Source organism: Acomys minous, assembly GCF_964271855.1.
Source record: "Acomys minous genome assembly, chromosome: 6".
Lineage (NCBI taxonomy): Eukaryota > Metazoa > Chordata > Mammalia > Rodentia > Muridae > Acomys > Acomys minous.
The window spans coordinates 23,280,753-23,569,110 of NC_140487.1; the positions used below are offsets into that span (position 1 = coordinate 23,280,753).

General features: G+C 41.5%; 7 protein-coding genes, 1 long non-coding RNA gene and 2 pseudogenes across 31 annotated transcripts in view; 6 read left to right on the forward strand and 4 right to left on the reverse strand.

Moving 5' to 3' along the window:
• Positions 1-3,515, forward strand: part of KRIT1 (KRIT1 ankyrin repeat containing) — a 31,504-nt gene extending 27,989 nt beyond the window's left edge. For both annotated transcript variants that reach the window (XM_084786066.1, XM_084786067.1), the window contains exon 17: positions 3,036-3,515. In XM_084786066.1, coding sequence (XP_084642192.1) covers positions 3,036-3,104 — 69 coding nt within the window. In that variant the 3' untranslated portion in view covers positions 3,105-3,515. The remainder of the gene's footprint in view (positions 1-3,035) is intronic.
• A 5,433-nt stretch (positions 3,516-8,948) lies between these two features.
• On the reverse strand, positions 8,949-24,286 carry LOC311599505. Of its 2 annotated transcripts, XR_014779919.1 has the most exons (6): positions 24,208-24,286; positions 22,057-22,211; positions 14,641-14,715; positions 13,094-13,235; positions 11,478-11,588; positions 8,949-9,269 (listed from the first exon to the last, which is right to left on the reverse strand). It is a non-coding gene; the product is annotated as an uncharacterized lncRNA (long non-coding RNA). The 2 variants fall into 2 exon arrangements; XR_014779918.1 differs by lacking the exon at positions 13,094-13,235.
• Positions 11,912-35,383, forward strand: LRRD1 (leucine rich repeats and death domain containing 1). Of its 5 annotated transcripts, none has more exons than XM_084785417.1 (7): positions 11,912-12,217; positions 12,324-12,455; positions 17,392-19,343; positions 23,471-23,669; positions 27,042-27,203; positions 28,953-29,070; positions 29,672-35,383. In XM_084785417.1, the coding sequence occupies exons 3-7, from the start codon at positions 17,457-17,459 to the stop codon at positions 29,853-29,855; spliced, it is 2,550 nt and encodes an 849-aa protein (XP_084641543.1). In that variant the 5' UTR covers positions 11,912-12,217; positions 12,324-12,455; positions 17,392-17,456; the 3' UTR covers positions 29,856-35,383. The 5 variants fall into 5 exon arrangements, with proteins under 5 accessions (XP_084641543.1, XP_084641544.1, XP_084641547.1 ...); XM_084785418.1 differs by having other exon boundaries at positions 12,345-12,455; XM_084785421.1 differs by lacking the exon at positions 17,392-19,343.
• On the reverse strand, positions 25,439-26,027 carry LOC311599504 (jupiter microtubule associated homolog 2-like; annotated as a pseudogene). The gene has a single exon. The product of its transcript is annotated as a jupiter microtubule associated homolog 2-like (transcript).
• A 5,982-nt stretch (positions 35,384-41,365) lies between the features above and the next one.
• On the forward strand, positions 41,366-58,235 carry CYP51A1 (cytochrome P450 family 51 subfamily A member 1). The gene is made up of 10 exons (XM_084786932.1): positions 41,366-41,683; positions 43,514-43,612; positions 45,163-45,339; positions 46,365-46,491; positions 47,723-47,897; positions 49,159-49,278; positions 49,636-49,831; positions 53,816-53,911; positions 54,551-54,719; positions 56,680-58,235. The coding sequence occupies exons 1-10, from the start codon at positions 41,510-41,512 to the stop codon at positions 56,856-56,858; spliced, it is 1,512 nt and encodes a 503-aa protein (XP_084643058.1). The 5' UTR covers positions 41,366-41,509; the 3' UTR covers positions 56,859-58,235.
• Positions 58,236-59,628: 1,393 nt separating this feature from the next.
• AKAP9 (A-kinase anchoring protein 9) lies at positions 59,629-234,469 on the reverse strand. Of its 11 annotated transcripts, none has more exons than XM_084786927.1 (50): positions 234,366-234,469; positions 175,218-175,451; positions 170,342-170,386; positions 166,941-166,994; positions 166,418-166,585; positions 165,574-165,729; positions 164,071-164,226; positions 160,393-162,510; positions 156,620-156,833; positions 154,669-154,742; positions 153,419-153,554; positions 152,468-152,553; positions 145,169-145,283; positions 144,314-144,494; positions 143,390-143,486; positions 140,460-140,552; positions 134,207-134,557; positions 132,558-132,782; positions 131,394-131,534; positions 130,804-130,907; positions 125,962-126,167; positions 119,679-119,908; positions 107,079-107,241; positions 105,969-106,181; positions 105,114-105,152; positions 103,351-103,583; positions 102,099-102,218; positions 96,649-96,825; positions 95,972-96,076; positions 91,594-91,746; positions 90,910-91,089; positions 88,901-89,932; positions 87,286-87,423; positions 86,301-86,783; positions 85,841-85,904; positions 85,623-85,723; positions 84,267-84,455; positions 79,832-79,976; positions 77,139-77,358; positions 76,327-76,477; positions 71,001-71,669; positions 70,400-70,605; positions 69,739-69,844; positions 67,586-67,768; positions 66,270-66,470; positions 65,348-65,580; positions 63,669-63,754; positions 62,485-62,614; positions 61,852-61,991; positions 59,629-60,165 (listed from the first exon to the last, which is right to left on the reverse strand). In XM_084786927.1, the coding sequence occupies exons 2-50, from the start codon at positions 175,320-175,322 to the stop codon at positions 60,128-60,130; spliced, it is 10,953 nt and encodes a 3,650-aa protein (XP_084643053.1). In that variant the 5' UTR covers positions 175,323-175,451; positions 234,366-234,469; the 3' UTR covers positions 59,629-60,127. The 11 variants fall into 11 exon arrangements, with proteins under 11 accessions (XP_084643053.1, XP_084643048.1, XP_084643055.1 ...); XM_084786922.1 differs by lacking the exons at positions 105,114-105,152; positions 234,366-234,469 and adding exons at positions 83,838-84,026; positions 194,642-195,478; XM_084786929.1 differs by lacking the exon at positions 234,366-234,469 and adding an exon at positions 194,642-195,478 and having other exon boundaries at positions 86,622-86,783.
• Positions 197,519-198,078, forward strand: LOC311599218 (eukaryotic translation initiation factor 1-like). The gene has a single exon (XM_084784943.1). It carries the CDS (start codon positions 197,548-197,550, stop codon positions 197,887-197,889), a length of 342 nt encoding a protein of 113 aa, XP_084641069.1. The 5' UTR covers positions 197,519-197,547; the 3' UTR covers positions 197,890-198,078.
• On the forward strand, positions 218,847-219,903 carry LOC311599219 (glyceraldehyde-3-phosphate dehydrogenase-like). The gene has a single exon (XM_084784944.1). It carries the CDS (start codon positions 218,899-218,901, stop codon positions 219,832-219,834), a length of 936 nt encoding a protein of 311 aa, XP_084641070.1. The 5' UTR covers positions 218,847-218,898; the 3' UTR covers positions 219,835-219,903.
• A 137-nt stretch (positions 234,470-234,606) lies between the features above and the next one.
• Positions 234,607-239,849, forward strand: MTERF1 (mitochondrial transcription termination factor 1). 6 transcript variants are annotated; one of them, XM_084784792.1, is made up of 3 exons: positions 234,697-234,902; positions 237,344-237,702; positions 238,604-239,849. In XM_084784792.1, exon 3 carries the CDS (start codon positions 238,625-238,627, stop codon positions 239,780-239,782), a length of 1,158 nt encoding a protein of 385 aa, XP_084640918.1. In that variant the 5' UTR covers positions 234,697-234,902; positions 237,344-237,702; positions 238,604-238,624; the 3' UTR covers positions 239,783-239,849. The 6 variants fall into 6 exon arrangements, with proteins under 6 accessions (XP_084640915.1, XP_084640916.1, XP_084640918.1 ...); XM_084784791.1 differs by having other exon boundaries at positions 234,896-234,991; XM_084784789.1 differs by lacking the exons at positions 234,697-234,902; positions 237,344-237,702 and adding an exon at positions 234,607-234,670.
• Positions 239,850-258,297: 18,448 nt separating this feature from the next.
• LOC311599102 (ATP-dependent RNA helicase DDX18-like) lies at positions 258,298-260,645 on the reverse strand (annotated as a pseudogene). Its single transcript has 2 exons — positions 260,274-260,645; positions 258,298-259,669 (listed from the first exon to the last, which is right to left on the reverse strand). The product of its transcript is annotated as an ATP-dependent RNA helicase DDX18-like (transcript).
• Positions 260,646-288,358: the final 27,713 nt, after the last annotated feature.

The window sequence follows — 288,358 nt, forward strand, 5'->3', positions numbered from 1 at the left end:
ATAAAATTACATCACTTTCCCTTTTCGCTTTCCCTCCTACAGCCTCTCCCAGATACCCTCCCTCCAGGTCCTCCCACTACTCTGCCAAGTTAATAGCCTCTTTTTCTTTGATTATTATTGTTACATGCATGTGTATATGTATGTACATGTACACAAATATATAAATACAACCTGCCAAGGCCATTTTTGTTGGTGTGTTTATGGTTTCTGGGTTAACCGCCCTACATTGAACAACCAGGAAAGAAGCCTAATCCTGGCAAAGGCTAATTCTTCTCTCAGCAGTCATTGGTTGCTGTAGTTGTTGGTCTAAGAGTGGGGCCCTCTAAAATTTCTCTTCTCCATAGTGGCATGTCTACTGATAATGCTTGCCATTGTTCAGGTCTTACTTCTGCAGCTATTTCTAGGAGAGACTATTTCACTATGGGTTTTAAGAATCTGGTGTTCTGGCTCTTATAGTCTTCCCAGCCTCTGCTGCAGTGTTCCCTGAGCCATAGATTCAGGAGCCGTGGTGTAGATATATCCTTTGGCACTGGGTTCCCCATGACCCATTGCTCTCTGCATTCTGTCCAGTTGTGGCTTTCTGGGATGTCTCCGTGTGCTGTGAAGAGAGGCTTCTTTGATGAGGGTTGGTAGTTTCACATCTGTGGTATAAGGACAAGATGCAGAATGTAGTAAGGTGTCGTGCTGGTCTAGCAAAGTGGTGCTAGAGTCTTCTCTAAAGTCCAGGATTTCACCAGTTGATTTCACTCGTGGGTTTTAAGTCCTGTTAGACAGTTGATGATTACCACTGACATGTAAATGCCACTTACTGTTCCATTATGCATATCTTGCCACGCTGGTAATTGTCATGGCTCATGGGAGTTGCCCCTGCATAGGACTGCTTAATTGCTTCCTTCCCTTGGCAGCTTGCATAGTATTTTCTGAAACTATGAAAGCTGGACCACAGGAAAGATGCTTTCTGGTCAGATCCAACTCAAATTCTCCAACTCCTGTGTCCTGAGTGTGTGGTGTCTTCATCAGTAGGGCATTCCTTCAGCCTCAACCAGAGAGACAGCCAGGGGCTACATCAATAGTCGATGTTGGTTTTGAGAGTCACCCAGACTTCCTGTTAAACCATTTGAAGGAGGTTTCTCATTAGTCTATGGTTGCTATGGGAAGGGGTGTGTGTTTGTGTGTGCGTGCGCGCACACACACACACGCATACAATATAAGCATTGTATATAGTTTTAGGTAAATATAAAATAATACGATTACTTGAGACTTTATCAAACAACCATGGTGTTATTTGTCCCTCCCCTCCCCCCTCTCCTGTGTTGACCCCCTTCCTTCTCTGTCTCTTCTGGTTAGTTTTAGTTTGAAGTTTATTTTCTCGGATATTAGGATAGCAACACCTGCTTGCTTTTTTTTTTTTTTTTTTATCTCATTTGCTTGGAATACTTTTTTCTTTTCTTTTACTCTAACATTGTATTTCTTCCAAACAACATATAGATAGATTTTGTTTCTTAATCCATTCAGCTCATCTGTTTCTTTTGATTGGTGAGTTGAGGCCACTTTAGAGGTATTATTGAAAGGTGTGTGTAGATTGCAGTCATTTTGATCTTTTTTCCTGGTTTGTGTTCATAGTTGTCTTTTATTCCCCCCACCCCCACCCCCAGGGTCTTTGGGCTATGCTTATCCCCTCTTTAGATTGAAGCATTCTGCCTACTATTCTGTTTAGTTTTTTGTTTGTTTGGTTGGTTGGGTTTTTTTTTTTTTTTTTTTTTTTTTTTTTTTTTTGCTGGATATGAATCTTCTAAGCTGTTTGGATCATGGAAAGTTTTTCTCCTTCAACAGACAGTTTTGCTGGTTGGTAGTCTAGTTTTGCTATTGTGGTCTTTACAACTTGGAGTGCATTGCTGTAGGCTCTTATGGCTTTCAGAGTTTCCATTGAGAAATCAGCTGTTATTCTGATGGGTTTTTCTATATATGTGACTTGTTAGGGGGTGCAGTATTTTCTCTTACATCTTTCAATATTTTTAGTTGTTATGTGTACTCAGTGTTTATCTGTGATAGCTTTGGGGTGTTTATTTGCTGGTCCTGCCTATTAGGTGTTCTGTGTACTTTTTGTGTCTCTGTGGGCATACCTTCAGTCTGGGCAGGTGTTCTTCTGTCGCCTTGTTAAAGGTCTGCTCTATGCTGTGGGTGCGCGAGGACCCTCCCTCTGCTGTGCTGTAGTTCTTGCCAGTGCCCACATTTAAGATTCTTCATCTTTGCTTATTTAGTCTGGATCCTTTGTGTTCTAGTCCAGCTGTCTATCATCTGCTTGACGGATTCTACTTGTCAGATTTTCCCTGTGTTTTCTAATTGGCATATTGAGTTTTTCAATTACATCTTCATTTGAGCTTGTGTTTTCATCAGTGTTTCTGTCTCTTTATTCCGGTGTCAGTTTTCAGATCCTGAATTTTTTTTATTTCATTCAGTTGTGTGTATTTTCTTGGACAGCACTCAAGCATTTATTGTTATCCTCTTAGAATTCAATAAAGTATTTATTGGTGTTTTCTTTAAATTCCTTGAACTCTTTTATAAAGTTTATCATTGTTCTTTTGAGTCTTCTGTGCTGAGGCTCATCTAGGGAGTTGTCGTTACGGAGCACTTGGGTTTGATGGGAGATGTGCTGTTCTGACACATGACCCTGCGTTGGTCATGTGATGATCTGGCTCTCCTTAGATGGGCCATGTGGCAAAGGTGAGACCTGAACTAGGCCAAGTGAAGCTCTGGGTGAGCTACTTAACTGGACCAGGTTCACTTTGGAAAGGTTCTCCAAACCCATGGAGCTGGGGCCAGACAAAGGGACTTCTTAAATGAAAAGGTTTTACATCCACAGGTCTAGAACTGAGTTTGTGGGTTTGCAGATGTGTCAGATATGCTCAATTTCTTGACACTCTTTCTTCCTGATAAAGTTACCTTTCAAATAGGTATAAAAATGCCCAGTACTATATGTCTTTTAAACATTTCATGTGTTTGTATTTAGTGTTAACATGTGTTTTATGTTGTAGGCTGGTCTTGTGGTAAAGCTGCTGATGAAGCTAAATGGACAGCTAATGCCCTCTGAACGAAATTCCTGAAAAGGGAACAGCTGGTACTCAGGCCAGCAAGTTGTGTAATGCAGAGTTTTTTCCATGAAAGATTTCTTAAACTATGACTTAACAAGGCGTGTAGTCTCATGTAGTATGTATATGCTGTTACATACACTGTACAGAATCTGTACTCATGTTTGGTGTGTAATATACCACTTAGTTTTGTACGATATGCTTATAAGCTCTTCTAATTTTTGAAACACATAAAAATAGAGATTGGCAATCTGTACTATATTGGATAATATAGTAAGCTTTATAAAAAGTTATTTTTGGTAAATAGTAAAGAATTTAGTGTGGAATGTGATGAAATTAAAATACAGCTTTGATATTTTGCGTGTACTTCAAAATACACTGAAAATCAACATGATTTGAATAAATAAAATGTATTTTGTACTTGGATCAATTACTTAAACCATTTCTTCTGTAATGTATAAACATGTGTCAAGTTGTTTTTTAAAGTCTTCATTAAGGCTGGATCTAGCACAAGTCAGCTTCCCTCCAAGTGGTGTTGCCGAGCTCCTTGCATCAGTCCTGGTGTCTCAGCACTGCTGATGACTCCACACGCTCACTCTCTGCACATCACTCATTCTCTGGGACTACTAGGGATGGACTATGAATAATTTCTTAGTTTTAAGTCTCAAATCTAATTAGTACTTTATACTGATAAGTTAGACCACTGGCTGCCATGCAAGCACACATACACTCAATGTAACAAGTCAGTGGTTGAACTTGTTAAATGTATGCTATATTTATGTCTGGTCTTAATGCCTTATTTATATTGTCTTTGGCTTTATAAGAAGCAATAATACCACATGTCTAATTAGGGGAGTTTTAGTGTCACAAATGAGCAGCAAACTTGATTAATGTGTTCGGTAGCATTGCTTGATTCTGTAGTTGTCCTAACCCTGTAGGCCAGGATGTTGTAGTTTCAGAGGTGGATTAGCCATAAAATTGTACTACAGGTTGCAGATAATTTTTATATGTCATTTTCTTCTCTTCAGTTAACTTTTTAGTCTGAATGATAGTGCGTATAAGCCTGTGGGCTCACCAGTGAGTTCACATCTGAAGATAATGACCCCTGTCCCCTAGAACCCTTCAGTATCCAGTAAGTAGTTCCGCAGAGAAGGGTTGGACCCCTGGCTTCGTCCCCAGTCCATGACTGGCTTTTGAAAGATTTCACCTTGTACAGGCCTTGTGCATGCACTGCTATGCCATCTATGCCCAGATCATACTTTGCTACCATTGTCCCAGCTTTTACGTTCTTTTTGCCTTTATTGTGCTGCTCCCTGAGCTTTAAAGGTGGTGGTATAAAAGTCCAATTTAGGGCTGAGTACTCAGTTGTCTCTTTTTCTCAGCACCTTCGGCAGCCAAGAATCTCTTCATTTGCTACCGTTTATTGTGAAGAGACGCTTCTCTAAGGCTGAGAGGAGTATCTATGTATACTGTTCTAAGTTGCTTCTCTGTTGTGATAAAGCGCTGACCAAAAGCAACCTGGAGAGAAGAAGGTTTATTTCAGCTTGCAGGAACTGAAACATAGACTCTGTAGGAATGTTGCTTACTGACTTGCTCATCTAACTGTATTATATATAGCCCACCTGCCTAGGGATGGTACTACCCACAGTGAGCTGGGGCCCTCTACATCATCAGCCAAGAAAATGCCCCACAGACCTGCCCACAGATCTCTTCGATTAAGGGTGGCAGTTCTTCAACTGAGATTCCTCTTGCTGGGTATGTCAGCTTGGCAACCATGATTAGCTATCACTGATATAAACATAGATGCTTAGAAGGCACTTTGACACCATGTCAACTTAGGTGAACAACAGTAGCAACTTACTCTTCCCAAGAGTCTATGACCTTCCCAGCCATGAATTTTTAACTGGATTTATAGTACTAGGGACAGAGTCCTTCCTGCAGAACAGGCCTTATATTCAGCCAGAGTGGTTTGTTGCACCTTTAACAGTCATTGCCACTAGTGGATTGGTATTGTAATCATATAGTTCACAGCTGGAAATGTCTATTGATGTTTTTCTACCCCTGCAACCTGCTTAGAACCTGTCAGCATTATGAAAGCAAACCAGCAAGAAGGAAACAACCAGCTTAGTTTCTCTCTATCTTGCAACCAACGTTGTATTGTCATCACTATCAGGATCTTACCATTAGGTTCTGGTGGACAGCCAAGAGGCATGACAAGAGCCTGTATTGTTTGGAGAGCCTTCAGGGCCTCCTTCCCAACAACTCAAAGGGAGATAACACACCTGGCACTAGCAGTTATGTTTAATAATCAATAGCTTCTAGGAACAGCAGTATCCAGCCAAGTCATGTATCATACCTTTTTAACATATGTTTTAAATTGGCCTACAGGTACCCCAAATTAGATACAATTCAGTCTAGGATCCACAAATGAGAGATAACATTTGACATTTGTACCACTGTGTCTGGGTTATTTCACTCAATATAATTTTCCAGTTCCATTCATTTACCTTCGATTTTCATAATTTAGCTTTTCTTTACAGATAAATAGAATTCCAGTGTGTGTGTGTGTATGTGTGTGTGTGTGTAGATAGGTAGGTAACATTTTCATGACCCATTCATCTGTTGATGGACTGATGCCATTTCCTGGCTATCGGCAATACAGCAGCAATGAGCATGTATGATCACCCATCCCTGTGGAAGGGTGTAGAGTCCTGTAGGGCAGATGCTCACGAGTGCTACAGCTGGCAGGTTTGGAAATTCGCCTTCCAGCTTTCTGAAGAAGCTCCACACTGATCTTTCCAGAGGCTGCAACAGTCTGTACTCACCATCGATGAGCAGTTGTTCCTTTTCTCTACATCCTCACTTTCCTTTGCTGTCTTTTGATTTCTTTTTGATAGCCATTCTGACTGGAGTGAGGTGGAATCTTAGAGTAGCTTTAATTTTAATTTCCCTAATGACTAGTTGAACTTTTTTCTTAAATACTTGTTATATATAAAGTTTTTATATACAATCAGTGTGCATTGTAACAGTGGATTTTAAAAGTCAATTACGTTCATCTAAAATGTACCTGGGTACATAGCACATTTGATATTATTGACAGCATGAAAAGGAAAAACAAATTAATTTACAATAACTTTTGGTCATTTTGGATTCTGAAAATGTTCATACATCTACTGATGTTGAACTTTTTTAAATGTTTAACAGCCATTAATATTTCTTTTGAGAAGTCTCTCTCTGTTCAGATCTATGACTTATTTTTTTATTGGGTTACTTGCTTTCTTGATGTTTTGTTTCTTGAGTTATTTGTGCTCTTGATTAATCTTGTTGGATATATAGCTAGCAAAGACTTGCTCCCATCTCATAGCCCGTAGGCAACCTCTTCACTTGATCGGACATTGCCTTTGCTGTGCAAAAACGTTTGTACTTTGATGAGTTTCCATTAGTCGGTCATTGGCTGTATTTCCCTAACAAGCAGAGTCCCGCTGAGGAAAGTCCTTATCTAGGCCTGTGTCTTGTCCACACTACTTACTTTCCTTCTAGTAGTTTCAGAGTTTGCATGGAGTTCTTCCATCAATTTGGAGCTGGGTTTTTTGCAGGGTGAGAACTAAGGGTGCAGTTTTGGTCTTCTGCAAATAGACATCCAGTTTTCCTAGCAGTATTTGTTGAAGATGCTGTCTTTTCTCTAACATGTGTTTTTGGCATCTTTGTAAAAAAATTAAGTGGCTGTAATACTGTGATGTGTCTGTGTCTTCTCTTTCATTGATTTACATGCACTTTGATGCCAGTACCATGCTGATTTTTTTGTTTTGTTTTTTGTATGGGTTGGTTTTTCAAGACAAAGTTTCTCTGTATAGCCCTGGCTGTCCTAGAACTTCCTCCATAGACCAGGCTGTCCTAGAACTTCCTCCGTAGACCAGGCTGTCCTAGAACTTCCTCCATAGACCAGGCTGTCCTAGAACTTCCTCTGTAGACCAGGCTGTCCTAGACCAGGCTGTCCTAGAACTTCCTCCGTAGATCAGGCTGTCCTAGAACTTCCTCTGTAGACCAGGCTGTCCTAGAACTTCCTCCGTAGACCAGGCTGTCCTAGAACTTCCTCTGTAGCCCAGGCTGTCCTAGAACTTCCTCCATAGACCAGGCTGTCCTAGAACTTCCTCTGTAGACCAGGCTGTCCTAGAACTTCCTCCGTAGATCAGGCTGTCCTAGAACTTCCTCTGTAGACCAGGCTGTCCTAGAACTTCCTCCGTAGACCAGGCTGTCCTAGAACTTCCTCTGTAGCCCAGGCTGTCCTAGAACTTCCTCCGTAGCCCAGGCTGTCCTAGAACTTCCTCCATAGACCAGGCTGTCCTAGAACTTCCTCCGTAGACCAGGCTGTCCTAGAACTTCCTCCGTAGATCAGGCTGTCCTAGAACTTCCTCCGTAGACCAAGCTGTCCTAGAACTTCCTCCGTAGATCAGACTGTCCTAGAACTTCCTCCGTAGCCCTGGCTGTCCTAGAACTTCCTCCGTAGACCAGGCTGTCCTAGAACTTCCTCCGTAGATCAGGCTGTCCTAGAACTTCCTCTGTAGACCAGGCTGTCCTAGAACTTCTTCCGTAGACCAGGCTGTCCTAGAACTTCCTCTGTAGCCCAGGTTGTCCTAGAACTTCCTCCGTAGCCCAGGCTGTCCTAGAACTTCCTCCATAGACCAGGCTGTCCTAGAACTTCCTCCGTAGCCCAGGCTGTCCTAGAACTTCCTCCATAGACCAGGCTGTCCTAGAACTTCCTCCGTAGATCAGGCTGTCCTAGAACTTCCTCCGTAGCCCTGGCTGTCCTAGAACTTCCTCTGTAGACCAGGCTGTCCTAGAACTTCCTCCGTAGACCAGGCTGTCCTAGAACTTCCTCTGTAGCCCAGGCTGTCCTAGAACTTCCTCCGTAGACCAGGCTGTCCTAGAACTTCCTCCGTAGACCAGGCTGTCCTAGAACTTCCTCCGTAGACCAGGCTGTCCTAGAACTTCCTCCGTAGACCAGGCTGTCCTAGAACTTCCTCCGTAGACCAGGCTGTCCTAGAACTTCCTCCGTAGATCAGGCTGTCCTAGAACTTCCTCCGTAGACCAGGCTGTCCTAGAACTTCCTCTGTAGCCCAGGTTGTCCTAGAACTTCCTCCGTAGCCCAGGCTGTCCTAGAACTTCCTCCATAGACCAGGCTGTCCTAGAACTTCCTCCGTAGCCCAGGCTGTCCTAGAACTTCCTCCGTAGACCAGGCTGTCCTAGAACTTCCTCCGTAGATCAGGCTGTCCTAGAACTTCCTCCGTAGACCAGGCTGTCCTAGAACTTCCTCCGTAGATCAGGCTGTCCTAGAACTTCCTCCGTAGACTAGGCTGTCCTAGAACTTCCTCCGTAGACCAGGCTGTCCTAGAACTTCCTCCGTAGACCAGGCTGTCCTAGAACTTCCTCCGTAGATCAGGCTGTCCTAGAACTTCCTCCGTAGACCAGGCTGTCCTAGAACTTCCTCTGTAGCCCAGGTTGTCCTAGAACTTCCTCCGTAGCCCAGGCTGTCCTAGAACTTCCTCCATAGACCAGGCTGTCCTAGAACTTCCTCCGTAGACCAGGCTGTCTTAGAACTTCCTCCGTAGATCAGGCTGTCCTAGAACTTCCTCCGTAGACCAGGCTGTCCTAGAACTTCCTCCATAGACCAGGCTGTCCTAGAACTTCCTCCGTAGATCAGGCTGTCCTAGAACTTCCTCCGTAGACCAGGCTGTCCTAGAACTTCCTCCGTAGCCCTGGCTGTCCTAGAACTTCCTCTGTAGACCAGGCTGTCCTAGAACTTCCTCCGTAGCCCTGGCTGTCCTAGAACTTCCTCTGTAGACCAGGCTGTCCTAGACCAGGCTGTCCTAGAACTTCCTCCGTAGATCAGGCTGTCCTAGAACTTCCTCTGTAGACCAGGCTGTCCTAGAACTTCCTCCGTAGACCAGGCTGTCCTAGAACTTCCTCCGTAGACCAGGCTGTCCTAGAACTTCCTCCGTAGACCAGGCTGTCCTAGAACTTCCTCCGTAGACCAGGCTGTCCTAGAACTTCCTTCGTAGATCTTGCTGGTCTTGAATTCAGAGATGCTCTTGCTTCTGCTTCCTGGATGCTGGGATTAAAGGTGTGTTCCACTACCACCTGGCACCATGCTGTTGTTACTAATGTGGCTCTGCAATATAACTTGAAACCAGGAAAGGTGGTTTGAATTAGAACAGCTCCCACGGACTCATAAATTGGAATGTTTGGTTCCTAGTTAGTGGAATTGTTTAGGAAGGATTAGGAGGTGTAACCTTGTTGGAGGAGGCACGTCAGCCCCAGTCTCTCTCTGCCTCCTGCTTATGGCTCAGATGTAAGCTCTCAACTAATGCTCCAGTGCCATGCCTGCCTGCCTGTTGCTATGTCCCCTGCCACAGTAGTCATGCACTAGCTCTCTGAAGCTGTCAGCATGCCCCCAGTTGTAAAGCTATTTTAATCCAGCAGCCTGGCTACATTGGCTGGAATACAGACATGTCTTTAATCCCAGGAGACAGAGGCAAGCAGGTCTCTGAGTTGTGTTCAGGCAGTTCGGTTGAGTCAGTGAGTTGAGAGGCAGTGCAGTGGAGCTGAGTTCATGGCAGTTCAGTGACCAAAACCTATGTATGTTCAGCATACTCTGTGGCCTTGCTACTCCCGGAAATTCCCCAACCGTAAGAGCAGCTGGCCCTAATGATAAATTCCACTTAGGACCAATCAAGTTGAAGATCAGCTAGAACTGCTTTGTCTAATTAACAAAAAGAACTTGAGTCAGAGCTGACTACCCTGTTCCACTGCCCGCCCCTGCCCCCGCCCCCAGCTCACCCCTTGTGTGAGGTTTTTGCCTTTATAAAATAACTCTGAGAAGCAAACAATGTCACAGTTTGACTCCTGGATCCATTCTGTATGCCGACTCATGATTAGTCGTGGGCTGTGTATTCAATAAACCATCCATATCTACCTGAGATTGCTGTCTGAGTGGTTTGTGAGCTTCCTCTAGACCCTAACAGAACAATAACTGAGACACCACATATGACTGCCAAGGACTGCTCGGGATATCTCGTGTCTTTTGTACTTCTATATCAATGTTAAGATAAATGTTTCAGTGTCTGTGAAGAATGTCCCGAGAATTTTGATTGGCCTCGCATTGGCTGTGTAGATTACTCTGAGTAGGATAGCCAGTCCCTTTCACAGTATTAATTCTAATCCATTGGCCTTTCCATTTTGCAATGTTTTCTTTGAGCCTATTCTTTAAAAGCTATTGTTAATTCCCTGATTTCTCTCAATGTGCCATTGGTTTATAGAATGACTGGGCTTTTATATGTTAATCTTGTATACTACCACTTTGCTGTGAACGTATATATGAACTTTAGTTTTTTTAATTTATTAGATTTATATATTCACTTTACATCTGTGCATAGCCCCCTCCCTCCTCTCCTCCTGGTGCCCCATGCCTACCCATTTCCCCCATCCCTCTCCCCTTCTCCTCAGAAAAGGTGAGACCCCTCCCCCAATCCATCTCAGCATATCAAGTTGCATCAGGAACAGGAATGAAGAGCTCTAGTTTTCTGATGGCATTCGTAGGGTTTCTTATGTGCAGTATTGTATCACCAACTGACAGGGACACTTTGCTTCCCACCTGGATCTTGTTTATTTCCTTCTCTTTCCATGATGCTCTATCTTGAACTTCAGACACTATTTTAAATAGGAGTAGAGAGTGGACAGCCTCACATTGTCCCTTATTTTAATAAAATTACATCAAGTGTTTCTCCACTGAGCAGTGTGTTGACTGTGGGTCATGTATAGCTTCCATTTGATTAAGGTATACTCAGTCCTTTCCCCCCATGCTTTCTATGGTTTTTTTTTTAATCAAAGGATACATTTCACTGTGAACTATATTTACTCATAACTGCCCAAATGCCCTTGTTAGTGAACGAGTGAACTTAGATATATCCACACCTACAATGGAATACTACTCAAAAAGGAATAAACAATTGGTGAAAAACATGGATGAAGTTCCAATGCACTAACTGAACCAGCCAGACTCAAAAGGTTGTACAGTTTAGCATTCCTTTTAGGGAACATTCTGAGAAAGTAAAACTACAGGGGGAAAAGCATATAGCAGTTACCGGACCTTAAGGATGGGTATGGGTAAATGCGCGAACATAAAGCAGAAGTGTAAAGGATTTGGGGGAAAGGGAAGGCTAGTCTGATGATTGAAATAGCCTATGTGTCAAAATTCAGACTGGATCATAGAGAATCTATAACATAAATTTAAAACACATTTTAAAAAGAAGCAGAATTTTTCATACAAGTTGGAAAACTATTGTTTTGTTGTTTGTTTTGTTTTTTCAGGACAGGGTTTCTAGGTGTTACCTTGGCTGTCTCAGACTCACTTTGTAGACCAGGCTGGCCTCGAACTCAGAGTGATCCTCCTGGCTCTGCCTCCCGAGTGCTGGGATTAAAGGTGTGCGCCCCCACGCCCGGCTTGGAAAACATTTAAGTATAAAAATTTATTAGAAATGTGTAAGTACCCATATTCACTTAGTGTTTAGTCAAAGAAAATTATTTGATAAGTTATGTGCTGTCCCGCCGCTCACCTCAGGCCACCTAAATCAGGCTCTAGTGGCTACACGATCTCCCAAAGAGAGGACAAATCAACCAGCAAACTGCCTCGCAGCAGCCTAAGGCGGTTGCTGGGGAGCTAAATGACAGCGTGACCTACCTAGTACCACCATGGCGCTACCAAAGCCAGCTCACAAACGAGGGAGGCGGACGCAGCTGAGCCTGAGCCGCCTTCACCGCCACAATCACAGGCATTCGCCGTGTACGCGCGCCCCCTGCCGGCTTCGGTGCGCCGCAGAGAGGCCCCGCGGGGCTCATCTAGGACCGCTAAGCCAAGGCCGGCTTCTTTTCCTTCCTCGCCATCCCGCAGCACCTGCCACAGTCCTCTTTCCTTCACGCTCCCAGCCCGCCACTTCTAGTGTTTGCATTCTGTTCCACGCTGCTCTAGCCGCTGCTCCGCGCTCTTCTTCCCCACACCAGTGGAAGCAATTTGTTGTTACTTTCTGTGAAAAAGATCCATGGCTACCTGAATGTCCACATCTTTCAGATAGGTAACAAATTACCCTGTATTTTTAACTTAACTAATACTTGTTAAAACAGTTTGCATTTGTTTTTGCTTACCTAATTGGCAATGTGGTTTTACTTTTATTTTTTAAGGTTTATTTATTATGTATACAGGGCTCTGCCTGCATGTACACCTACAGTCCAGAGGGCATCAGATCACATTATAGATGGCTGTGAACCACCCTGTGGTTGCTGGGAATTGAACTCAGGACCTCCTGAGGAGCAGTGAGTATGCTTAACCGCTGAGCCATCTCTCCAGCCCAGCAATATGTTTTTAAATAGGACTTAATGCTCATGAGAACGGAGATTTTTCTCAGACACTAAGAGTTATTTAGCTATATATTTCATCCTTTACAACATTTGTGGGGGAGAGTACATGTACAAAGAAGGGGGTGACGGGGGCGGAGGGGAGGCTCAGATGTGAAGGTCAAAAGATAAGCTGCAGCAATCTTCTTCCTTCGCCTTCGATCATGTGGATCCCAGGCATCGAACTCGCGTTGTAAGCCTTGGCAGCTGACACCTTTACCAGCTAAGCCATCTCACTGCAATTGATGGCAACTCCTTCAAGGGAATACTTTGCAGCCCTTAAAACATGTCAGGTGTTGTTTTCAAATCTCCTGGCTCACTTTCATTATGAAAATGTTAACAGTCTACACTGCTCAGTAAGATAGTCACTAGCCAAGTGTGGCTACCGAACACCCAAAATATGTTGGTGACTAAGGAGCTGGCTTGTAGTTTCACTTCATTTCCCTCGGAATATCTACATGTTGCGAGTGTTTACCTTTTTGGAAAACACCATATGTTAAGCGTATATATTAAGCTCCCGGGGGGGGGGGGAAGCATGTGAGGTCACCAATTATTACCTCTAAGAAGCTGTAGAGGATCTCTTCCTTGCTCTTCAAGCACTCGGTTTTCCTTTGGGGTGTCCTCTCCCTCTATAACAGAGGTTCTCTACCTGTTTGCTGGACCCCTTTGGGGGTCAAACGGCCCTTTCACAGAGGTCATCTAAGACCATCGGAAAACACAGATATTTACATTACAATTCATAATGGTAGCAAAATGACAGTTATGAAGTAGCCTTGAAATAATTTTATGGTGTGAGGCGAGGTTGCCACAAGAACTGTACTAAAGATCGCTTCATTAGAGGCTTGAGAACCACGGCGCTCTACTATAGAGTCTACAGCGTTTGTAGTTTAGGAAGGCAGATGCTTTCTTGGGCTTAGGCTGAACAATGCAGCCAGGTCTAAAAAGCAGCATTATTCCAGTTCCTGGCCATAGTCATTGGTCCAGGCTTTGACACGTGACCTAATTTAGGCCAATGGAAGAGGAGCTCTGATCTGGCTCACTTACCCTCTCTCTGAGATGATGGGGCTCTTGGTTTTTTTTGTTTGTTTGTTTTTGTTTTTGTTTTTTTGGTTTTGTTTTGTTTTGTTTTGTGTAAGCTCTGTATCTTAAGACCGATCTTGTGTTTCACAAGATGAATGTACCTAATACTATTAACTGAACACTTTAAAAAAAAAGATGTATTTATTTTATGTACGTCAGTGCTCTATCTGCATGTATACCTACATGCCAAAAGAGGTCATCGGATTCCGGTATAGATAGCTGTGAGCTACCATGTGGTTGCTGGAAATTGAATTCAGGACCTCTAGGAAGAACAGACGGTGTTCTTAACTGCTGAGTCATCTCTCCAGCCCAGCTGAACACTTTTATATGGTTCAAACTAAGGCGAGGTGTGATGATAGATGCGGTAAGCCTAGGCACCCTGCAGTGAAAGTTAAGACAGGAAGGCTCATGAGTTCCCATCAACCTTGAAATAAACCAGCAGTAGATCTTCATGTTAGATTTACATCACAAAGAAGAGGAGCTTTTCTTTTCTTTTTCTTTTTTTTTTTTTTTCATGAAAATAGGCAAACACCTGGTAAGAAAACTGCCCTAAGCCTGGCTTCTTGAACTCTAGCCTTCAACCCCATGTGGCCAACTCTAACTGAAATCCAAGCAAGACATTTTGTTGAAACCTGGCACACTGGTTTTAAAATTCATGTGGGGATGTAAAGGATTGAGAATAGCCACCATCACTTTGAAATAGAAGCTACAGGGAGCACACTGTCCTATCACATATCAAGATTTATTGCAGTGTTATAATAATTAAAATGTCAAGCGGTAAAAACTTAGAAAGGCAAAAAGGAAATCGAACTCTAAGCCAGGATGCATTTCCACACTCATATTCCGAGCAGCATCAGAAAACACTGGGGAGTGCACCATCCACCAAGCCATTTGTCTAGGCCTATGGGAAGGTCAGTGAGGCCCTTACCTTCCAGCATCCACAGGGCAACATGAATTCAATAACTAACTGAAAAGCAAACATAACCGTGTTGGGGATTTGTGGCTTCCCTATTCTCTGCCCCACCTCTGTAAATCATCATTCAGTTAAATTTTCCTCAAGTCACCAGGTTTGAGTGGATCCTCTTTATTCTGTGGAAACCTGCGTTGCAAGATATTTGATCTCATTATAAATAGTAAAAACCTGATTCTTGTTTGGTATGGCTCAGCCCTAACACACACCTTTAGTCCAGGGACTTTGTTACTGTAAACAGGTGGTTATAATGTGGCTCAGTCCTAGCACACACCTTTAATCCAAGAGCTTTCTGTATACAGGACTAAATAAAGTTAACTCTAGGTCAAGAGGTGGAATTGAGGGATGTTGGTGTCACATGCCTTTAATCCCAATACTCAGAAGGCAGATGTAGGCTGATATGTGTGAGTTCAAGGCCAGCCTGGTCTACAAATCGAGTCCAGGACAGCCAAGGCTATGCAGAGAAACCCTGTCTCAAAAAACAAAACCAAAACTAAACAAAATAACCCCCCTCAAAAAAAAAAAGTGGAGCAAGAAACCAGCTGACAGGGATTAAACAGAAACAAGGGTCATTGAGGAAAAGGTATTTAAGACAGTGTAGAGAAGAAAAAAAGAGGCATTTAGCTTTTGGCCTCTTCCTTCTGGGAAATGAGCTGAGTAGCAAGGTCAGCTGGTGCTTTCTCTGCCTCTCTGAGCTAGTAGGTTTTCACCCCTGAATCTGGCTTCTGAGTCTTCTTTGGTAAATCAAACATTGGGATTTTCTTTGTTTATAGCAACAATCCTGTTAGCAAAAAAACAAAACAAAACAACAACAACAAAACAATTTTTTAATTTAAAAATATTTAATTTCCCATATCACCACCTGTGAAATATGCCTAGATTATGAGTTATTAAATTTTCTCTCTCAGGAAAACAGCACTATTGGGTGACAGTGGCATCCTATGGAGAAGTTCAAACGTCTGAAGGTGACAGCATGTACCTCAGTGGTAGATTGTTTGCCTAACTTGTGTGAGGTCCTGCAAAAACTTTTCTCAATTAAAAAGTGCAAAATAAAGTCAGGAAATGGTGGCACATATATAAGTTTAAGGCCAGCCTGGTCTACAGAGTGAGTTTCATGACAGGCAACACTACACAGAGAAACCCCTTTCTCTCAAAAAGCCAAAACATTTAAAAAAAAAAAAAAGCAAAATACAGCCAAATGTGTTGGTGTAGTTGGTGTATTGCTATAAATCCAAGCAGACAGGAGGATTATAAATTCAAGGCCAGCCTGGGGCTACATAACAAGACCTTGTTTAAAACATAATAATAACAACAACAACAATAATAATAAAACAAAGTACGTGGAGCTGGGATGTAGCCATGGGATCAATCCCAGCACCACAGAAATCAGACTTGGTAGTTGATGCCTGTGATCCAAGCACTCAGGAGGTGAGGCAGGAGGGTTAGAAGGACAAGTGTTCTCAGCTACATGTTCAAGGGCAGCCTAAGACGCATGAAACTGTAGCTCAAAGGACAAACATGGGAAATGCTATAATGAACCCCACGAATGTGTATGCTAGCCTAATGTCTAATTTAAACTCTACGCCCTACAAAAGCTAGGTTTCATGGCACATGACTTTGATCTTAGTACTCAAGAGGCAGAAGCAGGCAGATCTCTGGAAGTTTAAGGGCAGCCTGGTGTAAACAGTGTGTTCCAGACCAACCACAGCTGCTTTTGTCTCAAAGAAAAGAAAAAGCAGAAAGAAAAGAAAATCTCAGTACTACAGACTGATGACATCATTCCCTCTTGATTTTAATCAATCCCAAAGGGAAATTTCCAGTCTCTCAACAGAGGATATGATTATGGTTCTTTCTCTCCCTCCTTCCCTCTCTCCCTCCCTTTCCCTCCCTCCCTCCTCTCTTCTTCTCCCTGCCTCTTTCTCCCTCTTTCCCTCCTTGCCTCTCTCCTTCCCTACTTCTCTCTCTCTCTGTCCCCCTCTTTTTTTCTCTCTCTCCTTCCCTGCCCCCCCCCTCTCTCACACACACACACACACACACACACACACACACACACACACACACACATTCAAGACAGGCTCTCACTATGTGTGTTGCTTGGTAGGAAATTCTTCTGGGATCTGTGAGTTCCAGGTAAAATGTGTTTCTGGATATTGGGAGCTGACACTTTGGAATGAGGATGGGCTGGGGACAGTGCTCCTGGTATCGGACAGTGGGGGCAGGGAGCAGGGTGTTCCCTGGGAGTGGGGGCAGAGGGTGGGGAAAGGCCACAGCAGGTGTTCTATAGAGCTGGGCATGGGACTTGGAGAAATGGAAGGAGCTAGCCTACCTGTTTGCCTGCTCAGAGTGACCCTGTGGGTTTGCAGTGTGCCTGCTGGAGTTGGGGGTCGGGATAAAACAGTGAGTAGGAGGAGGGGATTTAGGAGAGGAAAACCTATATGGCCCCTGGAGATGGGGAAGAGGCGGAAGGAGGCTGCAACTGGTGGTCTGCAGAACAGAGCTAGGGCTGAGACTGGGGGATGGGATTTGGAGAGGTGTAGGGGGGCAGGGGTGAGAGGTGAAGATCTGTAGTTAGCCTCACATGTGTAATTTTAACATCTTTATTGCACTTGTTGTTTATTTGTTTGTTTATTCAAGGCGGGGTTTCTCTGTGGAGCGCTGGCTGTCTTGGCTCCCTTTGTAGACCAGGATGGCCTCAAACTCATAGAGATCCACCTGCCTCTGTCTCCCAGAATGCTGGGAAAACAGGTGTGTACGGCCATGCCTGTCTTAATAACACTTCTTTTAATATCAACATTTGTCTTGTAGGAAAAAAGAACATGAAAAAGTAGAGTTACCGTCTTGTGTTGGTGTAAGAGCTATCAGTAACTAAGATGTCTGAAGATGAGAATGCCGCAGAGGCTGAAGGAATCGCTAGTTCTGAGTCACTGGAGGAGGCTGGAGTTATTGAAGCGATGGTAGATCCCTTAAAGGAAGCTGCTCCTTCCTGGGAGAAGGAAGATTCCTACCAGTTTAACGAAACAAATGCTTCAAGTGACCCGGAGCAGGGATCGGCTTCCCCCACAGACCAGCTTGACAGAAATGAAGAGAAAGATGAAGAAGATCAGGCTTCTGACACCAACGAAGCAGATGGCACCCCACAGAGCTCCAACAGCTCTTCAGAGACTAAGATGGATGAAGTCTACCAGCGAGCCAGATTCCCAATCGGCAGGAGACTTAGTCCACGAATCTCCAAAGAAAAGCTGGGTAAATTCGGTTTGCAGTCAGATAGCTTCACAGTTAAGCTTGAAGCCAAGGGTTTACAAGAATTCCCCATGGACATTTTAAAAGTCAAATATGTAAAATATCTTTATTTAGATAAGAATCAAATAAAAAGCTTCCAAGGGGCAGACCCAGGAGATCTACTAGGACTTGAGATTCTGTCCTTACAAGAAAATGGATTGCCGTCGATTCCTCTGGAAATTCAATTGTTTCACAATTTAAGGACACTAAATGTCAGTAACAATGAGATATCACAAATACCTAAAGAACTGTTGCAACTTGGGAATATGAGACAACTCTTTCTAGATAGTAATCATGTTGAGAGTTTACCGTCTGGCTTAGAAAGTCTTAGAAATCTGGAAACGTTAAGTTTGGGCAAAAACAAGCTGACACATATACCAGATTCCCTGTCTACTTTGAAAGCTTTGCATACTCTCAATCTGGAATACAACCAACTGACCATATTTTCCAAGTTTCTGTGCTTCCTTCCCAGGTTAATCTCACTCAACCTTAACGGAAATAAGATAGGCAGTTTGCCCAAAGAAGTTAGGGAACTGAAAAACTTAGAAAACCTCTTAATGGACCACAACCAACTTACTTTTTTGGCTGTGGAAATGTTTCAACTGCCCAAAATAAAAGAACTTCACCTTGCTGACAATAAATTAGAAGCTATTTCACCCAAAATTGAGAATTTCAAGGATCTCAGGTTTCTTAACCTTGATAAAAATTTATTGAAGAACATACCAAAGAAAATTTCCCACTGTGTAATGTTGGAGTGTCTTAGTCTCAGTGACAATAACATAGAAGAACTTCCTAGGAAAATCCATAAGCTTAAAAATCTGAGGCAACTCCACGTAAACAGAAATAAAATGATAAAGATGGCTGATGAGATCTCACATCTTAACAATTTAAAGAGCCTGGAGTGCTCCGGCAATCAAATCACACATGTTCCTATTGAAATAAAAAACTGCAGAAAAATAACCAGAGTCGAACTGAATGATAACAATATAATGTACTTCCCAGTGGGGCTGTGCGCTCTGCAGTCACTTGACTACTTGAGTTTCAATGGAAATTATATTTCCGAAATCCCCATGGACATCTCTTTCAGTAAGCAGCTGCTTCATTTAGAACTGAATAGAAACAAACTCCTCATCTTCTCAGAGTACTTGTGTTCCCTCACTAGTCTTAAATACCTGGATCTTGGCAAAAACCAAATAAAGACAATTCCTCCCTGTGTCTCCGCTATGGTGTCGCTCCGTGTGCTCATTCTGTCTGCTAATAAGTTTGAAAAATTCCCAAAGGAACTGTGTGCTTTAAAAGGCTTGCAAGTCCTTGATATTTCAGAAAATCAGTTACAGCAAGTACCTTCAGACATATCCAAACTAAAAGAGATCCAGAAATTAAACTTCTCCAGCAATCAGTTCACGCATTTTCCTGTTGAACTGTGCCATCTTAGAACACTGGAGGACTTGAATATGAGCCAGAGGAACGGGAAAAAGGTAAGCTGCTCTTTTGGGTGTGGAGGAGAGGGAGACTAGGGGAGTCTCAACCTGAGATACAGTGTACGCATGTGCTGGCTAGTCTATGTCCACTTGACACAAGCTAGAGTCTATTTAGAGAGGAGGGAGCCTCAATTGAGAAAATGCCTCTGTAAGAGCTGGCCGTAGGGTACTGTCTCAATGAGTGGTTATTTGGAGAGGGCCCAAGCCCACTGTGGGTGGGGCCATCCCTGAGCTAATGGTCCTGGGTTCTTTAAGAAAGCAGGCTGAGCAAGCCATGATGAGCAAGCCAGGGAGCAGCATCCCTCCATGGCCTCTGCATCAGCTCCTGCCTCCCAGGATCCTGCCCTGCTTGAGTTCCTACCTCAGTGCTTTTGAAGATGAGCTGTTACACAGAACTGTAAGTGAAGTAACCCTTTTTCTTTCCAAGTTGATTTTGGTCATGGTGTTTCATCGCAGCAATACTAATCCTGACTAAGGCTACATGCAAGTGCTTGTAATTTCTTTCTTTTCTTTTTCTTTTTTCTTTTCTTTTTTTTTTTAAAGACAGGGTTTCTCTGTTTAGCCCTGGTTGTCCTAGACTTACTTTGTAGACCAGGCTGAACTCAAACTCACAGAGATCCATCTGCCTCTGCCTCCCTGAGTGCTGGGATTAAAGCCGTGCACCACCTTGCCCAGCTTATATGTGTATTTTAAACAGGTGAAATGCTTTGAAAACATGGCTTAGAGACACATCTCTCTACACAAAAGCTTTACAGGACATTTCATTCAAATGCAATGTGAAACAAGGACAACTTTCTATTTAGTTCATTGGGAGATTTCTCAAATTGTATGTGTGTTGTATATGTATGCATTCTGTGGTTGTGTGCATGGATACACGTGGGTGCACGTGGGTATGTTCGCATGAAGAAGCTTGAGGTGTCTTCCTCAGTGGCCCTCCATTTTTGTTGTTTTATTTGGTGGAGGTTTCAGTATAAAGCCTGGGTGTCCCTGGAACTTGCTGTGTAGACCAGGTTGGGCTTGAACTCACAGAGATTGGCCTGTTTTGCTTCTTCTTTCATTTCTGAGATTAAATATGTGTTAGCATGCCCTCCCGGAGCTCACAAACTGGCTAGACCAGTTCAGTTGCCTAATAAATGGTCTCCACCTCAGTCTCTTTGCACTGGAGTAATATGCATAGCCCTACTTCCAAGTGGCTGCTAGGGATCCGAACTCAGATCCTCAGGCTTGCAGGCACCTTATTGACGGAGTCATCTACTTAATCCTATTGTAAGAAGTTTTAACCTGTCCAACTCACAAATGGCTCTGGGGTCTGATCCCTATGACCAACAATGCATTGCTGAAAATCTAGAAAATTGAGACGATAGAAATTATTCCACAGGCACATCATAATAAAACTATTATATGTTGCTTTAGTGTAATTTTAGACACTTTTTCTATAGATTTATAAGCAGTTATAGATTTATAAGCAGTTATAATAAGACTATACATTCAATTTAAAATTTTATTGTAGGTATGCATTTCTCCTAGGTAGGATGTAATAATCTTCCTAATAACTTTTATAATAAGTATGATTTGTGTAACTAATCACTATTAAGCATTTAGAAATGTTCTTTGTGATAATGCTTTAATAAATTTCTATATAAATGTATTTTTCATATTTCAAGCTGTTTCCAAGTATTTGGATATCACTCCTGAAAGTTGTTTATTTGTTTGTTTGTTTGTTTATGATTGTGGTGCTAGGGAATCAATCCCAAACCTCACACACTGTAGGTGAGTACACTTCTACTAAGTTAGACATCACGCCTTGGAAACATTTTTACTCTTTAGGAAGTAAAAACAATTACTGCTATATCCTTGGATCTCCATAGCCACAGCTTTCAGCTGGCCATTTTAATGCTGGACTGTTAGCCAAAGTAAAATCCTTCCAAATCTGTTCTTTAAAATCTTCCTTTTTGCTCATACAGAATCTCTATGATCTATGACTGGGGTTCCAGCTCAGAACCAAACTTATTTGGTCTTTAGCCTGTAGCGCCTACTATGTAAAGTGTTTTTGGCAAGCCCTGCCGCAGTGGAGGTGTGCCGCCTAAGCAACGGAATGAAGAATGAAACAAATTGCAGTAAAGTGGCTTGTGAACTAAAATACACACTTTGGTTCTGCGACATAATTACCAGCTAATCTGACTACCTTATGGTACGAGCTTTGACTCTCTCCTCTTGTGTCTTGTGATTCCTCTAGACCAAGTCCCTAACTTTCTCCTTTTTATTAACTCTTTCTCTGATCTCATCACACCTACTTGTCACACACACAATCCTTAACACTCTAGTTCCACAGTCACCAACTATCCCTGGAATCCCTGGCCCAATCCCATGCCATCTGCTTCTAAGAATTTCTATCAAGCTACCTCCCATCCATAATCCCATATACTTGCTAATGCTCTTCATCTGGGCCAAATCCTTCATCCACACTGGCCATGCGCTTCTCCTCCACCTAACCCATGATGGCGCAGCCGCCTTCTCCTCTCTTCCAGTCTCTCTTCCTCCCAAGATTCTCTCCCTCCCCTCCAGCCCTGGAACCTTAGCCGTGCCTTTCCCATTTTCCCTGCCCAGGTGTGATGATCTTTTAATGGTCAAATAGGTTAGGCTCTTAGGCAAGGTACTGGTGGGGCAGAGATAGCAAGCAGTCATTAGCAGCAAAATGCATCAGACCAACCTCCAGCAATAGTCACAGAGCTTCCATTGGGCAAAGCGAAGGTCACTCAGCAGGATTCTTCTTTCAACAGCAGCTACATCATCCCAGCAATCTCTTCCTCTGGTTAACATTGAGTGAGTATTTAAGGAATATTTATCCAGGCATGGTGGCCATGTCTTTAATCCCAGCATAAGGGGGACAGGGTGGAGAAACAGGTAGATCTATGAGTTCAAGGCTAACCTGGTCAGTTTCAGAGAAGCTAGGGCTACATAAATAATGTCTCAAAATATGAAATGGAATATTCAAAAAGAATATTTGTTTGAAGGAAATTCACTGTCAGTCCTGCCCACCTATGTATGCCGATCTTATTCCTACTACATAAGTTTGGAATCTTGTTTACTTACATATTTTTTGAAGTTATCACCTCTCCCTACTGGGCACCACTTCACTAGCCATATTTATGCATGATGTTTATCTTGCTTTATATAACATACTTCAATCATACTCAGTGTGTGTGTGTGTGTGTGTGTGTGTATAATGTGTGTGGTCTGTGTGTTTATAATTGTGTTGTGTGTGGTATGTTTGTATGTGTAGTGTGTGTTGTATGTGTGCTATGTGTGTGTGTGGTGTATGTGTTTATAATTGTGTGTGTGTGTGTGATGTGCGTGGTGTATTTGTATGTGTGGTGTGTGTGTTGTATGCGGTGTGCGTGTGTGTTGGGCGTATAGTGTGTGTGAGAGTATGTATGTTGTATTAGTGGGGTGTGTGTGGTCTGTGTGTAGTGGTGTGTGTGTGTGTGTGTGGTGTACACACGTGTAAGGGTGGGTGTCTTTCTCTATCACTTGCTGTGATAAGCATTAGATAAACTGTGACCAAGCAGTTGAACAAACTTGAGAGAAGAAAAAAGACAAAGCAGCACCTGCCTTAAGGATACAAGAAAGGAATGGGAGGGGAAAGACACTAAGCTGCAGGGTGTGGGAGGAAAGTGGGCCCCAAGCAATAGGGTTAATTGAAAAGCACTGGTCAGACTGGAAGGCACATGGGTGCTACACGAAAGCTTCAGGATTTGTAGAATGTGGAGTCACAAAGTATCTGTGACAGAAACAAAGTGTCTCCTTAGACAAAGACTAAAACAAAACTCTTTAGCTGGGCATGGTGGCTCACACTTTTAATCCTAGCACTTGGGAGGCAGAGGCTGGTGGATCTCTGTGAGTTCAAGGCCAGCCTGGTCTACAAATCAAGTCCAGGACAGCCAAGGCTACATGGAAAAACCCTGTCTTGAAAAACCAAAAATAAAATAAAATAATAAAATACAATAAAAAATTAAAAAAAAAAAAAAAGAAAATTCTCTTCTTCCACTTGTTTTCAGGGGGAAATGTAGTGAGACAGATATTTATGGATTTATAAAAGCATGATTGTTTAATTGTCCTTGCAGTTAACAAGACTTCCAGAAGAGCTGTGTAATATGACTCAACTCAAAACGCTCGACATCTCCAACAATGCGTTCAAAGAGATTCCGAAAGCTATCGGGCAGCTGAGAAATCTCGTTAGTCTCCATGCCTACAACAATCAAATCAATTCTCTTCCACCATCTTTCCTGTCTTTAAAAGCTCTACAGCACTTAGACCTCAAAGGTATGTGTTGGGCATAATAAGCAATAAGCAGAATACGTAAGGGAGAACAGTGCTGACAAAATAAAGAATGTCAGACAATCCATCCAGCGAGCATCAGAGGGAGAGGGGCGCACAGTGCTTTTCCTACCTAGAGGAAATGAGCACCAAGCCGAAGAATTGGTTTCTTACCTTGAAAAAGGCTCTAGAGATGGAAACAGGTGCTGTGGTGGGGGAAATGGGAAAAATAAGGAGGGGCTTTACATGAGAAGGGGAAAGAGAGCAGTGCAGAGGGAGAAAGGCGTAAATAGCACTAAGGATGTTGGGAAAGACATAAGAATCATGAATTATGTTTACTTTAAATTGTGCGTAATGTATGCGTATAGCTATATAGTTTAAAGGAAGTTATGCTATTTAGGGTGGCAATATTCCCCACAAGAGGCACGGACTATCTAACAAAACTCCAGTGCCAGCCACGAGAAACTTCGTCTCTAGCTGTTGGCTAGAGGAATCCAAGAGAATTCCAAAACAACCAACACCTCTGCCGTTGCCCTTGACTTACTCCCAGAATTTGAAGGGAAGATCCTGTAGCTCAAGATACCACACACTTTGGAAACAGGACTTGGACGAATCGAGCTGGAACGAACCAGGGAGCCGCCTCCCTGAGATCTGGCTCTTATAGTTTCAGAAAGTGTTATGCAAGTTGTCGAGAGAGAAGAGCAATTGCTAGTCTGGCACAGCTTAAAGTTTGTGAAACACAAGGATTACTAGACCATCAAGATATCCACAAAGTTCAAGAGTGGCTCTTCTGCCTTTGGGGTAAGTGACTGTTGTCTAATTGGACTTAAGGCTCACTCAACAAGAAGGTGTTCAAGCCTGTACTGTAAACCTATCCAACTACCCATGACTGGAAAGATCAGAGAGTGGAAGAGAACGTACTTTTGTCAGCTTCCTAAACCAGCATAACGGCTTACTGTTTTCTAAGTACACATTCCTAGGCGAAGAGCTACAGGCGATCAGTGAAGGCCCAGGCATAAGGCTGATGAGGGAAACAAACAGAACAATCCACAAGCAGAGCTGGCATGTCAGGAACCAAGCCAACTGTAGAGAAAGGCAGGCGGCCACCTCACACATGGCCATGGTTTTAGGTGCAGGTAGGGGACAACTCACAGGATCAGTGAAAGAAAAACTTTCCACTCAGGACGAGACTGAGAATAGCTGTTTGATTTTTCTGTTGACTGCTGCCAGAAAGAGCAGTCATGCTTCGACACAGCAGGGTGACGGGATGAGGGGAAAAGGAAAAGGAGACATCAGGGTTCAGAGGCAAATCTCAGAGGTGGAAGCATTTAGTGATAGGCGTTTCCTGAAAGGAAAGACTGTTTATGTGTGTCTCCTTCATCCCACAGCAAGAGATGAGGTAGTCTGGGTTCTTTTGTACCTAAACCATTCTGAGATGGCCAAGAGGCAGCAGACTGTTGATTCAAGGGCAGGAAAGACCCTAGTGATCCCTCTGCTAATGGATGTCATCTCTTCTGCTCCCCACAACCTTACAGATCTGGTTCACAGACAGCAACTAGAGAGGAGGCACTGGAAAATCCCATTTTATCCCCACTCATGTGTATCTTGACAGTCTAGAAGGTCCAGTCCTCTGTGAAGTGCTTCCAATGACAACAAGGCCTCTGAGCAGCCAACCCCCCAAGCATGACAAACCCTCTCCCACCCCTACTCACTTGGGTTAAAGGAATCGCTAATGCTCAATACCCCATCTCTGAGTGTCTTGCCTGGTTACAGGCAGATCAGGAGCCTCTCAATAGAAGGAGATGCTGGATTTGCCTCCTGGTGGGTTCAGGACTTTGTTGCGGGAACAAGGACGTGGCCCCCATCTGGGCTCATGATTGTCAACCATAGGTGAGGGCTCTGGTATCTTAGCATGCTCTGCTTCTTTTGTGCTTCCTTTCTCACCCTGCTCCCCTCTGGGTGTGGTGTTGGTTGCAGATTTCAGGTCAGATTAGGAGTCCTCACCTTCACGTAGCAAAACATGATCCTTGGGCTTATTTGGGTGTGCCAGGGGCGCAGTGGCAGCGACTAGGGACCCAAATACGTCACTGGTCTTCCCACCAGGTGGGTTCAAACATTGTCAAGTCTGCACAGGCATTGATTTCATCCAATATGCCACTTCCCTTGCCCCCTGGAGGATTTATCCTCTTGGGTATGTGTTTTAGGTTCTTCCGTTGGTCCAAAAATATTAGATGCCATCCTATTAGGCTTGCTTGAAGGAACACCCTCTTCTGGACTTCCAAAAAGATCGCTCGAGTTTCCTCCATGGGGCTTCATAGATCTGGAGCCTGACCTGCCAGGCTGGCCATCTACACCCCGGAACATGTTGGCCACTGCCAGGCCCCGCCCCAGGAGCCGCTGATCTTGGATTCTCAATACAGCCCTTCAGTGACAGGAGCAGGCCTCCACCTGCATTTGTAACTCATACAAGTATGAAGTGCATAAATAACATAATGGGTGCATGCTAGTGGCGGACACTAAAGCATTACATACAGACTCAGCGAATCTCAAATGAGTCCAGTCAGGATGGCATTCTTTAAGAAAACAAGTAACAACGAATTCTAGCCAGCACAACAGGGAAGGCGCTACTGTGGAGATGTAAGTGAGCCTGGCCACCGTGGAAGGTTCTCAGAATATATGGAGGCGTTCCAGAAAATTAAAATTGGATCCCCGTCTGACCTAGGTGCCACACCTGTGTTTACACAAAGACTTAGGTCAGAGAGCAAGTTTATGGAACAACAGAGGACTGATAAAGGAAATACGATATGTACCCCCAAGTACAAATTTCTTAGCCACAAAGAATGAAGTCATGTCATTTGCAGAAAAATGACCACAACGGGGGATCACATTAAGTGAACTAAGTGTCTCCTACAGACATATAGTGTGTTTCCTCTCATTTATACTTAATTTTATATGAATAAAAGAAACCATGCATGTATTGAAAAGTGACACTGTAGAGAACAAAGAGGACAAAGGGGAGGGACGGGGAGGGGTAAGGAAAGGAGGGTGGGGGTCATGGTGGACCATATACACTTGTATAAAACTTTAACTTTTAAAATGTTTATTTTTAAAACAATATCTATTCTGCAAAGCGGTTTGCTGTATTGTAAAAGGATAGCCTCTGACCTCATTTTGCCACTCCTAGGAGACAATGGAACCACATGGTTTTTATGACCTTTTCCCTCCTAGCATGGGCATTAGTAAGAACTTTGGAACTGGCATCATTGTGAGTGTCCTCGGGCATTTTACCAAGACAGTGCACGTCTGCACACATGGCTTCTGCTCCGGCAGCTTAATTTTTACAGAAAGCTGTGTTCATTACTTTCTTTTCCTTCCTAGGAAACAATCTGAGCGTTCTGCCCAATGCTATCTACAACCTCTTGTCACTGAAAGAGATAAATTTTGATGACAACCCTTTGCTGCGACCCCCAGTGGAGATCTGTAAAGGAAAACAGCTACATACCATAGCATGCTATCTCCAAAAAGCAGATGAAAGAGACGGTGGGTGATGAGTCAGGAGTGATCTTCACGAGAGATTGTCTGGTGACTTTTACAGTGAAAGAGCTTGCTTTGGTTGGAGACTTTTAAGCTGGCAGTAACATCAAATTGTTTCTCATCTCTCTTCTTTCTGAAGATCATCTGTTTATGTTGATAACTCAGATTATTCAGTCACGGGGGAGGTGGGGTCTGCAATATCTAAAACTGCTCCCCAGTCATGCTATTCTATATCTATGTAACCAAGAGCATATACCAGCATAAGCTAATGATGAGATTGTATTAAAAACAAGCTATCCTTTATAAGCCACATTGTACACATGTGCATGGCTGCCATGTAGAAGTTTTTTATAAGACTTGAGCCTCACCGATACGAGGAACTTGAGAGAGAGAGAGAGAGTTAAGTCAGGGTGGCTGTCTCCTTTAACTCACTTCAGGAGGACTGCTAATTACGACACCCAAAGGGAGTATTCCTTTAAAAGAAGGGTTTCAGAGTTTCACATGTCTATGTACAATTTCTATTGTGTATAGTACCTTAGAGAAAGGTGGTGACATTGTACCACTGGACCTCCTTGTTAAAGTTCTGTTTCCTCAGTTCTGACAGTACCAGGGCTCTTGTAGCCTGGCCTGCTGTTCACAGGGAAGGTGCAGGAGGCAATGGTGCATCTCCAAGATTGGGGGTGGAGAGAGATCTAGACAGTTGCCACCTTTCTGTATGTTCAAGCAGCCTTTGTCCTGTGCTTTTGATCCTCAGTGAGGCTGGGAGAAGTAGCCATGGGAGATGTATTTATTCTGCAGCTAACGAGGACCAGAGAGCCCCCTCTGAGCACTTTATCAAGCAATTAGATCTTTTTACCATTAGCATAAGATCTAGTCTGAGGAACTAATGGTGTATATACAATCTCTCAGAACAAAAAGGTCAGAACGTATTTGAAAATTCTCATAGTATTCTAGTCTACAAAGTTGACTTGAGATCACACTATGTAGCAGCTTTCTATTTTTAAAAAAAGCACTAATGGGTTTGGAAATATGGCTCAGTGGCTACTGTTACAGAGCTCCTGAATTCAGTTCCCAGCACCCAGGTTCGTAGCTCATAACTGCCTGAAATTCCAACTCCAGGGGACTTGACACCATTGGCCTCTGTGGGTACCTACACTCACATGCATATATCCCCACACTCCCACATACTCATAGTTTGTTTGGTTTTTTTTGTTTTTTGTTTTTGAGATAGAGTCTCTCCATGTATTCCTAGACCTCACTATGTAGACCTGGCTAGCCTCTAACTCAAAGAGATCACCTGCCACTGCCTTCCCGACTGCTGGGATTAAATATATATTCCACCATGCCTGGGCTTACATAATTCAAAAACATTAATACCTAACTAAAAATGAGTTATTTTAATATGACTATGCCCTTATGTGCCACATTTACAATAGATTTTAATTTCTGAAAGTAGTTCATATAAAAAAGCCAGAATTGAAGGAATTCAAATTCATTTCAAATCCACAAAAATATGGAAATCACTTTAAAGTTGCTTGTAATATTCTTTTTAAGTAGCTCTTTTAGTCTGTACAACTCCTCAGATTCTAGAAGTAATGGGGTGGGGAATAAAAACTGAAGGCAGTTCAGCCCTATAATGTCGTCTTCAATCTTATCTGACATATATGTTCCATAGAAGCACAGAAGAAAACTAAATATTAACCCACAATATGTTTTTTTAAAAAGAAATAATGTTTCTTCTGTGTTTGAATGTAGAGAAAATCTTAGAGAAGATATTCAACATAGTTGCCAACAATATCACTGAGATAAATTTTGAATTTTTGCAACAAAAACTGCACATGAAGAGCTCTGAAAATAGCATTCCTGTAAAGAAGTAAGTATGCATGCCATCTGGAACAAATGCGTTTTCATGCCTGCACTTATATGATCTTGATATTACAGAGTTTTGAAATATTTGCATTAACATGGTGGCCTTTCGCTTATGACACATTTGTGACCCTTGTTGGCAACCATACGATGTGATGAAGAGAAAGGAAGGACTGTGAGGATAAACTACTAGGCTTTTAGTCTAGCTGGCTTCCTGACCTTGGACATGCCCTTTTCTTTCTCTCAGCTCCAGTTTCCCCAATGGTAAAATGAATACACTGAACTCACAGAGTTGTCATGAGGATCAAGCGAGATCACGCTATAAAGTACACATTTTCTCGTGTTTGTTTACAGTAAAGAACTCACAGTGATTATTGCCTTAAGAGTTGAATGTAGGTTGAAATGTGAACTTTTTGTAAGAAAACAAAACAAAACAAAACAATGGAGCTAAGGTTTGCTTCCATGTCAGGCTCATGGCAAACACTGTCTTCAGTTAAATTTAGTTTCACATAAATGTGGTAGCTTGACTAGATAAACTTTAAGTGGCTGAAGATAAATGTTCTTGGTTGGTAATTAAAATAAAATAATTGTTTTTTGACTTTTCACAGCACTACTCCATTAAGTGAAAGAGTCTACCAGGCATTTATTAAATGGAAAGCGGACCAGAACTTGTCACTCACAGCGACTGCCATAAGAGACCGACTTGTTAGGGCACTAAACATGATAGGCGCCTACGACATAATGGACAGGATCACAGCTTTGAACCTGTATACAAGCGCCATCAGACTCTAGCCAGTGGACCTGAAATCGCAGCTGAAGACTTACCACGCACTCTCAGAGCTGAAACTCCACCTTTGGGCTGTTTCATTTGGCTGACACAAGGGAATTACTTGTATATCCTGCCTCTAGTTTGTTTCTTAGTAGCTCTTTCTTTCTCTTTGTGTGTATGAACATGTTTGTGCCACAGTTGGCATGCGGAAGTCAAAGGAAAACTTGCAGGTGCCAATTTTTCTCCTCCCAGCATGTGGGCCCAGAGCCTGAAATCAGGTGATTAGGCTTATCCTAAGTCATGTCTCTTTTTAATATGAGATGCTGCTAATTTTTATCTACCATTCTAGTTTTACCATAACAAAAATATTACAGAAATGGCTTTGGATAGCTTTCTGTTGTGTTAGTAATGCTATTGAGTTTGAAAATAATTCTATTAAAAATTTTAATATAGTACTCTTACAAGTCAAGATGTATAGGTAATTGGTTGATGGTAATTTCCACTGGGTTGAGAAAGAAGAGGAGTTTCCCGACTTAGGCTGAAAGTGATATACCATCCCTGTTTTTCCCCTCATTTAGAAATAGAGTGTCTTCATTATTCATGAAGCAGAATTAGGGCCATTATTCCTTCAGCTGCCTGTCATAATGGGACTATGGCATGGGCATCTTTTGTCTTCCAGTCCTGTATCTTTTTCTCTTTCTTTTGCTACAAGAGATTCTCATTCATGAGGAATCTATGATGCCTGTTTTATGTGGAACTGCCCTTGTTGTATGTAACCTATTTTCCTCTTTTTGAAGCCACTAACGTTAAGGTCTGATTGGCCGTGCAAGCCTCCTGACTCAAGCCAGGTCAGTGAGTTTCCCTTGGACTTTTCTGGAGTGCTTCCTGGGAAGATATACTATTTTTATTGGAGGATTATGCATCTGGGAGCATTGAGTCATATGCCCAGTGCTGCATAGAGGAAGGCAGAACCCTAGTTATATTGTTGGGCCTCAAGTCCAACCATAGCTGAAGCTTGCTGTGCTTCCAAACTTTCTACTTTATCTAAGTTAACATGGCTCCCATGGGCTTCTCTAACTTTGCATGAAAACGGCCCAAATTTAGTAGTTAAATGGTATTGCAGACACACTGCAGTTAAAATCCCATATGAGAACTAACTATAGGAACAAATTTATCTTCCAGGTTAGAATTTGTGTATATTTTGTCAGTTGTGAAATGCATTATAATATTGGCTCCACAGCAAAAAATATGGTGCTATTTTAAAATATTTTCCAGAAGGAGTATTACTAGTCTTGCGGTAAATTTACCAGTAAGGCCTAATAATATTTATCTAGGCCTATAATTACTATTTCAGCAGTATTTTCTAACCCACTAGCAACCAATCAAGACACAGACACCTGTTATATTTTAAAATAGCCTTAGTTAACCTGAGGCAGGGCAGATATTAATCCCCTAAACTACTTCCCATAGTGGGGCAGGTATGGGATCCCTGCCCCAATCCCATGCCATCCGGTTCTAATAACTTCTATCAAGCTACTTCCTATCCATAATCCCAAATACTTGCTAATGCCCTTCATCTGGGCCAAATCCTCCATCCACGCCAGCCATCAGCTTCTCCTCCACCTAACCATGGTGGCCTCCTTCTTCCTCTCTTCTCCTGCAGTCTCTCTTTTTCCTCCCAAGATTCTCTCTGTCTCCCCAAGTCCTGGAACCTTGGCCACGCCTATCCCATTTGCCCTGCCCAGATGTGAGTGCCTTTTACTGGCCAAACAGGTTAGGCTCTTAGGCAAGGTACAGGTGGATCAAAGAGAGACAGCAAGCAGTAATTAGCATCAAAATACACCAGACCAACCTCCAACAGACTAGCCTGGGTTTATATTAGCTTGGTGTCAGCTGCTGTTCATATGCCTTGTTAGAAGTGGGGTATTTTCACAGAACCAGGGTGAAAGCTGGGAACCATCACACTCAGCCATATTTTTATTTAAAAACAATAGCAATAATAAAACCTTTTATTTGTTTATTTTTAGTCAATTCTTTCCTTATTTTTTCTATTCTTCTCTGGTTATACTGAGCTGTTTAAAACCACCACCATTATGCTATAGACTTTCACCTTTGTTCTTTGCAGTTTCTTTTCTTCTGCACAGGGCATGTCTTGCTTTTCTTTGAGTAGCTATCTCTTTCTGATTAATTTCTATGGATCTCCTATAAGACTTTTTAGATCATGAGCATGCCTCTTGGAGATCAAATTGATCGACTTTTCAGGTCTGTACCTTGAGACAAAGACCTAACAAGGACCTTGCTGTTCTGCTGTGTCTCATGGGATGGCCTGTAACAGGAATTATCTCCACCACAGGACACATACTGTATATAGCTTTGAGCTATTGTAAGGCTCATCACTCTTTGGGGAAAGTGTTTAAAAAGCAGTCTCTCTCTCTCTCTCTCTCTCTCTCTCTCTCTCTCTCTCTCTCTCTCCATCCATCTCTCCGTCTCTGTCTGTCTGTGTCTCTGTTTCTCTCTCTCATCTCCTCTTGTTGCCTCTAGCACGATGCACTCTCCCTCAGTGCTCTCCTACATCATGGCCTCCAAGAGCTTCCTCTCTTTCCTAATCTCATTTATCTGAAGAACCATTTTGTCTCAGCTGCTTTCACAAGCAGAACTGCCTCTCCTTCCTCTTCAACAAGACCTGATAGAGATCAGACCTTCTCTCTTTGAAAACCAAAGAGAAAACTGAGATGAAATTACAAAACAACTGTAAGAACTTCTCCCTTTAATTTGGCTCTGCACTTAATATAATATATAATACCAGTTATAAAGTTAGAAGAGAAAGAATAAAATAAAATGTAAATAAATAGGTATACACTAGAACAAATTAACATCAAGACCATGTACCTAAAAAGCTGCAGCTCTTACTTAGGAAGTTGAGACAGGATTATGCATTCCAGTCTAGCCTAGGCTACATAGGAAGGCCCTGTCTGTAAATACATTTTGAAAAGCTATGCCAGCTAAAATTAGATCCCTCCTTTGACAGCAGTATGAATGTTGTAGTTCACTATGTGTCCCTAGTGGTGTACATAGAACCTGCTTGTCTTATAACTGAGTTTCCTTTCCCCCCCCCAACACAGGGTTTCTCTATGTAGTAGCCCTGGCTGTCCTGGAACTCACTCTGTAGATCAGGCTGGCCTCAAACTCAGAGATCTGCCTGCCTCTGCCTCCTGAGTGCTGGGATTAAAGGTGTGCAACGCCACCGGTTGGCTGGGTTTCCTGTTTTTGATTCATAGTCTTCACTTTGTTCATATTAGTATCTTAGAAATTGTTGTTTAGCTATTGAAAAGTTCCCATCAACAATTCCTTGTAACATTTCAGTCAGTTTATTATTAACAGTGGACAAGTTTAGTCTTTCAGTGTGTGTATATAATACATTTACATTACACATAATTTAGAATTTTACAAAATTCATCCTCATAAGAATGCAACTTTGTGAATTATAGCATATCCAAGTGCTGTGAAAGCATCATCTCCATCTAAAGGGATCTTAGCTCATTATTTCCCACCTGTGCTTCCCTTGGGTTGGCTACTCCTAGTCCCCATCTGCCTTCTGTTTACTGATTTGTTTTTGTTTTTGTTTTTTTTGGATAGTTACTATAAATGGAATCACTGAATATGGAGTCTTTTGAATGGCTCCCCGCCAGTGGAGTCTGTGTGACAAATGTTACTGCACAACCCAAGGCGACGACCCTTGGCCAGGGGGAACCTCCTGGAATGGGTCTGATGTTCCGGCCAGGAGTAACTGATTGCAACCTTCTTTTTACTCATTGTGTTGGCATATTCTGTCTTTATTTTTTCTCCTAACCTTACTCTCGTATCAGAACTTTTCATACATGACGACAGTCATACATGGGACTGCAGCCAAGGACCATTCATGCCCGGAGTTCACCACCAAGTTCTGCTCCACTTGTTAAAAGAAACATGGCTAAGAATTAATCATCAGTTAATAATTTATGACTTACAAATAAAGTGTTTAAGAAAGCTCCAGATAGTGGTGCTCAGATAAAAAGAAAAAACTGTCTTGGCACATAGATGTCTGACATAATGAGAGAACATTGATCCTTGATAAGGAGGGCACATGCATACTGATACCAAGCTAATGACTTAATGATGACAACACTATTACTTTGTATTCTGTACTTTGTACTATGTATGCCTGATTGCTTCACTGACTCCCTTGAAACTACTCCATGATAAAAAAAAAAAAAGTGACCACAAAGTACTCCTCATTTCAAAAAATGTGTATAAAAATCTAGATTGCTTGCCTGCAAAATATACTCAGACCTAAACTCTCCCCTGGTTTGCTCTGTTTGTCACTTTGCCGGTGCACCGATACTTTGAGAACTCCCGTTCCCAAAGACCTGTTCCCGACTGAGGCGGTCCGTGGCAGGCTTCTTTTACAATGTGTATGGGCATTTTGCCTTTCTGCATGTCTGTGTAGTGCTTGCATGCCCTGTGCGATGGGGGGCAGAAGAAGGTCCCCTGGAGCTGGAGTTGTAGCTGGTTGTGGGCTGCCTTATGGGTGCTGGGAATCAAGCCAGGGACTTCTGACAGAGCAGCTTGATCTCTGAGCCATCTCCCCATTCTCAAATGGCTTCTTTTGTTTAGTATGTGTAAGGTGGTTGTTCTTGTCAGTTTGGCTGCTCACGTAGGAGCTTCAGCACATCTTTGGGTGGATGATTGAATTTTCATATACTAGCTCTTCAGTGCTCTAATCCGATTTGGGAGATTCCCAAAATGATAGCATTATTGGAAGGTGATGAAAGATTGGAAGTGCAAGCAGGTGACTAGGAATGTGTCCTTGGGCCTAACCCTTGCCCTGGCCCTTCGCTGTATGTCTGTATTTTTCTGCTTCTGCAACCATGAGATGAAGGAGTTCCTTTGCTACACACTCCTGCTAACATCATGTCAATGTCATGTTGAAGCACACGGGCCAAGCAGTTATGGTCATTAGAAACCATGAGACAAAACAAACACCAATTAATGTATAATATCTGCAAGGCTAATTCACTTTGGATCTTGTGTTCTCTTCCTTTTGAAGGCTGAGTTGTGTGGACATACCTTGTATTTACCCATGTGTGAGCTAATAGCTTTGAACACTAGCTTTTTTAAAAGATGTGGGTAAGTTTAGTCTTTCTATCTTTCATTGACTATGAACATTAGTACACAAATTTCTGTTTAAATACCTTTACAAAATTCCTTTGAAGTATACCATAAACTTCAATATTTAAGTCATGTAACTCTATGTTTAATTTTTTTTTTTTTGAAGTCTCATTAACCTGCTTCCCACAGTGAACTTATTTGTGTTTAACCAACACTGAGCATTTTCATCTTTGTGCTGGTCCTTCCGATAGTCATTTCTCCTTTTCTATAAATTGTTGCATGCATCCATTTTTTTCTGTTGCTGTAATAAAATACCATAAACATAAGTGGCTTCTGGAAGAAACACTTTGTTTTGGCTTACAGTTGCAGAGAGAAGCCACGCAGTCCAAGAAGCTGAGGTCACTTTTATGCATTATGATCTTATAGCCTTGGCCCCTAGTGACTTACTTTCTTCAGCCATGGGGTAGCCCCTAAACCTCCCCAAAGAGTGTCACCAATTGTGACCCACAATTCATATACATGAGACATTTCTCATTCTAAACACCACATTTCTATACATAATCATGACACCTTATTGCGGCTTCAAATCTGTTTCATGGCTGATGATGTTGCGCCTCCGGCTTCAGCCATCACCCAGGGTGCTTATGACTCAGCTGGCTATACTTTTCACAGCCCTTTACTCCAGATGGTAATGGGAGTAGCACAATGGGTCTGGAGTTCATGTGTGCAGCAAGGCTAACTTTTCCTTCTCAGTGAACATTTAGAGAGGAAAAATGTACTCAACATCTTATGCCTATGAGTGACTGGGCATGCATTTGATTAAAGTTAGATATATCACAAAAAAGGGCATGCACATAGAAAACAGCTTACATAACCCAAGACTGTTAAACAAAGCCAAGCAAAGGCTTTACTCTAGCCAGCACAAATAATGCTCCAATTGGTTGTGCGTTTTCCATCTGTTGGTATGTCAACGTTTCTGGTTATGGAGGTGGAGGTGTAGTCTGAGTTGGCAGCCTATGAGCTCACAATTTAGATCTCTATGTCAGGTGTCATCAGATACGAAGATGTCAAGATTCAGCACTTGAACCCTGGTGGGACCAGATGTTGCCAAGAATGGGAAAGGTGGAGGCCCTCAAGTATTGCAATGGTCTGAACATGTCATTTGACTTTATTACTTTGCATGTTCTGAAACCCTTGGGATAGAAGTGGGCAACTGATAATGAGTTGGTACGTTTTGGCGTTGGCTTAAACAACCACCTTGCCAAAGCACACTTTGAGAAGAAAGACAAGGAAGATATTAATCTCGTGGCCATTTGCTATCAGAGTGGGCTTGATGCTGAAACCATGCAGAACATTCTCACTGAGTGCAAAATTCCTACTCAAAACTGCTTTGTGTAGCAATGCCATAACTAATTATCCCACTAAATGTGGAAAAGAAATGGTAGAAAAGGGGCTGGAGAGATGACTCAGCGGTTAAGAGCACTGACTGCTTTTCCAGAGGTCCTGAGTTCAAGTCCCAGCAACCACATGGTGGTTCACAACCATCTATAATGTGCACTGTATACATAATAAATAAATAAATCTTAAAAAAAAGAGAAATGGTAGAAAAGTCCCAATCCTTGGCAAAAATATAAAAATTTTCCTCTTTAAAATTTAAAAGTTCCTCCTACTCTTTAATCCTTGTCAGATGGTTTATTGCTCCCCCTCTTACCTAGGGTTAACTTTATTAAATCTTGTATATAGACAGCTCTGTGATTAAAGGTGTGTGTGAGGTTGGCTAAACCACACTCTAATCACCTATTTACAATAAACAGAAAGTTCTTGAATTAAAGGTGTGTTAAGGCTCAACCACAAGAAACAGGGATTTATAGTTCAATCTCAGGGATCACAGTGGGATCAAAGACATTATTACAGTTCACAATCTCAGGGATCACAAATGGAATCAAAGAAAGTTTTTTGTTTTTTATTGTTTTTTCAGGATAGGGTCTCTCTATGTAGCCTTAGCGGTCCTAGACTCACTTTGTAGACCAGGCTGGCCTCGCATTCACAGCGATCCGCCTACCTCTGCTTCCCAAGTGCTGCGATTAAAGGTGTGCACCACTATGCCAGACAGAGGGAATCTTAAGAGGAAAGAGGCTGGAGGAGAAGGGAGGAGAAGGTTACTCCATCATGGGTTAGGTGGAGAAGCACATGGCCGGTGGGGATGGAGACTTGGCCCAGATGAAGAATATTAGCAAGTATTTAGGATTATGGATGGGAGGTAGCTTGATAGAATTATTAGAATCAGATGGCATGGGATTGGGCCAGGGATCCCAGACCTACTCCACTATGGGAAGTCGTTTAGGGGATTAATATCTGCTCTGCTACAGGTTAACTAAGGCTATTTTAAAATATAACAGGTGTCTGTGTCTTGATTGATTGCTAGCAGGTTAGAAAATACTGCCATAATAATACTTATAGGCCAGATTATAAACATTATTAGGCCATACTGGTAAATTAACCACAACACATCTTCTTAAATCCTAAACAACTGTTTAATTTTAAGATTATAATATCAGAGACCTTAGAAGGACAAATATTATCTGAATAAACAGGAAATGCAGAACAAGCAGCTTCCAAAACTATAGAAATGATAGATACCGCTGGTTGCCTGGACAGTCACCCAACATATCTCTATAATGTGGAGTGTCATCCTTAGCCTTCTGGCCCAATGTATCTGACAGACATACTTGTGAGGCAGGAACTATTAAGGACTTGCTTATCCTGTCTTGCAGAGTTTGGCCGTCCACTCTGCCTGTATCTAAGCTTGCCAATTTCAGGCAGAATTCTGTCTTTGGCAGAAATGAGGGCAGTTTTGCCCAGTGGCTGGTTTGCCACATTTGAAGCCATCTCCCTGAGGAGGTTGTTTGATGCTCATCATCATCTTCGAAGTCATCATTATCAGCTGCCAGGAGCTGACATGTCTCATTGTCAAAAAATTCTTAAATTAATAAAACATCTTTAAATGTCATATTCTATAGATCTCTGAGGTTTTTTAAAACCATCTATCTGTAGTATATCTGAATTTCTAGTTTCTAGCTAAATACTGACTAACTTAGAAAACTAGTACCTAACAAAACCACAAATTTGATTGACTATTAGTTTACCTTTCTTAATTATCCTGAACAGTTTGTGATACTATAAGTATGGCAAAACTATTCTCTGATAAAGTTTAATAGCACTATATAATAATATAAAAAAGTTTAATATTTTAGGAGGATAAAATTATAGACACAAACAGAACCCCAAATAAATGAAGTGAAAACTGGTATTGTGGTCAGTAAGTGAGTGATTTGTGACAGATTTCTACATACTTTAAACACTATGGTACAGAAGATAGAAACATTTAGTAGGAATGTTCACACTGGTGTACATTGACTCAGATAAACTTAAAAAATAAATGGTTCCACATAGAAAACAAACGTACAAAAAGAAACTTGTGAAGATATTCTTTGAAGAGAGACATGCACAAAACACCAAAATTATTCATCAAAGACAGAAAGACTTCAAAGGTAGCTCATGATCATTAAAGTTGGCTGACTCTTCTTTGGAATATATTTATGTAACTGCTAATAATCTCTCCTTCTAGTACAGTCTTATTTTTCAGATTATCTCTTTGATGGTTTGATCTAGGGTCTTACTTTCTCCTTCAGACTGGTCTAGACTCGCTCTGTAGACTAGCCTGGCCTCTACCTCCTGGTAAGTCTCCTGTTGCTATAGCCTTGGTGTGGAGATGATAGTTGGGAAATACTGTTTTTTTCTATTTTTGATGATTATCATTATTTTTAACAACTTGATATCTTTACATCCTATCCAATGTTAGTGACATAAATTATGTAAAGACTTTTTAAGATGGGCTTGTTTTACACATTTTAAATTTTCTACCCTTGAGTCTATAAAAGTGCGTTACAGTTAACTTTTGTGTGTGAACATTGCATGCGTATTGAAACTTTGTCAGCACATAAAAAGATATCCTCTGTGACCCTGGCTTTGTGGGCCCAGTGGTCATCTGTAATTCAGCAGTTTTTGTTTAGCCTCGTTAACTTGGGTTGTCATGGTATTTCAGGTTGCTGTTACAGAGCGAGCTATAGCTAACTATCAATCATAGTAGTGATGTGCATTTATATAATTCATATTTTGACAGACAAGGCTGGCCTCAAACTCACTGAGATCCACCTGCCTTTGCCTTCTGAGTGTTTGGGATCACACACTATACTTTGCTTTTCACTAATCATTGCTTAGTGCAGCTGTTATGACCATACCTGAAATTTTGTGATTGCAAAAGTGTAATGACTGCCTATTTTACTGTATAAGATGGTAAATGAAGTACTGCCTACTTCTGCACGATCCTCAAGTAAATCTTCCTTAATCAGTCCTCAAATAAATCTCCCCTAACACGTAAGTTTTTAAAAATTGGGCTAGGTATTATGCATATACCTTTAATCCCAGCACTCCAGAGGTGGAAGCAGGTGGATTTCTGTGAGTACGAGGTCAGCCTGATCTACATAACAGAGTTCCAGGCCTGCCAGGGCAGCATCTCACAAAAGATCAATAACATTTTTTTTCACCGTTTTTTTCTTTTTTTGAACAAGCACATTTATTTATGAAAAATAAATATCGAATTTATCATCAATAACAATTTTTTTATAACACTTCCCCTCTGATCTGTATTTAAGGATTTTGATCTTTTAGGATTTCAACATCTGAGATTCACAGTGTTCAAAGTTGTGTCTTTTGGGGTTATGGTGGAAGGGCTAAAGTTCACTTGTAAACCCCACTTTGTCCTAGGATAGATTACTTCCTGGAATGCTGGGGGCTGTTATTTTTGTGAGAAAACAAGTCATGTATTTCACTTCAATAAACAAGGTTGCTTGCCCCAGCTGCGCAGGATATGCTTGATGATACGTTGGCTAGAAGCAGCCATCGGACCTAACTGGGGCGCCGTCTGGCTTTACAGGCACCTTGCCAAGTATCTTGCAGCCATTCTCTGGGAATGCCGGCTACGGAACTGGCTAGTGCCCGTCTTCCTGGCCAGTATTAAATAAAGCTTATTTTAATTGGATAATTGTCGAACTGGCCTTTCTCCTTGTCATTTTCAGGCTTAGCAACAGCCTGAACTCACTGCAGTTAATAAAGATGTAGCACACAAGTCAGGCCTGGAAATAGAGTGACCAAAGTTTCTATTGTAGTAACACAGACCAGAAATGAGGAGGCTCATACCCAGAGCAGTAGCAATAAAAATGGAGTATTACAGGGATATGACGGAGGAGGAAACTGGTGTACAGTGGTGACCTTCCTACACAGGCACTACAGGAAGACTGTTGGCAGCGGCTTGAAGTCATGAGTTTAGATGCCGGCTTCAGTGACCCGCTAAGATAAAATGAGAGCTCTCTAGGTGTTATCTAAAAGGCAGTTGAATGGTCTTATTCATTCCTGGAGGTCCTTGCAGTTTTGTCTTATTCACTTCTCTATCACCTCCAAGCTTAGCCAAAACTTAGATCTTAACCCTGGTTGAATAACTGCTGCAGTTTATATTACTACTTATTAATTTAACATGAGGACCTCACGGTAAGGATCTGGAAGGAGGATTAAACTTGGAAGCATGTCATCAGAGATGCTTTATTTGAAGCTACAAGTGAGCGAGATCACGGTAACTCCTGCTTCAAATCTAGTAAGCAGGCAAGCTATCAAAATGGGGGGTTTGGGGGACATCTCCCTCAGTTTACTCATAACATCTGTTTTTATTTTGGAAGTCTAGTCCGGGTACAACAAACCCAGTACACAACTACGGCTTGTTAACTGCGTGGCGCTACAAGAACAACCCGTCAGAATGAAATTTGGTGGTACGGATAATCCGACCTTCTCACCCTCCCGGCCACCCCTCCAGGCCCACGTGGGGCTGGTCTCAGCGCAAGCCAGGGAGCCCACACCTCCGCGGGATTGGCGCAGAGACAGGCGCCCCACAGAGAGGGCGGTGCCCGGGTCGCCAGCTCTGCTGACGCCACATAGGCCGATATCACCTCAGCGGCGCGTGGTGCAATCACAGAGCGCTTTGCACCCTGCCGCTGTCTGCCACCACGCCTGTCCCGAGATCCCTCCGCCAGGCCCTCCGGTGCCCGCTCCCAGGGCCGTGCTCCTCTGGCACACGGGCCTTCGTGGCTCACAGTTCCCAGGGCGTGGCCGTTTCTGGAGCGATCGCTTTCTTTCCAGTGTCCTAGAGGCACAGGCAAAACCTGCTTCCTCAGGTCCCTCTCAGTGGCGCAAGGATCCAGCATTGCGCCGGGGGCGTGGCTAGAGAGAAGGCCCCGCCCCGTGCGTGACGTACAGGTGGCGCGCTGGAGGGCCGTGGGTGTGGGAGGCGCCTGGGCCCGTAGAGAGGCCGGGGCCGCCTCCCGACTCCCACCTGCCGACTTCTCCAGCTCCATCTTTTCGGAGAAGAGGCTGCGACCTCGGCCTCCAGCTCATCAGGCGGAGCGAAGCGACGGTCGGGATGGTGTTGCTGGGCTTGCTGCAGTCGGGCGGCTGGGTGCTGGGCCAGGCGGTGGAGCAGGTGACAGGAGGCAACCTGCTCTCCACGCTGCTCATCGCCTGCGCCTTCACTCTCAGCCTGGTCTACCTGTTCAGGCTCGCAGTGGGCCACATGGTCCAGCTTCCCGCCGGGGCGGTAAGTGCACCCCAGGGGTCCTCACTCTGTGCTCGGGCCGAGCTGGCGGGCTCCCTGCTCGGGGTTGCTGGCGGTGGTTTGCGCGCTGGGGACTGGGGTTGGTGGCTGCAGGCGCTTAGTGCTGCAGGCGATCCTGATCTTGGTTGTGGTGATGGTATCTTTGGAATCCTAAGTCGAGGCCTGTGCTTGGCTGCCTCAGTTTCTTCGGTGGCAGCGGCTTTGAACTCCTGGCTGGGATCGTGCTTTGCAGTATTTGTAGTCATGTGTTGGCTGTGCACTTCCTGGATGGAGGTGGCTTAAGTCGGCCTGTCTTGGCCGTGGCTGTAAGTGCAGAGCGCTGGACTAGCTTTGCTGTTCTTTGTGATTTTGGGTTCTTTGTGAGGGCCTTGAGGGCCTTGATGGCAAGGAACGGGCAGCTGCGGTCCGGGTGGCCATCTCTTTCTATATTGCTTTGTGTTTGTAGCATCCCGTGCACTAGTGGGCTTGATGACGATTAATATCAGTGTCAGGGAGATTGTGGCCAGTTCTAAAGTGACAAGAGTGTGTGGTAAGGGCTTTCCTGTGATACTGTAAAAATGCCAGTTTCTCTAGCTTAGCGCTACACCAAACCACTAGTTTCAAGCCTCCCAAGTATATTAGCTGAATGCCCTTGTAATCAACACTCGGTAGCTTTGAGAGCCACCCTTTTGAAACTTGACAGTGGAATGTAAAAACTAACTGAACTGTGTCCAGCATTAAGTTCCAACTAACTTGTTTTAAGAGTCATCTTTAAGCAAGGGTTAGGCAGTGCCTATTTCTTAACTCTTATTAGATTTGCGATCTTATAGGGTTATTGATTTTTGAGATGGGGGTCTTATTGTAACCTAGGGTGGCTGTGGGACTTGTTACGTAGGCAAGGCTAGCCGTGGCACACCTTCCAGCCTTCACCCCTTGGGTGTGTGTGCATTGCACACCTACCTTCTATGCATCTTTGAGGAGATAGTATTTGTCACTAGAAAGACAAAGGAACCTTATTGTAAAGTGCTGTGAGGTTTCGGTGTTTTGAAACCACCACATATCAGAGGAACATTATCTGCTTTCATCCTTGCAGGTTTATTGTTGCAGTCTTGCAATATGCAGGTCTCGTTTTGTGACATCTTAAGTCCCCTTAAGACTAGTGGCACTACATATACAGGGGGAGGAGGTCCCCCTCAGTCACAGTCATAGGGGAGGGGAGTAGGGTGAAAGTGGGAGGGAGGGAGGAATGGGAGGATAGAAGGGATGGGATAACAATTGAGATGTAATATGAATGAATTAAAAAAAAAAAGACTTGTGGCACAGAATTCCTGCTTGGAGAGGGTTCGTTCTCTTTAGTGTTGGTAGATCTAGTTATTTGCATTCATAGAAACATGGCATACTTGCGTTTCCATGTGAATATGAGAGACATTTTCCTTTTTGTAGGTTACTGCTTGGCCGTTTCTGTTCCAGAAAGTGTAAGGCAAGACTCTGGGATTGAAGGGAATGGCAATAGGCTGTAGAAACCAGAGAATTACAACCAGCTCTCTTTATTTGCTCCTCTAATGATTAGAGAAGTTGTCTGAAGCCTCCAATAGTACTGGACATTATTGCTGGTTACCAATGTTTAAAATCATACTGCCTTTTCCCCTAAACATTTCTATATTGAGTTTGTTCTATGTTAGACTTTCTCTAAATATGCTGTGTGTGTGTGTGTGTGTGTGTGTGTGTGTGTGTGTGTGTGTGTGAACATTAATCTCAAGCTGGCTATCAAATGAAACTTTTTTTTTAAATAAAATGAAAACTAAATTATTTCTCTCTTTTTTTTTTTTTTAGAAAAGTCCACCGTACATTTTCTCTCCAATTCCATTCCTTGGCCATGCAATAGCGTTTGGGAAAAGTCCAATTGAGTTCTTGGAAAATGCATATGAGAAGGTAAGTAAGTCTTTACATGGCCAGAGGTGGAGAAACTAGTTTAGAGAGGTACTTTTCTTTAAATAGAAAGACATTTAAAAAAAAAAATACACTACCTTCCCTGCTTGTTAGCATTATTGAAAACATAAAATGACAAGACCTTGTTGACTCATTCAGCTTTCCAGCGTGAGTGTCCTGGGATAGTGTCTGAGGGAACCTGTAGTTCTAATAGCTATGTTTTAAAAAATAGTCTTACATGTTATTTTCACTAATTATAGTCAAAGTTGACACTCACTTTTTAAAATCATGTATCTTTGGAAGCGTCTGTCTTTCCATCGTCCTGTCCATCCTATGTGACTCCACTGTCCACACTCAAGCCTTTGCGCTTCCCTTCATACACAGGGCATTTGCATCAGATCAGCTGTTTGCTCCATAGTCCTGCTTTGGATTTCTTGTTAATGATTACCCTTCCCAATATTAATTATTTAAGTGAACCCTGTTCTTTGTTTTAATATAATTTAAAGTACTCTGTAAGAATTCCTCAAGTGTATACAATATATTTCAATCCCATTTACCTCCCACTTCCCTCTTCCATTTCCTCCTCAATCCTTCTCCCATGTCTCTCTTTCAACTTGGTCATTAAAAAAGAAAAAAATCCACTGAGTCTAATGAGGGCTGTCTATATATGCATGGGTGTGGGGCCCTCTGCTAGAGCACGGTCAACCTACCCTTAAAGAAACTGACTCCCCATGCCCCACCAGCCATGGGCTGTCGGTAGTCCCTTATTTATCCAAAGTGTATTTTCAACAGTTTTTAAAAAAAGATTTAGTTTGTGTGTAAGCCTTTGTGTCTCTGAAAGTATGTGTCCCTAATGCAGTTACTGGCCAAGGCCAGAAGAGGGCATTGGATCCCCTAGATATATAGCTACAGCCAATTGTGAGCTGCCTAATTGTATGTGGGAACCAAACTCAGATCCTCTGCAAGCACAGTACATGAGCTAGCTCCCCCATCCCGCATACCCTGTTCTTATACCACACCCTTTCCTGGTGTACTTGTGCAAGGACTTTCATTGTAATGATTCTTTAATGGCATTTGATTTGTGGCTTCTGGGGCTCAAACTCAGGGGACCATCCTTGCTGGCAAGTGATTTTACCCACTGAACCATCCCACAGCCCCGATAAATTAGTTTATAACAAAAGGGAAAAAAGTATTTTCTTATAAATGTTGATTAAAGAATTTTATGTAGGCAATGTAGAACAATAATTAAAAACAGCTTGAGTACTACTTAGATAGCCAATAATTAAGAGGAACCGACTGCGCTAACACAGTGGCATCTAACGATACATTAGAGCTCTGACGTTTTGCATGGCAGAAAATATTTTCAGGATGTTCTAAAAAAGAATAAATCATTATACTTATTCTGCTTTTGTGATGAAGATAGGAGGTGGAATACGGCCAGGTGAAAACAGTTGTTTAAAAGTTTATGAATATTTGGAACTTTCAAAACACGGTGTTATTCTGTGATGTAAGAAATGTTTTGTAACAGCACGTGTGGTCTTTTTCTCCTTTAGTATGGACCTGTCTTTAGCTTTACCATGGTGGGCAAGACTTTTACTTACCTTTTGGGGAGCGAGGCTGCTGCACTGCTCTTCAATAGTAAGAATGAAGACCTGAATGCAGAAGATGTCTACAGTCGCCTGACCACACCCGTGTTTGGGAAGGGAGTTGCATATGATGTGCCAAACGCAGTAGGTGGCCTTTCTATCCTTTATCCAGGACAAATCGAAACTAGCTAGTTACAACAGTTAATATCACATACTTGTAATGCAGAGTTAATTTATTCCCTCACTTAAGAAATCGTGTTTTGTCCCAGCACTGGGTAGGCAGAGGCAGGTGGATCGCTGTTAGTTTGAGGCCAGTCTGGTCTACAGAGCGAGTCCAAGACAGCCAAGGCTACACAGAGAGACCCTGTCTCCAAAAACAAGAACAAGAAAAAAGAAAAGAAAAGAAATCAATAGTAACTTGGCATATTGAGATTTGATTTGAGAGAGTATCAAGAAAATATTACTATGTCGTCAAAAGGACTTCTTAGCCCAAGAGCTTTGACTTGGAAATTGACTTCGGAACTCCTTCTCAAGCCCGCTGTGGTGGCTCAAGGCCGCAGTCCCAGCATTTGGGAGGTTGACGCAGGAGAGTCTTGAACTCAAACCCAACATGGACTATAGTGGGAGAGCTGATCTTAAAACAAACACACAAATACACAAACAACTCTTTTAATGTGTCTCCTTTGGTTATGGGATGTTTTTTATGAGAGGGTTTCCTGCTCCCAGATGAGCACATTGAAGACTCAGGTGCCTGGTGAGAGCCGTAGCAGACATGGCCCACATCAGTTAGGAGTCAGGATTAGTGTTTCTGGGGCTGGCAGGGCTGGGGAGATGAATGTCTCCCCTATGTTGAAAAGCAATGACTTTTAAAAATTTTGCCCAGATTTATCTCTTTATTATCTTAAACGTTTTATTAGACTTAAAATTGTGATGCCTCAAAGGGCTGTTGTTTTAACATAAAATTACTTTATTCAGGCTGTTCTAAACTTCTGGAAGATATTGTTAGTGATGAATGATATTCAGAAATAGGATGAGGACTTATATGAAAGTGGTTATTTTTATTTTCAAATTTAAGAATGTTTTCTTTGTTATGTAGTTAGAATAACCTGATGTATCTCATAATGAAATAAAAATGTAATGTTGTATATCTCCCCTTTTTTTAAATGAAGGTTTTCTTGGAACAGAAGAAAATATTAAAAAGTGGCCTTAACATAGTCCAGTTCAAGCAGTATGTTCCTATAATTGAAAAAGAAACGAAGGAATACTTTCAAAGTTGGGGAGAGAGCGGAGAGAGAAGTAAGCAAAGGCATTCCATTTGTCCTGTCTTTTCTGTTTGTGTGCATGTACAGAACAAAGCACAGTGTGTGCAGAATTGCTATGTCTCTAATGCGAGGGCTATGCTGACGACAGTGCAGTTGAAATAGCAAACCCAGCCTTTATAGTGCGCTTCTAAGTATTGTCTTCAGAGAGACAATTGGCGTATCTATGCCAGGAGCAGTATCTGTTTATAGGCCGTAGGATGTTAGGCCTCACGTCACCACCTTCGGAGCCTGGCTGTCAGCTCCTATACAGGGTGGAGGAACTTGATTGCTAGTTTACCGGAAGCTGATGTGATGTATTTTCTAGTCCTAGAAGCATCTGATGTGCACATCAGAATGTCTATTGATATGCTGAGGGTTCTTCCTGCTTCTGCCTCTGAAGTGCTGGGGGCTCCAGGTGTGATCTCACCTAGAATGAGAAATAACTGTGGCACATGCCCGGCATCGTAGCACTTGGGAAGTGGAGGCAGGAGGATTACAAGTTTGAGGATAGCCTGTGCTACATAGCACGACCCATGTCTAAAACCAAACTGAAAATAAAGCATGAGAGGCATGCCATGAAGAGCCCCAAAGGACCAGTGTTGCCTGAATGCTTTGTGGCAGGTGCTAACTGGAAGTTCTTTGGTGACAGCAGAGGTAAAGAGTGAGGTGATTGTTGCTGCTTTCCGGGCCATGCAGTGGGCTTGCCGATGCCGTCTCCAGTGTTGGGGTTGTCTGAGGGGACTGTAGTTTTCTAGTACCTACAGCCACGACTTCTCCATTTGTTCCTTCTCTTCATCTGACCCCGGAGCATGCTGCCTTTGGTTTTGGGCCTGCCGTAGAGTGGGAATTTCCTCATTGCCCTCATAAGCATTGAGTAACATTTGTGTTACCCACAGCTTTTGTGCTGTGACCTGGAAATGAGGTGGCTGCATTTATTTTGATAGTCGTCTTATCTCTTGAAGAAGAATAATTTGTAAAAGAGGTGCAGATGTGCTCTGAGGCACCGCTTTTGCCTGACCAGAGGGGCAGTGTGGCCCAGTGGTTTGGCTATTGCCTCCCGAGTCCTGCATAGCTACCTAGCTCTCCGGAGTCTTTGGAGGTATGAATAGGATTGGGACTACATATATTCCCAACTTTTCTACACAATTTCTTTTATATGTTCAAGAAAATATTTTAAGAGATTTTTGCAAATAGTAATGAGAATGATCTTTTGTTTTCCTCCATAGATGTGTTTGAAGCCCTTTCCGAGCTCATTATTTTAACAGCTAGCCATTGTTTACATGGGAAGGAAATTAGAAGTCAACTCAACGAGAAGGTGGCCCAGCTGTATGCAGATCTGGACGGGGGTTTTAGCCACGCTGCCTGGCTGCTGCCTGGCTGGCTGCCTCTGCCTAGCTTCAGGTGTGTATGGAGAAGGACCACTGGCAACCAGGCTGACTTTCCATAGTTACTGTGCTGTCTCTGCTTTCTAGTTTGGGCAGGTTAGGAGCTTCCGTTTTTATAAGAGCTCAGGTCAAGTTTTCTTTATATAGTGAGCTCATTTGTAGGAAGATTCACTTTATGGATAAGGTAGTTTGTGGCCTCTTGTAATATTTTGCTTGTGTAATATTGCCTTTGTACGCCAAGAAGTCTCTCAGCTGTACTTAGAGATACAGCCTTTTAAAAGCACCCAGTTGAAAGTCGTTGACATTGTTTTGGGTACCTGTATTGTGACCTTTCTTTTGAATGTTTGTGCTTTTGTTTGTCTCCTTACCAACTATACTATAGTTTCCATAGGGACTGGGGCTGTCTCCTGCACAGCGGTGTGGCCCTTAGGCCTTGGCGTGTGGGACAGGCCCCGAGAGCCGCAGGCTTTCTCTGCCCTTGCTGGGTCATTTCTATTTAGGTGAGAGATAGGGCTTTAATTATTGATCTTTGTCCCTTTGATGTCTACTCCTTCTATTTAGCTGCCAAATAAAAGCTATTACAGCAAAGGGCCAGTCCAAGGGGCTCGCCGAAAGTCATGACATTCATAAGCTTTGCAGGTTAAAAAAAAACATGCTTGTAGTGGGCGTGGCAGATGTGGGCTCTGGGAATTCAACTCCCATTCTCTGTAAGCGCAGTATGAGCTCTGAGTACTGAGCTCATCTTTTCAGCCCCAAGATGGCTTGGTTTTAGGTTTTAGCTGCCGCTCACTCGCTATGCGGATGTATGTGAAGGGCAGCCTCACAGCTCTTAGTATATACTGAGCACCCTGATCAAAGTAAACGTTTCAGGAGATGGGGCTCGTGTTTGGAACCTATAAGGATTTTTCTCTCAGCAGAGTTATGCAGTTATAGAGAGTGAGAAAACTAGACTAAAATGCTGTGAAAGAGGCAGTGTGACTCAGTAGCTTTGAGGACTAATTTGGAAAATGTAGAACCTTATGCTGACTTAGACATGTATTCTGTCGAACTAGTTGGGAGGTGCTTGTGAGGGAGGGCCATGCTTACTTGGATAGGTATTGTTACCAAGGTGAGCCGCGTGACAGGGTCCTGTCCTTGCTGGGGATGGTCTGAGTCCACGTCTTCTCTCTTTCCTGGTTCCGAGTTCTTGCCACTTCAGTCATTAAAGTTAGTGCTTTATGTTTGGGTGTGGGTTCTGAATGTCACTCTATTGAAAGTACTCTGGTTTTGAATTATAGGCGCAGGGACAGAGCCCATCGGGAGATCAAGAATATTTTCTACAAGGCCATCCAGAAACGTAGGCTGTCACAAGAAAAAGCTGATGATATTCTCCAAACTTTACTAGATTCTACATACAAGTGAGAGCCGTCGGATCACATGTTAAGCTGAAGCAAGAAACTATACATTAAGATGCAGATTACTGACACTTTCAGTTAAGGCAGTGGAATAAATTAGTACTTGTAAATTGTTGAGACATAAAGCACTGCGCCCTAGTGTTTCACCCGGATGCCATAGGCTGGCGTGGGGACCGTTTGCAAATAAACTGGAAGGAAGTCTTTTGTAATCAAAGCTGGGCTTTCTCCTGGCTGGTCTCTTTCTTGGGAGGGGAGCTGGGAGCACTAAGTGCTGGTGGGGAAAGAAAAGTAACCATTCCGTCTGGAAACCGAATATTCACTCTGTCTGCCCCATGTTAAGTGTGTGTGGTTTCTCCTCAGGGACGGGCGGCCTCTGACAGATGATGAGGTAGCAGGCATGCTCATCGGACTGCTGCTGGCAGGCCAGCACACCTCCTCCACCACCAGTGCCTGGATGGGCTTCTTTTTGGCCAGGGATAAACCACTCCAAGACAAATGCTACTTAGAACAGAAGGCAGTGTGTGGCGACGATCTGCCACCCTTGACTTATGAGCAGGTTTGTTTCCAGGGGACACCGTGAGGCTTTCTGTTCACCGTAGCTTCAGTTAATATGCTCGTAGGAACTTTCTACAACCTTAGGTTAAAGAAGAGCTGAATGTCAGTGCTTCTCTACAGTTTGCAGTGGCTTTGTCCTGAGGCCTTACAGCTCTTTGCACTTGCTGCTTTGGTGGCGTGCCTTTAACTCCTGGCCTCTGTCCTCGGAGAGTGCCTTCTGTATGTTGCGCTTGTGGTGCAGGGGCCTCTGGATCACATGCATTTCTGAGGCCTTTGTCCTCAGGTGGTAGCGGCAGTGATGGGCACTATAAGTTCATATGTGCATTGCACCCAGCTTGCTGGGTAGAAAAGCATGACGGGGCTCACTCACAGTGTAACAGGGCCTCCTGAAACACACCTGGGCCTTATCCTCTTTTTGTTATACTTTGCTTTGATACTTTATGAAAATGATGTGCTATGTTCAGATATACTTAAATTCCTGTGATAAAACATCTTTTGTGTGTGTGTGTGTTGTATGTGTGTTATTTTTGTTTGCTAATCATAATCATACAAACATATCAGAAACATAATAAAGGCTATATATCCATTGTTTTATTGTGGCATCTTTGGTAATATGCCAACTGCCTCAAGAATTTAGCTAGACCTCCTTTGCCACCAATGACCTCAGTCCCTTGAGAGGGCCATGCTCCTAATGAGCACCCATTATTAATTAGCCTTTTACAAGTGTCCCACTACTTGCCATCACTCTATGAATCTGTGGGAAACACTCTTTTTGGAGACAGTTTTACTCTTTAGCTCTTGGCTGGCTTAGAACTTGCTATGTAGAGCAGGCTGATCTAAACTCAAGAGATCCCTGCACTGGCTTCCTGAGTGCAAGTGGCTGCAGAGCACATTTAATGATATCCAAATCATAAGAGCAGGTTAAGGTCCCTCCAGTATGGACATTCTGCATGGTACTTACCATTTGTTCATTTTCTAGACATTTGCTTTACCTTCACAGTTTGGATCTGATGAAAGTGTCATTTCCAAACATTTGTCCTGATTTTGTGGCATTTGTTTTCAATTTTGTGGAGTACATATTTTGGAGTGGGATTGCTGGCCCATACAGAAGCTTCATGTTTGATGTACTGAACTGCCAAACATTTTAACCTCATCACCAGCACTGACGTGTTCTGATGTCTGTGGGTGCTTGCTGTGCGCTGGCTGTGATGCGTGTCACTGAGCGGGTGTGGCATTTCCCTGATGGCTGAGTATTTTGTGATGTTTTCTTAGGAGAATGTCTGTCCCTTTATGACATGGACTGCCTCCTTTTACTGGCCTGAGCATTTGTGTGTGTTTTCAAAAGGTGGAGACTTCCCTCTGCTTTTTTCCTAGTTTCCTTCTCCTTTTGGGTCTTTGATTTGTTTTGAATTACTTTTGATACCCTGTGAGGTGAGGGACCATTGTGCCTGTTTTGTCTGTAGAAATCCATTTGTGCCAGCACCATTTGTTGAAAAGACTGTTGTTTCCCTCTGAATGGTCTTGTCAGAAATCTATTGGCCGTAACTTTAAGGCTTCATTTCTTGACTGTGATCCCATTCTATCAAGCCGTGTGTTTAGCTTATGTGTTAGCTATATGTCTCCTTTTATAAGTTTTAAATTTTAGAGTGTGGCTCTAATCTTTCAGGATATTTTTAGTTCCTTCAATTTTCATAATGATTTTAGCAATTTCTGCAAAAATGATTGATTGACTGCCATTCTAACAAGTTTAGTCTTTAGACACACTCCCATGCCGTGACTGCATCGTGCATAGCTCCTTCCTTCCTTCCTTTTTCTTTTTTTTTTTTGGCTTTTAATTTCTTCCAACATTTTAATTGTTTTTATTCTTCAGTGATAGCGGTTCCATCTTCTTTGCTAAGTGTGTTCTTTTTGTGTTGTGTTCTTTATTTGGTGTGTGGTATGCACATGCATTTCCACGGTACACAGGTAGTGGTCAGGACAGCACGGAGGCGTTGGGGCTGTCCACTCTGAGTTCCAGGGAGTGAACTGAGGCCATCTATCTTGGCAGTAAATGCCTTTTCTTGCTGAGCCATTTTGCTACATCCTTTTTTTTTTTTAATTGTGTATACAGTGCTCAATGGCCAGAGGAGGGCATTAGATCACATTATAGATGGTTGTGAGCCACCATGTGGTTGCTGGGAATTGAACTCAGGACCTTTGGAAGAGCAGTCAGTGCTCTTAACCTCTGAGCCATCTCTCCAGCCCCATTTTGCTACATCCTAAGTATTCTTTTTATGTTATTCTCATGCCAGTTCAAATCTCCTATTGATCTACTCCAGTGAGAATGTTATTTGTATCCTTTCAGGTCAAGGATTTCTATATTTCTAAAAATAATCTCTTTTCTATTTGGTGAGGTATTGTCATATTGTCTCATACTTTAGGCCTAATTTTCTTTTTGTTCTTCGAAGGTCTTCATAATCGTCTGTATAAATTCATCTAGTAGTTCAAAGTTTAGTGTCTGTCCTTATTGGAGGCTGTGGCTGTGGCCATTCATTCCATTCTGCAGGTGCCAGGATGTCAGCTCCACAAACCCTAGAGCTGCAAGTCTGGTCCCTGAGGTCACTTGGTAGTTGCTGAGATTGTAGGAGAGGTGGCCAGTAAGGAAGGGGACATGTCCTGCATGCTCTCAAGTGTCCCCTGACTGCTGTGTTGATTTCTGTTTACTAAATTTGAATGCTCTGTAAGGAGCTAGTTGCTTTAGTTTAAAAAAAAAAATCTAATTCAGACATAATCCCTATTAAACTTCCTTTTGAGTTGTACTTATTTCTTTTTTAAATAAGGTTTCTAATATTTTTGTTGTACTTCCTACATTGAAAAGCAGTGGCAAGTCTGGAAATGAGATCTCTGGGGTTTGTAAACAGGATTATGTGAAGTCCGTGTTCATCTGTAGTCACTGAACTTTTTGTGTTTGTTTGTTTGTTTGAGAGATCATTTCAGTATTTCATTTTGGCTGTCCTGGAACTCACTGTGTAGACCAGTGGGGCTTTGAACTCATGGAGATGTGCTTGTCTTTGGGATTAAAGATGCTGTGATGTGTGGGCATCTCAGTTAGTGATTTCTTAAACTGTCTTGAACTCTTAGCTTTTGCTGAGGAGCTTTGCATGTTCTGGGCATGTTCTTCACAGTCCTTCAGGTGGTTTGTTTCAACTTGGCTTTTAGCCTTTACTTTTTGTGTGTTGGTCAATCACAGGTGAGAGATTGGATCTGTCATATCTCACGTTGCATGTTGTAGCTCTCCTGTACATGCATGTGGCGTTATGTTAGAACTTTCCAGGCTCTCTTGTAGACATCTCGTTTTCATTTTCCAGGTGCTTTCTTTTTAAGTATCTTGCTTTATCTCTTAAGTGTATCACCACCCCAAGTACTTAAAATGTTGTATTGGCTGGATCTCTCTCTCTCTCTGATACAAGGTCTCAGTGTAGCCCAGGCTGCCTGGGGGGGGGGGGTGCGGGGGGGGGTGCTGCTGTGCCTGACTGCTCTTGGCAGATCTGCTCCAGCTTCTCTGGGGGTAGTTCCATGCTTTTGCTTTCTGAGGCTCCCTTTGATCTGCCGTAGTATAAGTCATACTCCAAAGCTTGCTTTCCTCACGAAGATTCCTTTCTTCTTGAGTGAACTCTTGGTACGTTATTACAAACCTTCTAATTTCTCAGAGTTTTGAAAAAGTTGACACTGATTTTTTAATGATCTTAATTTTTGAAAGAGTGAATTTTATTGTCCTTAACCATACCATTCACCGTCTTCCTGTTATCTTGCCCTCCTCCTTCCCTTGTTGACCTTGATAGTGATAAAACTTGGCAGGCCCAGCCATCATGAACCAGTTACTGCTGCCTCGATACTCTCACACTAACTTGAAAATTAGAATAATTCTCTCCTGCTGTTGAGGTATGGTGAAGATTTGGGGAGGGACCAGAAATAATTCTTGATTTCTTTCTTTCTTTCTTTTCAGTTGAAGGATCTGAATATGCTTGATCGATGCATAAAAGAAACCCTGAGACTGCGGCCTCCGATCATGACCATGATGAGAATGGCCAGGACCCCTCAGGTCAGTCTCTCGCCTACATTCTCCCTTCTGGGCCCAGTTTCAGAGTGAATATTATTATTTTTTAATACATTTTATTAATTTATTCCTATTACATCTAAATTGTTATCCCATCCCTTGTATTGTCCCATTCCTCCCTCCCTCCCGCTTTCCCCTTACTCCCCTCCCCTATGGCTGTGACTGAGGGGGACCTCTTCCCCCAGTATATCACAGCGAATATTATTAACATAGGAGTAAAAACTGCCGACATTGTAAATATATGAACATTATTACATAATTATAGACATTAAGCATGCTTATCTAATGTTGATTATGTTTTTAATTTAACAATTGTAGTTTTTAAAAGTTAGAGGTACATTTCTTGCCTTTAAACACAATATGGTATTTTGTAAAACCTGCATGAATTACATAGGTCAGATTATGAAAAGGTTCGATTTTACTCTGCCTTGAACTGGGTTTGTATACACTTCTAGTTCAGTATTGGCAGACTTGTAAACAACTTTGAGTCAAGATAATCTTAGTTTATCATCTAGACAGCTTTAAACGGATGCACAGTCCACACTGACACTGACTAATGCCTTCTTCTCATTTGGTCCATCACGAAACACTCTCTAACAAACTGTGTTCCTTCTCACTTTGTAGACTGTGGCAGGGTACACCATTCCTCCAGGACATCAGGTGTGTGTTTCTCCTACTGTCAATCAAAGACTGAAGGACTCCTGGGTAGAACGCCTGGACTTTAATCCTGACCGCTACTTACAGGATAACCCAGCATCAGGAGAGAAGTTTGCCTACGTGCCATTTGGAGCTGGTGAGATGATTGACTGCACTTTCGGTTGAAGTGCTTGTTGCTGTAGTATGTCTGTGCCTCAGGAAACCACCCTGACATTCAGATTCCAGAGAGAGAGGCTGGGGAGAGAAGTATGTTTCTCCCCTTCCGAGGAACATGCCTGCACATTTTTGGGGTGGGGTCTTTGAAAGTGGAAAAGATTTCATGAGTCTAAGGCTGAATCTTTGCATTCTGACCCACGTCCTTTTATTAGTTCTAAACATATGAAGGCCTGGAAGTTCAGAGCATATTTAACAAGTGCGCTTATCACATACAAAGGACTATAGATGAACTTGGCAGTTCAGATTCTGTAAGGAGAGAGGAGTCATCACTAAACTCGTGCCCACTTCCCCTGGCTTCCAGGTACCAGGCTGCTCTTGTACTGTATGCAGCAGCTTTTTTGGACAGCTTTGAGTATTAGGTCCATTTACTATCCTGTCAGTAGATGGTCCTAATCACAATCCTGGCTCTTCTTTGTGTTAGTATTTATAGTATCTACAGCTAGCATAACCTGAGTGCCTAAAAACAAGACTGTCACCTTGCAGTTTGGGAGGATGGTTATCTGAAATCAAGGTGTTGATTCTGGAGGTTTTGACGAAGACTTCTTACTCTTTCCTAGTCGTAGAAGTTTCTGGTAATCCTTGGCTTGCAGCTGCATCTCACTCCAGCTGCTGCTCTGTTTTTCCTTGTTATTTATTTATCTATAAATAGTTCTTATGTTACATATTGTAAGTCATCAGTTCTTTTGTTGATTCTGTCAGGGTACTTGCAGTTTGTGGCTATTAATTCTTCAACTTTTTTCTTTAAGACAGACTTCTCTTGAATGTGGACCAATGTAAATGGCTTCTGTAAATGTGGCTCCCACAAATAAATGCTTAATGGGCCATGTAAACATAGTTATAAAGCCATGTTGAATTTTGTTTTTTCTTTTCCCCTTCTTTCTTCCTTTCTTTTTGTTTGTTTGTTTCTTTCTTTCTTTAGTTTTTGTTTTTAGACAGGGTTTCACTCTGTAGCTTTTACCGGCCTGCCTGGCTTCTGATTTAGGGAGATTAGCCTGCTTCTGCTTCCTAGATGCTGTAAAGGCATGCACCACCACACTGGGAGGCCAAACTGCTTCAGTCTTAAGGCAGCAAGCATTCTTGGCCAAACCACACGTCATGAATGTGGTTTCCTGCTCTTTACTAAACCTTAGTGCCTTTAGCATTGATGATCTAGGATTGTCTTGAATTCTTAAGTATGATGTGAGAGAGAGATGAACTTTGTGATTCTTAGATGTATTCTCTCCACACCCACATTTTAGTGTCTACTTAATTCTCAACACTTTCTTGCTCTCAGGACCTTGGCTGAGCAGCAGATGGCCATCAGATTATTTCTGGGCTCTGGGTTCTTTCCCTTTGCTCTAGTTGACCTTGTGCAGCGCAGCACCACACTGTTCCTGGACTTTTAGTCATGTAATCAAAGTTGAAATCTGTTAAGTTCTTCAGCGTAGTCCATGCTTATGGGTGTTCTGGCCTTGTTTCCCTGTCGATTTTAGAATTTGTCAGCTTCCGCAGTTGATTTTGATTTTAGTGTAGATGTTATTTTGGGTTTATATCACTAATGGGCATCTGGGATTTTGATTGACCTGTTCACATGTAACACAGGAGTGCTCTTGGGACCTGTATCTCACACATTCTTATCTTATGATTCGAATTAAACCTCTAAAAATATAGTCACTCCCCCCCCCCCCCAAAATATATATATAGTCACCCACATTTTCCTCTAACACTGGCAATATCTGGGTTTTAAAATGATTTACATTTTTACTTTATGTGCAAGGTGTCATCTTTTTATTATAGTTACACATTTCCTGATTGTCTACAACGAATGCCACTCTAGGCTTAAAGAGGTAAGAAAGAACCTAAAACTTAGTCTGATGAAACTTTTTTCCCCTTTTAAACAGGGCGTCATCGTTGTATTGGAGAAAATTTTGCCTATGTTCAGATTAAGACAATTTGGTCCACTATGCTCCGTTTATATGAATTTGACCTCATCAATGGATATTTTCCCAGTGTGAATTATACAACAATGATCCACACCCCTGAAAACCCAGTAATCCGTTACAAACGAAGATCAAAATGAAAAAAGGACCAAGGAAGCACCGTGGGCTCTTGACTGCACGCTGCAGCTTGGGAGAGAATGAAGCTTTGAAACAGCTTTCATAGTGTACTGTTTTTTGAGTGTGTAATTCTGAAAGCCAGTTTATGATTTTAATGTTTCATTAACTCAGTGGTTTTATCAAACCTAATGGCATTCAAAACAGTTACAATAGTTTTGATAGGACTTTATGAAAGTCAAGTTTATGTTAGACATTGTCTGTTTACGGGAGTCTCAGTTGGCAGATGCTACAGAACACATCGTCCAGGTATTAACTTCAAAAGCACATGTTGCCCTAGGGAGAGTGCTTTGGGACATTCCAGTTGGGAACTAGTTTTGCAAGTTTAAAAGTCAAATTCTGCAAAGGCTACAGGTTACTCATGTACTTGGGTAAGGACTAAGCCCTTTGGGAAGCTTTAGGTGAAAGGGAACACTAGATGGGTGACAATATAACTTGGCAACTTGTGGCCCTGCTACAGGAGGATGGCAGGGATCCTGGACTATTCCTCGATAACTTTATTTCCTAAGAATGCTACTCACTGAAGAGTGCATATGTATGTTACTGGTTCCACTGGTCACATTTTTTTTTTTTTTTTGGTGAAAAATCCAAAGTCAAATCCTTATAGGACTTTGATTTTAATTTTGCTTAAGGTCTTTTGAATCCTCCACAGAAAATACAGTTAGGGAAGTTTCAATTACCAGGCTTTTAAAAGTATAGGATCTTGAGATTAGTGAATTCTAGGTTTAAGGTTGGCGGACGAGAAATGGTCTTGTTGGCTGTATTCTGTGGAGCTTGTGTTCAGGAGCCAACCCAAGATATGGTAACCATGGGCCCAACTCTGTGACACGGGCATAATCTATCAGAGTCAAGGTAACTCAGGTGCTGGGTGTGCTCCTGTACACCTGCAATTCAGAGGCTTGAGGCAGGAGGATTTTAAGTTTGAGGCCAAACTAGCCTATGTAGGCTAAATATTCTCCAAAACACCAGAAAAGAAACACCCTCCCCCAAATAAAACCCTTTTCTCTACAGCATGTGTAATGGCTGGTTTTGTGAGTCAACTTGACACAAGCTGGAGCCATCAGACAGGAAGGAGCCTCAGTTGGGGAACTGCCTCCATGAGACCCAGCTGTAAGGCATTTTCTCAGTTAGTGATCAATTCGGGAGAGCCCAGTCCATTGCTGATGGTGCTATCCCTGGGCTTTGTGGTTCTGGGTTCTATAAGAAAGCAGGATGAGAAAGCCATGATGAGCAAGCCAGTAAGCAGCACTTCTCCATGGCTTCTGCGTCAGCTCCTGCCCTGACTTCCTTTGATGATAAACAGTGATATGAAGTGTAAGCCAAATAAACCTTTTCCTCCCTAACTTGCTTTTTGGTCGTGGTGTTTCATCGCAGCAATAGAAACCCAAGGACAGTGTGCTACAGTTTTGAGGCTTGAAGATTCTTTGTATGGAGGCCTAAATCTCTGCTGTTAAAGGTTTCACATTTAACTTCTCTATGAGAAAAAGTTCACTTGTCCGTATTCATGAATTTGAAGTGTGCTTCAGTAAATACAGTTCAAGGGAAAATTGCATCCTACTTGTATGAATTAGGCTCCCTTTAATATTTCCTTTAGTTACTTAGGTAAGTCACTCTGTTATCAGGGCCCCGTGAGAAATCAGGTATTTTCACAGCAAATTATAAACGTTGCTGACCTTTTTCCAAGTATGCTTCTCTCTCCTTTTACTATGGTGGTTATCAGATGACTCCTGGCTCACAGATGCTGCACTGGCACGTGCTAGATGACAGCTCTTATGGAAGCTTGACGATTGTTTCTGTGTAACTGATTTTCTTCGCCAGCCTGGATAGTTTGTCTTTATTGGTCTGAGAAGGGTTCTAGACTTGAATGAGATTTGTAGGTTCGTGGGACAGAGTTAAATCCCGAGTAAGGCTGGCCTGTTCACTGGCTAGTTTTAGAATCTGACATACTTTCAGTGCTGAGAATTAACATACTGAAGCATTAGAATTAGGTTTTCATCACAGACCAGTTATTGTGAGTAACAGTTATTGAGAAGAACACAGCAGAGGCCCAAGGCCACAGGAGGGCTGACTTCCGGACTTGGCTGGCAAGCAGTCGTCCATATGCTTTTCCCTACACAACTGCCTTGACTTGGCGACTGTTATCAGCTTTAAAGGTTTTTATGCACAACACTCCTCTTAACTAGTTGTTAGAATCCGCCTTTGCTATTTCTTGAAAGCTTGGTTGCAATGCAAGGGAAATATTTAACTAGAACTTCTCAGCAATGCTCAGCTTCAGGATTGTGTTTACATAACTCTTTAGTAGTGAAACAGTATCTTTCAGAGTGAACAGCACGGCTGTTTTGACAGTCAAGAGTGTGCTACAGGGAACCCTCTGGAGAACCGTATCCTCTCGGAGTGTCCCAGTTAGACTTTGGCTGGCTTAGGAGGAGGCTTCCTGAATTCTGCTACACTATTGATACAATTTAGTATTCTTTGAAGCTGATTGCTGTGTCTAGATTTGTGAGGAGGCGTCTTTGGACATGAATACCAAATAATAAAGATAAATGAAAATGCAAACTTGTGTTGAAAACACCATCATGGATAGTTTATACAAAGGCACATTTACAATTCTTTAATGGAGGGAGAGAAACCCAGTTTTTAGATCCTGAGTTCTCCCTATTTGAGACACATAACAAGGTGATAGGTACCATGAGGTGTGGCTTAGTTAAAAGTCAAGAAGTTTCAAATACAGGATGATGAAAATGGTGAAGTCATTTTTATTTCAGTACTTGACAAAATACCCCATAAAGTTCAAACTTCTACCATTATACAAAAATAGGTCTCTACGAGTGATATGTTCTGTCTTCATCACCAGTAGCAAATATATTAGGCAGAAACATGTAACTTCAGTAGCTCATTAAGAAAAGTTCAGGACACTGCAAGCTACACATTCAGCAGCATTGTCATTTGAAAAAGTTTTAATCTTTTCACCCTTACAAATACACAAAGTTTATAATTTAATCATTTAAATTAGCATTCCACAAATATACATGTTATTTTATGATTATTGTGCATGAACACAATGCTTATATACACAAACTCCAGTTTGTCTTCATGTGCTGGCAAGGATTTGGATACAATCATAAGCTGTGTTTGTATTGGTCCCATTGAATATTCACAATACAAAAGCACAAAAGAGCCATTGACTCACAAAAGGGAATCTATTTAATATTTATTAAATTAATGTTTCAAAGGATTATCTCCTCATGCCAGTATGAAACTGTGTAGATGAACCTGTAAAAATAAAAAGCAGGACAATTAGATTGCTGCCTGTATCAGGGCAGCAGCTGACACAGGCGGATGGTCTGTTTAAAACCATCTCAAAATGTTGGGGACCAGTGAGATGTTTTAATGGCTGAGGTGCTGCCAAGCTTGAAAATCTGAGTTTGATCCCTGGAACCCACACAGTGGATGGACAGAGCCAGTATCTGCAAGTTTTCTCAATGCCATGCTCATGCTGTGGCAAAGATGTGCAAACACATACACAAATAAGACCCCAATGTCTTCAGACCTCAACTTAAAATTTTTTTTAAAAATAAAGATTTAGTGCGTGCTTGTGTGATGCCTGTGTGCATGCACGTTTGTGTGTAGTTTGGTATAGGATGCCCTAAAGCACTGGGTGTCCTGGAGCTCGAGTTACAGGTCGTTGTGAGCGACCTGAAACTGGGTGCTGGGAACTGAGTGCAGGTTCTCTAGAACAGTGTGTGGTCTTTACCACAGAGCTGTCTCTTCTGTCCTCATCACGTGGACTTAGTTCTGAGAGGCTGACTGTATGGAGGAGCCACCACTCTGGCCGTATAGAGTAAGGCAATGCCAGCGTGCTCCACGAATTCCCGACAGTCACTTGGGCTGATAAATGATGTCTTGACAACAAGCTAAGCTAACTTTAAGTAGCTGTAGTCCACAGTGTACAGTATTAATAGAGAAAGAACCTTTACAAAATGATGAGGGCGGGAGGACCTGGGTTTGATCTCCAGCACCCACAGGCAGCTCACAACCATCTGCAACTCAAGTCCTAGGAGATCTGACATCCTCTCCTGGCCTCTGCAGGCATCAGGCATGCAAGGTGTAATAAGCAGTTAACACATGGAGGCAAAACATCCATACACACAATAAAAACAAAAACTCCATCAAAGTGGATGGCTAGCACAATAACTTAAACTAAAATGACTCAGTCTCTAGGCTAGTAGTGAGTGAAGGAAGACGGAAGTTTTCTCACAATGATGAATGAAATCTACCTCTACATAAAGTATGATACTTTGCGAATAGTTCTGAGGAGAATAAAAGATTGTTCTTACAAGGTATATCTGTAAAAATGTCTTAAAAATTACGATTTTATCCATGTTTGTGTGTAGGTGATATCCCACAGTGCAGGTCAGAGGGAAGCTTGTAGGAGTTGGTTTTTCTCCTACCTTGTGGGTTGTGAGGATTGGAGAGGTGCTCAGGCTTGGAGGCAGGCACCTTTCCCTGCAGCCACCTCCCCAGCCCTTTAAACTCCACCTTTATGGAACATATGACACATATGGAACATGTGAGGAGAGAAAGATGATGCTTATAGTGTCTTACAAGGGATGGCTTGTTTGGAGTTGGGACAATGGGTGCCTTACTTGCTTAGGGCGAGGTTGCTCTGCCTTCTATCATGTACTACGTAGGACCAAGTTCTATAGTGGGCCTCACACTCAGCATACCTTACAGAGGGTGCTCATTGCGCATTCTGTCTATTCTGTCAGGGGTGCTAGTGGACACAGGAGTGATAGTCACTTCTCTGCTGGTCAGAGTTAAAGCCGGGACAACCTGGGAACTTATGCACTGAGCTCAGTGCATCTGATTTATTAACCTGAAGAAGCATGCCAAGGAGCTGGAGAGAGAGAGGGGTGGGCCTAGCATGGCCACTGCAGAGACGTGGTTACAATGCAGTACCTGACTGTATGGCTCCGAGTCGCCTGTTCAGTGCCTGTAGCCGAGTGATATAGTCTGTCAGAGCTTTGTCAGGGTCATACTGTTGCAGTTGGGAGCAGGCCAGGGAAGGAGGATTTAAATCCGCCGGAGCACCTGGGTACCTAGGGATTAAAGTATGTTCAGGAATCCAATTTGTCAGAAACAATGCAGCTAGATTGCCAGCCTGCCTCTCCTCTGCTCCACACACTGCCGTACCTGTACTTCCAGACTCCTAAACATAGGGTAATAAGGAAGCTACACTTTAATGAACTCAAGCACACCAGTTTAAGAAGCTTGCTCAGGAAACGCTGGGTCTGTGTAAAGCAACTTCTTGTGTGTCTACAGTATTTCTTTTTTAAAATGGATGGTGATCAATACTTCCACTGTGTAACTACAGCATATATTTATAAACACAATTGATATATTGTGTTCCCCATGCCTTTAGAAACCATTTAGAAATAAAACAGTAGATCTGACTCTAAGCTTTAAGATACAGAAACTACACATAACTGATGATGTCTAGCTCACAGTGCAGAGAAGTCAGAAGCCCTGCGGTCCACGGCTCTGACTCTAGCAAGCCCACTATGCTTACCCCAGGGCTTGGCAAGTTCTTACCTATTCTGCAACGGTAAGGGAGACCTGGGGCCGTCCAGATCCGGCCTGGAGCGGTACGCTGTGTGTCTTGGTTCTCCATACAGCTCCAGCCCACCAGCAGAATGATAAAATGGTTCAGTCTTTTCAACACCTAAAGAAATCCAGGATAGAGCACTGTAGTGAAAAAAAAGACTAAGTCTCGGAAGACCTCTGTAACAGCAGTAAGGGTTTAAAAGAATAGCGTAGGGACTGTGTACCATATTAGTCAATTTCAACTCTTGCTAAAGGAGAACAGTACGAACCAAAGAGCCTTTCGGTGGTTTTCTGCTTGCCTTTGACATGGCTATTTCTGGTATCAAAGAAAATAATCTCATTGTAATATGTTTTTTGCAAAATACCTACTTGTACCAAGAACAAAGGGTTTCGGTGTTTCAGAACGGTTTCGGAGTGTGCGCTTTGTGGGGAAAAGATGATGTGGGTTAAAACCTTACACCAATGTGACCAAGTCTTACCTTCACTATTCTACTTTACTGGAAACAAAACAAAACAAATCTGTGAAATCAAGGTTTGCTTACTTTCTGTGCCAACACAAGTCATCACGGTGAACATTTCCTCTCAGTGTAAGGAGGCTATCCTAAAACACTGTCAGGGAGCAGGCACTTTCTTTGCTGCTCAGTTGTCAGGACGCCTGAACACAGTACAGTACTGACACCACACATGTGTCCTGTAATTCTCTGTACTCCAACTTTTGGCCTCCTCCTTACTCCTCACTGTCTCAGCCCTAACATTTTCCTCCTGCTTTCTAGCTGAGGAGAGACGGAACTGTGAGTTAGCACGACTAGACAGCCATGTAAGCTCAGAAACATCCTGACGCTGAAGTTGTCACAACTTCAAACTGCACTTCTTCCACGTGACGCCAGCAGGCCTCCCCAGCCCGCTCCACTGTTTCCCAGCTGGTCATCTGGGACAAATGGCATGTGCTCTTCATGGCTCATGCCAAGCGACTGTAACTGCCGGTCAGTTACATGGGAGAGAGAATCCATGAAGAAAAACAGGACTTGGTGCAGACTAACTCCGTAAGTCAGTCTCTAGTTCTGAAACGAAGTCCTGAGCCTTGCTGAAAGGGTGTTCACTTGTTACCTGACAGCTACCACACATGCACAACTTCAGAGTCATGAGCAGAAGCCACACCATTCTGCCCTTACCTGGACTCAGCCCGAAGCCATCCCTGTTAATATGGATGGAACTAGAGCCTGTGACTTGCTGCCAACGCCGAACCAAATATTTCATTCTAGAAGAGAGCCCAAGACAAAGATCTCAAAGCACATCCATGTAAACATGTGTACCCACAAAATCATACCCGTAATTATGAACACAGAACACGTTTCAGCACAGTCACATGACTGCCTCTGCTAAACTACACATACTCCCCTGGTCTCTGGCCACATGATGAGGCACAGGGCATGGATGAGCTCCCCTCACACCCAAGACGCCAGTGTCTCTAACATGGCCACGTAAGTGGGCAGAAGAAGATGAAGGGCAAAAGTGGATAGAAAAAAGTGAGCAAAGAGAGGGTGAAAGGTGACAGAGGAGAACGAGGTCAGGCAGGGGAGAAGAGAGTGAACTTCAGCAGGCAGTAAGAGGCACCAGGGAAACTTTAGACCATGTGATGAGAAACAAAGACAGCAGTGGATTCAAAAGGAATGGAGGTGTGTCACCAGCTAGCGCAATTCCTTGCTGACTGCCCATTCTTTCCTGGGCTACGGGACTTTTTGGCGTACCAGTTTTAATTTCTTAGTGCCAATTTCAGGAGGATCAACATATGAACCTACAGCAGGGCAAAAAAAGGAGGGATGAGCCAGGTATGGGGGTGCATCCCTTTACTTCCAGCACTCGGGAGGCAGAGGCAGGCGGGTCTCCCAGTCTGAGGCCAGCCTGGTCAACATAGTGAGTTCCAGGACTGCCAGAGTGACATAGTGAGACCCCATCTCAAACCACGTTACTAAGGTTGATAGCTTTTCTCCTTCATGGAGCCTTCTGGAATTTCTCAGCATTACAGGGAGACTTCTGTTATCTCAGCAGACCATTTAGTGTCTTTTTTCTTGAACTGTCTCCCAGTAGAAAGGGAGATGCCACTAGGCAGGTGCCGTCTATTAATGTCCCCACTGGGCTTGCCCTAGCTTATGACATACACAATGATGAAAGGAATGAGAGGTGAGAAAGAGGTGGAGCCGGGAAGAGGCAGGCAGGCCAGCGGCCAGCAATCAGACAAACCCTAGCGCCTCCAGAGAGTTGCCAGGGCTGACAAGAGGCTGAGCCCTGCCAGCCCAGAGCTGCCAGGGCAGGTTGCTCGTGCTCCCTGACCTTGTCACCTCTCCCTGCCTCATATGTGACCCAAGTTTCTCAATGGTAGTTTCTGAGGAGCTTCCAGGTCTTTGGACAATACAGGACAGGTTTTAACTGGAAGTTGTTCCTAGCCTGGACAGCTGGGGAAGAGAGGCGAGCTCTAGAGGGTCCAACCCCTGACACAGGCGGACAGACCAGGGCTTTCTTCAGCTGGATGCTGTGGGTGGTTTAATTTACCAGTGGAGAAAAGAAACGTGTACCACATTTATATAAGTAGCGTTTCAAAAACAGCTTTCCCCTTTTATGATTGAGTGAGGTTTATTTGGATTTTTTTTTTTTTAAAGGACAGAGTGGACTGGAGTCATCAACTACTTAAGCCTGGAAAGACCTTTCTAGGGGTTTACACAGAACAAAGGTTCTTCTGTAAGGGTGGAAACCTAGAGAGAATTAAATGGAAAAAAAGTAGTCTACAGCGCCTACTTCACACGTGTCCTCTTTGAGAGCTTATGGCTGAAATGAATTTTCTTCAAGCCTTTACCTTGAAATTGCAATAGACACTCTGACAGCAGAGCGAAACCTGGTGAATCCCTTGGGGTGGCTGGTGACTGTCTCGGCATCTGTGCAGGTTGGGTGTTCCCCCATGCGGGCAAGCACCCCTAGCGTGGCATCTTCACACTCCTGGAAGCCCCCCAGGAGCAGCAGCAGGTATTTCTTCTGATATATGAGAGCTTTTCGGAAACTTGAGGCTCTCAAATATTTACTGTAAATTCTCTGTGTTTAATGAAAGAAAGAACAAAGACAGTGAGAAGCCATTTGCGTTGTTCTCTGGAGGAAGACTAGCAAATAAAAAACAGGAGCACTAGGCCACACGCCAGGCTGCTGTCTACTGGGAAAGTCAAGCTGATAGGTGATGGAATTAGCCTTTGGAGTACAACTCCTAAAATCAGAGTTATGCTTTAGATTTTAATCACATTTATTGTAAATATTTTTGTTGTCATGTATGTTTTTTTCATGTATGTTTTTAAAATATTGACCTTATTTTTAAAAAAATTAGTCACTCATTCATTAGCTTTTTAACTAAGCTCTATCCACTCCATAGTTGGAAAAATATTCCATACGTTTCCCTTCCTCTATTTTGGACTTAGACTAACTGGTCAAGGCAGCTTTAGCAATGCATTCATTCTCAGCATTAGCGAGGCCACTCCCAGCACACCAACAGTCAGGGATTTTGCTTAGGAGCTGTGGGGAGTAGGGTCACACTGCAGAGAGCAAGAAAAGCAGGGCTGAATGTGGGACAGTTCTGGGCGTGCCTCTCTACAAACCTATGACCAGGCAGAGACACTGTAATCACGGCAGACTGAAAAGAGACGCCCAGGGACGTAGCCTGAGTGGCACCCACATTTCTGTGGTCTGTTCAGTTAGGGTCAGCAGGATGCGTGTACGCACAGGATATTGCCTACCTGCATGGTGGCATGCTCAGAGTCAGGGCTCAGATTCTGAAGGAAAGCGTCATTTCTTAGTTCAGCTTTCAGTTTACACACTTTCGCTTCTGCCCTTTTTAAAGATTTCTGAAGAGCCAACTTTTCTTTGTTCCAGATTTCTTTTTCTGAAGCAATGATGGCTTCAATGTTAGCATGACCAGCGAAGGAAAACCTAGAAGACTGCAGAAACATGGCCTGTCATACCAGTCTCTCTCTCTCTCTCTCTCTCTCTCTCTCTCTCTGTCTGTCTCTCTCTCTCTCCTCTCTCGTGTGTATCTGGGAGGCGTCATTTTTTTGTTTTGTTTTCTTTGGCTTTTGAGACAGGGTTTCTCTGTGTAGCCTTGGCTGTCTTAGACTCACTTTGTAGACCAGGCTGGCCTCAAACTCACAGAGATCCTCCTGCCTCTGCCTCTGCTTCCTGAGTGCTGGGACTGCAGGCATGCCACTGCACCCAGCTCTATCATGCTGTTTTTCAAGACAACTGAATTAAATCACAGTAGGCTGCCCAGCCTCAGCCCTTCAAGCCCACAGCCACAATCACACACCTGTCTAGGTCTCAGTGTACGGTCTCTACTACTGAGACTGGATGGATGTGAGGGAGTGACTCTCAGGGTAGCTCCATGAAAAAGTTATTTATTTGACTATGTTGTTGTTTGCCAGTCTTTAAATGTAAGGGTAAATATAGAGACTACCTCTCTTCTTTGTAGCTTTAAAGACAAATTTAAATTGAGAAAGTAGCTTCTTAGCCTGAAATATATAATTTAACAGCCTTTTTTCCCCCCCTTAAAGATAGGGTCTCACTGGTGATGGAGCACTAGTCCTTGGTAGTCAGGGATTTGGTAATGTGGACCAGGTGAGCTTTGCATGCAGAGATCTGTCCGCCTCAGTGCCTGAGTGTGTCTGGGTTAAAGACACCTGCCAGATTATCATCATCTTTCTTTTGGTCATAAACCTAGTAACTAGTAACTGAAGACAACAATAATCAGTGTCTGCATTTGAACACGTCTTTCAGTGTGTCTGTCTTCAGGCAGCACACACATCTTTAGATCTCAGACTGAGCATGACTTGGTTTTCTCATGTACAAGGCTGGAGGTAAGCAATTCTGTATGTATATAACCCAGGGTGTGGTAGAGAAGCCTCCCCTCAGTAATAGACATTTTAATTATTACTGTCATGATATATAATATTTTCCACATACCCTAATAAGATTCATACATGATTTTTTTTAGACTATTATTAAAAGTCAAATTAGAGCAAAGAACCTAACTTTGAATGACGTAGAAAAAGAGACGTACATAACCTCTCCCAGCACCGGTGTGCCAGTAACACCTGATCTGCTCTTTCAGCTTCATGATCATGTTCCTTAGGTTATTCTTCTCATTGGTCAGTTGGGTGATGTGTCCTGTGAGCTCAGCGTTTTGTCTCATTAGGCTTTCTGTCAAGGATCCACAAGAAGAACTGGGGGGCACTAAGCTGTGCTGGAAAACCAAAGACAGAAGGTTATATAAACATGCATGGACCTGAAAAGTCTTCTGAAAGGAAGCAGGTGCTGACACAGGCCGAGTCCAGGAACTGGAACTCGGTAACAGCAGAAACCTGGGAAGCAGGAACACGGCTGGGGAGGGCACAGGAAGCAGGAACACGGCTGGGGAGGGCACAGGAAGCAGGAACACGGCTGGGAAGGGCACAGGAAGCAGGAACACGGCTGGGGAGGGCACAGGAAGCAGGAACACGGCTGGGGAGGGCACAGGAAGCAGGAACACTGCTGGGGAGGGCACAGGAAGCAGGAACACGGCTGAGGAGGGCACAGGAAGCAGGAACACGGCTGGGGAGGGCACAGGAAGCAGGAACACGGCTGGGGAGGGCACAGGAAGCAGGAACACGGCTGAGGAGGGCACAGGAAGCAGGAACACGGCTGGGGAGGGCACAGGAAGCAGGAACACGGCTGGGGAGGGCACAGGAAGCAGGAACACGGCTGGGGAGGGCACAGGAAGCAGGAACACGGCTGAGGAGGGCACAGGAAGCAGGAACACGGCTGGGGAGGGCACAGGAAGCAGGAACACGGCTGGGGAGGGCACAGGAAGCAGGAACACGGCTGGGGAGGGCACAGGAAGCAGGAACACGGCTGGGGAGGGCACAGGAAGCAGGACAGTCACACACTGGAGGACAGAGAATTATGCAGGCGTGTGCTGCTTTGGAGGAGCTAGCAGTACTTTGTCAGACTGTTTCTGCATTTTGTGACATCAGACCTCAACACTGCAGCAGAGAGCCAAGGAGACTTTAGGGGGCACCACCACAAACAGGATTCACATGTTTACAAACAGTCCTTTGGCAACAGCGTGCAAGGTACAACAGCTTAGGGAAGGACACAGATCCATGGTACCTGACAGTCTGCTTAGGAGGTTCTGCAGTTTACATGGGAGACACTGAGGAGGTGACTAGGGACAGAGTATATGGTATATGAATGGATGTTTCTATGGTGAGTGTCTGCTTGCATGTGCAGGTAAGGGTGAAGGTCTATGGCAACGCCCAGCTTTCCAAACTAGGTAATATCACAACCAGAAAGCGGCATGAGGGAGGAGGTGGGTTTAGCTTTGAATGTGTCTGTGAGGTGCCTGAGGTGTCACTGTGGGAAACATTTCTCCAAAGATGTCAGGTAACTCACTGTAAATATAATCCTGGACCACAAGTCAAAGGATGACACCAGAACAGTACAGTGGACAGTAACGGACAAGGGCAACATTCTTGTCACTTGTTTACCGAATCCACAGGACTGCCAGCAGCACCTGCACACCCAGGTGCTCACCAAGGCCAGTGAGAGTCATCGCTGGGAGCCAGGAAGCTTTACGGTTGTAGTTAGAGAAAAGCATACATGACCACAGACGCAAGAGGAAGGACAGACAGACCTGGCTGAAGGCAGGTTAAGTGAGAATACTGACACAAAAGGTAAGAAAAATAGGGCTTAAGAAAGTAAGCTGGGCTTGGTGGTGCATGGTTTTCATTTCAGCACCTGAGAGGCAGATGCAGGTAGACCTCTGTGAGTTTGGAACCAGCCTTGCCTATATAGCCAGTTCCAGGGCAGTTCAGGGCTACACAGAAAAACCTTGTCTCAAAATTTAAAAAAAAGAAAGAAAGAAAGAAAGAAAGAAAGAAAGTTAAAACTGTCAAATGTGCACAGTCACAAAGAGGGAGTAAAAAGGCTCCACAGAACGTCAGCTGTGAAGAAAGACGCCATCAGGATTCTAAGCTCATGGCTGTAGGACGGGAGGCCAGGGTCCTCTCTCAAGAAGCCTGCTCTCTGTTGGGCAGCAACAACAATGAATGCTAATCCCAGCTTCTAAGACCTCTTGTTGGGGGAAGAGAACATTGCATTTCAAATAAACAAAAACAATAAAAATTCTTCATTTCATCTTTGTTCTCTCTATAAAGAACTTTTAAAAAGTCTTACCTTATCACTTGGCTGGTCAGTTAGTCTCTGTAGTTGCAAAATAATTCCACCAATAGTCTCCTGAATCCAAAGAATAGCATCACCACCTGCTGCTTCAAACTGTAGTCTAAAAAGACAAAAAGTCAAAGACCTCACAGGGACACTTCCTAACACACACTGTTCACAAACACACATTAGCGCCTAGGGCTGCTCTGTTCACTAACACACACTAGTGCCTAGGGCTGCTCTGTTCTCTAACACACACTAGCCGCTACAGCTGCTCTGTTCACTAACACACACTAGTGCCTAGGGCTGCTCTGTTCACTAACACACACTAGCCGCTACAGGTGCTCTGTTTCACTTATCACTTGACTCTTAATGTTCCCCTTTTCTGGTTGAAGGTGTTAGCTATGCTCAGGTGTGTACGTTCTGCTAAAACATGCTACCTAATGTAGACATGCATTATCTTTAAAATATCTCTTCTTTGGTGTTGTATGCTTTTACTCCCAGGAGGCAGAAGCAGGAAGATTTCCCTGCACATGTGAGGACAGCCTGGTCTACAGAGTAAACTCCAGGCCACCCAGGGCCACATAGAAAGACCTTGTCTTGACAAAATGCACCATTTTCTCACTCTTGGCGGATCTGTAAGGTGTCAATTCTACAGATGAGGTGGAGGTCTGACCTGCTGCGGGCTTTCTGGGCCACGTGCTCAAGTTTGGAGGCCACATGGTGCAGTGTCTGTCTGATCATTTTCAAGTCACAGTTCTGGTCAAGGTCTCCTCCGTTCATCTCCATCAGCCTCGCGTGGTCCGTGTCCTTGGTGTCTCCTAACTTCTGCTGAAGAACCCACTTTCTAGTTCGATCATCAGCGAAGTTCCAGATGGGCGGCTAGCAGTTTTGGACAGAAAAAGAAAATACAAATGAGCATCATTTTATTTCCTTTCTTCAGGGAACAAAACTACTACCCATATTCAAAATATAGACTCCATTTTGGGATGATGTGAACATAACTATGTAAACAGCCCACTATGATTTGAAGTTTAAAATATTTTAAACTATTAAGGTCATCTTAAAATATTAAAATTACTCATAAGTTAAAAACACTATCATTAGGTGAGTGTACCCATGCCATAGGGTGCATGCGGAGCTCAGAGGCCAGCTTTGTGGAGCTGGCCCTCTCTTTCCTCCTTCACATGGATTTGGGACTGAATCCGGGTCTGCAGTTCTGACCCATGAGCCATATAATTGCCCTCAGAAATACTGGAAAAGAAACAAACATTTACCTCATTAAGATTCTGATACACTAGTCGTGTACTTCCCAGTTTTTCCTTGCTTTCCAGCTCTTGCTTTTGGAATTCCTGCATAATGCCCTGCAGTCGCTTTCCCTCCAGGTCCAGCTTGTACACCTGCTGCCTTTTCTCCTGCAGCTGCCGCTGCAGCTCTTCCACTTTGGCCTGCAGCTCGTGCATTTTCTTTTGGCCCTGGGTATTGGCCTCCTGTTCTGTCTGCAGCGTCTTCCGGTGGACCTGCCTGTCCTTCTCCATCTGCTGCCGTGTTTGCAGGGAGTCCAGTTTGTATTTCTCAGTCTCATTTAAGAGTTCTACAATGCGGCTGTGTTTCTCCTCCAGCTGTTTCTGGAGCTCTTTCAGCAGGTCCTCAGGAGGTAAGGCTGGAGGGGGCTGCCCATCGTCACCACGGCTCTGCAGCTGGCCGTGCAGCTCCCGCTCCTTGTCCAGGGTGCTCTGCAGTTCCCGGACCCTAACTTGCTCTGACTCTAGCAGAACCTGAAGCTCTAAGTTCCGGCCTCGTTCTTCCGATACCTGGGCATCAAACAGCACTTTCTGTGATTCTGTTTTCTGCTGTGATTCATTTAGTAGTTGCTTCTGTTCTTCCAAAAGTAGATTTAACTGTACATTTCTCCTTTTCTGATCCTCAAGTGAAAACTTCAGATCCTTGGGCGAAAATGTAATTTAAGAGGAACACATTAATATTAAAAATACTTTTAAAGTATATGACCTTGACTCTGGTAACAGCAACATAGCAGCATCTGGTGACTGAAGACAGAATTGTTACCCAGCAGATGATGGTGATTATTTAGACAGTCCAATGGCTTGCTTGCATCAAGGATATAAACACAACCTTCTTTGGCTAAATATAAAGCAGAGTACACTTCTCCAAATGACAATCTTTAAAATACATGTGTTTTTATGCTAGCTTTCAATGGAACATGTTTTAAAAAATTTAAGAACATATATGAAGTCTCAAGAGAATAACTGTAACTCAGTGTCATGATAAACAGAGAAGAATCAAGGGCACAGGGAAGGAAGAAGCCATGTTTAGAGAGAGAGACGGGAGGGCACGAAATGTATGTGGAATTAAACACAAAGGGACTCTGCAGAGAGGCAAGGAGTAGCAGGAGGGTAGCCCGTGAGCAAGAGAAGGCCATGGTGGCGGGCAGCAAATGAGAACAAAGAACGGCGCACACTGGCCCAGCGCCATTTGTCCAAGAGGTTTTCTTCCTTCACTGTATAGTTTGGGATTCTCTGTCAGAAATCAAGTGTCCATAGGTGTGTGGGTTTACTTCTGGGTCTTCAACTCTACTCCATTGGTCAACCTGTCTGTTTTTATGCCAGTACCATGAGGCTCTTTTAAAATTACTATTTATCTGTAGTACAGCTTGAACTTGAAGGTGGAGATACCTCCAGAAGTTCTTTTATTATACAGGATTGTTTTTTCCCCCACAGTAAGTTGAGAATTGCTCTTTCAAAGATGTAAAGATTTGTCTTGGAATTTTGATGGGAATTGCACTGAATCTGTAGATTGCTTTTGGTAAGATGGCCATTTTTACTATGTTAATCCTACTGACCCATGAGCATGGGAGATCTTTCCATCTTCTGATATCTTCTTCAATTTTTTTCTTCAAAGACTTGAAGTTCTTGTCATACAGGTCTTTTAGTTGCTTGGTTAGAGTTACACCAAGATACTTTGTATTTTTTGTGGCTACTGTGAAGGGTGTTGTTTCCCTAATTTCTTTTTCACTTTTTCATTTGTATATAGGAGGGCTACTGATTTTTTTTTTTTTAGTTAATTTTGTATCAAGCCACTTTACTGAAGGTGTTTATCAGTTGTAGGAGTTCTCTGATAGAAATTTTGGGGTCACATATGTATACTATCATATCATCTGCAAATAGCAATATTTTGACTTCTTCCTTTCCAATTTATATCCCCTTGATCGCCTTAGTTATCTGATTGCTCTTGCTAAAACCTCAAGTACTATATTGTACTTGTAGTGGATAGCTTTGTTTTGCCTCTGATTTTAGTAGAATTTCTTTTTTCTTTCTTTCTTTTTTTTTAAATTAATTTACTCATATTACATCTCAATGGTTATCCCATCCCTTGTATCCTCCCATTCCTCCCTCCCTCTCATTTTCCCCTTACTCCCCTCCCCTATAACTGTTCCTGAGGGGGATTACCTCCCCCTGTATATGCTCATAGGGTATCAAGTCTCTTCTTGGTAACCTGCTATCTGAGTGCCCCCAGGTTTCCCCATTCAGGGGATGTGGTCAAATATGAGGCACCAGAGTTCGTGTGAAAGTCAGACCCCACTCTCCACTCAACTGTGGAGAATGTCCTGTCCATTGGCTAGATCTGGGTAGGGGTTTGAAGTTTACGGCCTGTATTGTCCTTGACTGGTGCCTTAGTTTGAGCGGGACCCCTGGGCCCAAATCTGCTATCATAATGTTCTTCTTGTAGGTTTCTAGGATCCTCTGGATCCTTCAACTTTGCCATTTTCCCATGCTTCTCTCATCTAGAGTTCCAATAGGCTGTCTTCCCGTCTGTCCCAGTTTCCTGGTTAGTGAAGACTTTCATGGGACATGCCCCTTGGGCTAGTATGCAGATATAAGTGAGCGCTCCACCTCCTTAGTCATCAGGGAAATGCAAATCAAAACAACTCTGAGATTCCATCTTACACCCATCAGAATGGCTAAGATCAAAAATTCAAGTGACACCACATGCTGGCAAGGATGTGGAGAGAGAGGAACACTCCTTCATTGCTGGTGGGAATGCAAACTAGTACAGCCACTTTGGAAATCTATCTGGTGCTATCTCAGAAAATTGGGAATAGGGCTTCTGCAAGACCCAGCTATTCCACTCCTTGGAATATACCCAGAAGATGTTCCAGTACACAACAAGAAAATTTGCTCAACCATGTCCGTAGCAGCCTTATCCATAATAGCCAGAACATGGAAACAGCCTAAGTGTCCCTCAGTAGAAGAATGGATAAAGAAACTGTGGTACATATACACTATGGAATACTACTCAGCTATTAAAAACAAGGAATTCCCGAAATTTGTGGACAAATGGATTGAACTAGAAATGATCATAATGAGTGAGCTAACCCAGAAGCAGAAAGAGTCAAATGGTATTAGTGGAATTTCTTAAAGTTTCTCTCCCTTTAATTTGATTCTGGCTGTTGGCTTGCTGTGAATTTCCTTTATTGTGTTTAGGTGTGCACTTTGTATCCCTCATCTCTCTAAGACTTTTAGATGTAAATTAGCCCATATCTATCACTCTGCACAAACTCAAGTCCAAGTGGGGAGAGGAAGGATTGAAGGAGCCAGAGGTCAAGGACTCCCCAAGAAAACATACAGAATCAATTAATGTGGACCCATAGGGGTCCAGAGACTGAACTGGCAAACAGAGAGCATGCATGGGACAGACCCAGGGCTTCTGCACATGTCTAACAGTTGTGCAGCTGGGTCTTCATGTGGGACTCCTAAGGCGGGAGCAGGGGCTGTCTCTGACCTCATAGCCTGCCTTTTCCCTTCCCCAGCTGGGCTGCCTTGTTTAGCCACTATAGATGCGCCTAGTCTTACTGCAACTTAATATGCCAAGGCTGGTTGATATTCATGGGAGGTTTCCCCTCCCCTTCTCTGAGGAGAAAGAGAGGATGGGAGGATGAGAGGGGTGGAGATGAGAGGGAGGGAGAAGCTGCAATCTAGATGGAAAGAAATTAATTTAAAAAAAAGTATGACCCATGTTAAAATACCATAACGAAATCTATTTCTTAAAGTAGGGGTTAAAAAGAAGTGTGCAAACAATAGCAAGACTTGGCTGCAACACTATGATGACCAGTCTTCCTTCTGCAATGTGGAACCCTGGTAGGATGTGGCAGAAACTCAACTCTACTGTTTTATTTTTTCCAAAAGAAAGACATTGATAGTAAAAAGAAAAAGAAAGAAAGAAAGAAAGAAAGAAAGAAAGACACTGATACAAAATGGCCAGATGTTCACAATGAGCAAACTTTGCTGGATGCATACAATCATTAAAATCTTTGCTGGGTTTTGCTGGAGAGATGGCTCAGTGGTTAAGAGCAAGCATTGGCTATTCTTCCAGAGGACCTGGGTTAAATTCCCAGAACCACCAGGATAACTCACAATGGCTTTAATTCCAGTTCCCGGGGATCCAATGCCATCATCTAGTCTCCTCCGCTAATGCACACACCTGGCACACAGATACACATGCAGGCTGAACAGTCATATACTAAAACTAAAATAAATCTAGCTGGGTGCAGTGGCACAGGCCTGTAATCCCAGCACTCAGGGAGGCAGAGGGGATCTCTGAATTTGAGCTTGGTCTACAAAGTGAGTCCAGGACAGCCAAGGCTAACAGAGAAACCTTGTCTCGGAAAAAACAAAACAAAACAAAACAACTCCCCCCCCCCCCCCCAAAAAAACCCAAAGACCAACCAACCATGCAAAACAAACCGAAAACAAAAAACTGCTGGGCTTGGTGGCAAATGCCTTAGACTTCAGCTCTGCAGGAGGTTGAGCATGCAGATTCAGGAGCATGAGCAAGCTGGAGAGACCCTGTCTCATGGTCAAAGTATAGAGGAAAGGAGCTGGACGTGTGTGTACTTGGGTGGTGCAGTGCTTGGCTAGCATGTGGGACGCCCTGAGTTCAACTCAGCATACTGCGGAAACAAGACCCAACAAGGTGTAAGAGGTCAAGCCTGGAGAATCCCAGTACTTGTCTGTGTCTCCAGAAGTCTTCGTGCCTATAGGCAGAGAGATGTGTGTGTGTGCATGCGTATATGTCTGTGTCTGCGTGCATGCATGCATGTGTGTGTGTATGTGTGTCTGTGTGCGTGCATGCATGTGTGTGTGTGTGTGGTGTAGTGTGTGGAAAGGCAAGGGAAGACAGCAATAAACTGTATAGAGAACAGGTCAATCCAGATATACTGAAGGTCAGACTTTTAGAAAAGCCCCTAACAGAGGGTATCAGTCACACAGCAGGGAAGGGGAGCGCCTATCCCAATAGAGGACAAGCAGAGACAAAAGGCCAGCCTAGGGAAGGCTCACAAGCTGGCACTGCAAAGCAAAGGCAGCGAGGAGGTCTGTGTGTTCCTGTGTGCTCCGTGGCAAGCAGCTGCTGGGGAAGGGAGGAAAGGAAACATGCACACAGTGTCACAGCATTTACTTTCCCTTCTACTATGGCCTAGACAATTTTGCAACGGTATTCAGGGAACAGCGCACATTTTAAAGACGAGAATGCTGACAGCTAAGTGGAGAATGCCTTAGAACTCTCCAGGATACACAGAGACAATACCTCGAGTTCTTCTTTGTATCCTTCTTCGTGGTGTCCTGCCTTGGCCTTTTCTTTTTCCAAAGCCCACTGTAGCTCTAGTGACTTCTTCTGCTCGTTTGCTAATGTATCAGTAAGGAAATTCACTTCCTCTGTCTTATCTTTAATCTCTAACCTGAATGAGGAGAGACATGAACATAACATTATCCTGATGGATGACATCATCATAAAGAGACGCTTGCAGTCCATACCAAGGCATATTATAAACTAGCTACGCTATGTCAAGTCAAGGCTTCTAGACTGGTTCACTTCAAATGAACTACTGTTTCTAAAAGTACAATTTATTTACTAGTGCAAATAATTACTCTATTTATTTCCAGAAAGATATGATAACTTTTTTTTGGTCTTTTACTGCACATAGAAACGATGTGAATTTGTGTGTGTGTGAAATCAATGTCCAAAATAAAATGCGTGTACTTGCAGTATGCCTCTGGCAAGCACAACACCTGAGTACTCACACCAGTAGCACATCCTTTTCCTGTATGTTCTTGATTCCAATACTTGGCAAATACTAGGCAACTAAAGCGTGAAGTTAAACATCACTTAAACGTTGGCCAGTGGTAAGATAGAGGCCACAATCCTATCTAATAATCGTTGACTAGAATAGAGGTCATAGCAGAGGGTAGGGCTGCATGAGCGCAATTTGAATCCGGAAAAATCAGAGTTTTCCTGCTCATTCTTCTGCTATTAAAACTCCACGTGCCATCTGCATTAACTATTATGACAAACCAGTACAATTCCTCCCCAGACACTCAGACTACAGCAGCTTGGCATACCTGAATGCTTCTAATTCTTTCAGGCGCTTATGCTGGGCCTTGAGTGTTGCTCCCAGCTCCAGTTTTGTCTGTGCTAGTTCACTTTTTAGTTCTGCGACCACCATCTTTTCTGAACTCAGCTTGTCATGCAGCTCGGCCGCTCTGTCCTTCAGGCTGCTGAGTTCCGCCTCAACTTCCAGCTTGGGAGACTGCTTCTGCTGTGTATTGCCGTCTCCGAGTTCTAGGGGGAGCAAGGCTGGCGTTGAAAGATGGTCTGGCCATTCATGTGTGCATGGTAAATATTTTACTCCTAAATCATTTCTAATTAATGAGACCACTACAAAGACATCATCAACTGCTCCTGCCCCCCAAACTGGTAATTTACATGAGTGTATCTTTTTCTTATACTTCGAGGAGTGGAATGTTTCAGAACTCAAAACAAAGGGGAGTGACCAAAAAAAAAAAAAAAAAAAAAAAAAAACCAAACAAAAAAACAACAATGCATTTTAATGAATACAAGACTTAAAAATAAGCAACTTTAAATGCTCCCAAGTTATTGGAGACAGGAGCTTGTCCCCAGGAGTTTGTATATGAGGAATGACAACCATTCACACTGATGGTTTCCAGTGACTTCTGATAGCCACACACAACATTTACAGGAGTTACCCATGGCACAATGACTACAATGATCCAATTATGGTTGTTTCTTTTAGACAAGGACTCACTCTGCAACTCTGCCCAGACTAGAATGACACTCTCAGCACACCTCCTGCTTCAGTCTCCCAAATCCTGGGACCACAGGCATGAGCCACCGTGCCCAGTATGATTCAGCTTTTCAATTACAAAAGAGAATTTATGCGGTTCTGTCTTTGAAACTACATGAAACTTGTTCTGTCTTTAAAACTATAAGAAACCCAATTATTAAAGATGTAGCAAGTGCCCTCACCAGATATGATGAATGCTCCATTAAAACATGACCCCACTGAAAGGCAGGACTGCTACCCACTAAGCACATACAGAAGTAAAATCCAGCTAGTCCATAACCTTGAGAAAAGGGAATAAAGCACTTCTTCTGAATTGTTCATTAAAACACTAATATGTGTGCACAGCATATCCAGCTGACTGGCAACATGTCTGCCATATCAGCTGCTGGCAAAGATGCAAAGCCACAGAACACTCACACCCGTTAGTGAGCGGCATACTGGAATGGCTGCTTTTCCACATAGTTTAGGCTAGACAAGGTAGAGCACATCTGTCACCTCAGCACTTTGGAGTTCTAGAGACAAGAAGACCAGGAGCTCAGGATCATCGTTGGCTACATAAAGCTGAGGCCAGCCTGGCTATAAAACACCCTCTCAAAACTAAGCACAACGTCTGACATTATCTAATAACCTTGAGGATGCACATCCTGTGCCCTTGGTGATGTACTTCCTTGCAAGATGGAAGACTGATGCCCGCGTGTACTAGAAACTCTGAAACGGTGAGTCTGTAGCTGTGCTGACAGCACAAACAGCCAAAGGTTCACACACAGAATCTGCCCACACAACAGAAGCTAACTCAGAGATACTTGTCAGAACTTGGAAGAATGTCATATAAAGGTGGAGAAATAAGACACAAAATATACACAGACGGATAAGGGTCAAAGCCAGGAAGACACATACAGTCTAGGAATTTATAAAGTGGTGGAAAAAGTAAAGTAAAAAACGCTTCGTGTGAGGAGCTTTTGGAATAAGGGCAAGTTCTGCTGGATAGGTAAGCAATGTTCCCACATGCTCAGTTTCTTAATTTGGTACAGTGTGTACCTGAATTTTGTAATTATCTTTATGCATATTACAAATTACAATTTTGTAGGCTACAGATTAAAAATAAACAGGTGCTTTTATTGTGGAGTCTCTCCTATTTTAGGTAGACATCTTAAGAGGGACAAAAAGACTTTTCTCAGAAAACAGTCTTACAATGAAGAAAATAACCTCGACGAGCTGAACCACATCAATGTAATGCCTGTTTATTTAAATTAAATACAGCTGCTTAAAGATGCAGAGGTTCACAGCCAAACACCAGGTGAGCACAGGGAGTCTTGTGGGAAAGTGGGGCGGGTGGGACAAAAGTACTCAGAGGTGACAAGAGCTCCACAAGAAGACCAACAGCTAACCAGGGTCCAGAGTGGCCTGGGGACACTGAAGCGCCAACCAAGGACCATGCATGGACTGGACCTAGGCCCTCTACACAGATGTAGCTGATGGGTGGTTCAGGCTTCATGTGGGTGCCCTAGTAAGGGGAGCAGGGGCTGTCTCCGACATGGACTCTGCTGCCTAATTTCTGATCACTCTCTCCCATACCCCCAACTGCTGGTAGCACTCTTACCAGGCTACAGGGGAAGAGGACTCTTTAAGTACTGACTTGACTTGATGAGCTGAGGTGGACAGGTGGGGGTGGGGCTCCCCTTTTCTGAGGACTAGGGAAGGGGGATTAGAGGTAGAGGGCCGGAGGGCAGAACCAGGAGGGGATGGAGGGGGTTAGATGTAAAGTGAACAAGTAAGTAAATATAGCTGTTTAAAGGCAACTCAACAACCGCTAACCCTAATGGAAACGATACAGACGATCTAGTCCTGTTTTGAGAATGAGAAGAAGGCGTTTGAGCAGAAAGGGTTTTAGAGGCAGCAGAGTGACACTTTCAGTTGGCTCTGAGTCAGCCTAGCCTGGCAAGCACACACCTTGGTTTGCTCTGTCTGTTTCCTCTTCTCTTTTTGGAGTCACTTTCCTGCTGTTAATTTGAGCACGCAATGCTTTAATTTCAGCCAGCAGACTCCTCTTGTCAGCGTTCTGGAGACATTCCATGGCTGCTTGATATTCAGTGCCCTGTCACAAAGCAAAATGACAATCAAGTGAAGAGAGGTGTAAGGACAACGGGACTAATGGCCAGGGAGTCTGAATGACCAAGGTGAAGCACACATGCTAACTTTTCTTGTCCAGAAACACCTGTGAGGGTCTGTGGCGGACAGATGGGCCTTGATATGCCGTGCATTTCCTGGAAAATATGAATTCTTGTTTTTATTATTTGTTTACTTTTTTATTGTACCTGTGTACATACATGTGCTCCCCAGTGGGCATGTGCTAGTCAGAGGGCAATCTGTGGGAGTTGCTTCTATCCTCCCACGATGTGGGTTCCAGAAATGGAACTGGGGTTTTCAGGCTGGGCAGCAAGTGCTGCTCCCTGCTGAGCCATCTCCCTGGCCCAGGAACACTCCACCCAGCCACAACATTCTTATCAGAAGTGGGCTGGGTGTGGTGGCCCACGCCTTTAATCCCAGTACTTGGGAAGCAGAGGTAGGCGGATTGCTGTGAGTTCGAGGCCAGCCTGGTCTACAAAGCGAGTCCAGGATAGCCAAGGCTACACAGAGAAACCCTGTCTCGAAAAACAAACAAACAAACAAAAACCCAAACCAAACAAAAAACCAAAACATTCTTATCAGAGGTAATTAACATTACTATGTTATCTAACATAGACAACTTATTTAAATTTTCACCAAGTGTCCTTCATAGGTCTTTTGGGAAATTTCTGCAGAGTACAGGCTAATTTGTCCTATGTTCAATTAAAACAAAAGAAAACAACAACAACAACAACAACAACAACCACCACCACCACCACCAAACAGAAAAATCATGAAAAACAACCTTCTTATTTTGTACAAATTTAAGCCAAAGCTCTGAATCCCCTCAGCTAGCTTTTTCCAATGATAATGTCCTGAGTAACTGGAAACAACAGCCAAACTGACTGTTATTTAAACCACAGGCTTATTTAAATTTCATTAATTACTATAGGCATGGTGTCTTCTTGATATCCACCACTATGAAATTTCATCCCTTGTACAGAGGTTCATTTCATGTGCCACTGTCAGGGTACAGAACTACCCTTCTGAAGTCACGGCTTCTCCCCAGCCTCAGCTCCTGGCAAGAACTCACTTTCCCTTATCACTATAACGTCCTCATTTAAAGAGAGGGTTTATGTGGCATACAGAATAGCGAGGACATCAACAGCTGGTTCCTGCGCTACTGAGCTGTTTACTACTCTCTCTCTCTCTCTCTCTTTCTTTTAAAATCACTTATATTTTATTTTATGTGGATGTGTGTGGTTGTGTGAGTTTGTGTGTCCACAAGCATATATAATCTGCCAGAGGCAGAGGGAGCACTGGATCCCCAGAACTGCAGTTACAAACAACTGTGAGACGCCATGTTGGGGATGGAATCCAGGTCCTCTGAAAGAATAGCCAGTGCTCTCAACTCCTGAACTATGTCCGCAGCTGGCCCATTTCCCACTGGCAGGCAACTGGCTTGTTTCCAGGCCACTTACAGGTTCTTGACAAGAGGCAGATGTTCCTTTCTGTGTGACTGTGCTGTGAGTGTGAGTTTAAAGCATGTGTAACTGGCACTAGGGCACTCTCCCACAGCATGACACTGTGACACGAGGCAGCGTCTCTGGGTCTCCGCCCGTGCTCTGTCCTGCCACCATCTCTGCTTTTCTGCCACCTGTTCTGATAGATGCACTAGAGTGGATTCTGGTCATGCATTCAATGGTAGCACGACAAAAGTCATATATCCTCTCTGTCAGGAATGAGCTGACAGCAAGCGTGCATTGACTGCCTGAGTTGGAGATGTCTGCGAGGTTTCGCCTTAGCCATACTGAGCAATGAAAGGTGCCCACTGGAGCACTAATTCACACTTGTGAAAATATCAGTAAACAACTTTCTCATACTAACTCTAGCATCTACCTCTGATTATTACTTGATAAAAAAGTCCTTTTTAATAAAGGATAGTTACTTACTTACATTGTTTCTTGTAGAACAATTAGGTTGTACAACATTAGGTTGTATTATCTATTTGTGAATATGAATATGACCTCATGAATTCTCTTTCACCATCATTTACTTTAGTTGTTGTGTGTATGGGGGGAAGAGGGGGCGTGTGCAGTAGCTCACCAGGAAAAGTTCTGTCACGTAACACCAGGTCTTGAATTCAGAGATCTGTCAGCCTCTGCCTCCTGAGTGCTGGACTTAAAGGCATGTGCTATTTCATTCAGCTAGTTTGACATTGAACATTTCTAAATTTGGCCAGTGAGAAAGCCTTCAAGTCAGTGTGTGTGAGATTTTACACATTCTCTTTACTCTATGGACAGTTTTTCCTCGTCAGCAAAGCAGGAGACTCCAGGTAACCTTGGCCCTCCCATGTTCCAGCCCTACAACTCCTGTGTCTCCAAGGACTTACAGGTCCTTTAAAGGGAGAACTGATTCAAAAGCCAAGACTAGGGCACAGCCAGTGCCATGAGATTTTTAATTATTGGATTACTGTTATTGGTAGGAATCTTTTCAAGCTTTTTATTTCTTCCTGAATTACAGCCTCCCCACCCCCCGCCCCGCTGCAACAAACACTGGGAAATTGAACAAGACTTTACATATGCCAGGCAAGAAGTCTACTGTTTAGTTATATCTGAGCCTTAAAACAAACAAACAAACAAACAAACAACAATAACCCTCAGGTTAAGAGACAAAGTTCTACTAAGAACTTGGAATCCTTCTGAGTCAACCTCCCGAGAAGCTAGGGTCACAGTTGTGTGCCACAAAGGCCGATATTCTTGAATAATTTTTTAACCTTCCTTTTGGTTTTTCGAGACAGGGTTTCTCTGTGTAGCCCTGAGCTACCTGGAACTTGCTCTGTTGACTAAGGGGTCCTCAAACTCAGAGATCCACACACTCCTGCCTCCTAAGTGCTAGGACTAAATAAAAGTGTGCATCACCACCATCCTGCCCTCCTCAAGGAATTTGATACTTTTTTAAAAAAAGAAAAATCATTGCAATGACAGATACTTATATTTTACTAATATTTAAAATTTTTCTGGGTGTATGGGATGTGTACATGCATGGGTGTTGGGTGTTGCACTGCTCTAGGCCATGTTCAACAGTAATGAAACAATGATGTATAGATAATAAGCCAACTGTGAATCTAACTGCTGTCCTGTTTTGATGTGAAATGTCCCTTGAAAGCTCATGTGTTGAATATTTTGTCCTCTAATGGAAACCTGAAGGGTGGGGGACCTCACTGGAACAAGCAGGTCCCTTGGACATGTCTCAGTAGGGTATACTTGGTCTCTGGCGCCTTCCTCTGCCTCTGCCTCGTGCTCCTGGCGCCATGACATTATGCCTTAATATGGGCCTAGAGTTCATGGACACAAGGACTATGCACTAAAACCTTCGAATCAGGGTCCCATCCCTTCCTTATGCAAATTGTTCATACCACACATTTTGTCCAGTGATGGCAAGTGTGACCAATACACCATGCAGAACACAAAGGCACACCTACTAGCTAACAAAAATGTGACCAGAGGCTACAGGAAACTAACCTTAATTTCCTCTGGGACCAGCATAGCATGGCAACCTTACATTTCTATTTCCTTTGCGTTTGTTCGGTTCCTCATTTTGTAACTTCCTAGGTTTAGTGATTAACTCATTAATTTTCAGTGTTTCTTACTTTCTAACATAATGCTTTATCTTACTTTCTAAGATAAAGCATCTAAAGTAATAGATTTCTCTTTTTTTTCTCTATCCATTCTTAGTGGGTTCTGTTAAATGCTAACCTTCAGATTTAAATCAAGACTCCAAAACAAATCAATAACCCACTTCTCTTGCTGCTCAAAAAATATTCTTTAAAATAGTTTTGTTTGGATACTTGCTCCTGTATTCTCTGTTCCAAACACTTTAATATTCTAGCTGCATCTCTAGTGCTGAAAGACGTCAGCTCAGTTTGGAAGGTAGCTGGTAAAATGCTACGCTCCTTTATGAATACATGTTGAAGGGTAAACACAAGTTCACCTCGCCAGTCACAGACGCTGTCATAGTATTGAGAACTGTCACAGACCTGTACAGTGTAAAACGTGAAAAGTCAGTTTTCCAATAAGCATGCTTTAAATATATTCCAGAAACACTAGTCTAGTAACTAAAATATATTTTTCAAAAGTTCAAGAAACTGTATTTTATGCTGTAAAAAGATACAAAACAATTCACATGAAGCACACATAAAAAGACAATTTACTCTGTAAGATGTATTTGTCATTAAACAAATGTACAACTATCTAGAAGCAAAACAGTCTTTGAATACCTCAGTTTCTCTTTGCACTTGCATTTTGGAAATTAAATCTTTAAGTGATGAGATGGTACTGAGGTAAGCTCTTCTCTCTTCTAACCAAGATTTGGAACCGAGCTGACTGGAGTAGCCCTCTTCATCGTAGGTGGACCGTGAAAGAGAGAGCACCTGCACGCCCTCATCTTGGACAGCTCTTATTAATCCCTAGAAAATAAAGCATCAAAGGCAAAACTGTGACTTCAAAAACTGAAAAATAAGACATTCAACAAGCAGCTTCACCAACCCAAGTGATTTAGAAAGGCCACTGGAGACAAGGAACTGGATCCCAGCATTTCCTGATGTCTGCTTCCTGTAGAGCAGTGAGGTAACCCTAACAAACGGTCACACTTCAAAGCTCCTTCCTCTATCTGGCTAGCACACTCTAGTTGAGTCTAACATATTTTTAAAGATTTAACTTAGTGACTGATCACTGACTTGACCAAAAGAAATAATGTGGGAAATACCCTGTATCTGGGGACTGCTTTCATAATGCTGGAAAGCAAAAATGTACGGAATAAAATCAGTTTGATTTTAAATATGTACATACACATAGATGTACATGTACACATATACTTTGTGACACTGCTGCTTAAGAGAGGATGACTCTTGGTACTATTTAACTAAGAGTGAGGCGGACTCCCCTCACAAAGGACTCTCCTCTCTACTTACTGTGTGTGGTATGGAAAGGAACAAGGAACTTTGTATTCTACTTTTACATGGAAAAATGTTGATTTTCTGATTTCACGGACCCAGAATAGTAAGCAGATCCACAAACAGATGCACTGATTCAGGATCCACGTTATTTTTTTGTGGCTCATTCGTTCATTGCTTTCAACATCCTTGCTTCCAGCAGACTATAGGCTTCATTACCATACCTTACCCAGACACTGTTTTAGTTGGGGTCATTGAGGGGTTAGACAGGAGAAAATAGGGAACAGTTTAAGAGTAAAACTACACATTCAGTTTAGCTTGTAAAAGTTGATTACATTGGGAGCCTAAGGTATAGTAATATTGATTACATCGTTTTTAAGGGTAAGTTAAATTTTAAAATGCTGAGTACATAGCACATAGTGTTAAGTGATCTCACTTGGTTATACAGTTAGGCAAAAATCTTATTCAAGGCAAGCTACAAGAGGCATTCCAGAAAAATCATTTCTACAATATTCTATTGTAATAGTTATGAAACTGAGAAATGACTTGAACCAGATTCCCAATCCTACTTTTAACTATGCAATTCTTTATTCACAGAAGACCTTTCCGCGTAACTTCAGATTAACTCCCTTGTCAGAGATGACATTGCCTAGGTTAACTGTAGGCTTTTGTCTCTCATACCTTTATTTTCTTTGGAAATAAATCACTTGAATTTTCTCCTTCTTCTTGATCTTCCAATGTTGTATCAAATCCCTGGCTCTGACCATAGTCTGATTCAGAATCTAAAATTAAGGAAATAACCATCTGTAATTACACAAGTGTGAGTATATGCAAAATAACCCTTTTTAAACAAAAACTATTCCATTTGTTTAAATATTCCAGAATTTTATGCCACTTACCACTGGAACATGTTTCTCTAGTTTGGCAAACATTAGAATATGTCAATTCAGGACTAGATAATCCCTAATTAAAGACAAAACCAGAAAACACAAGACTTTAAAACTTATTTAGTAGAAGTCAGACCCAATGAATCAGCCATCTATTTTATGATATAGTTAAGGGAGAAATAAAGGCATCAATTTATTCTGTCATACTGAAATAATACATAGATAACTAGTCTAATTTTCCTCCTCATGGATGTTGCCATTAGTAATTATGAATAACTAATCACAGTAGGCTCCAAAAGCACACAGGCACTGCATTATCTGGCTACACAGTGGTGAGAGATGCCAAATTGTGACTATATCATGAAAAGAGGTATAATTTCTTGGACCCTTTTGAAATTTTCTCTTAAAAGCTTATACTGCTGAAAGGAAAATGACAGGACGTTGAGAAAGCATATTCTATGAAACCAGATACCTCTCTGGATTTCAGACACCGGGTCATCTCCTTTAAGGTCTCACACTCCTCGGTCAGTAACTGGACAGCAGCACAATGCTCTCTTTTCAAAGTTTCTGTTTCTAAAATATGTCTGGATTCCATATCCAAAATCTCGGCAGCATGTAGCTCTTGCATTTGTTCAATTTTTTCAGTAAACTGACTGATGGTCTCCATGACTTCGGGGGAGTGCTCATTCTCTAAGCCGATCTGAATTCGTGCATTTCCAACAAGGATCTGCAGAGTCTGGTTGCTACCAGCCTTGCTGGCTCTCTCTGCCTGGGGCCCAGAGGGGCTACCTACTTCAACAGGAAGTGGCTCTGGAATGGGGACATTTCCGCTTTCCTGCTCTCCAGTCCTTCTTTCATTTCCTAAGAAGTGGGATAATTTCTCCTTGGCTTCTGAGAGCTGATCCTTAACTTGGCTTAAGTCTTTCTGAAGTGCTGTTATATTGCTTTCTTTGATCTAAAACATAATGCACAGAACAGCAGAGAAACCAATTAAGTTTTAGTTTTGTGTGCACTAGGGGCAAGACTCAGGATGGAAAGAGGGAGAGCACAGCTCAGGCTTCAACGCTCATTTGCATCGGAATACGACACTCGCTGGAGGCCTCACGCTAGCATGCTTCTGCACACACTTTGGTCAGGTTACAAACATGTGAAATCATGTCATCAGCTTTTGTTTTCACGTGATCTTTGCTTTTGCTTTACACATGCCTTTTTCCTCCATCCCAGAGTACAGATTAAAAGTGTTATAGATTAAAACAGTACATACTAAAAGCAACCACTATTGACAGAAAAACTAAACAAGCAGATGCTGGTAAAGAAATGTAACAATGGAATTTTTCTTTAAATCTAAAAAAGGCTTTCCCAACCACTACTGTTTAAGGTATAGATCTAAGAAACACATTGAGAGGAAAAGAAGACAGGTAGAAACGAATGAATTAAAGCTACGTTGCTCATCTTACCAAAAGCTCTTCTTCAAGTTTTTCTGCCCTTTCTTTGTAACTGGCGAGTTCTTTGGCAGCCAATGACTCAGCTCCAAGAGCTTCAAGTCCACCCAAAACTCCCCCGTCTCCACTGGCATGAATTAGCTTATCAGTTGTCTGAGTGAAAGTTGAAAAGAGAACACCATTCATAAACCACAGTGATAACTGTGATGGAGTTTTGCTAAGAAAAACTGCTTATAATCAGGGGACAAAATGAACACAGCAAGGACATTTTCCAGAACCATCACTTCATATGAGGGTAATCAGAGCAATCTTCTGAGAACAAAGGTAACTCCTGTCATTAGTAGATACATTAATCATGCTTCTGAAAGAGTGCCAGGCATCTCTTAGATGTCATTGGGAGAGTCTTATTACCATTTTAGTATTTATATCCACAGTAAAGTAGCACCAAGTGCTGGTGGGAAAATCCTGTGTGAGATTACCCTTTGGAATATTAAGTATTATAAACACTGCATTTCTATTACTGTAGATGCAAACTTAACTGAGAAACTAAGTCTTTGATTGCTTTTTCTACAGTGAGAAATAACCATGCTTTCAGACCTAAGATATACAAATCTCCAAAACAAGTTTTTCCCTATGACAATGAAGTTTCACCAGGTATGCAATTTTTAAGAGCTAATGGCTTTCCCCACATTTACTCAATGGAATATTAATGTGAAAAATTTTACTTCTTAAAGACATGATATCAAAGCATATGTATCAGAAAGAAATGAAGGGAGAAGTCCACACAAGTCTTAGAGAACAGAATTGAAATGTAATATTTTTATATTTCTTCTGTTTCTTTTTTTTGTTTGAGACTGGGTTTCTCTGTGTAATAGCCCTGGCTATCCTGGAACTCTCTTTGTAGACTAGGCTGTCCTCAAAGTCACAGAGATCCGCCTGCCTCTGCCTCCTGTGTGCTGGGATTAAAGGCATGCGCCACCACACCTGGCTATTTCCTCTGTTTCAATGGTGACTTTACTAATGGAACAGATAATCATATTTAAAGACCACAGAACATACTTTGCATGTGTTACTCTAGTGATAAAAATTAAGTAGTATTAAATAAAGTTTAACCTGTGTCTTAGTTTTTATACTAGTATAAGGGAACTGCATCTAATATAGTATGTACACAAATTAAAAGCCTAACATCAGAGTAATTAAACTGTGAAGTGCCATTAGGCTCATCATGAGCAGCTGAGCTTCAGGCAACTGAAGAGCGTCACTCAGTCAGATCATCCCCAAAGCCTCAGGCATGGTCACTCAGGCAGTACTGTGTGTGAGAGTTCTGTCTGTACATAACCCCTGTGTCTCATAGGGGAGCTCTCTGAGCCTCTCAGCGCTACATAGCTGAAAGTCTGTCCTTCAGGAACAGCAGATCTGCATGAAATCTCATTACGTGTAAGTTGTTTGATGTAAACCAAACATCAGATTTAATAGGAAATTATCAACCAACTTAATGAACAAGGGAATAAAATTTCTTAGAGCATATTAAGTGAGAAAACACACACACACACACACACACACACACACACAGAGAGAGAGAGAGAGAGAGAGAGAGAGAGAGAGAGAGAGAGAGAGAGAGAGAACTAACCTTTAAATACGCACAGCTTTTTTCCCCTTCCTCTTCCTGCCTTTTCTTGGCATTTTCTAACAGCTTCTGTAGCTCTAGAACCTTCTTTTCTGCCTCCAAGGCACTTTTCTCTGAAATGCCTACTTGTTCTTTTTCTGGTAGTATACTACTGTGCACTTTCGCTCCTTGGGTCTCTAACTCTGCTACTCTCGTGGCTAATGTGGAGCCATCTGAGTCTGTGTTTTCTGTCAGATGATTTACATTCTGTACATCTGTCCTTTCAGGCTGTGATGAGACTGTCTGCGTCTCTTGGTAGGACCGCACAGACTCCTGACTGTCCAGTGCCACAGTGACTCTCTCCTCAAGTATTTTCTGCAGGTGTGTGACCTTCTTTTGTAGCATTTCTAGTTCAGACTGGCCTTGCTCCTGCATGGTTTCTACTTGTCTCTGACCCTGGCTGAGCTGCATGTCCACCGCACTAACAGAACTCTCCAGTACTACTGATTTTGTTTCTGGACTTCTGGAAGCCTTGGTGCTGTCTTCAATACACGTAAAGGAAGCCTGATTTTCTAGAAGCTTAGCAGCATCCTGGGTAGGGACATCTTCTGGCTGCAGTTTGTCACTGCTGAGTTCGTTGACAGCCATGTCAGCACTGTCCTTAGGTACACTTGCAAGTTTTTCCTTGCTTGCACATCCTTTCCTCAGGCTGCACAGCGCTTCTGTTACCTGATCCATTTGAAAATTGATTCCTTTAAGGACATTTTTCATACATGCCATTTCCTCACTGGTGGATTCTACTTGCTGTTGTAAAGCTAGCTTTTCCACAGTCACCTTATCTAGCTGCTGTTTGAAGCTGTCCGCGTCTTTGGGGAGGGTACAGGTGTCCGCTGTCTTTTGCTCGATGCTGGTCAACTCTTGCTGCAATTTTTCAATCACTCCATTGAGCTGGTCTACTTCCTCTTCTCTATTTTTCTTCAAACGTTCTTGATCACTCACCAAACATTCAATCTGGGTTTGTAGATCTTGTATCAGTTCATTTTTTTCTTCAATGACCTAGTATTTAATGAAAAAGGGACACATATACAGTAAATGTGTATTTATATTTTGAAAATTCTATTTTAAGAGAGGCCTTATCGAGACAAGTATTTCCCAGACCAACATCCTTTCTCTGCCATAGAAAGGCTCTGTTCAGTATAGACCAACAAGATACCTTCTCTTATTTAGAACTTTATTCTGAAGTTTTGTTAAAGGCGAAGTGGCTCAGACTTGAGCAGTTGGTACACTCTGCTGTGAAGCATGAGGCACTGCAACAGTACGTACAGCAGATGGCTCTCAAAGGCAAAACCTAGTCATTCACTGAACAGAGGGAATGTTAGTACATTTACTCAGAGAGCACTTTCACCAGCTGAGCCAACTCACTGGCTATATTTGTTTTTACAATTTGATAGGAAAGGACAAGGGAGAAGGCTCAGTGGCACAAGAACCTGAGTTCAAATCCCCAGCACACTTATTAAAAGCCGGGCAGGGCTATATGAGCCTCTACCCAGCACTGAGAACTGGAGCCAGGCAGAGTCCAAGAGCTCACTGGTCAACTGACTACTGAAGCAGTAAGCTGTTCAGTGAGAAAGCCTGTGCCAAGGCAATATGGCCGCAAGCAAGATCAGTGTTTCGATGCCCTTCTCTGGCCGCTGTGTGTGCAGGCATAGGTATATGTATTTGCACACTCAGGTGCAACACCTTGTTCCTCCTGGGCAATTCAACAGGAAACTGAAAATTATCACTACTTTGTGTTTTAACTTTTAGTTAGAGCCTCTGAGAGAGCTTAGTAGGCCCAGGTGCTCACTGCCAAACCTGACAGGCTGAGTTTCCCATGAATAAGGAGCAATGGCGCCCACAAGCTGTCCTCTGAGCTCCAAAAGCACATTGCAGAGTGAGTGCAAACTCCCACACCATCTCCAAAATACATAAGTGTAACAGGAACTGAAAAACTATAACGCACATCACTTTTGACAAATTTAAAGCGGGCATACCTTGTTATCTGTTGTGAGCTTAAGTTGCTGCTGGAGTTTTATAAGCTGCTCATTTAACCGGTCAATTTCAATTTCCTTTTCTTGCATTATCTGTGTAAATTTCCCAAACAGCATAGGCTGATCCTGAGTAGATACAGGATCACATTCCTTCATGGAAAAACCCAGTTTTTCCATTTCATCCTAGAGACAAAAATAATTACAATTATATGATCATTACATGTCATTTTCAGAACATCCCTTTAATTAAGCCTTACAAAAATCATAGTGTACATATAGTGAAATTAAAATAAGATACTATATTTCAATATTCTTAAAATACTTTAATAAATGACCACAAATATTTTCATTTATGATGAATTCAAATGTCTACATTGGGCAGCAATTAGGTCCCATGAAAACTCACTTGGCTACTAATACTGCTGTTATCAGGCATGTATGAAAATACAAGGTATCAGCTGGGCGTGGTGGCGCATGCCTTTAATCCCAGCACTTGGGAGGCAGAGGCAGGCGGATAGCTGTGAGTTCGAGGCCAGCCTGGTCTACAAAGTGAGTCCAGGATGGCCAAGGCTACACAGAGAAGCCCTGTCTCGAAAAACCGAAAACAAAAACAAAAACAAAAACAAAAACAAACAAAAAAGAAAATACAAGGTATCACATATGTGAATGATTTTCTAAGCTAATTACCTTGAAGAGCCTGTTTTCTTGCTGGAGCTCCTGCAGGCGGGTGGCGGACTCCTTCCGCTGTATCTCTAGCTGCATGTGGAGCTCCTGAACCTCTTCGTTCTTATTTTCCAGTTCTTCCCGGAACTGCTCTAATTGCTCTTCTAAGTTTGTGATCTTGAGAACCAAAGTTGTCCAAGACGGAACAACAACAACAACAACAACAAACAATAGAAAACAAAATTCAGGTCATACAAATGCTGCTGTCAAACACAACATTCTATTTATCTTACAAAGAATGTATGTTTGGGCTGGAGAGATGGCTCAGAGGTTAAGAGCGCTCACTGACAGCTCTTCCAGAGCTTCTGAGTTAATTCCCAGCAACCATAGGGTGGCTCACAACCGTCTATAATGAGATCTGGTGCCCTCTTCTGGCCTGCAGCTGTATGTGCAGGCAGAGCACTGTACAAATAATAATAAATAAATCTTAAAAAAATGTATGTTTAAGATATGTAATAGCAATAAAGAAACATGGTTTTCTAAGTTATGTCTATCTGCTTAATCCCTAAACATGCTCAAACTGCATTCTTCTGTTTTCTGCTTTTAAAGATTTATTTATTTATTTATTTATTTGATTTATTTATTATGTATACAGTGTTCTGCCTGCATGCACACCTGCATGGCAGAAGAGGGCACTAGATCTCATTATAGATGGCTGTGAGCCACCATGTGGTTGCTGAGAATTGAACTCAGGACCTCTGGAAGAGCAGTCAGTGCTCTTAACCTCTGAGCCATCTCTCCAGCCCCGGCCCCCCAACACCCCGTTTTTTTTTTTTTAAAGACAAAGTTTCTCTATGTAGACCTGGCTGTCCTGGAACTTACTATGTAGCCTCATATTCAAAGAGAGATCCGCCTGTCTCTGGCTCTTCGAGTGTTGGAAATAAAGGCATATGCCACCACACCTGGCTCCAACTACAGAAAAGATTTATTTTTATTATTTTGACTATGTGTATGCGAGTGGTGTGAGGATAGTGACAACCATTTAACCAACTACTTCATGGATGGAGTCCCCAATGCCTTTTTTCAGTGATGATCAAAACTGCTACACTATAAAAACAACCTAAGCTGCGGGAGCAGCAGTGGGTGGCAGCTGGTGCTTTATAATCTAAGACAGGTAAAAGGTTGTCAGTACATAGCATCGTAGAACTAGAGTCCCAGTGCTGCTGAGGCAAGGCTTTAAAGGCAGCGTACTAACTGCAGTAAAAATACCACAGTACTAGCAATAACAGCCAACACCGAGGTTGGGATGACAGCTCAGATGATTACATATGAGGGCACCCCATGTAAAGAGTTCATAATCATAACACTGCGGAGACCCTGGAGACAGGATGACCCTTGGGGCTTGTTCATAAGTAGCCCAGTCTCACTGTTGAACCAGAAGTCGCAGTGAAAGATTGTTTCAAAATACAAGGACGACGGCTGCTCAGGAATGACACCTAGGGGGAGTCTGGCCTTCACACATGCAGCCCCTTCATGTGCACATACAGTCACACACCGTCACACACAACCTCGCTCAACTTGTCCTATGATCATTCCCATTATAGAGAAGAAGGAAAAGTCGCAAGGAGGAGCAACATGTCCCGAGGTCACACACTGGTAAAGCCATCTTTGGAACTTGAAGGATGACCTCCAGTCTTCCATTCCAAACTATCATTTGTCCTCTTTTTTATAACTAATGTCAAAGACCTCTGTAGGTACTTAAAAATATTTAGTGATTCTACACATATAATTATCAGTTTATTGCTGAGAACAGTGATGATTACGCATTTATCAGCAGTAAACACTAGGATGTATGTCTATTATTATCTTCTACAACGATTCCTATCTCTACAACTACTTTTAAAACAAGGTATTATAACACACACACACACACACACACACACACGCACACACACACACACACACACAGTATTTCAGTTCAAAATTGTTGCCTACATTATACGAAATGCCAACTCTTTTGATATGTCAGACTACAGGCAAAATCTCAGCTCAGTGATCTAAAGCCTTGCTACTGAGTGTGAGCCGGGGAGCAGCAGTTAGCAGCATGGGGAAGCACACTGCATGTGTAGATGCTTGTGGTGCAGAGAAGGTCTGCACTTCAGTAGGGCTCTGGGTGACAATCCAGAGGCACTGGTCTATAGTGCCAATGTCACTACAGTGTTTACGCTTCACAGTAACATGCTAAATCCATTCCTAATGCTTTGTGAGTATCACATCACAAGGCTGTTAAAATCAGTGCAATCTGGGAAAAATTATGGCTCTGTGCTAAGCATTAACTTCTTGCAAAAATGAGATGAAGACCCCAGGGAGAGTGTGTTTAAAATACTCCTCTGTCCTTATAAGCACTCGGCCTAAAAACAAGTTAACTATTATCTAGTATTACTGCCTGTAAGCACATTAGTAATACAATACAAGAAATATTAAAGACATCCATTTCTTTCTTTTCTTTTTTCTCTTTGAGACAGGGTCTCACTATGAATCTTTGGCTGCCCTAGAATTCATGATGTAGACCAAGATGGCCTCCAATTCACAGAGATCTGCCTGTTTCTGCCTCTTGAGTGTTGGGATGATTTATTCTTATCCATTTAATTTCTGTGGTCCCAGGAACCAAACCAGGATCTTGTACACCCCAGACTAATCCTCTCCTGCTGAGCTATTTCACTAGCCTTTCTAGTTAACACACCAATTCTTGCAATAAAGAGAAATGATTATACATAAAAAGGCATGTTCTTAACTTTCACAAAAATATCAAAAACAAAATAACCAAGAACATTCCAGATAAACATCTGTCAGTATTAGGTGTCAGGTCAGTATTAGGTGCCAGGAAGAAAATACATCTTATGTTGGAAAGGATCGTTTCAACACTCATCATTTGTACAGATGCCTTTTCCACTGAGTTCTCTGAATGTCATTTTAGCTGATGTCTAAACTGTTTTCTATCTTTTAAAGGTTGTATTGACACTTCTACATTATTGAGACGTTGAGATATATTTAATGTCTTGAAGAATTAAATGAAGAAAACAATGTAATTTCAATAATTTTAGGGCTGGAGAATGTTTCAGTTGGTAAAACATTTAGTGTGCCAGGATGAGATCCACTGAGTCCATGTAAAGAAGCCAGTCACGGGCTTGGATCCCAGCTCTGGGGAGGTAGAAATGGCAGGGTCTCTGGGGCTTGCTGAGTCAGTCCAGCCAGACTGGTGAGTTCTAGGCCAGAAAGAGGTCCCATCTCAAACACACACAGGCAGAATGGGGGTGGAGATGACATGGCTCAGTGGTCAGTACATACAGCTCCTACACAAGATGCCAGCTTGGTTCCCAGCACCCATGTTAGCTGACTTATAATAACATGCAACTTCAGATCCAGGGAAGTTATACCCTCTCCTGGTTGCTGGTGGCTGGACACTGATGCATCCATAAGCACATACTCACATAGAAACACACGATTAAAAAACAGTAACAACAAATCTTTGAAAAATAAAACAAGGTGGACAGGTCCCAAAAAACAATGCCAGGGGCTGACCTGTTTCTAAGCACAGGTGCATGAGAGAATGTGCCCCTAAATACTTTTTAAAAAGTCATATCTGTAACATTAAGATGTATTTTAGAGAAAAAAAGGTTTAAATATAGGATAAATGAAGTAGGAAGTTGAATTTACTTTTGTAATAATAATGTTCTCTTTTAAAATAAGGCCTTCCTGGCCCTAATCCTTCCACCCACCCCAGCCTTGAGGGCAGCTGATATGAAGTCCCATTCCCAGCTGGATGCGACTCTTTTCAAGTAAGGAGTACAGAAAAACAAAAGGGCTGCCACTGTTACTGTTACCTGTAGTGCTGGGGAATCCTAGGTGCTTGCACAAGCTAAGCAAGTGCTCTGATAATGAGCTACATCCTCAGTCCCAGTTACTTCATTATAACAACACGCTTCAATTATGAAATAACTACACAATCATCTCTCAGGGAAATGTTTAAATATGAACAACAACAACAAAAGCTGACAGTGACACACAGCGGAGTGGCAGCGGCTGAGCACCCACAGCAGGCAGCAGGAGAGAGGGGTGCTAGCTTACCACAGCTCCACACCACCAGCTCTCTGCTCTCCACTCAGTCCACACCAGCTCCGTTTTCATTTCAGTGTCTTCTTGCTTTAAGGTCCTGTCTACATGAGCACTGCCTGACATCGGAATATTTGCTCAGTTTATTATCTTCAAGGTCAGTCTTCATGGGGTGAACTGAGAAACATCTAAACTTTGCTTTCAGACAATAATGTCCTTCTGTTCAAATGCTACTTCTAGGGTAATTGATTTTTAAACCACATTTGTAATTTAAAAGGAAACTCCTTACCTCTTTTTCTTTCCTGTCGATAGCATCTCGTTCAGCCTGCAACTGAACTTCTAGAGACAACTCTGGTTTAGCCTCGATAGTTCCAAAGTGTTTCCGGTCCTCTACCTAAAAACACATAAGAACATTTTCAAAACTTCACACACCAGAGCCCATGACTCATTGTAATATTTTTATTTATTTAGCAGTAATTCATTCTACTTCAGTTTAAAAGGTGAGACTCTACATTTGAGAATACTCAAAAAGGCACACACATTCAGTCTTGAACGCATTTTTTTCATATACCAAACACAAACTACTGGCATTTAAAGCTCATTCCTCAGATAAAACAGAAGTCCTCCCCATCAGCCCGCCTCTAAGCTTTCCCGCTCTGCTCTTCTGCAATTCATTCTGGTTTTCTATAGAATAGGAACAGACGTTGTTACACCTTGTTTTGGAGTCAGGCAAGAGTCTAAAAGCTCATGGCCATGACTGACAGTTAAAATTGTAATGAACTCTTCTGGCTTACCTACTCTTCTTGAATCACAAACAAGGGACGCAAAACACATGTGGAAGTAAAACAAGCGAAAGTAGAAATGAAGACACACTACGTCCCACTGTAACCTTACGAGCACTGGCGTGCGTAACTGGGCAGCTGTCACTACAACAGCACAAGGATGGCGTTCTCTCTGTCCTCACACCTTTGGCACGGCGTCCGCACTAGTGACCAGAGCTTGCTCCAGCTCTCGCACGCGGCACTGCAGCTTCTCAATCTCCTCATTCCTTTCTTGTACGTCTCTCTGGAGTTGCTCCTTCGACAGCAAGAGCTCACTGCACTTGTCTGTTTTCTCTTTCAAATGATTAGTTAACTGTTCAACCTGAAAATATGAAAAATTTGTTATAAAATGTAGGGTGTTCCTAATTATGAATCATATTTTTATTTTAAAGACTGCTTTTTGGGGCTTGAAAATGCATCTCAGTGGTAGAGTGCTGCTTGCCTAGTATATGCCAAGTCCTCAAGTTTGATCCCCAGTGTCCCCCAGCAAAAACAGGTATTTCAAAACATGCTCTCTTATTGTAAAATAAGGACAGCAGTGGCCATCTCTAGCAAAAGTGGTATTTGCATACTAATAAAACTGGGCACAACTGGGCACACTAGTTAAAAGAGAAACATTATGGCTTTCACAGAACTAATTTTTAAAAAGTTACTTTGAGCATCATGGCTTTAACCTGGCAGAAAGAGGGAAAATGCATTTGGAATAATGTGAATTCTCTAAAGGCCCAGCACACTACAACCTAATGACACAATAAAGATGGCAGGCATGCAGCTTGCTTCCTCACTTGCTCTCAGGTGAAGAACAACAGCCTTTAAGTCTTCCACGTGTTGTATTTCAGTAAGAGTTATTTGGTGAATGTTTACCCTATACATTCTATAGGCTAGCAGAGATGAGGAGAGGTTCACAGAGGAAATCTGAACTCCCTTACGTGCCACTAGTTTTGGCTCCTACTCTGCTCAAAATACAAAGCAAGTGTTGCAAGATTTATCTTCTGGGACTGCTATGCAGTTCCTTAAGTGCTGTGCAACAGCAATGGAAGAATATAGGGAGGATTAATAAGATAGATTATGGACATATTCATCAAAAAGAAAGGATTGAGAATATGTAATTATAAGAAATACAAAAATCCAACATTTCAGTGAGACACTTTGAAGAAATTACCAAATGACAAATATTGCTCCCAGAACACTAAAAAAATAGAAAATTGCAAGCTTAATCTAACTATAGACTCTTGGACAACAGTAATACAAGAAGCTAGAGAGATAGCTCAGCAGTTAAGAGTGCTGACTGCTCTTCTAGAAGACACAGGTTCAATCCCCAACACCCTTATAAAGGCTCACAGCTGTCTGTAACTCCAGTTCCAGGAGATCCAATGCATTCACACAAACACACATGCAGGCAACACATAAGATAAAAATGTAATAAATAAATGAGTGAATGAATGAATGTATAAGTAAGTAAGTAAATAAATAAGTAAGCAAATAAAGGCATACATACATAGCCTTGTCAGATGTCTCTGGCTGGAATCTTTTTTTGTTTGTTTGATTTTTGTTTTTTGAGACTTGTTTTGTAGACCAGGCTGACCTTGAACTCACAGTAATCTGTCTACCTTTGCCTCCCTGAGTTCTGGGATTAAAGGTGTGTGCCACCATGGCTGGCTGACATAGCCAATCTTGTCAACCTAAGGCAAGTTATGTCAAAGGAAATGGGCATCTAGGTCAGTAGTCTTTAAGCTGTGAGTTGCAGCCCCTTTGGGGATCGAATGACCTTTTCACAGGGGTCACATATTTAATCAGATTTCTTGCATATCAGATAGTTACATTACAGTTCATAAAGTATCAAAATTACACAGTTATGAAATAGCAATGAAAATAATTTTATGGTTGGGGTCACCACAACATGGGGAACTGCATTAAAGGGTCGCAGCATTAGGAAAGTTGATATAGATTCTAGAGCTAAAAACCTCTTTTGAGTTTTGACTTTTTCAAAAGCTAAAAATACATTTAGAGGCATAAGGGGCAATGACTACAAAACAGTGTGTATGAACGCCTTTCCCAATGCTCTAGAAGACATAACATTTTATGTTCTGTATGTATTTAGATTCTTTTAAGATAAATGAAATCCAATAAACTGCATGAAAAATTTAACTTTTAGAATTAAAATTATTTTCAGAAATACTACTATCATAGTTAAATCTAAGTCTCTAATAAGGCCACACCAATACTCCTGAAAGGTGTAAGCTTTTCCAGAGTTAAACAACTTGGTCACTGTTACACACCCAGTAATCAGTGAACAACAATCCAAATGGGGTTTGCTTTACCTAAAGTACAATCTTGCTATTTCCAAGACAGGCCAACTTTAGGATCTATACAGTGACTGAGGAAGAATTTTAGATATTTTCAGAACATATAAAGGACATGAAGCATTTTATACTTTTGGGAGAGGCGAGACTTCTTTGGCTCTGTCACTCTTGAGGTTAAATGGAAAGAGATGGCAGTTGAATATTTACTGTGAAGCTCAACAGAAACGTTGGAAATGAAGGTACAAATGTGGTCACGGACAGATGAGCACTGGGATGAGAGCAAACACACAGAAGAAAGAGGGGCCTTAATCTATGTTTTGGGGTACTCCGTCCTTAATTCTGGCAAGTAGAGGAGAAAGAATGGAAGGAGAAGACTAGTGGATGCTAGGATAATACAAAGCTCCCAAAAGACTTAATGGAATGCCACTGAGTATTTGAGCAGGTGCAGATAGGAGTGACTTCTAGAGAGCCAAGAGGTGCCAGGGAGCCTTCACAACAACACCTTAAATGGCGCAGAGGGTAAAAACCCTGAGACAGATGTTGGGAGTTGGTCTGGTGCTATGTATTCTGATGCTAATTACTGGCCCCCAAGACGTGGTTGCCACCCAGATGAATACATCCTCAGGTACACTGGTCTTGGTTGTGTGCACCTTGTTCTACCTAGTTTAACGTTCTGGGACTTGGGGTCTCAGAGGGACCAGGAGGCTGGGAGGAGGAGGGAGAGGGACCAGGAGGCTGGGAGGAGGAGGGAGAGCGACCAGGAAGCTAGGAGGAGGAGGGAGAGGGACCAGGAGGCTGGGAGGAGGAGGGAGAGGGACCAGGAGGCTGGGAGGAGGAGGGAGAGGGACCAGGAGGCTGGGAGGAGGAGGGAGAGGGACCAGGAGGCTGGGAGGAGGAGGGAGAGCGACCAGGAAGCTAGGAGGAGGAGGGAGAGGGACCAGGAGGCTGGGAGGAGGAGGGAGAGGGACCAGGAGGCTGGGAGGAGGAGGGAGAGGGACCAGGAGGCTGGGAGGAGGAGGGAGAGCGACCAGGAAGCTAGGAGGAGGAGGGAGAGGGACCAGGAGGCTGGGAGGGGGAGGGAGAGGGACCAGGAGGCTGGGAGGAAGAGAGAGAGGGACCAGGAGGCTGAGAGGAAGAGAGAGAGGGACCAGGAGGCTGGGAGGAAGAGAGAGAGGGACCAGGAGGCTGGGAGGAAGAGAGAGAGGGACCAGGAGGCTGGGAGGAAGAGAGAGAGGGACCAGGAAGCTAGGAGGAGGAGGGAGAGGGACCAGGAGGCTGGTAAGAGGAGGGAGAGGGACCAGGAGGCTGGGAGGAAGAGAGAGAGGGACCAGGAGGCTGGGAGGAGGAGAGAGAGGGACCAGGAGGCTGGGAGGAGGAGGAAGAGGGACCAGGAGGCTGGGAGGAGGAGAGAGAGGGACCAGGAGGCTGGGAGGAGGAGGGAGAGGGACCAGGAGGCTGGGAGGAGGAGGGAGAGGGACCAGGAGGCTGGGAGGAAGAGAGAGAGGGACCAGGAGGCTGGGAGGAAGAGAGAGAGGGACCAGGAGGCTGGGAGGAAGAGAGAGAGGGACCAGGAGGCTGGGAGGAAGAGAGAGAGGGACCAGGAGGCTGGGAGGAAGAGAGAGAGGGACCAGGAAGCTAGGAGGAGGAGGGAGAGGGACCAGGAGGCTGGTAAGAGGAGGGAGAGGGACCAGGAGGCTGGGAGGAGGAGGGAGAGGGACCAGGAGGCTGGGAGGAGGAGGGAGAGGGACCAGGAGGCTGGGAGGAAGAGAGAGAGGGACCAGGAGGCTGGGAGGAAGACAGAGAGGGACCAGGAGGCTGGGAGGAAGACAGAGAGGGACCAGGAGGTTGGGAGGAGGAGAGAGAGGGACCAGAAGATGTAGCAGCAGGAGGAGAAGGAGGAAGCAGCCCAGACAGGAATGATTATGGCAAGTAACATGGGGTGTGTACCTGGAAAATAGCAAAATAGCTTAGTGGGTTGATATCTGCCCAGTTATGGTGCTTTAAAGCTTATTTCAATCTAAAAGGTCTCTCTCTCGATTATCTGGGAACTAACTAGTGCAGAGAAGCCCTCTAGAGCCTAATATTCTCTTCTCCAACAGACAGAGGAGATGGACACCTCCCTGGAACATACTCAGAAGAGAATGGAATGACTTATTGTATTCATTTATGTGTATGTGTGTGTGTGTGTGTGTGTGTGTGTGTGTGTGTGTGTGTGTGTGTGTGTATGTGTGTGTGCGTGTGTGCACATATGGAAGTCAGAGAACTAGTGGGAGGAGTTGGTTCCCTACTTCCGCTTTCCAGGAACAGGTTGTTTGCCCTGGCAGCAAGTGCTTTTATGCACTGTCTTAGGGCTGCCACTGCTGTGATGAAAGACCATGGCCAGAAGCAAGTTCAGGAGGACAGAGTTGATTTGCATTACACTTCCATATCGTAATCTGTCACTGAAGGAAGTCAGAACAAAAACTCAAACAGGCCTGCCTGCAGGAGCTGATGAAGAGGCCGTGGAGGGCTGAGAGCTCTTTTTACTGGCTTGCTCCTCATGGCTTGCTCAGCTGGCTTTCTTATAGAACCCAAGGCCACAAGCCCACGGCTGGCACCACCCACAATGGGCCAATGGGCTGGGCCTTCCCACATCAATCACTAATTAAGAAAATGTTTTATGGCCAGATTATGCAGGCATTTTCTCAATTGAAGTTCCCTCTTTTCAGGTAACTCTAGCCTGTGTCAAGCTAACATAAAATTAGCCGACACAAACTGGGCTGTAATCCCAGCACTTGAAGAGGCAGAGACAGGTAGATCTTTGTGAGTTCGAGGCCAGCCTTGTCTACAAAGCAAATCTAGAACAACCAAGGCTACACAGAGAAACCCTGTCTTGAAAAAAAAAACAAACAAAAAATTAGCCAGCATACGGCACTCAGTCATCTTGCCAGTCTGCAAATAACCACGAATCATTTTTATCAGGAGTGAGAATAGAGAAATGAACAAGGATGTTTATTTAGTTGTGTGCTGTGTACAGAAAGGGGAGTTATTCTAATTTCAAACTGCCCCCACACCCAGTAGTGGGAATCAAACACAGGGTTTCAAAAATGCTAGGTAAGCACTCTAACTATGATACATTCTCAGTCCAATACAATATATTTTCATAGTTAACAGGATATATATATATATATGTTTTTTGATTTTTAAGCTTTACATGCTACATAAAGAATCCACTCGAGTTTTTGAGGATGTCTTATTTTATACTCAAGATACAAATTAATCCAAGGGTGGCTATAACATCAGGGGTCCTTACCTCTCTGGTTTGGTGCTCACTCACAGGCTGAAATCGGGGCACAACCTTAAGTTGCTCCTCCAGCTTCTGTATTTCCTGTTGGAATACATCTCTCTCATGTTCTCTATCTATTGCTTGTTCCTGAAATTTAATGATAATGGTAATAGTGATTACAATGAAAACAATAAGGCTAATAATAGGTTGGGCATGGCGGCACATATCTTTAGTACTTGAGAACCAAAGGTGGGTGGAGTTTTTGAGTCTGGTCTACCTAGCAGGATCTACACCAACCAGAACCTCATAGTGAGACTCTTGTCTAAAAACAACAATAAAAAAACTAAGGCTTATGAAACCAAATTGATTATTTATTTAACACTTATTGTCCCTATTATTTCCCATATCCCCTTAACTAGAGGTGTAAAGATAATGGGCAGATATAGAGGCACTCCAAACCACAGAGGCTTAAAAAGACAACACTTAGAACAGATGACTTAACTCTGAAAATATAAAATGTAAGCAACTGATTCTTGGGCAAGCTTATGAAACCCTAAAGATGAGGTGCTGTGAGAAAAGAAAGAACCAGTGACATTCTGGGCGAGAGCAGAGCATGGCCAGCATGACAGCTGTGCCAGTCCCAGTGCCAAGTGCCACACTGGGAGCTGGCTGTCCTATCTTCTGTGCAGGGAGCAGTTGCAGCTCTTGGAATTCTCATCTGTTTTGGCTATTAGCTAAAGGAAAAACTAGAAAAAGCTTAACTTTGAATTTGGAAACCCTCACTGCTCACAAACTGATGTTCTTTTAATTTGTCTTAAAAAAAATTCATACACTACTTATTTTTTTCTTCTGCTGCTGTTGCAACAAATTCAACTTAGAGACTCCAAATACGAAGCAAGCTTGGATGCCATCCATCCACCTAACTACACATTCATCCACCCACCAACCCACCAACCACACACTCATCCATCCACCCAACCATCCACCTAACCACACATTCATCCACCCACCAACCCACCAACCACACACTCATCCATCCACCCAACCATCCACCTAACCACACATTCATCCACCCACCAACCCACCAACCACACACTCATCCATCCACCCAACCATCCACCTAACCACACATTCATCCACCCACCAACCCACCAACCACACATTCATCCACCCACCCATCCACCTAACCATACATCCACCCACCCAGCCTCCCATTCATATCTGTCCATCCAACCAACCAAGAGATGGGTTTAAAATGTAGCAAGATGAAGACACTTACATCTAAAAATTTTCTCATTTTTTCTAGCTGTTTTTCCAGTGCTTGGCTTTGCTGCCTTAGATCTATGAGTTCCGCATTTTTCTCTTGCTCCAGCTCTATGAACCTAGTAACTTGTTCTTCAACATCTATCTCTAGAGCTTTCACTTGCTTTTGCAGGTCGCCACGTACTTTTTCAGCTTGACACTGTACTTCCAGCTTTTCCTTCATTAGTTTTTCTGTCTCCTGTAGAAATTCTGTTTACAAATGTGACAGTACATTTGGTTACATTGTGATTCATGTTGTTATGATAATGAAGTCACTGACTACTATTTTTAAACTTTATATTTATGAAATAAAGGCTGAGAATTACTTTAAATACATTTAAAAGTAAATATTCTGTAGACCAGGCTGGCCTCGAACTCACAGAGATCCGCTTGCCTGTGCCACCAGAGTGCTGGGATTTGCCTGAATCTCTTAGGAAAGAACGGAGACTGACTTCAGTGAATTATGAAATCTACAAGCTCCTAATAGTTATTATTAAAATAATTTATGGCTTGTTAATACTTTAAAACAAAAATTAAATAATGCTTGGGGGAAAAGTAAATGCTCTCTTCTGGAAATGTCGAAGTATTTTACTCCTATACAAGAAAGCAAACTACTAGTAATAAAATTAGAAAGAATGAACAAAAATGAGAATTCCTATTACAAAAAGATGTTTTTGTGAAAACAACATAGTAACAAAATACATTTTCATGATTAAAAAAAGAACAAAGTTCAACTGAATTAAAACAGACAATGCTGACCACGAGTCTATTCCTAAACCATAAAGCTACCTTTATGTGCAATCACAATGAGCATAGCAGGCAAATGCTGTAAATCTTTAACCAAGAAAAGGGGAAGAGGAAAGAGGACGGCGGCTACAAACAGAATTTCTGGTCACTCTGAGGCTTTGTTGCGTTAGATCCACACTCATGAATTAGCTTTCCATGTTTGCATGATTGTGCACCAAGGGAACACAGCGTGTATGGAGATGGGGTGGTTAGTGTACCAAGAGCAGACCCCTGACATCTGACAAGATGGTCTTCAGTTTTGTTCTGTGAGCAACTGGAGATGAGATGAAGACATGTAAAGAATAGCGTCTGGAGTCCAGAAGGGACTGTGACGATTAGCTGTTGTTAATGCAGCGAAGAAGTACAGACAGAAAAGACAAAACAAAGAGGAAGGACCTTCCAGAATTTTTATAGTAACTGATGTGCCAACATGTAATCGGATCTGGGACCTATAGAAATCATCTTTCTTCTAAAATAATACCATTATTAGAATTATTAGATGTTAATATCAAAATAAGTCAGCCACAAAGTTCCTTAGTAAACTCACTGATTTGCTACCATCATCTCATGAACTTTTTTGTTCTGCAAGGAACACTCTGAAAAACTCAAGAGTCCAAAGAATTTAATGTACTCATAAAACAAAATACTTTGTTTCTTAAAATTAATCAATAATTTTCTTTGAAAAAAAAAAAACCAAGATGGTTTTGGGCTTTGTACAAAAACAGATGAAATAAGATGATGGTGACACGAACCTCAGTTGTTAATAGCCAATCAAAACATGTTTTAATTATAAATTAAGCTGTGTTACTGTTGAAAAGAAAAATTGTTAAGTATGAAAGAAACACAAGAGAAAATGTAAAATTAGAAATGTTAGTTAGTTGAAAATCAAGGGTCACCCAAATTTTTAGTTGTGAGTCTACTACTCAGCAACAGTGCATGCGATTCTGCACACACCTGCTCCAGGTGCTGCATCGACTGCAGCAGCTATTGGCCCTACGAGAGTGAAAACAAAACAGAAAACAAAAACAGTTATGCCTTCTACTTCCTCAAATGGGATAACACATATCTGCACATGAAAAGCTTATGTCACTGGTTACCACCAATGCCCACAGTTCTATGCCTCTTGCGTATTCTGTATGTATGACATGAGATCTTTTAATCTTAAAAATTCTAGCCCTAACCCTGTGCCAAACTAATCTGAGTACTCCCTCAGCGGAAAAAATGTTGCATTTGTAAGTTGGTAAAGCTAGAGAAACTCCAAACTTATAGAGCCCAGCTGTGCATTTAAAATTAAAGAGGGTGTGGTAAACAGGATTCAAAGTCCATGCTCAGGTACTAATGTGAAATGTATTTCCCACTCAACAAGCTTCTACTTCAAGACATAAGCATTAGTCAGTATGAAGCTGTATCTTCTGGGTCTCCCTGGGCTGCAAGCCACACTGCCTACACCTGCTCGCGGCCAGCAGCAGACCAGTGCTCACGGCCTCTCTCCCACTAAAAGAACTCTGCTCTACCCATGTCAAAGACACACAGCCTTATTACTTGCTGTGTTTACTTTTGATACATATGTTTGAGCATGAATAAATAATCTTTGTTTCCTTATTAACAGTTAATAGCCTTAAAAGGCAAAATACAAAATATATACTATAGAAATGGCTAATAACACAATTGCCTTAAAGTATATTTTCTTAGGATTTTTCAAGTTGGTTTATAAAATAAATGGATTGTGGCTCTGAAGAGGATGATCAGTCATATGAGCATCTGAAGAATAAAAACAGAGGAGGAGCTACAGGAAGTCTCGGTACATACGCTGTTCTGCTGGGCCGGCCTCTGCTCTCATGGCCTCCCTCTGCCTGGACAGCAGCTCTCGCTCCTCATGCATCTGCTGTTGCTCTGACTCTAGTTCATGCAGCCTGCTGCTCAGACATAACAGCTCTTGCTCAAGACGATCTATTATATCAGTTTTTTCCTGAATTTGCCTTTCAAAAAGAGTTTTTTCATCTGAGTAACCATCAATGACACCTATAAGACACAATGTAAGGAAATGGGATTACTTCTAATTTAAATTCACCATCATCAGGCTTTGTTTTTTTTTTTTTTTTTTGAGACAGAGTCTTAATATCATACTCTAAGCTAGCCTTGAACATTGTCATCCCCCTGCCTCAGGCTTCTGAGTATTGAGACAGCAGATATGTGGATCTAGGCCAAGCTTATCATTATATTTTGATTCTAACAATAGAAAACATGCTGTTAGTAAAATTTTTAAGTCATTTCATCCTATTAAAAGCCTTATACTGAACTTTACTGTCACAGATACAATGGAGTCTTTTTCTTGTTTACACTGTGTGTAAACATGAGATTTCCCTAAAATGTCTAGCACTTTGCTATCCTAAAGTACCACAACACACATGTACCTCAGTTATCAATCTAACAGACAGAAATAAACAGGCTCCTGGGAGCTTAACTACATCAGATGCTTGTGAATTGAATTACATTTTAAATATAGCAGAGGAGGCTGATATTTTAAGCAGTTCTAGAAGGCCAGCCCCATCCACAGCCCAGGGGAGCAGAGGAGGGCTGTAGAGGCTTACAGCCTGCGAGAAACATTTAGTTATTACCCTGTACCATTCAGAGGACAGCTTTATCATCAGCTTTCACATTAGTACCTGACAATCACTCTCTTTTAGGTGTGAATCTCTAATTTTTAATGTTATCTCTAATTCTACATATTCTTTTTAGAGTGTGTGTGTGTGTGTGTGTGTGTGTGTGTGTGTGTGTACATTCTTAAAATTGTAATTGCCTAGGGAAACTCTGAGGACAAACTACAACTGTCTTTCAATGGCCACTTTAAATTGGACTGTGTTTACAAACTGGCTGTGCACGGATGCCCTGTGTCCGTGGCCACAGGCAGGGGCTTACTCTCAGCTTTACTGAGCTCCACAGCCAGCTGCTCTCGGGCCCTGGACTCCTCATGAAGGCGCTCTTGCAGTTCTTCTTGGCACCGAAGTGATTCTGTTGCCTCTTGTTTTTGTCTAAATGACTCACGCATCAACTCCGTCTGTGTAACCTTCGCATGTTCAAGCTAAACCAGGAGGGCAAGAAGACACAAAGGAAGAGAAGTTTGGAAATTTAGCATCGTTTCTCATAAAAAAACAAAAAACTAAGAAAGGATCTCAATAGAGACATCTTATTAAATTACAGGCAAATTCTTGCAGCGTGTTAGCCGTACATTGGGTAAGTCACAGCAGACACATTGGCTTCTTACTTTAAATCAGTGGACAGACATTCAATCATACAAAGTGGGGGTTAGGGCTAGTGAAGCAAAGCTCTCACTGTATTTGCTACAGACCTGCAGGTAACTATGTGGTCTAGGACAAATATTCAACATTAAACTGTTAATTTCTTCAGTACTGACTGTACAATTTGGTAGACTAATATACAGCATCAAAAGCAAAAATCAGAGATGCAATAAATGAAATTATAACATCTGCTTACTAAACTAAAAGATTTGTACTTCTGAAGAATTTGTAAAAACTCTAAAGCTTCTGAAGATATTCCACTTATTAAAAACCCTTGGATGGCAGAAACACTAAAAACCGAGTGCCCTTCGAATGCTATGAGCATATGCATTCCTGGACACTTTGTAAAGACAGCAGTGCAGACCTGAGCCACAGCTCTCAAGCAGGATGAAAACAGGTCAGTGCTACTGAGTCAGCTGTGGGAAACCAGAGAAAGGCACTGTCCCTGCTTTTGTCAGCTCCTCCTTGTTTGTCCTAGCATGAGTCTGAAGTCTTCAGGAAACAAGTGGCTGTATGCATCAGCAATAGGATTCCAGCAAGCCTTGGGTATCTGTTAGGTTTATATGGACTCTGTGCATCTCAAAATTATAACTACCAGGCTTTAAGTGTAAAATATAAGCAAACATAGTGGTTTCTAGCTTAGACACCAGTAATGTATCAAAACTACCTTGATACTTATATATAATTCTAAATGCATTATCATATATATAATTATACATATATAATTAATATGTTGATATAATATAATTAAAATATGATACTCAATATTACTTCTGTGTTTCACTTGAGTATTTTACCATAAAATATAGAATGAACTGTCACTAAGGCTTAAAGTCATGCAAAATCAGTGATTCTTAACCTTCCTATTGCTGTGACCCTCAGATTTGTGGTGAGCCCAACCATAAAACTAGTTTTTGTTGCTACCTCATGACTATATTTTGCTGTTATGAATTGTAATAAAAATATGTGTTTTCCGATGGTCTCAGGCAACCCCTGTGACAGGGCTGTTCTACTCCCAAAGAGTCTGCAACCCATAGGTTGTGCACTGCTGCTTTAAGTAAATGTCCAAAATACTGAAATGTATTATTCTTTTTTAATAGGATGTTTAAAAATCACTGAAAATATTATTTCAATAAAAATTCATATGAAATGGAAACCATTATCACCAAAAAAGGATACAATTTTATATAAATACTTTTACTTTTATTATTATTATTATTATCATCATCATCATCAGTTTTTTCAAGACAGTGTCTCTCTGTTGTAGCCTTCGCTGTCCTGGACTCGCTTTGTAGACCAGGCTGGCCTTGAACTCACAGAGATCTACCTGCCTCTGCCTTCCAGAGTGCTGGGATTAAAGGCATCATCATGCCTGGCCAAACACTTTTACTTTTAACTGGGAAAGAATTTATTCTTTTTAAATATAAAATACTGTATTTTTTTGGACCATTAGATGCATTTTCTCCTCACCAAAAGTGGGAGGGAAATTAGGGTGTACCTTATGGTCCGACTGCTGTTTTTACTGCTTTTTTTTTTTGCTGTTTGTTTGTTTTACTGCTCTAAAAACTGGGTGTGTCTTATGGTCTTTAACTCCAAAAAATACGGAACACATTCATTTAGATTGTAAAGACACATGACCATAAGGTATGAGCTCACCATTATACAAGTACCCTTTGAGTTAACCTGAACTCGTATTTCCAAAAGTATCCATCCCATCTGCATATGCACATGTACCCCTCCCCCCAGTAAATGATCTAATTGTTACCTAATAAAAGCGTGAACTCTCTGAGTTCAAGCCATAACCAAAATAGGTGCATTTCTTTCCATATTTCAAGTTTATTATAGAAATTCAACAAACAACATACAATCCTGCTTTCAATGAGTAAACTGCCAAGTCTTTGCTTTTATATCTCATTTCACAAGATCTAAGCTAAGATAGCTAGCTAGTGTGACAGTGCATTTAAAGATTTACAATGAACACAAGAAAAAGAAAGCAAAAAGTAGAACCAATCAACCAGAATAAAGCTATCAAACAAATTAGACTTACGATAGCACACTAGGATCCAAACCTCACTGGGATAAAAGATCCTCCTCTAGTTTTTACCTAAATAATTTATACTTAAGTTTCTACCTCCCAGGTGGGTATGATTGACTCCTACTATGTGCAAAATAAATACCTACATCTATATAAAATCAAATCCAGAGCTTTTACATTTAACAAACAGCATGAAATGTGGGTAAAACATTAGTCACTTTAAAAATTGTTGGTGAGGTAGCAAAACTTCTGAAAATGATCTGGCATGTTAAATATTAGCTAGGATTTATAGTTAAAGCCATAAAACTTATAAAAATGCTGAACAGCCTATAGAGAATGTTCAGAATACATTAAAAGAGCCTACCAACTGGAAATGGTGAACACGCAGGCATTTTTACACTAAACATTTGGACTTAGCAGTGTTTACAAATTACTTTTCCTTTTAAAAGCTTAAAAGGTCATTTCTCTATAGAATTTATAGACTTATTAAAACAGAAAGTAAGTCCCCAGGGCAGTGAAAAAAATACAGAACACAAGCTCCTTTTCCCTTGTCTAGAGCTACAGCCAATAGGGCAATTGATTACAAGTATGTTTAACTGGCTTAGCAACCCACTAGGCAGCTCGCGACAGCACACTACCCTTTCTCTCAAACACAGTCATTCTATTTTTAATTTTGGATCAGTATTACACATAGACACAGAATCTTACGAACAGGAAGGACTAGCTTGACTGGCACCGGAGATATGTACTATTTATCTCATTCTGCTATTTGAAGTCAAAAGCAGCTAAGTTGAAATTTTAGGAGAAAATTCAGCCCTTCCACGCACCTCAGGTGTATGAGCAACTAACACTGTAACAACAGCAAAGGGACGGGTCCATTCAAGCTCTATAAAGACAATCATGTTTTCACCTCATTACGGTTTACTACATTTCTAAAGTACTATTGCATACTTACTGAGTAAGGAGGGGTAGGCAGTGAAATTTTAGAAATAAGTTTTAATATGTGTCCATTTCTTTTGTGATTAAAATGAGAAATAGAAGTGTTGATAATTACTGAGTTATTTTCATCCAAATGTTCAGACAGAGAATAAGGATATGGCAAAGGCACTCGAGATTCAACTTCATAAATGTCTTCCTCCTGTTCTTCCAAGCAAGAGCCACTGTGCTGGACAGCGGCCAAATAGGTCCTGAAAGAATCCATTCTAGGTAAAGCTGCCAAGCTTCTTTGTCTGTTCCCTCAGCTTTAAAAAAAAACTAATTACAAGGTTTCTTTTATTAAGACATCCTATTCTAGCACAAGTTTTCTTTCTAGTATTCACAAGTAAAACTAACTCATATAAACTGAATAAAAAGATAAAAAAGTTCAGCTTAAAAAACAAAAAAACAACTCAAAATTCAAACAAGTCCATCAAGTCAAAACCAAATAAAAGCAAAAAGTTATAACGCAACAAACAAAACACAGTCCCGGTTCGAACAAGTGAACCCTTGACAAATGAAAAGAATAAAACTATAAAAACCCAATTAGCCGAGCACTAGAGCTGCTCTTGGTATCTAATGTGCCGGTGGTAATAGGCAAGCCTTCCTAGCAGATCTTGGCAGGCAAGGTCAGCGTGTACATCTCCATGGCAGCACTCTTGAGAAATGCAGCTGAACTCTCCTCGCTGTTCAAAAGGAAAAGCTCTGAACTGAGCTATTCAAATAACCTCCAGGCTGAGTCAAAGTCTCAGTCAGCTTCCCCTGAGGAACAGGACAGAGCTGAGGGTGTGGCTAAGTGTCTGTTCCTTCAGGTACACTGACAGTGGAATGTGAGTACGCCCACACAAAAGCCTGCCTAACAGGATCCAAGTTCCACGTCAGAGCTTTGAAAAGGGTATTTAGACAAGTTTATAATGCTTTGCAGGATTAAGCTGGTGTTTTTCCATCACACTAAAAAGTTGCTTTAAGAATATAAAATAGAAAGTATGCTTGTGTTCACATTACTAATTCAGGAGTATAAAATATTTCTGAAAAACTGAATTAGAACTTGGTTGGTATTTCCTTAGAAATAAGGCATTTAAGAAGCTACTGGCCTATAAATGTTTTGGTTATAATGTCTTCACAGGTCCTAGAGTGCATGTTAAGAACAACTTTCTTTTTAAGGCTATGTTGTATATGGTAATTGGTAAACACATTTCTTTCAGCAGCCTGTGAACCTTGACTAGCATGTTAAAGGCCAAGCTGTGATAAGAGCCAGTCTCCAGGGCCTCCAGAACCTTAAGCAAAAATAAGTGAGACAGTGAGTGACTCTGAATCTTATAAGATAATTAACTTAGAAAATATTCTTCATAATTAGATTCTCAGCAATCAAAGATGCTTTAAATAAAAGATGTTCATTTTGATGTTTTTGTTTTCAATTTTGTAAATTATACAAGATGGAGGAATAACCAACCCAATTATTAGTGGTGTCCAAGACACCTGCTTCTGTGTTTCTCAAAGATGGATCTGTGGGCCAAACGGTCTACTAAGATTTTGATTTGTTGTTGTTACACTTTAAACATAATTTTACCATCAAGGTGTTTCCAACTTGCTTAGCATTGGTAGAACTCTTTAAGTAATTATGCAGGATTTAGTTCTCCCTTAAACAAGTTAAATAAGTAAAAGCAACAAACATGTTTACAATTTGAAAGCAATACTTTATAGAGAAAAAAGGTTAATAGTTTCACAATGTATAATTGTATCTAAGGCTTTTTTTGAGGAAAGTAATAAGCTCTATCCTATAAATTAATTTATATTTAGTATGTATTAATTGTTGATCATCTAGAACCTGATGGTAGTCACGTTAGTCTGGATAATTGAGACAAAAAATTGGAGTTACTTTATTTTACTTTTTTTTATTGTAAGGGCATTCATATGGTTTTTATATGTAAGTTGAATTATACTATCATAATGAATTAAAAATTTTTCTCTAAATTACTTTAAGGTGTGTCTGTGTGTGTGTGTGTGTGTACGTGTGTGCGTGTGCGTGCGTGCGTGCCCATGTGAATTGTTGTTTCTTTTTATTATTACATTACTTTACGTATATGAGTGTTTTGGCTCTATGTATGTGGACTACATGTTTGCTGGTGCCCAGAGGCTGGAAGAGGATATCAGGCTAGCTGGGTTACATATGATTGTGAGCTGCTATGCTACTGCTAGGCATCAAATCCCAGGCATCAAACCCCAGGCCTGTGAAAGAGCAACAGGTGCTCTTAACATGGAGTCATCTCTCCAGCCCCTGATGTGTTTAGTTTACCTTGATCTGTGCTCTTGGTTATATATACATAAAAAATGCTTCTTACAGACTTTTGTTTTATATAAATAGAAGCAAGATGTGCCTTCTAAAAATGGACAAAAGCAATAGAGCTTATTTTGCACTATTTTGATCAAGGGTTTTCTTCCTGAATTTAATACCAAGTGTGGTTTATAAGACTAATCCTTAAAGGAAATTATAGTTTCAAATTCCTGGGAATAATGGCATTTCTAATTATGTACTCTCTAAACTTCAGGCTATCAAGAGAGTATCTTTATTTGGATGTATGATAACTTCCATGATTTCCCATATTTCAAAACCCCCGCACTAAAACGCAGTGTCTATGAAAAGGAACCCATGATTCACTCCTCTCATGTCTCAAGGATTCAGACCTCAGGTACTTCCTTCATTATTACGCTCCTTCTCCAGGGGATTATATTCAATTTCTAAACACACGCCACATCAATTTCCACCTGCGAAGACTTCATCTCTGTCGTGTCTCACCTGGAATGCTCTGAGTCTCCCCATCTTTCCACATTTGGTACCTCTTTCCTCACCACCTTCCTGCCCATCGCCCATCACATGACCGTTTCAGGAACATCTCTAAAACAGACATTTGATACCATTTTCCCGCTACAGTATCTGACTTACGCCCTATGTCTCTTCAATTTAATTCACAAGGGACTCTGACCTGTGGTCATCACCTGTTCATCAGCCTTCACCTTTCACCACACAAGTGTCTCATGCTCCGCCCTAGGTGCTTGGTATAGTACATAACTCTCTACTACTGCTTAAAAAGGACACACCAAGCCAGCCAACTGTCACAATTTTTCTTCTCGATCACACACCTAGTCTTTAATTCTCCACTTCCCTTTAAGCCACTCTCTCTTGAATCAGGCTTTCATTTCTGCTATTCCATTGAAATGGTTCTTGAAGGGTCCCCAATGATGGCAGTATTTCAAAGCCCAGCTTCCAGCCTGCACTCACATTACCCACCAGTGCTGGCTGACGGTGAGTCATCTCATTCCTGTGCAGGGGACGGAAGTCCTACTGACTAAGAACATGGGCTCCATGGTTAAACTGCCTGAGTTCTGAGTCTAACTCCACAACCTGACTGTACGCTGGGCAAGCGACCTCTCCAGCTTGTTTCTGCGCTTCTGTCCTGCAAGGACAGCCATCACACACCAGTGCTTCAGTGTATCTTTAGCAAAGGGGCAAAGTGTTGGCTTGAAAACTGCGAATCTCACATATCCAAAGATGGAAAAGAATCTCCTTTAAGCAATGAATATGTAAAGTGTACATCTATACAATGCAATATTCCTCATTTACAAAAAGAAACACACACAAAAAAAATCTATCATTACACACAACATAGAGGAATCGAATCATAAGCACAGTTTGTTAAAGCACCTGAAAGCCACCTTCAAAGTTCTAACTAGCCAAGGGTCTAGCTGGGATGGCAGAGGGGACATGAGATCACATCCTTCTCTGAGGAGCTAGTCACCTTTTATGGCTGCTAGGAGGGAAAGTCAGTTTTCTCTAGGGGTGTGGTCTCTGGGAGGCTGATCATGCTCCACTGGATGGACCCACACCCATCTGTATATGGGCAGCACTAACTGGGTTGTTTGTTATTTAAAAGGTGCGCACGTGTGTGTGTGTGTGTGTGTGTGTGTGTGTGTGTGTGTGTGTGTGTGTGTATGTGTACACTGTGTGTTAAGTCAGACATTGTAGCAGGAAAATGGTATGAAATGTCTGTTTTAGAGATGTTCCTGAAATGGTAATATGATGGGTGATGGGCAGGAAAGTGGTGAGGAAAGAGGTACCCAATATAGCCAGGCACAGTGGAACACACCGATTTAATCTCAGCACTCAGGGAGGCAAAGGCATAGGCAGGCGGATCACTGTGAGTTAGAGGCTAGCCTGGTCTACAAAGTGTCTGAGAAACTCATCTTGGGGATGGGATGGGGTGGGGTGGCGTAGGAAGTAAATGTGGAACGGGAGACTCAGAAAGTCCCAGGTGAGAAGTGATGGAGATGAAATTTGGCAGGTAGGAACTGATTTGGGGTGTGTTTATGGGTTAACAGACATTGGTATAATCCACGGGAGGAGGTGCATGAGAGGAAGGGAGCACCTCAGGTCTGAATCCCTGACTGGTAAGGTTAATGGAGAAATACATCATCACTAGACAAAAGGTTAGTAAAACTGAAATGGTTTATATTTAGTTAGTAGAATTATCCTAGTGTAACTTTATAGCTTCTCAGTCACAGCGCGAGCATGCACAGTGTACAGGACAAGGGCAACACGTCTGCAGCTTTTCTGTGAGTCTACAGTTATTTTAAAATGAAAAATTAAAAGCTCTTAGTGACTCTACACCCCGAAAAGAGTTAACAACGTTCTCTATCGTCTGGTTTCTGCATCACTCTGATCTCCTTTCCCACACTACCTCTACACTTTGCTCCAGTTATAATGCTCTGCCAGGTGCACCACACGGCCTTCAGTCCTGTTCCTCTGTGAGAATGCTCTTTCCATTTACTGGTCTGATATAGTCTCCTTTGGTCCCCCCTACCCCCCAACACACACACACAAAAGAATCATTTTATTATTTTATGCACACTAGTGTGCCTGGTGCCCAGAAGAGGGCACTGAATCCCCTGGAGCTGGACTTAACAATCGGCTGTGAGCCACCATGTGGGTGCTGGGACTGGAACCTGGGTCCTCTGGAAGAGCAGCCCATGCTCTCCGCTGCTCAGCCACCTCTCCAGCCCTCATGTCTTTACTGTATTTGCTCCTTATATTGCCAAATATAACTCCCTTTATTTCCCTGTCCCCAGCGCTCCGCCCCATCACATTCTCTCCGTTTTACTTCTTAGCAGTTATCTGACATATGATGTCATTTATTACTGACCAGCTCTGTTAAATACGCTCTGGAAAGTGGGAGTTTTATCCAACTTGTTTGTATTGTATATCTAAGACCTGGAGTAGTAACTGTTATGTAGTATGTACTCAAAACAACGTGCTGACATGACTCAGCTGTAGCAGCAAGGTCCCCAGGCCACCCCGCCCCCTGTCAAAGCTGCTCTCTTCTCTAGGTTAAGGCTTCCTCAACAGAACTACTTGTCTGACCTTCTCTTTCAGCACAGGAAGCCATCACACCAGTGTCTGCCAGTTCTATTTTAGATGTTTTAACAGTGCAAGATAACAATAAGGTTAAAGCGAAGTATTCCAATACGGAGAAGAAAAAGTTTTGGCACGTGGAAGGGGAAACATGGCTCCACTTACTTTGCAAAGAGCTTACTTTGTGCTGCTTTAATTGAACGCTAAATACATTCACCATGTTATTACTGATGACATTCTGAAGTTGGTTGTTTAAAGCCATCACTCAGAATTAGTAACGGTGAACAAAATTTAGTGGAAAAGAACACTACACAAAGCCCCTGTTATCCTGCTGACAAGTAAATTCTCCTGAGCCAGGTCTCAGTTCTACAGCTGCTCACACTGCATGCCAGCACTTCATTCAAAACACTCTGTAACAGAGCAGGGTGTGGGGGTGCACGCCTTTAATCCCAGCACTAGGGAGGCAGAGGCCGGCCTGGTCTAAAAAGTGAGTCCAGGACAGCCAAGGCTACACAGAGAAACGCTGTCTCGAAAACCCAACATATATAACAAATATTGGTAGAGGACTTCAGAGTTTAGTCCAACTGCCTCTAGTTACTGGCCCTCAAATGCCAGTGTGCATCACAATCACTAGCTGACCAAATAAAGACCAGGCTGCTGGCTCTCCAGCATGCAGGTCCTGGGCATCCTGAGCATGTGCAGCTCACCGGGGCTGTGCTGCTGCTGCTGCTGCTGCTGCTGCTGGTGGCATCTCTGTAGGAGGTCTCTGTCACAGAGTGGCTGCTGCCTGCGCACAGCTGAGATTTGCGCAATGGCATTTAAAATTAGAACAATGCAGCCAGAGCAAAGCAACACAGTACTGCCCTGGCACTTTAATAAGCTGAAAAAAACCTGGGCTGAGCCACGGCCAGGCTGTGCTGTACCCCAGGACTCCATCGCCTGGGGAATTGAGTGCTTCAGGTCAATCTCACACTCCCGTCAGCAGCTCACATTACTATCATTACGAGCAAACTCTTTTCTAGCTGCCTATGAAGACAGTAGCCTGTGAGACCTACTTATCACTTGAAATTATCTATGGTGGTTGTCAAAGAAAAACACACATTATATTAGCTAGCCAGACAATACTTTATATTAATATACAGTAGCTATAATATGAGCAATAGTCAAAAGACCCAAGTCAAAAGTATTAAAGAATGGTCAAGAAAAACATGCATTGAGCTTTTGGTATAACGGACAGTACACATATGATGTGAAAGTGAAAGGAGGAACTGGAACTGTGTCTGAGCAAAGACAGGAGGAGATGTGGGAAGCAAAGGAAAGGGTCAATCAAAACCAAATTTGTATGAAAAGGCCACTATGAAATTGAAAAACTAAAAAAATTATAAAAAGAAATACATATTACACAATTATTAACGGCAGCAATAAACAAAACCAGAAGCAAGATGACATGGAATTCAGTGTGGAATCACACCGTACAGAATACTGAACCCACTGAGGGCAGAACAGTTAGAATCCACATGCACACAAGCTTTAGAAGTGCTGAAGAGCAACCACCTTACTTTCTGAGTCAGTCAGCTGACCGGGCAACAGAACAGGAAGTGGTGTGGACATGAGCACAGTACAGGGAAAGCCAAGGCAGGTCTTTAGCTCACTTGAAGAGTAAACGCTTTAACAATATCTGTGTAGAAAATGTCTACTTTCTTTCTTTTTTTTTTTTTAGTTGTAATAACCATTTTTATTCTATTAATTTACATAACATAAATTTTTATTATATATGTGTATATATACATACATATATATATATATTCAACAATAAAACTGTGATCTACAAAATTAACTATACCACCTACTTATTGGCATGTTGTGAACATCTGCTTAGAAGCTGGTGTTTTGCAGCATCAGGAGAGAATTCACATTGTGTCACAGCACTTGTAATGTCAGTTCTTGAGTTAGTTTCTTGAACTTTGGCTAATGATCCAACTCTTTGATCTTTAAGTATAACTTAATGTTAAGTGAATAACACAAATAAAGCTGGCTTTTATTGGTACCATTTTCTATTCAGCTGTTTGGATGTTAATAAAGAAATATCATTCTTTGGATTTTGATGTAAGTTGGGACCACCAATGTGATTTATACCAAATGTCTGACAACTGGTAAGACAATAAATATTTAGGTTTTTAAGAACACTAAATGAAGCAATATGGCACCACCAGAGCTGAGCTATCGTACACACACACACACACACACACACACACACACACACACACACACACAGACCACTATCACTACCACCAACAACAAAAGAACATGAATTAATAATCATTGGTCATAAAGAAATTAAATTAATAAATAAATGAAAAGCAGCATATGGTGGTGCATGCTCCTGTAATCCCAGCACTTGGGGAGGCAGAGGCAGGTGGATCTCTGTGAGTTCAAGGCCAGCCTGGTCTATAAAGTGAGACAGCCAAGGCTACACAGAGAAACCCTGTATCAAAAAATAAAAATAAAAAAAATAAAAATAAATGAAATAATGAAAACAAACAAGCAAGCAAAAAATCAATTCGTAAATAAAAAGACACAGGGTAACAGAATGAATGTGAAAACAGGATCCATCCTTTGGCTGCATATAAGAAACATAGTTCAGCATTACAGATGGGCCTCACAGTAAAGGGTTGGAAAAAGATTTTCCAAACAAAAAGACCTAAGAAGCAAGCTGGTGTAGCCATTCTAATATCTAACAAAATAGACTCCCCACAAAAATTAATCAAAAGAGATAAGAAAGCATACTTCATATTTATCAAAGGAAAAATACACCAAGGTGGCATCTTTGAACATTTATGCACGAAATGCATGTGCACCCACATTTGTAAAAGAAACATTACTAAGCATTATTAAATCACACATTGAACCACACTTATTAATAGTAGGAGACTCCAACACCTCACTCTCACCAATGGACAGGTCATCCAGAAAACAAAACAAAACAAAACAAAACAAAACACCTACAACAAAACAGAAATAATGGAGCAGACAGACATTATGACCCAAATGTATCTACAGACCATTTCACCCAAACACAAAAGATTATACCCTCTTCTCAGCACCTCACAGAACCTTCTCCGAACCGGCCACACACTGGTTACAAAGCAAGGCTCAGCATATACAAGAAAACTGAAATAACCAACTGGACCCAATCAAACCACAATGGATTAAAGCTGGATTTCAACAACAACAGAAAGAACAGAAAGCCTACAAATTCACGGAAACTGAACAACTCTCTACTCAATAACTATTGGGTCAAGGTAGAAATAGCGAAATAAATACTTCCTAGAATTCAATGAAAACGAATGTATGGAATATTTCACTTAATAGTAGAGTTTAAAATCTTGATAGTTTTAAGCTAACATGTAACAGTAGGTATCCCTGAATTTTACAACTGGAAGAGCTCATTACAAGAACACATCAACCTTTACCATCTGAAAAGCATACTGTTATCAGGTCTGTATTAGAATACAATCATTATTTATTTGTTTGTTCATATGCTTATTTTTCAGGACTGGAGAGTATATCGTTCACAAGCCCGGGAAGCACTCAACCTCTGAGTTATATTCCTGGGTCTTTTTCACACTTCTTTAAAAAAGGCATGGACCCTTCAGCTGCCCAGGCCTGCCACATAGCCACTGCTGCTCCACCACCCAGCGCAAAGCCTGACCAAACTTCTGTAGGAGGGTAGAGAGAATCATTAAGTCCTCCTGTGGATTAGCAGAAGGTCCGCACGGAACTCAGCAGGACAAGAAGGTTACCTGACTGCTGGTCTCACTTATGGCTTCTAACAGCTTTTCAACTGCTGCTTGTAGCCGAGAGCTAATGGTCAGCATAAGTTCTTCATTGTCAGGATCTATCACAGGCCCAGCAAAGCCACTCTTCACAAGCCGCTGCGACAGCTCCGTTCCTTCCTCGGTGACTTGTGACCACATGCTGTCCTTCACCGCTGTGGCGCTTCCAGGATAGGAGGGTATGGACTCATCCACAACTAGAAGAGCAGCAAGTTAAAGGTGTAAGTGAGTCACACGTTTAAAGTGCAACATAGGGAACTGAAGACACCAAGTCAAACTAAAACGTGAATCATTACAATCTCAAGGTCTTTAATAACAAAACAAACATGCAAATGAGTATTGAACAGCAAATAAACAGAGAAGGACAATGTTGTGCTAGTAAGAGGGCAGAAATTAATACTTGGCTACTCAGAATATTTTCCTTGATGGAAAAATTATTTTTGGTGTAGGAGATCAACTCTGGAGCCTTAGCATGTGCACCATGCACACTCACTCTCTAGTAAAGACCTTTAAGACACCTTGAAATAGAGATTCAAGCAAACGGTTTGAAAAGTGATGAAGACTTGTAAGCAACAAGACCTGGTCCCATCTTCATAGACTTCACAGTGCAATGAGAAGGCAAACACAAAGCAAAGTGACAGAGACTTAGGGGCTGGGGAGGTGACTCTGTGAAGCCAAGTGCTTGTCACATGAGCACACATAAAAGCCAGATGTGGAGAAGCGCATCTGTAATTCTAGTGCTCCAGAGGAAAGCAAGGTGCAGGGACAGGAGGATGTGGGGGCTTGTTAGACAGCCAGGCGAGCCAACATGGTGAAGCTCCAGGCTCAGTGAGGCATTGTCTCAGAACACAGTGGAAAGTAACTGAGGAAGACTCCTGGATTCCATAACAAACTCACGTGACTGAGCACACATACTCCGCCACCATCGCCCACACCCTACTTTCTATGAGTAGATCAGCGTGGGCACACTGAAGAGATCATGTGGATATGTTTATCTGCGACCAGGCCATGCAACTTTTCAGGGAAACAAATGATTTGCATTGATTTGGTTACATACTGAAATGGACTAAGATAATTTTGTTATGTGCTACGTCTGCAGTGGTATGATGGAAAAAGAGTATAAACTAGTTTATTATATTCACAGTACTGATATTCTAATTATTTTTACATAAGGATCAGTACATATACCTAGGTAGAATCTAAGCTCCACTTCCCCTAAAGAGTAGTTCTCTGCGCCCTTCCTAACGCTGCGCCCTTCCTAATGCTGCGCCCCTTTAATACAGGCCCTCATGTTGTGGTGACTTCAACCATAAAATTATTTCACTGCTACTTCATGACTATAATTTTGCTACTGTTATGAATTGTACTGTAAATAGCTGATATTTGAAAAGGTCACCCCAAAGGAGTCATGGCCCGCAGGCTAAGAACCGCTTCTCTGAAACCAAGGCTTGAGCACTTATCACTGACACCTAATAGCACACTCACCCAGGACAGCACGCTAGAGCCACGAAACCAGATGCAGCTTTTCTAAGCCTCCATTAGTCACCTCTATCAACAGATGGTTGGTGACAGAATACCAGCGTGCCTTTTTTTGGTAGGGAGGGTATAAAGGAAGGAAGTTTATTTGAGTAAGAAAAGGGGAGAGAGAAGTTAGGGCCTGAATGAGCCATGAGGGTGGAGAGCCAGAGCCAGAGCCAAGCAGAGGAGGAGAAACCAGGAGAGAGCGAGCATGAGAGTAGCATATATATATATATGACTGGTTGCCTACATTGAACATGTGTATCTTGTGTGCACCTATACAAACTTCTGAGCCACCATGCAGATGCTAAGAACCTGGTTCTCTTCAGGAACAGCAAGTGTTGTAACAGCCAAACCATCTCTCCAGCCCTCAAAAGTTTGCTATTATATATATGTTTATATAATTCTAATCATTGGTGTAGCAGCAAATATAACTTTTACCTTGCATTTTATTCTTCAAATTAATAAAAAAGCATGACTCCTGTACTGGCATTTCCTTCTATTATACCGTGTATTTAGAACCAAATATCTTGATAATGGAACAAACACTTCAGAAGTATTAAGAGTTCAAGATGATCTTGGGATTCAAAATGGTATACAAAGTATGTAAGTAATGCACACTGTAAATCAAAGGAAGCCATCTAGGAATTTGATGGTATTTCTGCAGAAGCCACGGGAGCAAGAGTTCTTACTTGGTGCTTAGGAAACAAAGCCACTTATGTCATATACTATGTTTATCTGAGACATTAAATACACTCTAGTGACACTTTTGTTTTTCATGGGTTTGGAGAATATGATAAATCTGAGGCAAAGAATACAGTCTGATATGGTGGAAACACTAGCAGACAAAAATGCATGGAGAAATGCGGGTGAAGTAGGGGAAAATTTCAAAAGAGGGTAACTAGAAAGTGGGCTGGATCCAAAATGCGAACTGTCTTAGGTTTTGTTGGAACTTGGGGTTTTGATAAAGACTGGAAAAGATTAATCATAATTTAAAACAAGATAATAGCAAATTCATGAACCAGGGAGCAAAATTTAAGAACATATAAAAAAAAGAGTAGATTGCTTAGAAGGCTATTTTAATGCCCAACGAGGAGTGATGAACCAATGATGTGGAAAAGACACAAGGAATGAAGTCCAGTGGGAGAGAGGGCACAAGCTGGACATGACTGAATGAAAAAGGCAAGAAGAAAAGTGTAAGACGACTCTGGGTTTCTCAGGTGATTCCTAATGACAACAACCATTAAGACACAGACCAACAGGTCAGGACACAGTCTGTACTGTGGGAATGAACATGACAAAGCTACCAACAGGATGTGTACAGACACATAGCATGTGTTAAGCTTGGGCCTGCAACTTTTACATCTTTTTTATAGGTCTGAGAGTTGAAACACTTGAAGTGGATACATTTGTTGTAAAGATAACATTAAGAAGGAAAAAAAGAATCTCATACAGATCATAAAGTAACAACAACAACAAAAAGTTCCATTAAAAAAGAAGTCATAAGCAGAGTATTTTAAAAGGATAAGCTTCAATTTTCACCTGGACGAATGGGCCGGCCCTGAGAAGACAGTGTGAGTGTAATGGTTGGCTAGTGCCCTCTGAGGACAGCGCTGCTGCTATGTGAACAGAACTAAGGTCGGTAAAGACGCCTGAACTAGTCTATTCTCTCCTCCAGTGTGCTGAAATGTACTCGGAAGCGCAAAGCTGGCAACAATCAACACCTCAAAACAAAAGGGTGCGAGCTGCGCATGACCAGTGACACAGAGGAGCAACTGATGAGAACAAGACTGAAGACGCTGTGCGTACGGGAGCAAATCTCAGGCACAGAGTACAAAGGACACGTAAAACCAAGTGCACCGTGCATGGAACGGGATGCCAGTGTTTCTGCAGTGGATAAGGAAAAAGGAAAAAAGGAATTTAAGTAGCCCCCAAAAGATAAAGATGCAGCACAGCACACTTAGTAGTTTGGTTCTAGGGGAGACTTTGCCTAAATCCTCTTGTCTGGGTCACAAAGGGAGTTCAGGGCTAGCCTGGTACAGAAAGCAAAGCCATCTCAAAACAAAGAAACAAACAAATAAGCAAGGAAGGAAAGGGAGATCCATGAGTGTAAGTTAAGGTCATGATAATCTAAAGAGAACCAATGCCTTCTCATTAGTAGGCTACTGTTGTCCTCAGCACAGTACTGTGACAAAGACAACACGGGAAACAAACTTCCATTCCTGGCTTGCCAGCACAGAGGGGAACATCTTCCTCTAGGATATGTCAAAGCTAAAGGAAATGCAACACAGCTCTGAGAGTTCATTTTATCAGGGGAAACACCATTCCCTCAGACAGAACTGAGCCCACACTAGCTTAACCGTGACTTCCAACTTCATAAACTAGCTTATTCCCACAAGGAAGTAAACATTCATTACTTATTTTTTTCAAGTGTTAGCAAGTCCATACCTGTTAAAAATCTAAACAAGTTCAGAGCTGGAGACTGAAAACTGGCCACATGTGTTACAAGGAAAAAAAAAAAAAGCAGTATATAAAACCAAAAAGTAAAAATCACCCTGTAATCAGATTAAAACTTAATTTTTGTTATGCCAAATGAGGCATTAAAAAAACTTTAAAGGTATATTTTAGCTTCCATCTAAAACATACGAAGAAACAGCAGGATGAATCCTAGCACACTGAGCATATTACTAATACTGCAAAGCCAGCACATTATTGGGGTTTATGAAAAATTCAACATTTTAAAACCATAAGCTGTTTTAATTCAATATATACTTAAAAATGGAAACTGGGTATGTGAATATTCCTTAATGACACTGATGGCCACATCAAATTATTAACAAGATCTGTACCATTGCTGATCATAAAAATGTAAGATGTTACCGTCAGAGCACACACAGTGATGCTTATGCTAACAAAATAATCCTTGCAATAATATGGAATGCAGGGTGTGGTGGCGCACGCCTGTGATCCCAGCACTAGGGGAGGCAGAGGCAGGCAGATGACTGTGAGTTCAAAGCCAGGCTGGTCTACAAAGCGAGTCTAGGACAGCCAAGGCTACACAGAGAAACCCTGTCTTGAAAAATCAACTAGATCAACTAACCAACCTAACAAAAAATCAGTTGTGTTTTGATCTTGCCTCCTGTGGGAATTCCAGTGCTTCCCGTTAGCAGGAATCTGAATTACTACAGAGCAGGAACAATGGAGACATGCTCAACAACAGTTTCTAGAAGCTGGGATGCTCATCAACGAGGAGTAACTGCTAGGTTTTTTCAGTGGACACAAACACACTTCCCCTCCACTGGAAAATGCAGACGTAATATAGAAGAGAAGAAGAAGCCGTGTGGATCAGATGTCCTTTAAATTCTGCATTCTCAAAGTAGACAAAGATCAGCACAGACTTCCGGTGAGAGTTAAATGGCCCTGTATCCCTTGTAACTTCCATCGCACTGCTTTGGCAGTGAGCTCACTGCTGTTTGCTGAATGTTGCAGTATCTATGGCAACTGTTGACATGAAGACTGTTTACACTCTACAGGTTCCTCAGGGTGTTTCTAACTTGCAGAAATCAGCCTAGCCTCAGCTTTACAGGTAGAACTGTAAAACTCCTTAGACAGTGAGGTAAAACCAGTTCATCTTTTTTGTTATTTTTTCTTTTTTTTATGTTTAATTGATAAAACACATCTACACGTTTTAAATATTACCTTGTTCTACACATTAAATATTCTTTGCTAAGGAGCTTACTCAAGAGAAAAGCTCATCTGAAAAGTAAATTGACCAAGTATGAAACAAGTGAATTTGAAAAGAAATTTTAACAATCGTTATTTCAGTTGTTTTACTAAAGCATTTAAAAATTATCTTTAAAGTCAACTGAGGTGCTCTTAAGTTAATTTTATTTAAAATTTTAAATCAAACTTTTCTGTGAGCTGAGAAACACTGCTGGACAACCTGTAATTAAGCAAAGCATTTATAATTGGGTATTTTTTCTCATTTCTCCACAGGGAGCTCAGCAGGCCGAATGGTCTCCAGAAAGAGCATCTGACTGCAAGAGGTCTCAGGGAGGGATGGAAGCAAACTAGATTTAATTTTCTAATCCAAGATTTCAACCCTATCTCTCTGCACTTGACAAAGCTTTCTTGTCTTTTGATTTTCTGATTCTCCTTCAGCAGGGAATAAGGAACTGAAAAATGAGAGAGACCAGAGATCAGCCGGAAGCCAGAAGATGAGCACAGCCAACACAGCCAGAGAAGCCAGAGGAAGGGAAGTCAGAGCGTATTCCTAATGCAGGCACAGCACACTCCGGCATACGTCACACTTCCCAGAAGGCAGGTAGGGCCTAGCAGAGGACAGTCCAAAGAGACGACAACTTTAGGCTTTATATAGAGACTCATTTTAAGCTCTCCAACTGGTGCTAGATTCCTAAAATCTGTTTTAAGCTTTCCTTACTTTATACGTGAGAGTCCTAAGTAGTGATGCAGAATTATTTGTCAGTAGACAAAAGAGGCAGGGTTGTAACCCCATGTATATATGGTGGCAGCCCTAAGGCACACATTTGCAAATGCTATACAATAATGGTGGTTGAAAAAAGTAGCCTTAAAATCTTTGTGTATGATGGTCCATTAGTAGCAAAAACGTTGAATAGTCTCCCTTATGTAGTTTCATGTATACATTGGGAGTGCACTGAACTGAGCCTATGTTCAAGGTGTGGACTATTTCAACAACATATGGAAGCAATACCTCTTGTGCATTCTTCTTGGGCACTGGGCTTGGCAGATGCCTCTATGTCTGACCTCCAAAGCAGGCTGGAAACCGGCTGACCCTTACTAGATCTATCAAGAATCCCAAGAACATGGCGGCCAATTGTTTCTTCAGCAGCAGCTGTTGTCTTGACAACTTCTAACAGGATCTTCAGAAGACGATTATTGGCTTTTTTGAGAGCATACCTATACAGAAAAAGAATCATTTGTTAAAATGCTTAATTAAAAATTAAACAAGGATGCTTTATAGAGCTGGGCAGTGGTGGCACACAGATCTGTAATTCTAGCACTCTGGGAGGCAAAGGAAATTGGATCTCCATGATTTCAAGGCCAGCCTGGTCTATAAAGCAAGTCTAGGACAACCAAGGTGACACAGAGAAACCCTGTCTTGAAAAAACAAACAAACAAACAAACAAAAGGGGATCGAAATGGGAAAGGAGGAAGTCAAATTATCCCTATTTGCAGATGATATGATAGTGTACATAAGTGACCCCCAAAATTCCACCAGAGAACTCCTACAGCTGATAAACACCTTCAGCAAATTGGCTAGATACAAAATTAACTCAAAAAAGTCAGTAGCCTTCCTGTATACAAATGACAATTGTGCTGAGAAATAAATTAGGGAAACTACACCCTTTACGATAGCAACAAGTAATATAAAATATCTAGAAGTAACTCTACTCAAGCAAGTGAAAGACTTGTTTGAAAAAAAATTCAAATCTCTGAAAAGGAGACTGAAGATGACATCAGAAGATTAAAAAGATTTCCTTTGTTCGTGGATCGGGAAAATTAACACAGTAAAAATGGCCATCTTACCAAAAGCAATTTACAGATTCAATGCAATCCCTATCAAAATATCTACACAATATTTTAAAGACATTGAAAGATCAATTCTCAATTTCATGTGAAAAAACAAAAACAAAAACCCCAGAATAGTTAAAACAATCCTCTACAGTAAAAGATCCTCTGGGCGAATCTCCATCCCTGATCTCAAACTGTACTATAGAGCAACAGTAATTAAAACAGCATGGTACTGGCATAGCAATAGGCTGGTTGATCAATGGAATTGAATCAAAACCCAGAAATGAATCCACACACACATGGACACTTGATTTTTTGACAAATAAGCCAAATGTATTCAATGGAAAAAGCATAGCATCCTCATCAAATGGTGCTGGTCTAACTGAATGTGTTCATGTAAAAAAATGCAAGTAGATCCATATTTATCACCATGCACAAAAGTCAAGTCCAAGTAGATTAAAGACCTCAACATAAAACCAGTTTCTTCTAAACTAAATCGGTTAGAAGAAAAGATGGGGAAGAGCCTGGGACTCATTGGCACAGGAGACAACTTCCTGAACAGAACACCAACAGCCCAGGCTCTAAGGTCAACAATTAATAAATGGGACCTCATGAGGTTGACTGTCAACAGAACAAAGCAACAGCCTACAGACTGGGAAAAGATCTTCACCAACCCTACATCTGACAAAATATATAAAGAGCTCACGAAATTAAACATCACCAAACCAAATAACCCAATTGAGAAATGGGGCTCAGAACTAAACTGAGAATTCACAACAGAGGAATATCGAGTGGCTGAGAAACACTTAAAGAAATGCTCAACCTCCTTAGTCATCAGAGAAGTGTAAATCAAAATGACTGTGAGATTCCATCTTACACCCATCAGAATGGCTAAGATCAAAAATTCGAGCGACAGCACATGCTGGCGAGGATGTGGAGCGAGAGGAACACCTCTTCATTGCTAGTGGGAGTGCAAACTTGTACAACCACTTTGGAAATCAATCTGGCGCTTTCTCAGAAAACTGAGAATAGGGCTACTTCAAGATCCAGCTGTTCCACTCCTTGAAATATACCCAAAAGATGCTCCACCATGCAACAAGGACATATGCTCAACCATGTTTATAGCAGCCTTATTTGTAATAACCAGAATCTGGAAACAACCTAAATGTCCCTCAATAGAAGAATGGATAAAGAAACTGTGGTACATTTACACTATGGAGTACTACTCAGCTATTAAAAACAAGGAAATCCTGAAATTTGCAGGCAAATGGATGGAACTAGAAATGATCATCCTGAGTGAGCTAACCTAGACCCAGAAAGACACACATGGTATATCCTCACTTATAACTGGACACTAGCCTAACAGGGATGTCCTCTGAAAGTCTTCACTTAGCAGGATATTGGGATAGAAGTTGGGTCTTTCTATTGGGACTCCAGGTGAGAGACGTATGGGAGAATGGGGAAATAGAAGGATCCAGAGGGTCCTAGACACCTATAAGAAGACCCTCAAGGCTGGTAGATCTGTATCTGGGGGAGGGGTCTGCTCAAACTACTGTACCAACCAAGGACAGGGCATGCAGTAAACCTAGAACCTCTGTCCAGATCTAGCCAATGGACAGAACATTCTCCACAGTTGTGTGGAGAGTGGGGACTGACTCTGACATGACCCAAAGGAATCAAGTAACTAAGCTTTTATGTTAATGATTAAGTTAAAAGAATGTTAAGAATAAGGTTACGATCCAAGCATATGTAAGATTTGGAGCTGGTGATACTTTTTATTGTTACTCATAAAGACAATCTGTATTTCATCCTTTAAAGTATAATTTTAAGAGCCCACAATAAAAATGTGGTACTGTTTTTACAACTTGATGACAATAGATGAGGTTTCTCAATTTAAATAGATCTAATAGGCAAGTTATGTTTTAAAAGGTCAACAGTGTGACATTTCAGTCTGATCACACCAAAGCAAGTGTCATAGGCCTTTAAAAAATTCTATTTATTTTAGAGACAAAACTAGACCTGGTTTTACATATCACACTTATTTCAGCCAGCTGGGGGAGAAAAGTTTCCAAAGAAACAGAAATTATGTCTGTCTTTTTAAAAAATATAAGAACAGTCCTCTTAATTTTTAAAAAAAAATTAGATGACTGGTTAACTCTTCTCTGAAATGTTTGGCATTCAGACACAGTCATTAGAATTAAAATAAGATTTATATGATTTTATTTATGTGTATATGTACATGCCTGTGTGAGTTTATGTGCAGTAGCCCTCAGAAGCCAGAAGCCAGCACTGGATTCCTTGAAGCAGAGTTACAGGCTGTTGTGAGCTTTTAAATGTGGTTTTTGGGAACTGAACTCAGGTCCTTCACAATGCTATTAAGTACTCTTAACCACTGGGCCATCTCTCCACTCACAAGCATTAAAATTGTTATTACCTAAATTTCCTTCTACTTTCTGTCTTACTCATAAGTATATACACTTATAAAACAAAACAAAACAAACAAGGCTTGTCCTGGAGCAAGTGTTTTCATGAGGTTTCTTTTTCTTGTAACATGAACACTTTTAAACTGTGTCAAAATGTATTTTCACAAATGGTGATGGAAAGATTATCAGCTTCATCTTAGCAGCTTAATTCACCAGAAGCAGCACAATAGCGAACTTTGTACTTTATGTATACAACGGACAGGATTCCATGGTGAAGGGCCTGGCTTAGCAGAGTTTTATCTCTCAACTTCACACTATAGGAAATTACCAACAGCAAGTCAAGGGCTGTCGGCTTCCCAGGCACATGATCCTATTTTAGGACAAGGAAACAAGTGGAGTTGTTTTCCTTTAGTAAATTGTCAAGTGAAAGACAGGCTTCTATTTTTATATCTAGATCAAGTTATCTTCTTACATAATTAAAAATATTAAGAATAAGACCAAATAACAGGAAGTAAAGGGTCTATTTCCTTAACTTTTACTTAAGTTTTGTTCAAGTGTCAAATCCCATGATTAAAATAATATTAAACTATTTTTACTTTAGAAAACTAATGGTTTAAAACAAGTAAGGATTAATACTCATTTTATCTACCTTGCTATAAAAACTTCTAAAGACGAAATCCTACATGATTTGTAATATATATTACACACATACACACACACACACACACACACACACACACGTCAAAACATTTTGCTTATTTTGTATTGCCATGGTAATTTTAGTCTTCATACACTGTCTTTCTTGTTTGAATTCCATACTGATGATCCCATGGGGAAGCCAAAGTCTTAGGGGTCAAATTCCTCCATGCGAACTAAGGAAGGAGGTTAGGAGGACACAGAAGGCTGACAGTCACAGAAATTGTTAGTATACACTAGCGCTAATTTTAAATTAAAGAAAATATAATATCAAATTTAAAATGCTGGGCTTTCTAAAAGGCCTCTAAATTAACATGGGCTAACTATTCTCATGGGGTATAGTGTTAAATACTTTTATATTAATCTCTGTGATATCACAATAAGAAACAGTTTTGTTACCATTGGGTGATCAATTTACTCCTGTATAAAACCTAAATATGAATTAAAAGTTCTTATGTGTTATATAGCAAATGTGAAAAGAATCTAAATGTGAAATATTTACTGTTATCATTTTCTCAAAAGGAATACCTAATACTAAATGAATGTTCTTAAAGTTAATGAAAAAACAAGGCATAAAGACATAAAACTCACAAATAGAAACCATTTTTTAGTATATAAAATAGCATTATAAAAAATAAAGTTAAGAAGTCTAATATTCAAATAATACCCAAATATAATCAAGATAATATCTAATAAAAATTGTAGTGCATGCAAAAGATTTTTTAAAATTAGTTTTAATGATGATAAAAATTGTCAGTCATTATACTATACCTACATGGACAGATTTCATACATAGTACAAGTTTTAAGATAAAGTACAAATGTACAAGATAAAAAAATATGACAATCTTTACTGAATTGAAAACAGCATTTAACTCTGTGCTGATCAAATACACACTATACCTTTCATTGGTCAGGCTTATATCGAGAGGTGCATCTTCAGAGTTTCTCTCCAGTGTCTTCTCTTTCAATGTCTGTGCCTCAACCTCTCGGTTGTCATTTCCATCCTGTGTAAGTTGGTGTAAAGGCAGAGAGGACAAGACAGAGAGAAAACCCGTCATCTTAGAAACAGCAAGTCATACTTCTAGAATGGTACGAGACGAAACAGAAACCTCTGTGCATGATGCAGACACTGCTTGAAATAATGTTTAACTCCGAGTTATAAAGAGATTAGCATTATCAAAAAAAGATAAAACATTCTAGTGCACAGATGAAAACCATGGAATGGGCTCAAAGGAATGCATGCTGTATACTGTGACAGTAAGATTTGTGAGGCTGCTTCATGGTGGAGCAACAGTTGCTGTTACTGCAATACCAGAATCAAATTACCAGCAGAATGCAAGGCATTTCTACTCCACCTACCGTCTACGGGACCAATCACAGACACATTAAGCTCAGTGCCTATAAAACGCTATCTCACACCAACAAGAAAGACAAACAAATCCTACTGCATGATGGTCCACTGGTGCTGGGTGAGCCGAAGTCCACACTACCTGTGTTTGCGTACTGCTGCTGCGCAGCTCACAACACAGCTCCTCTCTTCCAGCTAAAGACAGCTTCTTGAGTGCTTCCAGCTCCTCTAAAAGCACCCTCTCTCTCTCTGAAACCAGGTTCTCAGTATCTACTGAGGATCTCTAGATAAGAAAAAAGGTCATAAGAGAATATTGTTGGCGACAGGAGAAAACAGAGACATTTAGTAGATTTCTTTTAACCCCTTGAGACCAACAGGCCTTTTTTCAAACGCTGATTCAGAGGGGTTAAAAGGCATATATAAAATTCAATGCAAAATTTGAAACGTTAGGAAAAAGTTAATTAAACTTATAAGTTCAGGGATTTGTACGGTTTAATTAATACTTTTATGTCAAATTTGCATTGAAAATTCAGAAGTCTGAATTCACAAAATACAATGAAGAAAAGCAAAATAGATTTTTCAAATGATCCGTATTTTATGCTTCAGCCCCAAATTGTCCATTACTTTATATTTGAAGGAATGCAAGTCAAGAATTAGCTATTTATCCTTTTAGTTTTCAAAATTATATTTAGTATTTTCATACGAGCTTTTCTGCAATGATTTTGCGAGTATATTTTATATAGCAACTGGTAAGAATATAGCTCCCAAATTCCAAAGAAAGTTTAAATTTAGTCAAGATAGGTTAAGAATGTTATATAAATTTTCATTTTTCAAATCAACAAGAAATGTTTCCAGAACCATGTTACCCCAGATTTCCAATTGTGATTAACAAAGGGGATTAAAGATAGATAGACGTGAACCTATGAGTTGGCAGGTGGTGGACTCACAGAGGTAACCCTGAATGTGGGGTGACAGAGCTGCTTACACAGGCACCTCAGCACAAGATGGCATGAGCTGGTGAGGTGTCCCTGGCTTGCGTCCTTTGCTATGTATGTCAGTGTGGTGACTCCTCTTTTTACTCTTCCAGTCTGGAAGGGCAATTAAATGACATGATGGCATGACAACGGAAACTACGAATCTGAGTCAGGTGTGCCTGTAAGTTCTAAACTTGCTGTGCTGATGGAGTCTCTAATATGACATATCCATAATCACTCTCAGATCTGGCAAAATAATTTTCAAGTTTTAAAAAAGGTTACATGAAGATCACTTATTTTAGCTGGGGGGCAAAGGGACTCTGCATGCCGACCTGGGCTAACTGCTTGTTGAGCCTCTCAATCTCCTCTTGGAGCTGCTCCTGGTCCTCTCGCTGCCTCTCCATCTGTCGCATGTGGGCCTGCCTCAGCAGCTCCGTGGCCTGCTGATGCTCTTCGTACTGTCGGACAAGCTCCTGCCGCATATCTTCTAATTGTTCTTCATGTAACGTCAGTTGTCTAGAAGTATCCACACTGGACACCAGCACCTCATCATGGAGCTGTATCAGTGAAAACAGAAGGTTTGGCCACACATGGCATTTTCAATGAATATGAAATCAGCTCTGCTAAACCCACAGGACACCTCAATTTTTACCTTATTATTAAATAAAGACTGAATTTTAAAAAAGATCTTTATTTTAACCATAATTCCAAAACAATATTAAGTTAATTATTACAGTGTGTTATTTTTTTCAGGAGGGAAGCAGCTATCAGTTAGTTTAGCAAAATTATAATTCTAGATGAGAAAGATATTCAATATTTCCTTTACTTTTAATAAAGCCATGATTCCATTATTCTTTTTTGATATTTTGTGAGGGGAAATGAAGATATTTTTTATCTTAAAGCTATACTAATGAAAAGATAATTTTATTAAATTTACATTACACAGCGGTTATATAATATTCCAGAGAACTTCTTAAGAGATAATAATGTATCAGTTTCTCTGACTCAAAATATCCACTCACTAATGGATTCTCTGAGCATCCTAGAAGAGACAATGATAAGTCCTTCTCCTGTCACAGCTTCAGGTAAACTAAGGAGGTTTTCATGAGCACCTCTGGTGATTTTATCTGATTATCCTTCTGAGGAAGATAGAAACTAGGTTGGACATTAATAATAACCTTGAATTCAAATAATTTTAGAAGCAGCAGGATTTATTTCCATTCATTAAAGATAGCAAACTATTGAGGAAATAGTTTTATTTGTGAGTACGTAAAAAGAAAGAGAATTAGGATCTAGACAGTAAAATGCTTTAAATTATTCTTCTAAATAGGTGGCTATTTCCTTATATGTTCTTATATTTAACTGAGCAAATATTTCAGTAATAGATTTTACCAAATTACAGGATAATCTTTAACAGAAACAAAGTTAAGACAGTTGTAACCCACAGAATTTTATAGTTTAAAAATTCAATACAATGCTTTTATTACATTCTTATTTGCTTATTTGATCTCTCTCTCCTCTCTCTCTGCGTGTGTCTGTGTGTGCATGTGTGTGTGTGCGTGCACGTGAGCGCATGTCTCTCTGTGTGTGCATGTGTGTGCGCGTGCGCACGCGCATGTCTCTCTGTGTGTGCATGTCGGAGGACAACTTGGGGAAGTCAGTTCTCTCCTCCTATAACTCCGAGTCTCAGGGACTGAACTCTGGGTGTCAGGCTTGGGGACAGGAGCTTTACCACTGAGAAGCCTCACTAGTATATACAATGTCTAAGGCAAACAGACTTCTTTTAGTTAATTAGCATTATTGTCATTTAACTATATGGCTTAATATTAATAAACTACAACAATGCGAGTCGTACTCAAGCTGACCTGATTCTTTCTTCTTCCTTAAGCAACACTACTGATAATGTATTAATAGTGAAGAAACCATTTTTTGTCTTTACAAATTTTTTGCTTTAAAAAAATATCCTAGGAATCATACTTACAGATTTTCTAGCTATAAATGTTTCCTCTCTGGAAAGTATTTCTTCTGAAATGGTCAGCCCGTGCTCCTCTGGCTTTAGGGCATCCTGGAGATCCTCATGACTGGACACAGGGACGTCTCTGTGTTCTCCCAATTCTTTGCTAAGTGGTTTACATTCTTCTTTAAACTTTTTGTCAGTTGCCTCAAAAGTCTGAAGACCAACTTGATGTTGTGATTCGATATCAATAAAATGGTGCTTTTCTTGCAAACCCAGAGCATGTGGTTGTTGTAAATGGATAGAGTTTTCTTTCCCCTCAGATAATCTAGAGAGTTCCGTCTGTTGAGCAAATGCTACACTCATTGACACGATGACCTAAATGGATAAATGAACAAAAAACTTCATTGCACTCTTAATCAGCGGCTGGGACCGAGAAAAGGAAATTATTAGTTAAGATTATATACACTTAAAATGCCTGGCCTCAAACGCACACCCAGCACTGTTCAGGTGACCAGGAACCTGAGACTAGACAGTCCAGGGACCTGCAGTGAACCCAAATCTACTGTTCTAAAACAAAACAACAACATGCTACAGCAGCAAAATGACTCCGAGATGCTCTGCTACACTCATAGATGAGTGCGTTGCTCAGCCATCATCAGAGAGGCTTCCTCCTGCAGCAGGTGGGGACAAATACAGAGACCCACAGCCTGACTTCACGTAAAGAGTGAGAAACTCTGCAACACTCAACTCTCCATCAAGCCTAGCTAGGGCTCCTAGGGCTCAGGGAATGCCGCAGAAGGGGAGGCAGGAACAGTGTAAGAGCCAGAGGGGATGAAGACTTTCCATGTTTAAAGAAGTTTGATCAAAGGCAAACTGTCTACATGTAGTTAACCAAGGAAAAGGCTTTCAGGACTTGAATGTTAACTGTTTTTCCTGTCTAGGAAACACTGTATCACTCGCTAGTTAGGAATTCCTTACACATTTTGTTTTGAAGACCTAGGAGATACTTTTTGGATATTTATATTGCCATATTCTTACTTGGATGCTCTGAATGACTTGCACACATCCAATTCTGCACCTATGCCCTCTGGTATTGCTTTTTAACCTTCCTGAATCCATTTTCTAAAAAAAAATAAAGACATTTTCAGATCTGAGAGCTACAAAAAAAAAAAAAAAATCCTTTCTAAATCAAACAACTTTCACTTGAACTCGCAGAGATGGAAGCAGGTCCTTCATATACATTATGGCTTCCAGTTTAGTGTTTTTATGGGATTCTTGAGTGTTCAAATGAGTGGGTCTCACTGATTATTTGTGCCTTCTCTTGGGCTCTTTTCCACTTGCTTCATCCAATTTCAGTGTGTTAGTGTTTGTGTGTTAAATCAATGTGTTAGTTATATTTTACTGTACTATATTTTATTTTATTATTATCCTTTAGAAGCCTTTTTGTTTTCTAATGAGAGACAAAAAAGAAGTGGATCTGGAAAGTAGGTGTGGATGAGCTGGGAGGAGTAGTGGGAGGACAAACTATAATCAAGATATATTATGTGAGGAAAAAATCAATTTGTAATAAAAAGAGAAAAGTGAAAAGAAATCCTATAACAAAGTCCTGAATAAACTCTCTACACTGACCTGAATTTCCACATATTTATTGTACTGTCTTCCTAAATTTTAAAAAAAGTAAAAAGTTTTATAACAGCAAAGTGTTCAGTAAAACAAAAAACTAGATAATAAAGTTTTAATATTTCTTTCTTCCAAGACAATTTACTATAAACTTTAGTAAATATTTTCTAAGCATATGAACAAATACAGGTAAGAAATTGCCTACAAAAATGTAATCATATTCTAAATTATAACTTGGTAATAGCTTATCTATAGTACATATATTTCTGAGTCAAGAATATATCATTATAATCTCCAACGAACTCAGTCACACAGATTATATAATTCCTTTAATCAATTCTCTATTGGTAAATACTTAAATTGAGTTTCACTTTTTTTGTTTGTTTGTTGTTTGGAATAATTTTATGTAACCCAGGCCGACCTCAGACTTACTATGTAGGCCAAACTTGCCATGAATCTGTAACCCCTCGGCCTCAGTCTTCCGTGGCTAGAACAACAGAACACCACTGCCCCTGGTGTGGTTCCATTATACTATTTTAAGCAGCACTATCATGGAGTCTTTGTAATTATATCAGCTTTCTTACTTCCCCACAAGAAATTTCCTGAAGCCCACTTCAGGCTCTGCTGACTGGTAAAGGGAATTACATATTTCTGACTTTCCACGTCAATTATGACCTTGGGTCACTGTCTACTTCCCCCTGGCACAAGTACTTAAGCCTTGAGAACCAAATGCTAAAATAGCTTTTATCAAGTTCTATGTACAGATGGTCAACAGAGCATCTGCAGTTAGTACAGTTGTCTGTCATTACCTCAGGATGAGATTATGCCTGGAGTCAGAATGCCTGGCTTTCAGCTTTCAATTCAACTGAACATTGATTTAATCTCCTGTCTTGAACTCAGTTGCGACTAGCGTGCTTCTTTCCTGATGCTGTGTTCTCCAGATACATGTTAGAGTTCTCTTTTAATAGAAATAATGCTGATAATAGCTACACCAAGGACAATAGAAACACTTTTAATCAGTTCTTTAAAAATTTGTATTAATTCATTCAATATTCATTAAAGCTATAAGGTAAATACTGTTGATACCTCAATGTAAAGAATGAGAAAACTAAGAAAGAAACGGAAATGCTAAACAAGAGTCCATGATGTGACCCTAAAACACAGAGCAAATAGACGATGGAGGGTGGGCTTGAGGTCTGTGCTCTTCAGCTCCTCTCCTAGCATTCATGTTGAGCAGATCAGACCTCTTCTGTAGAACTCTAGTACCAACCTGAAGAATAACTGAGGTATCAAACCCCGTGCCCAGAAAAATTCAGTGTAAAAAGATTAGAAACCATATCAAAGGCCATAGCTAATCCATATCAGATCAGAGTTTGAACCAAACTATGTTCAAGTACAGATTGAACTCAAGGCCTTTAAACACTTGCTACTGTTCCAGAAATCTCATGATTCCACATCACCTACCAAATTAGACATCCTAGGTGGCTATGCTACCCCAGAAAGAACGGACTTGGTAATGTTCTAGATAGTCACCTGGAATATATGCCATTAAAGCAAGATGTGAAAACAGAAAATAATTAATTAGTTAATAGCAAAATATATTGCCAGTATTTTCTAACTAATGGTCAAGACCTTCCCAGTGGCTTTTGCTTTAATTTTCTGAATTGAATCTGTCCTCCATCTTTGTCATTCCACATTAAGAAAATAACATGGAAAACCAAATAATTTACCAATGCAAAAAGGAAGCAAAGAGGCCAGATAGTAATGGTGCACACCTTTAATCACAACACGCTAGGAGGCAGAGGCAGGCAGATCTTTGTAAGTTTGAGGCCAGCCTGGTCTACAGAGGGAGTTCCAGGACAGCCAGGGCTATACAGAGAAAACCTGTCATGAAAAACCAAAATAATTATTAATTAAAGATCTAAAAAAATAAGCTAAAAAGAAGCAAATAGATGAGCTGGGACTGTGGCCCATGGTGAGTGCTTACCAAGGGGTCACGAAGCCCTGGACTCACTAACAGCGTCACAGAAAGAACTGAGCACACTGACACATGCACTGTAAAGTCAGTGCTCAAGGAGGCGAGGTCAGGAGGATCCAGAGGTCTCTGACACAGAGAAGTCAAGCTCTGCTGTAACACACAATGCCCTACCAAAGCAACAAACAACAACACAAGAACCACAAAGCAAAAGCTGAGAAGCAACGAGAGTGGGAAGACAGAGCAGCATGCTGAATGTCTCACTGTCGTTCGTCCCAGTAGGATTTGATGGAGAATGACGGAAAAGTCTCCTGAAGAGGGCTGGGAACATTACAGAAGGGAGCAGTCCAAAGATTCAACAAGTGCAATGGACTGAAAGGTTTCTAGAGACATTAGCTTTATATGCCCTCAAATCACTTGACAAGGACCTTCTCAGAAGAACCAAGAAGGGTCACAAAAGATCGGAATGCTACCTTGAAAATTCTGACATAAAAGTAACTGTCAACTTTAATAGTCAATAACCATCTCTCATGGGCAAAAGGAAAATACATTTTAAAGTTTAAGCTTATTCCCAATTAATATCAGAAACATAAATTAAGGCTATCTCAAAAAGCAGAACAATGATCCTAAAATGACAGCTAAAAATTAAAACAGTAAAAACAATGTTGCTCAGGAGGTATCCAGCATGGTGCATCCCCACATTAAACAGGCCCAGCAAATTAAAAAACAAAACAAAACAACAACAACAACAAAGAAAAACAAAGTACAAAATACTTCAGAAGAAATGATACAGGTGTAGTAGACAGCTCTTCCCATTGTTGTGACTAATACACCTGACAGAAACCAAAGACTTTTTTTTAAAGATTTATTTATTTATTATGTATACAGTACTCTGCCTGCATGTTAGCTTGCATGCCAGAAGAGGGCATCAGATCACATTATAGATAGTTGTGAGCCACCATGTGGTTGCTGGGAATTGAACTCAGGACCTTTGGAAGAGCAGACAGGGCTCTTAACCACTGAGCCATCTCAGGACTATTTCTTTTATCTCTAAGTTCCAGAGAGTTAAGGCCACGATTGCTTGGCTCTGGGTGCTTGGGTAGCACCACATCCACAGTCTCCACACTTGCTCCTCTCTAGACACTTCCTCATATACACACATCCTCACCAACCTCCTAGGTGGTTCTAAATCTGATCAATCGGACAAGGAAGGTAAATATAAATGCTGATGTAATAACATAACTATGGCATCTACAAGGTACAACAAGACACAGCAGACAGAGCCTTGCGATGCCCTCTGGCCAGCGTCTGGTAAGCTTATTGCATCCTTTCTTTCCTACTGATTACAATGCAGGACTTTCTGCATCAACTGGTCTGCAGGTTCTTTATATGCCATGGCTTGTAAGACCCTCACAAGGATTACTATTATCCTCTTTTTACATCAAGAAAACTGACCTTAATAAGTTAAATAACTTTTCTAAATTCGCAAATCTGAAGTGTAACTTTTAGCCCTGACACTGAGACAACACTCAATGTGAGAATCTCTGTAAGTACTAAGCACAAGCCTTGTATTTCTCTAAGAATCACACAGTGATTCACACACAAACCGTGACTCACTTTTCACCTTGATTTCCAAGAACTGTTTATTCTGCTTACACAATAAATGAGAAAGTCTTCACAGCCCAGATATCTCCTTGGGTCTTCATCTAACATGAACATCTCATCTTTTTCTTTATATTTTATCAACTGTCTTCCTTTTAAAAATATATATTCTCTTAGATTGCTATTTTTATTTTTTGGTTTTTCAAGACAGGTTTCTCTATGTAGCCTTGACTGTCCTGGACTTGCTTTGTAGACCAGACTGGCCTTGAACTCACAGAGATCCACCTGCCTCTGCTTTCCTGAGTGCTGGTATTAAAGGTGTGTGCGCTTACACCTGGCTCAGTTAGTTATTTTCTAAAAGGAGCAAATAACTCATAACTCAATGGTTCCAACATCAAAACGCAAATGGATATGTGTATTCTGAAAGGAAATATTAAAAGCTAAATGGAACTACGATGGTAGCCTAGGGTATATGGTTAATACCAAAGAGCCTAAAAGATGGGCTCTGAGTAAACAAAATGAAGATTCAACGACAAACAAATGCCGCAGTGATAGGCCTCCTTCTTTTACTCAGGAGCTGAGCTCAGTGGCAACCTTCTCTCAGTATGTCAAGTTGCTGTCTAATACCACAGTAACTACTCTGAGCAGAGGCAATATACAGAGGACTAACCACCTTTCTCTCCTGACTTTAACCATTTTAAAGAAGGCCACTCCTTCTCAAAGAAGGCAAGCCCAGTAATATCCACAGAATACTCCACTTAAAGCCAATTATAGTGCCAGATGTGGTGGCGCATAATATGTTAAGCAAAGGCAGGAGGATGATGTTTGAAGCTGGCCTGGGCTAAATAGCTAGACCTTGTCTGAAAACAAATAGATTAGATAGATAGATAGGAAGGAATAAAGAAAATATCTAAAATGGTTATAGTTGATACTATTATCTGATAACTTAAAGATAGATTATTTAGAAAATTAAAATTATATAGAAAACTCAAAATGTACTACATACCATCAATGAAATGTGCCCATTGAAGGCTCAAAGAGAATGGAGAAGGCCACCTTCCATATCGGCTACACGCTTACCTTAGCTATTTCTTCTTCTAATCGCTCTTGATACTGTTTTTCCATCAACTTAATCATATTTGTTTCTTGCTTCAATTCAAATCCATCAGAAAACTATTTGAAAACGCAAAATGACATTTATTCATAGAAACGATATTATTACCTGTTTTTAATTTCTTAATCTCAAAATGTTTCTAAAGTAATATTTCTTAGCAAACTTCTGGATACTCTTAACAAAAAGTAAGTTTCTGTTACTCCTAATTTAAAAATGTTAGTTCTAATAAGTTATACTTACCACTGTAAAAAGAGAGATATTTATATCTTATAATTAACAATTCTAAGGCAGGTTAAGGGTACTTAAAATGAGATTGTGTACACAGATGCTTCCTTTAAGTTAAATGTCAAACTGTGATTCTATTTCTTGGTTAATTTTTTCCTTTTTCGTATTTACTTAATGATCTAAGTTTCCAAAAATATGAATATATTTTGTCAGTATACCAACATAAGCATTTTCTGAAATATAAACACATTCTTGCATCTAAGTATTTAACAATCACATGAATTTGCTTTTTTAATGGGTAATTTTTGTTTTTAATATGTTCATTTTTGAGTATATATGTGCACATGTCACTGTGTGCATGTTAATGTGAAAAAATTCCACTTGTGAGAGTAAGTTTTTTCCTTCTACCATGTTTTTTTTTTTCCTGGGGGTGGAACTCAGGTCTTCAGCAAGTGCCTTAGTTGAGGATGTTGTTTCATGGTCCTTATCCATCATCTCAGCTCAGGATACGGACCTCCCCAGTGCAGATGGTCAGACAGTGCGCTTGGCCTTCCCTAGCTGCTGCTGCTGCTGCTGCTGCTCCACAGTGAGCCTATCTGCCAGGACTTGGGTGTTAGGACAAGTGGGCTCTGCAGGTTGCCTTCTCCTTTCAGTCCTGCTGCTGCTTCCAGTGTAATCCCAGTGTAATTCCAGTGTAATCTCCAGGCTATCAAAGTTGGGTTCAGCAGCCCTAGCGACTAGCATGCTGGTGATGCCCCTTGCTCTGCCCCATCTCCAGCACATCTCAGAAGGGACAGAGCTGTAGCCACACACATGGCCTGAGAGCAGACGGGTGAAGTCGGCCTACCCATATGCTGAACACCACCCCTTCCCTAAACCCATTAGTCCCTGCCCTGCTTCCTGGTGGCAGGGTCCTGCGAACACTCAGAGGCTGGAATGCCCCTTGCATAGCAAAGGTCTTCAGCTGGTGGTCCAGGTCATGGTGGACCATCAGAGGCCATCTATATGCCTGTAGTACGGCCATAGCCACCCATCATTAGGACACAGAAACTTCACCAGTGGCTCCTTCGCCTCCGTAAAGACAATGTTATTAGTGTGTCCACGATGGAGGACAACACTGTAAGATCCTGAGCCATGTCTGCGTTGTCCAACTTAAGAACTGAGCGCTGCCACGACTCCTTCACATGGGGCAGAAACATGGTCCCTGAAGCTGTGGCCAGGAGCAACTGGAGGAACTTAAGTTGTGTTACATGGTCACAGAGATGAAGCCAGTCATCTGGGTCACAGTGGGCAGGGTTTCCATGCCACTAATCTTTTATGTGAGTGTCTCTGTCACTCAATTCAGGACAGCCAAACTTCCAGATGTTCTTCTAAAGCTGAGTGTCTCCCAGTTCTGAGAGTTTTCAGTGGGCAGGGTCCAAACTGCCACATACTCAAGCCAGAGTTGCTTGGCAGCATTTGCAGTGTCCACAGCACCCCCATCAGTCTACAGCATCTTTCCGTTTTGCCGTCTTCTCCTTCCAGAAACCAGGGCTCCTCAGCAATCAGCAGCATGGACTGACACTCTCCTTTTCTTCTTGAATTTCGGACACCTTACATTTGCTTTGAGTTGTAGACTTCAAACATGGGAGCTTTTTACACCTTTCACTATGACAGAACTTCTAGGCCATCTTCCCAGGAGCAGAGGTGGAGCCTAGAAATGGGTCCTGGGTCCCAAACAGTTTGCTCTGGCTTGTTTTCTTCTGAGGCCTTCTGTGGAACCTACAACTTCTTGGAATTGTCAGTGCTCTCTGGCCTCGGGATGCTGGCTACTGGGTCCTCTTCTTCAGAGATGGCACCCAAGAGGCACTGGCAGCAGGCAGGTCTGTTCCTTCCAGTACCTCCTCGATTTCTTCCTCTTGGCCTAATGTCTGTCTTTCTTGCATGTGAAATAAATACCTCTGCTGAGGCTGTCTCCATCTCTCCCACAGAACAGTAACAATGTGTTTCATCCAAACAAAGAATTCATATGAGTGCAGGAGAATATAGAATATGGCTACTATGGCTCCTTGATGCATAGAGTAACAAAGAGCAGTGATTTTTGTCTTCTCTGAAAACAGATGACCATCAGAGTTCTACTGCTGGAGATCTCAAGAGTGGATCAGGGTTTCCCTGTGGGGCAGGCACTGTTAAAGAGCGTGTATAGATTGTGCGGTCTCTGGCAGATGAGCACCCACCACCTCAACGCCAGCACCCTGGAGCTTGGGGATTCCTGAACACTGAAAGATGGCCTGTCCTGCTTCCCACAATAGCAAGATCAGGGCTGAAACTGAGTTCCTACACATAAGTCAGTCAATATTTATATCTCAAACAGCATATGTCACAATGATAAAAAGAATCTGAGAAGTAAGAGGGGCACATGGGAGATACCTGAAACAAGGGAAATGATATAACAACTGTAAGTAATCAAAATGGAAAAATCAAGACAAAATTTAAATTAATAATATACTCAGATAAGGAAAACAAGAAAGTCCTCACATTTAATTCTTCTGTGCTAAGAAAATAATGCAAGTTTCTTTAAATATTTTAATTCTTTTTGTGTTTATTAGTTACTAAAACACATTCATAAAAATGACAGTAAGAAAAATCAGGATATGTAATGGTTTAAAAATAAAGATAAGAAATGTAATACCTTTGTTGTGCCATCGATATGCTCTTTTTGAGAATTTCCACGGCACATGGTTGTCCCTGCATCCGAGTCTTTATGTATCACTGAATCAACGGAGAAGCTAAATATAAATAAAAGAGGGTGAATGTATTAAGAGGTGGCCAACAGGCCTCATGACAATTTTCCTGAAGTGAGGATCCAATGGAAGTGTCATGCAAAATTCCTTAAGCAGAAACAGACTGGTATTATTTAAGGACTCCCCAAGAGGGAGCTTTGTTAGAGAACACTGGCAGCCAAGTATGTGAGAGCGTCAGGTGGTGATGGGACTTCCTGCGCGGGACACAAGAGCACCGGAGTAATGTGGTCTGCCTTAAGTTTTAAGGAGCAAAGTGCTGGCACTGACTTAACTGTGCATAGAACAGGTTGCAAGGAGGAGTCAGAGTAACCAGTCCACATGCAGGAGCAGGGACTAGGGTGGTGAGGGGTGGTGCAGTCCCCGTGTACTCTGAAGGCAGAGTGGACAGAGACTCATTATAGATGGTAGAAAAAAGAGAGGTTGAGGCAGATGGAGAGAAATAAGTAAGGAGCCTTTGAAAAGATCCAGGTTTGCTTTAGACATTGGTGAATGTCGGCATTCTATAACAAAGGGAAGGAAACCCAGAGGAAGGACCCTATCTTATACTGCTAGGGCACTGGCCATATCGAAGTAGTGAAGGCAAGATACAAAAGGCATAACAAATACACACCCACTATCTGACTTAATACTGCAGAACAACATCTTTATGAAAACTTAAGTAAATTCCAATAAGAAAATGTCCTTGGTTCACATTTAATTCATGTATTTCAAAGGCACAGAATGGTTTGCACAACTTCTCATCTCTCTGCTCAAGTTACATGTTAGCCTAAAAATAACCTGTCTGGATATGATGGATGAGAGCACATGGACACCTTGGCTGAGCCGTGGCCTCACTGGCAGCCTCAATCCTTTCCTGCAGACGCTGGATCTCGGCTCTGTAGTTTGCTTCGGCTTCCTTCAGCTGTTGCTTTAAGGAGCTCACAGAGCTCTCTAACTCCCGCACGTGCTCCTCACTCGCTGGTAGAGAAGACATCTTGCCATCACAACTGAAATCTGTGACACAGGAACAGAAGCAAAGCACATTTTGGTACAAGCTTCTTGGTAACAAAGCAAAATAACCTACTTGTGTGTACTGAAAATACTCGTAATTCTTTAAAAATACGCTTTTAGCAATAATTGGGTTTCAGTTTCATTTATTCTCATTGATGAAAACAAGAAAACAGTGTGAGTCAAGATAATTTTTTCTATCCTCATGGTTATAATCTCACTAAATCTAACAATTTTACATCTGTAAGTTTAAAAAAATTTAAAAACAGACTATAAGAAATGAGAAAGAGGGCTGGAGAGATGGCTCAGTGGTTAAGAGCGCCGCCTGCTCTTCCAAAGGTCTTGAGTTCAATTCCCAGCAACCACATGGTGGCTCACAACCATCTGTAATGTGATCTGATGCCCTCTTCTGGTCTGCAGATGTACATGCAGGAAGAACACTCTAAATAATAATAATAACAACAACAAAAACAACAACAATAATAATAATAGTATTATTATTATTTTAAGAAATGAGAAAGAGATCAGAAATCTAGACTTTTCACTTTAAAGATGAGGAAACTGAGTAAGAAGATGACCATCAAATGTCCAAAGTCATCTAATTACCAAGTTAAAAAAAAAGCAAATCTGTAAACACTTAGTAGGAAAGTACTATAATGTGTTATACGCTTAAATTTTACCAGTGTTCTGTGAATCAGGCTGAAAATGAGCCGACAAAACCTCTGCTTCCTCTTCTCTCACATTTTCTTCAGCAAACTCAAGTGTCAAAACACCGTCTGTTTTTTGTTCGTGAATCTATTGAAAACAGAACAACAACGGCATGCATGTACAGCCTAGGACTTTGACATCTGCGTCAAAATTAAAGAGCTTTGCATCAAGTGTAATCCCCTACCACTGTGCCACTCTGAATGAAGCACTATTTCCTTTTGACAAATGACTCTCTGTCACGCCCATGGGAATGAAATTGTATTAGCAATGTTCTTATGTACTGGAGGAACATGCACTTTCCAAAAGCAACTGTTTCACGGAAACATTTGAACTGAAAGCATCTTGAAACTTTACTGCAAGCATCAAATTTTTATTATCAATACTTGACAACATAATTCTTATTTACCTGTGGATGATGGGTCTAAGCAGACAACTGACAAGTGGTATGCTGCTCGTGACAATATAGACACTCCTCATAAAATTAACAATCTGAATGTCCAACATTGAGACAAGGCAGAGGAGGGTTACAAAATCAGCTTTAAAGTACACACACCCACAGACGGACACACACCCACACACATACCCCTACCTAACGTCACAGAATTTCTTCACTAGCTGAGGAAATGAGGCTACTGGAGAATAATACCTGTGAAATCTAACTATGATGACAGGGACTCAAAGGAAAGTCACGTGGATCTGAGTAGCTGGGAAAGAACAAGACAGGTCTGAGCCTTACTCGGCTACAGCAATGGCTTTCTGGAAAGGCCTATGCTTTAAGGAGTAAAGACAGTGACCCTGTTGACAGGGACTTAAATGGAATGAAAAGGGGAAAATAAAGTATATGTAAATTACAAGGGATTTTATTAATAAGAAAAAAGAGTCCTGACTCAGCAGAGTAGACAGATTCAGGACACTATGAAAACCAGTGAGTAACAGGATAGAAGCTATGGTCCTAGGGGCTATTCCAATTAGTCACTACTCTATTTCAAGTGTCTTCTACCACACTTACACCTCCTGAATATGTTTTGTACTTTCTTTCTTGTGTGTGTGTATGTTTGGGTGTGTTGGTGCAAGTACAGTAAACAATAAGTTTACAGCAAGCAGATCAGTAGACAATTATAATAGAAATGAAAAGTAATGTGATACAAATATATGTAAATCAGAGAGCTTCGGAACTTGAAAGAGAGAAAGTAGCCAAGCATCTAAGCTAGGAGCTCAGAGGAACAGAGGGAGAGATGTTTATGCCTAGACAGGCAGGCAAAGATGACACAAGAAAGCATCACTCAAACCAGTGTAAAAGGAACATGAAGAAGCAGGAAGAACAGAGGAGGATGGGGTTGGGTACCATTAGGACGCAGGAATAGAATGCAGCCAGGCCCAGGAGTCAGAGCCTGGGCTCACTTGGCTGAAAGAAGGATTAATAAAGTTATGCAGCGATGCACTGCGGTCCTGACCTGATACTGAGAGACTGCGGGACGTTTCAGCAATCATAGCTCATCTGCTGTGTTAAAACCACCACTGCCCAATGTGTACACAGAGTTGAGAGGAACAATTTTGAGATGTGTATCTTTAGAAAGGGCTTCTTCTAAGTTTTTCTCTTGGCAGTAGCTAGGAAATCTAAGTGATAATAGCTCTCTATGTAACAGACCTGTCTGAATGGTAGTTGCCACTGCTACACAGAAAAGCACTGTGATCGATATGAACACTTGCTCAAGTTGCCCCTTGATAGGAAACTGTGGACTCCTGAGCTCAGGTGAGCGCTGTTGCTACACAATCTGAGCATGCTATTACACTCATGCTGGAAAAATTAAAGTGTGCCAAGTGACTGTTCGAAGAGAAGACATGAGTACCTGCTTCCCTCGGGACATCGTGCCACGACCCCATGCTGATCTGCCCTGTGTCCTTCCGCTGTGATGGGTCCTAGCCCTACACACACTAGATGTAGAGACCCAGGCCCTCCTAGGAAACCACTGAACCTAGGACTGTTCTTGGGGTTCCCACCAAACCAGAGGAGGTACTATCCTCTTAAACAGATGAAGTTTTGTAAATATAGAGAATAAAAGAAAGAAAATCTTGGCATGATTTCTGCATTTACTCTTCCATACTGCACCACAAAATTCTTTAGATGTCTCATGAAGTATTCTTTTCTAGCCCTCTAAAATATCTTCATCAGCGTGGAAGCTCACAAGGTGCAGACCCAACACAGCACTCACGTGCTGTCTAGCATGTCCTAGCCTAACGGGCGCCATGCCCAGAAGTCCATTCGGAACTAGCCTCCCCTTCGAGACTGAGAGCATAATCACATCTTCTACACAGAATGCTACTCCCACTCTACTTCTTGTCCAAACCTACACATCCCTCAAGGTCCAGCCAAAGACCCACTTCCTTCACGAGTGTTGACCGAGACAGACCTGACCCTACCACTCGAAAGGACTGCCTAGATTCTGAACTCCTTCCAAAGTGTCGAAGGCTTAGTCCCTGGAGAGGTGCTTTGGGAGGAGGCAGACGATTTAGGAGGTACTGCCCATGGGGAGAAAGCCAGAGCTTACGGGCATGTCTTTGAAGGGGACACTGGGACGCTAGCATCTTCCTTTCTCTTTTTGCTTCTCAGCCATTATAAAAGCAAGCCTCACCTATAACGTGCTTCTGCTATGATGTCATGTACTACCATAGGACCAAACGAGCAGGTCAAAGTGACCACGGGTGAAAAGCTTGGAACTTTCTCCTCCTAAGCCGACTGTCGCAAGCATCCTGCCACAGTTACAATCACCGAACCAGACAGAAATTCAGCATCTCAAGAGTAGCATACAATGTAAGCAGGTGATTAAAAGAACGGATCCTTGTTAATTATAAAAGAGGTAGCCCAAGTCCATAATAAAGACTTTAAAAGTCGTAAAAACTTAAGAAATAAAATGTTATCAGTAGTGCAGTGCTTACCTTACATGTGCAAAGCCCTTAGTTTAAAATCCTGCACTACACATGTCAAAATATTTAAAATAAAAAGATGTGATCAGAATTATGCATGTCTTTTAAAAACATTTATTATTTTTATTTGTGTGTATGGGTGTGCCTGTACGAGCTCATGTGCCCCAGGTGCCTGCAGAGGCCAGGTGGCACAGGACAATTGAGAACTGCAGTTACAGGCAACATGAGTGCCCTGAGGGGCGTGCTGGGAGCCATGCTGAGGTAGATCTTCAGCCAAAGGACAAGCATGCCATCATACTTGTGGTTTTAAAACGAAGGCTCTAATTTCAAATACAGAAATGAATGTTCTTTTTGACACCAGTGTTTTGTTGTTGTTTAACTTTTCTCAATCTAAAGAAATAAAACTTTATTTTAGAAGACAGTATATTTTAAAAAGCAAAATCTTTGAGTAAACTGTCACAGAGCTGACAACACGGAGCTGACAACACAGAGCCCCATTACTGTATCAGCACATGAGGGAATGTGGGGTCAAACCTCTAATGCTTGCTTCTCTGGAAAGGGAATGCCATTTCTAGATTTCATTTTTACACATGTCATTTGGCCCTTTTTATTTCTTTTGTATGTTGAGCTCGTGTAGGTATTTATATATGAGCCTCCTGACATAAAGCTGTCTCCTTTCCATCACTTAATCTAAATGACAGTAAATGATGGGGTGGGTGATGAGCCAAACTCCAGGTCACACCAACAAAGATTAAGTTATAAAACCGCAATAAAAGAGAGAACTAGAGTTGAAAGATATCTAGAAATTTCTAGAAGACATAGATGAGTGGAAGCCTACTGATGAAGCAGAAACCAACAAACCAACAAGCCTGCAGCTAACATCAAACTAAATGGAGAGAAACTTAATTTCACTAAAATCAGGCAAAAACAAGGCTGTCCACTATCTCTTCAAGATAGTACCTGCAGTGCTAGTTAGAGCAATAAGACAACTACAGAAGATCAAGGGGATATAAATAGGGAAGGAAGAAGTCAAAGCAGTACTATTTGCAGATAGTATGTGATATGAGAGTATACATCAATGACCCCAAAAATTCTAACAAGGAACTCCTACAGCTGCTAAACACCTTCAGCAAAGTGGCTGGATACAAAATCAACTTGAAAAAAATCAGCAGATGTCCTGTATACTAATGACAAACAGGCTGAGAAAGAAATTAGGGAAGCCACACTCTTCACAATAGCCACAAATAATATAAAGTATCTATGAGTAACTCTAACCAAGCAAGTGAAAGACTTTAATGAAAAAAAAAAAAAACTTCAAGTCTCTAAAGAAGGAAATTGAAGACATCAGAAAATGGAAAGGTCTCCCATGCTCATGTATTGGGAGAATCAACATAGTAAAAATGGTCATCTTACCAAAAGCAATCTACAGATTCAATGCAATCCCTATCAAAATACCTACACTCTATCTTTTACAGACCATCAAAGAAATTCTCAACTTCAAATGGAAAACCAAAAACTCCAGAATAGCTAAAACAAGCCTATACAATGAAAGATCTTCCGGAGGGATCTCCATCTTTGATCTCACATTGTGCTACAGAGCAACAGTCATAAGAACGGCATGGTACTGGCAATGATCAGCAGAATCCCAGGAATAAATCTACATACCTATGGTCATTTGATATTTGACAAAGAGGCCAAGATCATACAGTGGGAAAAAACCCAGCATCTTCAACAAACGGTGCTTGTCTAACTAGATGTCTACATGTAAAAAAATACAAATAGATTCATATTTATCACCCTGTACAAAACTATAGTCCAAGTGTATTAAAGACCTCAACATAAAACTAGACACACTAAATCTGTTAGAAGAAAAAGTGGGAAAGAGCCTAGAACTCATTGGCACAGGAGACAACTTCCTGAACAGAACACCAATAGCTCAGGCTCTAAGATCAACAATTAATAAATGGGATCTCATGAAACTGAAAAGCTTCTGTAAGACAAAGGACACAGTCAACAGAACAACAGCCTACAGATTGGGAAAAGATCTTCACCAACTCTACATCCAAAAAAGGGCTAATATCTAAAATATATAAAGAATTCAAGAAATTAAACACCTTCAAACCAAATAATCCAATTAAAAAATGGGCTACAGAGCTAAACAGATAATTCTCAACAGAGGAATATTGAATGGCTGAGAAACACTTAAATGTTCAATGAGTTCTTTAGGTGTCATTTTCAGCAATAGCACTTGCTGTTAGGCTGCGTAAAATACCTATTATCTTGGAAACAGGCAGGGGTTTGGACTCCTTTGGCCAACAACTCAATTTTGGGTCACTGTTCAGGCAGCAAACTCTCTTTGTCTCCGCCCACCCCCACTTCACTTTGGAAGCTGCTAACCTACACTTCCAGTTCACTCAGGTAATTAATTTTATTCCTTCTCAAGTCTCTGATGAAGTTGGAGACTAAATAGTTTAGTTCTACAGTTAAGCTTAGTTGTTTAGGGGTTAAGATGTTTTTAGGGCTAGATAGATGTTTTAAGTTGATAGAGATGAGATATGATAGATACCAGTTTACATTCAGATTTTAGACTCCACAAGATAGGAAAGATATTTTCTACAAGGTTTCCAAATACAAATAGCCAAAACACTATGAATTTAATATTTATATAATTCCTGATTATTTCATGGTTCTTCCTGTCGTATGTGATTTATTTTATATATGTGTAATAATATAAATGTATATATAAAATGTATTTTTTAAAAAAGAGCACAGTCTGCTCTTCAAGATTATTGGAATTTGGTTCCCAGCACCCACACTGACAGCTTACAACTGGAAGTTCAGTTCTAATGGACCCAATGCCTCTTTTGACCTCCACTGGCAGCAGGCACATACATGGTTCATAGATATACATTCAGGCACACACACAAATTCTTTTTAAATTAAAAAATGTAAAGAAGTGCATCTGGTGTAGACGTAGCAAGCTGAGGTAGGCATAACAGTTATTGTTCTGATTTACAGAGAAGTCAGGGATAAGGCCACTATGAAGAAGAAAAGTGGAACAACATAGATTTCACAATCCAAGGAACACAGTACATTTGGGAAGAAGATGAACAAGCTATTCAAGTCCAGCTGAGGTCAGAGATCGACTTCTGACATCTTAGTGGCCCCAGAAACCTGAATGTAAGGGGACAGGGGCTCTTGGAAGCTACAAAACTCAAGCAGAGATACAAGAATCCAGTCTGCTATCAGTGTTGCTAAGCAGAGTTTCCAGTAATCTAAATAAGATATGAAGGTAATTAGGAAGAAAGTAGTAAACGTGGGGAAATGCACAGCTAATGAAAGGTTTAACTCAGTGGTCGGCTTTCGCACTGATTATGTGTAAAAGTCTTGTACAAGCTATAGACACAAGAGAAAGGTGGACAAGGTTGTGTTTATACTGGAAAGAAGGAGGAAATGGCCCAGGCCAAACATTTTCTTTTGTTTTTTTTAAGACAGGGTTCTCTGTGTAGCCTTGGCTGTCCTGGACTTGCTTTGTAGACCAGGCTGGCCTGGAACTCACAGAGATCTGCCTGACTCTGCCTCCTGAGTGCTGGATTAAAGGCGTGAGCCACCATGCCCGGTGCAAACATTTTCATTAGCAACACAGCTTTCACTGCCAGCTAAACATCTTGAAAATTTACCCGAACATTTTAACACAACTGAACGACAAATAAATTAAGATCTCTTGTGACATTTCTTTTCTAAACTTGAAAATTAGGACACTTATCATTGACAATATGTGCTTTATTTCTGTGAAACAGCTAATAAGCTATATGATGCTGTATATATTATCTTACCTAATTTCTAAGAACACATTATAAATAACTACTTCCGAACAAAACTGACATATATGGATGATACTATGTTATAATATCAGCTATGTGCAAAGCAACTAAACTAATTTTTCTTCCTTAAAATATAAAGATAGACCCAGTGCCTTAAAAATATTACATCTAAGAGTATAAGGATATAGTTTAGTCAGATTACTGTCCTTACAATGTGCCTTTGTCCAAATTCTTCTAAAGAAAAAAGACATCTGTACAAGTAAATATAATTACTTCATACAGTTGAACATTTGACATCCATATACACTTTATCGTGACTTAAAAAACCATCTCAAGGAGTTATATATGATCCAAACTCTGGAAATTTCTTCAGCTTACTGATATAAATGCTCTAACACAAACATGTAAATGGTTTAGCATTTCTAACCACCCTTCCCATGTTTACTTATTTTAGAACTTCTTGAATGACAGAACAGCAGGTAATAAAATAAGTCCAGACATTATGTTTTCTCTCTCACAGACCTTGCTCAACTGTCTTTCCAGTACCAAGAGCTTGCTGCGTTCTTCTGTTACTTTGCTAAGAAGGGTTTGCAGTTTTTCTTGAAAGTCTGGATGAAAAACAAACGACAATAATTTCACTTCACAGTATAGGTTTATCTCTTTAAGAAACATGATTTACCTACTTAGAACTTTAGAAATATATCTGGCAGTAATAAAGCCCATACATGTAGTAATAAAAAGTTTAAGAACCATTACTGTGAAATAACTGGTATCACATTAATTTGAAAGCCTTATCTTAGGATACATTAGTTCTGTAGCCATTTACCAGTAGGGTGCTCATTACCTATACAAACACACTAGGAGCACACGTCTGTGAAAGAACATCAAGAAATTCAAGTTGTAACTTATTACAAACAAAACACTAACACCATGTTTCCATGAAGGTCACTATCTCTTTCTATGTGTAGCCCTGCCCTGGCTGGCCTGGAACAGCTGTGAAGACCCGGAAGGCGGAAGACCCACACAAATCCCCTTGCCTCTGCCTCTTAAGCGTGAGTACTGGGATTAAAAGTATGCATCATCACACCTGGCAAAGGTTATTTGTTAATGTATCTCATTTTTCATTTTTAATTTACTTTTAAAATCATAAAGCATTAATTTAAACTTAGTAAATGCAGTAATTTTTCACAATTAGGATCTACAGTTAGAACAAGTAACAGAAAAAGGTAGAATGAAAAATAGACTAGAATAAAGAAACAGAGAAAGAAACAGGGAAAACTAGAGTTTTTAAAGTTATCTGCATAGGACGATCATTATCCTACAAAGACTACAGTATACACTAAATAGAGATTTCACGGCTAAAGATAAGATACTAAGAAAACTATCTACAGTTAAGTTGTGATGACAGTTAAGTTTATAAGCAATTGACTTACACAAAGTAAATACTGTTTAACAGTATGGTAAGGTTTTTACCTTGAACTTCGTATCTATATTCTTGTAATTCTGGCTTTTGATTTTGAGAAGTGTAAACACCAGAATTCTCTTTCTCTTCTATATTCATTTCACATTTTAAAGGAGTATAATAGTCATCAAGAACACTGCTTAGAGTCTGTTAACAGAATTGAATATTTTAAATTAAAATTTTAACAACTTTTTCTAAATATTAGAAAACATTATTAACCTAAAGGCAAAAGAAGGCCATAACATTATGAATGGAATGTGAATTCCCTCTTCCCCTACACATGAAATCAATCTGCAGAAAAACTATACTTCTCTTTGGTATGAAATTATTCTTTTATCAAGAAAATAAATTACACAAAATGTGGGGTTTTTCTGTTTTCTTTTAATATTGAAATATATAACGGAGTGTAACCAATAACTCCTTAACATGGCCCCACTCTGATGTGATCTCTTTACCTTGAAAAATCTCATTACTATGTCAACTATCCTTGAACACAAGGTGAGAAGTTAAAAAATGACGAGAGAAGTTTGCTGCCTACCACAATGATGTATCAAGGAGATCACACTACTGTCCTTTCTATAACATGAAAGGGTGTTTTCTGTGGTCTGCACACAGAGTTAGAGTATCTAGCACAGGGTTTGGCAGACAGGCCGATAATTCCATCCTCGTTTAAGATACCATTTCATGCCCCATGACTGGATAAGCCACCAATTGAGTTTTACCTTTGTCCCTCACACAGTTGGAAATAATCAATGATTTAAAAGACTTAAAGGCCAAATGTTTATTGCTGCTCCTTCTTGCATGTTTTTAAAGCTAAACCACACTGTCAGTTAGGAATTGGGCATATTAACTTTTCAGCACGGCCACAAATGTAGAATTTTATCACATTAGCCAGTTTAATGAACAAACTGGGGCACAGAAATGTTAAATTGCACTTCTCTGACAAGAACAATGATTATAGGGTCTGCTCTGCTGGAGATACAACTTGTCTGAATTTACTTCTTCTGTGATGCTGGACACTGAATTCAAGACCTTGAACATGATAGGCAGGCAGGGACTCACTGAGCCCCACCCCAGCCCTCAGGTCCCTTTGTTGAAAAGCCAAATGCTCATTTTAAGCTTAGAACTCAGGAATACTTTCTAAGTACAGTTCAAGAGAGAAGAGATCTGGGAAAACACAAGTAGATGATTTTGCTCATTAAATCAGTAGCAATTTAGACTTCTGCACTTCTCCAAAATCAATTTTAAAGTAATGTCTTACCTTTGAAATGTAAGAGCATTCCTCAGACACGGCCTTTTGAAGTCGTTCAATGAGCACCTGCAAAGGCTCATTACCTACAGAAAACACACACATGAGCCACTCGCTGTCATACATGTAGGAATACTGTCATACCTAACCAGCTTCTACTAGAATGAGGCACATTTCAATTTCTTCCAAATGTATCTTCCATGGTGCAATGTAACTGTCTCAGAAAAGTTTTGAGGATTTGCAATTTCTATTCTATAAAAGGGTTTAAAGCAGGACTTACATTCCAACACAGGAAATATCTCTGTATCCCCATCCATTAAATATATCCTTGCAAAACTCAAAACTTTCACAAATCAGTTGTCACAGTTTAGTGGTAGGGTACTTTGACTAGTATGTGTAGGCCCTGGGTTTCAGCCCTAGTACCACAAAATTAAATTCATTAATTAATTATTACAAATAAATAGATAAAACAGTTTTCTGTTCTCCTCTTCAGAAACACTGATCACTACTTACCAAACTGCTTATCAACAGTCGACAGCAAACACTAGACAGGCTATCTGAACAGGTTATCAGTACAAACAACGCACGCAAAATCTTACTGAATTAAAAAAAAAACAAAGCATGTTTGAAATGAAAAACTGGTACTCTTCTTTAAGTGACTCTTGCAGTCTTCCTTTGTTCAACAGAGCAATTCCACTGGAGACTCCTAATGGTAAATACAGGAGCCAAGGGTAGCCAACGGGCAGACAGACAGAGCCAAAAATTACCAAGCCCTCAACAGCAGCTACCCCATAATAGGTTCCACCGTCCACTAATGTCTCCTCCATGGACTTCCCATAGCGCACCCACATTTTCTGCTCACCCTCTGCCTCCAGGACGTCTCGTTCTAGTTCATGGCCTCAGTGCCTCTGGGCTTTCAGGTCCATGCTGATTCTACTTCTTATTTTTAGCCTAAAAGTCTCCCCTGGGCTTTAGACTTCTCCTTTTGGCTGATTGGTCATAATTTCTTTTCCAAGTTAACACACCTACGTAACTCAGTATGTTCTAAACCAACTTATTTGTATATATTCTGCTCCCCTTTGTGACTAAAACCATGCAGGCAAGAAACTTCACGATCATTCTCAACTCCACCTACCTTGACTGGTGTCATACACTGCCAATGATGGCTCTAACTATTAAACTTCACTGTCATTTCCTTTACCGTCTCAAGGACATTTAGGTCAACATTTTACTGGGAGTATGGCTACGGTTGTTTAATTGATCTTCCCATCAATTAGTTAACTTTTCTCAAGAAATCACACTGGTGTCACCTTCTTCTATTTAAAAATCCTGCAGCAGGACTGTCTGTTCGGTAGCAGGAAGATTAAGGATGCTCCTTTAAGGTATATAAATCTAACCAGGCACTTGCCACTCTTCAGCTTATCTTAAACTTACTACGTTTTTATACAACTTGAACTTTCAGCTCCTTCAGACAGTATCTCTCTAGAGGTCTCTATATGATACTTCAGAAACATCCCTAAACTTCCAACCCAACTGCTCCTGTCTCATCTTCACAGAAACCACTGAACTCAGCTTTTTTTCCTTCCAGTGTTTGTATTTATCCTGGAGGTCAACTAGATTACTTGTTAATCTGGGATACTTCAAGTAATAACACAGCCAATTATATTCAATATGCCCTAGACAGACGGGGCCGACGTCCTCTACTGGTGGGTCAGGGTGTGTGGCTCAGCACAGTTCAAAAGTACGCAAGCCCATTTTTCCAGGTGCTTTCTGAATGGATTACACTTCCATGAGAAGATGAAGCAGTGATTTTCACTTTCTTGGGCACCTCAATGATAGACAAACCCAGGAGTCAGATGTAAAACCTCCTTACCCCACGGGGCCTGAGTCAAGGACAGGACAGCAAAAAGGTCCTTTAAAGGAATGCTATTTGCTTCATGGAGATAAGTCAGAAGCCCTTTACCTGTCTCCTGTGCTCGCAGACTTTGGAGCTGGCACTGGTGTGTTTTATGCAGCTCCTTGATCTTTTCCTCCTGAGCAGAAATAAGCTCTTCTTTAAGGCTACAAAGAGCTTCGTCTCTTTCCTTCTCCATGTACTCAACAACCTGCTCTGAGTGAGTTGTATAAACCAGAGAAAGGCATATCCGCTGGGCTTCCATCTGCAGCCTTAGGTCATCCTTAAAGTGAGTGTATATAAACATTAGAAAAATTAAAATAATAACAATTTAGCTAGCTTCTATTTCTTTACATGTACTGAACTTCATAGGACAAAAGATGTGTCACAGCTTTACAGTTCATATGAAGGAACCGCTCTGTTCCACAGTCTTCATCCAGACGGCCTGCTTGTCTTTCTCAAGAGAGGTGGGGCGTTATGTATTTATTACCTCAGTGTAATTAGTCATTTGTGATAGTGTAACTAGCAAGATTTTACTCTTATATACTAGAAAATGAATATAATGAAAATAAACATCAACGTACTCAAAAGTCAAACTAATACATCCTAGTATGTTGTCATTTTCTTTTCTTCTACTCCCTTTACATCTCTTTAGATTTAGAAAGAAAATACTCTAGAGACAACATTTAATTCATGATGCTTGATTATTCCTTGCTCACATGCAGGTGTTACCAAAATTCTGGAATGCGACCATTGTCACTTCCCAGTGTACATGCAAACAGCACACTATATTGTGTATTCCAGGCATTTATTCTGAAAATCCCTTTGCATTTAATATCAATATGCCTCTGACATCAATCCACATAGGAGACAGGTTAGTTGACTTCAATTGTAGTGTAGCATAAATGAACAAAGCACAATCAGTCCATTTTCCTTTGCGGAGATCAACTGGGTTTTGGTAAGCTTTGAGTACTCTCAATTAAAAGGCACTCAATCATTACATACATCCACCTAGGACGAAGTGTTTTGCTAGTGAGCTGTCCAGCAAGTATCAGATTTGTCTGGAATGCTTGCTCACACACGTCCATGGCATCTTTCCTTGACCTCTGATTCAGGAAGTCTAAGAAACACACATTTTGGCCTGTTTCCACGTGCTGGTGCTGCTGCTGCTGCTGCTGTCCAATGACCACTCAGTTAGCCCGGAACTTAACTACTGGTGACAGATAATGTACAGGGCTAGCTTTAAAGATTTTGACAAATGGTTTTCTTATACAGTTAAACTAATTTTAATTGGAATAAAAAGTGTGGATGCTCACATTTTTGTAGCCATATCATGTCATTTATTTTATCAATGTGATGAAGGTAAAGTGCTATGTTAATGAAAATGAATTTGTAAGGTTAAAATACTTTTTACGATCTTTTGTCATTTTGGTTTATCTGAGACACATACCTGCTCATATCTTTGGCTCATTAAATTCTTTGTGCTTTCTCACGTATTTCTTTTTTTTTTTTTTCCGAGACAGGGTCTCTCTGTGTAGCCTTGGCTGTCCTGGACTCACTTTGTAGACCAGGCTGGCCTCGAACTCACAGCGATCCGCCCACCTCTGCCTCCCAAGTGCTGGGATTAAAGGCGTGCGCCACCACGCCCGGCTTCTCACGTATTTCTTTATAGTCCCTTGTTGTAACCTATGTGGCAAATATCTAGTCCTAGTAATTAAACCTGTTTTAGGTATTGTTCATAAAAGGGACATAATCAAATTTCTTAATATTTCCTTTGAGTTCTTTTCATTTAAAGTCTTCCTTTGTCTTTAGATCATAATTGTACTTTCCAGGTTTCCACCTTTCCTCCTGTTGGAAGAGTAAAGCTGACAGTGACTATCCGAGGCCCTGTCTTGCCTTTACTGGGAAAGCTTCTAAATATCCCCTTAGAGCCCATCATTATGGGCTACAGAGGCGGCACAGCAGGCAAGAGACTGGCAGCTCTTCCAGGGGAAGAACCTCCATGGAAGCTCGTAACTGCCTGTGACTCTTTTCCCAGGGGATCTGACACCCTCATATAGACATATGCAGCCAAAACACCAATGTACATAAAATAAAAAGAAATAAGTAAATAAAAAGAAAGAAACCATCATCACCCTTATTCCTGATTTCCTGAAATTTCTTTCTTTGTTTCAAATTTAAAACTGTAGACCAGCTGTAGCCTTTGGAGATTCTTTCCCGACAATATTTTAAATGATCGGGCTGTCTCCAGCTATGTATGTATGGGCATGGAGATTAAATAAATAGAATTTTCATATGCTGACCAATTCTTACATTCTTGGGGATAACCTTGTAATATTTTAGTAAGAAATCATGCAGCCTCCTTCGTAAGTGAGATTAGGCTGTGATTTTTGTTTCTTGAGCCATTTTTGCCAGCTCTTTATCTCAATACAAGCAGACTCACAGCATGAACTCGTCCCTTCCTTGCGCCTCTGACTCCCGTGTGAATCCTATTTTAGTAAGCACGTACACCTGCCACTGCTTGTGAGACCCACCTGAACAAAAGTCAGGGTGCAGCAGTTTTAGTTAGGTAACATATAGAGCAGTAGAAAACTTAGGAGGTTTTTGCTTTGTTTTTTAACAATTGTGGAATTTTAACTGAAAACTTGAAATTTCATACTCAAAAACACCAGTATGAAAAACTCTGTAGCTTGGATGCAGGCAGAGTTGACGGCCAAACTCTGCCAAGACAGGGTCAGCAAGTCTTCAATAGTTCCTGCCTTACAAATATGTCTGTCAGATATATTGGGCCCAAAGGCTGAAGATGATGCTCCAACGTTATAGAGAGTTTTGGGTGAGTGTTCAGGTAGCAAACTGTCTCTGTCATCTTCTCATTTTGGAAGGTGTTAGTCTGCACCCCCTGTATACTCAGGTAATCAATTTTATTCCTTCTCAAGTCTCTGATGGGGTTGAAGACCAGATAGTTTAGTTTTACAATTAAGCTTAGTTGTTTAGGGGTTAAGGTGTTTTTAGGTATAAATAGATGTTTTTAGGATGATAGAGATGAGATATGACAGTGATTTGCATTGAGAATTTTATGCTCACCAATATAAGAAAGATGTGTTCTTCAAAGTTGCGGAGTACAAATAGGCAAAACACTATGAATGTAACATTTCTATAATTCCTGATTGCTTCATAGTTCTTCTGGCTGTATGTAGTTTATTGTATATATGTGTAATAATATAAATGTATATGTAAAAGTAAAAAAAAATAACAAGAGATATTTTTTTCTAAAAAAAAAACCTCTGCAAAATAATCTGATGCTAAAGCAAAGTGATTATAATGTAAAAATTAGATGAAATGTTTCAGCAGTACCACTTCTCTTTATGATCAGCCTCACTTATTTCTGAGCAGCATATACAAGAGATTAACTGGAAGAGGGGCAACAACATTTAGGGAAAAATGACAACTGGTTGGCAAAACATGAAAAGGGTTCACCTTCACTCTCTGGGAAGGATGCAGATTACTGCTTCCTACGTGCATTCAGTGTGAACTTGTGTTCTCACTAGGATCTCCCGTGAGCACAGGACACACCTGCTTTGTGCTCTCACTAGGATCTCCCGTGAGCACAGGACACACCTGCTTTGTGCTCTCACTAGGATCTCCCGTGAGCACAGGACACACCTGCTTTGTGCTCTCACTAGGATCTCCGTGAGCACAGGACACACCTGCTTTGTGCTCTCACTAGGATCTCCCGTGAGCACAGGACACACCTGCTTTGTGCTCTCACTAGGATCTCCCGTGAGCACAGGACACACCTGCTTTGTGCTCTCACTAGGGTCTCCTGTGAGCACAGGACGTACCTGCTGGGCTTTGAGGACACGAAGCTCCTGCTGGAGTTTTTCATTTTCACAGAGTTCAGCTGTCACACTGGATACTTCAGTTCTTTTTGGCAGAAGCAACTGTTCTCTGTCACTTTCTTTAGAGGGAATTTTAGTTTCTATCACCAGTTTTGCTTCCTTAGCCAGATCTTCACTGATTTTAGGAATAGATTTTCCAGAGTCTGCTCCTGTCACAGTCTCAAACCCGGCTTTGCAAGAACTCAGCTGCGAGGGGAAGGAAGCTGCAGTTTCTGTTTCCTTAGGGTTGGTGGGGACTTCTAGCTCTCTGCATCTCAATAAAAGGTGTTCCTTCTCTTGCTTTAAGACGCTAACCTCTGCACTCAGAGAGTCGATCTTCCCATGTGTCTGCTTCAGCTGTTCAGAGACAGCACAGAGTTTCTCTGAGAGCTCTACCTTTTCTCGCTCCGTCACTTCCAGCTTCTCCATTAGCTCTGTCGTATCCTTCTCAACAACCTCACTGACTTCCACGGGCTCAGGCGGGGAAGTCCTGTCACCTGCAGGGCCAGACCTCGGCCCCTGCTGCCTCGCTGCGCTTCCTCTTTGCAAATGGAGCTCTTCCTTCAGCGCTTTAATCTTGCTTTCGTATTCCAGGGCCTGCTTCGTTTGGCTGTCTTCTAAGCTGTCTCTGACCTTGAGAAGGCAAATGTATTCCTTCTGTAACTCCTCATAGTTGACTTCAAAGTTCTTCTCAGCGAACGAAAACGTATTCCTTTGCTTTTCAATTTCTTCCGTTAGGTGGAGACACTGCTGTTTGAGCCCCTCCTTTTCCGCGGTAAGTACCTCTATTTCTCTGTGACAGCTACACTCTGATTTGCAGGTGCTAGAGTCTACGGCAATTAATCTTTCTTGTCTCAGGGTTTCAATCTCTTTTTGAAGTTCACTGATTTGAAGAGTCATTTCTTCTGATTTTGAATTAATAAGGTGTTCCTGTAAATCTCTTAGTGTTGAAATTTCCAAAATTAACTGATCCCGCTGTGTTATCAAGCTGTCTGTTTCACCCTGCATGGTCTCCATCTTCCTACTCAGTTCACTCTGAAGGCCATCTAGCTGCACCTTGTAGTGAGTGCCCAAATTGTCTTTAAGTTTTTCAATACTTATTTGATGTTCAAGTTCTAGATCTTCTTTTAATTTGGAAAGCTCTTCCTCGTGACTGAAGAGGAGCTGTGTTCTCAGCCTCTCCAACTCAGCTTCTTGGGACTCCGCCATTCTGTCTAGTACAGCATTTTTTTCTTTTTCTAGCATTTCAAGTTTTATCTTGTAATTTGTAACCTCTGCTTCATGCTTTGACTCGAGTTCCTTTCTGGATTCCGAGGCCGCCACAATCTGAGCTTTCAGGTCCTCCACTGTGCTAAGGGACTTGCGTGCATCACTTATTTTCTTTTCTTGCTCAGCTATCGTCTGTCTGGCTTTCTGAACCTGGTCTCTAAAGAAGCTTAACTCTTCTAAAAGGTCTTCAAACTGACTCTGTAAAGCTGACTTTTCTCCCACAACTACCCCAAGCTCTTCCTTGAGTTTTTCCTTCTGAGACTGCGTGGCCTTTAGCTGTACCCTCAGTTCACTCATTAACTTTAATTGCTCTTCATTGACTGCATTCTGCATTTCCTCCTGATGCTGGGATCTCAGCTGCTCTAGCTGGGACATGTGCTGTTTGATTAACTCTTGCTTCATCTGCACTATCTGCTTCCCGTACGTCTCGTCCAGCTCCGCTTGGAGCTGCTCTAACCGCCGCTGCGCTTCTCGTTCCACTCTTTGCACTGTGTCATTTTCCAGGTGGCTGTCCTTAAGGTTTCTCTTCTGGAGTTCTTCAACTGTCCCCATTAACTGCTTAATTTCCTCAGAGCACTTTCGCTCATTTTGCTGAGAGCTGGCCAGTTCTAGTTTCAGGCTTTGGATCTCTTGGTCCTTTTCTGCAACCTGTTCTTGTAAGTCTCCTAACAACTTATCAGCAGTTGTTACTTTACTCTTTAGCTCAACAGTTTTTTTCTCTTCTTCGATTATTCTTGTATTCAATGTGTCAATGATTGCCTGTTTCTCCTGAATTTCTTTCTTATTTAAGTTTTCTACTTTTCTATCTTTTTCCTTCAGAGGGGGAGAAAAAAAGAAACTCTGTTGCTTAACTTTATTAACAAAAGACAGACAAAAGTCATCCTTTTACATCATTCTATAAAATATGACTGTTGTGCCCCCTCCTCAACTGTCCCCATGATAAGACTTGTGTATCTAGATCCTGGTGAGCAAATATTCTAACAGCTCTGACCTTCTTAAGAAGATATTGTCTTATATTTGCTGTGATAAAAAAGATTAATTAAGGGAGGTGGGAAGAATCTGGGAAGAAACAATCTGATAATGATATATTGTATGAAAAACATTTAAAATAGTAAGAACTGTAATAATTTTTAAATTAAAGATATCCAGACTGATTTGCTTAGCACATATGAGATACTGTGCTTCAGCACTGCTGAAAAAGAATGAAAAATAAAAAGAGAAAAGAAATATAATTTTAAAAATTTATTAGAAAAATAAATTAAATTAAATAAAAGAAAGAAAATACTGCTAACCTGAGAAGATGGTTCTGATGAACTGATGCTAAATCTTTGCTAACTCATTATATCCTTTTAAATTTAACTGATTAATATCCTAATTATTTAGTATTGATAGCTAATTATAATACTATGTACACTCTGAATACTGTCAGAAAAATAGTTAGAAATAAGTTCAGGTGACTCCCACTAGTTCTGGTGATCTGAAGTGTTCCAATAACAAGAGCTATGAGTAAGAAAAGCTCCAGTGAGTCTGCATTAATCTCACTGCTGTGCATTTAAGTAACAGCTACGTCAACTAGAATATTTATGGCATACTGAGCTGGAACTACAATTTCAGTTCAAACAGAAACTTGAAAACAGAAAAGAAACTTTTCCCCAGGTCCCATTTGGGGTCAGTTATGTAACTGTAGACGGCAGCTAAGCCAGGGCACACACAGCAAGCATGGTCATTACCACGATCATGTCAAAGCAGCAAGTCGAGCAGAAGCCTTGGCAGAGTCTGGGATTTGTTAGTTGTTTCTGCAAGTTCAGACCCAAATACTAAGCATGAAATAAAGTCTACATAAGTTGCCAGAGCTATTATAAGCAGCTGAGTTATATTACAAAGCACCTTGGCAACCAAAATTCAAAGGCATTCTAAATGGATGTATAAAGAAATAAACTTCAAATCCCAGACAGAGGACACAAAACTAACCAGGGTGGATTCCCAAGGAAAACTTTTAAAGTAAACGGAAGGTGTAGGTCAGTGACCATCTGGAACTCAATGAAGCCATGTGAGGACTGCAAAGGTGCAATGCAACTACAGTAACTGCTGCAAAATCCACTCAGGCTGCTGTGGTAAGAGTTGTGAAACTTTCAAAACAGTGATAGGAGTTTAATTAAAATATTAGCAGGACACTACTCACAGGATATGAGTTAAAATTCTTCGTTCATATGACAACACAAATTTGTCAGGATTTATTTTCCCCCCCAGTACACTAAAGCAGCAAATGGCTGCTTTGGGAGGGGGGGTGGAGAGTTGCTCTGGAAAGTGAGAAAGTATATAATTTGTTACAAAAAAAAACCCAATAAACTTTGTTGCACTAGTAATACTCACCTGCTGAGGCTGAACCTGTAACTTCTGGCTTTGTTCCGTTAAGTCTAACAATTCTCTCATTACATCATCTTTCTCTCTCCTAGCGTGCTGTAAGTTAGAGGTAAGATGAGTAATAATCCCATCTCTCTGCTTTATAGCAGCTTCAAATTCCTGCAGCTAAGAGAAACCAGAGGAAACTGTATTAGCACAAAATACGCAACGTTCCATGAGAGCTGCTAGCCTACTCAAATTAGTTTTATTTCAAAATTATTTTTGAAACATGTATCTGCATTAAAGAGAACATATTTGGTTGGTTTCTCCTCTTTTGTTGTAGAAGAAAGAAGTGTCTTTGCACTGTGGAGTGCCCAGTGCACTTCTGGGTAACACCAACAGAAACATTTAACCCAGCTTGTTTCTGAAGAGGACGGAATGAGAGAGTACTGTCGTTTTCTTCAGTGTCCCACTTCACCTTGATTCACCTTTACTTCCTGCGTGGCAGATGTCACTGTATCCAGCAAGCTTAAAGTGACTTGCTGACATTCTTTTTTTTTTTTTTTTTTTTTGGTTTTTGCGAGACAGGGTTTCTCTGTGTAGCCTTGGCTGTCCTGGACTCTCTTTGTAGACCAGGCTGGCCTCGAACTCACAGCGATCCGCCTGCCTCTGCCTCCCGAGTGCTGGGATTAAAGGCGTGCGCCACCACGCCCGGCTGACTTGCTGACATTCTTAATGGGTTTAAGGCACACACTTTTGTTGTTGTTACTGTTGGGTTTTTATTCTGTTTTGCTGTCTATACCTATTTTCTCTCAGGCTGATTATAAGAAAACAAATCTGTCTTAAGGGAGTGATTTCACTCTAGCTACTTTGCACAATTTAATTTTAAAAGTCTGCACACGTCATCTGTCCTTCTGCAGTCCTCGCTTTAAACAGGGCTGTCTATGCTACCTGTACACTAGAACTATTATGAAATGGCCCAAGCTGCCAAGCCAAAGCCCCGTATGTTAAGAAACGCATATTTCCTAGTTGTGTCCATGCAACATAACAAAAGAGCTTATGGGGCATTTTCCATTTGAGGTTCCTTCCTTTCAGATAACCGTAGATTGAGTCACGTAGACACAAAACTAACCAGGGTGGATTCCCAAGGAAAACTTAAAGTAAACGGAAGGTGTAGGTCAGTGACCATCTGGAACTCAATGAAGCCATGTGAGGGCTGCAAAGGTGCAATGCAACTACAGTAACTGCTGCAAAATCCACTCAGGCTGCCGTGGTAAGAGTTTGTGGAACTTTCAAAACAGTGATAGGAGTTTAATTAAAATATTAGCAGGACACTACTCAAAGGATATGAGTTAAAATTCTTCGTTCATATGACAACACAAATTTGTCAGGCTTCCCCCCCCCCCCCCCAGTACACTAAAGCAGCAAATGGCTGCTTTGAAAAAAAAAAAAAAGATTTGCTCTGGAAAACGAAAATATATTTAATTTGTTACTAAAAAAACCAATAAACTTAGTTGCACTAGTAATACTCACGTGTTGAAGCTGAACCTGTAACTTCTGGCTTTGTTCCGTTAACTCTAAGAATTCTCTCATTATTTCATCTTTCTCTCTCCTAGCCTGCTGTAAGTTAGAAGTAAGCTGAGTAATTATTCCATCTCTTTTATGTATAGCAGCTTCAAATTCCTGTAGCTAAGAGAAACCAGAGAAACCCGTATAAGCACAAAATACGCAACGTTCCATGAGAGCTGCCAGTCTACCCGAATTAGTTTTATTTCAAAATTGTCTTTGAAACATGTATCTGCATTAAAGAGAACATATTTGATTGGTTTCTCCTCTTTTGTTGTAGAAGAAAGAAGTGTCTTTGCACTGTGGAGTGCCCAGTGCACTTCTGGGTAACACCAACAGAAACATTTAACCCAGCTTGTTTCTGAAGAGGACGGAATGAGAGAGTACTGTCGTTTTCCTCAGTGTCCCACTTCACCTTAATTTTACCTTTACTTCCTGCGTGGCAGATGTCACTGTAACCAGTGACTTGCTGACATTCTTAATGGATTTAAGGCACAGGTTTTTGTGCTTTACATCTATTTTTCTCTCAGGCTGATTACAATAATAAATAAAATAAAATAAATGTGTTAAGGGAGTGATTTCATTCTAGCTGCTTTACACGACTACATTTTAAAAGTCCGCACACGTCATCTGTCCTTCTGCAGTCCTCGCTTTAGATGGGTTTGTCTATGCTACCTGTACACTAGAACAATTATGAAATGGCCCAAGCTGCCAAGCCAAAGCCTCATATGTGAAGAGCACAAATACACTACCATGCACACTGCCCACTTGTGTCTGGATAATGAAGCCGCGCCACGGAGGGTGCGCCCACCTGCTGCAGGCCTTGGGTCCCAAAGGTGGTCCTCATCTCGTCCAGCTCCTGAGTAAGTTCCATGTCCCTCTGGTTCTCGGTCAAGCTGTTCTTCATAAACTCAAGGTGGTTTTTCGTGGACTGAGCCCCTTCTTCTAAGTTATAGTCATCAGAGGCAAAGTTGTCTTCCTGTACCAATGCAAGGTTTGTAATGATTCAGTACAAGTGAGATTCCTCTGGAAGAGAGATGGAGCTTCAAATCCCACAGCAAAGTCCATTTTAAACATTCCTACCTCCTGCAAGCCCATTAGTATAGAAACCTGCATTGTTACTAGTAAGACAATAAACCATAATGGCAGAGACAGGTTTTCTGCACTTTGTTACAGCTGTCACAAGAAAAGAGGGTTAAATGTTTTTGTTAAATATTAAAAGCAAATAGAAGTGACACACAGGAAAAAGTGCATGCAGAAAAAGCTTTGTTAGTAAGCTGGGTGCTTTTAGACAGTATAAAACATTAGTATCACGAGTTGTTTAAATACTATACCATTAGGAAATTTTTACGACTTTCTGTTTCCATCACACGGCTGCTGCCATTGACCTGCATAAAAACAATTTCTTGATGGTGGGGCATGTGGATTGTGCCACCTGGGGAACTGGCATGGACATGGCCAGGTGGAGCATGCCCAAACCCCAGAAGTCGCCAACTTGAGATTTAAATTCTCATCCTGAGACAACAGGAGTGGGACAGTTCCCTCTCTATTTCCACGCCTGCCCCTGACATGCAGCATGACCTGCCAGTCACGCAGCATGGTGACCCCCCAACTCTGCAATTCTCCAGTTAGTCAAACAGCACAGCACCTGTAATTCTTCCTCATGTAAAGAGAGAATACTAGCGTGTCAGCCCCAACCAATGGAAGGTACGCACCCCCCAGGCCCCTCCCTGCTTCCCAAGGGTTATATAATAGTGTGCATTCACCATGACACACACACAGGAAGTGGAGCTGTTTTACCAGTAAAGGCGCATGTAAGCTGTCTCACTAGACATCACCTAAGAGTTGTGGCTCCATCCTAAGAGAAGGGGATGTTCCCCCCTCCCCCTGCCCCACATCCCCGGGGAGAAGCAGATCTTAGAACCACACTTGATAAGCTGAATTACCTGGTAACAGTATTCCTGTGTTTTTGTGTGTTGGGGGAGGAGCTTGTGGGATAAGCGGATGAGGTGTGTACTGTTCTTTTTTGGGACAAGGTCTCTCATTGAGCGTCTGGCCCAAAACTTTAGCTACACTTAGAAGCCAGCCACCCCCAGGGATCCTCCTGTCTTGGCCCCCACCCCCACCCCCAGTGCAGGGACTGCACACACACATTTTAAAACGTGTTGTGTGGGTGCTGGGGATGCAAGCTTATGCTTGTGTGGCGAGCACTTTACTGAGTCATCCTCCCTTGCCTTATTGGCAAAGCCATATGTAGTCATCAATTTAAATTTAATTCAAACATCTAAGAGACGTCTTACAAATTCAGATGCCATCAGTCCTCCAACACCGGAGAGCTTGCAGTGCGCCTCCTTCCTCTTCCAGTCACGCTCCTTTCCCTCACTCTGCCTCTGCACATGAGGGGGACTGGTAGGCTACGGACTGCCACGGCTTTTGAGTGTATATGTGAGGTCAGAGTTCAATGCTGGGTGTCTTTCTCAATCACTCTCTATCTTAGTGTTTGAGATAGGGAGTGTCACCGAACCTGGACCTCACTGATTCAGCTACACTGACTGGCCCCAAAGTGCCAGGGATCCTTCGGTCTTGGCCTCCCCAATGACTTAATATGGGTGCTGGGGAACGAAACTCAGGAACTCACCCTTGTGTGGCAGGTGCTCTGTGGACTGAGCCATCTGCCCAGCCCCTGAAAAGCCGTTTTCATCGCTTTTTTGGCTTCTCTCTCCTCCACATGGGTCTACTACTCTCTAAGATGAAAGAGCACTGACAGCCCAGCCAACAGGCTACTAGAGCTGACAGGCACAGTGACTGAGCTCTCAAGTGTCCTGTTCACTGCCGTGTGCAATGACTGCAATTGCTTTGTCTGCCACCAGACAAGCATGCTTTTTGAAAGCCAAAACCCAAGTATCCATTCACAGACACATTTGCAATCCATCTAAAGGGTTTCCATAAATGCTTTAGCACCACACTGGGCAACGGTTCCCAAATTGTTCAGGATGTCAACCTTGCTCACAGCAGTGCCTGTCTTCACTAAAGGCAGAGACTGGGAATGAGTCAGTGCTTTACCAGTTCAAACTGGAAAAGCCTGCTAGTATCATCTGATAGCAAATCCGGCCCAAAGCACCAGAAGCCCTGGAGACCAAGCAGTGAAGGAAAGGTCCCCGTAGGGGTAAGACAGTGCCAATGATCAACATGTACACTGGGCAGTTAGTTAAGGGTCTCTATCTCCTCTGGGGCACTCACGCTCTCAGGCACACAGGAGGGTTTGGCGTACTACAGCAGGACGGACCTTGCTTCATTAAAATGCAGCCATCTTCTTTGACCTTTCTGACGAACTTCACTATAAAGTACACTTAGTAAGAGACGAGGACACCTACTCCTGTGTCCCGTGTTGTAAGCTTCCTCTTGCCTGGTTACAGACTCTGATACAATCATTTTCAGTCGAGTGTGTCTCTGGCAGACAACAGATCCTTGTGTCTTGTTTGTTGTTTCAGTCAGGCCCCAGTGTTTTAACTGGGAAGCTGCGACTGCCTACACGTGGCGCTATTACTGACAGCGGGCTACTGCTCCGTGTGACTCTGCTGCTTGTTTTAAGGTTGTTTCTTGTATTGGCTTTGGTTTCCCCTCATTCATATTAGGGGTTTGCTGACTTACAGGCAAGACATAAATGGTTTTTACCTATTTTCCTCGGTTTGATTCACCTGCTGTTCCTATTCATACTCTTTCCTATGCTTTTGTGACTGAGAGCAGCTCTTTCCTCGTCTGAGTGACATTTCACATTACTAGCCTGGTGACACGAATGGCTTTACTTTGTGCTTATCTTTAAAAGTCTCAATTTCTCCCATTCTTACTTTTCTGGTATAGTATTTTTAAATGGAAGATTTTAGAAATTGTGACTTTCAATCCATAATTAACACAGAAAAAATGTTACAAAGTGGGAATTTGATACCCATTTATTTAGTCATTGTTGGTTATTTTCTTGGTCCGTCTACTAGTTAGTATATTCTTAGCTCTAAAATACATTACAGTTGTTAAGTATCAAAGTTTCCACCCACATTATTATTATAAAATTGTGCTATGTTAAGTCAAGCATAAGTGGTTCTCTTTTCTATTAGAAGCCTGCAACACATTGAAACTTACAAAATACACTGATTTGCTGACACATTTAGAGTAAGAAATGGGTTTTTATGTTCTCTAACTATGGACCAAAGAAATGGTGATGTTGTTTAAAAGACTGAGACAAAATGACACACTTATCATCAACAGATAAAAAGGACACTTCATAAAGAGGTCATAGCCTCTTAACAGTTTCTAACTTAGTTACTTCTCCAGCATTAGTGCCAATAAACAAGTCATGTGATCAACACAAATGCACATATCTGTGAGAAGCTTTACTCCAACAATTAGAAAATTTTGTGCTAAATAAGACTGCTTCATAGTGATCTCACATCTAGAAGCTCAGTATCAAAGCCTTTCCCAGAAACCAAGCATAGTCTCTGTGTTTAAAGATAAAACTACTGAACAGTTAAGAAGTCAGCTACCATGGTGGAAAATGACAGCATTAGAATATATCCAGGGCTGGCTAACTATTTATGCTGTAATTTTATTGTTATTTATAGAAATACAACAGAAGCATGTAAAACGTACAAGAAACAAAGCACCAACAATCAATAATTTTGGTGATATAAAATAACTATTTTTACTTATAACATCTAAAATTCTAACATGTTACTCTTACCTCTGAACTGCTCTCATCACCTGTTGTAGATATTTCACTTTCAGCCTAAACAAAGGTGAAAAAAAAAAACAATTTACAATTATGCATGTTCCCCATATTTTACTTCCACTAAGCAACTACTATTGGTAGCATAGTGAAAACTACTACATAAAATTCTACTAAAACCATGTAAGATGCTACCAAAACCTAGGACAAACTACTCAGATCTTTAAATTTTCACTTATGAATCAGTATCTGAACAGCAATTTTTCTAGGAAATTTCAAGAGGACATGTCCTAATACATAGTACCTACCCTTTGTAAGCCAAAGCCACCACGGTATGACTTCTCTAAACTTTATAGCTCCCAAATATAACAAGGTCCTAAATGCTACTATCACAAGTGCCATTTCTTCGAATATATCAGATCTTGAAGCTAAAAGTAATTACTTGAAAAGAAACAACATCCTTTGGTGTTATACTGCTTTTACAGCTTAAAAAGCATTCACTCAAAAAAACCTTTGCTGGAGGCTAGAGAAATGGCTCTGCATTTATGAGCACTTGCTGTTCAGCACCCATTTGGGGCCCATAACAAGCCGTAACTCCAGTTCCGAAGGATCTGACGCTCTCTTCTGGCCTCCATGGGCACTGCATGTATGGGAAACAAGCACAGACCCCCCCACAGCCAAAATATCCATACATATAAAATAATAAAATTAAAACATTTTGTTTATCCCAGAATTTGGGCATGAGGTCAGTGGCATTCAAAGCTTCTCTCAAGTGTGAAGTAGTGAGTAGAATAAAGAAATAAATTCTAATTTTTCAAATTTCAGAAGTGCTCCTTTACTGTCCAACACACCTACACATGCACGCACACACCCCTAATATGAAACTCAGAGTTGATAAGTATTAACTATCACTCTTATTCCTTATCCAGACCTACAGAAATTATATATATATATATATATATATATATATATATATATATATATATATATTTTTTTTTTTTTTTTTTTTTTTTTTGAGACGGGGTTTCTCCATGTAACAGCCCAGGCTATGCTAGACTCTCTATGTAGACCAGGCTGGCCTTAAACTCAGAAACACAGAAATCCACCTGTGTCCGCCTCCTGAGTGCTGAAATTAAAGGTGTGGGACACCATGCCTGGCTCTCCTACAGAAATATTTAACATTCAAGACCAAGTTCTGCAATGGCCTTCCTAAGAAGTAATAACTGCTGGCAGGAACGAAGTAAACTTATCTATATTCTAAAATCTCGTAGCAATGGTCCCTAATCCCGGCTCTGCTATTTTTGTTTGCTGAATGCATGACTGTGTGTGCATGTGGGCAGACACCCAGAGGCCAGAGGACTACTTCAGGTGTCAGCCTCAGGATAGCTGCTGACCTTGAGACAAGGTCTCTCACTGACCTGAACTCCCTAATTAGGGTGACCACTGAGGCCCAGGAATCCTTCAGCCTGTGTCTCCAGAGCTAACACTGGGATTACAAGTGCTAGAGACTCAATGGGAGTGCTAGAGACTCAATGGGAGTGCTAGAGACTCAATGGGAGTGCTAGACACTCAATGGGAGTGCTAGAGACTCAATGGGAGTGCTAGAGACTGAACCCAGCCCAAGATATTCTCTTCTAAATCTAAACTATTTCCATGACACAATCCCTCCATATGACAGTTAAGTTCACCCTGTACACTCAGCCAGGCATGGTGGTGCACACCTGTGATCCCAGCACTCAGGAGGCAGAGGCAGGAGGGTCTCTGTGAATTTGCCAGCCTGGCCTACAGTACAGAACTGTAAGTTCCAGGAAGTCTAGTATTACATGGAGAGATCTTGTCTCAAAACATTAAAAAAAAAAAAATGGAGTCTTTCATGACAAAAGATATTAGCTGAGGGCTGGAGATATACCTCCACGGTAAAGTGTTTGTTGAGCATTCACTTTGAACCCCAGCATTGCAAAAACAAAGATTCAGGAGTGGAAAAGAACCTCCTCTATCTGATAAAGCACATCTACAAAAAGCCCAAAATATACAACACTATACAAGGCAAGCAAAATACTCGGGGACTTTAGTGCAGGTTGACAAATGAGTCTCTTTGCATTTTTTCTGCATGCAGACATCCAGTTAGAGCAGCACCATTTGTTGAAGATGCTCTCTTTTTCCACTGTATGGGTTTGGCACTTTTGTCAAAAAGCAAGTATCCATAGGTGTGTGGGTTTGCTTCTGAGTCTTAGATTTGATTCCACTGATCAACCAGTCTATTTCTATACCAGTACCATGCAGTTTTTATTACTTTTGCTACGTAGTATAGGTTGGGATGGAGATACTTCCAGAAATTCTGTTATTATATAGGATTGTTTTAGCTATTCCAGGTTTTTTTGTTTTCCCATATGAAGTTTACAATTGTTCTTTCAAGGATTGTGTTGGTATTTTGATAGGAATTGCATTGAATATGTAGATTGCTTTTGGTAAGATGGCCAATTTTACTATGTTAATCCTACTGACCCATGAGCTTGGGAGATCTTTCACCTTCTGATATCTTCTTCAAAGAGTAGGAATTCTTGTCATACAGGTCTTTGACTTACTTGGTTAGAGTTACACCAAGATACTTTTTATTATTTGTGGCTTTGTGGCTATTGTGAAGAATGTTGTTTCCCTAATTTCTCTCTCTCTCTCTCTCTCTCTCTCTCTCTCTCTCTCTCTCTCTCTCTCTCTCTCTCTCTCTCTTTCGTGTGTGTGTGTGTGTGTGTGTGTGTGTTTGTTTGTTTTGTTGGTTTTTTTTTTTTTCATTTTTCAAGACAGGGTTTCTCTGTGTAGCCTTGGCTGTCCTAGACTTGCTGTGTAGACCAGACTGGCCTTGAACTCTCTTCAGCCCATTTGTCACTTGTAAACAGCAGGGCTACTGATTTTTTAAAAATTAATCTTGTATCCAGCCACTTTGCTGCAGGTGTTTACCAGCTGTAGGAGTTCTCTGGTAGCATTTCTGGGGTTGCTTATCTACACTATCATATCATCTGTGAACACAGGTACTTTGACTTCTTCCTTTCCGCAGCTCAGTCTCCATGTAGGTCACCTAGTAAGGGGACCAGGGGCTGTCTCCAACATGGATTCTGTTGCCTGCACTTCGATCACTTCCCCCAGGCCACAGAGGAAGAGGATGCAGGCAGCCCTGAAGAACCTTGATTACCTAGGATCAGTTGGTGAGGGAGGAGGACTGCCCCTTTCTGAGGATTAAGAGACGGGGATGGGGGAGGAGGAAAGGGGGGGGCAGGGAGGAACAAGGGAGAGGCTACGGTTGGGATGTAAAGTGAATTCATTTTTTTAAAAAGTGTAAAACACACACAGACACACAAATACCTGGGGGAAACTGAATGTTCCCCTCCAGACAATACAGTGATGTCAATCTCAATATTTCTTTTTTAAAACTGTATTACATTTATTTACTTATTTTAATTTAGTGTGTGTGTGCGTGCACACACACAAACATGGAAGTCATACAACTTTCAGGAGTTGTTTCTCCCCTTTCACCACGTGGGTCCTGGAGATAGAACTTGGGTCATTAGGTTTGGCAGCAAGTGACTATTTTTATTTATTGTTTGTTTTCGAGACAGGATCTCACTATGTCCTGTCCTGCCTGTCCTTACTTGGAACTTACCTGGAACTCACTCTGTAGACCAAGCTGGCCTTGAGCTTACAGAGATGCACCTCCTTCTGCCTTTCTACTTTAGAGATTAAAGGTGAGTACCATTATGTCTGGCCACCAAATGACTTTAACTACTAAACCATCTCAATGGCCCCTAACCATTTCTTTTCAAAAATTAAAAATTTTGTGCAAAGAATTTTATTAAGAAAAAAAAAGAGAAAACATTTACAAATTATCTAAGAATAGAGTTGATTTTCATTATACAGACTCGCCTTCATGAAATCACCTCCTTAATAAAATTGACTTGCCTAGCCCCAAATCAATATTCTTAACATTTACTAGGTCACTGGAAAACATGAGAAGAACAGGGAAAATTTAGAGTGATCCAAAGTAGATAATACTAGGAGACATAGAACAGGGCAAAGTTTTGCCTTCTTGCTTCTCACAATGTAAAGCAATGTCCTTCCAGGGCAGGCAGCGGCATATTTTTGCGCTTTTTAATAGGTGGTTTCACTGCTTAAAAATGACCCCAAGTATATAGCTGCAGTGTTGCCTGGTGTCTCTAGGAGCAGCAATGTTGTGATGAGCTCTACGGAGGGAAGGCGTGCTGGTTTATGCTTTGCTCAGGCACAGGCTCTGGTGTGTGTGTGTTTCTGTTTCAAGCCCTTTTATTCAGTACAATCATATTAACCATACTTCAATTCCAAAGATTCAGCAATATATACTAAATAAGGAGTCTTGAAACAGAAATACATGTAAAAAAAATTGAATTTCTTGTTTCCAGATCACATAGCACACTGCTTTTTATCTTTGCAAATGCTTTTCTTTCTACAGAGAGGTTGCTTCCTTCAGTTTTATTTTTCACCCTTGCTAATTCCAACTTATACTTTAAGACTCAGCTGTATTACCCTTTCCGAACCTACCCGAGTAACACGCACAGGCTGACTCTGGCATCCCCTATACCCTTGTGAGCCAGGTGCTCTGTTGCTGGCACTGGTCTGACAGGAACACACTGTCTTTATATCTGCCTTTCTTATCTTTGCATTGTGAGTGTTCAATAAATGTTTGCCAGCGAAGCAATATAAAGCTCACCCAGAGGTTATTAACTATTTTAGGTGCAGCTATTACCATACTGCTGAAGTTTAGGAGAAGGGACAAAGTCATAATTAAACTGCAAGATGTGCTGAGGACCACTGGCCATCACACGGATGCTCCACTCAGAACTATGTCGAAAGATGGACGCCTTACCTCAGCAGAGAGGTCCTGGCCATGTTGCACGAGTTCTCCGGTGGGAAGAGCCCTTCTGGTGGAATCGGGATTCCCAGCTGAGTCTATGCATGAGGAGCTAGTCATAGATGTCTCATCGCCCTGGTGCTTAACATTTAAGTTGCCTAAATCTTGTTTGCAGCTTGATTTTTTCTTTTTATGCTTCTTGATACTCTGTCCATCACGGAGAGCCTTTTTTTGTCGAAACTGAGCAAGCTATAGGGGAAAAAAGAAAAGAAAGTGGCATTATCATCTAAGATTATTAAAGCTGAGTCACTTTATTAAAAAACTCAAACTACTTAGGGCTGGGAGTGGTGGTGCACGCCTTTAATCCCAGCATTTGGGAGGCAGAGGCAGGCGGATTGCTGTGAGTTCTTGAGGCTAGCCTGCTCTACAAAGTGAGTCCAGGACAGTCAAGGTTACACAGAGAAACCTTGTCACGAAAAACCAAAGGGAAAAAAAACAAAACAGCCGCAAACTACCACTAAAAACGAATGATGCAGAATCTAAAGTGCTACTAATCTTAACAATAAACTAAAATAAACTACTCTAACTCTTATAACCTACTATATATCCCAAGCACTTGATAATCTGACGGTCCTTGGGCACCAGCTTTCTCTCCATCAACTCCCTCTGTCAACTGCCAACCCATCCAGGCTCCTCCCGCCTCCCATGGAAGTTCTGCCTTCCATTTCCTGTCCTCCTGTCCAGCTGATTGGCTAAACAGTGCTTTATTGACAACTGCTACATCCACTCAAGACATTCTTCCACCAGAGCAAGATATAGGGAAAAAAAGAAATGGCGTTATCTTCTAAGATTACTAAAGCCCTGAGTCACTTTATTAAAAAACTCAAATTACCACTAGAAATGAATGACAAAGCTAAAGACACTTGTCCCATCCTTAATAGAGTAATTACTATTACACTGTAAAGAACCTGGATGCTTCTGAATGAGGAACAAGAAATGAAAATATCTGAAAGAGAAAATCAGCTCAGAGTCAGAACACAGCGAGTGGGACACTCTGCCAGTCTCCACTCAAGAGTATTATCTGTGGATTTCAAACTGTCTGAAAGCACAACATACACAGAGTTCAAATCCATCCTTTGTTAGTTTTCTAAAGATGATTAGCCCGCACCAAAGATTTAGCTCTGTGGCTTCTAACCTTATGTGTAAAGCAAAGAATAAAAATGATAGACATTTCAGAGAGTAATGCTTTCCAGTCCTTTATGAGGCATCTAGCGTTGCCTATTTATATAATATACTTGCTATACACACCAGTGTACCTTTCTTACTTAAATTTATTTTTAAAAGAGATGTTTACTCCTGGGCACCTCTTGCTATTAATTAAAAGTCAGCACCACTTATGATTTCTCTCTTAAAAAGTAGCTAACAAAAATTAAAACAAGAGCTGGGCACAGTGGTGCACACCTGTAGTCCTAGCACTCGGGGAGGCAAGCGGATCTCTGTAAGTTCCAGTCTATAAAGTGTCTTGAAACTGCCTCCCAAAACCCCAAAATAACAACAAAAAAATTAAAACAAAGACATAGCTATCATCAAGACATTAGACACTGATGATATGTATAAGAGAAATGTGTAATAAAAAAGCAGGAAACATGGGCAGAAAGAAAACTGAACAAGGTAAAACTTTTTATTATTATTATACAATGTGTTTAACATCAGGCCAGGACACAAATAAAATATCATCCTCTAGTCAGAATTACACAATGTTGAATGAACTATGGTAAACCTTTATTAAAAATAGTAAGGCAAACCACTGTTGCTAATGGCAACACTTATGACACAGTAGTAGGTATAAAACAGTATCATCGTATAATTATTATGAAAAGAAAGCCACCTACACCTCTTCTTATTAGAGACAAAGCAGGCCTCAGGCTTCAACCATGAACAATTATATCTAGTTTGAATTTCAGTAACATTATATTAACAGCCATAGGTACATTTCAAGAAAAAAAAATGTATCTATAACAACTTCAGTGTGTTTCACGACTTGAACTCCAGGCGCCCCCCTATATTTAACTTCTCTTTGAGTATGACTGTAAGTTGTGTGTGCGTGTGCAGGTGTGCTTGCTTGATTACGTGTATATGAGGCCACAGGTTGACTTCAGGCACCATCCTCCATCCGTCTCCACTGTGGCAGTAGCTCAGAGTGTTGGCCAGCAAGTTCCGGGCATCCTCCTGTCTCTGCCTATGTCTTCCCACCCCACCCCACTGTGCTGAATTATAGACTCACCACCATGCCTGGCCTTACATGGATGCAGGGACCTGAACGCTACTTGCGCAAGCAAGGACTTTATATACTGAGGCATCACCCCAGCCTAAATTTCCCTTTTTAGAACATTTATTTTATATGAAAAAGATACTAACCACCACCACTTCTTACATTTGAGCTCTTTAATCACTCTGAGAAAAACCTAAAGTGAGACCTAGAGCCTTAAAAAAAAAAAAAAAAAAAAAAAGGAAAAGGAATCTAATCCAATCTAATAGAATTACTTTACCTATTAACTACACTAATTAAAAAGAAAGCTGGTAATCCCAGCACTCAGGGAGACAGAGGCAAGTGGGTCTCTGTGAGTTTAAGGCCAGCCTGGTTTACAAAGTGAGTACAGGACAGAAAAGGCTACACAGAGAAACCCTGTTTAGAAACAAACAAACAAAAAGATAGCTGATAATTTATTGTATAATATGCTAAAGCTAATGATGTAATATAACTATCAAAATATGTGGCAAACTATGAATAATACAGTAGTTTAAAACTTTTCAACTGTAAAATAATACACACAGTGATGCCCTATTTTCAAGACACGAATCCAGCACTCACATAGAGCAGCTACGAACGCTATGCCATATAAAGATGCACTGCGCTCAGGGTCTTCCCAGACTGTCCAGCAGCTTTGTGGTTAGTCTAACAACTCACGTCTGCATGAAGAGCAGGGAACAGGCGCAAGGGCAGCATCCTCTTTGTATGTCATTAAGCTGCTGGAATGCATTTAAAGTACTCTGTAGGATAGAAGACTTGTTCTTAAAAATAAACTGACCAGACTAAAATACTGTCTGTAAATAGAATCAAAAGTCCAGGCTCATCATTTAAAAAGAAGAGATCCCTCAGGGAGAACACAGTGCCAAAAATTGTTAATTAAGAACGGCATTCTTAAAAGTACACTTCAGAAGCTATTTGCAATACCATGCCTCCATAGAACATTAACAGCAGAATATTTTAGGATTAAGATTTTGTTTCAAACTCTTAATTTTTTATTGCATATTTGTATCTAATGGTTATTCAGATAAGTAAGTGCACAGACAAATGAAAGACTAAACACCAAGTTACAGAACTTTGACTGAAGAGCAGAGGCAACAGCACGCACTACTGAATACAATGGACAAGACACACATGAACAGGTGCATGTAGAATGATTCTCTAGCTGCGTGTGAATGTACGGTTTAAACACATAAGATTACAAAGACAGTGTTTTGTTTTTTTTTAACTTGATTCTATGAGATCATATTTGTTTGCCTGCTTGCTTGCTTATTTATTTTTTGTTAACTAAGCAGAAGGCTCCTGAGGGCAAGGACTATAGTTCAGTTCTTTACACTCAACACTTAGAACAGCACTCAGTAAGTGTATGTTGAATAAAAGAGGAAAAGCATCACTTGGGGAAGACACCGCTAGGGGATAATTTTATCCTCTTGATGCTGAGGTGACACAGAACAGAGCACACCCAGCTCTACAACTCTACAAGTCCATGGCTTCAGAATTCGAATGAAGTATTCCAATTACTCAGGAAGTAAGTGAAAAACACAAAAGTGCCCTTCCCACTGTAATCTTCCTCTTCTCTTAAGGAAAAAAAAATCAAATTCTCAGAATAATAATATATAACAACAGCTTTCTGGCAAGGATTCTGTTTAATTAAAAAAGAAAGAAGAAACAAGATCATCTTACGTATTCAATTTCTTTTGGCTACTTAAGCTATTTTTATTTTAAATCCAAAAATGGTAAATTAACAGATAAGAAAAAACCTACTCAATTAGGTAACCACCTAACACTGAATCGATACACTTTAACTTACTGAGAAAACATTTATTCTAAAACATGCTGGAAATTCAGACACCAGCCATCTGTGTTTGCCATTTGGAAGCCAATTATAAAAATGTTAACATATGTAGTCACAGAAATAGTTGCAAGATTTACTGGAAAGATACTGTGTCCATATACATTTGTCTTTCAAAACTGGTTCAGATCCCAAGCAAATGGCTTACTCTAAGCAGAACAAGAAGAAATGACTAAACAATCATGTACTCCTAAACTCAAGAATTATGTCATAAATAGTCATTTCCAGCAAAAAGTGGATTTTCAGAACATCCTATGAAATAAAAGATATGCTAATTTCTACAATGCCATTTTGTTAAAGTGTTGCTTATTACCTGCTTAGTTTTTTGAGTTCATTGAGAGTTTAACAAGCTTTGCTAGAGACTAGTCAAAATATGTATTCCTAACTCAGGACTCTTTCATGTAGGCCAGACTGTTCTTTAATTGAATTGTGAAAATTGAATGAAATAATGAGCATGATTTCTTTTGTTGCTGGGTTTTTTTTTTTTTTTTACTTATTCACTTTACATCCTGGTCAAAGCCCCATTACTCCTCACCTCCCAGTCCCACTCTCCTTCCCTCTCCCTCCTCCCCACTCCTCCTCCCTTCCCATCCACCCCAGTTCATCAAGTTGCATCAAGACTAAGCTCATCTCTTCTTCCCCTGTGGCCTGGCAAGGGGAAAGAGATAGAAAAAGCAGGCAACAGAGTCCATGCCAGAGACAGCCCCCGCTCCCCTTACTAGACGACCCACATGAGACCTAAGCTGCCCACTGGCTACATATGTGTAGGAGGCCTACGTTTAGTCCATGCATGGTCCTTGGTGCTTCAGACTTCACAGGCCCCTTTGGCCCCTGGTTAGTTGGCTCTGTTGGTCTTCTTGTGAAGCTCCTATCCCCTCCAGGTCCTTTTTTCCTTCCCTCCACTTTTCCACAAGGCTCCCTACACACTGCCCAATGTTTGGCTGTTGAGTCTCAGCATCTATTTCAAAGCACTCTAGGTGGGGCCTCTCAGAGGACAGCTTTGCTAGGCTCCTCTCCGCAAGCATAGCAGAGGATGGTTAGCAGTGTCAAGGGTTAGTTCTCTCCCATGGGGTGGGTCTTGGGTTGGGCCAAGCATTAGTTGGACATTCCCTCAGTCTCTGCTCTATCTTTATCCCTGCACATCCTTGTAGGCAGGGTGACTTTTCGGTCAAAGTTTCTATGGGTTGGTTGTTTTTCCCCTCCCTCTACTAGGAGACTTGTCTATTTGGGGGTATTCTCTTCAGTCTCTATGGAGCAGTATAGAAATATTTCTTATCCTGATGTTCTCAAAGGGAAGAGATGAGGCTGCCCAGTATTACACATATGTAGGATAGAACTTGGCATGGATAGAACTAGTAAATATGTAGTTCATTTTTTGGATAAATATGTTTTGTATATCATGTAGCCACTCATGTGCTAAGGCAGGGAACACAATGATAATGGAAAAAAGCCTACTCTGATGAACTGTAATACACTAGAAAAACCAAATGAAAATAAACACACAAATATATCATTTCAAGCAATAAAACATGGTTTTAGATTTAAAAAGATGTAGGTTTTGAAAGAGCCTTCAACAGAAAGACTTAATTTGAATGAAGATGGAGGGAGAAGTCAGACAACACCAAGAAAACAATGTGGAAGCTGAGGTACACAGATGAGTATTAATTACCTACCTAAAATCAAATCCATGGTATGGTTTGGGTCTCTAGTGTCCCCCAACAGACTCACGCTTGGAGTACTTGGTCTCAGCTGGTACTACTACTGAGGCTATGGAACCTTTATGAGGTGTAGCCTAGCTGGCAAAAGTAGGTCACCAGCCAGGCATGCTAACCTTTATTCCCAGCACCCATGAGGTAGAGGCAAGTAGACCTCAATTTTAAGACCAACTTGGTCTACACAGTGAGTTCCAGGTCAGCCAGGGCTATATAGTAAGACAGCGAATGTGTGTGTGCCTGCATGTGTGTGTGTGTGTGTGTGTGTGTGTGTGTGTGCGCGCGCGCACGCGCGCGCGCATGCGTGTGCAGGAAAGAAAGAGAACATTTTTTAAAAATATATAAGTGATGTAGGTAGCCTCTTCCCTGAAGATTAGCTTTCATGGTACCAGAAAGTACCATGGAAGCTTTCAAAGGAGGGAAAGTACCAATAAAAGCTACCCAGCTGCAGCTCCTGTGGACCAGTTAATCCGCATGTCATAAACATCACTTCAGTACACGGAAATTATCAAAGCCGTTACTGATTACAGAAAGTCTAGTGTTTCAGAAATAATAAGTAAAAGCTAACTTCAGGGCAGGAAGGGATTTTTAAAAATCAAAATCAATGCTTATACCTATTGGAAGCCTACACCAGCAGCTACACACAGGTTCTTCATAAATATGTTTGGGGTGGAGAGATGCCTCGCAGGCAGAGAGGCACTGGTCCTCCCTTCTGACCACCTGATACACATGTAAAGATGCCACTTGGGGAGGTTTTGGAGGCGTGGCCTCGTTGGAGGCAGTAGTCACTGGAGGAAAGCACTCAAAGTTCAGAGACTCACTTTTATTTCAGCTCACTGCCTCCAGCTCATGGCTGTGTTTCAAGACGTGAGCTCTGTACCTTCATGCTCTGGCCGCCATTACGACTACCCACTGCCATGCTGACCTCACTATTTTGGACTTTAATCCTTTGCTACCTTATGCCAAAAACCAACCAGCCAAACCAAACCAAAACAAAACAAAAACCCAACAACCCTTGTTTAAGTTGCATTGGTCATGGCATCTTATCTCAGCAGAACAGCAACTAGAAGAGGTAGTAAACCATAAAGAGAGACAAGAGAAACATCCTAGTGAACAGTCTAAGATCAGTGCACGATGCTGTACTCACTGGCATTTTGGCTGTTGTGCTAGGACAACCTCTAAAGTGCAGTGTGCACCCTGCTCCACAGGATGCTGGCTGAAATACTCCTCTCCTTGCCCAGCAGCACTGGGGCTTTGTTGCTGTTGCTCATGTTTGGTTTTGCATTACACGATCCCTACTTCCTCAGACACAGACCTGTAAAGTAGCAGCTGTATTAAGAATCAAAGCCCACAGTCCCTGAGCGGCTCACAGTCCGGCAAACTGGTTCTGTAAGTGGCGTCCAGCCCTTACTGCTCACTAATGATTTTCAAAATAAACAAGCTTGGGTCCTGCTCTAAGTTTTCATTTTGGTGAGCCATGCGTCCGAGACATCAAAACTTTAAAACACGTTTCCCAGGTGCTTCTAACACCTGGGATGTGGCTGGACTCTATAAATAGACTGACCTTCAGTGTGAAACCTTTTTTGTGTCCCCCTACTCCTACTGTGCTGCCTTTTTCTTTGAGAAGGGCTCTCATATAATCCAGGCTAGCCCTGAAGTCCTGATCCTCCTACTTTTGCTAGGATTGCAGGAATTGTACCACCATGCTGAGTGAGTATTAATATTTAATATTGAGTCATAACTATTAAGGGTGCAGTTATTCCTTAAACCACTAATATATAAATCAAAGACACAGAAACTTGTTAGATTTTTGATAAGCCTCAATGCCCTGGAGCTGGGCAGCTTTTAACCCTCTAAGCTATCTTGTCTGTTTCCCAGCCAAAACCCATATAAATACTTTTGCACATGTTTTCCATTTGGCTGCTTCTCTCCATCATGCCAATCCTCAGAGAAAGCCCCTCCCAGCCACAGGCTTCTAGTTCAAATTAACCCAGGGCAACCCCTCCTTTCTCCCTCTCTCTCTCCTCCCTGTGGTCCTGCCACTGCAGCCTTTGGACCCTGGCTCCGCCTACCTCTCTTCTGCCCAGCCCAGGTGTAGGCAACTTTATTTGCCAATCAGGGATAATTTGGGAGGCAAGGTTTCCATCACATCATTTTGGGTATGTGAGAGTTTGCTCAAAAGGATCTTGGGGAGCAATTAACATTTGAATACATAGTAGCTCCAGACCAACCCCACACCACCCTGCCCAGCTGTTTATTCGCGCCCCCCCTTTTAGGGGGGGGACACACGCTTCTTTGGATAGGAAAGATCTAGGAATTCACCCTCTTGCTTCTGGTCAGGTATAGACATGTATAGTCAAGGCTAATCTGAAAGGGTACTAAGAATAAAGGATACTGAGAAAGGGGGACAAGTGACAGAAAACAGCAACAGTTTCGGATGCTATGAAGCCCACCTGTCCCTCTCTGTCTTGAAATCCATCTCCAGGCAGCTCTTTACCTTTTTTTTTTTTTTTTTTCCCTTAGCTCAGTTTTTGTTTCAGAACTAAGAAACCCTGCCTGAATTTGACTGCTTGACATTTATCTGTTCAAGTCAGGAGGAGGGGGGGGCGTGCGTGTAAATCAAGGCTTTAATGCTTTCTTTACATAACAATCGTAACAAATAACACACTACTGCTCTGGTAACAACATGCCTATCTGAAAATGGCTGCATTATCTGGAAAGAAACCTTTCAGAACTCAGACATGACAAACACTTTCTTGTAACAGTCCCCGCTACTTTTACAACCAAAGCTCACATGGTGCCTCATTATCCGATCCTGTTACTTCTCCGCCCTTATTTCTGCTGTTGAGCTTAATCATCTCCAGCATGACAATGATGACAACAATGCTGAACTTGTTAAACATATTTTACAGCCCGACTGTGGCTTTCTTTAAATTTATTTTACATGTACGGATTCTGCCTGCATACATGTCTATGCACCACATGTGTGACTGCTGCTCACTGATGTCAGAAGGCACTGGATGGCCTACAACAGGAGTTAGGGATGGATGGGTGAGCCACCATGTGGGTGGCTGGGACCCAAACCCAGGCCCCTATAAGAGCAACACAGGTTAGCAACCTCTATGCTATCTCTCCAGCCCCCTGACAGTGTTTTAAGGCTTGAAATTTTAAATTTAAAATTAAAAAACCCCAAGTTCCAAGGCAGGTTCTGTAAAAGCTCCTGTTTTTATGAATAAGAAAAGAGGCAAGTAGAGGTAGTTTTCTACTTACAAAGTAAAAAACAAACAAAAAAACCCCCACAATTTGTTCTTACACTGCCTGGGTTAGTCTAACTTCACTACCTATAATTACAGATCTCATAACAAATTGTTTTTAAAATTTCACTGAGAAGTCTCAAATAGAACTTCTGGTGTATGTGTCCCAAACTGACACATTTTATAGTCTTACCTAACGTCAACAACTCACCCATCCATCTGTCCGTCTGTCTGTCCATCCATCTAGCGTCAGGGGGGGGGAGGGGAGGTACAAGGCATACACATGGAGGACAGAGGACAGCTTACAGGAATTGGTCTCCGTCACTCTGTGGGCCCCAGGGGTCAACTTCAAGTCATCAGGCTTGGTTTTTATCCGAGAAACCCTCTCACACTGCCAAGCTGCCATCAGATGGTCCCCTCTCTGTTTTTTGAGGTTTGCTGAGAAAAGACCCCCACAGGCTCACATACTTGAACACCTGGTCCCAGGGTGGTGGTATTGTTGGGAAGGTTGGGCAACCTTTGAGAGGTGGAGCCTTGCTGGAGGAAGTACATCACTGGGCACGGACTTTGAGAGTTTGTTTCAGTCTTGCCCAATTTCTTCCATAAATTTTTTTTCATGGTGTTTTATGGCAGCAACAAAAAGGTAACTGATAAGATAAAGTCTGTGTGTGGAAAACCCATGTGTTTCACATCCTACACTACAGTACAGAACCTTTCCTGGGGAAACAGCTAATAAACATGGAGGCCAAGTGAGACTGCTAGGAGCAAACACAGCCTAATCTCAGAGCTCTCAGCAAACAATGCTAGTCAAGCCACAAAGACTTACTTGTGCTTAGTGTCAAGAAGTAAGGAACTCGGTCCTCGCTTCATGCTGCTGCATTCTGAGGCATGTGTAAGCCAGACACCTACTCAGTATCATTTATGCATTAAAATCTTTACATTTTGTACATTTTAATGTGGTTCTAGATAGTTCAAATAACTTTTGAGACTTTAAAAAAATGACTTCTTGAAAACAGGACAAAACAAGCCTGGACTTAGACAACCAAACAACAGATGTCTCAGTGAACAACAGCACATAGAAGGAATCAAGGCCATGAGCTAACTGGAAATGAGCACCACACTGTTCATAAACAAAAGGGATAAAAGGATGCTATAGAGTATAAAACAGACTGCAAATTTAAATTAACCTCACAAAACCACTCCTGGGACAATGTGAATTTCTGAATATTCTGAATATTTATCACTTTTGAATCTATTAGCCCATGTATAAACCAAACAAAGCCTTTGTAACTGTGCCTAAGTAGGCATCAAATAGTATGAGGAGACTTTTTTTTTAAGAGAAGGCAATATTACAACAAAAATATTTTTCATTGGTAAAGCATACCTATTGGTCTATCATGTTCATCAATAAAAATAAAGACCTTTTTGTGACTCAAGGACAAATGTGTTCCCACCGTAGATATGGACAGCAATGACTGAGCCAAAAGACAACAGGTGTCCACTTGACCAAACTGTAAGCATTTGTGAAACAGCTGGCGGTGGAAGGAAAAGTCACTGGACGTTTAGCATCATGCTCCAAACTCCTCACCAAAACCCTTATTTGTAGGAAGCAACTGTTAAAGTATGTAAGCCCAGAAAGGTAACTCCACTGGGAATGTGTGTTTCTATCTGTTCATTCCTGGCACATAAATATATATGCTCTGTGTGTGTGTGTGTGTGTGTGTGTGTGTGTGTGTGTGTGTGTGTTGGGGTGGAGGAGGGACACAGAATTATATAATATATAAAATAAGTTGGTAAAAGGACTTTAAATATTTTCCTAAAGATCCACAAGTGGCCAAAAAGGCCCATAAAGATGTTCTCCATCCTCAGCAACTGGGCAACGCTGTACCACACCCCATTCTGCATCTCTCACGCTGTTTCTCCTAACTTATAGAGACACCCATGTTAGTGAGACAAGGAGAAGCTGAGTTCTTGGACACTGTGAACAGGAATGTAGGACAGCACAGCTACTGTGCAAAATGACTGTGGAATCCTCAGAACGTCATCACAGTCAGTGCCCGACCAGCAGCCTCGCTCCTGGGCATGAACAGCAAAGGGATGAACAGGCACTTCCTTACATCCACATGAAAAATATTTTTCACATCCAGTAGCAGAAGAATTCAAAACTTTCTTATCATTATTTTACTAATCCTTCAAAGCACAGGATTGTCAACCATGTGCTGTAACAGGATTGCTGTCATAGACCATTAGGCACAGAGTTCGCAATAATTTAAATAAATGCTAAGTAAAAGTCCATAGCTGCAGTTGTAGGTGTTTAAAACAAACGAGGGAATAAATGTCTCCAAAGTCTTTTCTACAGGCCAGAGTACCACATTATCACTGTAAGTATTTGCTCCCTCTCAGAGACATGTGCACAGACACATAGATCAGACCAGTCACACACATACACAAACACACACACACACACACACACACACACACACACACACACAAGCTCACTCGCTCTCTTTCCTCTCTCCCCCCGTCTAATTTTCAACAGTTTTTCCAAGTTAAAAAGTTAAAGTTTTACCCAGGCAGTGGTGGTACACACTTTTAATCCCAGCACTCGAAAGGCAGAGGCAGGTGGATCTCTGAGTTCAAGGCCAGCCTGGTCTACAGACTGAGTTCTAGTACAGCTAAGACTACACAGAGAAACCATCTTGAACAAACAAACAACGACAACAACAACAAAATTTAAAGTTTTCAAGGGGGATACTAATCAATTAAAAAGGATTCCAAATTTTAATTTTAGAAGACTATTGCTGCAAAATAAGTACATTATGCTTATCAATGTTTTACAGGTTACTTTTTCTCATTGCCATGTCAGAAGAATTTCACTTACACTCCAGGAATGTACAGTTCAAAAATGCTGTATCAGGGTTTTGTTCTTTGGCTAGAGCCATTTTTCTTTATAGACATTTGGGCCTGGAACAATGCAGCTCAGAACACTTGTTCTTGCAGAAACCTGAGTTTGGCTCCCAGCACCCACATGCTGCCTCAAAACACCCTCTCTGAACCCCAAGAGCTCCAGGCACGCACACGGTGCACATAGTACATGCAGGGAAAACATCCATACACATATAATCAAATAAATGAATCTTGAAAAATTTTCGAATGGGACATTGCTCTAAAATATCTTTGTTCCACTCATGTCACTGTTTGTTTGTCTGTTGCCCCCTCCCCTACAGCTGCACTGACAGCCCCTCCCCTACAGCTGCACTGACAGCACCCCTCCCCTACAGCTGCACTGACAGCACCCCTCCCCTTCAGCTGCACTGACAGCAACCCTCCCCTACAGCAGCAGCTGCACTGACGGACCCCTCCCCTACAGCTGCACTGACGGCACCCCTCCCCTACAGCTGCACTGACAGCCCCCCTCCCCTACAGCTGCACTGACGGCCCCGCCCTTGCTGCACTGACAGCCCCCTCCCCTACAGCTGCACTGACGGACCCCTCCCCTACAGCTGCACTGACAGCCCCCTCCCCTACAGCTGCCCTGACGGCCCCGCCCTTGCTGCACTGACAGCAACCCTCCCCTACAGCTGCACTGACAGCCCCCTCCCCTACAGCTGCCCTGCGGCCCCGCCCTTGCTGCACTGACAGCCCCGCCCCTTCAGCTGCATTGACAGCACCCCCTCCCCTTCAGCTGCACTGACAGCCCCGCCCTCGCTGCAGTGATGGCCCCGCCCTCACTGCACTGACAGCTCCGCCGTCACTGAGTGTCAGCCGGGAGAAAAGCAGCAGGACAACAAGACCACTAGGACAGGACTGGGAAAAACTGTTCAAAGAAAAGCTTCTTTTCTTGGGTGCTTCCACCTCTGTGCTCTGCCATTTGGGGTTTACTCCAGAGAGCTTACATTTGAAGAAGCCGTCCGTCCTGCTCTTTCTTCCACATGCTCTTTCTGAATTCCTGGTCTGCATGTTGTTGTGAATGCTGGAGGCATCAAACTGCTGTACTACTGAGAAACCTAGACCAGATGTGCTGTCACACATAGAGAATGCTTGAAAGAAAATACTAAGACGGAAGAGCGTTATTTTTGTTGTTTTTTTCTTCTTAATTTTATTATATTTTTAAACATATATTAGATCTAGATAGATGCTTTAAGTTATTAGAGATGAGATGATACTGATTTTCATCCAGGAGAGCGTTCTTAACTGTGAACAAGTATGCATGAAAATACAACGAACAACTGTACAGAAAGTGAAAAGCCAATAACTTACACAAAACACTTCCTACATGTAACTGGTACTGCTACTCCAACTGCAAATGCTTGGTGAACACATAAAAACAGCAACTACTGGTTACTATGTGAAGGAGCAAGAATTTTAACCAATTCACTAAATAATGTTAATCATATGAAGTACCAGGTAACTGGTATGAAACTTTCATTTTAAAAATTGAGCTATATGAACCAAACTTTTTTTAAAAATCCCTAATATGATTTAAAAACGTAATTGCATTGTAATACTTTTTATATAACAATAAAGTTGCAGGTTAAGTTTATTTGGAAAAATTAAGTCATTTAAAATGGAGCTGAAGTTCGGCTCACCACAGGGCCGTGTGGTGCCATGCCCTCTCATTTTGTAGTAAACAGGGCTGGCTGGGTCTTCTCTCTCCAGGGAACAGGCTGTATACAACATCAAGACTGAGGATCCTATAGCAAACTCAAGGCCAAGCAAGAAGTAAAAACACTCAGCTGGCATACGCCTCTGTTCTACTAGGCTCTGTTCCCTTTAGAATTTTATAAACTAGTCTATTAACCCCAGTTTCTGGGTTCTTTAGTCACTGCAAATCTAAAACCACAAATTAGGAGAAAAGGAAAATGAAAGGAACAAGGCCCGATGACCAAGTCCACGGCAATGAGAATTACAGCAAGGACAAAGACAGGACAGACAAAAGTGAAAAGGAGATGGCTGGGCCTGCTGCTGCACATGTGTAGTGCTGGAGGCAGAGGCTAGGAGAAGCAGGAGTTCAAGGCCAGCCTGGGCTACCTGACACTTGGCTTCAAAAAATAAAAAAGGACATCCACAAATGCCTAATAATACACAATGCCAACTATCTAATACAGGCAATGCTGAGTCAGGGACCACAATATAGTTGGAGCCCTAATGACACTGCTATGTTCTTCTATGTCGGAGAGCACACACTACCATACTATATTTGATAAGGTTTGGTTATTTTTTAAAATGGGATTTGAATTTTTTCCCTAATCATAAAAGAAGTATTTTGGGGCTGGGGAGGTGACTTGGGATGGTAAAAACAATAGTTACACTAGCCTTTAGTGCTTTCCCCAGATATCTTCCTTGTTACTGTGCCCAAACACTGAAAAAAGCAATTTAAAGGAGAAAGGAAGGGTTTATGCTGTCTCACAGTTCAAAGGTATACATGCTTCATGGTGGGGAAGGCAGCTGGCCCAACGGCTCTAACCAGAAAGCAGCCCTGGCCTTCTCTCTCTTTTCTTATCCAGGTAAGATCCAGTATATGGGGTGCTGCTGCTCAGTCAGGGTGGGGCTCTCCTACCCGGTTCACCTCCAGGAAATACTCTCACGTCTCATGGATAAAGAGGTGCGGTCCCATTCGTAACACCCAAGCTGGCTCTTTCTTCTGTCCCGCCCCCAACAGGCTTCCTCTATGTAGCCCTGGCTGTCCTCTCATTGTAGACCAGGCTGGCCTGGAACTCACCGAGATCTGCCTGCTTCTGCCTCTGCCTCTGCCTCCCGAGTGCTGGGATTATAGGTCACTGCACCCAGCTCTGAGGTGTTTCCTAATCCACTGATGTTTAAAACTGAAATTAGTCATCACATCTCCATGTATCAGTTTGGATACATAACCTTTGTGGAAATAACATTTTTTAAAACTTTTATTGATTCTTTCTAAGTTTCATATCATGCGCCCCGATCCCACTCACCTCCCAGGACCTTCACATCTGCCCTTGAGAGCATTCCCAGAAAAGAAAAAACAAAAAACAAAAAACAAAAACAAAAACAAAACAAAAAATAAACAAAACATTTAAAAAAATCTCATCGTGGAAGCTGTAGTGCGTCGCAGGTGTGTCCCACAGTCTATCTTTTTGTCCGCACATTTTTATTTGCAAGTGCTCATGGCAATGAGTCACTGTTCTGGTTGGAGGCCTCCGGCTTCTGTGACACCATCAATACCGGATTCTCATCCTCACCTGGTTTCCTCTAGGATATCCTGTTGATGTCCTGTGTCATGCAGGCCCTACACATTTGGATCTGCAGGGCGGGCCCCTTCACGGGCTCCAACAGCGCATAGATGAGGCAGGTGTTGGGGTGGGATGGCTCACAGCCCTGGCTCTGCGCCTGGGTGGTAGCTGAGGTGGTCAGCCTGCCAGCTCTTTAACGTAGCATTATGGGTGCTACAATTATTGTACAATTATTTTGAGCTGTATATATCTTAATTTATTCTCATGTACTGGATTTAGGTTTGTATAAGACATTTTATAAAATATATTCTAATATATACATGACAAACTTTTAAAAATTGTCACTTGTGTGCTCTGGATAATCTTCTGAAAAATTTCAGTGGAACAACTTATTAGTCAATTACCAAGAAAAAGACTTAAGAATTGTAGTTTATCATGTCCCCTTCATGAGGAGGCCCGGTGGCACTCAGAGGAAGGATAACAGGCTATTAAGAAGAGACTTGATACCCTATGATCACATACAGGGGGAGGAGTTCCCCCTCAGTCACAGTCATAGGGGAGGGGAATAGGGTGACAGCGGGAGGGAGGGAGGAATGGGAGGAAACAGGGGGTGGGATAACAACTGAGATGTAATACGAATAAATTAATAAAAAAGAATTGTGGTTTATGAAAATAAGTTATCAAAGACAATAATTAAGTCCAATAAATAAGAAATATGGAAGACCAGGCTCCTAAATAGATTTTGGAAATGATTTTACGTATTCTTTTCTTACACTGGCAATGAACAACTTCTAAGAGCTCTGAATTGCCAAGTGATAGCCATACTTATGAAAAAGCACCCAGTGACGGCTCATCTCCCATGCTGTTTATTCAACAAGTGTTTATTGAATAATTATTATCTAATAGATAATTATAGGCTACACTGACATAATAATAAAGAGCCTCTTTGTATAATGTTCCAGGAAATGAACAGTATTGAAAACATGTTACTAAAATATGAGCTAAATCCCTGTGGCCCTGCTGCACAGCACCCTCACTGAACTTATTACCCAGTATCTATGTGCCTTTTGACCCATAGAGAGCAGAGACTATTACCACGTCTGTATTTTCTTCTTCCTTGTTTTTTTTTTTTCCCGAGACAGGGTTTCCCTGTGTAGCCTTGGCTGATCTGGACTCACTTTGTAGACAAGGCTGGCCTCGAACTCAGAGATCCACCTGCCTCTGTCTCTAGAGTGCTAGAATTAAAGGCGTGCACCACCACACCCGACTCACATCTGTATTTTCAATGCCTGCCATAAAGTGAGATTCCAATACAGGTTGGTCAAGTAATTAGTTTTCAAAGTTTGTGATGTGGACCAAATCCAGAGCTGCGCACTGCATCAGAGCTGCAACCCCAGCCACTGACAACATCTACAACAGACTTTTTAATTCCTAATTAAAAGCAGCATGCTCATATAGATGAAAAATTCATGTGAAGCTTTGAAGACACAGGCTGTACTTTACTTCCCATGGTCCTTTCAGGCTCTATAAATGTAATGGCTGCATCATATTCCATCATTCAGCTTAGAAAATGATTATCTTCATGTTGTCACAGGAGATCTCAATGTTTGTATGTTGCATAATTAGAGCTGCTTATAACCCTTGTTGGATATATCCCTCCTGGGAAAAGTATGCTCAATTCTAGAACAAAGTCATATTTTAGATAAATTAACTTTAAAAGAGAGACAGAGACTGTTACCCCAAAGACAGAACTGTGTCTTGTGTGGGAGCACAGGTCCGTCCTTGAAAAGCCAGAGGCTGGTGTCCCTTATTACTTTCCACCATGTTTTTTATCCTTTGAGACAGGGTCTGCAAATGAAACTCGAGCTTGCTAGTTTGGCTAGAGAGCTGGACAGGAAGCCCTGGGGACCTGCCCACCACTGTCTCTCAAGCACTGGGTTGAAGATGCATGCCCCCATGGCCAGCTCTGTGTGGGTACAGGAAATACGAACCCCAGTCCTCACGCTTGTACAGCAAACATTTTACACACTGAATCATCTCCCTGGCCCCCAAAGGTGGAATTTTGAAAGACAAAGAAACATGCACAGAAAACAAATTTGAATTCTATTTTAAAGCTAAGTATTCACTGGCAGCAATTTGATCAAAAAGCAGGTCTACTGGAAGCAAACAAAGCTTAGCAGGACTGCCTCACACATATTTAGTGCAGAATATACTTAGGGGAAAGCAATGGAGATTATGAAGTAGTCAATAAGACATCTATCTTATCTAGCATAATGGCTCACACCCAGAATGCTATCTAGCACAGATGCAGGATTGCCACTGAGTCTGCAGCAAGCTTGGACTACACTGGGCTCTAGGCTAAGCTGGACTACAATGTAAGACTCTTGGGAAAAAAAAGAAATAAAGAAAGAAAGAAAAAAAAAAGAAAAAGAAAGAGTCAGGGCAAAGAAAGAAAAAAACACTATCTAATCAGAGGAAAGGAATGCACAGTGCAACTCCTTCAACGCACTGCACTTGCTCAGCTCCTTAGGGTGCACAGTGGTGAGCAGAGCTGGGGCTTCTATTGTGCTGATTCCATTTTCCTCTTTTGTAGAATGCTACACAGACACATTTAAACCTTGACCTTACACAGAGGGTGTTACGGGAAAGTCAACTAACCATAGTCTAGAAATGCAAGTTTAGCTATTACAAATACTCCTTTAACAAACTAATGTTGAGCATGTACCATTGTATCTCTGCAGTGTGGACCTTCATTCATTCCTGACCTGCTTTCCTTTGTTAGTGTGAGAGAAGAAAAAAGGAAGACAGGTGTCTTAGTCAGGGTTCCTATTGCTATGCTGAAACACCATGACCAGACCAATTTGGGAAGGGGGGGGGCTTATTTAGCTTACACTTCCATATCACGGTTCATCATCAAAAACTCAAACAGGGCAGGAGCCAGAAGGGAGGAACTGATGCCCAGAGGCACCGGTGCTGCCCACTGCCTTGCTCCTCATGGAGCTCAGCCTGTTTTCTTATAGAATCCAGGACAACCAGCCCAGAGTGGCAATAGCCACAGTGGGCGGGGCTCTCCCACATCAATCACTAATTAAGCAACTGTCCTACAGGCTTGCCTGAAGGGGAATCTTAGGAAGGAATTTTCTCAATTGACATTCCCTCCTCTCAGATGATTCTAGCTTGTGTCGTGTTCACATAAAACCAGACAGTACAACAGGAACAAAAGTTTAAAATAGAACTTCATTGTCCCCACGGTTGACTGCTAACAATCAGATCTTAAAGACACAACATAATATCTTCATGGTAATTTCATTTTAGGGAGCAAGGAGTTCGATAGGTCAGCTCGAACAGGTAATTTTTATAAAGAAATCATTCTAGTCAATTCATAACAGTATCAAATTACTCGGTATGCCCACTGAGGAATACCTATTATTCTGAATTGTTTACATGTCTTGCCATAAATGCATTGACAAAACTGCACTCATTAAATACACAACAAAAACACTATTTAAAACAGCAATTCTATCGGTCTTGTTTATTTTATGGAACCTTTCAGTGCTCCGAAGTTCCATTCCACACGCTACAAAAGCGCGTGCGGTGACAAAGACCTCCAACACAAATATACAAAGAACCGCTTCTAAAAATGCCCTTACAGCCAAGTTCACAGCTGGCACTTGTGGCACACACAAGCCACTGCTGAGGCAGCTGTCACAGGCCAATCACACACACTCCAGAGTGCCAGCGTGACACCTAAAGAAGGCAGGCTGGCGGTCGGTGGACGGGTGTCCCTCGGAATCCAGAAACTCCTAAACACCCACTCCCGAAAGCACAAAGCCCGGACGACTCCCCAAACTCCCTTTAGAAAGTGAAAGGGTGGCGCCTGCAAAGCAATTCCTTAGCAGTTTCTAGCCGGGCTTAGAGAGGGTTTTGTGTGGCACCCTGGAGAAAGGAACCAGGCAGTGCAGTCATAAGGTCTCCACCGGCAGCAAGAAGGGGCGGCTCCTCCCAGCCCCAGCCCCCCGACGCTCGAGCCCCGCGGCTCAGTCTCCCCCTCCACCCCCCGCCCGGGTCACCGCCTCCCGACGCGGCCCGCGGCCGCCGCGCTCCTACCTTCGCCCGGCCAGCTTCCACCTTTCTTCGCCTCTCCTCGTCCTCCATGGCATCTGCGGGGCAGGCGGGGACGGGGTGGAGAGGAAAGATCTGCTTAGACAAGACGGACAGAGCTCCGCGGCCACTCGCGACCCGCTAGGCGCTCACTGGCAACTCGTGCCCGGCAGCACGGGCCCCGCGGTCACCGCCGCCATCTTTGTCTCCACGTAAACACACGGCGGAGGCCGGGGCGGGGCGGATGGTCGGCGCAGTCGCGCAAGTGGCCCGGCAGGTGCGTGCGCCCGCCTGGCTCGGAGGGCTCCCGGCCCCGCGGCCCAACGAGCACCCCTCGTGGGAGAAGGTGCTGCTAACACACCGCACTGCGTTCCATATTCAAAAGCGGCTGCGGTCTCACAACGAGAAGCCGCAGTGGGAAGGGCGAGGGCAGGACCCCCCAATGGGGAACCTGCAGAGCCCCCTGCTCCTTCCTTATCCCCCCCCCCCCCAGTCCCTCCTAACCCCCACAGGTTCCCTCCCACCCACAGTCTTCGTCCTTCAAAGCACGCTGGAAGAGCAGCCTCTGCAGCTAGATGCTTCTCCCAACTCTTTGTTCCCTGAAGTGACGCTGAGACACTCCTAGAGCCTTCTCCTTGGCAACTGGGTTCCTAAGGAGCCCGGATTCGGAATCTAAGTTGGGAACAAAGCCAGTCTACGCTAACTTTCGAACGTTAATGGCCTTAAAACAGCTATGCTTCTTCTCTGACTTTACCTGGAGTTTTTGGACGAGCTGTTTAATATTTATGACTGTTCCTGGCGTGTGAAAACGCCCAAAACCTTTGTCTGTTCTATTCTTTAACTTGAAATGGCTAGTATGATATTTTATGCCTAATAAACTTGTTACATTGAATTGAGCGTGCTTATAAGCTTAACATTACTATCTTTCCAACCAACCCCACCTGCTCTGGCAATCCTTTCTTTCTCCTCCCTTTTACCTTCCCCCCCCCCCCCCCGCCCCTCTTATCTATTCCTGGAGTGAACCATTTTATTGGCTCAGTATCATTGCTTCTTCTTTGTTTTAACATAGGGTGGACTGAAAAATTAGCAGGTGAAAACCAAAGAGAATTTAATTTAATCCAATCATAGAAGTAGTGTGTTAAGTGATATGCACATGAAAAGGTGGAGACCAAAAACCTTGTCTATCAGATACCAAAGATGTTTCCAGTACCTGTAGTTTAGAAATGCCTATATTTTAAACATAATTGTGCCAACTTAAAGTAATCAAGTCTATATTGCCATGTTATCTTAATGTGAGATTAGATACCTCATAGGAATGAAAGAAATTAAAAGAGAGAGGGGGTGGGGAAAGAAGTGACTTTTCTCAGTCATCCATTACCCTGTGTAGATCTAAGTCTAGAATGAAGTGCCCTACACTGCCTGGACTGAGTGATTATCTGTTGATCTGATTGCCTAGGAGGAGGAAGCCCAGGCTATCTCATGGATTTCCTGTTTATTAATGGACTCTGCTTTCTCAGTGGCTCAGGAGGTCACCTCTTTGTTGTTCCATCTTTGTAACTACAGATGTTCATGATCTTCTGCTAAGTTGCAAGATTATTTTGCATTTTACCTTGAATAATTATGAAGCCTATATACCTGTCTGTTTCAGATATAAAGGGTGCTCAGTAATCTAGCTTTTGATAACATCTATTAGAAGGGCAAGTCTGTGGAATTAGTGCTGTTCTTATGACTCCTGTTCAAACATGTTGCCATGTCACACAATTCATTTATTCATGTAATTCATTCTTCACTCAAGTCCTTCCCTGAGAAGATAGTGTTTCAGCAAAAGCTTGAAAGAGATGAGATGGTGAGCTATGGGTGGGAATGACGTCAGCAGCAGATCCAAACTACAGTGTGAGTGCTGTGCTAAAGGGAGAGCAGAAGACAAAGGTGGCTAAATTAAGAATGGGATGGATGGGAAGGAGCCTGGACATGAAATCGGAGAGGCGACAGAAGAACAGACTCAAATTCTAAAAGCCACTTGAAGAACTGTGTCCTCCTGTAATCCCAGCACTTAGGGAGGCAGAGGCAGGTGGATCTCTGTGAGTTCGTAGCCAGCCTGATGTACAAATTGAGTCCAGGACAGCCAAAGCTACAAAAAGAAATCCTGTCTGGAAAAGAAAAGAAAAGAAAGAAAGAAAGAAAGAGAGAGAGAGAGAGAGAAAAGGGGGGAAAAAACCCTTTGTTTCTTTCTCTGAATGAGACCAGAGGCCACTGGGAAAGTATCAGTGACCAGTGTTCTGACCGGTGCTGTTAAAGCACATGTGGCTACTATGTGAGGGGTCGGTTTGGCTGCTGCTGTAGAGCAGGCAGTTAGAAGCTGCCTCTGCTAAGAAGCTTTCATCACACAAACTAATGAAAAGCAGGATGACCAAATGGCAGCTCCACTTTATTTGGGGGTGGGGGTGTCTATCTAGGAATTAGTCATGCCTAACCTATCATGCCCTTCAAGATTAAAGGCACAAAGATCAGACTAATAAGGCACTCTACCTTTATATAATGCCCTATTCCAGATTTCCCCAAAAGTCAGCCATTGCCTGAAACCTGAAATTGTCCTGGATTCTAGGAACAGCAGAACTTCTAAGACAGATTATGTTCCAGACGAGGACACTTATGCACCAACATGGAGGTTATATCTTACAGCACAAGACATCATCTCTCAGCAGTCTGTTCTTTACAGAGTAACAAGAAGTCCTTTGGGCCATGTTACAGAACCAGAGCAGAGACAACACTCAACAAAACCACACCTTGGCCCCAGTCACTGAGCCGCAGCCGCCGAGGACTCAGCTGCCTCCCCCTGGAGCCCCCTCGCTTTCCCCCTGCCCGCCTTCCGCAGTTAGGCCGTTTCCAGCGAGGAAAAGGAATCGTATCGTATGTCCGCTATCCAGAACCTCCACTCTTTCGACCCCTTTGCTGATGCAAGTAAGGGTGATGACCTGCTTCCTGCTGGCACTGAGGATTATATCCATATAAGAATTCAACAGAGAAACGGCAGGAAGACCCTTACTACTGTCCAAGGGATCGCTGATGATTACGATAAAAAGAAACTAGTGAAGGTGTTTAAGAAGAAATTTGCCTGCAATGGTACTGTAATTGAGCATCCAGAATATGGAGAAGTAATTCAGCTACAGAGTGACCAGCGCAAAAACATATGCCAGTTCCTGATAGAGATTGGACTGGCTAAGGACGACCAGCTGAAGGTTCATGGGTTTTAAGTGCTTGTGGCTCTGAAGCTTAAGTGAGGATTTCCTGGCAATGAGTAGAATTTCTCTTCTGTCCCTTATCACAAGTTTAAAAACCTCACAGCTTGTATAATGTAACCATTTGGGGTCCGCTTATAACTTGGACTAGTGTAACTCCTTCATGCAATAAACTGAAAAGAGCCAAAAAAAAAAAAAACAAAACCCAACAACAACAACAAACCAAAACCAAAACCAAAACAACAACAAAAAAAACCAAAACCACACCTTGACCAGTGCTGATGATGCACACCTGTTTCCCTTTGCCCCCATTAAAACCTAAAGTTCATGTTGGTATCCCGGAAGATGAAGCTGACATCACTGGATCCTGTTGTCTGTTGTTCTCTCTAAAGCACGTTGTTGAAATCTCCTTTTCTCCATTACTCATCTCTTTGTCATAACAGGAAAGGCAGCGAAGCCTAGTCCTTTGGGACCCCTAAAGCCAGGTCTTTGCCATAAAGCTTCAGTTACATTTACAATAATTCAGACCTGAGAGTAAGAGAGTTTGGACCATAGTACAGTAGTAGCAGAGGCACTGATGCAGCATCATATTCTGGGAATAGAACTAACGTCACAGGAGGAGTCGATTGAGCGTGAGGTTTGAGACAACAGGAGCATCAAGATTGAGATGGAGGAAGACAAATCTAAAGGAGATGGAGAATCTGATTCTGGACATGATAACTTAACGCAGATATTGAAGGTGCAGTGCACTTACTAGATAACTGTCAACCCATGGCTGGATCAGCCTGCATTCTTTACAACTCAGAATACCTGGCCAGGTTGGCACCACCCACAGTGCACTAGGCTTCCTACACCAATCATTAGCCAAGAAAATACCTGGCCGACTTGCCTGTAGGCCAAACTTATGAATACATTTTCTCAACTGAGAATCCCTCTTCCCAGATGACTCTAGTCTGTTTCCAGTTGACAAGAATCTAACCAACAGCTCTCCTAAAAACTGAATCTAGTAGGTTTGGGCCAAGCTCTTAATACCCCAGACTTTGGGGGCACACAGTTCACACAAACAGCAGCAGTTAACTGGCCAGTGTGCCCAACTTTATGAACAAAGAGGGAGCCTCCCTTCAGAAGACCCTGGCAGCTATGGTTCCTACTGAACATTTTCACCATCACCTTTCGGGTGACAACAGTTCTGACTGAGCTTCTCATTTCTGGTAGTGACCTTCTTCCAAGGCCCCTCAAAGCCTCCTCCATCACTCACCTGCCACACTGGACCAGCTCCCTGCTGGGCTTTCCCCGTGCCCTTTCATCCCTTCCTTTGTTGTCCTTTTCCACAGCCACCATACAAAACCAGATCCCTGTTATTTCGAATTTTGGCAAATGGAGACAGTTCCAGCTGGCATGTCTATTTACCTCGCCCCATTGCATGCAGTCCCCATTACTTTGTCAGATTAGTTTTTTTTTCTTTTCTTTTTTTTTTGTGATTGAAAAAATATTGATTTATTAAACAACATCAATTCTATCAATGATATGTAAATGATGCAGTAGCATTAATACTGTATTTAGAAAACCAGTTGCAAAAAAACATGAAAATATATGAGTTTCAATTCATCTCATGAGTATTTAGTAAGCTCTCTCCATATGCCAGAGCCTTTTTAACCTATATTTCTGTGAGGCAAATCAATTCAAATTATAATTATAAATAAGGTTTACAATGAGAAGGCTTAGCACAAGGCCAGGAACTCAATGACTGTGATCACGAAAATGAACTGGATCTAGTTACAGAATCTCAGAGTGGCTTGGAAAAGCCGGTGCATTCGTTTTCAGTTGTTCTGCAGAAGACTGTGTCTGTGAGCTCAAAGCTGGAGGACTTTGAAATGATGATTAGTTACAGTTTGGGCACTCCATTTCACGGCCCTATTGCTTGGCAGTTAAAGGTGGTTTTTACAACTTCTGATAAATTTCTGGCATTCCAGTGCTTTTCTAGGTGGAAGTGTCTACGGGAGGATCTGTGTCCAACGAAGAATTATAACAGCAATTAGGGACCCTAAGTGGGAATGTGGGTCTCTTAGCGTGACATGCACATTCTATTACAGATGCATATGAAAGCAGATTTGAAATTGAGGTTCATTTCACTGAATAGCATCTAAAGGGCAGAGGACACCGATGTGGACCTAGACCCTCTGCTCAGATGTAGTAGATAGGCAGCGCAGTCTACTTGTGGCTCCTACAACATGGGGAGTAGGGGCCACTTCTGACATGGACTCTGTTCCCTCTCCCACTTTGATCACTTCCCCCTGGTGGGGCTGCCTTGCTAGGCCACAGAAGAAGAGGATACAGGCAACAGAAATGAGACTTGATAGGCCGAGGTCAGATGTTAGGGGAGGAGTGCTCCCCTTACTGAGGACTAGTGGAAGAAGGGAGAGGGTATGAGGGAGGAAGGATGGGGTCTGGAGGTGATGAGGGAAGGGGCAACAATTGGGATATAAAGTGAACAAATTAAAAATATCTAAGAAAAGATGACAGAAAATAATGATAAGTCTTGAAAAGTCAAACCAATTCATGCAGGTCTTCCTCTCAAGTCCATGGACATTCTGATGTACACTAACAAAAATTCCTTCATTTTTATTCATGGAGGAAAGCATGGGAAAAATAATACCATCAATGTCATATAAGCTTTAAAATGAGACATAGGAAATTATGCACTGTGGCTGCCGGAGTGTGCTGGATTGCTAATAGGCGTCTCTTCTAACGAGAAGTTGAGGAGAAGCAGCAGCATCAGATTAGCTTTCTAAGCTACAAATTTCACTAAATCTTTCCATTATGAAAGGAGCTTGGTGCTACCACGAAGTGAACCTCAAGTTCCTAAAGGTTACTCAAGGTCCTCCATCATTTGTATCAAATTTAGTTATAAAATCCTAGGCCCAGCTCTTCCCAGTCACAATTTCTATACTAGTGAAGACAGGAGCTTCATGGTTCCCTGTGCATACACAAACTTTATACAGTGTGAGAAACACAGCGACCATGTCATAGAGTCAGACTTACACTGCAAAATGACGGATACTCTTGGTAATTGATCTAAAGAAAACAGAGATAGTAAAGATATTAAACATTAAAGCCAATAACAATTATTTTCATGACCATTGGTAAATGTAAATAAAACAACCAAAGGGAAAAACATTGGTTCCTACCTCCTTTTAGAAAACAAGAAACAAAAACTTGAGTGGTTAAGTTACCTCGACCACTTTCCATGGTTGGGTAATGGAAGTCGTAGCTAGTGCTGATCTCACACGTCTTATCTGAGTCTTTTCCTGTTTAGGGGGGCTATGTCTCCAAGCAAACAGACAAACAAACGCATCAGTATTTACAGAGGGGGTGTTGTATGTGTGGTCTGAGTGCTTGTGTGCAGGCATGTTTACATTTGTGGGGGGCAAATGTGTGTTTGCATGCTTCTAGAGGTTAGAGGTCAGCAGTGGGTGTCTTCCTTGATGACTTCCACCTCTGTATTGAGGCAGGAGTCTCTCACTGGGACTGAGCCCTTAACAAGTTAGCTAATCTAGCTAGCCAGCTTGCTGTACAAATCCCACCCATCTCTGCCTTTTGAGTTTGGGATTCCAAGCCTGTTGCTTGTTCAGGGTTAGTGTGCCTGGGATGCAAACTTTGTTCCTTACATTTGTGTGGCAGTCTCTTTACCTACTGAGCCACCTCTCCAGCCCCAACAGTGGGGTCTTAAAGGAATAAATACATATTTACAAAATGTGTTCAATTAAATAAGGTTCAAAATGAAAGTTCTTTGAAATAATGACTTATAAAACTGACCAATAATCAGTTAAAGTGGCCTATAATCTAAATGAAATCAGAGAAATTTAAGGTATTATTATTATAAAGGATGTAATTAAGGGCTAACAATCCAAGAGAGTTCAATTAATTACTGGCTAATAGCATATATGAACACAAAATTCAGATCTGCATGGACTTTCACACCACTAAGTAGTCACAGCAAATAAACTGTGAGCTCCCAAATAATTTTCACAAAGGCCCATGTAGGTCTTTATATTCAAAACAAAATACATTTATTCTAAATAGAAAAAGTTTTGTATTACTCTTGCTAGGAAAATTGCTGGAAGGTGCTATGGCTCCTAGCAGTTTTGCGTGAAACCACTCTTGAGTTACAAGTCTTCAGACTACTGTTAAGACTAGATACACAATGGAGATTCACCTCTCCTGAGTTAGACCAGCACAAAAATCAAACCAATTTTCACTCCAATTTGAAGAAGAATGTACAAACCTGATCCCATCCTCCCCTTCTTGCACCCTACATGTCTTATGTGTTAAGAGAACTCAGGTCATTGCAGTTTTCCATGAGACCTGCTCTGCTGTGTTTCCCTCCCTCTTGGAAGTACCTGGAGTAACGCTATAGCTCAAAGGATACCATCCTGGCACAGCTTACATCACATCACATCCTTGCAGAAATCTTCCATTGCCAAAGGTGATCAGGGTACGTGCTTCCTTTCAGTTTTTAAGGAATCTAGAGAATACATACTGTGTACACTAGGACATTTAAAAATTTATATCCTTAAATATAAATATTTATCCCTACATTTCTTAGATGAAACTAGAAATATAATTTACCATTGTGAAGGTCTATAACACATTCTACTTTTCAAAAGCCAAAATTAAAATAAAATGGAAAACAATCTATTTTTAAAATGAAACAAATGAATTCTATTGTATAAGGATACTGATGAAAAATGAAGAAGAAATGATAGAACTTTTAGAGAGTCATTGATAGAATCCAAAGACATCTGGATAACATGTCTCAGTGGCTAAAACCATTAGTTACAAGGCTGATGGGAAAGTTTTTGATAAAAGGGTCATGGTTGGACTACTGCACCTGAGCCCATCAACCAGAATCACTCCCCCTCAGCCTGGAGTATCAAAGCATCATGTGCCTCGTGGCTGCAAACTGCAGTAGCACTGCATATGTAGTTCTCATGCCATAAAAACTATCTAGGCTGGGCATGGAGGTGTACACTGGAACCCCAGAAACTGTAAGGCTGAAGCAGGAAAACCATATATTCTAGGCCAGCATACATCATAAGACACTGCTGACAAAACACACTGGAATATAGGTAAGCCTATCTATTCAAACTGTAATATATTACAATCATCCAGGAAACCTAGGTAGTAAGGACTAAACTAAACAATACTTGGCTGGAGAAATGGTTCAGAGCTAAAGTTATTTGTCTCACAAGTATGACACCCTGAGTTTAATACCCCCCAAACTCACATAAAGGTGGAAGGAGAGGACCAACTCCACAAGTCCCCCTTTGCCCTCCACATGGTGGCATGTGCACCCTCCATATCATGAACACACACTCATCATGTACACACACACTCATCATATACACACATCATGTACATATATACATGAAAATGATAAATTAAAAAATAAAAAAGAATTCCTTAAGACAAAAATAATCCAAATTTAGAATTTGAGAGATTGTCTATGCCTACATGATTATTATTCATGACTTTTTAGCAAAAAGGTTAAGGGACAGCACTGGAATGAAAAATATGTGTGTGTGTGTGTGTGTGTGTGTGTGTGTGTGTGTGTGTGCACACGCGCACATGTTTGCGCACACACACAGACACATACACACACTTTTGAACTATAGACAATTAATGACTACTGAGAGCAGGAAATTCAGCCTTCTCCAGTGATGCATTCCCTAATTGGTTATTCATGCCATGTGGTCAGCCCTAAAATATACACATACATACATACATACACACACATACATACATACACATACACACACACATACATACAAGTCACGATGAACTCAGCAGGTTGTATCTATGTATTTATATGCATATATATACATGTAACAAAAGTATTAAAGAAAAAGAGACCATGTATTTGAAGGGGGACACAGATGGGATTAGAGAGAAGAGAGAGAAATAGAAAATGATAAAACCACAGTACTTCTACATAAAATTCTCAAGAAATTGAAAATAGAGTTTTAAAATAATGCCAATTCTTTGAATATGCAGTGTGTATAAACTAATATTATAGAATTACTAATAATTGTAATATAATAAAACAGAAGTGGTATTTGTTGGAAGGAATTAATTTTGGCTGTTGGAGACCAACATCAAACATTATCAATTCTAAACTTTATATATAAAATGACATTAAAATAGCGTAGTCCCAGCACTCAGGAGGCAGAGGCAGGCAGATTGCTGTGATTTCAAGGCCAGCCTGGTCTACAAAGTTAGTCCAGGACAGCCAGGGTCACAGAGAGAACCTTGTCTCAAAAAACCAACCAAACAAACAAACAAAAATAAAAAACAAAAAACCATCATAGTCAGTGTTTAAAAACTATTAGTTGGGCATGTTACCAACCAATTGATGTTAACATTATTTGAAAGGATATGCATTACCTAAGTAGTAATGTAAAACTTATATAGAAATCTATATAAATCTATTTTAATGTACTACACAATAATAAAAGTAATGATTTCACAAACTTTGTTCTTGTTTCTAACATGTCTATTTGATTAATGTTGCACTATTATGTAATATGAAAATGGCTCTGCATATTATGAAACACAAAATTCAGTTGATCAACACTTTAAGTTTTAAAAAGTGTCTTAACTAGATCAAGTGAAAGAAAATTAGGGCTTGAAGACAAGGTGATAGGTTATTGCATTCTGGGAGCAATAAAGAAAAAGGTGATAATTGCAACACCCACGACCTCTGGAACATGATTAAGGAATCATGCATACAAATAGTTTAGAAGAGGCAGATAAAACACATACTAAAAACATAGGAAACCTAGTAGTAGCAGAAAATTATAAAGACACACACATCCATGTACAAGAGGCACTTCAAACAGACATGACCAGAAAGAAGTCTCTACATCATATCATACTTAAAATACCAAGAAAGAAATGACTGCTAATTAATATGGTTCTGTTCAGTAACATTGACCTTTAAAAACCAAAGGGCTAACAAACACTTTCCAAGATAAACATACCACTAAACAGTTTGTGACCATTAAGCCAGCCTTACAAAATATACTTAAAGGAATCTTATACAGAGATGATGAAGACGCATATGTAGTCATGAGAAATCAAAGAAAAAATTAAATCTCACTAGAAAAACAAAAAGAAAATGAGAGTTAAGAAAGAACAACATCAAACACTATTAACTCATCAAATTACTAAACCACAAAGATGAACAAGGGGAAAGAAAGACTGAAATACAGAGAATTTAAGCAAGCAAACAAACAAAATACATAAAACGAGAAAAACAAAATAATAAGATGTCTTTCAACAATCACCTTAAATATAAACTCTAAACTGTTGGGGGTACATTGGGTGAATGTGTGTCTATGTATATTCATTTGTTGATTGGCATTGTTGTTTCTTTGGTCCTTCACCAGTCTTATACTTAGTAAACATTTGTCCTTTCTCCTTGCCTATTGGATGCAATAAAGAACTGCAGTAAATATCTGGACAGTAAGTGGAGGGCAGAACTTCCAGGAGAGAGTGGGACCCTCGGAGAAGAAAGCAAAAGCAGGAGATTCACCAGTGGGACACAGAAGTGAATGGAAGGTCTGACACCAACAGGAGCAGGGACGTAGTGCTAGCCACATGGAGGGACGCAGTGCCAGGAGTAGTCGGGTTCAGCAAGAAATCTAGCTGGGAATCTCCCCAGCTAATGGTCTAAGCTTAAAAATACTAAAAAGCCTCTGTGTTATTATTTGTACCAGTGTCAGGTCTAAAAGTCCTGCTATATTAAATTCTTTAAATAAAAGAGCTATTTGAAGGGGATGCGACCATGGCGCAAGCAGGTAAAGGCACGTGTACACAAACCTGCTGATCCCAGCTGCCCTCTGCAACGCTGTGCTCTGATCTTCACATGAACACTGTGGACACATCCCTCTCTGTATCATGCATATACACATAAGAATGAATGAGCAAATAAGTAAAAACTTTCAATAGAGCTATATTGAGGGCCAGGGGTGATGGTTTTTCCTTAGGAAGTTTAAGCAAGAGTATTTTCCTTCAGTTCCAGGTCAAGGTCAGCCTGGGTTATACAGCGAGCTTCATGCAAGTCTGGGCGTACAGAGTAGACCTTGTCTCAAAATAAAGTTTTTTTTTAAAAAGAGTTATAATGACTAGTTGAATTTTTTAAAAATGAGCCCCAACTGTCTGTGGTTGACAAGAAACTCACTCCACTGGCAAAGAAACACATTAAAAGTGAAAGAATATAAAGTGTTGTTTTAATCAAATGGAACCTGAGAGAAAGTAGCACTAACTTTACTCATGTCTGAAAAAGCTGGGTTTCTCTCAAGGTTAATCGGAAGAGATAAAAGAAGGTCACAGTATGGGCTGAGGACGTAGCTCAGTGGTGGAACACTTGCCTGCTTGCCTGGCTTTCAGAAGTTCACAGGACCTGGTTTGAGCCCCAGTACTCACATCTGTGCATGTGAATCTGTGCCTATGTGTGTGCACACACCCACCCACTCCCACACACAGGGTCACCACATATACTGTGTATTAATTAACTGTACAAGTAAGAGCTCTAATTATTATACATACAATGAACATCAGCACATTTACTTTCATAAAGTAAGCACCACTGGAAAAATAGAGAAATATATCCAGATACAATAGTGGATGACTGCAACATCCCACTTGCACTGGTAAATACATCATCAAAACACAAACAACAACAACAAAATAAACGAATAAAACTTAAAAGCTAAACTAAACAATAGCTTAGATGGCTTGGATATCTAAAAGCTATTCCAACCAACAACAGTGAAACACACATTCTTTTCAGAACCCATGGACTTTTCTCCAACATTGTTCATATTTTAGGCCATAAAGAAAAACTCTAATATAAAACCCACAATAATTAGGACATCTTATGTGATTTGTCAATCCTATAAATAAAGTTCATTAGCTTAGTGTCTGACATCTAGAACTCACTTGTGACCTTTTAGGCTCCAAAGGGCTTGGACAGTCCTACCTCTTCACGTCTGCTGTCCACAGCCTGTAGCCCAGGCGCAGGCTGGATTCACTCCACTCCTCCTACTGTCCTTAGTAGCTGTTTCACAGTCCCAGCTTTGCCAGTATTCTGGGTCTCTATTGAAACTAAGGCTGCACCTTCAACAGTGGTGTTTCCTGGTCTCTCTTCAAGTACCCCAACCCTGCCAAATTGTGCTGAGCTTTAGCTTCCTTCAGTGACCCCTTCAGTCCTTCAGCTTTCATGTCTTTAAAACCAGTAAGTCCCATGTGAGTGACTCTTTCACATCGTCTAATTGAGCTTTGGCCTCTTTGGACCACAGCTTCCTTGTGCTGTAGAAACACGTGTCCTGAGGAACCAGTGCTTATTCTCTCAACGAATACCGAAGATTTCACTTCAGTGGTGGTGATCTCTTTGTAATAAAAGATGATTCTTCAGATGGTCAGAAACCACAAGTTCTTAGTAAAAATATCATATGCATGGCCCCCAGTTCTAAATTAGGCCACGGTTCCCTTCACAGACCTCCTGAGCTAGGCTTCCACAGACCACATTTCTCTCAACATTGTCTCTCAAATTCCTAGGGCAGAAGCCTGTCAAGCTTCACATAGTCAATGGCTTCTTCAGTCTAAAGCACTGAAACTCTCTACAGTACGCTAGCAAAACTGTCCCAAGCATAAAAAGCCACATGGCCAAGTCCATCACAGCAACACCTCACTTTCCTGGTCCCAATTTTCCTTCTAGTTTCCTTTCCGTTGGTGTGATAAAATGCTCTAACCAAAAGCAGCTTGGGGGGGGGGGAAGGGTTTATTTCAACTTCCACTTCCACTGCACAGTCCATACCTTGGAGAAGTCAGGGCAGGAACTTCAGTGGGCACTTGAAACAGAAACCAACAAGGAATGCTGCCGGCTGGCTTGCCTCTGGGTTCTTTAGGCTTCACTAGCTTTCATATCCAGCCCAGGATCACCTGCCTAAGGATGGTGCCATGCAGTGGGCTGGGCCTTTCTACATCAATTATAGCAAGACAACCTCCTATACACATGCCACAACCCAACCTGAGCTAGGGAATTCCTCACTTGAGTTTCTTCTCAGATAATGGATAAGAAGATTAGCTCACCAGAGTAAAGCCCAGCTCACTGGCATAGAGCTGGGCATGGAATGAGAGTGCCTAAATGTCTAGATTATGTGTTGATTTATAAAGTACCTTGACAAATAGAAAGGGGGAATAAGATTAACTGAAAGATATTGGATGGTGGGAAAAACTACTGCGTTAAATCAGCCTATATATTTTAAAGATGTTTTAACATCAGAATGGAACTCAGGAAATACGTTACATTGGGGAAGCAGTTTTGCCTTTATTTCCATAGGGTATGAAAGACTATGGGTTGCATAAAAATTGATAAAGATTTGATCCAAATAAGAGAAGCTTTCAAATGAAAGACACAGCTCATGGAAGAGACACAGAAAGACAGCAGTGTAGACAATGTAGAAAGGAGATTCCCCCACATGGAGACAGCTTAACAAACTAGCTGAGGAGGGACAGAGAGTTCCTCAGACTGGCAGACTGGAAAACCTTGATGCTGAAATGGACTGTTGCTAAAGGACAGATGACCAGGACTGCAATTATGAAGGATCATCACATCAATGGTTGAGGGGATCTTCATAAGGACATTTGGACTGTTGTTTGTGGGATTGACAGTTGCTTCTATGGTTAAAGTTAAACTGTGTACAATTATTAATTGAACAGAAATGGGGAAGTTGTAGTAGAATTTAGTTCAGAACATGGCTGATCTGGCAAGGAATCACATCCAAAGACCTTCTAGGTCTGTGTGATCCTGCCGGAATACAAACGTGCCTTTAATCCAGGATACAGAGGCAAGCAGAACTGAGTTACAGACAAGTCTGGTGTACAGAAAGTTTCAGTAAAGAAAAGCTTGGGTACACACATGTGTGTAGTGTGTAGAAGGAAGCAGCCATGTTTGAAATTGATGTCTAATTAAGTGGCAGAAAAAGTGATGAGCCATAGAAAGATTTGATAGACTAGGATATGCTTAACTCTCACGAGAACAGAGAAGAAAGGAAAGCTACTTAAAGGAGCAACAAAGAGAATAAGAGAGAGAGAGAGAGAGAGAGGAGACAATTTTACCAGGAGAGTTTTACAGAGAGGTTGAATGAGAGAACAAGCTAGACACAGGTGGAGAACAAGCTGGAGAAGGAGAAGGAGCCAGAATATTAGACTAGATTGCTGGAATTAGTTTAAGGACAAGTAGAGAAATTTAGAGTCCGAGAGAGAAACCAGATTGACTAAGTCAGCTGGCAGAGGAGTTTGAGCCAGAACTGCTGAGCTAAACCAGCCATGCCAGAGCTCAGTAAGAACAAGAGAGGGTGAGCTTATTAAGCAGCAAGTCTCAGAGTCTGAATACCTATGTTAGATTGTAAAAAGGCTAGAAGCTTTCAGGACTAGGCCTAGGTTAGCAGACAGAGGCAATAATCATCTGAGACAATCATTGAGATAGGCAAATATAAGTTTCTTTTACAGCTATTGTTTACTTAAGATTTAGCTAATGCAAATAAAGACTTTATACTTTTATTTTATAAGTTTAATTTAGTGGCAAGCAAATTGCAACTTTAAAGAATATAATGTTTGCATTCCAATCATGTATTATAATGTCCTATTTCTATTTCCTTTACTTTTAATTATAATTTTAAGATTGACTCCAACAGCTTCATGATTCTATATTTAAATATTTCATTGCTTTAATTCAAATTAAAATGTGTTTCCTTGAAATATACATGTACATATTTCAAATATGCATATATAAATATGATAATCAGTCCCTTGATGAGAGAATATCTTATGCATTGTATGGATGTAGCAACTGTCAATAACTAATCTGATGGCCCACAGCTTAGGCAAGAAATAGGAGGTGGGACATCTAGGAGGCAGAGAGAATTCTGGGATAGAGCCAGGAATGGAAGATTCTCCCAGCAAGATGTGAGGAGGATGGATGTATAGTACCTGAGCAGAGGTAATCAGCTACGTGGCAAAATGTAATAAAATGGGTTATATATTAAGTTATGATCTAGTCAGAGAAGACCCTGGCTCTATGGCCAATGTATTTGTAAATAGTGTTTTGAGTCTCATGAGTCATTATTCTGGGAGGTTGAGGATCGGAGGAAAAGCACTCCACAACATATTTACAACAGTTTCTTATATAAAGAATGAAACCTACATTACTTCATATAGTTTAAAGGTGTGAAATTAGTTTTGGACATTGTAGTTTTGCTGATCAGAAGCCACTTTCTATAGGTTTCTCCCTGCTGCCTACCAGTGCAGAAAATAGAGAGGCAGATACCTTTCCAGCCTTCCATTCAGCAGAGCACCCATGTAATCAGATATGACTCATGAGATGCAACTACATATTTAGGGATATCTGTGGAAAGCTTTAGTATTCTCATTAGACAATTCAATACAACTCAGTAAGTTTTCACTATTGACATACATGACCTAGGAAAATCTCAAAAATATTATGTTGAGGAAATAACTCTGGCAAGTGAGAATCCTGTATGATTTAGCTTTTATAAAACATTGAGAATAGGTCCATCAGAACTACAGTTGCTCCTGGATAAGTGAAGGGGCTGAGTGCAAAAGACCAAGAATAAACTTTCAGGGGCAATGACCTATGTGCTATTCTGTACTGTTCTACATGTTTCAGAGGGAAAAATGTTCTTTTGTTGTTGGTCTGGTATTTGCATTAATATGTATATTCTATTAACATTCATTGAAGGGTGTAATTATGATATATTCACTTTGGGGAGAGTCAGCTTAAACTAAGGGATATTGGAGGAATAGTATGGAAACCTAGTAAAATAGAAGCTTCCTAAAAGACATACATATATGTAGGATATCTAACTGAAATCATCAAATAATGGGGGAGACAGAGTCCCAGCTCATATCTCTTATCATCAAATGAAACTGGGTTACATTTAATTAAGTTGTTGGCCAAAGGGTCTCATGGGAATTCCCAAACAATCCAGCCTATTGACAAGGCTCTTGGTTGCTACCCACAACTGAAAGCAAGGCCCCAGGCTGAAGGCATCACCTCAACTCACTGGAGATGGAGAATTTGAACCAGTGCCTACAGAGAGTCTTCACTCATTCATTTGATAATTTTTGGTGCAGGAAGGTACTTTGAATGTTACCAAAAGAGAACAGAAAACAAGCCAGTCACAAACCCTTGGATCAACAATAGCATCCTGTCTGCTGGATACACTAGTGCAATGGTGGCACAAAGCTTGTGGGAGAAACTGACCAATATTTGATTTGATATAAGACCTAGCCTGTGAGATGGAACCCATGCCCAACACTGCTTGGATGATCAAGAACCTCAGACTAGATAGCTCAGGTACTAGAGTAAAACAAAGTATCATTGTAAACAAAAACAGTGTAGTAATAAAATGGCTCCTAACGACATTCTGCTATACTCATAGACCAGAGCCTCGCCCCGCAACCATCAGAGGAGCTTCATCCAGGAATAGATGGGAACAAATACAGTGACCCACAGCCCAACATTACACGGAGTGAGAAACCCTGCAACACTCAGCCCTAAATGTAACGTCTCCATCAAACCCATCTGCCTGGGGCTCAGGGAAACGCTGTAGAAGAAGAGAAGAAAGAGGGTAAGAACCAGAGAGAATGGAGGACATCAAGAAAACAAGGCCCTCTAAATCAACATGATTAAAGCAGGTATGAACTCACAGGGACTGAGGCATCATGCACAGGGCCTGCACTGCCCTGTAACAGGCCCTTTGTGCATATATTATGACAAGTTTAGTGTTTTTAATGAGATTCCAGAATGTGCAAAAGAATGGATCTCCGTTTCTTGTGCCTTCTCTTAGGCTCTTTTTCTTATGCTTGCTTGTTTTGTCCAACTTTGATGTGATAATTTTTGTTTTAGCATATCATATTGTATTATAATCCCTTAGAAGCCTGCTTGTTTTCTAATGACAGGCAGAAATGAAATGGATATGATTGGGAGAGGAGGTGGGAAGGAACTGGGAAAAATAGAGGGAAGGGAAACCATAATCAATATATAGTGTGTGAATAAAAACCCTATTTTCAATAAAAGGAAAAATATGGTCATTTTACTGCATGTGAATCATTCCATTAAAAATGAAAAAAAAAAAAAAGAAACAGAGACAGCTTGAATGCTTTCCAATCATCTTTTTTTTTCTGGGACATGATTCCTGAAGTTGTCACAGTCCATGCAGAAGGACAGCGAGAGTCAGTTGTAACACTGCATTGCTAAACCACAATAGCAATTGGTTGTCTCCACAATGCTATTTATAAATGCTGAATTTATTTCCTCAGGGGAAGGGATGAGATGAAAGCCTCACCCAAGCTTCACAAACATATGGCTTGGACTGAGCCAAAGTGTTTATATCTAACTATCCTTAGGCTTAGGCCTGGAAGCTTCTAGCCTCAGTACAATCGCATCTTCTGCAAGCCCTGACCTTAAAGGCTTCAGTTTCCAGCTTCCCTCTGCTAAACAGCCTAGAATGTTTTCAGCATCTGAGACTTACTGTTGAATAAACTCACCATTTCTAGCTTGTCTTGAACTCTGGATAGCAGCTGTTCTGGCTCAAACGCCTCTCCAAGCTGACTGATTCAAATTGGTTTCTTTCAGCTTCTGACTGAATTGCTCTGCTTGGAAAAACTGTCTCTGAATTCCACGAACTAAACTCTTTCTCTCCCTGTGCTGCTTTTAAGTTGCCTCTCTTTTCTGTGCTGTTCTTATGGGAGTTGGGCATATCCTATCTCTGACTCATTCTGTCAAATCTTTGTTGTCTGCCCCTTTGTTGCCTGCCCCATGTTTGAAAGCTGTCACTTTCAAGTATGATTGCTTCCTTCTACAAACTAATCTTTCCTTCATTTTGGGGGATTAAAGGTGTATACTAAGGGCATGTCTGTATTCCAGCCAGATCACGCTGTAATCCAGGCTTCTACTGCATTCCAGCCAGATCACACAGATCTGGAAAGTCTTTGGATGTGATCCCTTGCCAGAGCAGTCATGTTGCTTGACTAAAATTCCGGTATCATGTTAGAAGAATAAATTGTGTCTGTTTCATCTATCAAAGAATTTTTTCAGTGAAATACATCTCTTTTAAAAAATTTTTAATTAATAAATTGATTCAGATTACATCACAATTATTATCCTCTCACTTGTATTGTCCCGTTCCTCCCTCTCTCCCTCGTTCATCCTATTCCCCTCCCCTAGGTCTGTGACAGAAGGGGACCTCCTCCCCGACCATATGGTCACAGCCTATCAGATCTTATCCTGGTAGCCTGTTTACCCTTCCTCTGAGTGCCACCAGGCCTCCACACCAAGGGGAAGTGGTCAAATATGAGGCACCAGAGTTCATGTCAGAGTCAGTCCTGCAATTGTGGATAATGTTCTGTGCATTGGCTAGATCTGAATAGGGGTTCAATGTTTATTGTATGTATTGTCCTTGGTTGGTGCAGTATTTTGAGCAGACCTCCTGGGTCCAGATCTGTCCATTATGATGTTCTTCTTGTAGGTTTCTAGGACCCTCTGGATCATTCTATTTCCCCATTCTTCCATACTTCTCTCACTTAGAATCCCAATAGGAAGTCTCCACATCTATCCCAATATCCTGGTAAGTGAAGACTTTCAGGGGACATCCCTTTTGGGCTAGTGTCCAATTATAAGTGAGTATATACCATGTGAGTCTTTCTGGGTCTGGGTTAACTCACTAAGTACGATAATTTTGAACATCAAGCTGCTAAACAACATTTATTCAGGAAATTAGAGACCAAGCAAGGTATATCCCAGGGAACAGGTTGTGATGATGATCAACATTGCTGTTGAGGCTTGCTCCATTTGGGTAACATAACTATAGATATTTTTATTTCAGATCCACCAGCCCTATTGTCTCAGCTCGTTGCTGATGTAAATGAATCTCTATACAAGGTCAGGTTGACAATAAACTATGTTTATGGTCAGCATACCCTAAGGCCTTATTAATCAGCAAAAAGTCCCCAACCACAAGCCCAAGTGCCCCAACTGCCAGGCACACCTCAAGGTTAGCTAGAGCTTCTTGTTAGCAAAATAACTTGAGTCAGAGCTGACCACCCTGTTCCACCATCTGCGCCTGTCCTATGAGCAAATTGCGTTTTTCACCTTTAAATATGCAATACACCTTCCCCTCAAGGACATGGTTCAGATCCAAAACTGGACTCCCCCCTGCGCTCTTAATATAGTTTTCATTTTAAACTTCTGCATCTGAAGTGAGTTTTCTCGGCTTCTACCCCGAACCCAACAATTGCTAAGGATAAAATATTATTCAACAACATGCTTCCTAATCACCAAGATTCAGATGGAGTTTAGGAATATCTCCCAGGTCCTGGGTCAACTCATGATCTTTCTCTAAGCTGGGACTTCTTCCTCAGTTTCTTGCTGAGACATGCAAAACAGAGATAATAGTGGGGGGAAAGTCTCTCTAGGAGGGTTAAGTTAATATTCCTTTCTCTGACCCAACTGGATAAGAGAAATGAAGAATGGAATGGGGTTGGCAAGAATTCATTTTATGCTAGCACAGTACGAGGCATTTTCTATGAGTTTTATTTATCTTATTTCATTTAATCCCCACAAAAGTCTTATAAAATATATATTATTTGCAATGAAATATCACAAATAAATAAATGGAGACTGAGAGTTAAAATATTTTTCCATCATCATGCAGGTAAATGTTAGAGTTGGAGTTAGGACCACAGTGCTTTTAACTGCTGAACCATCTCTCCAGTCCATCAGTCTGAGTTTTAAAAGTTAGAAATCTAGATCTTTACAATGGTGGCAGTGTTTTCTGTTCTAAATTATGAGTAACAATAAATTTAGCACATTAAGAGAATCTAAAACCCAACTGTCTGTAAAGGGCTGAGTTCAGTAGACAACAGTTCTCCTAGACGGTGGCTAGTTCCCGCTTGCCTTGTCAGTTTTCCTGAATAGTTTACTATCTGAATCCAAGCCCCTCTGCTGAGGAAAGAAGGCAAAGCGGGGGGGGGGGGGGGGGGGGGGAGGGGAACTGAGCTCATGAATTTCTAGAGCCCAGTGTGTGTGTTTGCAAGGGGTGAATACTAAAGGGGTCTTTGGCCACAGATCAGGGGCAGAAGTCTGAGGTACAGTTGTTAGCAGAGCTGGCTGCATTGGAAACTAGGAGAGAGAATTTGGTCTGCATTTGTCTTTGGCAGATTGGTTGGCAGTCTTTGGTCTGTTTTGGTTTAGGGATGGATTACTCTACTTTTTGCTCTCTTGTCTCTTGTTACATGGTCAGTTCTCCATTCAGACCTATTTCTGTGTCCAAATTTCCCTTTATTTATAAGGATATGTTTTTATACAGTTATATTAGGTTAGGGCTTACTCTAATGACCTCATAATTTATTTTATTTTATTTTTTAAAATTTAATTTTATTAATTTATTCATATTACATCTCAATGGTTATCCCCTCCCTTGTATCCTCCCTCCCTCCCATTTTCCCCTTACTCCCCTCCCCTATGACTGTGACTGAGGGGGACTTCCTCCCCCTGTATATGCTCATAGGGTATCAAGTCTCTTCTTGGTAGCCTGCTATCCTTCCTCTGTGTGCCACCAGGTCTCCCCATTCAGGGGACGTGGTCAAATATGAGGCACCAGAGTTCGTGTGAAAGTCAGACCCCACTCTCCACTCAACTGTGGAGAATGTCCTGTCCATTGGCTAGATCTGGGTAGGGGTTTGAGGTTTACAGCCTGTATTGTCCTTGGCTGGTGCCATAGTTTGAGCGGAAACCCTGGGCCCAAATCTGCCTATCATAATTTTCTTCCAGCACACAACAAGAAAATTTGCTCAACCATGTTCATAGCAGCCTTATTCATAATAGCCAGAACATGGAAACAGCCTAAGTGTCCCTCAGTAGAAGAATGGATAAAGAAACTGAGGTACATTTACACTATGGAATACTATTCAGCTATTAAAAACAAGGAATTCCCGAAATTTGTGGACAAATGGATTGAACTAGAAATGATCATAATGAGTGAGTTCACCCAGAAGCAGAAAGACTCAAATGGTATATACACTTATATCTGCATACTAGCCCAAGGGGCATATTAGCTTAAGGGGCATGTCCCACGAAAGCCTTTACTTACCAGGAAACTGAGACAGAGGAGAGGACATTCTAGTGGGATTCTAGATGAGAGAATCATGGGAGAAAGGCAAAGTAGAAGGACCCAGAGGGTCCTAGAAGCCTACAAGTAGAACATTATGATAGGCAGATTTGGGCATAGGGGTCCCGCTCAAACTAAGGCACCAGCCAAGGACAATACAGGCGGTGAACCTTAAACCCCTACCCAGATCTAGCCAATGGACGGAACACTCTCCACAGTAGAGTGGAGAGTGGGATATTACTTTCTCACATACTCTGGTGCCTCACCTTCGACCATGTCCCCTGTAGGGGGAGACCTGATGGCACTCAGAGGAAGGACAGCAGGTTACCAAGAGGAGACTTGATACCCTATGAACATATAGAGGGGGAGGTAATCCCCCTCAGGAACAGTCATAGGGGAGGGGAGTAAGGGGAAAATGGGAGGGAGGGAAGAATGGGAGGATACAAGGGAGGGGATAACCATTGAGATGTAACAAGAATAAATTAATAAAAAAAATAATTTAAAAAAAAAAAAAAAGAAAGTCTTCACTAACCGGGAAACTGGGACAGAGGGGAGGACATCCTATTGGGACTCTAGATGAGAGAAGCATGGGAGAATGGCAAAGTTGAAGGATCCAGAGGGTCCTAGAAACCTACACGACCTCATATTTTAAAAACATTTCTTTTAATTGACACAAAATTGTACATATTCATGAATTTTCATGTGATGTTTCAATACATCATGATATGCTTAGATGCATGTAAGTCTTTCCTTTTCCCCTAGTCACCTATCCTTTGTCATGAAAACATTCAAAATTGTTTCTTCTAGAGTTCTTAAATATATCACACACCATTTTTATCTATAGCTAACTCACTATGTAACAGACTACCAGAACGTATTTCTTCTACCTGACTTAGTCCCCACTGACAAGTCTTTCACCAGTAATGGTTTATATTATCTTGGTCACCTGCAAATCCTATCACTCAGCAAACTCACATTCACAGATACTGGGGTCTGGGAATTCAAAATCTTTTGCAGAGATGTAATGTACTCTGAAGTACCGGTCTATGATTAATGTAGGTGCATTTCCTGTAATTTCTCTTATTGCCTCAAATATTGAGAGTATTTTCTCTTAACAATAGAATAGAATTACAAAAAGCATAGTAAATGTTTCTTTAAAATGGATAAAAGAAAATTTAAGTCTCTAAAGTATTTATCCAAAAATTCCTTTATTTCTTAACTAGTAGCAGGGTTAATATATTATTATCTTAGCTTATGCCTCTTCTAGTTGAGTAACTCCCAGGGAGATACAATTTTTCTTTTTTCATTTCATTTTTTTAAAACAAGGTTTCTCTGTGTAGCCTTTGCTTTCCTGGACTCACTTTGTAGACCAGGCTGACCTTGAACTCATGAGAATCCACCTGTCTCTGCCTCCTCAAGTGCTGGGATTACAGGCATGTGCTACCATGCCCCACTAAGACTTAATATTTAACAATGCAGATTTAATATTTATGGTTATCTTACATTATCCTTGTTAAATATTCAGTTAGGCTAAAAGAAGATAAAAGAAACACTGAAAGGGATGGGAGCAAGCAAGGGATATTGCAGACAATTTATGGGGGAAAGAAGGAGACTAGCACAGAAGGACAAGGGAAGGGGGTAAGACAAGGATACAGGAGACTGAATATGGCCATAGAACATGATTACTTAAAATTGTCTTTATGAAACCTGTTACACATACAGTAAATATAGGCCAATAAAACTACTTGTATAAGGTAGCTAATCTAAGATAATATATTTAATATGTTTGAAAAATATATAAAGGGCTGAAGCGACAGCTCAGTGATCCAGAGCCCTGCTCTTCCAGAGGACTGGAGTGCTGTTTCCATTTTTAGGTGGGTCACAATTTCCTGTAACTCCAGCTGCAGAGGATTAGATACCATTTTCTGACCTTTGTGAGTACTTATTAGAACACATCTATACAAAAGTGTGCACACATGTCCATAAAATACAATCAATAAATCTTTAGAGGAGCCAAACCCATCTGTCCACAAAACAATGAACTCTTCTGGGGAAAGGCTACCTAAAACCTTTAAATCAGAGAAGCTTTGAACTTAGAGACACAAAGCATAATTGAAATTCGGGGAGAGATGCTCATCTGGTATTAGAGGACACAGTGCCCTCCCTACTCTTCTTGGCTTCCAGATCACCAGATGAACAGAGCCCAAACAAATACTCTCGGACGGGATATGGCAAGAGTCCCCTCTAGGGGAACTCACCAGGCTGTCTATGCTGGAAGCCTTGCAACTCTTACCTCTGGCAGAGCATCCTCAGAGGAACCCACATATCATTAAGCTCTGGCAGTGGGTGCGTATTCAGATAGATAATCAACAGTCACCAGATACATGAAGGAAACTTTGAACATGGCAAACAGAAGCCAAGACAAAGTAAAGCAAGGCACTCAGAGGCAGGGAGGGAGTGAAGCAAAACCATTTCCAATACACATAAGAGAACTTTTCGGAGACAAACATAGGGAATTGATGGCATACATGAGGGCGAAATATGATCGTTAGTGATCGCAAACAAGATCTTAAAAGTAAAGCAGAACAGTGAAGATGAAACATTCAGTAGAAGAGTTGGAAGATACTTTTTAGGAAAATTTCCAGAAAGTGGGAGAAAAGAAAGCAGAGAGGAAATAGATAAGAAACTTAGACTAGGCTCTCTGCTCCTCCCTGTTCCAGAGACAGCCGCATCTTCTTGTGCAGCGCCAGCCTTGTCCCTTGACACAATGATGAAGGTTGGAGTAAACAGATTTGGCCGTATTGGGCATGTGGTTACCAGGGCTTGCTTCTTATCTGGCAAAGTAGAGATTGTTGCCATCAATGACCCCTTCATTGACCTCCACTACATGGTCTACATGTTCCAGTATGACTCTACCCATGGCAAGTTCTGTGGCACAGTCAAGGCTGAGAATGGGAAGCTTGTCATCAACGGGAAGGCCATCATCATCTTCCAGGAGCGAGATCCCACTAACATCAAATGGGCTGATGCTGGTGCCGAGTATGTTGTGGAGTCTACTGGTGTCTTTACCACCATGGAAAAGGCCGGGGCCCAATTGAAGGGTGTGGCCGAAAGTGTCATCATCTCTGCCCCTTCTGCGGATGCCCCCATGTTTGTGATGAGTGTGAACCACGAGAAGTATGACAACTCACTCAAAATTGTCAGCAATGCTTCCTGCATCACCAACTGCTTAGCCCCCCTGGCCAAGGTCATCCATGACAACTTTGGCATCGTGGAAGGACTCATGACCACAGTCCATGCCATCACTGGCACCCAGAAGACTGTGGATGGCCCCTCTGAAAAGCTGTGGCATGATGGCCGTGGGGCTGCCCAGAATCTCATCCCTGCATCCACTGGTGCTGCTGAGGCTGTGGGCAAGGTCATCCCCAAGCTGAACGGGAAGCTCATTGGCATGGCCTTCTGTGTTCCTACCCCCAATGTGTCCATCGTGGATCTCACATGCCGACTGGAGAAACCTACCAAGTATGATGGCATCAAAAAGGTGGTAAAGCAAAGATCCGAGGGCCCACTAAAGGGCATCCTGGGCTACACTGAGGACCAGGTTGTCTCCTGTGACTTCAACAGCGACTCCCACTCTTCCACCTTTGATGCTGTGGCTGGCATTGCTCTCAATGACAACTTTGTACAGCTCCTTTCCTGGTAAGACAATGATTTGGCTACAGCAACAGGGTGGTGGACCTTATGGCCTACATGGCCTCCAAGGAGTAAGAAGTCCTGGACCACCCACCCCAACAAGGGCACAAGAGCAAGAGAGAGGCCCTTGGCTGCTGAGGAGTCCCTGTTCCAACTCAGCCCCTGACACTGAACATCTCCCCTTACGGTTTCCATCCTAGACCCCAGAATAATGGGGGGACAGGGAGCCCTACTCTCTTGATATCATCAATAGTTCTCTGCACCTTAAAAAAAGAAACTTAGACCAACTAGTAGAACTTTTAGAATGTGATCAGAAAAAAGGAGAGGGGACAAATTATGAAATAAACAACCCAAAAGAAGTTCCCAACAATGATGAGCATGAAAAATTGAAAGAACTTTGAAAGAACTCACAGACTGTCTAGCATCATAAAGAAAAACTTATTTCATCAATATGACTGCTGAGAAATGACAGAACTCTGAAGATAGAATTTTATATCCTTCTTTCCTTGTCCTTCTTCCTTCTTTGATTTTTGCTTAAAAACCATTGCTTTGGTTAAATTCACTCTAAATTTACTTTTTATGCCCACCTCATGCAATGTTTCACCAGATGAGTAAGACCGCAGAAAAACCCTGCTGACCAGCATCACTTTTAATTACTAGACTAGCCAACTTAGCGGGTCCTAAATGCTGTGTTAAGCCGTGCTCACTCCTTCTCAGTGTCCTCTTCACACTCTCTTCTTACCCGGCAGTGTCCAGCCCCACTCGCTTCCGCATTTTATCTTACAATCTTGCTAATTTTTATTGAAGCATATTTTTCTTATCAACTAAAAGGGATTTTATAGAACCTTGTACCACTATCATACTTATGTCATAGTGGAATTATTTCCAGCCTCTTTGGATTCTATGTCAGTCAAATTTAATCAAAATCACTGTCATGAACTTTTCCTTAGTAAGTTATCAGATAATATTTCCACTAAGATGAAGAAGAAAACAAAACAAACAAACAAATAAAAAATAAAACCCAGAAACAAAAGCGAAGCATAAGTTTCAAGTAACAAAAATAAGAGACTCAGCCCAGATGAGAGATAAAAGGGTGATGTAGGATGATGATGAGGGAAAAGTTGAGGCAGAATATCTAAAACATAGTCCAGACAGGAGCAGGAGGACCCTGAGTCTAGGAGGGTTGTTTCCACCATCTATATCTGTGTCTGTATCTATAGCTCTTCCCTGATACATCTGCTCATAATGAGAAAGCCTTTATATTCCTGTTGCAGAGTTCACGAATAGTTGGCAAGAAGCTAAACCACACTAAACATAATCTTACTCATTAATATTTTATAATTCTATTAAAATAGTTATTTGATTAACAATAATAAGCTCGAGTAGAAAAATATGCAGAAGTGATGTGCAGGAGCCAAAGACAATTTTTTCATAAGAAAGAGCTAGAGATGTGGAAGTAGCTGCAGTGTAATAATGAGAACAGCAATACTAGCATACTCGGAGTTATGAAGGTAAGAGCTGAAGAAATAAAAAGGTTGGAAGAGATTTCCATTGGAGCTCCTTTTCCTGTGCTTCATTTGAAGTTTTATGACACCATTTAACTTCTCATTATGCAAATGCAATCTTGGTAAAAAAATCTTTATAAATATTTAACTAAAATCAATAAATTGTATTATATAAATGTCATTCAGAACTATAGAGATAAAAAAGGAACTAAATGAGGATGGTAAGAGATTGGTTTCCACCAAAAAGTATGAGGTTTGTATTAGCCGTGAGGATGATTGCCTTTTATAATAAAAATAAGTGATCAACACTAAATCACAGATAATACCGGCCCATCAGATTTCTATGAAAATTACATAGTACTAAAAAATAATTGTGAATCAGTTGGCTCTCACTGGGACCATCTTCACAGAATGCATGTATTAACAAACAAACACCATTTTGATAAACTGAACATGCTTATGTTTCAACATCATGTCACAAAGTCCATTCCAAAAATTCAGCCCAGTATCTTAACATCAAGGAAAGATGCCTGCTGGCTAAGCAAGGGGCATGCAAATGGTTAAATCCAGATTGATAGCTGTCTACTTAAGCAGAAGTGATCTTCCCAGAAGAAGTGATGCCTTTTGGCTTATGTTCTAATCTTTTTGTAGGGACAGATTTCCTCGAATACACAGTGGTGCGTTTGAGTTCGGACACAGAAATAGCAAAGCAGCAGCAGTGGCAGTCAAGGACACAGTCAGAAGCCTAGTGTGTGCTATGGCGGCTTCCAAGCCATGTATGTGCTACCTCCAAGTTAGCCATGGGAAAAGAATCTTTAAGAATAAACACCTTTAGACAAAGATTTCACTATAAATCTTAACAATTTATTTCTCTGAATATTTTTAGGTTTACAAAATAAGGCAATACCAATAAATGTCGCACATACGGAAAGGCTAATATCCAGTGGTACCCTCAAAACCTGGTAAAGAAAGGAGCATTTCTGGAGCTTTTGCCACTTTCCTAGTGTTCCCTTTCATACTTCACCTATGGGAACAGAATATCACTCTCTCTAAAAAAAATTCAGCCTTCCCTGTCAGGAGTCAAATTAATTTCCTTGGGACTTATTCTCTGGAGATACATGTCTATGGAAAGCCCTTATTTTCACTTAAAAATGATTCATCTAGCCAGGTGTGGTGACGCACACCTTTAATCCCAGCACCCAGGAGGCAGAGGCAGGCAGATCTCTGTGAGTTTGAGGCCAGCCTGGTCTACAAAGTGAGTCCAGGATAGCCAAGGCTACACAGAGAAACCCTGTCTCAGAAAAACTAAAAAAAAAAAAATCATCTAGATCCAGGGGTCATGGCCCATGCCTTTAATCCCCACACTCCGGAGGCAAGGCAGTCAGACTGCTGTGAGTTTCAGGCCACCCTAGTCTACAAAGGAAGTCTAGGACAGCCAAGATAACATAGAAAAACGCTGTCTCAAAAAAAAAAGCCCCAAATGACTAAATAAATAAATAAATAAATAAATAAAAATAAAATGACTCATCCAGAGAGATGCAGTTTCCATTTATGTTCTGCCTCAGTCACACAAACTGTAGCTAGACGCATCTTAACTCCCTAGTCCTGCAATTTCCTCATTTTTATAAAGGATCCAACTTTAATTTTCAGAGTTATTATAAGAATGAAGTGAGCTAGTGGATATAAAACACTACTTATCTATATTTTATAGCAAATTAGTAATTGTGATCTTATACTGACAAGTGGTGAAGAAAGTTAACTGGATGCTGTAAATTTCTTGCTAATGTTTCTTTCAAAAATAATTAAACATATTCTGGAAAAGAAATATTTTACTGATTTTATGAACATTTTAATAACACCATCCAGTTATTTGGATGCCTTGGTGGGTCAGAGCATCAGTTTCAAGGTTCCACAGATGCAAACCAAGTGCGCTGTCCTTAAGCTGTACCCCCCTAACCTCTGGATGACTGATTTTTAATCAATTATGAAAATATTGGTTGCCAAGGTAGCTAAATGTTCTATTCAGTAATGTATCTGAAATTCTCTAAAAGACTAATAGATGAGGAAATCCATAGAAATTCCACACAGGCAATGTCTGTGGAATAGTAACTTGCTCCCGTTCTGTTTAGCTGTGATGACATCATAGGTATACATACAAGTAGTAATCACTTGGGAGACATTTCACTTCAGCCTTTTAGGTTTTGAAAGTCAAATTTTCTGCTCTAATGGAAGAAACGAGCCATCACAATAAAGCAGTTTGGAACGTTTTCAGTTACTCTATTACCATGGTAGCAGTTTTTGGAGATGCATTATTCCTGTGATGCTGAGATTGACTCCTACAAATTGAACAAGGAAACTTGTTTATTAGAGAATGGAAAATGGATTCTCTTCATAATGTCAATTCCCTGAAACAGAAGACATTTATCTGTAAAATTCTAGGACAACTCAAGGATAGCCAACTTTAAGTAGCTATAACTATGAGCTTGGTGTTGAAAGGAGCAATAGGATCAAGAATTGGCCATTAACTTAGAACCACCTACCCACTGCTTTGGTATCACATACAGGGCTGATTCTACCACTAGTGAAGTTGACCATGGTATTACCAGTAAGAAAGGAAAGAACCCTTAAGGTTGGTGGCAAATAAATTTGTTTAATAATAGGAGTGCATTTCTTGCCTATTATTGAAGGGATGTATTACCTCATCTTCATGGGATATGCATCTGATTTTGGAGTCATGATATGTGACTCCTAAATGTGGTAAACTATGCCTTAGAATTCTATGGTAAGACAAAGGACTGGAAAAAGTGTATTTGCCACATTTGACTCTGTCATTTGATCTCAGGGCTATAATAACAGCATGCTAAACAATTGGGTAAAATCAGAAAAATCCATTTGGATAACATCACAGGCTATTGTTAATGTTACTGGCTACCCTGCAGAATTTGATGATAAGACTTTATTGCAGAAAGATGCCAAATTTGACTGAGCTGCAATTCTTTACTTCTCCATATCACTCCCCACACTACACACTTCCAGAACGGCATGAATCAAAGATGCAATTATCTTTATAATTCAGGAATGAAGGCTCTACTATGATTATTCTGCTATCGGATCATAGTTACTAAGCTGACACCTAGGGACTCTCTGTTAGTCCCGTAGATCAATGCATCGCTCACCTCTCATCAGAGAAGCTTCTTGTGGTGGATGGTAATTAGCACAGAGATTCACAACTGGTCAAAGGGGAGAGAAAAAGCCATTGCCAGGTGCTCAGCCTCAACTGGGACATGTACCTCACACCTCTTCTCCTCAGGCTCCGGAGTCACTGTCTAAAAAGGGGCTTGAAAGAATGTAGAAGCCAGAGGCAAGGCAGCTGCCCATGTTGAACTCTCAGAGGTTGTGACAATATGAACAAAACCTGTGCACGTTTAAGCTAGATCAAATCCCAACATGGATGGGAGAGCTGGGCACGAAGTCCCAGCCCTTCTGAGGAGCTATTGGCCATTGATAGCTTCTGGGAGAGAGTCAGTTTTTAAAAGAGCACTCCTGCTAGTAAAGTGACTACATTTCAGAAGAAGGCCACACAGCCAAGAATATAAGGACTGGTTAAAAAAAAAAAAAAAAGAAGAAGACATAAAGTTGGGTGGGTAGGTAAGGGTTGGTGGACCTGGGAGGAGTTGAATATAATCAAAATACATTGTATAAGATTATCACAGAACTAATAAAAACAGACAAGAAGCAATCAAACAAACAAAACAATGAAATACTTCTTATCATACAATTAGAAAATTGTATGCTCATTAACAAACTGAAGTAGTTGCTGCACACTGTCAGCTTGCTCTTATTTCCAAAGGCTCTTTATCCATAATTTATAAACTATAAATACAATATTGTTCTTCTATTACCTTTGGACAAGGAAATAAGTTGATCATAGGCATATGTTGATCCCTTCTCATACATTATTGTTGCAAGTGAAAATGGGTGTAAACTTCTATTTGGGTCTATTTATCACAATGAAAGTGTTCCTACTCTGATTAAGTTTCAGGGTATAGGTGTTGTTTGTTCTGCAGATAACATTCATTATTTAACACCAGTACAAAAATATTTGCTGCTGCCTACTTGTGACGGTGGAAGATGGAAGCATCCTGACGCTCATGCTAAGAGACTGTTTAGGAGGGTACACTAACTTCACACAGCAGGTACGTTAACTGCACACAGTGGGCCACTATGCAGCCACAAGCTGGAACAGTGGTCTTTGTATGTACTGACTCAGAACAAACTTCAAAACTGAAAAATCAAGAACAGATAAGAATATGATCATATTGGCTTTCATAAGATGAGATAAGGGAGGGAGAGAGGGAGAATGGAAAGAACACACACAAACTAGAGAAAGAAAGAAAGAAAGAAAGGAAGGAAGGAAGGAAGGAAGGAAGGAAGGAAGAAAGAAAGGGATATGTGGATGAAAATGGGTGGACAGGGAGTTGTATGCTGGTGAATTCATGAATTATACTGGAAGACCCTCCAAGGCACTGGATAGAGTGCATCAACAGAGGTAACTGGGTGACTGAGAAAAGAAAGAGAGATTTATTTTTTATTTATGTAACTTTTCATTTTTCTACTAAATAATGTGCGTGTGTGCATGGACACACACACACACACACACACACGCACACACACACACACACACACAGCTTTTAAATCAAGCGTATCATAAGGCAGGATAAACATATATTCTAATAACTGCTTTTCATGTCCTCACTTAAAGAGCACTATGTTGTTGTGTTAGCTGACATTCTGACTATTACAAATAACTGCATATAATGTCAAGCAACTCGAGGACTGGATCTCTCAACTTGAATATTTGAAAACTTTCCTGCCTTGGGAATATGCTGTTGTAGATGGATCTCTTCCATCTAACTAGGAGCAGAGAGCTGATGGCTGCAAAGACAAGAGACTCCACTTTGGCCCTGGAATTGTTTGGGACAAATTAATTCGGTATACAAGATAGTCTTGGAGTAATTTTCTAGCATAATATTCTAAAGCATAATTTTCTAGCATAACATTTCTGAAGACAGTAGAATTTTCATGGTTGAAGATATGTTACAAATCATAATTTTGAGCGTTATTTGTGAAACATTTAAGAAATTAATACAAACCTTATTTCTGAAAACTTATTTCAAAGTTTGGAAGCATTTTCAACCACAAACCCATGAAGTGCATATCTACTACATAAAAAATGTTAAAACTTAAATCAAGAGAAAAGAGTTACAAAGTTCTTAACACTTTCACAGAATTCTATCTTGCTTATAGGTGAAGACTTCCAAATCCTATATCTTCTTAAAGAAAATCACAGCAAATAAGTTCCTTAAACAATCTTAAGTACAATAGAAAACACTGCACATTCTGACATTCTCTCTCACAACACAGGTGCAAATGCATGCATGCCCCATCACTGGAGTTCAGTGAGCCCTTCCCTTTGCCCTCCCATCCCTCAGGAGCTCATATCAGTTTATACAACTCTACCATCACGCACAGGAACTGGCACTGAGTTCGCAGAATGACTAGGAATACATACCCCCGGAAGAAGGATCCCTTTCTTTCCGGAACCTTGGATTGGTACAACATATGGTCTGATAAATGTGAAGTTCTAAGTATCTATCTTTAGACATGATGATTCTTTACCTTTCTCTTTACAAAAGGCAGAATTTATTGAGCTGAGGATTGCTTTCCTAATAGCATCCTAGCTTAGAGCGGAAGAGGCTTTGTCAGGTTAGAAAGTTTGGTGAGATGAATAATTTAGGCTGTAGGTGTAATCCATCCGCAGGAGAGACTTAAGGAGGGATGCAGATAATGCAAGCAATTAATTAAATACACTGGGACACCTGACTCACAATGGCTAATTTAGATGGGTCCTAAAAATAGTGGAGATTACAAATCTTGACTGCAATAGTGGGCAATAAAGACCACATTCTCACTTGTATAACAGAGAAATATTGAGTTGTTTTATGTACTTTAAAACACCTGAAACTCTTTTTATGAGGTTAGCAATAGCAGAAGTGCACACTGTCTGGGTAACAGAGAGGGAGAGAAAAAAAGACCAAGCACAGGTTTATAATTAATTCCAAGGAAATAAAACATTTCAGATGCTTATTTTTAATTAGACAACTATTTGAATTAAAAAACCAAATTTATGACAATTCTTGTAGGCATAATAGGAATTGTTTTAAAAATTGTCATAGTAGGGAAGGGAGGTGGGACTGTCTCTGACATGAACTCTGTTGCCTGCAACTTGATCACCTGCGAGTTGATTACTTCTCCTTGGTTAGAGGGGGGAGGGACTGGGGCACACTGAGGCACAGAGGAAAGGAGGATGCAGGCTATCCTGATGAGACCTGATAGGCTGTGGTCAGAGGCCTAGAGGAGGGGAATAGGGCAGAAGAGGGACAGGAAGATACAAGTGAGAGGGGATAACAATCGGGATGTAAGATAAATAAATTATAATAAGTAAATAAATGTACAAAGAAAACCATAAAACCTGTCATAGTACTTGAGTACAAAGGTACTATTTCATAAAACTCACATTGTACTGAAAGATCACATATTTTTCTTTTACTGCTAGATCACAAAAGATAGTAGCAAGCCCCAGCTTAATAGTAGCTGGAAATTTACCAATCAAATGAACAGAAACGTCATCAAAACCTGCCTTCAGCCAGGTTTTAATTCAAGTTCTTTAAGGAAGTGGTCCTATGTCAAAACTAGTCTTGTCTCCATAGTGACTCCCAGGCCAATCAGGGCTATGTGGTGAGATCCTGCCTTAACAATAAAAAGAAAAAAAAATCAGCCTTCTTATTTCTATTTCTCCTTAGATGCTAGAAAGGTGGACTTCTTAGTTAAGGAACTTAAAATAATAATTAAGTTATTATGCTGTGCTCTTGAATATCAGTCTCTCTGTTTCTGTCTCCCTCCCTCCCTCCCTCCCTCTCTCCCTCCCTCCTTCCATCCCTCCCTCCCCGCACTCTTCTCCTTTCTTTACTCTCTAAAGTTGTATTTGTTTCCTCACTTGTTTTAATGAACCTAGGCCATACTGTGTGGCCTCGAACCCACTCTGTTCCGGCAGAGCCTCCTAAGTGTAGGTACATACATGAACACCACCAAACCAGACTGAGTGTAGGTTTCTGAGGAAACGGTTTCACTAGGAATATAGTACACATAAGCACAATTAAACCACAGGATAGGAGAGGTTTGTAGATCCAGCAAGAGAAAGAGAAGATTCTGGCATCACTAGGCACAGGACAAGATGGAGAGAGCAAAATACCATCCTCGGAACAATCACATGTACTGTTGCCACAGGCAGAGGGAGAGAGATGCTGAGAAATGCCTGGCAGCTTGACACCAGGTGTTACTGAAGAGCAGCGAGGCCATGGGTTTCCGCAGGACGACTTGTGTGAAAATGGTTTGAGGAGGGCATAGGGGCAGCAGGAAGGGGGCACTAGAACAAACATCCTTGGTTTTGCTTTCCTAGAAACTGGCTCCCTTTCTACCCCTCATGTTCTTTTGAGGGAAGATTTAACCACAAGGAACAGCAGTGATGATGTGCAATTATTGCAACCAAGAGTCCAGGTCTCTGTAGATTAACTGGGAGTGTTGAACTGTGGTGCTCCTGCCTAAAGATCCTTGAATTCCCCTTGACTAGGAAGAGACTTAGCCTCCCTGTTGAGTTTAGTCATAGACAGTGAGTACAAATTAAGGCTCAAAGGTGCAGTAGTTTTAAATTCTGCCTAGACATTAGAACCATTGCCAGGAATGAAAAACAACCACACCATTATCTGATCCTTAGGTCAAACCAATTAAATAAGACTCCCTGGGGGTGGAGGCCGGGTTCTAGTACATATCAAAAGATCCCTTGGTGATGTCAATATGCAGCTAGGGTTGAGATATGCATGATGTGAGGTGTGCAGAGGTGACAAAGCCAAGCACCCACCTCATGGTGATGCTTGGTGGTGAAGGGAGCACTGCACGTAGTACTGTGGTGGGAGCACTCTCTGTCTGCCTGGCCTGCTAGTGGACCAGTGGGATGCTGAGGACACTGTCTGTAGACACTGTAAAGCAGTGATGAAGGCTGAGGCAGTAAGCCAAACTTCCATGCAGCTTTGTTTGGGGCAGATCTACATCCTCTCGTTTGCGGCTGAGAAGTGGCACGTATTTTCCATTTCCGAAACTCAGCAAGGAAGCAATCACTTAAAACTTACCAGAATCTTTTTTTTCACACTCTGTCAAGATAGGGTAAGCAAGTCCTCAATAGTTCCTGCCTCACAAATATGTCTGTTCAGATATATTTGGGCCAAAAGGCAAAAGAAGATGCTCCAACACAGAGAGTTTTGGGTGACTGTTCAGGCAGCAAACTGTCTCTCATTTTTTTCACTTTGGAAGCATCTCAGGTAATTAAGTTATATTCCTTCTCAAGTCCCTGATGGGATTGAAGATCAGATAGTTTAGTTTTACAATTAAGCTTAGTTGTTTAGGGGTTAAGATGTTTTTAGGTCTAGATAGATGTTTTATGTTGATAGAGATGAGATACAATAGATATTCAGTTACATTCAGAATTTTAGATGCACTAAGATAGGAAAGATGCTTTCTTCAAGTTTGCCAAATACAAAAAGACAAATCACTATGAATGTAACATTTATATAATTCCTGATTGTTTCATGGTTCTTTTTGCTGTGTGTAGTTTATTTTATTTATGTGTAATAAGATAAATGTATATTAAAAAAAGAAATATACTTGGAAAAAAACTTGCCAGAATCCTTTTTTTTATATATATAACTTGAGTCCACAGGCTAGGAGAAAAAAATAAGCCATCTTCTTGATAAATAACCACACTACTTAGGTACTGAGAGACACAAGTTCCCACTGCATAGAATTTCAGAGTTTTAGAACTGAATGTGCCCTTGGATATGAATTGATAGAGCTCAGTGTTTTAAAGTCTCTCTCACTAGTCATGTTAAAGACCGGAGGTATTTCTCATGTTTCATTGCTTCTTTCATAACCACACAGTTGGCACATAAGTATTGACTAGCCGCTAATGGTTAAATAAAAATGTATAAACAGAGTTTTAGAGTCAACACATTACTTAATACCAAGAAAACCTAGAAACTATAGATATACAGGAAAATGGCAGAAAATGTTAATTAGATATATTACAGGTGAATGCTGTGAGACCAAAACAAGACCAAGATACTTTAAAAGACCAAAATAGTGGAAGACCAAAATAGAAAAAATAAATCTTGCAGGTTAAGGGGTCTGTTTAGAGTTAAGACAATCAAGAATAAATTCCTGTCTGTCTTGTGTTAAGTCCTTACAACTTCAAAGTGTCCATTTGTAATTAAGAATAATCAAGACTGTTTCTTAGATCTGCAAAACATGTTTTCAACCTACACTAAGCTTGGGAGCCCGTCCACGTGGCGGTCCTTGTTCCTTCGCCCTCACTGTATCACTCTAACAATGTATACCAGCCAACGATTTGCCCCTGCAGCACTCTCTATCTCCTATACAAGACACTCCAAGAGGCTGGAAAGGTCTGCTCTCTCAAATCCTGACTTAGGGTGAGACAGATGGCTGGCCAGTCCCAGTGCACCCTGAAATACAACTTGCTTTCCTTGGACAATCATGTATTTGGTCTTTTCTTCTCATGATGCTCAGGCTTAATATATTTCTGAATTCTTGAAAAGTACAGATCCATTCTACCCCAGGTAATGTTTGTATGCACTCACTAGGGAAGGCATTGTGTGGAGTGCCCTAGGGATTAGCAGAGTTTGGCTCTGAGCTGAGACTGGTGTCAGATAGCATGGGTTTAGCTTCTGCTTATACTTTAGTTATACAATACAAGACTAATTATTTAAGTTCTTTGTGTCTATCTTCTCTGAAAAACCAGGATAATAAACTGGCTTGTTGGAAAATATGTTTTGCCATAGTGGGGTATTCCCACTGCTTCAACAATGGAGGGGCCTAGATTAAAAATATTTTTTTTTGTTGAGACTCATGTTAGTGTTAGAGATGTTAGTGTGGAGTTAGCACAGAATGTAGTGGAACTGGGACAAAAATAGAAGAGTCTGAAGTTCAGGGGACCATTCAGAAAAAAGAAAATGTGACCCAGTCAATTTAACAGTGTCACTGAAGGCTGCTGGTATGCCCATGCAAACTCTATCACTGTGCACAGGTTCCTTTGCTGCTTTTTGATGTGCATTCTTTACTGGAAGGCTCAGTTTTTCTGGTTTGTGTATGCACCAGGGGCATCATGTGCAGTTAGCAGAGCCAGAGGAAGGGAGGGCAACAGGGAGTTGGATTCCACAAGGATGAGTGTGACACATTGTCTACAAGGAACCCCTGTTTAACAGACATGTATGTACTAAAGTCATTTAAAAACAGATGAATGAATTTAGAATTACAATGACTGAACAAAAATGCTCAGAAATATAGAAATGGGAATGATTATTCCTATTTATACAGAAATGTGAAAGAAGAAGGTTTGGAAAGGTTTCAGAGATTGAGTGCCCTCTTATGGCTCCCTAGGTTACTTGCATGCGCATATGTACAGAGATAGACAGATATACATAGGTACACACACACACACACACACACACACACACACACACACACACACACACACAAGGGAGAATAAAATAGTAAAGCATCAAAGACAGGAAGAAAGACTGGAGAAAATAATAATATACAAATGAGTCTGTAAGCTTTAGATAATAATAACTGGTGTTTTTTTTCTGAAAAAACAAAATAAAATCCCACCAATACCAAACCACGTAAATTTAAATCTATCACACTATAAAAATGAGGACTAAATCTCCAAGGATGGAATCTTTAAACATACTGTAAAGTGTTTCAAACAAGGGAGATGCCATTCATCTGAGTGTTTGCTTTCCAACTCTCTGCTGAGCAAAATTCTCTACCAAGATTAAAAATTACTCCGTGGTAATTGATTAAAGACATAGTTCTGTAGGATCAAAACATCACACATGCATTTAAACTCATGGCTAACTAGGATTTCCAACGAGTATTTGGTTTCTCTTGGCCAATTCTGTCCTGCTTATGTTGTCAGCCTACCTCCATGGGAATCCAGGATCCCTTCCGGTCTGCAGCCAGCAAATTTCCTACGTTTGTATCCAGCTCTTTGCCACAGGCTTTGTTATAATAGGAAATCTGACTTGAGGAGCTTTCTGGCCTCTGGTTGGGCACTTTTCCGAGAAAGCAGGTTTCCTGCAGTAAAGTCTTTAGGACTGTGAGGTCATTAGAAAGCAACTGTTTTCAAAGGGAAGGGAAGCTAGCTTTTTGTTGTTGCTAGTGTGCAGTATGTGAACTTCTTGAAACTCTCTGCGTGACTTTACTGGTTTACTCATCCATAACTTCCTATGGAGTCTTCATGTGCAAACAAAACAGACACAAGCAAAAGTATAGAACTTTTCTGTAGAGACCTAAGTTCCCTGGATGACTGTACTTGCTAGATTTATGTCAACTTGACAAGATAGTCATCAGAGAGAAGGCAGCCTTGATTGAGAAAAATGCCTCCATAAAGTCAGGCTGTAGACAAGTCTGTTATTTTTCTCAATTAGCAATTGATAATTGGGGAGGACCCAGCCCATTGTGGGTGATGTCACTCCTGGGCTGGTGGTCCTGGTTTCTATAAGAAAGCAGGCTGAGCAAGCCACGAAGAGCAAGTTAGTAAGTAGCACTCCTCCATGGCCTCTGCATCAGCTCGTGGCTGCAGATTCATACCCTGACTGAGTTCCTGTCCTGACTTCCTTTGATGATAAACAGTGATACAGAAGTGCAAGCTGAGCACAGCCTTTCCTCCCCAAGTTGCTTTGGCTACGGTGTTATCCTCGCAATAGTAACCCTAACTACGACAATGACCTTGAGTGAAACTACAGGAAAATGGAAAATTTGTGTAATTGAGGAGGAGGTAGAGAAGGCATTTGTTTGTTGAATCCTGGAATCGATGGATGGTGGTATTTTAACTGGGGGTTCTCTTAGAGGAATGGAGGACTTATTCCTTTCTGACTAATTGGGTTGTTGAGACTCAAACTGAGTGGTAAAGTCAGGATCTGTGGACTTACCAAGGAAAAGCTACTCAGGCAGGCATATCAGGCACAATAGTTATTATTATTGTTAATTATTGCTATTATATCATTGTTATTAATCTTGGTTATAAAAGGGGAAAGGCAACTCTGAAAATAGTATAGACTTGGCATTTGAATTTCACATTCAATCTAATACTGGAATGTTTTAAATCTAATTTAGGGAGGCATTTGTCTTAATGTAGACTTCCCTACTCACTTCTTTTCAAGTGAGGTCATTTAAAATCACAAGCCTCATTACAAGTCATCATCTTTTTAGAAAAGAAACTGTAAAGGAGAGATACTTCCATAGTAACACAAATTTGAAACAAAGCTGATTTAATCATCATTGAAAAAAACAACAAAACAAAACCCAAGAAACATGAAAACTCCAGAACAATGTCTTGGAAAAATTCTTCCATATCCCTCCTAGTTCTGGTTTCCTTTTCTTCTTTGCTCCTCACTTTTCACTTCCTCCTTTCCTCAATGACATCGGTTTCATAGAGACTTAAGCCAGCTCTTGGTGTTTGTAAGAGAAAATGCGTGGGGTATGCCAAAGAGAAAATATTATATTCAAGAAGAAGCCAGAGCATTGGAATTAAGGTCCAGAAGGCCAAGGTTGTGTTTTGCTTTCCCCTCCCTATTCATGAATGTAAAACAGACCTGGGATGCACAGGTGCTTGGTAAATAGCCACTGCATAAATAAACACAGGCAAGGAATATTTTTCAAGTCCAACCCCTCAAGCTGAAGAACTGTGTTCAACCGTCTCATTTTCCCTGTAAACTGATTATTAATAATTTAAATTCCCAAAGAGAAATTTTTATTACTACAAACACCAAACCAACCAGAAAAACGCAAAAGATTTTGAAAAAAGTCTATAAAGCGATCTAAAAAGAAGAGCTCAAAACCGAACCTGTTCCTTGGTGCAGACAGGATTCCAGCCCCTGCAAGAATGAAAATGTGTAGGCACCCTCTGGTCCAGAACCAGCCCCACAGGCGAGACCCGGCCTCCATAACGGTCTCTTGCCGCCCCCTGCTGGGCTCGAGCGGTCTGACTTGAGAGGATTTAGGCACTGCCGCCTGGGGGCGCAGGGCCGATGACGTCTCTTCTGCGTCCGTCCGGAGGCCGGAAGTTAGTCTTTACTTCCGCCCTTTCATCCCTTCTGGGCTTCTAGAAGCGGAAGTAAAAGGTGTCTACCGCGAGCTTTGGTTCCGAACGTGAGTGTAATGTACGGTTCGGGGTGAGGTTGGGGAGCTGCTGTAGTGTGTTTAAGCGGGTCGCATGTCTCTGCTGAACACTGCAGAATTGCCCTGTGGGGGAAGGAGAGCCTGTGATGAGGAATTATGGTGGTTTTGAGTTTAGACTACGCTTCATACAGTAAAGGAGCGTTGTGTCAGATTTTGTAACTTTAGGGTCAGTGTCCACCGCTTACGTCGTTGTGCATGCGAGGTATTAAGAAGACAGTGTATATGAAACGTTGAGTTCTGGTGTTAAAATACATTTGTGATTCTGTTGCCTTTTCCCCCAGCATCGTGGAGGTGGACATTTCGTTGCTGTTTTATTTTCGTTATGACTGAGAAATGTTTAGTTTGCAAGAGGTAGTGCATCTCACAAAAATGATGCGGAAGCATGTAGCCTGCGTCTCTTTATTCTCTATGCTGGCGATATTTTGCCTTTTTCCTTTCCGGATTGGAGATGTGTTGGTAGACATTCTTACCTATTCTGGAGAGATCTTAATTTCTCATCTTAAGCCAATAGAAACATTCTTAACTTTTTCTGGAGCGACCCAAAGTTTCTTAGCTTAACGACAAATACGACGAGGAAATGTAGTTCTGTAAAAAAATCTCTACATTTAAATGCTGTGTCAGAAGATTGTGGTACTCTGTTTTCATTAAGAGCCTGTTAGCTGTCCAGCTGTGGGACAGAAGGGGACATTAACCTTCCTCTTACAGACCCCACTTATTAACAGTCACCGAGACTTTCATAATATTCGCCAGATTTAACATTCCTTAAGAAAAAAAAATTTTTTTAAAGAGGAAGATTGAAGTAAATTATCCCATAGTTACCTTAAAAATTGCATTAGGTTTTGTAGTCACCTTGCTAGAGGTTACAAATTCAGCTCAATAATCTATTTTAAAAAGGAGATTGTGTTTATACAAGGCCTTGCGATACAGCTAGGATTTAAGAAAATGAACTTTTCTGAAAGAAAACACAGTTTACAAAGTGAGACTCAGAAAAGATACTTGTGTGTGTGTGTACATGTGCGTGTGCTCATGTGTTTGATATGAAAATAGTAAGTACTGTTGGGAGGAAGGGAACAAGGTGCTAGGAGAATTATGAGGAAAAATAATAGGACATGTTTCTAATGTAGAATTTAGGTTCATGAAAGTTCTATATCTATGTGCATGTGTGTGACAGGAGAGCAAGAGGGACTTTGGGAGGAGGATGTCTATGTGGAGGACAAGTTCTATAAAGAAAGACAAAATCTACTTGTGATAGATCTAGCAGAAACCTTAGTAGGTTTTTTATAAAAACACTTTTGTTAGGAGTCTTGGTATACCTTTTTGCTTAATTTTCGTTTATCAGTATTTGAATTTCTCTTGCATATTCTATGGCATGTTTATCTGTTTACCATAATGCTAATCATCTGAAGAGAAGGGCTGTCTAGGGTAGCAATCTTCAAGCAGAAGGCTTAGTATATGTCTGGCTAGTGACTGATTTTTTTTTAACGTACATATCATTCAGTGATGTGCATGTTATGAAATATATAAAAATTCACATTGTAAGACAAGTATAGTTTAAGAATTATACTGTTTTCTCTCCTATGGGATCATTTTGCATGCTTATTTCTAAAGCTCTTTATAAACATGTCTGATTGAATATGATAGTATATAGTCATGTTATCCAGCAGAGGTCACCCATGAGTGTCTGGAAAGGAAAAGGTTGAATTGCGCAAGCTAGAACCTTCATTATTTTAAAATTTATTTTGCTGTATATTTTTATTAATTAATTGAGAATTGAATACAGTGTATTTTGATCAAAGTCTCCAACTCCTCCTAGACTCACATCATTCCATAACCATTTGAATTTGTGATCTCGCTCTTTCTCTCTTTCAAAGCCATTATGTTCAAATAGTGTTTCCTATATTCCTTTAGTTATATGGCTGTCATCAAAGTGTTTGATCTCCTAGGGGCTACGCCCTTGAAAAAAAGGTGATATGACTAGTCCTAGGTATGGTGGAGGAGAAGGTTAGTTGCAGATATGAGGGAGAAAACAGCCAGAGGCGTCTGGAAGAATCAGAGTGGATGCAACTGGCAGCTTGAGCCTGGCCGTCTGAGGAGAGAGAAGGGGAGAGAAAGACGGGAACCTTGAGCGGCGCCAAGAGGCCAAAAGGCAGAAAGTCCAAAAAAAGAACCAAAAGGGCTGGATTATATATGGAAATGCAGGGGGCTGGCGAGATGGCTCAGCGGTTAAGAGCACTGACTGCTCTTCCAGAGGTCATGAGTTCAATTCCCAGCAACCACATGGTGGCTCACAACCATCTATAATGTGATCTGATGTGCATTGTATACATAATAAATAAATAAATCTTTAAAAAAAAAATATATATATATATATATGGAAATGCAGTCGAGAGGGAAGGACAGCCCAACCCCTGGGCTAGAGAGTTCAGGATAGGGGTAGAATATACCAGCCAGGAGCCCCTGTAACAGGTAGGGACTGAGGGATGATGGGAGAATCCAGCAGCCAGGTCAGCTTTGATATGTTAAATGGATACTTCAGTTACCTACTTGTCACAGGTTTAGGACCTAACACTACATTAGAAAACCAATTCCTCCTTTTCCTTTCTGGTGTTGGAGGTTTGAAGGAGAGATAAACCTGTTTTTTAGGATTCCAAGTGTGGGATCGGAACAATCTCGTGAGAGAACAGGTGAGGTTAATTCACTAGAAGAGCAACCACCTCGTGCAGGAGCTTAATTGTTGCCAGCTGAAAAGATCCCGTGAACAGACTCTGGGAGGAGATATATAAATGAGCCAGAACTGGAGGCAGGAGTGTTTTGGAGACTTGGGATAGATTTGGCTGTTCATCGCTGCACTTCAAGACGCTCCTAGAGAGAAACCGCTCGAGGGAAGGCTTCGGGGCTCCAGCCCCTGCTGAGGTTCTGGGTTCTGGTTACCCCAGGTTCCAGCAGAAGAAATCCTGCGGCTCACGCCTGGAGAATCATTCTTCGGAACTGATATCCTTAAGGTTTTGTTATTTTGCCCATTAATGCTCATTTCCTATTGTTTTGGTTAGTCAGGTTATAAGTGACGTATGCTCAGTCACTAAGTTGTTAATAAAATATATTGGTTGAGAAAATTGAACCTACAGAGGTTGAACTCAGGTCCTCATGCTTGTTAAACCTATGCTCCAACATTGATCTACCACAGACTTACACTCCATCCCCTCAACTATAGCACTTCAAAGACGGAAATTCCTTTAGAATTTTGCATTGCAGTCAAGGAAACCATCTGGTAAACTGAGGTAGAGATTGATGTGAGCAGTGAGATTTTATAAACACACACACACACACACACACACACACACAATCAATGTGATCCTCTTAAAGGGCATTATAAAAAAAAAAAAAGACACCAAAGATGGAAATTAGACAATCTGAAGTATTGTTTTTCAGGACTACATTTCAAGTTTGAGATCAAGGTGGCCAGAAGCAAAGAAATCTAATGTGTGCGGGCAGGGTCATTGCAGACAGCTGGCACATTGAAAGGCAAAATAGTAGTGAAAGAACCGTTTATTAGGAACAAACCAAAGATGCCAGGAACCAAAGAAATCAGAAAGGGGGGCAGGGAGAACTGATTTTGGATAGTCAACACAGGCATTGTGAAATCAGAACAGTGTAAGGGCAGGGCAGTTTGTGGGCAGCAGGGCTGCTGTTCTGCTTCTTGATGTTGAAAGTGATAGAGCCCGTAGGATCCAACAGAAGCAGTGAGGCTCGGGTGAGCGCAGCACCAAGGAAGCTGGAGGGATGCTGGGTGTCTTCTGCTGGCCAGGCCCCTTGTAGTTAAAAGATCAATGTTATTGTTATTGGCTGTTTAACACAGGCATTCGTATAATAATATATGTTAATATTATATGTTATTTCATACAGCATTTGGGCTGTCCAGTGATTATGATATCAAGAAACATCTGGCACATGAGATGGAACTTTCCCTTTGGTTCAAGAGGTTGGATGCTCCAGTATGCAGCAGAAGTTTTCCTCAGATCGATTTCCTTTAGGCCTTTCAATGTGAAATGTGACAGTAGAGCCAGGGAGCCTTTGGAGAACGAGGAGCTGCTGAACAACTTACTCACCATGGGAGTTGATATCGACCTGGCAAGGAGACGGCAGCCTGGAGTCTTTAACAGAGTGGTTACGAATGAGCAGGAGCTGAAGTCATTCCTTCTGTCCAAAGGAGCCAGTGACCAAGTGATTGGCAGCATCATATCAAGGTACCCACGAGCCATAACACGCACCCCTGAGAGTCTTTCCCAACGGTGGGATCTGTGGAGGAAGATTATGGCATCAGACCTTGAAATTGTAAATATTTTGGAACGTTCTCCCGAGTCTTTTTTTCGGTCTAGTAATAACATAAACTTAGAGAATAATATAAAGTTCCTCTGCTCAGTTGGATTGACTCGTAAGTGCCTCTGCCGACTGCTGACCAGTGCTCCCAGAACTTTCGCCAACAGTCTAAATTTGAATAAACAAATGGTTGAATTTTTGCAGGAGACCAGTATGTCCTTAGGTCACAATGATCCCACAGATTTTGTCAGGAAGATAATTTCTAAAAATCCCTCCATCTTAATTCAGAGCACCAAACGGGTGAAAACTAACATTGAATTTTTACAGTCAACGTTCAACTTAGACAAAGGGGATCTTCTGCTCGTGATATGTGGCCCAGGAGCTGGAATCTTAGATCTTTCCAATGACTGTACCAAAAGAAACTACACAAATATCAAAAAGAGGCTGCTTTCTCTTGGATGCACTGAAGAGGAGGTACAGAAGTTTGTCCTAAGCTATCTGAATATGATCTTCCTGTCAGAGAAAAAGTTTAATGATAAAATAGACTGTCTTATAGAAGAGAAAATCAGCATCTCACAAATAATTGAAAATCCGAGAATTTTAGACTCAAGCATAAATACTTTGAAAACCCGGATGAAAGAGTTGGTACATGCTGGCTATGACTTGAGTACATCAAACATTGCTCTCCTGTCTTGGAGTCAGAAAAGATATAAAGCTAAATTGAAAAGAGTGCTGGAGGAGTCGCAAGGAATCTTGGAAGTGTAGTGCTATTTCCAGCTTGGACTTTTCAAAAGGGAGAGTTTTATTTTTTAAATAAATATTTCAGATTACATTTATTGGTGTACGTGTTTTGTGTGTATAGTGTATGTGTGTGTATCTGTCTGCATATGCTTATGTGTGTGTGCGTGCTGAGGCACATATGGAGGTTGAGGACAGATTTTAGGAGTTGAATCTCTTTTGCTGTGTGAGTTCCAGGGACAAACTTAGTCACCAGGCTTGGAGGCAAAGTGTTTGTACTCACGGAACCATCGTTCTGTCCCAAGATGTGTGTATAATGATTCTGTGGGTACTTTGTTTTATAGGTCATAAGTGGTGGCCTCCTGATCGGGTGGGAAGGTGTTCAGGGAAGAGAAGGGGGTCCCAAGGCACAGGAGCCCAGGGCCCACATGGCTCGGGAGGGAGGCCTCAGCTCCCAGGGGAGGGTTACCCCAACCCCTGAGGTGCTCAGGAGCCTAAGCTCTGCTCCTTCACTTCTTCCTTCCTTTGCTGTTTCTTCTGAGTCACAGTGGGCAGTAAATCTCTTAAAAGAGACTTATTGGAGGAATGAGTCCAGGAGAGGAGGGACGAACTCAGGAGTGGCTGTCTCTGCTCCTGAGAGGAGAGAGCAGAGAACTGGGCAGACACAGCCTTTTTAAGGGGGTGGTTCTTTCTAGGGCAGAGATTTCCAGAGTGAGGATTGGTGGGGTTTCAAGTCCTAAGCTTGGGAAAGTTTAGGGATTGGTGGATTTTGTTCAGCCTTTTCACCTAAAATTAGCATAAATCTGAGAAGGGTCCCACTGAGGAGGTGGGGATGGCCCTTGTGACAGAGGATGGAAGAGCCAGTTTGACAGTTAGACAGGTGTGGAGGAGGGGCCTATTGAATCATGCCCTAAGAGGTTTACACAGACTTGAATTCTAAACAAAACAACTTTCCTTCACTAAACTATGAACTTATTTATACTAAGGGGTTAGCAATATTTTGTTGTTGTAAGTGAAAGGTGGGTGTGTAAGATTGGGTAAGAAAGTAAATCACAAAAAAAAAAGAAGAAAACTTGAAAATATTGTCTTCACATTTTGGCTACTCTAACTGTTGTTTTTCTTTTTAACAGTATATCCATAGAGACATGTAATGTGGCATATATTAATTGGGCATAGAATCTTGGGAAAGTACCGTGATAACTGATGAAGGTAGCACTGGATATTCAAAATGTAGATGAGAGAATCATAATACCATATTCAAGCATTATAGTGCACACAAAGCATTTGTGCACATAAATTGAATAGTCTTTACACAACACTTTATTCAGAAAAAAGTGTAAAATATTAATCTAGTTAGTAATGACACAGAAGGAATGGGATTGCATCAGTGAATCTTATCTCTGTAGCAAATTGCACTTAGAAATTAATCAGCTTAAGTCCTTGCCAAAAATCTGGTTTAAATCAGAACCCAAACTTGCATGAATCTTGCATTTTTTTTTTCTGACCTTACTTAGCAAAGCTATGTGAATTTAAAAGAAAGACAAGTGAAAACAAAAGGGTGGTTGTCATCCTTATTGAGAAGACCAGAAGAAATTAGAGGCATGAGTATTATTTGATAGAGTAACAAAATGATTACAATGAACAATAAGATAAAAGTAGAGAGCAGGAGAGAGTCAGCGATTAAGAGCACTTGCTGCTCCTGATTCCTGGGTTTGGTTCCTACACCCTATTAGGCAGCTCACAACTGCCTGTAACTGTAGCTCTAGAAGGTATGTTACCCTCTTCTGGCCACTCTGGGCACCCGTATGCATGTGAAACACGGGCACACTTTAAATGAATCAAAGATACAAATGGCTGGTTTGTGATATTCTATTGGCAACTGTCCCCTCCCGTTCCCGAAATCCTGTCACAGCCCAGTGTTTCACCAGGTTCTTGAGGCAATACGGCATAAACAGAGGAGTTGACCTTGAAGAGCCTCAGTGCAGGTAAATGTTGACCTTTACAACACCTGTCTCTAAGCCGTGAGATAGTCACTCAGACCTAGTGCCTTCTTCTTCCTGGTGCTGTAGATCATAGGCCCAGGGATGAAGTTACTACTCATATTTATGCTCAATGGATGATATCAAACTGCTCTTTAAATATATAACTACGCCCATAGATGAGGAGTGCAGCTCTCAGCGCTCATCAGAGAAGCTTCTTTGTACGATGGATGGTGGTTAGCACAGAGGGTAAACCTCTGCAGTGCTCAGTTGTAATGGGACATCTGTTCCATACCCTGTCCCCTCAAATGGAGACAGCTGTGAAGAAGAGGTTGGGAGATTGTAAAAGCCAGAGGTGGAGGCCGACTAGGGCTAGTCAGTATATTACAGACATGAAAATACCACTGTACTCATGAAAACACAGTAGTCTGGGTTGTCTGCACAAGACCTGCACTAAATCAAGGCAGTCAATATTCTGGGTTGGAGGGTCAAAGTGTACTCAGAAGGCCTCATAGCTGAGGGGTCATTATCAAAATTGATGGCTGCCAGTGGCGGGAGAGTTAATAGTTTTATTTTCCTCCCTTCCTCCCTTCTCTTTTCACCCCCTCTGATGTGACCTCTAGTAAGGTAGACCATGCTCCCATGGGTGGCTCCACACTGCTGTATATATGGTGTATAGATATCACAAATTGGACTCAGTGTGTTATAAAGACATGAAATTAGGAAAGGGATTGGAGAGGTGGAGACTAGATCCAGGAGGAATTATGGGAAGGAGTGGAGATGAATGTGAGCAAACTACATTGAGGCATGTAGGACTTTAAAAAAAAAACCAAAAACATATTGTTAAAAATTTACAATGGAAAGTGATTTACTCTCTGATAATGCACATCCGTTGCACAAATCTTTGAACAGTACAAAGAGATAAAATTACAAGTGATCCTAAGATTGAGGAACTGTGCTTTTATTCTCAGATCACAAAGATTTGTTTATTTAAAGTAGGCATGAATGGATGAATGATGACTTTTGAGAAATCCTTTTGAAACCATCCCTTTCAATCCTTTAATGAATGGCATCAATGGATTTTTTTTATACCATCCTTGTCTTAATGAAAGTTAACCTCTATTGTCTTTAACTTACTAATGTTTTTCTTAAAATGTTAAGTGGTATTCACAAGGGGGGGGTGGTAGCAGATGGTCTGTATTTCATCCCCTCTTAATTATGAAGACGTTGGCAAAAAAAAAAATTCTTTGTATTTTAGGAGGAGATTGCCTCATTGTCAGGAGTTTGGACCAGGGTTTGGCTAACTTCACTGAGAAAATTTGGAAGCTTGTCATTTCCCTCCCGCTGTCCCCCTGCTCTAAGACTGTTTGAAAACTATGTCGGAACTTGTTTAAAATCATTGGAGAGCTGTTGTGAAGGCTTATCAAAGAGTTTTTGGTTAATATCATTATAAAGCCCCGCACCAATTTGATGCATTTTGATGCATGTAACAACCTGGGTAAATCTTCAATAAGCAGAATGAAAAAAGAAGCGAAAGAGCACAGTCTGCATATATCCATTTATATGAAATTCTAGAAAGGGCTTCAGTCTGTCGGAAAGTAGATCATAAGCCAGTGGGATGGGGAAGGTTGGATGGAAAATGATACGAAGGAGGTTCTACCAAGGGACACAAGGATGCTTTTGGAAGTGATGCGTCACGTATCATCTTGATTGTGGTGGTAGTTTTATAAGTTGATATGAATGACAAAATGTATCAAATTATACATTTTAAATAGTGTGGTCTTCGGCTGTACTCAATAAAGTTGAACACCATTCAACATTGGCTTAAAGTGCCATGACTACCGGGTAGTAAATTCTGCCTGTTTAGCTAGGTACAGTGGTACCTATCTGAAATCTCAGCACTTGGGCGCGTGTGAGGGAGGACCAGGGGTTTAAGCCCTGGCCTGAGCTAGTGAGACCTGTTTTAAAAGAGAAGAAAGGAAAAAATAAAAACTTCTGTATGTTTGTATGTGTGTTCCCAGATCCTCTTTAGTATTCTTAAGCAAACGGACCTAACTTTATGTCTGTACCCTTGCCACAAACAAAGGAATGCATCTTTTCAGAGAAGACATTGGAAGTCCTAGGAAGCTATCTGGAAACAAATATTGATAGACTCGTGTTTATTTCCCCAACCTTATTTTTATTTTAAATGGAGCAGTCAAGAGTCCTAAACTGCCTAAGCCTCTGCTTTGGCCTTCCCTTAACAACTCCCCCTCAAGTCACACTGTGGCACAGGTTAGACCGGGGCCCCAGAAACTGCTTTTACTTACAACCCTTTGAGAAATGTTTACATAACTGAGCATATATTTATATAAAATAGACATATAATGAAATTCCTGATAATAAGTCACAAAGAAGTTTAATTTAAAACAATTCTTTGCAGCTGGGTGTGGTGGTATACACCTTTAATCCCAGCACTTGGGAGGGAGAGGCAGGCAGATTGCTGTGAGCGCGCATGCGCGCGCGTGCACACACACACACACACACACACACACACACCACAGCAGGAGAACCATGAAACAATCAGGAATTATATAAATATTACATTCATAATGTCTTGGGTATATTTTAAATTTTTATTAATTTATTCAGATTACAACTAAATCGTTAGCCCATCACTTGTATCTTCCCATTCCTCCCTCCCTCTTGTTTTTACCCTATTCCCCTCCCCTAGGTCTAAGACCAAGGGGGACCTCCTCCTCCACTATATGGTCATAGGCTATCAAGTCTCATCTTGGTAGCCTGCTTATTCTTTCTTTGAGTGCCATCAGGCCTCCCCACCAAGGAGAGGTGGTCAAATATGGAGCACCAGAGTTCATGCTTTGTCTATTTGTATTTGGCAACCTTGAAAAAAAACCATTTTTCCTATCTTGGTGAGTCTACAGTTCTGAATGTAAATTGACATCTATCATATCTCACCTCTATTAACTTAAAGCATCTATCTAGACTTAAAAACATCTTAACCCCTAAACAACCTAAGCTTAACTGTAAAACTAAACTATCCGGTCTTCAGCCCCATCAGAGACTTGAGAAGAAATAAAATTAGTTACCTGAGTAGATAGGAAGTACAGGTTAGCAGCTTCCAAAACGGGGGAAAAATGACATAGACAATTTGCTGCCTGAACAGTCACCAAAAACTGTCCATAACATTGGAGCATCATCTTCAGCCTTCTTGCCCCATATATCTGACAGACATATTTGTGAGGCAGGGACTATTGAGGACTTGCTTACCCTGTGTTGGCAGTTTGGCTGTTGTCTCTGCCTGCATCAAAGCTTGCCCAATTTTAGGCAGAATTCTGTCTGTGGCCCAAATGAGGACATTTTGCCTCATTTTGTTTGGAGTACCTTAGGGCGTCTTCAGTGGTTTTTTTTTTTCATAGTTCATTGATATTTTGATTTTTGAATTGTCAATGCTGGAACTCACATAAATAGTTGTATAAAAAAATACAAAAGTAAGTTTAGGACCATTACAGAAATCGTTAGAAATTCTGTTCTATTCCTAAACTAAATTTCATCTAAGGGCTTTTTAAAAATGAAACTCAAGTCAGGAACTCAGCATTTTTAACAATCAAACATTCTAACAAAATAGTCCAAAAATCCACTAATTTGATGCATGCTGAAGAATCACAATAGGAAAATATTAAAAGCTGTAACCATTATATTTTCATAAGAGCAGAAAGCCTTATGAAGAATGAAACACTGCAGTTTAGAACATACAGTAGCGTCCAGCTGAGGCGTTGCCAGCCGGCAGTGGTTACTGGCATTGGATGATGGTATGCGAAAGCGCCCTGTGAGGCATTGAGGTGCAATTATCATGTGGGTGAGCACTGCCAGAATTCATTACATATTCCATTTTGAATTACTTTTCTGATGTTTCCAAAACTTACACAGTGCCCATGGGTGACCCCGACGCGGCATTGCGACCCACAACTGAAGACGCTGGGGGTCAGACAGGAACAACACCCTCAGGGTTTCATTGTCGTAGCGAGGAGCTTTTGGTATGCCCCTGGGAGCAGTGGCCAGAACTGAACAAGACAGCAGTGCGGGCCTGCTTTGCCCTCCCTATTCCAGGAGTGATGGGCAGTTAGATTTTGCCTTTTCTCCCCCTAGAAACACAGGCTTTCGTGAGGACCTTGGCCTTGTGGTGAACCAGTGTTTCTTTAGTTAGTAGAGCAAGTGGGATTGCATTCTCAGTTCTTTCTCTTCGAGTAGAAAGAATATGAGCCCTTGGTTGGAGACAGTCCTTTCTGTTTGCGTCCCTGCTGTGAGGGAACTCCTCTTGTCATATTAACCCGAACGACTGTAAGTAAAACAGCACACGGAGGGCTACCTCATCCCATTTGGACCCCTGTATGTAGCTGTGTCTCTCAGACCGCCTCAGCCTTTTCCAAGTGCCTGCTGATTTGAGAGAAGCCATATGCCTACCCTTCACACAAGCACAGCATACATGGTTTCAGCTTATCAGCTGAGCGTCACGTGATGAACTTCTCTGAATTTAAAGTTCAAGTCAGTGCGTGAGCCACTGGTAACAAAATTAATTATAGAACCTATGAATCACTGATAAAATATAGACTGATAAAAACATTAAAACCATGTCCTAATCATGCTGTGTTTACCCGTGCATAGACCTCCGTGAGCTGTAGCAGTAACTGTAGACAGCAGCTTGGCTATACAGCTTTCCAAAGGCAGATAACCGCAAGTCTGGTTGATGATTCAAGCCGAATGGAACATTCCAGAGATAGGAAAAGGGTTTCAGTGAGTTATTTTATCTGTAGGTCCTGTCAGCCTCAAGCTGGAGGAAAAGAAATCAATACTCTGACATACAACTTTTCCTTAGTTTCATAGTTTCTTATTGCTTTTTAGCAAATACCATTTCTTAACTGGGCAGTTCCGAAATGGTGTAATTTAGGACTATTTATTTATTTATTTATTTATTTATTTATTTATTTATTTATTTTTCACCTTGACTTTAAAATAGCTGCTTGCTATGCCATCTTAGTTACTCAAAAATACATAGCATTGTCTTCCAGATATGACAAGGAAAATACACCCATGAGATCTCAATAACATGGCTGCCTAAACAAGACCCAGACAATGACAAAGCTAGCTGATGTGCCAACATGGATGGGGGAAGTCTCACAGAGCCCCACCCCATCAATGAAGAGCAGTTACTCACTGCTGAGAGAGACACTTAGTCTTCCCCAGGGATGAGTCTCTAACTGGTTATTCAATACCAAGTTGTCAGCCCTAAAAACATTCATGCAAGCAACACTGAACATTCTTGGTATACTGTAGTAGTGAATGTTTCACATACATATGTAACAATAATAAAGAAAAAGAGGCTATGAATTTGAGAGGCAGTGAGCACAGGAGGACTTGGAGAAAGGAGAGGGTAAGGGAGAGAATGTGATTATGTTTTAATTAAATAAAAAATTTAAAAAATACACAATATTGTCTTTGTACTTATTTAGGCATCATTTCCAGATTTTCTGACCTTGTTTAACTTTGGCATTTAAAACTCTGTGCTGTGTATTGTGTGTTTGTATACAAAACCTGGCATGGACTGATGTGTCCCTCGAATCACTGAAGTCAGTCCAGTTCTTTATTAACCTTTTCATCCTTTGAGGAGGATATATTAAAAAATAAACAAACCCAAGATTCCAGTTGTTACATATGTAGTGAGGGAATCAGATTTCATTGTGAAAAAAGTTATATATATAAGGTAGAGCTATTATAAATCAACGTTATTCAGAAGACATAACAAGCAAAAGTCCTTGTGTTTTGGGTCCTCAGATGCCATTTCTGACAGTGGCTTTGATGGCTGTCATAATTAACTATGAATGGTTAAGCAACCCTAGACTGAAGGATTGATATGTGAGCAAAACGACCAAGTCGGAGAGTGAAATTATGTGTATTCCAAAGCCCTGCATGCACAACACATGACCTACAGAGAAGATTGAAATTGCTGCAGTTAAATTGCTTCATGCCTTTGTTGTTGACCTCATACTCTCAGTAGGTTGAATTCTGGTCCACACTCTCTCTGACAAGTGAAGGTTTGCCAGTGGCCTGGAGTAGAATAGTCATCGGTCTAGAAGGTCCTTTCCCCTCGTACTCCTGTGCTCTCTAAGCTGGAATTAGCACCTTCTTAGGTAAATGTTGCTGTGTGCTCCTGTCTGCCTCTCTTTCCTTCCTAGAGTCAAGGGCTGACCTAGTGATGGCTTAATCTACTAGGACCATTAGAAATCCCTTGACACACACCTTCCTTTTCCTTTCCCAGTCCAAGTGATACCCTCTCACTTAAAATGGAGTTTTTCCCACAAAATGGATATGCTGAGTTGAAAATACGCTTGATTCACCTACTCTATTGGACCCATAGCTTTATAGCATCTGAAGACTAGTGACCACGTGGTTAGCTGGGCCTGTGGTTGGCTGCCGCTGCCCAGTATCACAGTATCACAGGACATATTGTTAGTCTGGGAAAAGACGAAGATTCAGACTGCAGTGTCCGGCTTCTGCTGGATGGGTATCACTTTTGTATCACCATGAAGGTGAAAATCACAAGTCAAGCCATTGTAATTTGGGAATCATTTGTATTTATGTAATGAACCCAGTTTCAGTCAGCACCATAGCTGAACTTGTAGAAGCCTAGTAGAGTTCAGTTTTGATAGCTTTTTATTTTCAAAAAATAACATTTTTCCTGATTGCAAAATAACCACATGGTTACACAATACTGGGAGATACAGAAAAATAAGCACATGAAAGTATTCATAATTTTAATATGGGGGAATGTAATTTTCTAAAATAATATGTTACATGTAGAAAATACATATAAACAATTTTCTTGTCAAATTTAACTAAACAGTGTGTTGAACATATTTGTTAAGTATCAATTCTGCACTATTGTGCTTAACTGTTTATAATTATATTATAAAAGTTATGCATTTGTTTACACATATATAGCACACATTTTTCTCAAATTCTGTGATTTCATTTTTCTTTGGTGCTAAATAAGACTTATATGTATGTAGAAGATAATCATTATCTGTTTATCTGTTGATGAGCAACTAGAGCTTGTCCATGCTCTTTAAAACGAGAGGAACCTGTACTTGCTGCTATCAGGAATAAAAATTAAGAAAGCTGACATGGAAACAAACTTGGAGGTTCCTCAAAAAATTAAAAAATAGAACTACTATGTGACTCAGTCAGTTTGCTCTCGGCATGCACCCAGAGGACTTTATACCCTACCAGAGAGAAGCATGCACCCTAATGCTCATTGCTGCTTTAGTCACAAAAGCAAGGACACGGAATCAAACTAATAAATGTTTTAAATGTCTTTTTAGAAATATGTGATGATAATTTATCTACATCATACACTACTATGATCTTGTTTTAGATAAATTTGAAACTTGAGAACACTGGCCCACAGTGCTCGGGGCGTTAGACCTGGCCTCGCAGGAGGCCGAGCGTGGGCTCAGGAAGTCACCATGCATGGTGCCATCGCTCTCTAGGCCTGTGGAGGGGATCCATTTTGTTTCTACTCCTCAGGATGGAAGGAAGGCGACTGCTTGGGAGAAAAGATGAGATCATTGAGAGTGAGCGATGAGAGAGGCAATGGGAGATGGATATAGTCGCAATGCATTATATACCCAAATAAAGCTGGGGTTAGGATTAAAATTTATAAAAAATTAAAAACAAACAAATGCATAGTGAGATGCCACATAACTGGTATGGAGAGATTTATTTGGGGAGAAAGGAAGTGAAAAGGTGTGGAAAGCTGAGTGAAGGTAGAGAGACAGAGACAGAAAGAGAAGGGGCAGGGGGCTTAGAGAAAATGCAAGAGACAAAGCAAGAGAGAAACAAGGTGTCAGGTTTTTCCTTTTTATCCTGGCCCCTGGTGGCAGAGGCTAAGCAGCCTAGAGGAGGGTTGCTTATATGGCCACACACGGTGTTGTACACTGGTAACCCTCATGCTTATCCAACAAACACTTTGCACACTGAACCATCTCCCCAGCCTGTATGTAAGGCTCTCAAAATAGACTTTCTAGATATTTGTTAAGCGTTGGGAAGGGACTGAGACTTTTTAGCATACTTGCAAGATAATAAAGTAGCCTGTCACAGATGTTGGCAGGAAATATGAAGACCATGGGTCAGAAGCAGGGAGCTGTTTATTATTCACAATGGTAACTATAGCTGGAGAATTAGGGTTTGTATTAGCTCCCTGAATCCTACATTTTCCAGAGCAGAGGGCCAGGTAATATCTGCATATGGAGGATGGTGCCTTGCATGGAAGGCCCCTAAGCTTAAGACACCTCTAACTTAAAAAAAAAAGCTGTTCTCATTTTACACCCCTTTTGCAGCCCCCTTCCTCCTCCTCCTGGCCCAGCCTTCCCACATGCTTTCTTCCCCACACCCCCTCCCTTCTCTGAGAAAAGGGGAGCCCCCACCCATCATCCTGCCCTGGCACATCAGGTTGCATCCTCCTCCCCTGAGGCCGGACAAGGCAGTCCAGCTAGGGAAAAGGGTTCAGAAAGCGGGCAAACAGAGTCCAGGTCAGAGACAGCCCCTGGGGAAAGTGATCCAAAAGCAGGCAACGGAATCAGAGACATCCCCCATTCTAGTTGCTGGGGGGACTGACATGACCAAGCTGCCCATCAGCTGGATGGAGCCTCTCAGAGGACAGTTAGCTTGGCTCCTGAGTGCAAGTATAGCAGAGTATCATTAATAGTGTCAGGGGTAGGCTCTCTCCCAGGGGGTAGTTCTCAAGCTGGCCCAGGCGTGGTTTGGTCCTTCACTCAATCTCTGTACCATCATCATCCCTGTACACCTTGTAGGCAAGGTAAATTTTGGATAGAAGTTTTTGTCTATTGGTTGGTGCCCCTTCCTGCCTGGCTAGGAGGTAGACACTTCAGTCTCCATATCTCCCACTGCTAGGAGTCTCAGGTAGAGTCACCCTCATATCCACCCAGGAGCCTACCTCGTAATTGGGTACCTGAAACTTCTGCAATGGCCTGTAAGCTTGCTTGTACTTTGACACTCCAGAGAGAGAGCGAGATACTACATGTTCTTAGGCTGTTTATTGAACCCTGGAAAAATAATAGAATGAATGATATCAGTGTTTTACCTTGTAAGGTGTGCACAGGTTTGAGAGATCCATAGAGATTAATTTGACAATGATGTTTCTACACTGACTAGGTATGCGTCTCTGTTGATGATTCTGATGGTTGCAAACAGAGGTCTTTATCAAGCCCATTCGTCCCATCTCATACCAATTCATACGTCTCAACAGAAACCAAGGAAGGAGAACGAAGCCGTCTGTAGTCTTGACCTCAGCCATGGACTTAGCTAAACAGACAAGCCCTATATATCATTATTAGGCCTAACCTTCGAAACCAAGAAACTTTCTTCTTCAGTTTCTGTACTGACTTTCCCATGATCACACATCAGTAATTATTAACTCATAATGAGATTAATTTATTTCTGTCTAAAATATTTTTCGTTGTGTTATATATGGACACTTCCAACCAAGTATATATTGTAGGAGCAGATTCTCCCTCCCCTCCCCTCCTTTATCACTCCTTTCCCGATAGTTCCCTAGATGGTTTTGCTTCTATTTACATGTCATATATACATACATGTTTTATTTTTCTATACAAAATTCCTGAGCTACAAGTTGGAAACTGATTCAATTCACTTAACATGATCATCTCCAGCTGTATCCTATTTCTTGCAGAGATATAAAATTTTCTTCTTTGTGGCTGAAAACAATTGATCGTGTGTCTATACCATGTTTTCTTTACTCAGTTCTCTGCTGTTGGACTCCTAGGTTGGTCCATAACTTAGCTATTGGGAATGGTGCTGTAATAAACATTCCTGTGCAAACATCTCTGTAATGTGTGGACTTGAAGAATTTTAGATAAATACACAGGAATGATTTACCTGGGTCACGTGGTGGATTTTTAAATGTTTTGTGGAACTTCCGTACTAGTTTCCACAGTGGTTGGACCAGTTTACATTCCTTCCTGCAGTATATAAGATCTCTTGTTCATGGACTAGAGAGAGATAAAACATAGGCTTTTTTTTCCAGAGCCGAGGAACAAACCCAGAGCCTTGTGCTTGGTAGGCAAGCGTTCTACCACTGAGCTAAATCCCCAACTCCAGTTTTTTTGTTTGTTTGTTTGTTTGTTTGTTTGTTTGTTTTTTGAGACAAGATCTCATGTATCCCAAGCTGGACTTGAATTTTTTTTCTGTAGCCACAGGTGACCTTGAACTTCTTAACTTCTTGCCTTCAATCTTCTAAATTTTGGAATTATAGGCATGTGCCATGACACCTTACTTTGTGGTTTTGGGGACTGAGTTGTTTTTGTACATGCCAGGCAAGTATTCTACCAACCGAGATACACTTCTAATCCTTGCACGTAGTTTTAATTTGCATTTCTCTGATTGTTAGTGAGGTTGAATGCTTTATCCCTGTGTTTATTGGTTATTTGCATTTTATTTTATGGAGACTGTTCATTTTGTTAGCCCATTCATTAGACTGCTTAATTTACTGTGCTTTTGTTTGTTTGTTTGCTAGTTCTCTGTATAGTCTAGAAATGAATGCTGTCAGATATTTAACTATACAGATTTTATTCCACCCTAGACTGTCTCTTCATTTGAATGATTTCTTTGCTGTGCAGAAGCTGTTTTACTTCCTGTTGAGAGAGCCTGACCCATCCAAGGCTTTCTCAGAGGCCCTGATGAAAAGACAAAGGAACACAGTTCTCTGTCTTTGCTCAGAGTCAGGCGTGGCAAGGCTGGTCTGGGGATGGCAGCCACGACCTTGAAAGAGTTCAAACTTTGTTTCCTAAGAACTTGGCTTTTCTCCTGACGAGACAGGAATTATCAGTCCTAACCAAGGCTGTGTGCTTGGTCTAGGATGCTCTGGGAATACCCTGTATCCCCCTCGGGTAACACTGCTTTATTAGCATCCTGCTGACACTGTTCCATTGTATGATAGTTTTCTTCTTACACTGTCCCCTTTCTTCCCTGGAAATAGTATATAAGATGTTGTACCTTAAAAATTTTTTTCCTAATAAATATTTTCCATAGGACATATTTATTTTTCCTATAATTTTTTAAATTAATTCTTTGTGAATTTCACATTATGCACCTCAATTCCACTCATTTCTCAGCCCTCCCATATCTGTCCTCTACTCTTTTAACCTCTTCTCAAAAAAAAAATTGTCTCACTGTGGAAGCTGCAATGTGTCACATCCTTTTTTGTTCAAGCAGCGTTACTTATAAATGTTCATTGCAGTGGGTCATTGGTCTGGTTCGAAGCCTCTGGTTTTTGCTACACTCTCAATGCTGGATCCTCTCTGGGACTCCTCTTAGATATCTTGTTGTTGCCCTATGCCATGGAGACCTTGCAGCTTTGTTTCACCTGCCCCTTCACAAGCTCCAGCAATTCATGGATGTGGTAAGTATTGGACTGGGCCTGCTACAAATCTTGGATCTGATCCCAAGTGAGGTAACACAGACCCTAAAAGACATGCATGGTATGTATGTAGTCACTTATAAATGGATATTAGCCATAAAGTACAGGATAGCCATGTTACAATCCACAGACCCAAAGACGCCAAGGAAGGCCCAAGGGAAGATGCTGAATCTCACATAGAACAGGAAATAGAATAGACATCTGAAATGGAGGGTGGGAACGGGTGGGAGAAGGGGTGGGGTGGGTAAGGGGGTGGGGATCAGGTATATGGAGACCCAGGGTCAGGGAATAGGAGAGGGAGATTGGAAATCAGTCAGGAGGGCCATCTCTGGGACAGGGGAGGCTCCTCTGAGTCCATGTGGGTGACTCTAGCTGAGACTTCTAGCAGCAGCAGCGGGTGTGTGTGTGTGTCAGGAGGTTAAGGAACCTAAGTGACCACCTCCTATAGCCAGGTAGAACTTCCAGTGGAGGGAGGGGAACATGACCCATAAAATCTTAGACCCCAAATTTGTCTTGGCTACAAGAAGTGTAGGGGTAAAGATGGAGCAGAGATTGAGGGGATGGCAAACCAATCAGTGACTCAACTTGAGACCCACTGCATGGGAGAGAGCCACCCCCGACACTATTGATGATACTCGTATGATTGCGCCCAGCAGCCTAGCACAACTATCTTCTGAGAGGCCCCATCCAGCAGCTGATGAAAACAATGCAAAGATCCACAGTCAAACAATAGGCTGAGCTCCAGGAGTTCTGTGCAAGAGTGGGGGGAAGGAGAGAGGGACCAGGAGGGGTCAAAGATACCACAAAAAGACCTACAGAGTAAACTGACCTGGGCCCATGGATGCTCATAGAGACTGAACCAAAAAAGCATGCATAGACTTGACCTAGACCCCTCTACATATATGTAGCAGATGTACAGTGTGGTCAACAGGTGGGTCTCCTAACAGTGGAAGTAGGGGCTGTCTTTGACTCTGTTGCCTGCTGCTGAGTTGTCAGACCCCACGGAAGAGGATGCACTTAGTCCTGCTGTGATGTGAGGTACCTGGGTAGGTTGCTATCCCTGGGGGGGCTTCCCCTTCTCTGAGAAAAAGGAGAAGAGGAGTGGGGGGAAGAGGCTGTGAGGGCAGGACTAGGAGGAGAGGAGGTAGGGGACTGGGATCAGGCTGTAAGGGGATTAAATGAATAAATAAATGAAAAAAATTAGTAAAAAAAAATGTTCTAAATCTGGGCTTGGGTGGTAGCTGAATTGGTCAGCTGGCCAGCTCTCCTACCCTGCTCAGGCAAGGGAGGGGGCCAGCTTTCCACCCTGCTGCAGCAGGTGAGGGGATGGGACAGCTCTCCTGCTCTCATGCCCTCAGGGATGACACACCCAAGCATGCGTTTTAAGAATCCACTTTGTTTTCCTATTTATATAACTCCTGGCATGGGAATATTGATGGGGATTGTATTAAATTTGTAGTTTGCTTTTGCTAGTGTAACTATTTTACCATATTAAATCTTTTCTGCGAGCAGGGGATGCTTTGTGTCTTAGTGTCTTCAGATTGTTTCTTTAGTATTTAAAGTTGTATTGTAGTTGATGCAAATATGTTTTTTTGTTTTGATCCCAAGTGTGGGATGTGAAACAGACTTGTGTGAGGGTGTGTGTGGTGTTTTTCCGCTAGAAACAGACTTGTGAGAGAACAGGTGATGTTTGTCCACTAGAAGAGGAACTACCTCTTGGGGGGACATGGTTTTTGACAACTGATAAACATCCTAGAACAGACTCTAAAAGGATATATCTATATCTATCTATCTATCTATCTATCTATCTATCTATCTATCTATCTATCTATATCCAAAACAAGAAGCTGGGCTTTTTGGTCTTGATATCATTTCCTATTGTTTGGCTGTTCATTGCTCCCCTTCGAGATGCTCCTAGAGAGAATTGTTCCAGAAAATGCCTCGAGGTTCCAGCTGCTGCTCTGGTGGCTGCAGTTACAGTCAGTCACCTTTGTTGAGTTGCTGGTTTGCTATTTAACAGGTCTGCTGGAATCCTGACCACAATGCCAGAGGAATTTCTTCAAGGAACTGACTCTAAAATGGTCTACTTCTCTTGCTCCTGTTAACCTCTTTTCTCTCCTATTTAGGGTAGGTGGGTTGGAAGGAAGGCATAAGCATTAAAGAACCCCAAATTAAGTAGGTTTGAAGAAGTTCAAAGCCTTCATTTTATTGTGGAGGTCTTTCACTTCCTTGGTTAGGTTAATTCCATGGTATTTTTAAAAAAATTAATTAACTTTATATCCTGGTCATATCTCCATCCCTCCTCCTCCTCCCACCTCTCCCATACCCTATTCCCCAGAACAGGGGAGCCCCCATTCCAACCCACCCCAGCTCATCAAGATACACCAGGACTGTACGTCTCCTCTTCCCATGGCCTGGCAAGGTAGTCCTGCCAGAGGGGAATGATAAAAAATCTGACATCAGGGTCCATATCAGAGACAGCCCCTGCTTCCCTTACTGGAGGACCCACATGAAGCCTGAGCTGCCTATTGACTACATCTGTGTAGGGGGCCTAGGTCCAGTCCATGCATGGTCCTTGGTTGGTGCTTCAGTTTCACCAAGTCACTCTGGGCCCTGGATAGTTGGCTCTGATGGTTCTTGTGCCCTCTAAATCCTTTTCTCCTTCCGTCCACCCTATGCATTGCTCAGTGTTTGGCTGTGAGTCTCAACATCTGTTTTGAACCACTGCTAATAGTGTCAGGGGTTGGCTCCTTCCCATGAGGTGAGCCTTGGGTTGGGCCAGGCATTGGTTGAGCATTCCCTCAATCTCTGTTCTGTCTTTATCCCTACACATCTTGTAGACATTTTGAGTTGACGTTTTTGTAGGTGTGTTGGTGTTCCCCTCCCTCTACTAAGAATCTTGTCTACTTAGAGGGTGTCCTCTTCAGAAACCATGGCCCTTGTTACTAGGAGTCTGCTAGAGTCCCCCTCATGTTCTCCCAGGAGCTTACCCTGACTTAGGCCTGCAGCTTGTCACAGTGATGCTCTCTCCTACAGAGTCTCTTTTCTCTGCCGGCCTTCATTGCCCTGATGTCCCTAGGTCAGAATCCATCCTCATATCTCACTGACTCTCCCTCTCCTACCTTATTCCCTTTCTTCAACCACTACTTCTGTCTTTTCTGTCTCCCCTTCTGAGTGATATTTGAGCATCCTCCCTTGGATCCTCCTTGTTACTTATCTTCTTTGGGTATGTGAATTGTAGTGTGTTTATCCTGTATTAGATGGCTAAAGTCCACTTATAAGTATATACCATGTGTGTCTTTCTGTGTCTGGGTTACTTCAGTCAGGATGATATTTTCTAGCTTGATCCATTTGCCTGCAAGTTTCATGCATTCCATTGTGTAAATGTACCACAGTTTCTTTATCCATTCTTTGGCTGAGGGGCAGTTAGATTCTGGCTATTGTGAGTAAAGCTGCTATGAACATAGTTGAGCAAATGTCCTTGTTGTATGGTGGAGTATCTTTTGGGTATATGCCAAGGAGTAGGATAGCTGGGTCTTGAGGTAGAACTATTTCCAATTTTCTGAGAAAGTGCCAGGTTGATATCCAAAGTAATTGTACAAATTTGCACTCCCACAAGCAATGGAGGAATGTTCCCCTTTCTCCACATCCTTGCCAACATGTTGTGTCATTTGAATCTTTGATCTTAGCCATTGTGATAGGTGTAAGATGGAATCTCAAAGTCATTTGATTTGCATTTCTCTGATGACTAGGATGTTGGGCATTTCTTTGTATGCTTCTTGGTCATTTGAGATTCCTCTTTTGAGAATTCTCTGTTAACTTTGTTCTCCATTTTTTTTTAAATTGAATTATTTTGTTTGTTGGTGTTTAATGTTTTGAGTCCTTTATATATTTTGGATATTAGCCCTTTACCAGGTGTAAGATTGGTGAAGATCTTTCTTCAATCTGTAGACTATCATTTTGTTCTATTGACAATGTCCTTTGCTTTATGGAAGCTTTTCAAATTCAAGAGGTCCCATTTTTAATTGTTGACCTTAGAGCCTGAGCTATTTGTTCCATTCAGGAAATTGTCTCATGTGCCAATGAGTTCAAGACTCTTCCCCACTTTCTGTCCTAATAGATTTAGTGTATTTAGTGTTATGTTGAGGTTTTGATCCATTGGACTTGAGGTCTGTGCAGGGTGATAAATATGGATCTACTTGCATTTTCCTACATGTAGACCTCTAGTTAGACCATCACCATTTGTTGAAGATGTTTTCTTTTTTCCATTGTATGGTTTTGCTCTTTTGTCAAAAATCAAGTATCCATAGGTGTGTGGGTTTATTCCTGGGTATTTGGTTCAATTACATTGATCAGTCAGTTTATTTCTATGCCAGTACTATGCAGTGTTATTATTATTATTATTATTGCTCTTTAGTATAGCTTAAAGTCAGAGATGGAGATATGTCTAAAAGTTCTATTGTTGTATAGGGTTGTTTTAGCTATTCTTGTTTTTGTTTTGTTTTATATGAAGTTTAGAATTGCTCTTTCAAGGTCTGTAAAGAATTGTGTTGGTATTTTGATGGGGATTAAATTGAATCTGTAGATTGCTTTTGGTAAGATGGTAATTTTTACTATGTTGATCCTACTGATCCATGAACATAGGAGATCGTTCCATCTTCTGATATTGTCTTCAATTTATTCAGAGAATTGAAGTTCTTGTCATACAGGTCTTTCATTTGCTTGGTTAGAGTTACAAGATACTTTATATTATTTGTGGCTATTGTGAAGGGTATAGTTCCTCTTATTTCTTTCTCAACCTGTTTGTTATTTGTTTGTTTTTTTATAATGATTTTGGGTTTTAATTTTGTTTTATTGTGTCTGACAAGAAGTTGTCTGATGGCTTCTCATTTATGTTATTTTATTTATTTATTTATTTATTTTTGCAATGAGATAATTTGTTTTATGAGAATATTTAAAAATAAAATATTATCATCGTAGTAAAGACAAAAAGATATCTTAGGTGATAAAGTTTTGTTTTGTTTTGTTTTTAAAGAAAGAGGGGGAAATTAGGGCAAAGTCAGTTCAGATGGAAGGACACGCCCCTCATGAGAGAATGGCCTGCGGGCTGCTGGCTTCTTGCTGACGTGTTTAAAGATCTTGAACTTCTCCACTTTCTTTGTTTTCTGGTAGCAGACTCCATCTCTGCCTCTTCTCTTTTTAAGCTTGCCATCATGGCTGCTCATGGTCTGATCAAGGAAAGGAGGGACCTTAAAACCAAAAGACAGAGAGATCCGAGGCAAATGTAGGTGGTTCACATTCAATATCGGCTTGAGACAGTGGGAGTCACATACTCACATGGGACTTGCATGCTTCCTGGGCAGACTTGTGGAGGAAGTAGTTCCTTTGCCTCAGCTTTTCCAGCTGAGACTGAATATCCGGAACGTTAGAACAGGAAAAATCAGATTGATTCCATGGAACCTTGGATTGCTTCAAGTAACGAAACAACCCCTGCTCCTCAGGATGCAGGATGAGCAGGGCATCATGCTCTCTTCCATTCAGGCCCCTGGCCATTCCACTCACACGATGACTGTATTCCTTGGGGTCGTCAGGAGAGTTGTACTGAACAATCCGGTCCACTTCCGGAATGTCCAGCCCTCTGGCCGCCACATCTGTGCACAGCGGTATTCCCGAATCTGCATTGCAGTATCGGAAGAATATGGTTGTTTGCTTATTTTGCTTTTAGTTTCCGTGGATAGCCAAGACAGGCTGGTCGACGTGGTTCAGTAGCTCATAGTGGTATTTCACAGACATACACGATGGAAAAAAGGCCGTCACTTTCTTCTTCCGGTTCTTCTTAAGGAATGTGAAAAGCAGAAGGAACCTTTTCCCAGAGGGACAGACAACATATCCCTGCTCAAGGCCATCCACTGTGGCAACCTCTTTATCCACATCAATACCCACATACAATGGCTCTGTTTTCAGAGAAATTCTTGCCAAGTCTTCAACTTTTCGAGTTTGTGCAGCAGAAAAGATCATGGTTTGCCCGCGTGCTGGCAAAAGGTTTAATAATTTGCTTTAATTCTTCTTCAAACTCAGCATCCAAGATATGGTCAGCCTCATTAAAAACCAGACGCTGTAGGTTCTTGTACATAAACCCTGGAGTACTCTGCATGTGGTCCAGCAGTCCGCCTGGGGTGGCCACGGTGATGTTGATCCCATTGATGAGCTTCTGAGATTCAGCAGACCTGTTACAGCTGCCCGTGATCAGCCCTTATGTGTGAACGTGGTGCGTCATCAGTTCCTTAAGAACTCAAATGTCTGCATGGTCAGCTCGCTGGTAGGAGAGAGAATTAAGACTCCTGTTCCATACCTGGGCATGAACTTCAACTTGACAATGAAGTCGACCACAGGGATGAGGAAGGCTGCCTTTTTTCGCAGCTGCCAGGAGATCCCTCTGCCTTCCAGATGTGACCCGATACTTTTTTAAAATTTTATTTTATTAATTTATTCATATTACATCTTAATGGTTATCCCCTCCCTTGTATCCTCCCATTTCTCCCTCCCTCCCATTTTCCCCTTACTCCCTTCCCCTATGACTGTGACTGAGGGGGACTTCCTCCCCCTGTATATGCTCATAGAGTATCAAGTCTCTTCTTGGTAGCCTGCTATCCTTCCTCTGAGTGCCACCAGGCCTCCCCATCCAGGGGACATGGTCAAATATGAGGCACCAGAGTTTGTGTGAAAGTCAATCCCTGCTCTCCACTCAACTGTGGAGAATGTCCTGTCCATTGGCTAGATCTGGGTAGGGGTTTGAAGTTCTCTGCACATATTGTCCTTGGCTGGTGCCATAGTTTGACTAGGACCCCTGGGCCCAGATCTGCCCATCATAATGTTCTTCTTGTAGGTTTCTAGGACCCTCTGGATCCTTCTACTTTGCCATTCTCCCATGCTTCTCTCATCTAGAGTCCCAATAGGATGTCCTCCCCTCTGTCCCAGTTTCCTGGTAAGTGAAGACATTCATGGGACATGCCCCTTGGGTTACACTTATATCTGTACGCATTGGGGGTGATCTTTTAACTTTTGCATTTTCCACTGTCTCTTTAGGAATGCTGCCACTCTGTGCTTCTGTGGAGCCCGCGTTCACAGAATGCTTCAGGGCTTTTTTGACTTTCCCAACTTTTACTGTCTCTTCAGGCACATCTCCATTTTGAGGTTGTGACAGGCTCGTGTCTCCCGTGTCTTGAAGCTGGCGCAGCTTGGCATTCTGCTTCTTGATTTTCTTGCACAGACGTTTCATCTGCAAGTGAGAGGTTGCTGGGCTGCACAGGTGCTCTGCACCTAGGTAACTCATGTAAAAGCAAGCATTTGACTGGGACTTCCTTACAGTTTCAGAGGTTTGGTCCACTTTCATCATGGGGGCGGGGGAGTATGATGGTACCACATGGTGCTGGAGCAGTAGCTAAGAGCTACATCCTGATCTTGTGTGTGTGTGTGTGTGTGTGTGTGTGTGTGTGTGTGTATGTGAGAGAGAGAGAGAGAGAGAGAGAGAGAGAGAGAGAGAGAGAGAGAGAGGAGAGAGAGAGAGGGAGAGAGGGAGGGAGGGAGAGAGCTCACTTGGCATTAGCTTTTGAAATGTTAAAGTTCATCCCAGTGACACATTTCCTCCAAGAAGGCCACAGCCTCCTGGTCTTCTAATTCTTCTTAAACAGTGTCACTTTTTGGTGACTAGACATTCAAATGCATGAGCCTGTAGTGGCCATTCTTACGCAAACCACCACAGTCCACTCCCTAGTCCCCATAGGCCTGTAGCCATAGCATAATGCAAAACACATTCAGTCCAACTTCAAAAGTCCCCTATAGTCTATCCCAGTCGCTACACCGTTTAAAAGTCAAACGTTTCTTCAGAGACTGGCGATCTCTTAAGTACAACCTCCTGCAAAATCAAAATGAAAAAGCAGATCATTTACTTCCAATATTACAATGACATCAAATACATATTACCATTCCAAAAGGGAGGAGAGGGCACACAGTGAGGAAATGCTGGACCAAAGCAAATCTTAAGCCCAGCAGCACAGATTCCGCACTCTGCATCCATCTGATGCCAAAGTGCTCTTCAAATCTCGAACTCCTTTCAGCTCTATGGGCTGTAACAGGATCCCTTTTCTTGAGCTGGTTCCACACCCAGTCTGCAGCCCTTCTTGGCAGCTATCCCATGACTCAGGCACCTCCAATTTCTTGGGGTCTCCAACCCAATCCAGACTTCGTCTCCACAACCTCACACAATAGCCTCTCATTCACAAAATAAGCAAAGTTGAACTTTCTGAGTGTGGCTTTCAAATCTCAGACTACTTCTTACTAAAAATAGAACTCTTTGAGAACAGTTTATTCCATAGCATTTACTGTTAGCCTCTTTCTTCCTCTCTTTTTAAAAATTCTCTTTTAATTGAAAATAGATATTTTTTTCTCACAAAATATATTCTGACTGTGGCTTGTCCCCACTCTACTCGTCCCAGTTTCCCTCACATCTCCTCCCATCCAGATCCACCTCTTTCTCTCTTATTAGAGAAGAACAGGCTTCTAAGTGGTGAACAATAAAATAAAATATAATAAGATGAAATAAAACAACCTAACATTGGAATAGGAAAAAACCAAAAAGAAACAAAAACAAAAACTGTGATAACAACAAAACCACCAAAAGGTAAGAGAAGGAAACGCATAAGAAATTGATGTAGACACAGAGACCCACTTGTCCACACACCCAGGAGTGCCATAAAATATAAACAGCAAGATTTTAAAAAGCCCTGACATGAGATTATGAGGCAAGAAACCTCTGAAGATGCCATTAAGTATATTTTTTTGCTGGCCATGCAGACTGCCCTTAAGAGTAGCTTGCTCTCCAGATAAGATTGTCTTGGAGAAAATGGATTTTTATTTGCCTAGGGATAGAGCGTATGTCTGCCTCTTCCATCTCTAGGACCCCATTTGGCGTAGACCTGTGCAGGCCCTGTGCATGCCGCCCCAGTCTCTGTCAGTTCATATGTGCACTGATCTTCTCAACTTAGACGGCCTTGTTTTTTCTGATGTCCTCCATTCCCTTTGGCCTTTACACCCTTCCTGCCTCCTCTTCTGCAGGGTTTCCTGAGTCCTGAGGGGCAGGATTTGGCCTGCTTCTTAATTTTGTGCTTTATCGTATACTTTGTGTTATTTAAAAATTACTATATTCTCTCTCTCTCTCTCTCTCTCTCTCTCTCTCTCTCTCTCTCTCTCTCTCTCTCTCTCTCTCTCTCTGTGTGTGTGTGTGTGTGTGTGGGGCCAGAAGTCAACCTTGAGTGTTGTTCCTCAGGAGCATCTACTTTGTTGTTGTTGTTTCCTTTTTTGTTTTTTGTGGAGACAGGATCCCTGACTGAGACGTGGAACTTACCACTTAGGACAGACAGCCCGAGAGCCTCTGAGGATCTGCCCATCTTCATTTCCCTGGTGCTTGGCTATTATAAGCATACGCCATTATGCTCAACTCTTTCTTTGGCTTCTGGGGATCAAACTCAGGTCCTCATGCTTGGCAGTAAACACCCCCAAATGAGCCATTCCCCCAGCTTTGATTTATTTTTTAATATTCTCTTTATAGCTATAAATTATTTGAAGCCATAAATTAATATAGTAACTTATTTTTTTTCTCTGAGAGCGAAGTCATAATTTCTTCACCTATAAATTGGTATAATAGCCTATTTCAGTGACTTGTGTGACTCTGTTAAAATAAACCACATTAATCATTTACTGTACTGCTTAGAATGTGATAAGCTTGTTTAAATGTTGGCTTTAAAGCAGAAAAGAAGGTTGAAAAGAAAAATGGGAGCATAAAACTCTCCTCTCTGAGGTCTAGTGTGCTCTCTGTGGGAATTCCTCATGACCACACCAAGTACACATATCTTTACAGCTGACTTATGAAATAATTCGAGAGCCGAGACTGGCAGCTCTTCTGAAATACAGCAGGCAGGGTTCCTAGTTTCATCTTATGGTGAGCAGCCTCCATATGACAGACTTACAACACAGTGAGTACAGAGGCAGAGAGGTTCTTAGTTCCCAAAATAAAATGCCACCATTCAGACTTATATCCTAAGATTAGAATATTTGGGGGAGAGTGGCATGGGAGATGTTGGGGTTTGTTGAGGAGAGCAGATTACATTGTCAGGAGTGGAAGGCCATTTCAGAGCTGATGGGCCATGCTGGGATATAGTGCTGCAAGGCATGGAATTCTCCTTTCTTCCCTTTGTGGGAAGGTGGGACATGATGCTGTGGACAGCGGGCTGTGGTCACAGAAAGCTCATGCAAATGATTCTGGCCAGAGGGATGTTCTGCCCCATTTTTTGAATGGAATGCTGGTCTTAGGCAAAGAACATCACATTTGTGAACATGATGGCATGGAAATATGAAAGGTTTACCACTTTCAGGGTACCACTCTGCTTCGAGTTTTAGAGTTTGTGTGATAGGAGTAAGTTTATCTTCTAAGTGTGAGTTGTAGTATCTTGACCTCTCTACCTGGTGGGATACACACAAACACACACACACACACACACACACACACACACACACGCAGGCATACACACGAGTGTGCATGCACACACACACATACGCGCACACGCATCTGCTTAACGTGACTTCCCTTGATGGTTATAAAACAAATTCATATCTCATTCAGGTCCTTCAAAACCTTTTGTTACCATCCAGGTGTACACTTGCCTCTTTCAACTTAGTCTAAATTAAAAGTAAAAGGCTGTGGAAGGTAAATTTAGGAGAGCTCTTTTATCTTTTGGTTTCTTTTGTTAGCAGCTGCAGCACTGTTTAGGAAACTTAGGAACAAAGAAGCAATCTGAGGCCGTTGGTCTGTGGTGTGGTCAGCCAGAAGGCAGAGAAAAGCCTTTGTTAGAGCAATTGAAGGCAGTAGCGTCAAAGGGGGATCAGGACAACCTGGGGCTGATGGAAGATAAGAAAGGCGATGCATGGGATAGATTAATGCGTGGTGAGCACACGGGCAGCATCGTTTGTCCTAACTTCCCCGTCTCATGCCTTCGCTCCTCAGAGCCAGCTCTTGTGTTCATAACCTTGTGTGAAACCCTTTACATGCTGGAGTTCCATGTGTCAGTCAGTTTTCAATCACTGAGTCAAAATCCCAGAGAAAAATCAACACGTGGTTTTAGTCCAAGGTGGTTTGAGCCTGTTGCTCTGGGCCTGTGGAAGCCCAGCACATCATGGCTTGTTTGCCTTATGGCAGCTGGGAAACAAATAGAAAGAGACATTATCTGGCATTCTAGTGTGACCCAGTTTCCTCCACTTAGCCTACCTTTTAAAGTTTCTACCACCTTCCAATGGTGCCACAGGCTAGTGACCAAGACAGTATTATACTGGCCTTGGTGGGACATTCCAGACCAAGCTATAACATCCTGCTCCAGGTAACAGTGGGTGACATCGTGGCTTGCATTTGGGGCGCTGTTTCCAAGTGCCAAGGGAGGCTTTAAAGGGAGATAGATTACCAGTTAGAGATGTCATAAGTATAAAAAGGCTGGAATTGTTAATGAATCCTTATAGAAGCATTATTATACATTGTTTGATGATGGTATGATTTATCGCAACTGCATTATTAGCACTATTACATGGTGGGTAAAGCTGGCTCTTATGCCTTTTCCTAAGAACAAAATGACTGTGTATAACTTCGTTTCTGTGGCAAAATTCTTATAAAAGTTCTACACTAGATTGACAGAAAAGAACCTTTGATTGCAATCTGTTTGTCAGTTGGATGGGTCTGGTTGGTTGAAGAAGGCCACCCTGTTCTCTATACAAAAAAGGCAATGTCTTTATAGTGACAGACACACCACACACTCCGAGTTTAAATAAAGATAAAGATTGGCTCCTCGAAAGAGAGCCTGTCTGCTTTAAGACAGGCCATATTTAATGAAACGTGGCACTAAACAGGCTTGTTCAAGTGAGGCATTAGGTTCCCTGCTATTATCCGACCATCTGTGTTTACTTTTGTGTGAAAGTGAAAGTTTCACTCTTACTTTAGATCAAAAATGGCATTGCTCAGTGTGATAAGAAGTGTGAATACTAAAGGATAAATCAAAATGGGAGATTTATTCTTTTTTTTTTTTTTTTTTTTACTGCTTGCCATTTTCAATGGAGAATAAATGAAACACTAGAGTCAAAGGGAAAGTAAAGGGGAGATGGTTGACAGTTTGCTCGTGTTTTATGCAACACTTGTTTTTCTTTTACATGAACATATTATACCATCCATCAGGATAAATTAATGCATCTTGGGCCTTTAAAAACTGGAAAAAATAATTTTAATGGTTCCAATAACAGTTCCAGATGAATGCTGGAAAACAGATACTCCGAACTGTCAAAGAGCATATGTATTCCTTGGCTCTGTTGTAACTGCAAATAAATGCTGCTTTTGTATGAAGTTTCCCTGACCGCCAGTGGAAGAACTGTAGCACATTTATTGCGAACAGAGTTGGAATGGGAACGAGACACGTTACAGCAGAACGGCCCTAGGTCCTTCCTGCCAGTTGGACTGAATTAAAGTAAATCATTAAGACAATGAAAGGTCTTGCTTAACAGGAGGAATAATTTAATCAAAGAGATTTACAAAAGTGGAGGGGGGTCACACACACAGTGTTTATAACACAGCATGTTTACTTTACAATGTACTTTTCTTATCGTGTGGGTAATATGAGTAGACCCTGGTGTAAATGGCCGTGTTGGGGGTGGGGAGCCAGAGGAGCTTCGGAGGGGAGTCTGGCTATGGTGTAGAAGGGAACTGAGGAGTGTTTATCGCAAAGGCTGGTTCCTCCTGCTGCTTCTTGCAGGGAGGGGACTTGGAGACACTGTCATGTGTTTGAAAGGGGTGAACCCTGCTATTATTTATTGCAGCTAATTGCTTATGTTTGCGAAGAGCACAGTGTGTTTCACAACAGGCCTGAGTAATCCACGGTGACCTTTTGTGATATCAAAGCTTTATCAATTAGAAGCTCCCGATTGCAACTTCAGAGGATCCCCAGTGAGTGACATCAAAAGGAAAGATTATATTTGACTTCTTATGCAATTGGGATTTTTTTTTTTTTTGGCTACATTCCTTTTAAAACTAAACCCTCTCTGGGGCTCTGCTTCCAAAAAATCCACAAAATGAAGGGTATTTAGAATGCTTCTCAACTTCAAGGAATGGTTCTTGTAAGCAACAGCAAGAATTTCAGAAAAACAGGGGCTATATTTTTCTGCTAAACTCCATTCTTCTTGAGGTCCCCACATGGTCTGACTAACTTCCGGTCGCTTTCCCCCCATTTGCTTTGTTGTTTGGTTAGTATGGAAGAGTCTGAAAGAATTCTGTGAAAGCAGTAAAGCCTTTTTTCACTGTGAGTCAGTCAGTTCTGAAGGATTTGTTGATTTTCATTCACTGATACACAGACAACAGTTTTCAGTTGTGTCCCTGACTTTGCTGAGACATTGAAAATGGCTAATACTGTCTTGAAATCCTCTGCTCTTATTTCTCCCTGCATGCTGCAGAGTTCTTTATCTTTCCGAGTGTTCTGTCCTGTTTTCCCTTTCAAATTGGCTCTTTATGTATTCCTTTTTATTTTCTCTAATTTGGCCCTTACCTGGGGCTACGTCCACAGCTTTCTTTTCCCTCTCTGTAATTTTAGCACACTCAACTCCTCTCATCTGTTTCCCAAGCTCCAAGTCCACATTTTCAACTCTCATCAAGCATTCTCATCACCTTTCTTGAGAATATCTAAAAGCAAACTCATGGCCTCCCTCTGACCTTATTCAGAATTCTACATGTCCATCCAAATTACTAAGTGTCCTTGGCTGTTTCCTTCCGGGGACCACTGCTACCCAGTTTTGTAACAGAGCTGAACCCCAGCTCTTCCTTCCCTAACTCGATACAACTATGGTCTAATCTGCATTGGCTGCGTTACCGCCAAGTTTGGTATTTATGATAATATCAGGATCAGTCGAGTGTGGGGGTCAGTGGGGTAATTATTCTGGAACCTGTCAATCAGCAGGTTCTCAGCTAAGTTGTGCACTTGTAACTGGTGAGTAGTATAGTTGGCTTCTATCTGTACCTGTGATAGATATGGAAATATTCTATAAATGCCAGAGAAATTCCTAAACTCTGGGGGAATTAAAACGAATGAGAAGTAGTTTTAAACTTCATGCAGCCTGCATCCTAAAACTAGTATAAAGATTTTAAAAAGGACAACATGTTTCTGCAATAAAAAAGTAAAACAGCGAAACATGGCAGCATAGGACTGTTATGGAATTATTAATATTTAATATTGATTCACATAATCATTACAGTGGTAGTTGTCCGTTAACCCGCTATTTTAGAAGTAAACGGACACAGAAAACAGTTAGATATTTAATAAGCCTTACTATACCTGGGACTTGGCAGGTATTAACTCTCTAAACTATCTTGTCTATTTCCATTCAAACACCCCATGAAATACTTGCACATGTTCCACTTGGGCTGTTCTGCTCCATCAGGCCGGTCCTCAGAGTAAGCTGCTTTTGGCCACATGCTCCTGGTTCATGCTAATCCATGGCCACCTGCTCCTTCTTTCCTCCCTCTCCTGCCTGTCTCCCATAATCCTTCTGTGACCCCCCAAGCCCGAAACCGAGAACCTTAGCTCCGCCTACCTCTCTTCTACCTAGCCCAGGTATAGGCAACTTTATTGGCCAATCAGGGGTCGTTTGGGAGGCAAGGTTACACAGCATCGCTTGGTGTACATGAGCATCTGCTCATAGAACAGGAAAGGGACAAGCAATGAACACTTGAAAACAAAGTAGCTCCATATTAACCACAACATAGGGCTCTAATACTAGCACTCTGGAAGCAGAGGCAGGGGGATGATAAATTCAAGGCCAGTCAGGACCATAGACTGAGAAAACGCCTTCAAACAAACAAAAGAAATAAAGAAAGCAGTGTACAAGAACAGAGGTACTCTTTACACACAATTACACACAGTGATCAAGACCCTAGCCACTCTGTGTGGGCAGGGTGCTATCAAGGCCAGACCTTCAGGGGGGAGGGGGGAGGGGAGACTCTTGAAAGGGAAGGAGCATTGCTTCTTCCTCAAGTGGAGTGTTTACACCTTGCTGTAACATTTGAACTTTCACAAGAGTTGTAATAATTTTGATAATAAAATTCTTAACCATAAAAAAAAAATAATATGTGAGACAATGTGTAACTCAGGCTGGCTTCCAGCTCTTAATCCTCCTGTGTCAAGTGTGTGTGTACAAAGACCTTAAACCAACTATTTATAACAAGTTTGTTTTTCATAGTCCCAAACAAGAAGCAAACAGTTTGGAAACAACAGGTGAGTACACAAATAAACTGGCATATCACAACGGAATGCTAGAAAACAAGAGGAAAGCTTAGTGGTTAAAGGGCTTGTCATACAACAGGACAGGAGTTCAGATCTTCAGGACCCATGTAAATGGCAGGTGAGCTCAGTGACTCACCTGTAAGGCAGACACAGGAGCTCCTTAGAGCTGGTTAGAGAGACCATCCATACCAGAGAGCTCTGGGTTTGATTGAGGGACTCTGTCTCAAAACAAAACAAAACAAAACAAAACAAAACAAAACAAAACAAAACAAAACAAACACTAAGGTGGAAAAGCAGTCAAGGAAGGTTCCTGACATCAACTTGAGGCCTCCATGTCCACATGTATCCACATGTGAGCATAATATTCACACACACAAACTCAACACATTTGAAGGAAAAGAAGAAAGAGAGAGAAACAACAAGCAAATTATTGTTGCACAGAACACGGACAATTTCAAAAGCATTCTGCTATGTTAAAGAACCTTATAATTCTGTCTCTACCCTATTTCAGGAAAAAAAAAAAGGCAAAATCATGTTCATAGCAACTCAAAATTAACCTGAAATCAAAGGCACAGGGACAAGATTGATTGGATTGAAGAACAATGGAGATTTGAAGGATCATAGGAGTGTCTTATATTTTGATCATGGAGGTGGCTATATAACTAATATACTTGTCAAGACCAGCTACAGTTTGTATTTAGGTTGGAAAAGCAAATTATAGCTATTAGTAGATTTTAAAAAATAGTTAAGGAAAAATGATGAGCGACACACATCTAGATCGAGAGGAGTATGCTCTGGGACACAACATAGGTTACAGCAGAAATCAGAGGTTCCAAGGAAGATCTTCACGGGATGAACCACTTAGTCATAGTGTAAGTAGGAACAGGTCAGATGCACAGGCATAAGCAGAAGGAGAAAGGGTGAGCAGAGGCAGTAGCTCAGAGGCATGACAGAAGAGACTAGAGATGTTGGTGACAGAAGATAGAGGGGAAAGCCACTGTGAGGAGACAGGCGGGACAAGATATGAGACCTTGTGTTAAGTTGGGACCTTACCTTTTCTTGCTACAAAATTAAATGGCATGGTTTCTGGTTTTCAAGAGTGCCTTTGATCTGTGGGGGATGTATGTGGAAAGAACATTGCCTGATAGAATCTGCCAGCGGAGTTTCAGGAAGGTTAGAGAAGGCTAGGTAGATTTCAGAAATGTTTAGGACATAGAATTTCCCTCAGGAGCAAAGAGGGAAGGATGAATAAGAAGTGGTTTTTTTTTCCTTTTTAAAAAAAGTGTTTCTAGCTTGGTAGCTGGGCGAAGATGGTGCCATTTGCTGGATAAAGAATAAAGAAATAGAAATAAGTTGGGAGGCAAAAATCAGTGACCATGTGGACATGCTGTTTAGAAGGTAGGCACAGGTCTCAGAATAGATTCACATCTTCCAAATGTAGGTGACAACTGAAGCCGCAGAATTATGACTGAGGAGACAGATGAGCAGAGTAAAGGGAGAAGGGGCCTGTGGAAGAAGGAAAGGTCAGAAGAAAATCAAGAGAGTGTGGTCTTATTGAATCCACTAGAAGGAGTAAGTGATCAACAGTACCAAATGATGCTGCTTTATTGAAAAATAAGATATGTTTAATTATTATGCATTACAAAATTTTAGAATGTACTCATAAGTAAAAGATGAATTACATTAAAAGGGAAAGAAAGGGGATGGCTTGATGGCTGTAGACAGAAAAGTACACTGCGTGTTTGATGGGAGAACTCAAAGGTATACCATTTTGATTTCTTCCTCCTCCTTTGGACTTTGGTCCCTCCTTAGAGACCTTGAGAACACTAAACATTAAAGAGCTTTTAGAAATCCATGTAAAGACATTCTGGGTGGAGAAGCTTACACAAGACAGGCCTTTATTTACAAACCATGAGCAAGAACATGCTTCTTGCAGAGCTGGCTTTGTGAAGACTATCCAACTTAATCCCTCCTTTCCTTTGGTCTCTTTCATCCCCTAAATGCGTGAGACTGAGCTTGATGAGATCAATGAGAGAAGTGTTTTGATCACCCCGCTTGAAGCAAAAGCATTTGTTGACCAGGTAAAAGGATCCCTCATTCGGTGGATCAGAAGTTGGCTTTAACTGGAGTCCCGGGTGCTTTTAAAGTCCTGGCCCACGAGGGAAATGCTGGGACACGCGTTTTTGGTTCTCTACATGGGGGTCTCCACTGCTTCCCCCCCCCCCCCATTTTCTTGTCCTACTTGTCTCCCCTCAAAAAAGGAAGTAGAAAGCCAGATAATGAACCAGGAGAGTACATTGGAAATTTGAATAAAATGGCAACAGAACATTTTTCAAAAGTGAAAGTCATGGTTATATGAGCTCAGATAAATGGTCACAGGAGTCTGACTAAATCATGCTTTCAATGAGTGTCAATCTATATTGTCATTTCTCCTGTTCATAGGAAGGGAAGGATGAAATGTAGTTGTTAGTCACCTTCCAACTCCAAATGTACCTTTAAAACCTGCCCTGGTGTCGTGGATTGGACTCTGTAGACGTTTGTCTGCCATAGTAAGTATATTGGTGGAGGTGATGGTGGTGGTGCTAGGTGTTTCAGGAGGACATATCTTTGTTTCCAAGTTCCTGTGCTACACTTCATCATCCTGATTATGATGAGGGAGTCTGCCACTGGTCAGTGTATGTTGGGGCCATCTACTTGTACTCTGTTTCAGATATGCTCCCAAACATAGTCTCTTGGAGACTAGCAGTCCTGACCTGGACCATAGATTGCCTGGCTGCGGTCCTAAGTGCCCCTCGGCATGTCCTGTATATCATTCTGGAAGTGACAGTGTGATTTTTTCCAAGCATTTACTCTCTAACCTTGGTCTAGCTACATTTCTTTTTCCTCTAATTGTCTGTTAATCCTGTGTGGTCCAGGCCTACTAATGACGGTTGTGCCTCAATTCTCTCTCTGTGTGCAGTTACCAGCCTTGGCTTTCCTGCTCCTTGGAGCACTATTTTTTTTTTTTTCTACTTGGTGACTACTGTGGCTTGAATATTGAAACCAGTGTCACTACTAACCACTGGCCTGAAACTATATTTTCTTTAGTGAGGTCTTCACTCCACTCCAAAGAGGAGAGTCCCCTCCTGGTTTCTTTCATGTGTGCTTCCATCAGACATACTGTTTCCTTTAAGTTTCTTTTACATCTGTATGGTTACTTCTTTATCATAAACCTTGTTATATTAACTTCTGTTTGGTGTGGTTCCTGATTCTTTTTAACATCCAGACAGGTATACTATTTTTTTTCTCTCTCTGGTATTCCCTCCTTCACGCCCCCACCCCTCACCACACACACATGCATATGCATGTGCCCACACATGTACACACACATGTCAGAATAGTCTGATAATTTCTGATTTAAAACACCAACCAACCAAAACATAGAAAATAAAAAAAAAGCCTACTTCCTTCATACCTAAATAACAGCTGCTCTACCATGATCTAGGATCCTTCCTGTCTTCCCGAATTATTTCTTATGTTTCCTTTAGTAACAAGGAAACAGTTTGTACAGTACAGAACTCCTAGACCTCAGTTTGTTTCAGCTTTATCATTTGTTACTTAACAGACAATGAGATATCTTACTTTCACGTATCCATTCAAAAGAAGGAATAATAATAACTATGCTATATACTTCACAGGGTTGTTATACACTAAATAATGAATATTTTAAGTTTTGGGCTCATTGTAAATTTCATTGGTATGGATTTTATATAGCGGTTTCTAATTTATTCTCTATGAAAAATAATGAGGATTACTGTCAAGAAATCATCTAGTATTTCTGGGCTGGCTAAAAGGGACTAAGAATAATTTCCTTTAGAGCTCAAAATTGTATCTTATTTTTATATTTTATTCTTTCTGTTTACTTCAGCATTGGTGAAACAACATGTTACAAGTACCTTGGACAGCTGTAAATTTTCAAGGTGGAGAACAACTGGATTTCAATAGCTGGTCCTGGGAAGCAATCTATTGCTTGCTAAACATATACATTTATACATGGGAATAATTGTCTCAAACTATTATTCCTTCCCATGTGCATTGGTTGTACATATACGACAAATATAGAAGCCTGATGTGAACTATAGTAACTGTAAATGGATTATTTTTAGAAAATAAACCAGAGAGGAAAAGCTTCTGACATGGTAAGAAATCAAACCAATTCTCAAACCTCTTGAGGAAAGCTATTCTAACCTTAGCCATTAAGGCACTGAGAGGGCCCTAAGTCTGTATTACAGAAGGTGAAGGACTGGCCCTATTCGTAGGAAGAGGCAAACTCCTCCACTTACTGCTGGACTGATGCATCTTCGTGGGTCACCACGGCAACCTGTAGATGTTTCATCAGCAAGTGGCTCGTCTGAATTCCTCATTTTCTCAGACTGAATGCTAAGGGGGAAAGCTAGTTCCAGGAGTACTTGAAACAAATAAAAAAGGCATTTAAAGTTTGTTTTAAGACAACTTTCTTAAGAAGGAAATATAGGATTCCTTCTTTTGTGACAGGAGGTGAAAATCAAGAGAAGTCGCTATTCTGGATTTGTTCAGACCAAATTTTATTGTTCAACACTGCTATAGCTCTTTGTATTTTCCACAGACTTTTACAAATGTGTCTCCCTCATGTAACACGTTTCTGATCAGAGCAAAGTTAGACTCATCTTTCCGTTTTCTAGGTGAGAAAAAAAAAAAAAGAGTGCCAGGGATGTGGACTCACCATCTTGGCTCCCAGGGCAAATCAAAGGTGGAAGGGCATTTTGAGCCTTTGACACGGAGTTCTTAGCATAATTTCTTTGCAACATCTTATTCCTTGTCTTCATTAAATCTCTACAAATTGGTTAAAAGAATCCCTAATCTAGGAAACCAAGTCCAGAATCCTAAATAGAGGCTTCTCAGTGGGGAGGCTTGAGGTTTTTATGAAAATTACGATCCCTTTGGGTTGCTAGGCTTAGAGGGCTGTGGCGAAGAGCTGGCATGGTTCGGAGGCTTCAGAGAAGAAAGTCCTGAATTTTAAGGAGCACTCCTCGAAGATCGTTGGGGATTACAACTATATCACTTGATAGAAGAAATTTCAAAATGATGCTGGTGGGACTGGCAGCTGAGGAAGTGGCTCAGCTCAACCTTTGAGATTCTTTTTTTTGTCCAGTTTTCAAGTAGCCAGCCAATCTATATGTGTTCAAATTCTTTTTTCCCCAGTGGAGAACCTGGCCACTCTCCAATTTTTGACACTCTAATTTCAGTTATATACTTATTTGCAATGTGAATCTATTTCAATATTGATGTAAGACTACTGACTGCTGCATTATTACCAAATACCCAGTAGGCCCCTCAATAAATATTTATTAATGTTAATGATAAGAACAGTCCTTCTCAATATTTATGCTTGAAATATGAACTGTACCGAGGCAACAGGGAAAACTTTCAGATAATTATATTTTCAGTTATAGCTAGTGACTTATTTCCTGGAGTCTCAGGTTTTGTTAAAAGTATGATTATGGCATCTTTTTTTTTAAATCTCAAGGTTATTGGCAAAGATTAGTCCTACCTTATAAGTGGGGAACTATAAGAAAGAGAAAGGGTGGTTTTCAAAAGTGTCTCACTTTGTGTGTACACTCACAAATAAAAGTTCAAGTCTTCAGTTCCAAATTTCACTCAAGCAGTCTGGCTTTGGGAACTAAATTCAATGAGGCATGGATAGCTCACATATATGAAACTGCCTTGTGCAAAATTTGACTTTGAAAAGTGGCTTGTAGCTCTGAGATATCTGGCAAGTGGAGGCAGGTGCCCTCCCTTCCCCCATTGGACTTACTCTGTGATTATTTACCCTTATGAATCAGAGAGCAATATCATCTATTTGTATTACTACTCTCTACTTTTCAACTTAATGGGTTCGGAAGTTGAGCCAATGTTTTGTTCATCTAGTTCACAGGCCCGAAGCATTGAAAGCACAGCAGTTAGAGTTAAAACAGTTGTTAGTACATAGTCAAAGGAGACAGTAATGCTGGCAGGTATTTTAGAGATAAATTCAGTTGACTTTTGAGAAATGATCCATAGGCTTATTTTTGTAACTTCACATATAAATAGGGTAACAGGGTTATACATTTAAAAAATAAAAGAAATAAGTGATTTTGGCATTTTTTCCTTGTGAAAATTCTGTTACGTAAAATAGATCCAACTATTAGGTATTCCTATTACTTATTTTAAACAGTATTTCTCCAAAGGTGAAGTGTAATTCACCCATGTGAGAGACATCTGAGACATCTATTAAAATTCAAAGGCTGGAGTCTTATCACAGATCTACTGAACACAATTCTCAACACCGGGGCCAACCGTCTGTGTTTTCAATGAGCTTCTAGGTGACTTCAAGGTGGAGAGATGGGGAGTAAAACAGAGTCAAGAGAGATAAGCAAGGGAAGATAAGCTGTGGTGCCTGAGTCAGGTCTTGGAGGTGATGGGGGTGATAGGCAGCAATGAAAATTAAATCTATTCACACGAGTCACTTTTATAAATTATTTATCTAGGCAACTAGCCCCACTATCAAGATATGTGAGGCTAAATGTTCATAGAATTGTATTCCTATATAAGATAATTTTGAAGTGTATTAGAAGCATATAATTTATCCTTCATTACCTTGATATTCACTACTGGTTTTGGGGTGTGTGTGTGTGTGTGTGTGTGTGTGTGTGTGTGTGTGTGTGTGTATACCCACACAAACACCCCTCATTTTCCTTTTGTGATTTACATAAAAACTAAAGTGTGGAGAACAAATCAGGAACAAACTGACAAGGGTGCTAATATAGTTACAATCACAGAACCACAGGCACAACATGCTTTTATGTTAAAATGAAAGCTGAAAACATCTTTGATGCACCTTGCACAAGGTCCCGATACGAAAAGAGTTCGTTTGGCTAACAATTTGCACCAGACCCAGTATAATTTTCATAATATTATCTGCCTTCTGTTTAGGTAAAAAGTTGTGGTGGTCAGTTTGGTTCAATACAGTAGCTCCAAGCGTGACTCAGTCCCACAAAGGGCAGCTCTGCACTTAAAGCACAGCAGAGCCAGGCTGGGCTTTTGCTACCTGCAGAAATCCAGTCTCTTTTGGAAAATCATTCTGCCACCCTCCAAAGCAGTGGTCCTCAGTCTTCCTGATGCTGTGGCCCTTTAATGCAGTTCCTCGTGTTATGGTGACCCCTCCACCATAAAATTTTTTTTTGTTGCTACTTTGTAACTGTATTTTTGTTACTGTTATGAACGGTGATGGAAATATCTGTGTTTTCCAATGTTTTTTGACGATTCCTGTGAAAGGGCCATTCAATCCTTGCAGTTTGAGTACTTCTGCTCTAAAGCACTCAGGAGGGAGAGAGAGGGAGGGAGGGAGGGAAAAAGAGAGAGAAGGAGGGAGAGAGAGAGAATATATATGCTTATTGATGCAATGGCTCTTCCCTGGCATCCTGCTGCAGAGAACCAGTCACGGGATGCTATGGACGTGAGGGGTTTGGAGGCTGCGGCCCGATACTCTAAGGAAGAGGAGAACAAGTCAGGCATGACGCGGCACATGTCTGCAACCCAGGCACTCGCCATGTGGGAGGAAGGCAAAATCACACCATCCTGGACTACAGTGTGAAGCTCTGTCTGAAAACAAACAAACAAGCGAAGGCTAAGGATGTACCTCCATGGTAAAGTGTTTGCCTGACATGTCCAGGGTGGTGGGTTTCCTCTCCAGAAAAAAGAAATACCAGAGCTGGCTTCTACCAGACTGGATTCTTCTTCAGGATCTCTCACCAAATTAATGTTCTAGGAAGTAGGAACTGTTTATATAAAAAAAGATGGCACAAGTATTTCACTATTACTTATGTTCTTTATACTCAGGCATTGAGGAATGCTGTATTTAAAGTGGCCCAGGGCAGATACTGATGAAGGTGTGTGTGTGTATAACATCTTGTTCTGTAGCTGTGGCTAGTCTCAAACTCTTGATATCCCTGCCTTAGCTTCTCCAGTACTGGGATTACAGGTGTGCATCACCCTTCTTAGTTTAGTTCAAATGTTTGACTGCCATAAAAAACAACCAAACAACCAAACAACAACCAAAAACTTTTCCTTTCTTATCATTTCTTTGTTTTCTTCTTTTTTTGTCTTATCTATAGTTTTGGTTTGGTTGGTTGGTTCTTGTTTTGTTTTGTTTTCCTTTTGACAGGGGTTTCAACTCGACTGCAGCTCTAGTTGTAACTGAATCTTCTATTGGCCAGATGTAATTGTTGCCTCAGAGGCTTACTACTGAATAAACTCACCCTTTCTAGCTCATTTTGAAATCTCACTGGCTGGTTCAACTCAGCTGTTCTGGCTCAAACTCCTTTCCAAGCTGACTGATTCAAATTGTCTTCTCTTGGCTTCTCACTGTATTGCTCTACTTGGCCTCAAACTAACTCTGATAGTTTGTTCTACTCTTCTGGCTCCCTTTTCTTTGCCTTCAACTGCCTCTGCAGGAACTCGAGAATGAACTCAACTCCACTGCATTGCACTTACTCAACTGCACAAACTCAGCTCCACCTGACTGAACTGATTCTGCACTGACTTCCATCTGACTGACTGAACTCAACTCTATTCCTTTCTTTATTGTACTGTCTTCTCTACTGTACCCTACCCTACCATATTGTCTTCTATATTGTCTTGACTCAACTGTACTGCTCTTAAGTAGCTTGTCTTCCCTGTCTGTTCTCATGAAAATTGGGTGTATCCAATCTCTGACATGTTCTGTCAAATCTTTCTCTGATTCGTCACTTTGTCTGCCCTTTAATTAGATGTCACTTCCAAACATGGGTGCTTCGTGCTTCCTTCCACAAACTAACCTTATTTACATTGTTTGAAAGTAAAGGTGTATACTAAGGGCATATCTGCGTTCCAGCTAGAGGGATTAAAGGTGTGTTGGTTTCAAATTTCTCTACATCTAGCAGAGGCTCTGCTGCTGATGTGAGATGTCCAGAGGACTTTGAATCTGGGCTTCCTGTCATGTAGATGGCTCTCTCTGTAGACCTCTATGCACACAAGTGTTTACCATGCCAACTGATCATTGCAAGCTTCCCTTTGCTCCAGCCAAAGCTAGCAGAGTTCACAAATAAGAAGTACAGGATGAATGTTAAACAAAAAATATGTAAATCTTTTGGTATGACTATGTCCTCTATGATCTCTGGGACATATTGCACTAAAAATAATTGTTGAAGTTAATTGCCTTTATTTTTAACCTGGTTATCCTACCCATATGGTGTGGAATAATGCAGACAGGAAGGGCTTTTAGTGGTTATTTAGTTTATTTTTATAATATGTGTATCAGTGTCTTGTCTGTATATGTGTGTTCCATGTGTATGCCTGGTGTTTCTGGGTGCCAGAAGAATGCTGGAGTTGAAGTTAAGGATAGTTTTGAGACAGACAACATGAGGGTGCTGGGACTTTTGTGTCCTCTGCAAGAGCAGTAAGGGCTCTTAACTCTGAATGCTACCTCTGGCACCAATTTACTTATTTTGCATACTGATAATAAGAAATCAGACAGGCATTTGATAACAGGCTTCAGAGATAGAAACACCAAGGCTGTCAGTTTTGTAGTGAGGCTGGAAAAGGAGAGAAATTGTGATCAAGACTGCTCTGTTTTGTAGACATACTTTTCCAAGTCTGCTATCAAGACTTTGCACAATGTTTGATGTCCATTGTTGTTCAGTCATTTAAGAGGCAAGCCAAGATTTATTAATTAAGTGCTGACTAGGATTAAGGCACTAAGTTGGGTGCCAGAAGAGGGCACTGGATTTTCTGTCCTTTCAAGACTTGATGTTTAAATAGGGACCATGAGCATCAATTGCTCCAATTAAAATGGTTTTGTGCGATTTATAAGGACAATTCCATCATGATTCCAATCTCAAGGGACTTATAGCCTACTAGTGGAAATGCACCACTCTGAGTATAGGTTTGGGGAGCTAAGACACATGTTTAGAAGGTGAAATATGGAAGGTGCCAGCTGAATTCCAGGACTCCAGCTGCCAGTGTTGTGGGAAAAAGAAAGCTGTCTTGGTTTAGCACTCTCTGACTTCCCACCCATCATAGCTCCACATGGCTTGAACCAACAGACAATGGCCAATACAGAAGGTGGCTAATTAGATTCATTTTCACATTGCTGGCAATCAGCTGCAACCTAGTAGCTTTACCAAAGATGTAGTTGTCATTCAAATCAGGTGGTTAAAACCAAAAACAATACAAACCTTTATATATAGCGATTTTAGTTAGCTTAGAGGGCTTCAAATAAAAAAAATCATAGTGGATAGTTGATTATGAATTTGATAATGAAAAAAGATTTGAACCACAAAGACAAGATTGTGCTGGAGTTTAGTGCTGGTTACCACACAAGTCTCTTCTGTTACAGCAGCTTTAAATTTTATAGTGTTGTTCAACCCCATCATCCACTGTCTTCCTCCAGAGTCAGGAAATATTGATTTAATTGACAGATAAAGTATCAAGCTGATTTGCATTTCCCTGATGACTAAGGAGGTTGAGCATTTTTAAAAGTATTTCTCAGCCATTTGATATTCCTCTGTTGAGAATTCTCTGTTTAGTTCAAAGCCCCATTTCTCAATTGAGTTATTTGGTTTGGTGGTGTTTAATTTCTTGAGTTCTTTATATAATTTGGATATTAGACCTTTGTCAGATGTAGGGTTGATGAAAATCTTTTCTCAGTCTGTAGGCTATTGCTTTGTTCTCTTGACAGTGTCTCCTGCCTTAGAGAAGCTTCTCAGCCTCACGAGGTCCCATTTATTAATTGTTGACCTTAAGGCCTGGGCTGTTGGTGTTCTGTTCAGGAAGTTGTCTCCTGTGCCAATATGTTCTTAAGAACTATTTTTAATAAAGCAGTCATATTATAGGTAGTGATTTTCAAGTCTAGGAATGTAACGGGGGAAGACAGACAAATTTCCCAGTATTTGTGGCATTAATGCGGCACAATAGTCCTTAAACCTTAAAGGAGAGGAGATTGATGTTTTGGGAAGATAATTTACAAATATCATGAGTGATAAATTTGAATTTGAACTCGCGAACGGGCACATGCTTTCTTTTCACCATAGTGCATTTGGAGTGATTTATGGGAGAGGCTTTCCAACAGAGGGGCAAGCTCCAGCATCGTCTGCGGTTAAACAAGCTGGCAGATCATAAGTCATGGGTGGCACTGAAAGGAAATGATCCTCGAAAAGAAGGTTGAGGCAGATGCCTCTAATGATAGCTCTCATTTACGTGTTTCAAGAGAGGAGGGCAAGCCATGTGGGAGAATTGACATGGCCAATGTCATAGTGTGTGGGCTGACACCAACGGAGACCCACAGGGGCACAGATGGAGAGTATCTTGCATGATGGATAGTCCCCAGGATAGAGCTGAGAAACTCCCAGTTTAAAGATGACAGGAGCTGGCCCTGTGGGATTAGACATTACTCTTCTTATAATGGGCTGACTGCACAATAAAAGTTAGTAATGGCTTTACAAGTGGGCAGGAAAGAAGGAACCTACAACTCCGTGGAAAATTTCCCTGGATGAATTTTGTCTATATCCCAATATTTAGTGCTAGCTTATTTTCTGTTTATTTAATTTATTTTTTTAATTCAAGTTTTGTCCCATTATCAGATACGTGGTACTTAGTTCATTCTCAGATCAAATCCCCTCTCCAGATTCTCTGTCCTCACAGCTTGACTTAAAGTAACTTCCTGACCTGTGGTCTTGCTCTGAAATGCTTATCCCAGACCTATTATACATTGCTTATGCCTGAAAGTATCCGACCAACACATCCTGCCTGGCCCTCCTCTGGAGGACTCAGATTTCTATTAGCTCCTCCTCCTGTCTTTCATGGTACTGTTTTGGCAGGTTATAGCAAACATCGATAGTGACAGCTACAACAAAAACAGCAACAACTAAAACACCTGTAGCTATAATGACAGGGACTGTGACACCTGCTTCACTTGCTCTTACTTTATTCTCACATTTTCAGGAGAAAAAGAATACGACTACCTGCAGCTTACAAATAAGAAAACTGAGGAGTGAACCACTAAATAACTTATCTAAGGCTGCCCGCCTGAAAGTGGTGGAATAAAGATTCACTCTGGCACTGGTGAGAGCGCTCAGCAGGTAAGAGTACTTACAACAAAGCCTGCTGACATGAGCCCCACCCCAGGTCCTCCCGTGCAGGAAGGTGAGAACTGACTACTGTAAGTTACAGGCTGTCATCCGACTTCCATACCCGTGCTCTAGGAGGTACATGCTACCCCCCACAAGCAAATAGATAAATGTAGCAAAATATTTAAGGATTAGCAAAAATGATTCACCAAGGATTTTTTGAACCCATATATCGAACTCCATTTGCCATTTTATGAAGTGCAGATAAGTAAAGAGAGGCCGCCTAGGAGCTTAATGTGTTTCCACAGTAACCCTATATTTAATTTGATCTTTGTATGTTTAAAAACATTCAAAAATAATTTGACACTTTTAATTGAGACAAAGGCCTGTGTCCTTTCTTTTTCAACCTGGGCTGATAGTTTTGAGTTGTTTAAAATTGATAAGAGCAGTGTTATGTTACTTCAAGAACTTTCAGGGGTGATACATCTGGGAACACTTGATCTTGAATCCCAGCAGCATGACTGTGAGAAAGCCAGGCAGCCATACTGCAGAACCCCTGCTGAGGTCAAGGCAGCTCCCAGGACCACCTGGAAGATATGGAGTGAGCAACCTGACCGGTTAATTTCGCCAACTTATTTCTCTCACTGGGAGCATAAATTCTCCAACCAAATTTTGGTTTTTGTTTAGAATACATTTCAGGTTTGTGTGAAATAAATAATGGTTGGTTTCAGCCGCTAAGTTTGGGGTGGTTCATTGTACATAACAAAGACCTGGGAATGTTGTGATCTTGGCTTCTGGTGTCTATCTTATGTATGGGAAGTGGGCATCAAAGATAAATTTCTTTGTTGAAGGTCATGTTATTTTTATGTCTGTTCATTGCTGTCTCTTCAAAATGTAGTGAGCACAGGAGGATGGTATAGAAGTTTGATTGGGGTATTGTCATGGTGGCAGCCCTGATTAGGACCATCTCAAAGCTGACTGAGATGGCGATGTGCGCTCACAACACCTACTTCAGCAGGAAGGAGGCACTACATTTTATACATTCTAAGAAACTTAGGAGCCAAAAGATTTCTACCGGGAAACTGTTAAATACAATGGAGACATCAGAGGACTAAGTTTTCAGTTTAAGGGAAAATGAGGATACTAGATTGCCATGTTCAGGACAGCAAGAAAATGTTACATCTTCATAGCTCTGTGTTACATTATACAATTAATTAGATACTTTGTAAATAATAGTAAATGTGGAATTTAAATAGTTACCTAGTCAGATTTGCAAAGCTAACTTATTCTATTCATGTGGAACACACTCATATGTACACTTATATAAGAGATACAACAAACTGACACCGTCACCACCATCACTGCCCCCCCCACCCCCAACCTAAAGCAGGAAGTCTAATTAAGAGGTTTTGCAGTAGGTGCTACTGGAGACTTACTTGTGAATCCTTGCTTTGGAAGACTCCAAATAACTGGACAAATTCTATTCTAATTCAGACAAACCATAATTTTGGGACAGCATTGCAAGTTATATGCCATAGAATGTAAGATCATTGTTTATTTAAGTGATGTTAAAGTGAGCATAATTCTTTTTTTCACCCCAGAGTAGACAGAATAGAACAACTTAGATGTGGGAACCTGGGAATGGGAACTAAGTAGATTATTTACTGATCACAGAGTCCTTGACTACTGTGTTAGGTGCAATATTATGTGAGTTGTCAGAATTGGTTCCAAGAATGGATACGAATGTATATATTTATTGCTACTAATGGCTGTGTATATTTCCTAAGGCTGTGGCAACTAATACAAAAAATCTGGTGTACATCTATGCTCTCAGATTTGGAATCCAAAAGTTAGAAATCCAAGTGTGGCTACTGTTGTGCTCCCTCTCAGGGTGAATGCCTTTTCTCGCTTCTGATTACTCAGATATCCTTTGGTTCCTGTTTATTCAACTGCCACAAGAGTCTGTATTCACCTGACATTTTCCTCTTCTTGTAACGGTAATCGTTATATTGAATTAAGTCTTACTCCAAGAACGTCCATTCTATTACTTTGCACAGATCCTGGATAGTTGATCCAGAATCACCTAGCAGAAAACCCTCTTTGTACGTCTGTTGGGGGTAATCTAGCTTGGGTTAACTAATGGAGGAAGACACACCCTAATTTGGAGCAGCATCATTCTATGAGCTGGGGTCACAGACTGAATAAAGAGGGGGAAGTGAATGGAAGGGCATGGAACACTAGCCTTCTTTGGTGTATCCTTCCTGAGTGCAGACACGATGTGACCAGCTCCCTCATGCTCCTACTGCCATGGCTTCTCAGCTATGATGGGCACCACCAGAATACAGTTCTATTTCCAGATAAAGTTGTAGGTACTTAGGATTAAGACTTCAATATTTATTTATTTATTTATTTATTTATTTATTTACTACGTACAATGCAACTTCTAACACACTGTTTTAGTTTATTTACTGCTACAGAATATCACAGACTAGACAGTTTATAAACAATAGGAGCTAAGTTGCTTTATGGTTCTGGAAGCTGGGAAATCCAGAAGCATGCTGCTAACACATGGTGATGGATCCTGTGCTATACCTTAACATGGTGGAAGGGCAAGTGAGGAAGCAACAGGTAGAAGGGAAGGAAGCTTGCTCTTAGTAACAAACCTCTTTGATAACGATATAAATCGTTTCATTAATCCACTACCTTCATGACCTATCACCTTCTAAAACTCTCACCTCTTAATATTGTGACATGGCAATTACATTTCAATATGAGTTTTGGAAAGACTATTCAAATAAGAGCACACACCATAACTAGTATGTGTGAAATGACTCATTTCTACTTTCCCAGTGTCATCTCTTGCTTTTTTTTGTCATGCCCATATTTACACTTATCTGAAACCCACAATATTGAGATATGTAGAATCCTGATATATATATAAAAATGCTCTAGTCTGATAAGCTAAGGCCACAGGACACTTTACAGCTCATCTCAAGAACCATTTTCCTTAGGTGCCTGTCCTGAGCCTGCAGGTCTGGTTAGGGGCTTCTCTTCTAGGTCCTCTGGAACACCTACTCTGCAGCATGGTCTTTACTGGTTCAACTGGTTTGTGAAGTAGCTGAAGGCAGAGACTTTGGGTCTTATCATCATGTTCTCCTTGCTTAGCACAGTTGCTAGTATTTAGTAGCAACTGTTTGTTGCTACTAAACAGCAAATGTCTAGTATAAAATGTGAGTAATACTGTGAAGGAAATTTGACAGAACATAGAGACCAATGTATGAAAAAAGTGAAATATTACTTGAGATTGTGAGTCTGAGTATGCAGCTTTTTCTCAGCTATATCTATCTCAGAAGATAGTTCCTGGGAAAGTATTTTGAGTTTAATTTGAAGGTATCAAGGGAAAAAACATGCCATAGATAATGTACTGTCATAAATCATGTAGAGGTGTGTTTATATTTTATGTTCCTAGTTCTTAGTATTGTGCCTGAAATGAAAAAGACTATACATCCATCTTTACCAGCTAAAGTATATGGCAAGTGTTTCCATGGCTCTATGATAGTGTTTCTATTGTTCTAGTGTTCATGTAGCGAGACAATAGAGAGGGGCTAGGCAGGAGAGATGGCTAATTGGTGAAGAGCATTTGCTACCCTTTCAGAGAACCTGAATTTTGTTCCTTTTATCTGTATCAGAAAGCTCATAGCTGCCTATAACTGCAGCTCCAGGGGATCTGACATCCTCTAATGGCCTCTGTGGGCACCTCCATACACCCATCAGGACACACACACACACATACACACACACATACACACACACACACACACACCCCACATACTACATCTTAAAAAGGAAAGGCTGTAGAATAATTGGCTTGAGGGCTAGGAAGATAAAGTCTTCAGCTTTAACTATAATGACTTAAAAATGAGAACACATTATATAATAAGAGAACTTAAACAGCCAAGTCTATGAATTTACAGCTTCAGAGTAGTGTCTTAGTTACTTTACTAATGCCGTAATAAATCATCATGACCGAGGCAGCTTACAAAAGAAAGTATTTAACTGGGGTCTTGCTTAAGTGTCAGAGGCTGAGTCCATGATCATCACGGTGTCGGAGGAAGATAGCAGGCAGGCTGCATGTTGAGATAACAACCAGAGAGGGAAGGACGGAGAGACAGGGAGAGAGAGAGAGAGAGAGAGAGAGAGAGAGAGAGAGAGAGAGAGAGAGAGAGAGAGACAGAGACAGAGACAGAGACAGAGACACAGAGAGAGAGAGACAGAGAAAGACAGAGAGAGACAGAGAGAGACAGAGAGAGACAGAGAGAGACAGAGAGAGACAGAGAGAGACAGAGAGAGAGAGACAGAGACACAGAGACACAGAGAGACATAGAGACACAGAGAGACACAGAGACACAGAGAGAAGGAATGATGTGGGCTTTTGAAACCTCAAAGCTTACCCCAGGTGACATACCTCTTCCAACAAGGCCATCAACATGGAAGACACAAAATCAGATTTGTTTTTAGAGGAATTAAGTATAGAGCAATATATAAATCTTATTGAATATAAGAGATGGTAATTGACTCAGTGGAGATGAAGAGGCAGTCGCAGAAAAGATCATCTGGATGGTAGTAGTGCCACAGAGTTCAAGAGAGAAAATAATCGAAAAGACTATTAACTGCTCCAAGTTGCAAAAAGATCGTGAATAATGAGAAAAAGTTATTCGTTGAAGCCTCAGATATAGTCACCACTCAAGAGAAACAGCTCAGTGGAGTGTAGGCAGAACAAATCTTCTTTCAGGAATCTAACAAGGGACTTGGTGGCAGCGCAGCCATGGCAGGTCTGATTAAATTGACCATATTTAGTTAAAAAAAAAAAAAAAAGAAGAGAAATTTTTAAAAGGGTTGGAAAGTCAGCAGCATCAACACACCTTACTGCTGCACATTTGAATGGGAGATATATTTTGATGAGCTTTGTGTTTAACAGCTTGAGTGTTTCGTTTACAATTCCGGATAGAATTGAAACAGTGAAGGCAATTAAGTGACAAGGCCAGTTAAGTTTTGGCTTAGATGGGTGTCCCAGAGCTAGATCCTGGTAGCTAGCATTAGGAATGGATCAAGGGATGTGTATGCAGCAGACCAGAAGTTGTTTGGTTGGGGAGTAGAATCGTATTTGGTAGCAGAAATTGCTCTACACTTGCACCGTTGTGACAATTTCTTAAAGATACAACTCAAAGGGTGAAAATTTATTTAGTTCATGGTTTCCATCTGTCAGGATAAAGGCAGGTGTGGCAGATCATCTTAGTTCATAGTGGGGAGAGCATAAGGTTGAGCCTGTTCATATCATGGTAGAGCAAAGAGTAGAGATCCAGCCAGCCAGTGTTCAGGGAGAACATACGCTGAGGATTCTCCTATCCCCAGGAACTTCCCTCCTTCTCCTAAGCTCTGTCTTCCAAGATTCATAAAACTTCTCCAAACTGGGGTCAAATGTTCAAAACATTAACTCACAAAAGGCATTTCAGACTCAAACCATGGCAGTATCTTCTGGTCATGTGAAAATATCTGAAAAGCAACCGTTTAGTGGAGGAAAGGCTGATTTTTGACTCGCAGTTTCAGAGGTATCAGTCCATGGTTACTTGTCTCCATTGGTGGCAAGGGAGAACAGCATGGTGACAAGAGCATAAGCTCACCTCATAGCAGCTGAGAAACATTGGAAAGATGTCATGGCTATGCTGATGGGCTTCCTCCTCTTGCTTTTGTTCCATATGGGCTTCCGGACATTGGATGGTGCTGCCCACATCATGGAGGGCTTTCCCCTTTGCTACTTCTTGTCCCACTTGTTTCTCACCTCTGCAAATATTCTCTCAAACACTTCCCAAAGTATGATCTCCTAATCTCCTATGCCTCTTTCAACCTAATCACCAGTGGACAATCAAGATTAACCACAGGAAATGGGGGACCAAACTCTTGCATTTAGAGAAGAGGCAGCTGAGGTTCAGGAAGGAAGCTTGGGACTTGTGAGCCCTAGTGAAAAGCCATATGACCTGTTTGAGAGAGCTGTAGTTTTGTGTTCCCATTTCCTCAGGGTGTAAGGTATCTTAGGTCACCATTGCTGATCTCCAGTACAGTACTATTTTGTAGACAATGGATTATTCTCACTTTACTCAAGGGTGTTGCTGGACAGAGAGTTGAACAGCATCCATTCTGGGAAAACAGTTTTCTTCTTAGAAGATTTCTAGAACTAATTTAGCTGTTTTGCAAGTAGGGATGGAGAAATGTAGATCATAGGTGTTGCTTCCCCAGGGCCATCATTAGCCAGACCAGCCGGCTAGCAAGATCACAAGCATATGTGCTATAGAAGCCAACATCACTGAAGAAAGACGGATTGTACAGACAAGTGTCTTTTCTTTTCAACTCCATTTGCTGAAATGATGCCCTGGCCCTTTGAATTAGCTCTTGAAGTAGTGTAAGACTGATTTGTTTAATCTTCTCAGTCAACACCATGGCCCAGTCTCCTATGTGACTTTTTCAGGTCTGCCAAGAGAGTGATGCATACTGCGACACCTACATGTGAAGGCTGATGCACTGTGGATATTTAATATGTACCACTCTCTACCTGTAGAATAAACCACAACACAGTTCCTGAGATGAATAAAAAAATGCACCATGGTGAGAGGCATTCCTTTGATGAAGAGACCCAGGATGCTGAGACAAATAGTAAGTTGGGAATTTGATGGAAAAGTATTTATCTATATGCAAATATTGATTTTCTTCTCCAAGAGTATTTTTCTCTTTCAGTGAAATTTGAAGCTATGCCTCATGTGACACAGATAAATATGTATGTGGCATGCATGTACATGTTACGTATACACGTGTCAGAATTCATTAGCAGTACTTGGAGAACACATGCATAAAGCTAACAGATGCCAGAGTTGAAGGAGAGGGAGAAACATGTGACGAAAGCACTGAAATATCTTTTATTTTTTGAAGAGGTTGCCAAGCTGCTTTCCTCTGACCTTATCTTTTGTCTCCTACACTGTCATGCAGTTTGTATATTATTATTCTAGTCAGCACTGCAAAACCCGAGGCAGCCCATTTAGAAATCTCTCTTAACATATTAAACTGAATAGCAAATAGATAATTTCAATCATATCTTGTAGCCAATAAAAACCTTCCCGAAACCAGCAGACTCTCAAAACCTTTGAAGCTTTTCTCTTTAACTACAGAATTCTAGAGGATATTAAAATCAAATTCAGGAAATACTGTGGGTGGCACAGGGGAGGGAGCATTTCAAGGTCTTTCAAAACCACAAATCTAGGCGCAGGGCTGTATTTCAGTTGTGAGATCAGACGTGCCTCTCCTTGTTCTAAACACTAGGCAGAAAGTTTCCTCAGTAATACTGTCTTCTGGAAACACTCCGCTATTGCAACAAGACACAGAAAAACAGAAAGCATGGTGGGTAAAAAGAGGAGATCAGAGCAAAGACACCAATGAAAGGTGGAGGAATGAGAGACTCAACCATGGTCATATGTTCAGAGAGCTCATAGACTACAAAAAAGTTAGATGCTCACTTTAGAGAAAGACTTCAGCTAAATTAT

Coding starts and splice junctions, on each gene's coding strand:
- LRRD1 (XM_084785417.1), top strand. CDS start 17,457: ATGTCTGAAGATGAGAATGCCGCAGAGGCTGAAGGAATCGCTAGTTCT. Junction 23,670..27,041: donor ACAGCACTTAGACCTCAAAG/GTATGTGTTGGG, acceptor TTTCCTTCCTAG/GAAACAATCTGAGCGTTCTG. Junction 27,204..28,952: donor AAAAGCAGATGAAAGAGACG/GTGGGTGATGAG, acceptor GTTTGAATGTAG/AGAAAATCTTAGAGAAGATA.
- CYP51A1 (XM_084786932.1), top strand. CDS start 41,510: ATGGTGTTGCTGGGCTTGCTGCAGTCGGGCGGCTGGGTGCTGGGCCAG. Junction 45,340..46,364: donor CATATGATGTGCCAAACGCA/GTAGGTGGCCTT, acceptor TTTTAAATGAAG/GTTTTCTTGGAACAGAAGAA. Junction 49,832..53,815: donor CACCCTTGACTTATGAGCAG/GTTTGTTTCCAG, acceptor CTTTCTTTTCAG/TTGAAGGATCTGAATATGCT.
- AKAP9 (XM_084786922.1), bottom strand. CDS start 194,689: ATGGAGGACGAGGAGAGGCGAAGAAAGGTGGAAGCTGGCCGGGCGAAG. Junction 119,909..125,961: donor CCAAGAAGAATGCACAAGAG/GTATTGCTTCCA, acceptor CTGCTCTTCTAG/TTGTGGATGAGTCCATACCC. Junction 76,478..77,138: donor AAAGAATTAGAAGCATTCAG/GTATGCCAAGCT, acceptor CTCCTCATTCAG/GTTAGAGATTAAAGATAAGA.
- MTERF1 (XM_084784789.1), top strand. CDS start 238,625: ATGATATCAAGAAACATCTGGCACATGAGATGGAACTTTCCCTTTGGT.
- LOC311599219 (XM_084784944.1), top strand. CDS start 218,899: ATGATGAAGGTTGGAGTAAACAGATTTGGCCGTATTGGGCATGTGGTT.
- LOC311599218 (XM_084784943.1), top strand. CDS start 197,548: ATGTCCGCTATCCAGAACCTCCACTCTTTCGACCCCTTTGCTGATGCA.